This window comes from Pogona vitticeps, chromosome 5 (assembly GCF_051106095.1).
Source record: "Pogona vitticeps strain Pit_001003342236 chromosome 5, PviZW2.1, whole genome shotgun sequence".
Taxonomy (NCBI): domain Eukaryota; kingdom Metazoa; phylum Chordata; class Lepidosauria; order Squamata; family Agamidae; genus Pogona; species Pogona vitticeps.
In genome coordinates this window covers 60,790,718-61,029,011 of record NC_135787.1, presented here as the reverse complement: position 1 = coordinate 61,029,011, position 238,294 = coordinate 60,790,718, and the positions used below count along the sequence as shown (strand labels likewise).

The following is a 238,294-nucleotide window of genomic DNA, read 5'->3' as shown; positions in this document are numbered from 1 at the left end:
ATAGTTCTTTCTCTTATTATTATTATTATCATATTTAGTCAAAGAATGTACAAATCACACAACTCCTCAAATCAGGCCAGGATGCAAAATGGGTAAGCAGCTTTATCTCCACTTGGCTGCTTACTTTCAAATGCAAACAGGTGGGGGTGAAATCGGGTAAGTAACCAAGGTGCCTACAGGGAAGTCTCAGAGGCTGTTTAAACCAGGGACAAAAGAGAGTTACAGCACTCTTTGCCTTCTTATACTTGGGATTAGCTAGTCTGCATACAGAATCAGCCTTGCTGCCCTGCTCCTCACTATGCTCAGTTCAATGCTTAGCCCAACAAATACGAGCGCTGGCAACAAAGTACGGAAAGAAATAAAGGAAAGAGAGAAAGGCTGAAATCACAGATTCCTAATATGCTCTCAGTCTGGAAAAAGTCAGTCTGACAGTATCCCTGTCTCTTTTCCCAACAGAGTCTGTTGGACTGGAATAGACATCACCACTAACTTCAGGTCTTCCTGGGCTGGTTTAAGATTCTGAGATTCACAGCTTTCATAAGACAAACAAATATACCGTATTTTTCACACCATAAGACGCACTTTTTTCCCACAAAACAGGGGAGTGGAAAGTCTGTGCGTCTTATGGAGCGAAGAAAACATTATATTTTCCTGTTTTCTTCTCCTAAAAAATTGGTGTGTCTTATGGAAAGGTGCGTCTTATGGAGCGAAAAATATGGGTATATCACAAACTAATACAGTAGGACCCAGGTATCCATAAGGGATCTGTTCCAAATCCCACTCCATGTATATCAGAAACAGTGGATAAACAAAACACTTACTTCCAGTTTCTTTGGTGTCCATGCATGGTTGAGAGAGGGAGCCCTGGCCCAGTCTTACCAATGGATCGGGTTTCCTGCCCTCCTGTTCACAAGGGAGGCTTTCCTATAACCAGCAACTGCTGCCTCCCCCCACTGTCTCATTCCCCAAAAAGGTGGCTTCTCCATTTCGCTGGAAATTGCTTCCCTTGGAGACATCAGGGGACAAGTGTATTTCTATTAAGCCACCTTTATACAGCACAGTGTCTGATTTCAACTAGTGATCAGTCCTGGTTAGATACCTAGGGAGAATGTAAACATTTTTTTTCTAGCAGTGGATAAGTGAAGCCACAGGTACAGTACTGATCCGGTTGATATGGCAGCCATACTGTACATAAAGATGAGGTAATGACTGGCTGGATAATTCACTGAGTTGCAGTACCTGGCTGCAGGGCCAGATGTCAGCAATTTGATTCCCCTGCATGACTTCCAGAGGTTGAGCCAGCCAATGCAGTTTTAGGCAAATTACACAGTCCCAGAGTGCCCCCCCAAAGATGGGAAATGTAAACCACTTCTGAGTGCTCTATACCCAGGAAACCCTGGAAAGCCATCCAAAAATCAAAACCAACCTGACAAAAAGTAATTAACATATATTCCACATTTTAATGAATATATGAACACTCCTAATGTCTGCAAGAACTGGCAAGCCACTCCAGTATCTTTGCCAAGAAAACCCCATGAACAGAAACAAAAGGCTAAAAGATATGACACTGGAAGATGAACCCCTCAGGTCGGAAGGCATCCAACATCCTACTGAGGAAGAGCAGAGGACAAGGACAAGTAGCTCCAGAGCTAATGAAGTGGTTGGGCCAAAGCCGAAAGGATGTTCAGCTGCGTATGCGCCTGGAAGTGAAAGGAAAATCCGATGCTGCAAAGAAGAATACTGCATAGGAACCTAGAATGTAAGATCTATGAACCTTGGTAAGCTGGATGTGATCAAACAGGAGATGGCAAGAATAAACATTGACATCCTAGGCATTAGTGAAGTAAAATGGATGGGAATGGGTGAATTCAATTCAGACAATTATCGTATCTACTACTGCAGGCAAGTATCCCATAGAAGAAATGGAGTAGCCCTCATAGTCAACAAAAGAGTGGGAAAAGCTGTACTGGGATACAATAAAAAAATGGGATAAAATACAAAAATGATAAAATGATTTCAATACGAATCCAAGACAGACCTTTCAACATCACAGTAATCCATGTTTATGCACCAACCACCAATGCAGAAGAGGCTGAAATTGACCAATTCTATGAAGACTTAAAACACCTTCTAGAACTGACACCAAAGAAAGATGTTCTTCTCATTACAGGGGACTGGAATACTAAAGTAGGGAGTCAAGAGATAAAAGGAACAACAGGTAGGTTTGGCTTTGGAGCTCAAAACAAAGCAGAGCAAAGGCTAATACAGTTTTGTCAAGAGAACAAGCTGGTCATCAGAGGCAACTCTACACATGGACATCACCAGATGGGCAATATTGAAATGAGATTGATTATGTTCTCTGCAGCCAAAGATAGAGAAGCTCTATACAGTCAGCAAAAACAAGACCTGTAACTGATTGTAGCTCTGATCATCAGCTTTTGATAGCAAAACTAAAGCTTAAACTGAAGAAAGTAGGAAAAACCACTGGGCTAGTCAGGTATAATCTAAACCAAATCCCTTATGAATACACAGTGGAAGTCAAGAACCAGTTTAAGGAACTCGATTTGGTGGACAGAGTGCCTGAAGAACTTTGGATAGAGGCTCGTAACATTGTACAGGAGGCAGCAAAAAAAACCATCCCAAAGAAAAGGAAATGCAAGAAAGCAAAGTGGCTGTCCAACGAGTCCTTACAAATAGCAGAGAACAGAAGGGAAACAAAATGCAAGGGAGATAGGGAAAGTTACAGAAAACTGAATGCAGACTTCCAAAGAGTAGCAAGGAGAGACAAGAGGGCCTTCTTAAACGAACAGTGCAAAGAAATAGAGGAAAATAATAGAAAGGGCAAAACCAGAGATCTGTTCAAGAAAATTCGAAATATTAAAGGAACCTTTTGTGCAAAGATGGACATGATAAAGGACAAAAATGGTAGGGACTTCACAGAAGCAGAAGACATAAAGAATATATGGCAAGAATACACAGAGGAATTATACCAGAAAGATCTGGATGTCCCAGACAACCCAGATAGTGTGGTTGCTGACCTTGAGCCAGACATCCTGGAAACTGAAGTCAAGTGGGCCTTTGAAAGCATGGCTAAAAAGGTCAGTGGAGGTGATGGCATTCCAGTCGAACTATTTAAAATCTTAAAAGATGACGCTGTTAAGGTGCTACACTCAATAAGTCAGCAAGTTTGGAAAACTCTGGAGTGGCCAGAAAAACATCTGCTTCTGCTTCATTGACTATGCAAAAGCCTTTGACTGTGTGGACCACAACTAACTATGGCAAGTTCTTAAAGAAATGGGAGTGCCTGACCACCTTATCTATCTTCTGAGAAATCTACATGTGGGACAGGAAGTAACCGTTAGAACTGGATATGGAACAACAGATTGGTTCAAAATTGGGAAAGGAGTACGACAAGGCTGTATATTGTCACCCTGCTTATTTAACTTATATGCAGAATACATCATGCGGAAGTCTGTACTGGATGAATCCCAAAATGGAATTAAGATTGCCGGAAGAAATATCAACAACCTCAGATATGCAGATGATCCCACTCTGATGGCAGAAAGTGAGGAGGAATTAAAGAGCCTCTTAATGAGGGTGAAAGAGGAAAGCACAAAAAAATGGTCTGAAGCTCAACATCAAAAAAACTAAGATCATGGCCACTGGTCCCATCACATCCTGGCAAATAGAAGGGGAAGATATGAAGGCAGTGACATATTTTACTTTCCTGGGCTTCCTGATCACTGCAGATGGTGATAGCAGCCACAAAATTAAAAGATGCGTGCTTCTTGGAAGGAAAGTGATGACAAACCTAGACAACATCTTAAAAAGCAGAGACATCACCTTGCCAACAAAAGTCTGAATAGTCCAAGCTATGGTTTTTCCAGTAGTGATATACAGAAGTGAGAACTGGACCATAAAGAAAGCTGACCGCCGAAGAATTGATGCTTTTGAAATGTGATGCTGGAGGAGACTCTTTAGAGTCCCCTGGACTGTAAAGAGAACAAACCTATCCATTTTGAAAGAAATCAACCCTGAGTGCTCATTGGAAGGACAGATCCTGAAGCTGAGGCTCCAATACAGTGGTGCCCCGCATAGCGACGTTAATCCATTCCGGATTAATCGTCGCTATGCAGAAACATCGCTAAACGGATCGACAAAACCCATAGGAACGCATTAAACTTGGTTTAATGCATTCCTATGGGGCCCAAACTCACCGTTCAGTGAAGTTCCTCCATAGTGGCACCATTTTCGCACCCTCGGTAAGCGAGGGCAAGGTGTGAAAACACTTGCATCGGCCATTTTGGTCATCCGGCGGCCATTTTGGAACTGCCGACCAGCTGTTTAAAAAAACCTCGCTTACCGATCATCACAATGCGAGTTCTTGCCTACGTAAACATTGCATTGCGATCGCAAAAGCGACATCGCTATGTGGATTTGTCGTTAAATGGTGCGCTCATTAAGCGAGGCACCACTGTACTTTGGCCGTCTCATGAGAAGAGAAGACTCCTTGTAAAAGACCCTGATGTGGGGAAAGTGTGAAGGCAAGAGGAGAAGGGGACGACAGAGGACGAGATGGTTGGACAGTGCCATCAAAGCTACCAACATGAATTTGACCCAACTCCAGGAGGCAGTGGAAGACAGGAGGGCCTGGAGTGCTCTGGTTCATGGGGTCACAAAGAGTCGGACATGACTTAACAACTAAACAACAAAAATGTCTGTTTTACATTAGCCCAATGATCTAGTGCATATCTAACATTTGCAACCTCATCCATGAGGCCCGGCAGTGGACTTTGCTCCCTCCCTTTTCCAGCTCCCTACCAAACATTATCCATGGCAGATTTATATCTGCAGAAAGCTGATCTTTGGAATTTGATTCCTAAATGTGGCTTATAGGAGAAAAGCCAGCCTGTGTGGCCTTGGGCAAGCTACACTGTCCCAAACTGCACCCAGAAGGAAGGAATGGTAAACCACTTCTGAGTTTACCTAGCAAAATCTGGAAAGGACCTCTGTAGGTCAGAAAAGAGCTGACTGCACACAACCTTTATTATTATTAAAAAACACAGGTAAGTTATATCACCACTAAATTCCTGCACTGCAATCTCCTGTGCTCATATGCAAGTAAAGGGCTCTGATTCAGATGTTCTAGAGACAAAGGTCTAGTTCTACAGTGTGCCACTATTTTTCTCCTCAAGCAGCAGCAGCTCATTTTCATATTGCATCTCAAAATGTTTTTGAAATTTTCAGATTTGTGAGGAAACGGGCATGAAATGGTATTGAGGCTCAAGGTGGAAAGACTTGCTGCTGAAGAAAAGAAATGAAAAGTTCTGCTGGTTGTAGATGTTTCATGAACATGAAAGGACAATCATGGCTATGGCCAGGTTCACCTATTAGCTTTGCTTTTTTATTCTGAAATGTACATGAGAACAATGGCAAATTCAGCACTTTACTATGAATGTACTGTACTAACAGTAACCAGAGCCTGGAAAAGTTAGTTTTGGACTGTTCTGACAGTAATCAGAACGTGGAAAAATTACTTTTTAAAGATTTAAACTCTCAGAATTATCAGAATTAGTGTCACCAGTGCCCACTGTAGACATTGTGAGAGTTGACAAAAAAGTGACCCAATTTCTGCATTTTTTTCATACGAGTTGTGGTTTTCATGTATCCTCCTGGAATCTAGTACTACTATGTTGTGGGTGCATGCAGAATACATGTACTTTGGGCAGACAGAACATGGAAACTGATTTCCTTGCATTGTATTACAACCATGTATTATCTGAAGGGGGCAACAGCCTTATAGTGATGTATGATGAGAGATCAACACACACACACACACACACACACACAAAAGCAGAAAGGGCCAATCAGCTGAATGAAGAAATGGAAGAGTATTATGATCACACCTGTGGGCCACCTGTTGCACTCCTTCACCATATAATTTCTCCTCCAGTTCTTCAGTTAAAAGCAAGTTACGGTCCCTCCTAATGCATAGTGTTAAACATTGAAATATTCAACAGCTGCTCTCTTGTCACTGAGAAGATTTGGCAGACAGTAGCTTTAAAAAACTACATGACAACTCATTCTCTTTGCCAATGAGCTCTTTGTTGAAGATGTGGAGAAGACAAACAGGTGTCCACTGTTATATCTGGACAATAGATAAAAATGTCTAATAAAATGTACTGGCTAGAGGAAATTTATCTTTTTACTCCCTTCTTCTCTTCCATTTAGCATGTTATTATTTAAATAATACACAGGGCAGCTTGCTTCTGCATGTCAGGTTGAAACCTTGGTGCTATAGATATTTAAAGCTATGAAGAATAAACTTTAGAACCAATTTGACCAAATGTCAGAAAAATACATATTTATTTGGAACAGGAGTTTGCAAAACACATGATTTATGTATGGATAAAACAAAAAAAATCTGACCATTATAGGACTGACAGCAGATAGTGTATTTGCCTTTCCAATCCTGAGGCATGGGTCTATTAGCTGCAGTAAAGGTACATAGGATGCAGCCACACTGAACATCAGTTAAGTGCCAAGTCACAAGGTGGACAGTCATCTGCCATGGATGCTTTAGCAGCAGATTTGATGTCTTATTAGCAGGTGACTGGATTAGGTGAATCTTGGGGGCCCTTCCCAACTCCACAGTTCTATGATACTATCACATATCAATGATTTTACTCACATAAAATAAATGTTCTGCAACATATACAGGAAGAAAGGAGCAATCACTGAGTATGTCTTCACGTTGTGCTCATCTGTATTACATTATGACATAGAGCCCAAGTAACCAATTTCTTTTGAAAAATATGTTTCCCTACCATTGTTCTAACATTGAAATCCTACAAGAAGCATGGCATATTTTTTTGTAAATACTGCTCCTTTATATTAATATACATGCTAGCCTTATCCTACAATCATATTCCATGTATTTCCCTTCCCATCCTTTATTTCCTGTTTCCATCTTCTTTTCCTTCTCCTTTTGTGTGTGTGTGGCCATTTGTGGCCAGAATCCTATTTGTGTTTATGTCAGATATGCATAACTTGGCAGGATTAATTGATTAGGTGCCAAGGCACATCTCAGCAGCATTCCTGGCAACCAAGATGCACCCTGGCACTTTGTCAATTAACTGCAGCAAACTATGCAAATCTTACACAAACACTAAGATTCCAGCTTATAAATTAATAATTCAATGTTTAAAAATTAAAATTGAGACCAGTATGCATCCCAGCCTAAACTACCACTGAATATGCCTACATGTTTACGTAATTCGTTTTCATTTCATACTTTATGTTATTCTCTTTCAGACAGAAGGCTAAAATAATTACTGTATTTTTCCGAGTATAAGACGCTCCCATGTATGATGTCCCCCCATTTTTCCAACCCAAAATTAAGAAATCTAAGTGGGGCTTAGCAAGTGTAGGAAGAAAGGGATCAAAGCACTGCAGAATTGCTTTGATCCCTGCTTTCTCCTTTTGTGCTAAGCCCCCTGGGGCTTAGCAAAAGGAGGGGGAAAGGGATCAAAGCAATTCCGCGACTGCATGATTTTGATCCCTTTCCCCCTTACACAGCCATGGGATTGCTTTGATCTTTCCCCCCTCCTTCTGCTAAGCCCCATGGGACTTAGTAAACAGAGGGAAAAGCAGGGATCGAAGCCATCCTGCAGAACTTTGTTCCCTGCTTTCCTTTTAATAAGGCTTAGCAAGTGGAAGGGAAAGCAGGGATCAAACCCTGCAGGATCAGTTTGATCCCTGCTTTCCCCTCCACTTGTTTTCTCTCTCCTCAGGTTACTTCCGTGTATAAGACGACCCTCAATTTTCAGTCTAAAGATTTTAGACAAAAGTATAGTCTTATACATAGAAAAATATGGTACATATGTTTTTCTAATTCTACATTCATCTAGTTGGGTGGGTGAATGCCATGTGCTCTATCTGATTTTTATTTCCATACGTTTTAAAAAACATGACTTTAGGAACTACCAGATCTGAAAAGCATTTTTACTTTTATTTATTCATCTTTGACTTGGCTAGACATTTTGTGCAGTGTTGGAAGAAGAGCAAGTACAATAGATGCTCACAGCTATGCCAATGAAAATTCCTTAGTATTTTCATACTGTGGGAAATATTGTAACTATTTTAACAGCCAGGATATTCTGCAGCCTCTGAGTGGTACAGTAGCAAGAAACAGATTAACTTTTAAAAATGAACTGAAATGTTGTTTACGTATTTAAAATACTGTATATCAATACTGCTTTTAAAATACTTTTATTGTCTTTTATGCGGTAAGGCCTTCTCAAAGTGATTTACAAGGTCAGACATTAAAACAACAAAATAAAAATATATAAGAGCATCAAAAACTGAAAACAAAGCGAAGTATGTTGCAACCCAATGTTTGAAAAAAATCAATCCATTTACAAGACTTAAACATGTAAACTCTTTGATAGAGGAATTAACTTTTGGATGAAAATATTTGAGATTTACATCTACTCTTCCTCCAATGCCTTCTTTCCAGTAAAATCCCCCCCTTTAAACGATGAATCTGCAGGTAAAGACTATCCAGATAGGCCGGTAGCTCAGTAAATTAGGTTACCAGGTCAAGAGTTTGATTCTTCACTGTGCCTCACATGAGAAAAGCCAGACAGTAAGTCCCACAGCAAGCAACATGGTGCTAAACTGCCGCCCCCTGGAGCAGAGAATGGTAAATCATTTCTACTATATACCTAGAAAACCCTGAGAAGGGTTGCCATACATTGGAATTGACTTGAAGGCTCACAACTATTATTAAAGATTGTCTCAACTTTTAACATTTTGCTTCAAATGAATTTTGTACTCCTTATGCTACTTACCCATACATACAAAGTAGTTCTAGAATCCACTGCCTTTCCTAACTATGCAATGAAGTGTTATGGGTTGCCATGGTATGAGAAGGGATACCATGTGCTTGTGCAATTATGCACAATCTTCTGAATGTTTTTTCCTCCATACGTAAGCACTACATCCACAAATTGAATGGACCCTAAAAAAGTGAACTACTGTACACAATGCTCTCAACACATATTTTACATAAATGGTTGCTTTTTGATTGTGCATCCAGTGTCACAGTAAACTTGCATGGATATTCCTCACAAACTCACTACCTAGACCAGTGACAGCAAACCTTTTTGAACCTGAGTGCCCAAACTGGAAAAAAGGGGGGAAAACCAGCAGGTGGTGGGCAGCGGCAGCGGCAGCAGCAAAAGTGGTGGAGGCAGAACAGGAAGTGGTGGCAGAAGGGGGAATTCTGGGCACAGAGGTGCCTCCGGTTCCACCTCCAGTCATGCCCAACCCTGCCAGCTGCTCCAGATCCTGGCCCGCCGCCTGTCGGGGTGCTAGCACCGCAGCTGCAGCTGGCTCCTCAGGTTTGGCTGCAGGGGGTAGCGATCTGGCAACTTATGGCTCGCGTGCCCGCAGAGGGGGCTCTGCATGCCAGCTGTGGCACACATGCCATAAGTTTGTCCTCACTGACCTAGACCTGGGTGACTTCAACATCCATGCGGAGGCAGAGATTTCCGGGCCAGCTCTTGAGTTCTTGGAAACCATGGCGTCCTTGAACATGTCCCAACATGTCAACGGCCCCACACACGTTGGTGGTTGTAGCGGATAGTCCAGACATCACCTGTCTGTCACGGCGGAGCCTTGACGGGAGAGCCAATGGAGAGACTGGAAGGCGGGGCCAGAGGAGAGTTGGGAGTCGATGGGGAAAAAAGGAGAAGAGTTAGAGAGGGTTAGAGAGCTGTTGGCTTGGGAATTGGACTAGGAGGGTCAGAGATAGATAGATAGTGTTAAAAAAGTGATTTGAATGAAGCAGACATTGTTTAATGTATGTGATTCGCTTCCTGTGATGTATACTGCAATTCTCAATTGAATATTAACCCCACCCTGTTCAATAAACTGATTATGTTTGGCAGCATAAGTGTCCAGTACTTAATTGATGTTATTTCTTTAACATCAATTAAGTACTGGACACTTATGCTGCCAAACACAATCTGGTGGCAGTGTGAAGAGGAGGAAGGAGCGTGAGCCTTTGTGAGGAAGAAATAAAACAGGGGCCACAAGGGCAAGCGCCACAGTGGTCATATGCTAGAATTGGTGTTCTCCACTGAGCGGAGCGAATGTGGTCGGTGACTGACCCTGTATCAGTTCCCTTGTCATGGTCAAACCACCACTAAATAAAATGTAACCTCTCAGTGGCTCTCCCTCCCCGTAGGGAGCATGGACCTATTTTAATGGTCCACACTCGAAGGTTACTGGATCCAGCACGATTCCAGGACAACATGAGAGGGATTCCAGCTGATCTGTCTGGCGCTCCTGTCGAGGCTCTGGTTGATGGTTGGCTTACTGCCCCCACCAGGCAGTAAGCCAACCTCAGAGCTCCTGATTAAACCAGGACCCTGGCCAAGCTCTCCGGCGCAGAGCTTGGCCAGGGTCCTGGTTTAACCAGGAGCTCCGAGCTATGAAGCAGAATAGGAGATGGCTAGAGTGCACCTGGAGAGATAAACCAATGGTGTATAATAAAAGAGCTGTCAGGATCGTGACTAATGATTACCTAGCTAAGGAGAGAGCTGCTAGACAATCACACTTCGCTGACCAGATAAGCGAAGCTTCAAATCAGCAGTCAAAACTCTTCTGTAATCAAAGCAGCCAGACCTATAACAACGGAATGGGCTACAGCGATAATTAATGGATCACTCCAGGAGGGCAAGGTCCCTCTTGCCCTCAAGGAGACACTCATTAGGCACATTAGGAAGAAACCTAATTTGGCGGCGGACAATACTGGCAATTATAGGCCTGTCGCCAATGTTTCCTTCCTCAGTAAGGTGGTGGAGAGTATGATGGCTGATCAGCTTCAGGCTCTTTTGGATGAAACCAGTGCCCTGGATCTGTTCCAGTCAGGCTTCAGGCCATGCCATGGCACAGAAACAGCCACTGGTCAGACTGTTCGATGACCTATTGAGGGAGGCTGACAGGGGGAAAATGTCCTTGTTAGTCCTCCTCGACATCTCAGCTGCCTTCGATACCGTCGACCACGGTATCCTCTTGGGGAGGCTCTCCGAGCTGGAAATCAGTGGTCTGGCTCTTGCCTGGCTCCGATCCTTCTTGGAGAACCGTCCTCAGAGAGTACAGCTTGGGGAGAGTGTTTCGGCCCCATGGACTCTCAATTGTGGGGTTCCACAGGGCTCAATCATCTCCCCAATGCTACTTAACTTATATATGAGGCCGCTGGGTGGGGTCATCAGGGGGTGTGGGGCTTCGTGCCATCACACAACTCTACATCTCCTTTTCGCCTACTTCAGTGGATGCCGTTCTGTCTCTTCAGCGCTGTCTGGGGGCTGTACTGCAAAGGATGCAGGAGAATGGGTTGAGGCTGAACCCGGACAAGACGGAGGTCTTGAGGGTGGGTGACTCCTCCATTAGCGGCTTGGGAAACTCTCTTTTGTGGGGGTGACTCTCACTGTGAAGAGTGAGGTTCGCAGCTTGGGGGTACATCTGGACCCCGTGCTCACCATAGAAACCCAGGTGGTGCCAGTGGTCCACTCCACCTATTACCATCTGTAGTGGATTGCCCAGCTGCGTCCCTATCTTGATGGTGGGGCCCTCACAACTCTGGTCCATGCGCTCGTAATCTCAAGATTAGACCACAGCAATGTGCTCTACGTGGGGCTACCTCTGAGATTGATGCGAAAGCTTCAAATGGTGCAGAATGAGGCAGCCAGACTACTTAGTGGAGCGAGAAAATACTAGCACATCACTCCCATTCTCACTGCATTGCATTAGCTGCCCATTTGTTTCTGCACTGATTTCAAAGTGTTAATGATGACTTATAAAGCCCTAAATGGTTTAGGACCTCGATACTTAGCAGAACGCCTTCTCCCACCTAGATCTACTCGAGTCACTCGTCCTAGCCAGGAAAGATGGTTGAGGGGCTTTATGACAAGAGAGGTCCTAAAAGAAAGAACAAGAAATTGGGCCTTCTCGGCAGTGGCCCCTGGACTTTGGAACAGTTTGCCATCAGAGATTTGCCTGGCACCCTCACTGGGTGTTTTTAACAGCCAATTAAAGACCTGGCTCTTTAAGCAGGCCTTCCCTTCTATCAATACTTGATTTTTCTTTTCATTTAATTTTCTTTATTCTTTCCATCTTGACCAATATTAATCTTGTTAATTTAAATTGTTGTTTTAACTGTATGTGTATATTGTTTTATCAATGATTTTATGTAAGCCGCCCTGAGTAGACTTTGTCTAGAAAGTGCAGGATAAAAATCTAATAATAAATAAATAAAATAAATAAGGGAAGCATGCAGGACCCATTGGAAATGGGGAACCCCCCCAAAAAGCAACCAAACCCCCCCAATACCCATCAGAAATGGGGGGAAACCAAAAAACAAACAAACCCCTTAAGACCCATTGGAAATGGGGAAAAACACTCCAAAAAGCAACAACCTCCCAAGACCCATCAGAAATGGGGGAAACCCAAAAAACAAACAAACCCCCCAAGATCCATCACAGCACAGAAACATAACCCCTCCAGCTAAAAACCACGCTGCAAAAACACCCAGAACAGTTTTTAAAAGCAGAAAACAGCATCTTATCTTACTAGGTAGCCTGAAGCCTCCCTAAACATACACAAATGCTCTCAGAAACAGAAGGAGGCAGTCCCAAGCCTCCTCTGATGCACACTCTCTAACTGCTGGGGCGAAAAAGCTACAAAGAAGCAGCCTGGTTGCCACCTACAGTTAGAAATCTGAATTTCCCACCTTTTCCCCCTGTTTTTTTCTGTTCGTAAGTGGAAGCTCCGGTCGCAAGTAGAAGCAAAATTTTGCGGCCGGAGCTGGTAATAACTTGAAATTTTTTTTTTTTTTTTTTTTTTTTTATTATTTTTAATTTTTTAATTAACATATCCATACATAACCATTTCTCTTATCTTTACATAGTCATCATTTTCCTATTTATTTCTACCCCCTTATCCCACCCCCCCCCAAAAAAAAAGACCATTTAATTTTAAATCTGCAACCATGAGCACACCTTTTGGAGTTTAACCAATATAACATTATTGGCCCCCCCTTCTCTTACCCATCTTACATATCCCGACCATTTCTTTCTTATCTCTAATGTTTTTTCTTCCCATACCTTATCCTGTGTCAAAATCGACAGTATGTCTGATTGAATCCATTCATATAAATACCAATTCCATCTTTCCAAAGTCCATTTTGATGCATCCTTCCACCCATAAGCTATTACTGCATGTGCTGCTATAATCATAGCTTTAAATAAATTCTGTTTAGGTTTTTTTACTTTATTATTCCCCAGAACTCCCATAAACAAGATTTTCCCAGTCAGCTGCAATTTAATATTACACACGGCGTTCACCTTTTCTAAAATCAGCTGCCAAAATTCAATAACCTTAGGGCATTCGCACCAAAGATGTGCATAATATCCCTTACTCCTCTTACAATGCCAGCAACTTGAATTCAAACCTTTTATCATATAAGACAACTGAGGGGGTGTCCTATACCATTTCAATATTAATTTCATCTCCAATTCTCTAAATTTATCCATTTTGATTTCCAATATGCCTTCCATTAACCCATCTATTTCGTATGCTGACAATGTCATTTCTCTTTCCCACTTCGTTTGTATTGTCCCAATCATATAATCTTTATCTGTATTTATCAAGTTGTACAACTTCCTTGCAATACCCTTCTTATTATCCTCTTTATTATTATATAGTTTTTCTAGCGGGGTATCCTCTTTATTTAGTATTCCAGAATACCTTCTCTGTTTCAAAATATTATATAAAGCCATAGTCTGTAACCAGTATTGTCTTCCAACTTGTCCTACTACATTTTGTGCCGGAATCTGTGTCCCCTGAGGGTTATATAAATCCTTCACTCTATAATAGCCAGTTTCTTTTAGTTTCTTCCAAAAAGTTTTCTCAATTTTCAAATCCTCACCTAGAGATTCTAGTGGGGTCCATTTGGAAAGACTTGGCATCCAATTAAGTTGCCTTTCCCCCCATATTGTTAGTGCTGTCTGTCTTGGGCCTATTGTATTTTTAATGTCGTTTTTAACCTTCTGTGTAAATATTCCAAATTTACCTACTCCTTTATTTATTATATCCTCCCATCTTACCCATTTCTCCACACTTTTCCCATCTAATTCCAATAGCATTTTTATTTGAAAAGCTTCGTAATAGCTTTCCAAATGTGGGAGACCCCACCCTAAATCTTCCTGTGGTGAATATATTACCCTCTTTACTATTCTAGCTTTCTTCTTCCCAAAAACCCAATTTTTTAATTCTTGATCCCATACAGCTAATTGTTTTTTTGGGATGTACTCCGGGAGTACCTGAAATAGATATAACATCTTTGGTATTATAAACATTTTTATTGCCCTTATTTTCCCTAAAATACTTATATATCTATTATCCCATTCGTTTAGTTTTTCCTGTATCCTTCTCCAAGTTATTTTATAATTAGTTCCCATCAAATTTTTAATACTTTTTGTTATTGTTATACCTAAATACTTTAATCTCCTAATTCCTAATTTCATACCTGTCAGCTTTGCTATTTCTTTTTGTTCCTTTAAATCTATCCTTTTAAACATTATTTCTGATTTCGAAATATTTACTCCTAAACCTGAATATTCTTTAAACTCTTCTAAAATTATCAGTAGTTCTCTTATTGCATCAAGAGGATTTTGTAACACCAATATTATATCATCCGCATACAGATTTAATTTAATTACCTCTTTCCCTACTGTATATCCTCTTATTTTACTACTACTTCTAATTTTTTCGGCTAAGGGTTCCATAGATAACACAAACAGCATTGGGGATAAGGGACATCCCTGCTTCACTCCTCTCTGGAGCAAAATTTCTTTTGTATAATTATCATTAACTTTAATCATTGCCTTCCCTTCTCTATAAATTTCTTTTAATGCTATCAAAAAGGGACCGTCAAATCCAAATTTACTTAGTACTTGAAATAAATACCCATGACTTAGAGTGTCAAATGCCTTATATACATCTAATTTTAAAAGGGCAAATCTTCCTTCACTGTTTCCGTGATGTAGAGTATTAATCACATTCCTTATAGGGTGTCCAATATATCTCCCTTTAACAAAACCATATTGATCCTCTCCTATTAATCTTGGGAGTGTTTTCTCTAATCTATTTGCTAAAATTTTTGCAAAAATTTTATAATCCTGGTTTGTTAAACTAATAGGCCTATAAGAGTTGGGGTCCGTCGGGTCTCTCGATTGTTTCAAGATTATCATAATTTCTGTTTTCCTCCATGATTCAGGGGCTCTCCCTCCCTTCATTATCTTGTTAAACAAACTCTGCATTTCTGGAACTATTAAAGGCCCCACCATTTTATAAAATTCTGATGTAAAACCATCTAAGCCTGGTGATTTCCTACTTTTTGAATTTTTAATAACTGTCAAGATTTCTTGTTGTGTGATTTCTTCATTTAAAATTGCTAAATCTTGTTTCTTAATTTTGTTCACAATAGCTTCTTCAAATTGTTTCTCTTCATTTACTTTAAATAACTTACTATAAAAATCTTCAAAGATCTCCCTTATTTGTTTGTCTTTAAACACCTTACTTCCCGTTTCATTTTTCATGCACCCTATCTTTTGTTTTTCCTTTCTTTTCTTCAAATAGTTTGCCAATCTTTTCATCGAGTTTATATTTATTCTCTGATACTCATTCCTCACCAATAAATCTTTTTTCCACAAAAACAAATTATCTAACTCTTGCAGCTCCTCTTTCACCCTATTCAACTGTTCCTGTATTTGTCTTTCAAACTTCACCTGTAATCTTCTTTGTAATTCAACTATCTCCTTTAATTTTTGTTCCCTTTTAAAATTCACCTTTCTTCTAAAATGAATTTCTTTAGAAATACATATTCCCCTGATTACTGCCTTTGCAGCATCCCAAATTATATCTTCCTCCGCAGATCCTTTATTTTCTTTAAAATATTTTTGTATCCCTCTTATTAAATCCTCTCTATCCTTTTGTTGCAAAAATATCCTAGAGTTAAACCTCCACCTTCTAACTTTCTGTTCCTCCTCCAAACCAATCTCAACAAGTAATGGTGCGTGATCTGAAATCCATATAGCTCCTGTTTCCACACTATTAACTTCCATATCGTTAGTTTCTTTCACTAAGATATGATCAATACAGGAAAATTTTTTATACCTTTTTGAGTAAAAGGTAGGATGCTTTTCATCCTGCAGGAGACTAAATACCTCTTTAAGTTTCCATTTTTTTAAGTTTAATTTCTTATTTTCCCTAATATCATTATTCAAATCCCCTGCAATTAACAAGTCTCCTTCATAAAATGACTGCAATCTTTGAAAGGTTCGGTTCAAAAATAGGGTTTGTCCTTTGTTAGGTGCATAAATACATGCCAAAGTATACTTCTTTCCATTCATCCTGAATTTCACAAAAATAAATCTTCCATCTCTATCTTTACATTGTTCCAAAACATCTATATTCATTCTAGAGTGCAAGAGAATAGCCACACCCCTTGCTTTGTTTGTTCCCCTTGACTCTATCTGCAAACTCCAGTCAGAAGACTTCATCAAAGGTCTTACGTCTCTCTTACTCTTATGCGTTTCCTGCAAACACAGAATATCAACCCCTTGATCCTTTATCATCTTATTTAATCTATAACGTTTCAGATCTGAGGCCAAACCATTCACATTTAAGGAGAGTACTTTAATTATCCTCCCCATTTTTTGTCTATCTCAACTCCCCCTGGTGTGCCCCTATTATTTACTATTTTTTGATGGTCTTTCCCTCCCCCATAGCCCAAAAATAACCCCTTCCCAAGGAGTTGGGTAAGGATACTATATCCCCCCATTTTCGTCTCTATACGTGGAGATCTGTCTACCCACATACTCCCCCCCCAAAAAAATTTCATTCTTTTCAACCAACACTAACCAAAAACAAAAAAAACTATTTTCACGTGGTATAAATTTTACATTCCTGAAGGAAGCTTATTCATATTTACAGTCACATATAAATTCCCTCAATCTTCTTCTTCTTCTTCTTCTCCTCCCTCCTTCTCTTCTTCGGCCTGCTGAGTAGTACGTTGTATGTTAAGTCTGTATAGTAACTTCTCCGCCTCTGCTGGGTTGCTAGCTTTCAAGAGTTTTCCATCTTTAAAAATTAAAATATTAGCTGGATAACCCCAGGAAAATAAAACACCATTCTCATGCAACTTCTGTGCAAAAGGTTTCATAAGTCTTCTTTCATTCATGGTTTCTGGTGATAAGTCAGGGCGAGGAAATATCTTCTGTCCCTGAAGTTGTAAGTCTTTAATTTTCCTGAGTTTGTTCCAAACATAGTTCTGCGTTTTCTCTCTTGAAAAAGCTATTATAATGTCTCTAGGCCTGGCTCCAGGCTTTGGTTTCGGTTTCAGAGATCGGTGAGTGCGTTCAATGTCCTCATCTGTTATATTTATGCCATGTTCCTGAAAAAAAGCAATTACAGTCTTCCCAAGGTCTCCTGCAGCAATGTCTTCTGTTACTCCTGAAAGTCTTAAATTCTTTCGCCTTTGGCGGTCTGATAATATGGCCAGCCTTTTTTTTAATTGCTGTATTTCTTTCTCGTTGTTTTCACTTTTTTTCACAGCACTATCTGCAGCTGACCTTGCTGTTTTAACCTCTTCCACTAATAACTTGAAATGGTCGTAAGTAGGGATGTTCGTAAGTCAAGGAACCACTGTATATTCAAATGTTACATGAATTAAGGCAGAGTATATCCTAATTAATTACATGCCATCAAGTTGATTCCCATTTACAATAGTCCTTTCAGGGTTTTCTAGATACAGGATACCCCAAAGTGGTTTACCATAATTTGCACACAAAACAGGACTGCAGATTCAGATCAAACTGCAAATGTCTCTGAACATGGAGCTCACAGGATCACATCCTTCTTACTTTCATATCATGTTCATACTAAGCTTTTACTCAAAAAGAAACTGAAAGTAATCATATATCAAATCAATAGTAGTTGATACAGTAGTACCACAAATACCCATAGAGAAATTAACAATTAAAACCCCTTGTCTTTCATGTGTTTCCCACTGCAGATGTCGCCAATATTAATTTTTATAAGAGTATAGTCTCTTTAGCGATACAACTGTTGTGGCAAAAATAAATAATTTCAATTATTTCAGTGCATTCATTCTTTTTGAATTACATCTGTAACAAATCTTACATGGCAACAAATTTTCTTAACATGGTTGTGACCCAAACCCTGCCACTCCTATTTTGAGATAACTAGCTCCATATCAACCAAGTACCTGTTTATGTAAGACAGCAGTGTTTCTTTGTAGTCCTGAAAAATTCTGAAGCAATTGCAAGATTTGTCATATTCTGGCTACATGTACACTTTTCATTCTCCAAGTTACATTGTTGCAAACAAGAACATGAGGATGAACACATGTAAGAAATATGAATTAAAATATGTGTCAGACAACCCTTAGAAACAAGGTCTCATAAATGCAATAATACTGTCCCCCAGAGTAAAAGTGACCTGCCTGAGATTCTTGCTGTTCTGTTCTCATTCTCACCTTCTGGAAAAACCTTTTGGTCAAGTTTATCAAAGACAAAAATGAAGCAGTACTAATCATTACTAAAATAAAAAGTGTAATATAACAGGCAAAATTTATGAATACCATCTATTTCTGAAATATCATTCAGGCTTCTTTTCAAATAGAAGTTTTTGCAGAATTTTTTTAAAAATGAGCATTAGAACATACTCTTAAAAATACCACGAAGATTTAAAGCAGCTGCCAACATTTTTTTGTTGTTGGTTTGCTGTTGTTGTTTTTAATACAACTTTCTGATTCCCCCTGACTTGTAGCCATGCTTGTTGGCACATTCTGAGATTTACAGTCCAAAAGGTATGATCCAGTTAAACCCACCAACCTAATATACATACATCACACATATGTATCACCAAGAAAATGTGTAAAACCAAGCATGAGAATATTTCTTGAAAACCCCATTAAAAGAAGTAGAAAACTTCACAGTCACTTTCCATGCCACTGTCAGTTGACTTGATGGTCATCAGTAAATGCCAGATAAAGATACTGTATATGTATTGTTTTAAGAAGACAATTCGAAGCTGCAACTTTTAAAAGGCATTCAAGCTTATGTTTTAACATAAAATAGTGCCCTCTATTGCACAGAGAAAGAAGAGCAGTTGCTAACAATGGCAACAACTAGAGATGGGGATGAATATAAAAACGGATCAGCTTTTTCAACGAAAATAATCGATTTGTTAAATATTCGTCAATCCATATTCATCAGTTAAGTCCCGATGAATACGGATTGATTCTTCGGTGATCAGCCTTCTTTATGGTCCAGCTCTCACTTCCATACATCGCTACTGGAAAAAACATAGCTTTGACTATGCGGACCTTTGTTGGCAAGGTGATGTCTCTTTTTAAGATGTTATCTAGGTTTGTCACCGCTTTCCTCCCAAGAAGCAGGCGTCTTTTAATTTCGGGGCTGCTTTCACCATCTGGACATGGAGCCCAAAAAAGGTAAAATCTGTCACTGCTTCCATATCTTCCCCTCCTATTTGCCAGGAGGCGATTGGACCAGTGGCCATGATCTTAGTTTTTTTGAGGGTTTTTTTCAGAGCATGTTTTGCACTCTCTTCTTTCACCCTCATTAATAGGTTCTTTAATTCCTCCTCACTTTCTGCCATCAGAGTGGGATTATCTGCATATCTGAGGTTGTTGATATTTCTTCCAGCAATCTTAATTCCGGTTTGGGATTCATCCAGTCCTGCCTTTCACATGATGTATTCTGCATATAAGTTAAATAAGCAAGGAGACAATATACAGCCTTGTCATACTCCTCTCCCACTTTTGAAGCAATCAGTTGTTCCATATCCAGTTCTAACTGTTGCTTACTGTCCCACATATAGATTTCTCAGGTGGTAGATAAGGTGGTTAACCTTATCTAGCAACTTAAATCAATATAGTCGTGCCCCGCTTAACGATTACCCTGTATAACGATGAAATTGCTTCACGATGTTTTAATGGGTTTTTTTTTCGCTTTGTGACGATCGTTTCCCTGCTTCAGGAACCGATTCTTCGCATTACGACGATCAAAACAGCTTATCGTCGGATTTTCAAAATGGCCGTCAGCTGCTCAAAATAGCTCCCCGCTGTTTTTAGGAGGCATTTTTCGCAAGACAGGCACTTGAAAATGGCTGCTGTATGGAGGATCTTCGCTGGACGATTAGGTATTTCATCCATTGGAAAGCATTAACTGGTTTTTTATGCATTTCAATTGTTTTTTTATTTCGTTCGACATTTTCGCTCTACAGCGATTTCGCTGGAATGAATTAACATTGTCAAGCGAGGCACCACTGTAGTTTCGAATACAATGCCATCATTGTTTTCCTTAGCTCATACTCTTCAGTTAGACTAAATGAGTATAAGAACTATGCAACGGTAATCCAAAAACAGGTTCTTCTTCCTCACCAATCAAACTGGTTTATTCTTTCTAGTGCTAACCAATTTTTTGCCAATCAGTCTATGGCCAAAGAGGGTGTGAAATAAAAATTCTGCTGTGCAACCTACAGTATAGATGGGACTATTCATCTGCCAGTGAAGCTGTTCTTATGCTAAACACCCAACAGAGTTGTGAGAAAGGTTTAGTCACATGATGCTATTTATTGCTCAAAGAAACTGCATGAATAAATCTGCCCACATTACCCCAAACCATCCACCTAAAGCCGCATACCAAAGCATTCTTAATTTACTGCAGACAGGACTTCAGATGCAAATCCAAAGTTAGCACCAAACAAAATATTAACCCACCCATTTCAAAATTTAAATCTTAAAACTGTATAAACTTTGAGGGGGGGTTGGTTTTTGTGAGTATGTATACATGTGTGTTTTGTTTTTTGAACTCACAACTTGAATAGAGTGAAAGGCAGACAGCGGGAACAAGGAATCTGAAGAGGATTTATTGATTGTCAGACAGATCCAGGGAGGTCTGCTAACAATGGAACACAAATATTTAATCTGATTCTGAAATCTTATCTGCTGCCTTTAAGAAGATTAACATATATTCTCTTGCTGCAGAGTATGAATTCTGGCTGCCTAACCAAGTGGAAGCATTTTTTTTAAATACAGAATGTGGATGTCCTGTACAATGTATGGTTACTTGAAAGCAATTGTGCTAATATAGAGACAAAGAGGCAAGCAAGTAAAATGAGTAAATGGTGAAGCTTAAACACAAAGCACTGTAGTGATTCATGTCTTCTGTATTCATTTACGTTTAGACTGTACTAGTTCTCAATTTAATCTAAAATACAAAGTACAATGAACAATTAAAGAATTGGGTTGTACTATAAATTAGGAACTGCATTTTCCTACATAGGAAAAACAATATACTTCTTAGGTCCTCACACTTTCAATTAACAGGACTAAATGGCTAAGCAACAGTAAACTGAACAAAGAGAAATAAAATAAGGATAGAAGCACTCAGCATGCTAAACAATTCCTTTCTTTAAAATGCATGAGAATTTTCACTGGATGCCTCAAAGAAGTAAAGAAAACCAGAGTGAGAACAGAAGCAGGCAGGGAGCCAGGGAGCCATAGACTATCAGCTACATGCCACTCCACATCCCTCTTTGGAGAGAGTAGAGGCCAGAAAATCCATTAATTTAGAAAAACATGAGGCATGCTCCTGGCTCTCCACAGCATCCCTTGTATTGCCACAAGGGCTTTGTCTAGACTGGGATTTAAGAGTTACATTAGCTTATCCAAGCATCTAACTCAATCCATGGAAGTATGGTAAAGTATGTATACATTATTCTAAACATTAGCCTTTTAAAACAGGGAACTCTCGCAAGTCGCCTAAATTAGCACATTGGCATTTAAAGCCAAGTTAGTCACAGTAACGCTGACAGAAGTAGTGGTCCAGTATTATGAGTGGGTGCAGATGTTCAGTGGCTTGTGGGAGTCTGTCAACAAACGCAAAAGAGGGGTAAGAAGGATCTAACCCCAGCTGTAGCACTGGCATAGCAGCAACCATAGTCGGAGTTAGTTTTCTTCCCCCCCATTTTCATCCACTGTGACTTGGAAGATGGTTATGTGCTCTGCTGGGGATGAGCAATGATGAGAGCTATCAGAGAGGTTGCTTAAAGACTTCTTTTATTCATTCCCCAAAACTAGGACATAAGACAACTCACAAGACCGAAAAACAGATACATTATGGCCTAAATCCAATTGGTAGCCCCAACTATTTTACTACATAAGAACATTATTAAACAGTTTAGATATTTTAACACATATTTTAAAATGAAATAAAAACCTTTATGAAAAATTGAAAAAAAAACCATACAAATTACAAAGAACTCCATAACCTATTCCAGTCAACATTCCTTAAACTGGAAAGGCTCCGGTGAGCAAACAGGATTTAATTTGGCACCAAAATGATTTATCTCGTGTAGACCCACTTAATCAGCTGGATTTACATAAGTGAGGATTGCATTTAACAGCCACTATATTTTTAAAAAGCTACTCACTATCTTATTAAAATGTAACTAAACTTAAAACCATTTAAAAGTACAGCAGTTTTTTTAAAAAAATCACCAGCTAATAAAAGGTTCCTCAGACCTCAGGAGCAGCAACCAAGAGGGCTTTGAAACAGCAATTGGGACAGAACTGTCTGCAAAATTTACTTTTTGTAGCCAAAATAGCCTTTCATAACCAGACTTTCATAAGTATGCTGTTTTGAGTAAGTTAGACTAATTTAGTAAATCCATGAACTGCATTATGGGTTGATTTTTAAAAGTATTTTATTTGTGGATTTTCAGAGCTTTATGGATTAATTATCAACAATATTCCAAGATTTACAGTGTTTTTGTTATATATTGGAAACAACGCCCAGTTATACTTTTATAGGCATCTCTGTACTGAACAATTTTAACAAACTCTTTCTATAGATTTGTTGTGCCATCTTTTGCCAGCTTTGTGGGTTTTTATTGTCTGCCTGCCACAGTCTCATTATAAATAAAAATACATTTTTTTTCAATATATTTTTACAATGCTTTCTTTAAACATCTCAAATTCGGACAGTATTTACAAGTACGAAAAATCTTGATCCAGTTTGTTTTCTGTATTACTCATTAAACTTACGACCAACCTGCAAGAAGGCCTTTTATAAATTTTGAATCACATGTAAGAAGCAAAATCAGAATTTGTTTGGTTACAGTATTTTAAAGGGGTTGTGCTGATGTAGTGTTGGAAGCTATAATTTCTTCATGTAATGCCTATATGTCTGTGTATGTTCATACCTGACTTTACCCCTGCCTTGTTCTATAAGCGACATCCATCATCCACCTCTGTCCCACCAGACACAACAGGGAGTAGCCACCACTGCCTTTGTAGGCTTGTTTAATTCCTGTACACTGGTTAAAAAGCAGGACTAAATGAAAACAAACTCAAAAGTGCAGTCTGGGAGAACAACTCTGAATTACCGCATTTTTTGCTACATAAGACGCACTCCCCCCCAATAGTGGGGGAGAAAGTATGTGTGTCTTATGGAGCGCATACAGTAAAAAAGGGGTTCAACCACCACCACCTAGAAGCCCCCACTGCCATGCTGGGAGGCCTCTGAACTAGCACCAGAGACTGCTTGCTGTTTGGACCTCACCATTCTGCACTGTTGGCTTTCTAGGATCTGTTTCTTGGAGCCCACCTGGAAAACCAGCAAGGTCAACAGGCCTATGGCAGCAGGCAGTGAAAACAGCCAAGGACAAAAGGGGAAAGAGTAATTCTAGAAAAACAAGGTGGAAACCACAAACACAGTCCCCCACTTAGGCAGTTGATTTTCCCATATTTGGGAAAATCACAGGGGTCAGCACCTCCAAAGTGCAATAGATGAGCCTCACCCTGGGAAAAACACTTTGATGATCATGGTATCTCCCCTGCCAGGTATGAGATGGATTGGCCTCTGAACCTCCTGCCCCTTTCTGTGCCCTGTCCCCCAAAGGCATGGTGACCCCCCCGGCTGCACCTCCTGATCAGAACAGGGCTGCACAGCCCCAGTCCTGAAAGAGGCCAAGAGAGCTACTCAGTGTTTTGGGGTGCCCCACAGGACCCCCATCAGGGGCTGGATGTTCCTCCCACAATCCTCCAGTGCACAGATATTAGCATACCTAATATGCGGGGAAGGCAGGGAAAGCGGGGAAATTCAAACTTTCAGTTAGTGAAGAGGCTGTTTGTCTGCTTCCTTGCTAGTCCAAGCAATTAGAGAGCTGGGAGAGAGACCTGGTATTGCCTGGTATTGTTGTTTTAAAATGTAAAATTTAGTTTGTTTGGGGTTAGTGCTTGGGTGAAAAGGTGCTCCGTTTGAGTTGAAACCTGCTTGTGTAGAAACGTGCATACTTGCTTTAAAAGCTGCCTAGAAAGTGTTCAGACCAACGCTGATCAACTGTTAGGTGGGGAGAGGGGAGGGGAAAGGAGCAGGAGCAGAGAAGAGCACAAAATGGCTGCCAGCTGCCTGCTGGCTTTTAGCTGTTTGGGGCTCTTTTTTGGCTTTTCTGGGGTCTACCAAGGCACTGTGAAGAACAAGATTCAGTCTACAGTACCTGGTAAGTGACTTTCTTTTAAGTTTTTTAAAGTTTCTGACCTTTTCCTGTCCCCCCCCATAAAAATGCATTAATTAATTTTCAATGCATTTCTATGGGAAATTTGGATTCAACTTGCAAACCTTTCAACTAGTTCTGGGCATCTAATAGAGAATGTATTTCCAAAGGGTGTTGCAGCAAGGAAACTAACTGTGCCTCGTGACTTCTAACTGGATTACAGTACCTGCTTCCTGATTTCAGCCACTATAGTTTGTATTCAGTTTTTTTGGGTCATCAAGAACATTGTTCATGGCTTTGTGTGGCCTAACCTGTTGTGCATTGCATGCTATAAAAGTTCAATTATGTCAGAAAATGGAGATTTGGTCTTATGCTGAGCATGTGCTACTGCTGGTGAATGGGATCAGGTTAAGCTTTGTGTTGCTGTTCTTTTGCATAACCTAAAGTAAATAAGGAAAACCAGCTGTTAAATAGTTTAATTCCACTATTTATCCTCCACACAACTAAAAGGGACCTCTCAATGCAGTGCCAAATCAGACAAACCATTTCTAACTTAATATAGGTTTGAGCTGTAGATGGGCAGAGTTGCACAACAATCTCACCTGTCAATGAGACATTTCTATAAGCATGGGGAGGAGGTGGATGAAAGGAAATGTAAAATATAGGTAGAGTGGTATAGGTCTTATCACTGGCTGATAATGGTCTATATTAATGCCACTGTTGACTGCTGTTCACTTTACATGGTTCAAATGTTATTCTGTTATACAGTGGGGTCTTGACTTGAGAACTTAATCCGTATTGGAAGGCAGTTCTCAAGTCAAAAAGTCTGTAGGTCAAGTCTCCATTGACCTACAGTGCATTGAAAACCGATTAATCCCGTAACAGGCCGTTTTTGTTCCATTTTGGTTTTTTTCTGGTCTGTAAGTCAATTCTCAGGCTGCAAGTCAAACCTAAATTTTGCGGCCAGAGAAGTCTGTAACTCAAAAAGTCTGTAAGTCAAGCCATCTGTAAGTCAAGGGTCCACTGTAGTTTATAAAATATTATATTACACTATTTGGTTCAGAATATATTTTCCCTGTGTTCCTCCTCTAAAAATTAGGTGTGTCTTAAGGTCAGGTGCGTCTTATGGAGCAAAAAATACGGTCACAAAATCCAAGAAGTAGAGGTGTGTCACGGTGAAACTGATTATATTTCTAAAGTCATCTAAACCTGGTCCATTCCATTCATCTGTTACAGGCTTCCCCGTCTAGATCATTTTAGTCAGCATAATCAACAGTCAAGGATGATGTAAATTGTAGTAAAAAGCAAATAGAGTATCCAGTGTCCCTCCAGATGTCAGCCTCAGCCAATATAGTTTATAGCTGGGAATACTGGAAGTTGCAGCTCAAGACCTGGAGGGCCACAAGCTAGGACAACACAGCTTGGTGGATCCTACTTTATTAAAACAAACTCAGACATCATTATGTGGACAGCTATTCAAACTGAAGGCTCTGTTATCGCGTTTTAATAATTATAATGCATTTGGGCTTGAATTTATTTGCAAGAAGATCTAGCATCAATGGTTTTAAGGGACAATCTTCTACTCCAAGAAAAAATAATATTTGCTGAGGAAAAAGTACCCCAATGAAGGGCCGTCTTACAAATAACCAGAATGTGTTCACTTAGATGTTGCCACAATCCTTGGAAGCCGACTTCCCACATACTGTACTTTCTTATTTCTTGCTGTAGTTCAGAAATCAACAGCAGTGTGTATGTGTGTGAGAGACAGACATGGACAGAGACAGAAACAGAGAAAGAGAGAGGCTTGTTCTATCAGATGATGCCAATGAATGATAGAGTGTTTGGTTAGCAATCTTTCTGCCAGTTCTAAGATTGTGAAAAAATTATCTTCCACTTCTTTGCCAGTTCAAATACTTCATTTGCTTCTTCTGTTCCTCTTAGTAGGCAAATTTTATGCAATTTATCTAATCTGCATAATTAATTTTAACATAGGACTTACATAATCATGGGGCATAATACATATATACATCTTCTATAATACCCTTTTCACAGATAAGTAGAAGCATGGAGTTCCACTGGGGCAGAGAATTCAAGAAGAAACAGACAAATCATATTCTGATTATTCCTGGCATTCCTAACTCACCTAACTGGTTATAGCTTAGCTGGAGTCCTATAAGGCATGGTAGCGACATTAAATGACCATGGAAGGTTAGAATTTCATCTCTACTGTCAAACAATCATCTAAGCTCGAATTACCTTCTCCAGCTTGCTCTGCCATAACCCTCTTCAAATATTTTTCCAGTTCCTTTCCTCTTCCAACAATCCAATCCCATTCTCTCAATATAGTACACATGGACACTGCTGCTGAGTCTTTATGGTCAGATCATGGATTAAAATAAAAGAGTATTTACTTATTTTACAATGCTATCCCACCAGACTCACAAATCTCTTAGAGATATCAGTGCAAACAAAGCCATGCTATGTCCTCAAATGACCAACTACAAAACAAAATGAAGTCAAACTGCTAAATGCAGATGAAAGAAAGCTTATGCTAGAATTATCACACAGTAGTTTTCTCTTAAGAGTACACAACTTCTTGATGTGACATTAGCATCTCATCTAGTGATGCTCTGAGTCACCTTTTGAACAGCACTTTAAATCTGCTTCCCCACAGCAGAACCCACCATTTTCATCTTCTGGCATCACTTTACTGTACATCCAAACCCAGACTATATGTACACTGATCTTCCTGTCAATGTGACCAAACCTTCTCCTTAATGCTAACACTTTTATTGTCCCACTCATCAACTTGTCTACTGATGGGGGCTCAATCCTACCCTGACTAATTCCTAATCCTGTATCCAATCCTGACCAAGTCTTGGTTAAAGCTTGACCGAAATATGAAGCTATGGTACTAACACCTATAATTACATACTGCTGAAGCTTTTTCCTTCTCTTGTCAACTCCACAGTATGGTTTTGATCTATGACTGCAACTTATCTTGGAAAATTCTAGGGAAATTAATTAGCAGGATAAGTGTATAAACTACTCTTCTGCTCATATTTCAGCTTTCACTAGTAACCACTTGACCTCAGAGACTCTGAGAAGACAAACAACAAAAGGAAACCACTACATAAACTTGAAACTTAGACAGGAGGGGGAAGGAGAGGATGTAATATATGACAAAAAGAAAACATGCCACAAACAAAAGCTTTAAATCCAGCCAGGAAAGAATGTTTTTCAAAGTGGTTTTTACAATACTCTAAGATCAACAATGTTTATATAGGAAAGTTCTTGAGGAGGGGAAGCTGTCAAATATTATTAGGCTGGTAAAATTATACATCCCCAGCCTATTGCTGCAACCCTACCTTCCCCCACCCCCCACCCCCGAGTTCTTGCCAACTTGGGGCTTTTAAGACTTTGCAGGCTCTTTATACAGGATCTTTACTATAGTAAAATGTGTTTTAGAGAGAAATATCTGAAAGCTCAGCTAAACAATGGATAAAAGAGGGACCAGCAATAGTTCATTTGGTAGACAAGCATAACAGAAGAACTATACTGTGCATTAATAAATGAGTTGATGAGTTAAACATCTGAGCCCTCTTATCTTAATTCATGTTAAGTGAACTTTGATGCTTTAAAAAATAATGTCTGCTTTAAGGGAAACAGTGTTGAAAGATCAAATGTCTTCCTGATCTGGCTGTGCTTATTCTCTGCTCGTAAGCAGGCATGTTATGTCTGTAGGGATTCTGCAGAAAGAAAGCCTTATAAACAGATAAAGCTTGCTTATAGCATCACATGACTGCTACAAGAGTGTATAAAGCATGTGCCGTGCCAGTGAGTTACAGCCATATATTGGAAAAATTATTTCAGAAGACTAAAATAAAAGTTCCAGAATTTAGGTTTCAGGGAATTGTAGCCCAAGAAAAGTAACTTTTCCAAATTCTGGATACTCCTTCCAGTCCAGAATTATATACAGTATCCTTGTCTTGTAGCAGTGATTCTCCAAAGTCACAGGTAAGTGTCTTTCCCACCATGCTGCTGAAGATGATGAATTTTTGAGAGTTTACACACAGCAAATTAAGCATGATTATAAAAAAACACACAGATCACGAATAATATTCTCCCTTGATACATACATGTATGTGCCAGCAGATAAAAGAGTAATTCAGTCATAGTAAACTTTAAGAACATTTACTGGAAAAAAATGTGTTGAAAAATAAGCTAACAGTAATTAACATTTGACTCTATATAGATTTTTTGTGCTTGACAGACTTCTTATAACAGTTTCCATAACAGACATCAGACAGTCCTAACATCTTCTTTACTAACATATTAACAGCAGACAACTATCAGCAGACAATCCTAACTGAAACCTAATGTATCAACAGAAATATTAACAGACAAGTCTCATAGGGTCACTTTTTTCTTATATTTGATAGTTACTCTCTAACACTTATTGGCTGACACATATGGTTACACATATTCTCTTATGCAAATAATTATTTGAATTTATTTATTAAAAATATTTTCACCCCACCTTTTTCCTTGAAAGAACCCAATAATAATGCAGCACATTCATTCTTATATATACACATACACATATATATGCTGAGTAGCATTATATCTGCATATTACAACAGAAGATTCTTCTAGCTAGAGATGTCAAGGACTGATTTTCAGGATCAATGGTGTGGAAACCACATACTGTATAATTGAGCTATGACTGTTCCCCATGGCTACAGTGAGATTGGAAGAGAAAACAATGAAAACAGATATCAGGACCAAAGCTTTGCAGATGGATGGAAGCACGTACTCCCATATGTAGCAAACATTACTGGAATTTAATTCTAACATTAGGCCATATTTTGCTATGAATATATCAAGCAACATATATTGCTTGAATTCTGCAAAGTGAAAGATTATACACCCTTTTAAATTCGCAAGATAATCCTGGAGAAAAAATGAACATTCTCTTTCAAAATTAACATCAGAAATGTATCAACCACTTTACAACTTTCTTGGTTCAACTAGAAGCGAGATTTGATTTATCAGTATCATAAAGATATACTCACCATTATTATAAAAAAATTTTTCTATTAGCAATTAAAACAATATATAACAGGTAGTTTTGTTTGGTTAATCACAGGTTTTTAAGTTCAATGTTTATCACTGGAAGCAAATATATTAACTTACACTGGGATACATACTATATAGCTTACACATTTGTTCTTTTTAAAAAAACCAATATTTAAACTATAGATTTCTTGTTATTTCTTTGTCTATACTGACCTCTTGTGGTTTAGAGAAATATAGCATAGTTTTTTTACCTAAGAATTGAAAAAAAGCATTAGCCAACCAAGCGTGCAGTTCATTGGTTTCCCCTGGTCAGAAAGCCATCCATAAGACCGCAAGTTGAAGCTGATAATTTTAAAGAAATCTTTTCCCATATGGATTATGACATCACACTATTGATCACAAATATGGAGCTAGCATCTCCTTTCACACATTAAATTGGTAATAACAATGTATTTAACTTCTACAAAGTACCCTTCAGTGTGATTGTTTAATTCTAGGACATATAATAATTAGATCAGACTCCCAATTCACTGACTGAGAGAAGTCTGCATTTTATAAGACAATGGAGAAATATTTACTAAAAGATCTGCCACAACTTCTAGTTTCTCTGTTAAAATTATCAGATACAAATTACGCACAATCTGTTAAAAGGTGTTGAAAAGGAAACAAGATGGTGATAGGCAGCGTTCTACATCAGTGGATTTACAATACCAGAACAATAGAAGAAAAACATGCTCATCTTTCAGTCTGGGCTCATCATATACTCAAATATGACAGATAAACAGATTACCACTGCTGACTAGGAGATGGAAAAAGTGAGTTCACTAAAATATAGCCCCACTGTGATATTCCAAATTTAGAAACAGTGATTATCACTGGAATCGCTGCATGGAAGGACAGGTGGATGTTTCAGAAGAGGAAGGAAAATGGTCAAATGTTAGCCAGCAATGGGAAGTTGTAAAATCCACTTTAGTGCTGCAGTTGTTTTCCCTTTTAAAAGAATGTCAGGTATTTCCTCTTTCCAAAAGTGGTTTCTAAAACAAAGGTAGGTGGGGGAAAAATACTGTTTCATAGTAAGAAATAAAAAGGCAGCTAGGTATTCTATAGATTAAGGAATTAAAAAAAATCAAGGAGACAGTTTCTGTTAATTGCAGCTGCACCCTTGTTTTAAAAATACATTTACTTTGTACAGGCAATAATGTGAAAGAAAAAGTTGTGGTGTTTACCGCTACTGCTATAGCAATCCAATCAAGTGAAGGTTTGGCTGGCCACTAATTGGGCTCTTTGGAGGCAGACCACATGGAGAGTATATATATGTAGCTCCCTGGCCCATCCAATTGTCTGCTTTCATACTTCACCTACTCTCCCGTCCCTTTCTTTAACGTAAGAGCCAGCCTGCATGGCTTTGGGCAAGCTGTAGGGATGATGGTGGTTTGTCCTTTTCAAGCTGAAGCATAGCTGGAATTAAGCTCAAGCTAATTGGGGGAGTCTTGTCTTGTTCCAAATCATGGAAAACTAAGTCTTTTTCTTTTGTAGATGGTTCCTGAATATCTAATTGAAGTATTTGGCCATTCTAAGTATTAGTTGTGCATAAGAAGTGTAGTCTTCTGAGGGTGATGGTGGATGGTTCTCGAGTGTATCCGAGGTTGGCGTGGGGTGCTGTGGTGGCAGGTGTTCTGAAGATGAAGAGTTTTCATCTTCTGATGATGAGGAAGATGGCGAAGGAGAGTGATCTGATTGGATTATAGGAATCCATGGTATCGGATCATCATCTGTGTGCATCAGTACTGATCATGTCTCGGTATGGTGTCGAGAGGGACCTGTATATGTAGTAGTTGTTGCAACATTAGGATGTCTTTTACTTTGCTTGGATTTTTTTTCTTTAGTATCATGGCTTCTGGATCCGCAGACCTCTTACGAGATGATCTATCTGGATGATGGATAGATTTGGTGTGATGCCTGTATTGGTCTGGAGAAGCCGATCGAGATGGAGAATGCCACGGAGGGGATGCATATCGTGGTTGTCTAGGCTCATCATGATATCCATATTCTTGCCATCTATGCGAGTAGCATGAGTCATAACATGGGTGTATGTGGTAGGGATACGGTTCGATATCGTAGCATTGTTCTCCGTATCAATGTGATGGCTGAGATGGAGAAACATGTCTCAGTTTCTCTGTCCACTTCCTTGGTGAGCAGTTGGAGAGTTTGACTCTGTTCCATGATAGGTAACTGCCCGCCCTGAAGATCGAGGGCTGAAAAGGGCCATGGCTGGGCTGGAATGTGTCTCAGCCTGAGAGTGGCCAGAACTTGGCGACAAGCTGGCGACAGAGTGTGCTGCTTGTGCCAACGTCAATATTCGGTCCTCTCTATCTGAGAATGGTGGCACTTCTAGAGCTGACTCCTCCAGGATAACTGGGGCCAATGCAGTTGGTGGTGGTTCTAAGGAAGTCATCTTAGATGTTTTCTTTGATTTTTTTTTTTTAAGTCTGATCTTCATCCTTTTTCTTTTTTGCAGGGTCGTCTATTCGTGTCTTGAGTCTTAGATGTTTTCTTTGATTTTTTAAAAGTCTTATATTTATCCTTTGTCTTTTTTGCAGGGTCGTCTACTCCTGTCTGAGTCTTGGATGACGAAGAAGATTTAGATGTCTTTTGAGATTCTTTGGTTTTGGTCAGGACCAACGTCGAACTTGATAAAGAGTGAGTTGCTGGGAAAGAAATGGGTTATGTAGTTTCAGACCTAGCCATTTCTGTCACTGAAGGTGAAGCCCAACTTCCATAGCTGGTTCTAAAATCTTTTCGTACAGATAAGACCTGAGACGTTGTAGTCTTAATTTGATTGCAGGCTTTGTCAGCTTCTTACATTCAGGGCACAATTGGGTCTGTGTAATTCTCCCACCATTACTCTCACTGGAAGGACAGATCCTGAAGCTGAGGCTCCAATACTTTGGACATCTCATGAGAAGGAAAGAGTCCTTGGAAAAAACCTTGATGTTAGGAAGGTGTGATGGCAAGAGGAGAAGGGGACGACCGAGGATGAGATGGCTGGACAGTGTCTGCGAAGCAACCAACATGAACCTGACACAACTCCGGGAGGCAGTAGAAGACAGGAGGGCCTGGCGTGCTCTGGTCCATGGGGTCACGAAGAGTCGGACACGACTAAACGACTAAACACACACACAATTCTCCCAAACAAAATAAGCATTTATCATGCCCGTAAGTAAGAGGTATTTTCTTTTGGAAAGTAATGCACCTCTTAAATGGTCCCGGAGGAGTGGGAGAAAGCCATTGTGAGGGAAGGGAGGAATAGCAAAAAAGGCAGGAAAATGAAAAAACTGTCGTATGAGGGGAAAATAAAATTTAATCACTAGGGAAGCAACTAATAACGATATATTGAAGAAAAATCACAATGAATAGCTATCAATTCTAAATAATACTTGCTTTTTTCCCCTTTCTATCTTGCTCTAGCGTTCCTAGCGTCCTGACCTTGCAGCAGAAAAAAAGTAACTGAGAGGAAGCTTGAGGAGTCGGAGCTTGTGCTCTAGGGGGGGTATCTCATTGCCAGATCTTTTTGAAGCTCTAGAAACTTCTGAAACGTCCTGTGCAGGCGCAGAAGAAACCCACTTGTGTGCATTCACAGAGGCCATGACGAAGAACTGGATAAATTGTGAGGCAAAATCTGTTTCCCCAGGACCAACTGCGCCCACTGATAATTAATTTCTGGTAGGACCTGACTGTAGGCATTTAAAGGACTCTTCTGTGGTACAGCATATGATATACACTTTAACATATATAGTGAGATCTTTTTTCCCTTTGACTATGAACTAAATAAATCATCTATTCTCCACTGGGCTTCTGTTAATTTTCTTTCATCACACACGGGTGTGTATGCTAAGGGTGGAGGGAGAAAAAAGACAAGCAGAAAAAATAAGGTTAGGGAAGGAAAACAATAAAGCAATGGTGTGGAAGGTGGGGGAGATTTTATGAGTTTCTTCTCCAGAAAAAGCTGTGTCCATTCTCTACTAGAATAAAATAAAATTTAAAAAGGAAAGAGTAACCCTATGAAGCAGATACCTCCAGCACTGAGGGATCCAGAAAACTTGCTGAAGGCCACCGTCCTATATATACATCACTAGTAGTAAAACCCTTTTAACTCAGTGACCTTTCTTTGACTAGATCTGCACAGCACTGCACAGTTAACTGAGTCTGGAGCATAGATGGGGGATTTCCCAACTCATGCTCTCAGGCACCACTTTATCCCTACTCCCATCTGTCAGGGCAGAATGATTTATAGGGACGGTAACTATTGCTCATATGGTTCATGGGCAAGTTCAGTCACAGTATAATTTTCTTGTGTTTTAAAAAGTGTACTTTTTTTCTCAGATCAGCAGCAGCACTGTGCTTCTACATGCAAAAGCATACAAAATATAAGGCACACCTAAAATCTGATCTCTATAGTCAGGTGCCAGGGCTCAGGTCTGTTGCCCTCAGCCTAACCTACCGTTGCTGAAAGATCACGGAAATGCATTTTAGGCCTGCTTATTGTCATCAACATTGTCTCCTTCTCCTCTTTTGTTTTACGTAATATTAGTGTTAAAATCATTACACTGATATCTCCTTTCCTGTTTAGTAACACAGGCAGCCACTGCACTGCCCTCTTCTGGGTTATGGGAAGGTATGGTTTCCAATAGGGAGAAAGTATGCATCACCATTACTCTCATATTCCATCTGTCACTTACAATTTAGTCTTATTTAGCCATTAGAAATCTGGTTTTGTCATCATGCTTACAAGACAGCACCTAGTCCACTATTTTTTGTTGTTGAGCTGTTCAGATTGACAAGTCTGGAGAAGACAAGTTCCTGCTCACGTACTGAGAGCAGAAAGCCTCAATTATTCCTCAGATAAAACCCCTTCTCTTTGAACTGCTCAGACTACAGCAAGGAAATGACTGTGGAGCAAGAAGGGGTTAGGAACACCCTTAAATGCACAGGGGAAGCTAGATATTCTTATGGGTGAACAGGGATTTTCTCTGCAACTGAAATGGTACCTAGCTGGACAAGAGGGAATGTTTCTGCTTTTAAATGGGCAGGAAATGGACCACTAAGGGACTTCCATTTCCTCACATGACCTGAACCCTTCCATTAAGAGAATCCATGTTGGCCTGAAATGAACCTGGGTTGCATTATAAATAGGAACTACTGGTGCTTCAACAGAAAAGTCAGCTATTTTGACATGCAGGTATGTCTGTACTATGCTTATGGACCAGATTAGGGAGGTGCTAGGAAAGTACACATTTTATAACTGGTCTGTACTGTTACACCTGAATTTAAACACTATTGTTGCCAACTAATTAATGTAAAATGTAAAATGCTATTTGAATGATTCAGAACAATTACAGATTTGTAATAAAATATTTTTGTTTATTTTCTATCTCTCCAAAGAAAAGATGGGCACATTTATGTTTAATTTACCTTACATAAAGTAATTGGAAGACCAAATCACAAAGAGATCAGTATTCACTACTGGATAGTTCGACTAGAATTGAAATGTTCATTGTTTCCTGCAATTATTACCAGTTTCACACCCTTTCCTCTCAGTTATGGGAAGTTACACCCTTTCCTTAGGAACAGATTTTTTAAATGCAGCCAAGACTGGTTTCTAGAGTCCTAAAACTCTTGATTTCTAGTTTTAATTTGCTCTAAAAAATAAAGTTATCCTTGAAATTTGTGCCACTGGGGCAGGAGCATGCAATGAAAATCTAGTAATCTGGAAGAGTGTGGAACTTTTATCAAGCTGCTCTGTGCTTCAAATTCACAGCAGATTTGACTGAACAAAACAGCAAATGAGCAAATGAACAACGATACAGAGTGTCTTGTGTATTCAGACATACATCATTCAGCCAAAAATCATCTTGTCTAATTCTGCCTGAGTGGACAAAAACAGTCCCCTGGCCTTCATTTAAATAAATACAAAAGAGTTATTATCCTAAATGTGGTCCTAATTTGCATATTTACATCAAAATGACTTTGTTCCTAGTCAAAGTTTGGTCCTTTTCAAGATTACTGCATTGTACATCTCTGGCAGAAAGCCAGCCATGTGTTCCTCTGGTATTGGCAATCGATCCATTTTACAGTATATTATTTTCTATTTGTATTTGTTTTCTCCATAACCAAGCCTGTTTCTTGATAAGATTCTGGATGCTAAAACTTTTCCCTGATAGTCTTTTAATGATAAATACTTCCCTCCATACTTTTCATTACATTTAAGCCTCTAATCAAGACAGGCAGTTATTAACAACTTTGCCTAAACCCTGCTTTGCATATCTATAGGGTCTTCCATATACATGTCACAATGGCTGACAAACAATGAGTCATAGATTTCTAAATAGAATAGTCTTCCACTGGCATTTGTAAACAAGCTTGTGAATTAAAATAAAGAATGTACAGAAAGGAAGAAACCATCGTGAATAAAATTAAAAAACAAATGAAGGAGGTGACACAACTTCATACAATTCAGTTAGCAAACATACAGATGAGCATACAATGGATTAAAATGTCCAAGTTTTTTACTACTCCATCAATCTAGGGATAGCAAGCAAGCAAGTAAAGCACCAGCAATCCTAGGTTTACCATTTCCTTCCACTGGGGGCATCCTAAGACCATGCAGCATGCCCAAGGCCACAGAGGCTGGCCTTGGAGGCACAGTGGGGAACTAGACACCCAATCTAGACTTCTGCAGCCAGATACCTAAACCACTGAGCTGTGTAGCCAGCTTTAGGACCACCTAAAGGGTCTAAGTCGCGCTGGCCACGTGACAACGGAAAAAGTCTTCGGACAAACGCTGACTCTATAGCTTGGAAACGGGGATGAGCATCGCCCCCTAGAGTCGAACACGACTGACTAAAATGTCAAGGGGAACCTTTACCTTTACCTAAGGTATCACAAATTCATTAGCAAGTTTTTCAGTTCCTCAATTTTACTTCAGGTTCCTGTAACTATTATATAAGCAATGCATCTAGCCAAAAATACTGTTGTTTCATCAGGAGACAACTCATTAGAATTACTGGGTTAACTTTAAAATTGTTACTTTTGTGGCCAGAAATTTTCAAGAGATTTTAAAAGGTAACATTAATGTTATTTTTGATGTGTCCTCCGCAAAGGGCACATATTGTCATATGCTCCCCTATCCACAGGACAATAAACCTGTTGCAGCTGTTCTGTGTCAACCAGTTGTTTCTGGTTTCTGGTTGTTGTTGTTGTTGTTTAGTCGTTTAGTCCTGTCCGACTCTTCGTGACCCCATGGACGAGAGCACGCCAGGCCGTGCTGTCTTCCACTGCCTCCCGGAGCTGGGCCAAATTCATGTTGGTCGCTTCAATGACACTGTCCAACCATCCCATCCTCTGTCGTCCCCTTCTCCTCTTGCCCTCACACTTTCCTAACATCAGGGTCTTTTCCAGGGAGTCCTCTCTTCTCATGAGATGGCCAAAGTATTGGAGCCTCAGCTTCAGGATCTGTCCTTCCAGTGAGCACTCAGGCTTGATTTCCTTTAGAATGGATAGGTTTGTTCTCCTTGCAGTCCAGGGGACTCTCAAGAGTCTCCTCCAGCACCACAATTCAAAAGCATCAATTCTTCGGTGGTCAGCTTTCTTTATGGCCCAGCTCTCACTTCCGTACATCACTACAGGAAAAACCATAGCTTTGACTATTCAGACTTTTGTTGGCAATGTGATGTCTCTGCTTTTTAAGATGCTGTCAAGGTTTGTCATTGCTTTCCTCCCAAGAAGAAGGCGTCTTTTAATTTCGGGGCTGGTGTCCCCATCTGCAGTGATCATGGAGCTCAAGAAAGTAAAATCTGTCACTACCTCCATATCTTCCCATTCTATTTGCCAAGAGGTGATGGGACCAGTGGCCATGATCTTGGTTTTTTCGATGTTGAGCTTCAGACCATCTCCTCTTTCACCCTCATTACAAGGTTCTTTAGTTCCTCCTCACTTTCTGCCATCAGAGTGGGATCATCTGCATATCGGAGGTTGTTGATATTTCTTCCAGCAATCTTAATTCCATTTTGGGATTCCTACAGTCCGGCCTTTCGCATGATGTATTCCGCATATAATTTAAATAAGCAGGGAAACAATATACAGCCTTGTCGTACTCCTTTCCCAATTTTGAACCAATCAGTGTTTCCGTATCCAGTTCTAACTGTTGCTTCCTGTCCCACGTATAGATTTCTCAGGAGATAAATAAGGTGGTCAGGCACTCCCATTTCTTTAAGGACTTGCCAAAGTTTGCTGTGGTGCGCACAGTGAAAGGCTTTTGCATAGTCAATGAAACAGAAGTAGATGTTTTTCTGGAACTCTCTGGCTTTCTCCATAATCCAGCACATGTTAGCAATTTGGTCTCGAGTTCCTCTGCCCCTTCGAAATCTGACTTGCACTTCTGGGAGTTCTCGGTCCACATGTTGCTGACGCCTACCATTGAGGATTTTGAGCATAACCTTGCTAGCGTGGGAAATGAGTGCGATTGTTCGGTAATTGGAGCATTCTTTGGCACTGCCCTTCTTTGGGATTGGTATGTAGACTGATCTTTTCCAGTCCTCTGGCCACTGTTGAGTTTTCCAAACTTGCTGGCATATTGAATGTAGCACCTTAACAGCATCATCTTTTAAGATTTTAAATAGTTCCACTGGAATGCCATCACCTCCACTGGCCTTTTTGTTAGACAAGCTTTCTAAGGCCCACTTGACTTCACTCTCCAGGATGTCTGGCTCAAGGTCAGCAGCCATACTATCTGGGTTGTCCGGGATATCCAAATCTTTCTGGTATAGTTCCTCTGTGTATTCTTGCCACCGCTTCTTGATGTCTTCTGCTTCTTTGAGGTCTCTCCCATTTTTGTCCTTTATCATGTTCATCTTTGCACAAAATGTTCCTTTAATATCTCCAATTTTCTTGAACACATCTCTGGTTTTTCCTTTTCTATTCTTTTCCTCTATTTCTTTGCATTGTTCATTTAGGAAGGCCCTCTTGTCTCTCCTTGCTATTCTTTGGAAGTCTGCATTCAATTTTCTGTAACTTTCCCTGTCTCCCTTGCATTTTGTTTCCCTTCTCTTCTCTGCTATTTGTAAGGTCTCGTTGGACAGCCACTTTGCTTTCTCGCATTTCCTTTTCTTTGGGATGGTTTTTGTTGCTGCCTCCTGTACAATGTTACGAGCCTCTATCCAAAGTTCTTCAGGCACTCTGTCCACCAAATCCAGTTCCTTAAATCTGTTCTTGACTTCCACTGTGTATTCATAAGGGATTTGGTTTAGATTATACCTGACTAGCCCAGTGATTTTTCCTACTCTCTTCAGTTTAAGTTTGAATTTTGCTATTAGAAGCTGATGATCAGAGCCACTATCAGCTCCAGGTCTTGTTTTTGCTGACTGTATAGAGCTTCTCCATCTTTGGCTGCAGAGAATATAACTGATCTGATTTCGGTATTGCCCTTTTAGTGATTTCCATGTGTAGAGTCGCCTCTTGTGTTGTTGGAAAAGAGTGTTTGTGATGACCAGCTTGTTCTCTTGAAAAAACTCTATTAGCCTTTGCCCCGCTTCGTTCTGAACTCCAAGGCCAAACTTCCCTGTTGTTCCTTTTATCTCTCGACTCCCTACTTTAGCATTCCAATCCCCTAGAATGAGAAGAACATCTTTCTTTGGTGTCAGTTCTAGAAGGTGTTGTAAGTCTTCACAGAATTGGTCAATTTCACTCTCCTCAGCATTGGTGGTTGGTGCATAAACTTGGATTACTGTGATGTTGAAAGGTCTGTCTTGGATCCGTATTGACATCATTCTATCATTTTTGAGATTATATCCCGTTACAACTTTTCCCACTCTTTTGTTGACTATGAGGGCTACTCCATTCCTTCTATGAGATTCTTGCCCACAATAGTAGATATGATAATCATCTGAATTGAATTTGCCCATACCTGTCCATTTTAGTTCACTGATGCCATCTCCTGTTTGATCACATCCAGCTTACCAAGGTTCATAGATCTTACATTCCAGGTTCCTATGCAGTATTCTTCTTTGCAGCATCGGAGTTTCCTTTCACTTTCAGGCATGTCCACAGCTGAGCGTCCTTTTGGCTTTGGCGCAACCACTTCATTAGCTCTGGAGCTACTTGTACTTGTCCTCCGCTCTTCCTCAGTAGCATGTTGGACGCCTTCCAACCTGAGGGGCCCATCTTCCAGCGTCATATCTTTCAGCCTTTTGTTTCTGTCCATGGGGTTTTCTTGGCAAAGATACTGGAGTGGCTTGCCAGTTCCTGCTCCAGGTGGATTGCGTTTAGGTGGAACTCTCCACTATGACCTGCCCATCTTGGGTGTCCCTGCATGGCATAGCCCATAGTTTCTCTGAATTACTCAAGCCCCTTCGCCACGACAAGGCAGCAATCCATGAAGGATTATGGTAGTGTTGTGAATTAATGAAATCTGCTGAGAGCATAACAGAACAAAAATTTAATAAATATATTAAAAATAATTTAATATGGTAAATTTTAAGCTTTAAAAATTAATGGCAATGCATTATTTTCCCAATTTTTAACATGCAACTAATTAATTTTCAAATCACATATTTGAGCTCTGTGTTCCATGTCCTTAGTGGTTGGTTAAGATAGTCTGTTTCCCTTTCTGCAATTTTGTTTTATTGCCATTTTGATTTGAGGAAGGTTCTGAAAAGAACAGATGATCTATGCTGAAAGCCTGCTCTTGATTGAAATTGCAGCCCACTGATTAAATCTGTTTCAGTAAGCAAGTATTCCAACATCCTGGTTCGCTAACCTAATTTTATTTATTTATTTATTTATTTATTTATTTATTTATTTATTTATTTATTTATTTATTTATTTAACTTATATGCTGCCCACACTACCCGAAGGTCTCTGGGCGGCTTACAACATTTAACATACAATAAAAGGGCAAAATAATTAAAATGCAATAAAAATATATATACTCTAAAAATTGTCATCGGACCCACAGCTGACATTATTTCAATTAAAAGTCTTCTGGAACAGGAAGGTTTTGACCTGGCACCGAAATGTCATCAGTGTCGATGCCAGACGAATCTCAGTTGGGAGGGCATTCCATAGTTTGGGGGCAGCTGCCGAAAAGGCCCTTTTTCTACAAGCCCTCCTTCTTATCTCCTTAAGGAACAGCTCTTTTTGGCGCAAAAATTAATATAATACCCTGTCTTATTTTCGGGAAAACACAGTTTAATTGCAATTGATGTTAGCATAGTAAGACATAGATAGAATAGGTCCTTTTGAGTTGACTCATCAAATCCCCATTGGTTCAATTGGCCAACTCTAATACAATTTACTACGCTAAGTAATAGGATTTCAGCCCCTAAAAAACTCCATCTCTTTTTTCCTAATGACAATTTGGATTTGACTGAATTCTTCCTAGTGATAACATTTACATCTGATGAAATACTAGTATTTCTGCAAGTTTAGGGGGACTGGAACTTCAAAGCACACTAGAGAATCTGTGGCCTCTAGATGTTGCTGGACTGTAATTCCCATCAGCCCCAGCTGCTCAATGTTAAAATATGATGAGAATTGTAGTTCATAAATTTGTAAAGCCCCACAGGTTTCTCGCTCCCATTGAAAAGCAAGGAATTTTGTATAAATCCTTTCATCCACTGATTGTTTCAGGAGCCACGTTTTGTGCAGCAATAGCTAAATGCTTTTTTCCCACCTGCAAGAGACTAAAACAATTGCCCCGTAGTCATTTCATCAAGTAGCTCCTTCTTCCAAAAATAGTGATTTTTACCAGGAATATTGTAATTCTATAATACTTAGCAGGGTGAATTCTTTTCTTTCTGTGACAGACATAAATCAACAGATTCACTCCTTTTCTGTGTGTATGGGTTTTATAAGTATTGGGGGGGGGAATGTATTGTGCTTTTAAAAAGAAATGGAAAGCCATACAAAACACTGTAGCATACCAGTGCACTGACCCCATGAAACTGGACTAGACAAAAATTAAGCTGCAGCACCTCTGAACTAGCAGATCAACATTCTCTAGATCTCTAACAAAGATTAGAGCACACAAATATTTACCCACCTACCCCTTCTCCCCCACAAAAGTCAAACAGTCAAGAGTAGTTTTAATAGCTGAATAGCCCCAGGGTCTGTAATCCACTTACCTAAACCCTATCAATATACAATGCTTGTCAGAGAGCATAACACAGGAGATGACAGACCATACAGCATAGCACACAGATATTTAAATTCCTTTTCCTTAAAGGGAAGTCTGGCAAAAACAGGAAAAATAACTTATATTTAATTCCTGTCACAGTACAACCTCAGTTTTCTCTATGATCTGATACAGGAAAGTTTTTACTTGAATTTGTAATTAGTTTTATCCCATTCATTTGTACACTTATGCAGCTACCTTAGCAATTTGCTACCATCACTCCACTCCTGGCTTGTACTGTTGAGCACAGTTTGCCTCATCAGTTCAGCTAGATTTTTCTTCATAGTAGGCATTCCACTGAAAATATAACTCCTAAAACTTCTTAACATTTATTTATGTAAAATAGTTATACCCCACATTTCTCCTTAAAAATACTCAAGGTGACTTAAAACAAACAATTGTTTTTTTAAAAAAACACCAATTTTAGGAACTTCCTCTCAGACAGCCAGATACTGGGGGGAAAAAATTATTAATGCCATGCAGAAATCTAACAGGACAGGAGAGAAGCTGTGACTCTCTCCCAGAAATCCATTTTTCTTTAAAAGGTTCTGTTCGCATTATATGCTGCAAGAATAATAGCGTAATCTCTTTTGCAAAATATAGTTCTGATGAAGAATTCCTGATCCAGATTACAGCCGTGGCAGGAAGGAAATGTTCACCCTCTTTCCCCACACAAAATTTTCAGACCAAAATGGACCCCTTGCACTTACTATAGATAAAAATGAAAAGAAAAAAAAAGATACAGTTGCTATATATATCCCTGAAAGTCATATGTCCCTCCCCCCAGCCGCCATGGCAATAGACTTATTGGTGCACAGTTAGTGATGCAGCTAGGGAGGGAATAGAATATAGGAGGGATGGAAGAAACATAATAAATGAAAACGTGTATAGGCTAACATACATGAGTGAGGAAGAATGAGAATTTTTTCTGTTGACATAACATTTCAAGTGTAAAACAGTGACCTCTCCTGACCATCATACAAAGACGTGACTATCCCATTCTGTTATGCACCAGAAAATATGTTTTAAAATTAGAAAAGAATCAAATGTTATATTTGATTTATACCAGATCACAGCCTTGTAGAATAAAAGCACAGAGGGGCTAGCAACATCTTACAGTACAGTGGTGCCTCGCTTGATGATATTAATTTGTTCCAGCAAAATCGCTGTAGAGCGAAAACATCGTCAAACGAAATAAAAAAGCTCACTGAAACGCATTAAAACCCGGTTAATGCGTTCCAATGGGCTGAAAACTCACCGTCCATAGCGGTGGCCATTTTCCATGCCTGTGCAGCAAGGAATCCATCCCTAAGCACAGCGGGGGGGCATTTTCTTCAGCCGGTGGCCATTTTTAAACCTGATGACCAGCTGTTTTTGATCATCGTAAAGTGAAAATCGGTTCCCGAAGCAGGGAACCAATCATGGCTAAGCGAAATTCCCCCATTTAGACCATCGTTTTGCGATCGCAATTGCGACTGCAAAAACCTCATCGTAAAGTGATTTCCTTGTTAAGCGAGGCAATCGTTAAGCGGGGCATGACTGTACAAGAAAACCGCCAAAAATCACACAATAGTTGTATACTTCCTTATTAAGATAATATTAAAATTTATCAAATAATAAAACAAATGTTGTAATCTAAAAGAGTAAGTAGACTTATGCTGGATGAGACTGAAGGCTGATTTAATCCAGCACTTTCTTCCCAAAATGGCCTAACAAATCCACAAGGAAACTAGAATTCATGTTCCCAAGGACATTGTAATACTTGGTGTGAGTGAGCTGAAGCTGATAGGTCCAGGACATTTTCGGTCAGATAATTATGAAGTGTTTATTCTGGAAAAAAATAAACTTAAAAGAAATGATGTGACTCTAACAGTGAGGTGGCTACATTGTGATTTGATTTGCAGCCTGTATTACATTTGAAATTGCAATCAGTGGTCACACGGGCTGTGGATTGCTTCAGGAGTTCATCCTTCATATAGGATGCAATGCAAGTCACATCTTAGCTCACAACCCCCTTCTTTCCTTCCTTCCTCTGGTGCCACTCTAATGATCATTTTATGCTTTGCTGTGACGATGCTTTCTATTTAAAGCTTTAGACTACTACATTTCTAAAAATGTTTCTACAGAAAGATGAAATGGAAAGGTACAGAACATCAAAAGTCTGAACAGTAATTTTGCAAAATACATCAGAATCCACATATCAGAATGATTCCTTAATAGAGGTCGCCACCTTTCCTTTCCCATTGGTTACCCTTTTCCCTTACTTTGAAGTAATGCATAAAGGAATTACCTCTAGAGATGGGGTTATTTAAGCTGGACTTAGCAAGGGTTCACCCTTGGGGCCGGACCATCCACTCATGCATCTGCCGGCGGCAGCCCTGTTCATCCTTCCAATCATGTCTAGAGTGCCGCTCTCTTCCCACTCAGCAGCCATGCAGGGAGACGTGTCCTCCCTCCCCCCACCTGGAGTGGCCTGTCGAGCAGGAAGAGGTTAGCACTCCAGGCATGATTGGAAGGATGAGGAGGCCACCGCCATCAGACACATGAGTGGATGGTCCAGCTCAGGAGCCTTGTTAAGTCCAGCTGTGCAGCAATATTTGTATTTGTATAAAAATACCAATACCACCATCTCTAATTACCTCATCTCTGTTCACATATGGTTTTAAACTACTGGCATGAGAAACTTTTTAAGTCTACTTTCAAACTAGTCAATTAAGTAATTAACAGCACTAAGCTTTTTCTTCACAACAAAAGGGTCTTCCCACATGATCTGAAGCTTACTGTGTTTGACAAGTTCACGTCTAGCACCCAGTCTCCCACATTAAAATCATGGAGCACTGCTTCTACAAAAGCAATGCTCCTGAATCTGAACATCACACCTCAACTGCCTACATCACCAAAACACCACCTGCAGACATGCCCTCATATTTAAGAGAACCTATTACAACTGACCATAAGGGAAAGAGCGTGTTTGAATCATTCTGGCTTGAAAAAGTAGAGTGGCAGAGGAAAAAAAACTGCTTTCAGAGCAAAAATGGCTGGACCAATTCCAATCAGCCTTTGTGTCATGCATTCAGGAAAAATACTCCAAATTCACCCATTTTATAAGCAGGGTAAATCCCACAGTAGCTGACTACATACTCATACTAACTCAACATCAGATTTTTAAGAAGTTTCTTGACATAACCATCAATCAGATCTATGCTCCATTAACATATGCTGAGGAAGAAACGGAAAACTTTTATGCAAGTGTCCAAGGGGAAACTGGACTCCAAAACAGGATGTGCTGATAATCATAGGCAACTAGAACACAAAGTAGGAAAGAAACTTTTGATTGGGTAACCTCCCCAGTAGTTGGTGGAAATGCTGTATCTTGACTTTACAACACTCATAATACTAATGAAAATGATCTTGGAAATGTTGCACATCAAAAGCTGAATATGAGCCAAGAGTGCGATGTGGCTACAAAAAAGGCAGGATACAGAGCAACTGGAGCAGGTTCAGAGGAGGACAACAAGGAGGACCAAGGGACTAGAAGCCAAGCCCAGAGAGAGAAGACTGAAAGAACTGGGCATATTTAGCCTTGAGAAAAGAAGACTGAAGAGAGAGACAATAGCACTCTTCAAATACGTACTTAAAAGGTTATCATATAGAAGAGGAGCAAGATCTGTTTTCAATCTTTCCAGAGTACTGGAAACATAATACTGTACAGGTAATGGCCTCAAGTTACAGGAAGCCAGACTTTGGCTGAGTATCAGGAGAAACTTTCTGTTAGAACAGTACAACAATGGAACCTTCGGAGGTCATGAGCTGGAGGCATTCAAGAGAAACATAGCCAATTGTCAGATATACTTTAACTTGGATTCCTGTACTGAGCAGAAGGTTGGACTCAACGGCCTTATAAGCCCCTTCAACTCCCATTATTCAATGATTCTATGGCTAACATGAGATGGACTAAGTAAAGGACACCATAGCTTTTAATTATGAAACCTGAGCTGGGCTGTTAAAAAGAAGATGTGGGATACTAATAGGGTACAGTGGTGCCTCACTAGACAATTGCCCCGTGGGATGAAAAACCTGCAAGACGATTGTTTTTGTGATCACTATGGTGCCTTGCAAGACTTTTTTTCTATGACCGTGCTTCTCAAGACTTTTTTTTAGACCAGTACTTCGCAAGCCTTTTTTTTTTTTTGACCGATGCATAGGGAACCTTGCAAGACGATTTTTTCACAAGACGATGATTTTCGCGGAACAAATTAAAATCATCCTGCGAGGAACCACTGTACTGTACATCAGAAGCAATGGGATCGCACATGACAACAACAACACCAGCAGCAATTCCATTTATAATCATATTACTACAATTTTCAAGCACTAAAAAAAAGCATGCGAAAAAGATTTTGTGCACCTTGGTTTAACATCAATCCAAATGGAGACTGAGGTCAAGAACTCAGAAAAAGACTGAAACTAGTTTTCAGAACATCATTTCCTATGTTTCTGCTATTAACAGCAAACAGAATTGCATTAACATCCACCTGCCTTCCAGAACTTGGAAACACTATTTTTTCTGGACTTCAGCTGCCAGGACTGTAGATCTCAAGGAACAATAATCCAAAAAAGACATTTTCTAAACTTTGCATCTCATCACACTCCTTTCTAATTTCTAAATGGTTATTTGGGGGGGGGATGCCTTCCCCACTTTCCCAGCCTAGATGGTTGTCGATGCAGAATGGCATGCACCATGCCAGTTCAGTTCTGATGACCGTTGTTCTGCATATATAAGCAATCTTACATATATTTGTATGAAGAATGGTCTGATGTGAGTGACAATTTGCCAAGTACAACATGTGACAGCCAAACTGACAAAAGGTGACAGTGAATATGTCCTTGAGGAGGATAATTTTGAGACTGATTTCTATGGTAAGTTAAAATGTTTTTAAGAATATTTCAGCATTGTGCTTTTATAAAACTGTGAACACTAACAGCAATTATGGCAGCAACATTCAGTGCTAACAATTTTGTTCTTGAATTAAGTTCTCTTTCATGTTCACATTTCTGACCTTTATTTCAAACAGAATATGCCACATATCTGAAGTTGTCAGTGTATGCTCACTTTTGAGCATTGTGTAGTTTCAGCTCTTTATTTAAACCCTAAAGGCCAGGGTGGGGCTTCCATGAATGGTTTCCCATAGCCAATAGTCATTATGGTTAGTAATTTTAATAGGGTTATAAGCTGTTTAAAAATTACCATATAGTTTAATTACTGTAATGGTGCTTGGATCCGAGGCTCTACATCCTTGGAGGAGAAGACTCAGATGGGTCACTGGTTGCCCCATGTAGAAGGAACTGTTCTGTATTTTTCTAGCATGAGAATGAAAGTCTCATTTATACAAGACCGTGAACAATCAATGAGTTTATGCTTCACTCTGCTTCTCCTGGATTCCAAACCATACCAAGCCAAACACGGCTTTCAAGGTAGTCTCAAATACACCAATTAAAGATCCACAAACTTGGAAGGGACTATGACAGATGATGACATAGAACAAGAACTGTTTTACATCAGGAAAGTCAATCAATTAGAGGTATATGATCAGCATCAGACTATCAAGGGGAAAACATACAGCGTAATAAGCAGAGGGCAAAACACAATAGTTATAATTTATGGAACATTTTATCTATAATTGGAATCTTAAAGGTTTTTTTACAAATATGTATAATAGATTTTGCACTGTTGGGTCAACATCTTTTACATGCTTCCCAAAATTATGTTAAATACACCATGGATTTGGGGGGGGGCAGTTTGAAATCTCTTCAACCTAATAGGCCCCAAGGTGTGAAATTTACAGCATAAATTAAATATTACATATTACATACTTTGTTTCAACTCCTTTTGTCTTTTTTTCACCACACATTTCAGGTGTGTGTGTGTGTTTTTCTCTGAAAGCCATTTATTACCATAATGGCTAACAATTTTACTAAAGTCACAAGATATCAAAATAGGTTTTCTTACTTAAATAGGCAGGATGGTAATGACCACCTTTTCTGGTCCATCGATTATTTTGACTGAAGGATGGCTCTAAGCCATTCTCTATAGCAGTAGTTCTCAACCTTGGATCTCCAGATGTTCTTGGACGCCAGAATCCTTCACCACTAGTTGTGCTGGCCAGATTTTCTAGGAGTTGTAGTCCAAGAACGTCTGGGGATCTAAGGTTGGGAGCCACTGCTCTATAGCAAACTAAAGAAAATCATTCATTAGAGCAGGGGTGGGCAATTAATTTCTATAGGTGGGGCACATGAAAAATCTGTATTGTGTTCAGGGACCAAACCAAATTTACTTAAAAATAAAATGAAACAGTGATTATATGATGGTTTTATTTTAAGCTTGTTAATCTTAACAAATACCATACTAAAGAGTCTTTTTATGATATGTTAAAGATAAGCAACTGATCAACTTTAGACAAAAAGCTATAAATGGTTTTGATGTTCAAAACTGTCTGCAGGCCAGACAGAAGTGGTTCACGGGCCGTATATGGCCCTCGCGTCGCACTTTGCCCAGGTCTGCATTAGAGTATCAACAACTCACAAGACACTGACCATAAAGGAAACAACATTAACATAATAAGATAAGAGGACATTGAGGCAAATGCCCAGTCAAAGACCTATGTTTTACTCATCAAGGCACTACAAGCAGCTTCAAATGGTCATGGTCAGAGTGGAGGAGAACCTGGGGCCAACTTCACTAAACAATACAAAACTTCAAGATTTGTTATGGCAATCACCATATGAACACCCAGCTTTGCTCAGATATCATGAAAAAGAAATTGGTAAGCCAGTGGCAGACTGGGACTCCAGACATCAGAATTTGAATCCCTGCTCAGCCATGGAAGCTCACTGGGGGTGTGTAATAACTCCTTAAATATTCCACTTACTTTGAAAGCCCTACTAAGGTCACTATAAGTAGGTTCCAACTTGACGGCACATAACAACAATAAATAATTTCAAACTGCTAGTTAGAATGTGAAAGATCTGCACACCAAACAAATAAAACAATCTATAAGACGTTGTGGAAACTCTGTGCTTATTTATTTGTTAAATTTATTTGTTTGCTTGCTTAATGTAACAATTGAAGAAAAATGGAGTCATGTTGCTATGGTCTTGCCAGAGGAAAGTCAGCATTGTAAGGATGCTCAATTTCAGAAGTTTTGTCAGCCTGGGAAAGACAATAAAGACTATTGCCCACATTCAGATTTCTAAAGTTGCTCTCCTGGAGGAAGAAAAACCTTCCCTTCCATCTCCTGAAAGAACCAGCCAAAGGTGAGTCACTTCATACAGCATCACAGAGCGTGTGGTCACAGGGTGCAGACTTCTGGAATTATATTACCTACTCTTGCTTTCAGCTATTTTGTAACTAGGAAAGAATGAAAGCAGTTGTTTTTTTAAAACAAATCTGGTAAGCACAATAAAGAAATGTCAAGCATGTTATTATCTGCCAACTTCAAACTCACTGAAGCATTAGCTTTACTGAATTTCAGTAACATTCCGGATCAAAGCATTATACTGTAGGGTGAACAACCTGTAGCTTTCTCATCCGTGACCACCAGCCATGATGGCTGGGGCAAAGGACAGCTGGAGTCCAACAATATTAAGGGGCCACAGAGTGCTTACCCCTAATAGCTGGTACACTGTAGCAGCTGGAAGGCAGAGCAAATCATGGCTAATGAGCTGTAGTCTAAAGTTTGTAATTTGTTTGAATTATTCATAAGCTAATATATTTGTTGTTATAATAGCTGTTCTGAAGCTGCAAGTATAAAGAAACTGTGAAAAAGGTGTGAAACAATGCACTGATTTTGAAGGGAAAATATAAAAGGAACCACAGAACACTGTATTTGTATTTGAATGACAAAACCAAATAGAAAAGAATACACAAAGAGGTGCAGGAAAAAGGTCCACTGGCCAAGTCTCACCTCAACCATACTTGCCAAGGTGGTCTTGGCAAGTCAACAGTCTCCTCACTCGCACTCTCAAGTGAACCGATAACAATTCCGAGTCAGTTTATGACATCATCGCATAAAGATTATTGAGATAATATACATGGAGTACTTTGAACACTTTGAATGCATATTATAAATTCATTTATTATGTTGTTGATGTTGTTATTATTATTTATTACAAGTCTTATTTAGACACCAACATCATCCTATATTAAAGCAACATTTCTACACGTACTTAGAATAAGGTCTCAACGAGATTCAAACAAATTTATTTCCGAGTAGAAACGCAGAAGTTCAGACTATCAAATCTTGTCTAAACCAAGAAACTGGCATAATCTCAGAATACAAACACAAAACAAAAATGAGAGGGAAATCCATTTTACCTTTGTTGACAAGAAAACAACATTGTACAAGGTCTCCAGCGGCCTGATTAAGTGAATGTTGTTTTAAGCTTCTTTCTTCCTCTCCCTCAGCAAGTCCCACTTAGAAGTGACTGCTAAGGTTCTGACAGATATTTCAAAATAGAGGTGTGTCAAAATGATTTCATACCATGGCACAACAATGTCCCTTCTCTAAGTAGCTCAGAGCTAACAATGCACTAACATGTCCAGACATAGTTGGATAATATGAAAAAACAGCTTCAAGTGACTGGATCAAAAGTAAGATGCCTTGCTTAAAATTAGATTCACTTCAACTAGAGTATTAGACAGACAGCTGTTGATCCTGGGTTTAAAAAGACTTAGACTTACTGTCTGGGCTTGCAAATACATCATGAACATACAAGGATGCTACTCATCTCCTATGGAGTTAGAGAAACATCTGTATTATGAGTATTTTCATCTTTAGTTTCTTGTTCAGCTGCCATCAAATGTGTGTCATTTTTTCCCCTCAAAACCAGGGCAACAGTCTTATAATGAAAACATGAGCAAAATTATGGTTTCCTGCTTTTTCTTGATAATTTTTAAAGTTCATGTGATGTTTACCCACGTGGCGCCTGCCTGCTTCACCACACAAGGAGCTCACGTTATGCCTTCTGACCACTTGAGACTTTTCTTCTTTTCCTCACTGCCACCAGTGGATTTTCTTTTATCCACAATACCAAGAAATGTAGACAAACACTTGTCTGATTACTGACAACAAAGGTTATTTATTATTTTTTATTAAGGTGTATTAAAGTTGTTCAGGATTACAAATGTTCCTTTATTTAATGCTTACAATCAAATCATCACAATTTTAAGACAACACATGCTATTTGATTCACATGTACCTAACATTCATAATCAGCATTTTACACGAGTAATCATACCTTGTACCTGTAACTGAAATATGATTTCTTACTATTTCCTTACTATAATGATAGTCTATATACATTTTGTATCTGTACTTTATATGCGTTTTCTATAGTCAATGTATTTTGTATCCTCATTTCATCTCATGGATTTCTCTTGGTGCTCCTGACCCCTTGGCGCTCACGGAAACATTCCTACATCATCACACAGCTTTGTGAGAACCACCACCACCCCCATTCAAGGCCAACTCAGCACTTCAGGCAAAGATTATAACATACCATAACTCAGATGGCTCATAATCCGTCATTAAACAAAAGCTGCACAATGGGTCACACAAATTCACAAACTTGGCAGCCACTAACCCACAGGTCCAAAGGGGGGGGGACAAATTGGATATTTTCTTACATCTATCACATCCAAGAGGATGACCCAACAGGCACCCATAGGGTTCAGGAGACCAATAGGGGATGCTCTGCTTATTGTACTTTGTGTAAGAAACTTATAAAATGCTTTACCAAATGTATGATGGGGCTCCCTGTCTGCCTTTTAGGGACAGAGTCCAGCTATATGTTTAATAAATTGGCTTACATATAGACTGATCGATGCACTGTCTTTATCTGTTATCCCTGCCGGAGAATGGGGACCAAAATTGGGTGGTAACATCTGGTGCAATGGCCGTGAATTATCTGGTGACGTAGCGTCCACAACGGGGGAAGCAGATTATTGACCACCCAGGTTTCTGTTGGGGCTCACCAGCTGTTTTCCATGGTGAGTGTCAGAAGGGTGATTTCTGAGCACTCCTCGTTAACCCCGGAAGCTCCACTGAAGTTTTCCGAAGGGGAGTCTGCGGACTCCCAGGGAGTTTCATGGAATGCATTTCATGGTACTCCTAAGGACCCGGGAAAGTGTGATTGTGACAGCTACCCTCCTCCGTGAAGACGCCCCATCCCTGAACTGAGGCTTAGGCCACCGACGTTCTTGGGGTGAAAGCAAGTGCACGGAAGGGGCTTGATTGGATGCGCGCGAATGAGCGGAGTATTTGAAAAAAGGGAGTGAAAGAAGGGAAGCGAGTAATCATACTCCGGGTTCTCAGAAAAAGGAAAGGAATAGAAAAATAGGCTTGGCCAAGCAAAGGGTTAAAACCTACTGAGCCGCGGATGACCCCGGCCTGCAGTGGGGTATGACAATAGCACGGGACGCTACTGAGTCGTGTGAAAGATAATTGGAAAAGCCTGGTAGGCAGGAGATCTGGGCTCAAAAAGAGGTGCATCATTTAAATTATGCACGAAAGTATGGCCCTTAGCGAATTCCTGCATGGCCGAAAAATAATTTTTTCAAAACCTGCATCTGAGATATGTAGGCTGTTTTACTTCAGTAGCAGCCCAGCCCGAGAAAAAATACAAGGGAAACTTAAAGTTAGTCCCTCTGAAATCAACAGCATCCTGCAAGTATAAAGTTTTAGTGGCAGGTCCTAACAAAGATAAGGAAACAGAGAAAGACAAAGCAAGTGAGGGAAAAAAAGTGCCACATTCAACAACAGGAGAAACATCGGGACTTCTCCTCTCTCCTCCTCTCAGGTAGCAGCCTCAGAAGGGGGGGAGGTAAGGGTGAATTCAGTTCCACACAAAGAGTAGAAGCCGGAGGGAGCCGGGTTTCTTGGCTTCGCCTCCAGTAATCAGGAGAAAAACAGAATCACAAAGAAGGAACGAAAAAGGAGAGAGAAAAAGGGGGGCCCTTGAGACACTAGGAAAAATTGCTGACTATGGAATCCCACAGAAACATGCAGGGCAATGAAAGATGCAGTATGTCGATTGTTGGCAGAGTACGTGTCTGAGAGCCTCTATTGTCCTCCTCAACTTTTTGGGACGAAGGACAAAGAGCAAGTTGCAAAGACAGAGGTGAGTTATTTGGATTTTTTTTTACTATTTCCCAGTTTCCCCTCCCATATACTAAATGGGGCTGGTGTACATTCCTAGGCATGGTGAGATTCTGGAAAGAAAAATATCTGGATTTCAAATTTTTCTGTTTTGGCAGCCCCTCTCTATGAGGCATTTAAAGGGCTAGGAGACAGAGTGGGAAGGAAAAGACTCCATGTATAAAGGCTTTCCAGCTCCTAAAGCTGAGACTACTCTCTGCCCCAGAATGGGCTGCCTGACACAGAACGGCCAATTATTTGTTCATGAGTGAGACAGCATGGCACTGGGGGTCCTCACACACAGAGGATTGGCAACTGGCGAAGGCCTGTAGCTTACCTCTCAAAGTTGTTAGACACCATGACCAAGGGCTGGCCCCCATGTTTACAAGCCGTGGCAGCTGCTGTCCTTCTCACAAAGGAGGCATGCTAATTTTCTTTGGGAGTGGCACACCGCTCGCGGTTCCCCCCCCCCCAGTTTAGCCACGCGAGCCCAAAAAGGTTCACCACCACTGACTTAGTGCTTGTCCACACTGTGAAATTTGGCGTGATCCTGCTGGTGCTTAAAAGGTCCTTATCTTCAGTGCAATTGATTTTACCCCAAGAACCCATTTGCAAAGGCAGAACAAAAAGCTATTCTGTATCATCCCCAAAATATTCCATCCCCTTGCTCTGTGCCAAAAAGACATGAGCCAACTCTTAAAGGGAAAAGATGGATCATTTTAAGTGGAAACAGAAGCAAATAAGGCCCTTTCTTCTGTGCCAAACAGTGCCCTCACTATAACTATATGCCAGTATGGCTAGGCTCTTATTGTACTAAAGTAAGTCACAATTAGAATAGGCCCATTTGTGTCAATGGAAACTTATGGTGAAATTGACTCACAAAATCCCCACTGATTTGAAAGTCCTACTCTAGTGTGATCTACTATGCAAAGCAACAGGATTTTGGCCAGTAAGTTATTATATTTTTAAATATATAATAATGTTAGAACAATTAGTATAAAACTTTCACCTTTAACACCTTTTCATGAGTTTTTCTATCATACAGCCATGTACATTGGGAACAGTTAGTGGAAAAAGCTGCTCATATTCTACGCAAAGGAAGCACTTTCTAACAAACCTTCTATTTGTGACTATACGTCCCCTGGTTCAGTGAGAAAATGACTTTTACAAGAAATCACAGAGTTTAATAGAAACAGAATTAAAATAAGAGTTTAATTATAGACAAACAGTAAAGCCCTGTCATTATTAAACTCACAGGAAAAGCATGTAAGAGATGTAGGAAGTAACATTTCCCCCTCAGGGATTTTTCCAATACACAACTTGCTGGGCAACACTGTTAACTGTGATCTTACAAACCTCTGTCAGTGTAACGTACAAATATGTAATTAAAGTCCATCCTTCCTTTTTTTATAACTTTTTCCAAGATAAATAGCTACTTATGGGGTAGGACAAGGGTATGCACACAATGGTGCCTTTAAACCAGATCAGACATATGTAAAGTATTTACTCTAACCCCTCTCTCTATTCTGTTAAGTATGTTCCTCTGAACAGCTCTACAAGTTTACATATGAAAGAATACAACACAAATGGCATGGAAGATGGCACAGGCCATGAAGGTTTGTATCACAGAAATCAAGGCAATACATGGACAGATAGACATTCTCCCCACCCCACCTCTCCCTACAGTTTGTTGTTGCCTGTTCTTGAACACTGCAAAGTCACACCAGGGCAGATGGGCCTCCATATCTACTGCAGCACTATCTTCTTCTCTGGACTTGACATGTGGCAGACCTAACAGAAAGTCAGCCAACACTAAATGGAGTGGTTTTGGCCCATCTGTCCCTTACTCTGTGGAGTCATCAGGACTGAGCTGCAGGCAGCCAGTTATCCAACAGGAACTAGGGACCATGAGTTGTACCAGGTGGCAGGCTTCTATATTTTCATTCACCGTGTAAGGTGAGCTGCTAGAGTCTGGCAGTGATATTGAGCTGAAATTCCTTCCAAGCCCTGGAGCAGAAGACAGAGGTGGACCATCCTGGAAGCTGTGTGGTTATGACCCAACTTCAAGAGGGAAAGACTGGGATGTTTTGGCTCCTAAGTTGCTGTGGTGGATTGTACCACTTGTACGGGACTGAGTTACACAGCAAGTCCTGGCACAGGAAAGGAAACAAAGTGCTTTCTTGGGCACTGGAAGAAACATCCAAAACCTTTTGACTCAGCAGTAGCGAAATGGGCAAAATTTACATCTGATTGACTGTTCTGTACAAAAAAGGAGACAAGGCACTTCCTTGCGCCTTTCTCCACCAAGGCACCAAAGCTGGCAAGGGAAAAGTCAGAGAACTACAATTCTGGTTTGGCATCCAGTGCCAGCCAAAAATTGTAGGCCCTTGGCTGAAGAGACCATGCAAGAAACCAAAGCGAGGCATGAAGACTAGAATAAACAAAGTGGAAGCTCAAATGGCAAGGCAGCATTGGGAAGGGCCAATTCAGAACCTGACAACACATAACTGCCTTGGAAGATATTCCACAAACTACAACTCTGGTTGCATCTAATGAAGTGAACTTTAGTCCACAAAGTTTCTTAATAAATTTGTCAGTCTTTAAGTGGCAGAAGAGAACCATGCTGAAAAAGACAATAATGCTTGGAAATGTTGAAGGCAGGGGGAAAAAGGGGGGGAGACTACAGATCACATATATGATGCATTGGCTCAATATAGCTGCAGCATTGAGGCTGCAAGAATTGAGCAGGGCTGTTAATTACAGGACATTTTGGAAGTCACACATTCACAGGTTCACCATAAGTTGGAGGCAACCTGATGGCCATAACAACAACTGTGGAATCTAGAGCTTCATGTGATCTATTGGCTATACAGTATATTGTCTATCCTTGCTTTGAAACATGACTGAAACCAGGGTCCTTCTTAATGGATCAGGGTACACAATGACTTTTTCAGAATGTTGTCTGTTTTGAGATACTTTGGGTGTGGAATAGCCCAGCACGAGCTATCTAGAAGTGTCTACTCTGCACCTCAATTCCCAGGTATGACAGGAATCACAATGACCACTCTGTTAGCAATGTTGACAGTAATATTGTGCAGTTTCCTTGTACAGTATGTTCTTTATATGGATCAACCTCTTAGAGAAGAGGAGGAGGAGGAGAAGGAGGAGGAGGAAAGGAGAGGAACCAAATGAAAAACCAAATGACACACCCCTAGGCTTTAAGCAAGCCTCCCGCCCCTTGCTTGCATAGACATATAGGGACCCTACAATACTGTCCTTTAGATATTAAGCTGTCTTCTTAATCAGGGGGCCTACTCTATAGGCGTGTTTCATTGGCAGGGCTACAACTTCTTTCAGCTCTGAAGTTTGTGGCAGAAAAGTAGAATTAAAATTCTCTACAGCAATTCCTGTTCCTTCTGCACAAAATCTTGGAAGCACAGATTTTCTATAGTCTTCAGCTGCAGAACATATTTATTGTTCTCATTCCCATAGTCATTTACCATCTGTAAAATCACAATCAATTTTTTTTTCTGAATAGCCTAGAGCTATGTTGCAAAACATAGCTTTCTGGATTTCTGGATTCCTGCCTCGGCCCATGCTACCAGACTTGGAGCAGTCCTTCTCATCCAGCTTCTCTGATGCATTTGTGCTGCTGGGAGGCTTTGAAGTTTTGTGTTTGTTTGTTTTTTTGTTATATCCTTTTCTAATGTCCTCCCCTAGCTTACTCATTACCTTCATACTTTTCACAGGTTTGTCATTTCTAGAATTTTTTTTAATGGTTCCAGAGGAATGTCCCAGTACCTGCTATTCCTGGAACAAAAGAGAACTTTTTAAAATAAAATTTGTCTTTTGTTACTCATTTACCAAGTATACTTCAAGGTTATACACACAACACATACACAAACACTATGCCAAGTTACACATAGAGAGATCTACTGTCTTGGCACAATGAGTAAATAGACTGGGTTGCTGATTAACTATACTGTGTAATTTAAATGTTCCTGAAAAAAAATCTAACCAAGGTACCAATCTTTCATCTATCTATACCATTAATAATAAGAATCATGTGCTGTCAAGTCAATTCTGACTTATGGTGACTCTTTTCGAAGTTTTCCACATAGACAATACTTAGAAGTGATTTACCAATCCCTTCTCTGGGGGCACTCTAGGAATGTATGCCTTGCCCAAGGCCGCAGAGGCTGGCTTTACTCATAGGGGGCACAGTGGCAAATTTATACTACTACTGTCCATTTATTCCTACTCTCATAGTTTAATCAGTTTCTAACCTGTAAAGGGACCTCTATTGTAGAGCTGCTATTTAGTTCAGTTCTTTGGTAGGTGAAAAGCCTTTTGAAGGATCAAGACAAAGGACCAAGCAAACCAAGTCTATCATATTACACCATCCATATGTATGTTGCTATGTGTTGTCAAGTCACTTCCAACTTATGATGATCCTATTTGGGTTTTTGAGGTATATGAAATGTTCAAGGAGTTGTTTACCACTGCTACTAATCAATGAGTTTCTATGTCAAAGCAAAGTGGATAACGCAGCCATGAAAGGGCTTCAGGATCAAAGGACTGCAATTGTGCAGCCTTTACCCGAAGGGAGCCTTCCCTTCCTTTTTGCTAAGACACGTGGCTTCACAAAAGGCAAGGAAAAGCGGCCGTCAAAGGGAGCCCTTTGATCCCTGCTTTTGCCTTCCTTTTGCTAAGCTCCATGGCTTAGCAAAAGGAAGGGAAAAGCAGGGATCAAATTTTCTAATTTGGGGTTAGAAAAGGGGGGGGTCATCTTATACAGTGGGTCATCTTATAAACAGAAAAATACGATAGCCTATTTCACATTTAAGCCAGCAATCCACAATGGATTGAGTTCCAATGCAGAGAGAGAGAGAGAGAGAGAGAGAGAGAGAGAGAGATCTCCCATAACTTTTTTATCATGTTGCATGACATTTAAAGCATTGTTCATAAAACCAAGACCACAATCTGTGCAAAAATGGCTTTATGCATTTTACAAGACAAATACACTTACTGTACTTTAACCAGATACTGCATTGCTTCAGAAATCTCATCATCTGATGCCAATACTTTTGGCTGGTTAATAACTGATAGTGAACATCTAAAATGTGTGTGAGTCATTGAATATGAACATTCTTTAAAAAGAAAAAAAGAGGCACTAATTAAAGGATGCTCATACTTCTGGTGGTTGTTTTTCACCAGAAAATACCTCCTCTTATTCAAGAATCTGAAACACTTATATTAATATATATTTATGACATGTCCATGTCAAAAAATAGAATTATTACCAGAAAACAAACAAATATTATTGGTTTATTGGCAAAAGAAAAGAGGCAAAATATTGCAGCACTGTAAAAGATGAACAGCTTTTTTTCCCCAGTGTGGGCATTCGTAGATCAAAATTCATTTCTTCAGACTGCAGATATCTGTCACCCATATTTATTCAACTGTGATTTGATTCATGGACATGTACAGGCACTCCTGTGTCTGATGAAGTAGATTTTGATCAACAAAAGCTTGTAATTAAACAGAACTGTTAGTCTTTAAAGTGCTACAGTATTTTTTCTTTTTTTTTCCTTTTCTTTTGCCAACATTCTGTAACAAACTAACATGGCTACTTCTTTGGAAACATTACAAATGATCTCCCAGAATAAATTCTCTATAAACTTTTACAACAGAAAAGGAGAAAGTTTTCATTTTATCTATAGTTAAATAACTGCCCTAAAAAGAAAATTAAAAATTTCACAGTTACTTTAAGTTCACTTACTAGAGATGCACTAATAGTCTTGGAAATGTATTCTCTGAATCTAGTCTTCGAAAATCTAGCACTACCCAGCCTATTTTCTTTGGTGGGTATACTGTAATAACCATCTACTATTTAAAACAGTGCACAGAATTACTAACTACAGTCCAATGAAACAGACACAATCCAGTCTAAGTTCAACATTTTGTAACTCTAGTGATTTCAGTGGCACAGATAAACACATTTAACTTTCTCCCATTGAAATTGTAAACATAAACTTAAAAACTGTAGAATTGTAAAAGTTGGGCCATGCATAGTAAATATAAGAAGTAGCATACATGTCTTTATCAGCTCATATTTACATTGTCTTGGGCAACAACCCAATAGACAATACTGCCTGAACTCTATTCCATGCTGTCTGCCTGCTGTTTCACTTTGAAAAAGTGAAGGAGATCACTGAAGTTAGCAACTTATTAAAGAGGCACTATCCTTCCTTTAATTGGAAAAATATCCCCTGCCATTCATTATGCAAACAGGTTTTCATTTCAAATTATTATTGAAATGCACATTAACTTGAGCAGAACTTGGAAATAACACATTACAATTAATATGTTAATTTTTTCATATGGGGAAAAAAAAACGTAAAAAGATACATCTTTAAAATAACATGTTAAAACATAGCATTAATTAAGTTTCTACTAACTGAATGTGGTTAATCATTGCTACACCCTCTGCAGAGGACATATGCATGCACACTCCTTGTCCTAGAGGCACCCACAGACTTCCAATAAAAGACTAGTTTTATAATGAGTGATTGTCATATTTGGTCTTTCAGGTCTTTTTGGACTGCACTTCCCAAAAGCAAAAGCCAACAGAGGAAATGGCCTGGGCTTCTGGGAGCGGTCACTCAAGAACATATTGGGGCCCCAAGCTTCGGAAACACTGTTTTACACAGAGCCCACATTTTTTTTACTATGCTCCAATCGCGTTTAGCACAAGACAACAGAAAGTAATGCTGAAAATATACCATGTGTCAAAGAAAGCCTCTTTAGTTTCAATCTCTCTTTGCAAGATGGCTTTGAATGTGAATGTCTCTTAAAACTAAGACCACTATCAAAACATCATGAAATGTAACAAATCAGTACTAATAATTAGAAATGACAAATGGTTTCCAACATCCACTTGCACAAAGGTGGAATCCAATATGGTGTGAGACGATCTCGCCTTTTCACGGCTGCCACAAAGCATGCCAAAAATCTGCCCCAAAAGGATGGAAAATTTCCCAAAGCTGGTTTTCAGGTGGCTCCAAAGGCTGTACTTAAAAGGGAAAGGGATCAAAGTTTATTTACTATTTATTTGTATGTTTCATTTATACCCCACTTTTTCTCCAACAATCTCTTGGCTGTACACATGGCTCCCTCTCTCCCTCACTTCATCTGACAATAACTTTATCCTACAACACCATTGCATCATGTTGGATTTAGCCAAAAAGCTATTTACAGACAGAAATGTTATATACTATATTATTGCTACAACATAAAAATAAAACATTTTGTTGCACTTTTGCGTCATCTTAGAAAAGTAATGACCTGCATTTGAATATGAAATGTGATTCAGAAATATAAAATATATGGATCTGAATTTGCTGGGAGGATATCTGTGATTATAGTACACGACAAATTAAATACCTGTACATAAGTGTTCTGCTTCTCAAAAGCACCAGACGTTTCATGAAATTATCATAAACAAATTTCCCTTCCTTGCCCTCTTGTACTTCTTCCTTACAGATTTTTTCACACGTAATCATTTTTCTGGTCCATGAGAGAGGTAAGATTTACTATAGTGAGACATGGTATGTTTCACAAAAGCCCCTAACATCTCTGTACCTTTCAATCCAAATGTTAATAAGAATGGGAACGTAAGCTTCCTCCATGGATACTTAGCTTAGGGTCCTGCCCTTTACTAAGACTACAAACTACAGTACCGTATTTGCCAGCGTATAAGATGACTTTTTTGGCCCAAAAAACATGCCTCCAAATTGGGGGGATCATCTTATACACTGGGTGCATTTCAGTAGGGCCAGGAAGGAGCCGCCGCCACCATTGAGTGAGTGACGCGGGGCCGTGCTGGTCAGGGAGGAAGGCAGGCGGGCAGGCAGGTGGTCGGTCTGGACGGAGGGAGGGAAGCAGAGCCAGCCATGCCTGAGCAGCCAGAGCCTGCTGCTGGACAGCCGCTTCCCCCCTCCTCCTCCACTGCTGCTGCCCGCCCGCTTACCCTCCTCCTCACCACTGAGCCAGCTGCCCACTCGCCCGTCCACCGCCGGAGAGCCGCTTCCCCTCCTCCGCTGCCACCGCCTGCTTCCCCTCCTCCTCGCTGGTGCCACAGCAGAGCCCTCCACTCTATATTTTGACTTGAAATGTTAGGGGGTCATCTTATACACCCAGTTGTCTTATACGTCGGCAAATACGGTATATCACAGAAGTAAGTACACCCCCTCACATTTCTTAAATATTTTAATATATCTTTTCATGTGACAACACTGAAGAAATGACACCTGGCTTCAATGTAAAGCAGGGTATATACAACTTGTATAACAGTGTAAATATGCTGTCCCCTCAAAATAACGCAACACACAGCCATTGATGTCTAAACCGCTGACAACAAAAGTGAGTAAACTCCTAAGTGACAATGTCCAAACTGGGCACAAAGTGTCAATATTTTGTGTGGCCACCATTATTTTCCAGCACTGCCTTAACGCTCTTGGGCAGAGTTCACCAGAGCTTGACAGGTTGCCACTGGAATCCTCTTCCACTCCTCCAAGACGACATCACAGAGCTGGTGGAAGTTAAAGACCTTGCACTCCTCCACCTTCCATTTCAGGATGCCCCACAGATGCTCAATAGGGTTTAGGTCTGGAGATGTGCTTGGCCAGTCCATCACCTTTACCCTCAGCTTCTTTAGCAAGGCACTGGTTGTTTTGGAGGTGCGTTTGGGGTTGTTATCATGTTGGAATACTGCCCCTCCGAAGGGAGGGGATCATGCTCTGCTTCAGTATGTCACAGTACATGTTGGCATTCATGGTTCCCTCAATGAACTGTAGCTCCCCAGTGCCGGCAGCACTCATGCAGCCCCAGACCATGACACTCCCACCACCATGCTTGACTGTAGGCACGACACACTTGTCTTTGTACTCCTCGCCTGGTTGCCGCCACACATGCTTATCACCATCTGAACCAAATAAATTTACCTTGGTCTCATCGGACCACAGGACATGGTTCCAGAAATCCATGTCCTTAGTCTGCTTGTCTACAGCAAACCATATGCGGGCTTTCTTGTGCATCATCTTTAGAAGAGGCTTCCTTCTGGGACAACAGCCCTGGAAACCAATTTGGAGACCGTGTGTGGCATATGGTCTGAGTACTGACAGGCTGACCCCCACCCCACCCCTTCAACCCCTACAGCAATGCTGGCAGCACTCACACATCTATTTCCCAAAGCCAACATCTGGATATAACACTGAGCACGGGCACTCAACTTCTTTGGTCAACCTCGGTGAGGCCTGTTCTGAGTGGAAACTGTCCTGTTAAAACCACTGTATTGTCTTGGCCACCATGCTGCAGCTCAGTTTCAGGGTTTTGGCAATCTGCTTATAGCCTAGGCCATCTTGATGTAGAGCAACAATTCATTTTTTTAAGAGCCTCAGAAAGTTCATTACCATGAGGTGCCGTGTGGAACTTCCAGTGACCAATCTGGAGAGTGAGACCGATAACACCTGGTCCCCCTTCACACCTGAGACTTGTGACACTAACGGGTCTCATGACACCAGGGAGGGAAAACAGCTCCTTGGGAGCTGTAGCCTAGTGTCATTTCTTCAGTGTTGTCACATGAAAAGATATACTATAATATTTATGAAATGTAAGGGGGTGTACTCACTTCTGTGATATATTATACATGAACATATTGTCATAAACTTAAGGAGATGGGAGAAGGTTTGATTCCCTCTTTTAAACTACTCTCAGACTAATGTAATAGATGAGAGGTGAAAAGGGCAAGGTTAGATCATTACCTTGTTTTGAACAAATCTTAATTTTGAGGTCCAGGGAGCTTTTATCTTAATTATACCGGATATCACACAAAAAGGATAATCCAGAGGATTATCAAATGGACTTTGGCCTTACAGATGGAGCTTTCAGTAGCATTCTGCTCATGGAACAAGTTAAATAAATATACAACACATATAAGGAATCTTTCGTCCTCCAGATGATTTTGCTACAACTCATCAGTCCTATGAAGCAATTAATGCAGGGCAGCAGTGCTAAACAGTTAACAGACACGGTAAGCTAAAACACCTGGAGAATCTAACATCAATTTACAATCTTTGATCACTACCATTATAAGGTAACTACGTACTACATGGATTTCATGTTGGATTCAAGGACTTTATTTACTAATAATAAATAGGTGAGGTAATGATACTCAGAGCAATAAAACATACAGTATTGCTGTCAGTGTAAGTTCTGTGTAATTTGCTATACAGTAGTTAAAAAATGAGGTGCCTGATCATACACCTGATTGTGCAACCAAGATATGGTCTGGCACCTCATCAGTTAACTGAAATTTGTTGAGTTTTGTGTACTTACACAGCAAAAAGTGGGGCAGCTTTAGTCTTAGAAATATAAGCAAGTTCCCCAAGAATTCTCCTTATATAAGTAGTCCAACAACAACAACAACAACAAAACAGCCAGAAAAGAAACAATATTTACTTCCAAAATGCTCATAAACCTGACATGAAGATATGTGATTGTTAGTATTAAAAAGAATAATAATTTAGACTGTTAAAAATTATGATTGAGAGAACTCTACATAATGTAGTTAAAGACTGTTTAGCCCCATAGTGGTGGGGAGGAAAGAGACCTGTTGATTGGTTGCTTAAAAATAAGTAAAGAAGTAAGTTAGGTTTTCATATGTAACATGCCGGGTTACATTCAACAAAATTAGCCACAACAAAATATGAAAACTTTATCCAAATACCAATAGGATTCTAGCTACTGAAAGGAAAACAGACTACAGATGTGAAAAACTTCCTTTATAAAGAAAAAAAAGCTTTAAAAGATAACTGTCATTCTTCCAGATGACTACCACTTCCAGAATTCTGTACTCCAATACTAGAAATTAAGCAGATTCCAAAACTGAGTAAATGGCATGCAAAATTATAGAATTTGACTGCACCAAGTAAACTTAACACAGTCTATCTTGGTCACCCAATGGCCCTTTTAATCAGGATTTCCTTAAGTGTTGACTTTCAACTTAGCAGTAGACTCAGTGGGTTTACTCTAGATTTAGGACAGTATATTTGGATGTTTAAAAATTCACATATTTTTGGAACACCAAACAGAATGTGAAAATTTTAAATCCTTTCATATTGTGACAAATTTTCTCTATTCCTTAATTATGTAGTAACAGTTGTGTAGAGCTGGTCCTGTGAAATCAACAGAATGATTTATTCACGATAATCTACGGTATGTGTCTAGTTACGAGTATGGGTCCATATTTAGAACAGAATCTTCTTGCCTTTTCAAATTCTGTGTTTGTTTAAAAAATATGACTGCTTCTGTGCTAAATTGGAATAGCAATTAAATGCTCAAAAACATTTTTTAAGTGAAGAATGGTATGATTTTAAAAACTTTCTTGATTTTCAACAGTAATACTGTATGTCAACCTATTAAATCCACATTTCACACTATACGTATCTTAATAAGCTATGAAGAAAACATCATTTCTTCAGTGCACAGTATTCCTATGCAAATTCACAACTGACGCCGCACCTTATATCTGAATCCCCTACAACAGAGTAAAAACTGCACTGGTAAAATCTAAAATGGACAACATAGAAATAAGGATTAGATAAAAAATAGCTGATACTAAAAGATGCATAAAATATGCATAGGAATGTACCTCAAATTCCTCTGCAAGATATTCCAAGATACTATGCACTCTCATAGTGATAAAGATTTTCTGCTTTATGAGAGATTATTAGGAGCTTGACAGTATGTATTGTATGGCCATTAATGAATTAGCACCATTTAATATGCTGTATCTCTTATATGTTTCTACTGTATAGCTGTCCACTAATGAGAAGAAAATTACCACATAGCACCATCCCTGGGAGCAAAAAATATGCCAGGAATTAATTTAATTTCAAGAAGAGGGAAACAGAAAAGTGAAAGGGAAGGAAGAATGTGCACACTCAGCTACAACTCAAGAGAACAGTGTAATAGCCCTTCTACTGGCACGCTTGGTAGCACACGAACAATAGACAATATTCCAGCTGAGCTCACTTTGCTAGACTCTTGGTGGTGCTATTTAGTTCACTTATTGTACAGACCTCTTATTGTTTGGGGGAGAAAAATCACCTTCTAATTGAAGGAAATGGCTTTTGAACTATATCCATAATTTCTCATGAAGTTTGTTAACTTGCTCCAGCCTTAGGCCAGTACCTTCTGGCCTTCTTATAGTGATATTTTTAAATAGGTTTCTCCCTTGGCATCAAATAAACTAATTGAGCATTACAGGAAGTATTACAGCACTGAGACTAAGAGCATAATACAATTACCTGAGCTGACCAATGCTTGCAAAAGTTGCTCTTTTCGACTACAACTCTCAGAATATCCTAGCCAGCAGGCAATAGCAAGAACTGGAGTCTAAAAGCTACAGTCTTTTCTAAACACAGCTCGACCCAGGCAAATCTAGTACAGATTTTTTTCCTAATAACATTAAGGGCTCTGATGGGACAAAATTAAGAATATCTACAGTAAGCAAAAATTGGTCAATACCTGTAAAGAAAATGAATGGGAATGAAAATAATTTCTCTTTGTTTAAGGGATTCAGACTAATCTATCACATGTGCCAAACTTCAGAAGCTTTGAATTATCAATCATAGTTTAAAACAGCCATCAATGTTGTTGTCATAGTTGTTATGTGCCATTAGGTCACTTCTAAGTTACAGCAACCCTATGAATTTAATGACCTACCAAAATTCTTCTTATTAACAGTTCCCCAGGCCTTCCAAATTTCAGGTCATTATTAAGTCAATTCATTGTATACTGAATCATTCACTTTTCCTAGTAACTACTGAGTTTGCCATTTCCAAGGAAATGTTTTGTAACTAGACCGTTGAAAACATCCTATTTTGCATGACTCCAACTAACTCACATCAGGAATTAAAATATTCAAATATTCCACTTTTTGTATTATTCCAAGCTTATTTTGATTCATATTCCTCACGTTCCATATATGTCATGCAGCACTGGATGTTCCTTTTGCTTCTGTTCATATCAGCAACTAGATGTCCTTTTGGTTTTAATCCTGTTATTTCACTAACAACAGTGCTACTCATACTTATCCCTCGGCTCTTCCCTAGCAGCTGACCACTGACTGGAGTATCATGTTCCAGAGCCATTTCTTGTAATGTTTTGGATGTCTTGTCATTTTTTTCCAGGTATAAATATTCAGAAATGGTTTGCCACTACTTTTTACTGCACTTTACTGAGAAGAGTTAGCTTGAGTGTGACTACTACAGTACTGTCTGTAAGAGACTCTCTGCTAGTATCACCTTCCATTACTGCTGCTACCAGCAGCTGCCCTTCAAGAGAGTCTCCATTTCCTATCTCTACTAGGACTACCTTTTCCCCTCTGAGGATGCAACTTCAAATTCCTGAAGACAGATTCATCTTAATCTGCTCTTTCACTTTTGAACAATCTGCCTTGAGTGACTATGGTATTAAGTGTAGACTTGCAATGGAGCCTAGTCTCCTGATGCCATTGTTTTCAAGCTTTCAGGGCACACTCAACGCCGCATTAAGGTATGCATCCAAAGTGACAGCATGAACAGCTCTTCACTAATTTCTCCCTCTTTGCATGCCATTCTCAGCAGGGCTCGCCCTTTGAATGCTGACCTATGTGCCCTCAATATAGCAAAATATAGTTTCATCTCCAGCCAACTCTGAAATGTACACATACTCTTCAGTTTCCCAACACTGGAGCAACTCTGGTAATTATAAGGCATTAAATGAGCTTATTGCAGGGTATTAGAGAACATTCATTTAGTATAAGAAGAAATAGCCCCTCCCAAGTCATAAAGACTACTAGCCACCTTGAATGAGAATACAGAAAAGTGCAAGAGCATACAGAAAGTCATTGAGGCTAATTCTTGGACTTTTTTCCTCTCTGCCAGTTTGTTTATACAGTACTACAGTTCCTGTAACTGGCAGTTATGGATCCATTTCAGCTTATGGATCCTTTTACTCTTCTTCTTTTACACACTTCTTTTAGTTTAAAATAGTATTGATGGTACATATAAAAAGTAAAGGAGAAAGCATAAAACAAAAATGAAAAACTATGAAAAAAAAGGAAAAAAGAAAGATTAAGGTACAGAGTTAACCAGACACTATATTTGCTATTATTGCATTGCTTTTTTTCTTTATCAATTTGTTTATCATCAGTATATACATATATCATTGCCCATACACAGATCTCAACTTTCTTTATCTCTTTTACAAGTCATGTTTGATCCTTTAGTATTCTTAAACTCAACATTAAAAACGAGCCTCAATGCAATCTCTTACATGTCAGGTAAAACAGATACTGACAATGTTCTACTACGTATATGCAACTGAGCAAATTTCTAATCTTCTTTTTCCCATCTCACATCCACTTCTTTACAATCCTTTTTTTTAAAAGAAGTATAGTTAATTCCAAGATTAGAAGTAAAGATAGTTCATAGCTGCAGAAAGATTCCCCCTTTGGGGACTGTGCAATTACTCAGAACTTTCACTCACTGAAACATGATTGACTCGCCAATTATGTGTAAAGACCACTTCTTCCAGTGTTTAGAGTTTCAGCACTTTCACTTTAATATCCTATTCGTAGTCTATACAAATTCAAAGTGTCATGTACACCTTATACAGCTTTTTTGTTTTTATTTTTTTCATTTTAGAAGAAACATAAAATACAGTAGTTATTTTAAACTTGCAATACAGAAAATCTTTGTATGGTTTACAATGGGTTGGCTTCAAATACAAAATTATTTTGTAACGTTTGCCATTCCATGAATTAATGTCAGGCTTCTACATTTGCCTTGCCTCTTTATTCCTTTACTTGTGTGCTCCGTTTGCCATTACATTTGTGCTTGCAAACGGTGGCTGAAAACCTGTTGCGTAGCTACACAGGCATAGTTTATCAGTGGCATACACCAACCCATTCATTTCTTATGAATATAGGAGTCTGAAGAGAAAGTTGGTTGTTGACTAACAGGGATTTAATAGCATTCCCAACTTAACAAACAGTCTTTACAAGATTAAGAAGGTCAAATCTCATTGGCAAAACACATGCTGTAAATGCAGGAGAGTTCAACCTCAGGTTGAAAGGATCAAATGGCAGGTATGCACCACATAACAGGGAGAGAGTGCTTTGCAATTCCTGACTGCTGCTACTATTCAGTATAGACAATTCTGGGGGGAAACAACAGTGAGTATGCAAGTGCTACATGGTGTGGCTACTATACTAGAAAAGGTATGGTATGACTGTGAGACAGGAGGCGAGAGGGATGCCCCACTCGCTGGAGAGCCGTCCCTCCCCCACAACAAGGATAAGGAGGAGAGACGCCAGCCAGCACCAGAACCTGTGGCAGAAGCTCAGCAAGGGACAGAAATAGAGGAGCTGACTAAAGAGATACAGGATATAACAATGAGAGAGGTTCAGGAGGAAAAGGTGGGAAAGGAGAGGAAGAAGAGGGTGGGGTTTGAGGCAGGAACAGGGGAGGTAAAAAGGAAAGAGAGTCAGTTACCGCCTGGTTGGGAATGGGTGTGGATGGAGGATCCCGGGACGGGATTATGGGAGAGGCTGAGAGTGCCTAAAGAAGAGGCGGATTACAGAAGGAGAAGAGAAATTCCCCCCAGACCCTCTTATTGGGGAGAAACCGAGGCTAGAGAGTGGAGGAGGAGGTTAAGAGAAGAGAAAGAGTTGAGAGAGAAAGGAGAGAGAGGCTAGAATGGAGAATAAGAGAGATGAGGAAGAAGACCTACAGGGAGGACCCTGGGAGGATCGAGACCCTGAGAGACGAACCCTGTGGGATGGCGATCGGAATGACGAGACCGTGCCCTTGCTCGAAGGTTCGACGGGGCAGACCCTGAGAGACTGGGTCCCTGCTGATTTACCGGGACAATGGAATAATAGTTATGGCAATCCGTTCCTTTTAGAAGATTGGAGACCCCTTCCAGACCCATTGGCAAAAGGAGAAAAGACTCATAATCATGTCATAGACACATGTTTACTGTTAAATGCACCAATAAATCTTTCACCTATTTTGAAGCAACAAAAATCTACTGATTTCTTTGAACCGAAAGAGGAGCGCAAAGTCGAACCCTCACAATGACTAATCCCAATTTTGCACAAGTACTCAAGGCTTCAGAAATACAAACGGCATATTGCTTAAAAAGCCAGAAATTTGATTTTGGAAACCAGCAGAGAACACCTTTAACATATTTTAGGTAAAGGTTCCCCTTGACAATTTTTGTCCAGTCGTGTCCGACTCTAGGGGGCGGCGCTCATCCCGCTCTTCAAGCCATAGAGCCAGCGTTTGTCCGAAGACAATCTTTCCGTGGTCACATGGCCAGTGTGATTTAGACACGGAACGCTGTTTACCTTCCCACCGAGGTGGTCCCTATTTATCTACTCGCATTTGCATGTTTTCGAACCGCTAGGTTGGCGGGAGCTGAAACAGTACTCACAAGCTATTATTAAACTGTATAAAGTTAATGTCCTTCTTATTAACAATATAAATATATTTTTATAAATATAATTACACACACACACATACATATTTGTAGAAATAAAACTGGATCTTGTGCCCCATTGCCAGCTATAGTGGTGCCTCGACTTACGACCGTCCCATTTCAAGTTGCGACCAGCTCCGGCTGCAAAATTTTGCTTTGACTTGCAGCCGGAGCTTCGAGCTGCGATCAAAAGAGGCAGGGAAAAAAAGGCAGGGAATTCAAATTAGAGGGCTAACAGTTGGTCGGCAAAGAGCTTCTTTGTAGCTCTTTCGCCCCAACGGTTAGAGTGTGTGCTTTATTTTTGGTTGTTTTTTTTAAAAGCCCCAGCCCCTTCCAATGGGGCTTGCTGTGTGGTTTTTGTTTTATTTTATTTTATTTTTTGGCCGGAACGGATTAATCGCATTCCAATGCATTTCAATGGGAAATGCTGCTTCGATTTACAACCATTTTGAGTTGCGTCCATCTTCTGGAACCGATTATGGTCGTAAATCAAGGCACCACTGTATTAGGAAAAAACAGTTAAGTCACCAAGTCTAGACAAAAATTGCCCTCCCCTGTGACTGGTCTGCTACTGGAATTCCTATACACCTGAAATCTAAAATATGTACATGTACTGATCCTTCCCAAATGGGTTTGGAAGCATTTCTGGTGTTCTTCAGCTACAGGATTTATACATGAGGAAATGTACATAATGGCTGAGATCCTGTTGCTTAGTGTATTCAATTGCATTAGAAAAAGGCTACTGAATTAGCAGGGATTTGGTGAGTCAACTCCTCAGTTAAGTTCCATTGATTCAAATGGATCTACTATAATTGCAACTTACTATACTAAAGTTGCAACTAGAGTAGGCCCATTTGAATCAGTGGAAGGAGGAGCTGACTCACCAAATCCCCACTGATTCAATGGGCCTACTCTAGTGTTTCCTATTACACTGAAATCAAGTAGTAATCCGCAACTGTGCCAGCCCCATTGAATCAGTACAGATTTAGTGAGCTAACACCTATGTAAGCTCCACTGATTCAATTAGCCTACTCTAACTGCAACTTACTACTGGATTACGTCACTGAATGTGTAGGCATGAACACAGTAAATATAAATGGAACAAGCAATAAATACTACTCAGGGTCTCCATTAAATATCAGTAAGCTTGAAAGAGAAAAATAGTCATGTAGTAGTAAACATTTAATGTCCGGCTTTCAGTGAGATAGTTATCTTAGTCTGTTTCAAAAAGCAAAAACTAAAATGTTGTGGCACCTTTGAGATCACCAAACCTACCTATTTTGATGTGATCTTTCCTGAATTACAATCCACAAACACATCAATAACTATTAAGTTACTAGTGCCCTGCTTAGATGAGGCATTTTACATACCTATATTCACAGAACATCCAAAATAGCAATTAAAAGAGAGTCAGAAGGCAATGTAGACAATACTGTGAGGATGAAAGTCTAAACAGCACTCCATAGTAGTGGTTTAAAAACAAGATTTGAATAACTGACACTTCACTATCCTTTGGAACAAGCTTCCCAAGAACTTCAGATCAGGTTTAGGGGAATACACATAATAAATAAAGAACACTGTATCTTTTTTTAAAAATAAACAAACATCTAACCTAAAAAACATAAACCAAACACCATTGTATCTTACTTGCCTTGCTGACCACATCTCCAAAAGAGAAAGACTGTGAATTATCAGTTATAAATAATTCAGCATAATTGCTCTGGGATCATTAGAAAGCCACAAAATACAAGACAAGTTTAATAATGCAGGCAAAGAAACCTGAAAGCAAGTTGCAAGCAGCTAAAAAAACAAACAAACAAAAAACAAAGCCAGTCTCATGCCACGCACAGTAAAGTCCTCCACACATTCTATTCCAAATGAATTAATTGGGACTCAGCTCCCAGACAAATGTGTGTGTGTTTCTGTGTATTTGTATTTACAAATGGAGTTACAATCTCATTTTATGAAAAAGCATTTCCCTTGACCACAAGTTTTTGATCTGAATTTTCAGTGGCTTATTCTAGTTGATATGGATCTGAGATAAAGCAAGTGATTATGGGTGGTTCTAAATCTTGCAAAAAAAATAATAATAATTACACAGAACCCATCCCTGCAGTAAAAATCTGCCAGCAATAATTTTTTTGCCATAATCTGAAAAAAGCCATTCATAGAACTCTCATGCAATCACACCCAATTTTATGAATACATATGGTTTATATAGCATGACTGATATCCCACAAAGACATTTCCCAAATATCCTGCCATAGTGAAAACTGAAAGTAAAGTAAAAAAAAATGGATAAAGTTCCCACATTCAGGAAATGTTGGGGTAGACTTCACAAGATTCAAATTAACGTTGCACAGAACCAAAACTCCAGCCATAGATATGTTTGGTAGCAGACCTCAACTCTTCCATTCATAAACAACCAATGGATAAGTTTATTATTAAGCATAATTTCCTGACTCAAAATGTTGGACAAGAGCACCTAGCTATCTTAGAAATGCGTATATGACACAGGAGATGAAGAAACGTATAAAGAGTAAACATCTCGTTTTTATTATGGTGGTGGGGATACTTTTCTCACGTGTAATATCAATTTTTTGATATTACATCAATTTTTCTCACATGTAACTTCAATCAACTGGGAAAAACGCATCAACAAAAGCTGCCTGTCAAGAACACAGATGTACGCAGAGACACCTTGGAGAGGTAGGGGATGTGTCCTTTCAGTTTCTTTCCAGCATTCTCCAGGAATTCCCCAGGCAGAACTCTAGGAAATGCATCCAGAAACACAAGTTCGGAGATGAGCTTTCGGGTTATTTATCTCCATCACTGCACTCTCCAGCCTATTTCTACTTTTAAAAGGAAGCTGCCACAGTGCTATAAGGGAGTTGCGGCCCTTCAGGAGGTGCCCTCCACACAGCCAGACCACAACTCATAACGACAACCATCCTCGCTGTCAGATGACAGACCAGCCAAGGCAAGCCCTCCTGGGCGTACAGGATGCTGGGAGTCAGTCTCAGCTGCCCATTAAGGTCTAACAAAGGGCTACTCGCAAAGAATTACAACTCCCAAGTACAGTGGGGTCTCTACTTAAGAACGTCTCTACTTAAGAACAATCCAACTTAAGAACAGCTCCATTTGCTAAATTTTGCTTCTACTTGAGAACAGAAATCCAAGATAAGAACAGGAAAAAAAAACTTTCCTGCTCTTTTTTTAAGGTCATCTTAGGTTAAAAAAAATTCTCCCCCTAGTGGTAGAGTACGTATTAACCAGCTTTGCATTAGTTCCTATGGGAACTAATGCTTCAATGTACGAACGCACCTCTACATAACAAAAAACAAACAAAAAACAGCCAGAACGGATTAATTGGTTTTCAGTCCATTCCTATGGGAAATTTTGCTTCAACTTAAGAACGTTTCAACTTAGGAACACCATTCCAAAACGGATTAAGTTCTTAAGTAGAGGTTCCACTGTAGTTTCTATGGACGGAAAAGAGCAGATACGGATTAAATGGTTTTCAATGCATTCCGATGGGAAATGCAGATTCAACATAAGAACTTTTCAACTTGAGAACCACCTTCCAATACGGATTAAGTTCTTAAGTAGAGACCCCCACTGTAACACAAGGGGAGCTTCCTTGTTTTGGAAAGCAGAAACAGGCTGGAGAAGAAAGTAACAGTGCAACCATAAAGCTGGTCAGTAGACTTGTTATTGCTGAGCTGGGGAATTCTTTAAGAATTATAGGGGATGCAATCCGAACACACACACACACACACACACACACACACACACACACACACACACACACACACACACACACTGACGGGGAATTCTTTAAGAATTATAGGGGATGCAATCCAAACACACACACACACACACACACACACACACACACACACACACACAACACACACACACTCTCTGACAGGTAACATCCTAAGACTGGAAATTTTGCCTAGTATTTTATCTGTCACATTGTCTCCAAATGTCATTTCAGGGAAAAGAGAGTCGTTTCAAAATGGTTTGTTTCTTGAAAACTGTTTGGAAATCGAACTCTATACATACATACATACATACATACATACATACATACATGCATACATACATACATACATACATACATACATACATACATACATACATACATACATACATACATACATACATACATACATACACGCACCCCTCCTGCCATCCGTCAAAAGCAGAATATATTTTTCAAGAAGCCTCGATACAAGACCGAGCAAAGTACGACAAGGGGAGCGTCAGGTTTGAGCGGAAAGCGCAGGGAGGAGATAGGAAGCCAAGGTCTTCCTTTCAGGATGCGCGCCCAGCTCGCTTTCCCCTCCCGCCTTGAACCTCAGGCACAAAAACTGGTCCCGGGCCGTTCCGAGGATCCTTCTCAACTTGCCACGAGGGAAGTTGGCGCAGCGCTAGTGCGCAAGCGCCAGCCCACACACCACCTCCGTCGCCGCGCCTCCCTCCCCCCCATCGCTCCCGTCCACTGAGCGGACGCCGCCGCCGCCGCCGCCGCCGCTCCCGGCCGTCCTGTCCCGGCTTGCCCTGGCGCGGCGCCGCTGCACCCCTCTTGGGGGCGCTCTTACCCAGGCACTTGATGTGGAAGCCGGCAGGGGGTTTGAGGGCCCGGCGCATCCAGCCCTCGCGCAGCACCTCCAGGTGCTCCTCCTTGCCCTGGATCAACAGCACCTGCTCGTCGATCCAGCCCAGGAAGAAGGTCTCGGCCACCGCCGCCGTCACCTTCTTGTTCCAGAAATTCTGCATGTTCTCCTGCTTGAAGTCGGCGAAAATCTCGTAGCCGATGTGGTGGCGCCCCAGCTGGGGGCCGGGTGGCAACTCTCCCCGCCGGGCCCGTGAACGCGGGCGGCCGCCCTCCCCTTCCCTGTCCCGGTACTCGTCCTCCTCCCCCGCCGCCGCCGCCACCTCGCCGCCGCCAGCACCGCCGCTTCCCTCCTCCCGCGTCTCCTCTGGCTGCCGCCTGGGCGCCCCCGAGGCAATCTCGTCGCCGCCACAGGCGCTCAAGACGATAGCCAAGGAGTGAGGAGCTATTTGCAAGAACTTCTCCAACCGGCGAGGCATCGCCGCAACTTCACGGGAGACGGCAAAGTCAATGGCGCGGCAGCCCCAGCCCCGCCGCCTGGCCGTGGGCGCCGGGCTAAGCGCGTTGCCGTCGAGCTGCCAGCTTGCTTGGCGCGGCTCCTCCGCCTCCCCCCCCCCCGCTCGCTCCGCCAGGACCGCCCCTCCCGGGCCGGGCTGGGCCAGCGGCAGGTTGAGCGAAGTCTCGCTCCTTCCCGCCCCGCCTCCTCCCCCCCCCCCGCGCACGTGCGGCGCCCTGTCCGTCTCCCCGGCGGTGAAGGGGGGGGGGGGGTTTCTGTGGCGGACCGCTGGCCCAGCGGCTGCCCTTCGTGCGCGCTGCCGGGATACGGCCTCAGGAAACACCCGGTTGACCCTTACTGGGGGGCTCTTGGGTGTTGCCGTTTGCCAGCAGAGGGGCACAGGATTCCCTAAAGAGAATGGCACCCGCCGGGGAAAGGCATTCACGAATCTCTGGTGAAGTGGACTTGGCCAGGAAAGCTCCCATTAAAAAAATTAATAGTCTTTAAGGTGCCAGGAAAATCAACCCTGAGTGCTCACTGGAAGGACAGATCCTGAAGCTGAGGCTCCAATACTTTGGCCATCTCATGAGAAGAGAGGACTCCCTGGAAAAGACCTTAATGTTAGGAAAGTGTGATGGCAAGAGGAGAAGGGGACGACAGAGGATGAGATGGTTGGACAGTGTCATCGAAACTACCAACATGAATTTGATCAAACTCCGGGAGGCAGTGGAAGACAGGAGGGCCTGGCGTGCTCTGGTCCATGGGGTCACGAAGAGTCGGACACAACTAAACAAGAAGAAGGTGCCACCACGTTTTTAGTTTTTATTTCTATTTTGCTTTTACCTATTGTGCTTGCACAGAGTAACACGGCTACCCATTCTACATTCACTTTTCTGTTCCCGATTGGGAGTGCATCTACAATCCCCACAATAGCTGCAGAGGAATGGATTTTTTTAGGAACAATATGTTGTTGTAAGCCGTCCCTGATGTAATTAAAATGTTCAAGCATGGTTTGGTCCTAGATAAGTAGTTAAGAGTCATTAAATTCACAAAACATCTCACTTATTGATATGGGCTGATCCAGCTGCCTCCATTTCTAGACTTATTTATGGGGAGTTTTGTCTATGAAGACTGTCATGATGAGCACCGTGCTTCCAGATTTATCACTGCAAATATACAGAGATCTTTACTTAGAACATTCTAATAAGATTCTTAGAAGTACTGATTCTGAGACAAGTATTTTAATACATCTTTCCTAGATGAGGAACAGTAGTGAAAAAATTCCTCTGAAGTTGGTTCCAAGGAAACTGCCCAAATGCTCAAAGAGATGTATTCAGTGTTCACAAGACACTGTCCTTTCCAGGAAGAGACTTCTGGGAGACCTATTTCTAAAGCTAAGCTTTCCATTTAGATATCACACATTGTTGAAATACATTTAGGAATTAGATAAAATTCCGAGGAGAAAGTGCCAGCAGAAATCAAATTGCAGCCTAGATCAACACATTTGACAGCACCTTAATCAAAGTTAATCAGGTCCTGACCTAGAGCAACATAACTCACTGTTAGAGCAACACAATTTTAATTTTTTTAATGTTTATAAATGCATTATGTGAATTAGGCATCCTGACCCAGATGTATTCTAATGTTCCAAGTGTTTTTAGAAAAGGTACAAAGACATGGCTACTTATTTTCTTGACATCATCATTTCCAGTTTAAAGTAGTAACAATAGCTCTCATTTCATATAAAATGATTATGCTCATGTTTCTCATTATGTAATAACACTGCCATGGAAATTACTTGTTTTTCTTCATTTCCAACCTTATTTTTCTCCCTATCATTTAAAAAAGATTGAGTGAGTTTGTAGAAAATTATATAATCAGTTTTTCCATTTTCCCGCCAATTACTTTAATACTGTTCAGGCAGGCAAGTCTCAGGTTTTTATTTATTGTACATCATGGATCTAGCAAAAGATAACATCAAACTTTTATAACTATTCTTACTTGTTAAAACTGGCCTGGCATGTGCAAAGTAAAATACCAAGAACAAGATAAATTAAAATGTAATAGTAATTAATCTAAAGGATTTCTGGCTAGAGACTTAGTTTCTTGCACGCATGGACAGAATGCTATGCACTTTTAAATTATCATACTTCAGTCAGTACCAAGTCTCTCTCTTTAGCTGGCTTTACATTATGCCCTATGCTGAAAAATAGGGGGGAAACATCAATGAAAAAGGCAGCAACTTTCCTGCTTTTTAAATTACATGATTCTACTTTTTTCTAAGGTAGTAGCCCATACTCAACAAATACCAAAATATATACTAAGGGATTTCTTTTCCATATATGACTCAGACTGCTACCACTGTGTATACAGACTGAAGTGGATGGCAAAGAAAACTGTGTTTACTGTTAAATATGTGCCCAGGTTGATTTGGACTAAAAGCTGTATCATGCTGCCATACTGTTCCATTTTCCCGCTACTTATGTTAATACTGTTCAGGCAGATAAATGATTAGATTCCTTATTTGTATAGTTACAGAGATAATTAGCTGGCATCACGACTCATCATAGACTGAGGCTATGCCAGTATGCTTTTTACATATTGAGTGTCTCCAAAGAATGCTGTAACATTAAGATGATAGTCTGCCAAAACATCTCAATTTGCCCTCCAACCTGTTACTCATCTTTCCTCCTAAAACAATCGCTTTATATGCAAGTACGATTAAATTAAGTATTTAGAATTAAAAGATTAAGACCGTCCTATTCCTTTATAGAGAGGCTTGGCCATGGTGCAAACAAATATCAGGACTCAAATTTTTGCAAACTGGACAAAGGTAGGGGAACAATTTAAGACCAAACTGCTAAGCCCCTAAACTTCCATGTACATACCTTGGGGTTAGCTTGCCAGTTCTACCACCTAATTTGATGTCCCACAGCAACGTCCTATGTGCTCCCTCCTTTTTTAACCTGAGAGGAACTTTTGTGCTCAGAGGCTTAACCATTTCTTCAACATGTGAAAGAGAGGCAACAAAAGTATCTAAGGTTGAAAGTGGGAGTAGCTTCCACATGCTAATTTGGGGGCTAACAAGTCATTCTGATAGTAATAGGAGCTGACTAGCATTAGAGAAGGTACACTTCCTGCGGGAAAAAGGGGGGGGGGATATTTTGTCCCACTGATTCCAAGTGTAACCGGCACCAGTGTTCTCTTTCCACATGCTATAACCACACAGTTTATACCCAGATGTTGAGGAAATAATCCAGACATAACACAGAGAAATAACTTGATACAATCATTTTTCAGATCTTTTCACTTTTTGCTTTCTAAATGGTATTCAAAACAAATTAATAAAAATAACACTAATTTTAAAAACAGCATTCCTTTCAGCAACGCTCATGTCTCTGTCTCCCTCCATGTCCTTTCTGAAAATCCAACTTTTTGTTCAGTCTTCAGCTCCATTCCTTTGTACTCATTCCTTATACATTTGTGTCTAACTGAATTGAACAAACTTTGCCCTGATTACTTTTACTTCAGTTTCCCTTTCCTATCTCAGACTTTATGATTTGCAACCTTCTGGGCACAAAGCCCATCCTTGTTGTGTACTTGCTATATAAGGTTCCATGTGCACAAAAGTCATCAAGGGACTCAAGAATATTGGATTTGACATAGGGAAGTAAAAGAGGAATAAATAATAATATGTGGAAAATGTAAAAGATACAGCATCTGTAAAATAATATCTTCAAACATCAAATTGGGATTGAAGGCTCTTTTATGTTGGCAGGCACTAAAGAGTTATGGGCTTCAGATGCTTAGTAATTCTGGGCAATTGTGTGATAAATAGTTTAAAATCCATACATACACTTAAAGTAGCAGCTGGTGAAAATTTTAATGAAAAAGTACATTGTGCTGATGGCATATTTCATAAAGAAGATGTGCTAGACATTTCTATGTTAAGCCAAAGATATACCACTTTTCTTTTCAGATCTTGTCATAGTGATGGCAGAATATTGTAGGGTGTGGCAAGACCTGCAGGGTATTTTACAATGGAGCTGTCTGTCTGCTCTTACTAAAAGGTTATTATATAAACAGAAGTGAAGATCCATCCCTCCAAGCACTAGTGCATTTTGATCTAAGTAACCCATTTTTTTCATTGTTTTTGTTTTTAAACTCTGCACAAAACAGATTTTTTTCTCTAAGAAATCATGTATGTGCATGTACAGTATGCACAATTTTTTTATAACTTTCAAGACATGTACTTCTTAAGTATCCATACTTCTTTAATTGTAGTTGCATGATAGTGCAGCTGTGTTATTGTGGAGCATAGCAAATCAACATGGTATAAGGCAGGGGTCTCAAACATGCGGCCCAGGGGCCATTTGCAGCCCGCTGGATGATAGTTTGTGGCCCCCGCCTTGCCTGCCCCCCTGAAGCGCCCACATGTCCTCTGCTGTCAAGAGTCAAAAAAAGCCTCGCCTCGCTCGCCGGCTCTTTCCCAAGACAGCACCTCTTGCACCCTCCATCCGGAATTGCAGCCTGCCAGCCAGCCCGCCTGTCTGCCGGCTGGCAGGCTGCAGTTCCGGATGGAGGGTGCAAGAGACCCTGTTTTGGGGGAGAGCCGACGAGCGAGGCACGCTGCCAGCCCTTTTCTCCTAGCGCCTGAGCCGCCGCCGAGTGATGCCTGAAAGTGGAGCTTGCCCCCAGCCCGTCCTCAAAGAGCGCCTCCAACAGAACCGCCAACAGCAGCTGCCGCCGCCGCCACCTCTTCCAGGGAAGCAGCTCTCTGGCTCTCTTTCTCTCTCGGTACCCCCAGCACCAGCCTGGCCACTGGCCACCTCAATGCCCAGCGGTGCTTCCTCCTCCTTTTCTTCCTCCTCATCCTGCTTCGGCCACCTTGGCTCTGGAGGCTGCCTGGGCTCGCCTTACAAAGTTTGCTCCTCTGTCGTGGTGGGGGTAGCTGCTGCTGCTCAGTGTACCTTTTTTTGAGGGTGGGCCTCAGAGGAAGGTTGCCGGACCTCCGTGTGTGTTTGTGTGCGTGCGCACCTGTGGTGGGTCCCGCCCTGTTCTATTTAATTTCGTGGGTACTGGCGGGGGCTTTTCTTCTTTGGCAAGGCAAATTCTGTGAGGGTTTTTCCGCTTCTTCGTCCTGCTGCTGCTGCTGGTGGTGGTAGTGAAGAAGGAGCTGGAGTGAGTCGTGGCTGACCTCATCATCATCATCATCAGAGCACCAGCTGGGCTAAGGAAACTCCTGGGTGGCTTTCTCGGGCTCTTGCTCCGCTTGGCGGAAAATCTGATGCAGCTCAGTCTCACCCAGACTCTGCCTCCAGCGGCCCCCAGGTAAATTGAGTTTGAGACCCCTGGTACAAGGCAATTGTAAAAATGAGGGCACCCCAAACAAAAAAATTATAGCCTTGAAACTGAACTTCAGATCAGCACCAAATTTGACACAATGTAACAGTTTGTTCTTGCTCTGTGCCAAATTTGTGGAAGTTTGAGCAAAGGATTGTTGAGTTATGATTAGAGATTGACATGAACTGCCGAACCTGCTATTTGTGCTGGTTCATTTTTCAGCTAAAGGGGTACTAGATGCTTCCCAGCCCTACCTCCTCTAATAGGTGCCCACTCAGAGGTAACACCCAGAGGAGGCAGGGCAGGGAAGTTGGAGTACTACTTCTGAGTGGGCACTCACAAGAGGAGATGGGGCTGGTAAGCACCAAAACTTGTCCAGCTGAAGAACAAACCAGGACAAACCACTGGTTTGGCAGTTTGTGCCCAGCTCTAGTTAAGACTTAAAAAAAAAAATAAAACTGCTTCCCCACACCTTGCAGAAACAAACAACCTTAACATACCCAGATTTAAAATATCTCATACAAATTGAAAATACCAATTTTGCTTATTTTGAAAAATAATGGCTGGTCCCACCAACTTGCTTTTGATTTGGAAATAATCCGGATTGCAGAGGCTGAAATATTGATCCTCAAAATGGCCTTTCAAAAGGGGAAAACAACCACTTACGACTGAGCATTCATGAAAGACACGAGCAACAGCATTGCAAAATAGATACAGTGGTGCCTCGCATAACGATGTTAATTGGTTCCAGAAAAAAAAACGTTATGTGAAAACATCGTTATGTGAAGCACCATTTCCCATAGGAATCCATTGAAAACCGGTTAATCCGTTCCAATTGGAACGGATTATCCGGTTTTTTTCCCTCCCCCCGTGGCTTGGATCTGACCCATGGCGGCTACCTCAGCCATGGCTGGACTCCCTAGAGTCCGGCCATGGCTGGGGTAGCCGCTGCGGCTCGGATCCAAGCTGCGGGGGGAGGGTGGTGGGATTGGGATGCCTTTCAGGCATCCCGGGCTTGGATCCCACCAACCGGTTACCCTTTAAGTGGCGGAGACAGGCTGGGGGGTGGATCGGGGAGCTTGAAGCCTCTCCGCACCGCCTACCCCGGCCGTTCTCGGACTTCCAGAAGTCCGGGAACGGCCTGGGTAAGCAGCGCGGGGAGGCTTCAAGCTTCCCGATCCACCCCCCAGCCTGTCCCCGCCGCTTAAAGCCTCCTTGCGCCGCCTACCCAGCCCGTTCTCGGACACCTAGGTGTCCGAGAACGGCCTGGGTAGGTGGCGCGGGGAGGCTACCGGCATCGGAGACAGGCTGGGGGGTGGACCGGGGAGCTTGAAGCAAAGCGATGCGATTTTTTCATTAAACGGGGCACTCATTAAGCGAGGCACCACTGTACATTGCTGCAGCTTCCTGGCCAGGAAGGGAGATGTTTGGAGGGCAATGAAATGTCACAGAAATAGTAAAAAAGACAAATTTTCTTTGAAGAGTAAAAAAAATCCAGGCTTGCTTTAAAGAAAGTAATGGAATGACAATCTTCCAAAATGAGACCTTTTGCCACATATCTCCAGGAAATTAGCATACAATTTGTAAGTCATATTCAAAGTATTTCTTAAATGTAAGTCAGGAGTGATGCAGGCTGCATTGAAGCTGTTTTAAAGTTAAAACTGGGGTGTGATATACAATCCACAGCTGCCTCTAAGAAAGATGTGTCTGGTAAAATCCATCTTGCTAAGAACTTTTGGACTTTACATCTAAGAGTAACTTACCTGTCAAAATCCATTGTGCCATGAACTTTTGGACTTTAAATTCTTCACACTGGTACACCCTGACAAAGTGGTCCTGATCCATGAAATCTAGCAGATTGTATAATTTTTTGTTGTCTATAAAGGTATCACATACTTTTGCATTTGTATTTTGTAATGACCACACAGCTCCCTTTTAGTTCAACGAAATAATTATTCTGAGAATTCCAGGAATTAAGGGAAGAAAAAAATAAGATGTTGGAATTGTATACAGGAGTGAGAGACTGCTGGGTACCTGAGATTAATGGAGCTGCAAGATCAACTAATAATAAGTAGAAATAGACAGCAATGCAGTACTATAAGGTAAGAACCAATGGTATTGAAGAGGGCTGTGAAGTTTCTGCAGAGGAGAAGCAACATAACTTAGAAAGACACAACATAAGGGAAGCAAAAAAGAATGAAGAATGAAAAGAAAGTAATAGATGCTAATCCCCATGGGCAACTCTCAATTTCCCAATTCACACTGTTAGCCATTATATTATACTACCTTTAAGCCTCCTTTATATCAAAGAGAAAAAAACATAAAAGACAAAGATTAAATTAATTTATTAAACAATGGAAAAAATACACAAAACAGCTTTCATTTACATGATTTAATTTGAATTTTCTAAAGATGATATCACATGAACATTGATAAGCTATATTTTTCTTCATTTTAATTATCAAGCATTCTGCATGGAATTATCCCGATAAAAAAGGCAGTTTTTTAAACCAACTAGATGATATTGCTGCAGAGTAGAGGCCTTTTCTATAAAATGATTTCCAGTTGATGTTTAATTACTACTGGTTACAGTAGAAAATTATTTTGAGTTGAAAAATGATAGGTGGCCTACGTTAAACTAGTAAGATGTATATTCACATACGCATGACCTTATCAAAAAGCTGCCCTAAAAGCTGCAAAGCTTTACAAGAAAGATTTGCAAGAATGGTCAGCACTTCCTGTGTGGCTACCTGACATGGGGTCATGCCATTCCCTAGTTTTGCATTATGTAGGGTTTCTCTGCTCCTCTTGAAAGAAACCACCAGCAACCAGGAACAATTGACATCCCTGCATTTGTCTTAAGGTTTTGGAGCTATATAAAGCTCTCCTTGAAAACCATTCATTTTTCAGTGTTATGGGATCCCTCAAAAGAAACCCTTACCAATATATTGTATTTGCCTTTCCATAAGCCCTCAAACACAACCTTAAAGTAATCACTGCAAAACTAGTAGTAGTCAACTAGTCTCAAACACTACCCAAATGTGACCACAAAATGACATATTTTATAATTTAGGGTTGGAATTATCAGAGCTTGGTAAGACAATAAGGAAACATGGAGCCTGTCACTTATTTGGAATACAGAATAGCACAAAATTTAATTCTATATGGTGTGGAAGCCAGATCAGTTATTGTAATAAAAGCCACAATCATCGCATCTCTTGAAAACTTTACACAAGCTTTTTCATAAAGTTATCTCATATTGACAAAATATTCCATACACATAATAAACAACACTTCTGCTAAACCTTCTGGAAAGTCAAAAAGGTGGTGGGGTGTGTAAGAGTATGTTAAATAAAGAGGACTAGCTTTCTCCTGTATATTTATTTTTCAGAATAAAATCCACAAACAGAAATAATTGATCCTGACAGTTGTTATCAATTTAGGGATATATTTTTTGTAGCTACAATTTGAAAAATAAGCAAAGTTGTATGCAGTCTGTGAAAAATTGTTCCCCTTGAGTGTGCATCTTCAGTTATGCAGCAGCAATAGAAGCATCATCTGGTTGATGGCCCTGTGGCTTTAAGAAGAGGGGGGAAAGTAAGATTTTCTTGCAAATATATATACCATTGAAATGCACAATCTACATACTTTTGTATATTTCATATATTTTACAATTCACCTGAGTCTAAACGTATAAATCTACCATATGATAATCCAACACATTTTGCCTGCATTTCTATCCATAAATGTATTTAATATAAATTATGGAGTGCAATAGGTACTGAAGGATTGTTAGAACAACCATTATTAAACTTAGGCTAGAAGAAAGTTCAGGTTATTGCACTGAAGAATATCTGCCTTAAATTCACTTGTTTATGGAAGTAGATTGTGAGATTTCATACATACATATTCTTCTTTTTGGTTTACTATTTTGTTCTAACCCAAATTGTAAAGTTCCAAAAAAGGAAGATACTTAGTTTGATTATATATCTATCAGTAAGAAGAGAAAAATCATCCCTCACTTTTTTGAATTTCCATAATTAACTGAATTTCCAATAGAAAAACATACTTATCTTCTGTCTATCATTTTGAGACACTAACAATAGCATACCATCCTTGACTCCCACAGAAGACAAATATTTACCTCATAAATGGACACTTAAAAGTTATTGACAAGACTAGTATCCCACCAGATTTTAAGAATCTCATTTAATTTTCAGAAAATGAGAAAAACAAGAGACAGTTACAAGAGGCTGTTACATCAAGATACTAGGCAAAAATTCTCCAAACACAGCCAAGAAGAGCTTACAACTCAGGACATGCTGAAAGCTTCTTTCTCTTGGGACAACAGGCTTATGTCTCTAGCTGGCAGCAAATATAAATGACTGATCTAAATAGTACACTGATTATCAGAATCTGTGGGAAACACCCATTCTTTCTGGCTGTAGTGCAATCAAGCAGAATGCAAGGTTTATTTGCTATGAAGGAGGAGGAATTGGTTCATTTGACTATATAGTTTGCAAAAACAATTTGCATTTTTTCATTAACTTTGCCTGGACATGTCACTTCTGTGTAATTCCAACATGAAAAAGGCAAGGCAGGGGGAGAAAACAGCCAATATATATTCACAGTAACTAACTCGACTATCATAACGTTTAGTTAAAACCAAAGAAGCCATATAAGTTTTAACTTTGTGTTTGGCTTTCTCCAGTTCGTTATTCACAAATGTGGTTTAGCATCCTGGTAATTTCCTTGCAACCCAGAAAGATACATTATTTTGAAAACGTATTTTAATGTGCCTTCTTTCTTTCAAAGCACTGAAAGAAATATAATAAGGAATGGCAGTTGTGGTTTTTTTTTTCTTCCTGATTTCAGTTTGGACCACTTCAATAGGGGAGAAGCTTGAGCACTGAAGTACATTTATCAAGACTGAATGGATATTCTGAATTTTCCTATAAAGAAAAATTAGGCCACCTTAACATAATTGTTAGAAGCTCAATTAAATAAGTATCAAACATACTCCACTGTAACACTTTGTAATTCTCTAATAGTTGTTACATCAGCCTGAGAAATCTAACATCAGCTGACTATATATTCAAACATATTGTTGCTAAAGGTGAAACATGTGGTGAAAAGTTCTATAAAACAGTTTTGTTGCTGTTACCTTTACAAATATATGTGTTGGTATAAACCTTCTAAGTAGCTGGTTAGTGAAGTGTGGAAACCTGAGCAGGTTGATGTTCAGTGAAGGCAGCTGTTGATATCCAGCCATGAGAGGGTAGAAGTTATATAACATTTCTTGTTGAGTACCAGGCAGGATCCTTAACCTTATCTAGAGGTATAGTAGAAAATCTCCCATCAGAATACTTGTTTATTTTAGATCTCTAGATACTTTTAAATATTTAATACATCTGACAAACAGTTATATTAAATACTTGAAAAAGATAATCATAATTATTCCCACTGAATCCTGGAAAGTCTCCACTCTTCTTCAATACCATCCTTGCAATTTCAACCTTCCTGATAAACCAGCACATTCAGCAGTTTTCATGAATCTAGTTGAGTCAGACTTTGGAAAATTATTTATTTGCTACTTAAATACCAGTCACTTATGACTGGAACCTTCTATGTATGTTAGCATGGAGCCTTGCAATGTTAATGAGTTCAAAGCCTGTTTGTGTGTTTTATCTCTCTCTATTTATGACACATGCTGTTTTAAAAACCCTACTGGAACCTTCCATGTAACAGGGCACAAAGAAAAATCATACAGTTTTCTAGGAGAAATCTATACTTTTACTGTCATCATCCTTCTCTCTTTTCCTTTTGTTTAAACTCCCATTTCCAGACACATGTTCATTATTGATAAATGTAATGTTCCCTAAAGTACTTGATACTATATTTCGGCTTTCGGTTTGTAATATAAAAAAAAATTGTAGTATTTACATATAAGGATCTACATATAAAGTCACTCTTTTCCCAAACTAGGAACTGTTGGAAATTTCATTCCTCAAAATTTCTCTCTTCTTGGATGTAAAATTTTGCACATGCTTTGAGGACAAAGGAGTAGCTGGAACTGACAAATTAACAAGGTTGTAAGGTATAGGTGAGTATTTGTATAAACTGAGTTTATTTGTATAAACTGAGCAACAGGGCAAGAAAGCAAGCAGCCTTTTGTCAGCAAATAACTTTGTTATCTAAGTAGCAAATAAACTCAATAAAGAACAGCAGCTGTGACCCATGAATTAGTCCTGTGTTTATTTTTACAGATTAATAGGGATAATTGCAGATATAGAGCAGGCACAGTCTGGAGATTTCAGCACAAACAAGATCTGAAGGAGGTCCAAAAGTCTAAGCTTGTCACCAAAACCCATACCTGCTTAAGGCCAGAAAACATGAAGGCATCGCTGGGTTCCACTGACACTTCTACATCTTGAACTAAATTAGTCTTATTCTGAAGGTGATACTTTACAGGCAAGGATTCTCGAACTCGACCAAACGAGGGCAGATCTTTGGAAACAAAGTCCATGAAGTTTACACAGAAGCAAAGACATTTCTTATTTTTGTTTCAACTTTGCTAAAATGCATTAGCATTAGGATTTTATACCTAACAGACCAAGAGGATTATAACTGTTTTTAAGTAATCGAGCATGCAATTAATCCTGCAAACATTGTGACTTAAAGTAGGACTGAGAAAAATATACTGTAATTAGTTCTCTTTTCATAAACTGAAATGTGCTGAAAGGCTGCAAGGCAAATTCCAACTGTCATCCATATGTCAATCATGAGTACCAAGTGAAAGGGAAAAGTGAATCACAGCACAGATTTTTTAAAAATGGAACCAGCATAGCCTATTTAAGGTTTTGTTTTTAGAAACAGGAATGACATTTAAGGCTTCCTATCACTAAGGAAACAATGGAAGACTGAAGACCAAACCATTAACTTATTAAAATGTGAAAACATTAATCCATTTCAGTGTCATCACTTTAATAAGGAAAAAGGGAGTTAAAAAGTTTCTTCATGGCTGGAGGTAGTGAGACCTTTGCCTATGGGCTGCCATTTGAGATTAAGGGGTCATTTTCAAGGATCAAGTGTTATGAAACAGTTTGTGTTAAGGAGACCTCGACCCGAGATCCTGGGTTCAAATCCCTGTTAAACTATGAAGTTTGCTGGATGACCTGGACCACTCACTGATAGAATCAGTTTCTGCTGCTCACACAACAGTCCATTGTCTGAGCAGCTGTGCTTTTTCAAAGTGCACATAAAGGAGCATTCATTACTGCATTGCTTTAAACAAGATGTCCAGCTTGTACAACTGAAAACTCATGGTTGTGGAGACTACCATGCCCACAGGACATCAAATTCCACAATTCCAAACAGAATTCTTGCAACTATTTCTTAGTCTAACCACAATCTTAGTCTAACCTACCTAAGCAACCCTTTCTTTCCTTCTTTTTCTTTTTTCTTTCTTTCTTTCTTTCTTTCTTTTATTTATTTATTTATTTTTACTCCACCTTTCTCTTTAAAAGGACACTTTACCCTTTGAAGGATGGGATCTCACATGCAAATATATAAACAAACAAGGCCAACATCTCCATTCTTCTGTGGTTCTTGTTTTTTCTCTGATGGATAAAATGCTTAAAAGGTCTCCTTAGTTCAACAAACGCTGGGGATTATTAGAGTTAAAATCCCAAACACCTGGAAGGCACAAGTTTAGGGAAGCGTAATATAAATTGCAACAGTGCTGCTGCTGCCTGTTGATTTCTTTGCCCTTCTTTTATTTTATGGTGACTTGTGTAAGCACCAATCTTTAATGAATAATGAAGAGATATCTATAAGGGTGCGACGACACTGTCCAAATAATCTGAGAGTGGTGTTGGGGCATTACTGTATGAATTTCCACATCAAGTGCTTTTTGTGTTGCTATCCCCTTCCTAATCAGGCAGCCTCAATTGAACTGGTTGATTCAGTGCAGGGACTACACTGCTCCTTAAATGGCCTTAAAGAGACCCAAGGTGGCACTTTGATCCCCACATGAGTCTGTCCTGACTCCACCTGCAATTCTGTCCTTGTCCATAATTGTCATCTCCAAAACTAATTTCCCCCTTAAAAAAAATTCTTAGTGGCATAGTGCTGGGTCAATGTTACAAACAGAAAGACTCCAGCATCTATGTGATGTACTGTTCAAGTTGAAAAATTAACAGGTTGGATAGCAGATGTGATTTCTCGATGGGAAAGCATACCCCACTGTCTCAAAAACATCACCAAGATGTCAACACAGGGAAGGCCCCCACTCCTAGAATACAATGACACAGCTGTTCACATAATCAAAAACAGGTAAAAAAATTAAGCATGATGTAGTGTGATTTAAAATACACAACCACCTAAAAATTAAAAGATTCCTTGAAGAAAAGTGCAACTTTCCTTTGCACTTACAATAATGATACGTGGTGGAGAAATTTTTAATCAATTTGCACTGTGCTGAAACCAAAGTAATTGGTGGAATATATTGTAATGTAGTCGGACCCTGAGAGAAGTATGCACTTTGTCCCCAAACAGGATTAATACAAGAACATCTCATGACATACTCCCCGAAACAAATTAAAGACAGCAAAAAAGTGGGGAGAGTTTTCTAAACTAAGCACATGAAGGAGAACATGCTTTTATTCATACAGTAATATTACCTGCATTAACATGGAGCGGGATGCTTTCTGCAATAACATGAGGGAGTGTGATTACAGTATTAACAACAGGTGTGCTCTTCAGAGCTGAGCTCCTTTAAAAAAAGTTGAGATAATTTATTTTTATGAGTTTCTTTAGAGAAATGACTACTTAATTTTCACAATTTAATTTAAAAAATACATTAATTAGCTACAGGATTGTTTTGCTTTTGCTATAACCATCATGGCTATCCTTCTTGAAATGGATGGAAAGGCAAACATATATTACAGGCATATATATAATGTAGTATTATTACATTAGTTTTCTATAATGTGTTTCAGCTATAATATAGCTTCCAAAACACTAACAAATAAAATATCAGTTTTCAGCAGCTCTTTCTAATCAATACTCATTTTTCAAAAGTATTAATCCTGGTCCCACATTTGTAGTACAAAAAACATACAAAGGGTGTGGATTCAGGAGTAACTTTAAATCCCACAGAACGATCCTGGTCTCTGAATTTGGATTTATCCTTAAAATACTACCAAGATATAGCTCAAATGATATTCTAAATTCAGTAGTGGAATTCAACCACTACTGGTCCTTCCCATATTATATACCATATTTTTCCGTTTATAACAAGCCCCCGTTTATAAGACACACACGCCACTTCTCTAACCCCCAAATTAAGAAAACCTAGTTTGAATATTCATTCTTTGGGCTCAGAGTGTCAGATATTTTGAATCTCTGTTGAATTTGAGCCTACAGGCTCCACCTTCAGGAGGTGTATTCCAATTGGTTTCTTCAGCATCAGCTGACATTAGTGCCATAAGGCTCATGATTGGAGGAAACTACGTCTCCTGACTGTAGGAAGCTAAGCCTTATGACTGAAAGAAGCCTGTTGACAGAGCCAAGGTATGTGCCATTCCTAATATAAAAATTAATATATAGCTAATCAACTAAGATTTATTAAATATATTATACAGTGGTGCCCCGTATAGCGACGTTAATCCGTTCCAGGATTAACGTCGCTATACGGAAACATCGTAAAGCGAAATTAAAAAGCCCATTGAAACGCATTAAAACCTGGTTAATGCGTTCCAATGGACTAAAAACTGGCAGGGACAGGGTGGGTGGGGGATCCCGAAGGCTTCCAGGCAAAAGCCTGGAAGCCTTCGGGATCCCTGCACCCTGTCCCCGCCACCCCGCGCTGCCTTCCCTAGCCGAGATCGGACTTCCAGGAGCCCGATCCAGGCTGGGGAAAGCAGCGGGGGGTGGCTGCCAGCGAAGGGGACAGGGTGGGGGGTGGGGATCCCGAAGCCTTCGGGACCCCTCCACCCTGTCCCCGCCGCCCCGCGCTGCCTTCCCTAGCCGAGATCGGACTCCCAGGAGCACGATCCAGGCTGGGGAAAGCAGCGGGGGGTGGCTGCCAGCGAAGGGGACAGGGTGGGGGGGATCCCGAAGCCTTCGGGACCCCTCCACCCTGTCCCCGCCGCCCCGCGCTGCCTTCCCTAGCCGAGATCGGACTCCCAGGAGCCCGATCCAGGCTGGGGAAAGCAGCGGGGGGTGGCTGCCAGCGAAGGGGACAGGGTGGGGGGGGGATCCCGAAGCCTTCGGGACCCCTCCACCCTGTCCCCGCCGCCCCGCGCTGCCTTCCCTAGCCGAGATCAGACTCCCAGGAGCCCGATCCAGGCTGGGGAAAGCGGCGGGGGGTGGCTGCCAGCGAAGGGGACAGGGTGGGGGGGATCCCGAAGGCTTCCACGAAAAAGCCTGGAAACCTTCGGGACCCCTCCACCCTGTCACCCCCACCCCGCGCTGCCGAGCCCAGGATGCCTGACAGGCATCGGGTCTCCCCACCTTCCCCCCGCGGCTTGGATCCAGCTTGGATCCGACCCGCGGGGGCTACCCCGGGCATGGCTGGACTCTTGGGAGTCCAGCCATGGCAGGGCTAGCCCCCGCGGGTCCGATCCAAGCCGCGGGGTGAGGGTGGGAGAGCGGGGGGATCCGGATGCCTTTCCGGCATCCCGGGCTCGGATCCCACCCGCCGCCGGTTACCCAAGGCTGGGTAACCGGCGGCGGGTGGGATCCGAGCCCAGGATGCATGACAGGTATCGGATCCCCCCACCCTCCCCCCACGGTGGCCTCAGAAGGACCCTTCGGAAGGGTCCTTCGAAGGCCACCGCAGGCATTTTCCCCCAGCTGAGTGGCGTGAGCGCTCCTTTGGAGGCTCCCGCCGCTCAGCTGGGGGAAAATGGTGCCTATGGGGAAAACATCGCAAAGCGATTTTTCCCCATAGGCACCTTCGTTATACGATCGCAAAAGCGATGGCATTTTTGCCATCGCTATGCGAATTCGTCGTTAAACGGGGCACTCGTTATACGAGGCACCACTGTATATAATAAAGGAAGGTTAATTTGGTGGGATATGGAATCCTCAGAAATAAATGGGAATATTGAAAAATATTTGTTTAATGTAGTAAAAAGAAATACAATAAATCAGGTGAACAGCCATTTTTTAAATGTCTGGAACAAATATAAAAAAAGTTATGTCCCTTTACTTCGCCACTAAAAATTAGTGGCCGAAATAGAAACTTTTGCGGCAAACTTGAAGGGTTTAGCTGATTTGTTTAAGGATAAGAAAGTTGCCAGATTGAAGGACTGGATGATTAAAATGAGATCAAAGGACTAAATTATAGTTAAACTTCAAACTAATAAACTATCATGGTATTATTATATACAATTAGATAGCTGGATGACTGAATGGTTGAAGACTAATGGCAAATGTAGAGAATGTACTAAGTATGAACAATTTCTATCATTCACATGAAGACATGCAGAAAGATGCTTTGAGGGAGGGAGTAGTACAGTGGTGCCTCGACTTGCAAATGACCCAACATACGACCATTTCGAGTTACCACCAGCTCCGGCCACAAAATTTTGCTTTGACTTGCGCCCAGAGCTTCCAGTTACGAACAGAAAAAGGCAGGGAAAAAAGGCAGGGAATTCAAATTGCTAACTGTTGGTAGGCGATGAGGCTGCTTCTTTGTAGCTCTTTCACCCCAACAGTTAGAGTGAGTGCGACCAGAGGAGGCTTTAGACTGCCTGGTAAGGTAAGGTGCTGCTTTCTGATTTTTAAAAACTGTTCTGGGTGGGTTTTGCAGTATGTTTTTGGGCTGGGTGGTGGTATTATGTTTCTTTGCTGTGATGGGTCTTGCAGGGTTTGTTTGCTTTTTGGTTATTTTTTCCCCATTTCCGATGGGTCTTGCGGGGTTTGTTTGCTTTTTGGGGGTTTTCCCCCATTTCCGATGGGTGTTGGGGGGTTTGTTTGCTTTTTGGTTTTTTCTTTTCACATTTCCGATGGGTCTTGCGGGGTTTGCTTTTTGGGTTTTTTCCCCCATTTCCAATAGGTCTTGTGGGTTTGTTTGCTTTCTGCTTTGCTTTTTTTGCATTTCTGAGGGTCTTGCACAGTTTGTTTGCTTTTCTTTACCCCCCCCCCCCCCCATTCAGCCAGAATGGATTAATCATGCTTCCGATGGGTCTTGCAGTGTTTTGTTTTGGTTTTGGTGATTTTTTTCTTCCGACGGAATGGATTAATTGCATTTCAATGCATTCCTATGGGAAATGGTGCTTCAACTTACGACCATTTCGAGTTACGACCAGAGTTCTAGAACCAATTCAGTTTGTAAGTCGAGGCACCACTGTAGAATTTATAACCTAATTTTGGAACAAGAGGAAAAAGAGACTGAAATAGACGTTTTGAAATCAATTTGGGAACATGCTTTAAAGACAGAAATTAAAACAGAGGATTGGACAAAAATTTGGAAGATGAGAGTTTTAAGATTAAAAAGAATAAAGGAAAAAAAATTAATTAGTTTAAGGTGGTACATGACTCCGGTGAAATTGAACATAATAAATTCAGACTATTCTAAGGCTTTTTGGAAATGTGATGAAGAAATCGGCACATATTATCATATGTGGTGGGAGTGTAAATTGATTCAGAAATTTTGGAAATTGATTTTTAAGGAAATATGTGATCTATTTGGAAAAGATATCGAATTTAATTCTAAAATTGCTTTGCTGTCACTTTTTTAATAAGCTAGAACTTGATTATTGCTCAAAGGAATTGATTTCTAATTTTATGACATGTGCTAGAATATTAATAGCTAGATTCTGGAAAGATAAAAATGATATTAAATTAGAAGTTTGGTGTAATGAAGTATGAGACATTGCCTTAAATGATAAATTGACTACTAAACTTAAGATGAAAAGAGAGGAAATAAGTTTAATTTTTATGCTATTTGGGGTAGATTTATTGAATATGAATTAGTGAAAGGAAAGGGGAAAGCCTCTAAATAGCAATCATTATAATTTTGGAAAGGAACTTCGTAATAAAAGTATTGCTCCAAAGGGTTCCGTGGGTATTGGGGTATTCTTGTATTTGTTTCGAAAATTTAAAATAAATAAATATAGTGGTGCCTCGACTTACGAGCGTCTCAACTTATGACCATTTCGACTTACATCCAGCTCCAGCCGCAAAATTTTGCTTTGACTTACAGCTGGAGCTTCCAGTTACGAACACAAAAAGGCAGGTAGAAAAGGCGGGAAGTTTAAATTGCTAACTGTTGGTAGCGAAGAGGCTACTTCTTTGTAGCTCTTTCGCCTCAGTAGTTAGAGTGTGACTGGAGAAGGCTTTGGACTGCCTGGTAAGGTAAGGTGCTACTTTCTGGTTTTTAAAAATGGTTTTGGGTGGGTTTTGCAGCATGGTTTTGAACTGGGGGGTAATGTTTCTGTGCTTGTGGGGCGGCAGGAGATGTGTGTCCACGGTCAGGCCACAGACTGCTGCCGGGTCGCAGACTGGGGGTTGGGGACTTCTGGTGTAACAATTTTAGGGAACAGTAGCATCTTATACACAGAAAAAATCTGGTGTGTAAAGGCTGCTAAAATAAAGATTTTACTTTGCATGGCTTAGATCATAGTCTCCTCATTCTTGCATAACAGCTGGAATTGTGAAAAGAGAAAGATTTGCATAGATAAGGAAGTGTTCATGGGCACGGTCCTTACTGTTGTATAACTGGGAATTTCCATGTGACATGGTGTCCAGTTGTACAACATGGATTTGACATGAAAGCATATAAGACTTATATACAGGCTTTGACTTGCATGTGGATTTTCTTTTAATATGGTTATGCAGGCTAGGAAAGCCAAAGGGGAGAGTCTGGTGGCATGTAAGCTAAAAGGCTTTATAGAGGCCTCAAGGCATAAGATGGTCTCTTATATGCTCCACAAACCATTCTGTTCCTCCTGGTTGAGTACAAAATTGAGTCCATACAGAAGAGCCAAAATTCTGTTCTGAACCAACATTTGTTGATCTCTGTTTTTAACCAGTATATTATGGAAACTATTCTTATTGCATTTTGGTTCCCAGAATGCCCTGCTAAAAGAGGCATTCTTGTTAAAGAGAAGTGCAAACTCATTCGTCTAGATGAAAGTGTGGTTTGAACAGCTGGAAGATAGCCAGTCTCTTTGGTCTGAACCTTCTGCAAGTTACATTTCTCGCAAAATTTAGATGGCTAGACTTCTTAGCATAGACAACATATCCCTAGTTGGTGCTGTGTTGGTGTGTCAGTGAATTGGTGTGTCAGTGAATTATGTGCATATGAAAGAGTGTGTGTTTTCTTTTTCCATAGCTGTTGTCCTTTCCATTCCCAACTATTTAAAAAGCTGATGAGATTTAGTTAAAGAAATGTGATTATCTTTTTGTATTCTTCCAGAATTGGACACATACACTTTTGAACTGTTATACTACTGTACTCATCAGTAAGAGGGAAAGTATGCAACATTCAACCATGAGCTATCTGGAGAGGAAGACAGGAATATTTACCTTTTCCAGGAGATCACATAAAATCCGGTAGCCACTCCACTTTGATTAGTAGCAACTGGTGGGCAACGAAGGCAAAAACATTCACTAGCACTCTCTCCTGTCTGTAAAACAACTATCGGGGGGGGGGGGGACAGATTTAGGATAAAATTTAAAAAGAGACTTTGATCCTGAATGACTTTGTTCATTTATTTCATACATGCACAAAATAATAGGCACATACAAAAGCTAGTAAGTATGTTCAGATTCATAGCTTAATCTTACTTCAAACTTTTGCCCTCCCAGGGGGAAAAAGGGACTACTAGAAATACAACATTCAAACAGAATTTTCTGAGCCGAAGGCATCTTTGATAGAAGAGGAAACAAAACCATCTAACTGTTGAAGTGTACACATTCATTAGAACAATAAGTGGGACAAGGCTCCCATCAAGTGGAGGACTTGTACAGAGACTACCGTACAAGGAAATCTGGCTAATCAGCTATTGGCTGGATCCTGTTCAATACTGACAAAATAGAAAGCCCTGTTGGTGTTGTAAAGTAGGGCCACCTTCCTTACTGTTGTACAACTGGGAATTGCTGTGTGACATGTCCACTTGCACAACAAAGTATACTTTGTATATTTCCTTGTGCAAATAGCAAGGAAGTCTTACTGCCCATGCTACAGTTTAGTCCATGAGGAATCTGACTGAAGAATATCTTGGCTTTTACTTTTAAAAGGTAAGGCAAAATCAGCCTTACCTGACATCTCTTTAAATTAAATTCAGTAATATCTGCTTCTCTCAAGTATGTTTGGGTTACTCCCTAATTGCTATTCCAGAAGTGTGTTCTTTAAGTGTGTGTGTTTTGCTTCTCACCATTCTCCACGTAAGACTCCAGCTGGTCCACTGGTGTCATAGAAGGAGAAAGCTGCAGCTGGCTGGTAACAATGGTAAGAGCCCAAGGTGAAGCACTTAGAATGTCTGTCATCAGTAAAAATGGTATGTCTGCAAAGACTTTATCTAAATGTTCAAACTGCCAGGAAAAGAAACAAAGGGTTGGTCATTTTATTACTCCTAACATTTATCAAGTCTATGCTTTCTCTGACATTGCCATCACATACCTTAGTTGAGACAAACTTAACAGCTACGTCAAAAGGAAACACTGTTTCTATGGTAACAGTTTCATCCTGCGCATGAGAGAAAGAGTGAGTTACCTTTCAATTCTGATCTTGATGGTACAGATAGTAAATAACAGATGTGTTTAACATCCCTGTGTCAGTCCTTTTTTCCAACCAATATTGACCATTTTCAATATATTGTGATGATATTTATTTTATTTATTTTATTTATATTTGGACTTATATACCGCCCCATAGTGCTACAAGCACTCTCTGGGCAGTTTACAATTTCATTATACAGGCTACACATTGCCCCCCCCCCAGCAAGCTGGGTACTCATTTTACCGACCTCGGAAGGATGGAAGGCTGAGTCAACCTTGAGCCGGCTACCTGGGATTTGAACCCCAGGTCGTGAGCACAGTTTTAGCTGCAGTACAGTGTTTTAACCACTGCGGTTGCCCTAAATCAATGGCACTTTGGGGCCAGGATCTGACTGAATAGTTCTGCTTAAAGAGGTACTTTTATCAGTGGAAATGAGAAAAAACCATTCCCTCCCCTTTGCAACCATCCATGTACCCAAATCTTGCTCTGGAGAGTTCAGTAATTCTCCACAGCTGGTACGTGGCATTACAGAGGCATGGTGGTGATGAGAATGGGAGGCCAAGGAGAGACATTTTCATCATATCAGGTGCTAAAGCAATGTAAGATTAGACTTCCAGCTACACATTAACCTTAAAAAACCCTTTAGATTTTCACTCCCCTTCAGGGAACTTAACCACCTCAATACCAGTCACTTCTCATCCCAATCTCATCATAACAAATGTGGACACCACATGCTTCACTAAGTCAAACTTATCACCAGGGGTTCAATAACTGCTTCCTTTTTTCTACCTGCCAGAGAGCAAAAATGGGGAGAGGTTTGTCAAGCAACACACCTGGAAAGGGGTTTGAAAGCTCACAGTACATGACTAATAGGCTATGTTTGGTTAAATCTATTTTGAGCATGATATGGAAATCGAAGTTCTGTAAACTGAATATTATGATTGTGTCTGGAATCATGTGTTTGCCACCATAGCTATTTACCCGCACCTCTGCATCTTCCTTTTTTAATATTCAAGGAGCATATTAGCTGGAATACAACTGGAACAGGCATCACCGAGAAGGCTGATGGTGTCATCAACCATGGAATAGTGCCCCTTTCAGATTCCGAATTTCCCTAGGGATCCCTTTCAACTGAGAAAGCCTTTGTGAGCATGGAGGGGAGAGCCCTTAAATTGCCATTGGTGGAATATTTGGATATTAAAGGCTTACCCTGGTCCCAAAGCTCTTAAAAGCTCTGCCAGGTCAAAAGGGATCTCTAGGAAACCTCAGAACCTGAGGTGGAGAGGAAGGGAAACTGTAAATTAAAAAGTCCATGCCCCTACCAACTGAATTTCAACATAATGTATAAACTGGTTGCGGTCATAAGCATTCACTTTAATTAGTAAATGTTTTCTTGTAAGCACTTAGAAGGTTTCTGACTCCTGTTAATCCAACATACCCTGTGACACCTGCAGAGAATCTCTTTTCCCTCAATTGTCGCACTCACGAGGTAAGAAACATACACAAGAAACATCCTAGTACCAACTGTTCCACATTGAATATATATAGTTTTTTCCAGCTTTAAGAAAAGAAAGATAAAACAAAAAATATGTTTAGACCAAAAGGAAAAAAGTCAATAATTCAGAAGTCCTATTTTAAAGCACTGTCATGCTTAAAAGACTGTGTAGGTCTTTCTGAACCCTATGTAAAATTTAACTTCTAAGAAACTATTTTTGCAGTTTCCTCTCATGTTACTACATAAAAAGACATGGTTGCCATTTTCTCTGTGTGCAAAAAATATTTTTGAAGCAGAACCAAGAATACAGAAGTTGTTTTCCACTTATTGCCTCACATGAATGGTGGGCAGCTGAGACCCTCCAAGTATTTCTAGACTCCAACTTCCTAGGTCCCTCTCCAATGTCTATGATGACTTCGACTCATGAAATTTAAGCAAAAAACGTCTGTAGAACCACAGTCAAAGACGCAGTCTAGTTATGATCCAGAGAAAATGACTCCATTTAAATTAAAGAGCCTTTAAAAATGCAATCAATCTGAGGTATTTCACCCATTAGAACGCATTAACCGGTTTTTAATGCATTCTAATAGGTTTTTTACTTTCGCTTTATGATGATTTCGTTGTACAGCAATTTTGCTGGAATGGATTATTGTCATCAAGCGAGGCACCACTGTATTTTTTAAAGTTCCAGTTAACCAATACAATAGTAAACTTTCCTTTCATTAAACAATTAGTTACAGTCAGTTACAGTAAAGACCTTTTACAAACTTGCTATGTGTACCTTTACAAGCTTATTAAAAATAAATGATGGCTGTCACTATCATGCACATTAATAATAACAATCATGTGCTGTCAAATCAATTCTGACTTATGGCAACCCTTTTCAGAGTTTTCTAGGTACAGAGTTCTGAGAAGTGGTTTACCATTCCCTTCTTCTGGGGGTAGCCTAGGGCTGTGAAACTTGCCCAACACCACACAGGCTGGCTCTTCTCACAGGAGGCACAGTGAGGAATCGAAACCCCAACCTCTGGCTTCACAGCCAGATACCTCTCACTGAGCTATCAAGCCAGCTCATACACACTAAAGTTACTTACAATCAAACAGGAAAATCCATTTTACTGTGTTTCATCTCACGAAACCATTGTGTCTGTCTTAAAAACTAGCTCTTGTTTACAATAAACAAATCATGTAAATGATATCCTGGTTATTTGTAATTAAAAATGTTTTAGAGATCAAATGTGCACCACTGTTCACGAAATACATGAATTAATATCAATCAAAAACGTGATTTTAAGAAAATAAATTGTGATTATTTACTTAAATTTACTGCTTTCATCACAAATTTAAGTAGTCTTATTTAAACCAAACCCCCCTATATTGAGCAAAGTATAATTCCACCTCTATGCTTTCATTATTATGCAGCTAAAATACAGGGCATGCTTACCTTTTCGCCTGGCTCCAAATCTCCCAGAGGGATATCAGGAAGTAGGGCAGGATAAGAATCATCACACATTTCTGTTCCATTTAGAGTCACGTGAGTTCTCTGAGTAAGGTTTGCATCCTGGCCTATAAACAAATGGAAAAATCAATGTTTTAAAATTACTTTTGTCTTATTACTACCATAGTAACAAACACTAGAGATTCCAAATTATTGATTTCCCCAAAATTAAGCAAAGATTAAATGCATGCATTAAAGCAGCTCTCATGGAAAGGAATCTCATGCAAATTTCCTTGAAAAGACAGAATATCTTCTTCTTATGGACATACTGTATAACTTTAACATGCTTCAAAAATATGTGACAAGATTAGGGGGGAAATGCCATCACGTTTTCAGAAAGTTTTGTAATTTTCAAGCCACCATGGGTTGATTTTGTTTTAAGATGAAATTTGTCAACTGAGGGTTCTTTCAAGTGTGGTGCACCCATTTATGGAATGACTTTCCCAAGAAGGCTTGCTTGGGGGCCACAGTCTTACCTTTTCAACACCAGTCACAGGCATTTTAGATTTGTATTATTACACTGTAATTTTTCAAGGTTTTACAAGTCTGTTCTGCTATTCTTTACTACTGCTGTTGTTTTAATTCTGCTGTAGGAGTTGCCTGGAGAATGTTCCGTTATAGGCTGGCATGTGAACACCACAATAAATGATATCATCACAGGAAATTGTTCTTTCAGTTTAAACAATTCTGATTTTATTTCAGTTATTTATTTCTATAGTAAATAAAAATAAGTAAGCCAAAATAGTGCATAACAGTTGCATTGCAAAAACTCATCACTCTTCTTACTATAACCAAAATAACATATAACTAAATTTAGATTTTGGCGTACAACTAAGGATTAATTGCTGTGTTCTAAAGGAAAAACATGCCAACTTCTACACATGAATGTCCTGTCTAAAAAAAAAATACGCTTCCATTCAGTATTACTGGATATTGATGCAGAAGCAGGATTAATCCAGGATTAATTACCGAAAACAGACATCTCACTTGTTTAACCATTAACGCCAATTATCTGGTTATTTACTTGTAAGATTTTATAACTATTTCAGATAAGAGACAATGAGGTCACCATACTGTAAATATCTGAAGCCATTATCACATAATGTAACAAATACAGTACCTGGTTTTAATCCTGCAGTGAGTTTCACGTCTTTGGCGACTGTCTTCTCATTTGACTGAATTGTCACAATAAAACAGTACATTTCATTTGTCAGAGCAGGAGGTTCATGACTAAGTTGGACAGAAATGTTTGGCACCCTAGAAATGATCCTTTAAAAAAAACAAGATAAGGTTAACAAGCTTCTGTATCTTGAAATTCTTACAGCCTTGCTCCTCAACAACACTAAGTAAAAGGCAATCAAGTTGTTATTCCATACACCACTCAAAACTCTTCCAGATCCATTCTCCTCCTCACAGCTTTCCCATCTCCAAACCTCCCCACTTATATTTAAATTGATAATTTGCACAAATGATATATAGGTGTTTAGGATCCTGTCCTACGGGCTATGGGATGCTCTGAGCTTGCCCAATCCAAAACTGAAAATGGAAAAGCAGATATAAAGAACTGTTTTGGAAAGGGTTTTTCTGTACTTCAGAAGCAGGAAAACTGATACAGCAGATGTCAAACTGTAAGCAGTGATGGGAGGGGCTGGCTTTCTTTTTAAAACCATTTTATTAATATCTAAACATACCAACTTAAAAACATTAACAATCTAACAGATAATTAACAAAACAAAACAAACAAAAAAAGTACAGCTAAGCATCCATCCTTCCCCTATGTATCAGATTTCACACTCGTCTGGTTATCGGAATATCTTCAAGGGGATTCCGGTGAGCACCGGTTCCCTATAGACTAATTTTCCCCTAAGTTCCCGTCTTTTTCTGGGCCCAATTATATATCAGCTTAAGTCTCTTGCTTGATCCTGTAGTGCCTTTGAAAGCATGTCTAGTTCTGCAATATCCAATAGCTCCTTAAATAACTTATCCATCGTTGGTGTCTCTCTTCCATTTTTGGGGCCCAGAGTAACCTAGCTGTTGTGAATATGTACAGCAGACTACATTGTCAATAATTTCTGGCATTATATTCAATAGTAACATTTCAGGTTTAAAATTTAATCTCTTTTACCATTTCCCAAACCTGTATCTTTTTTTTTTTTTTTTTTTTTTTTTTTTTTGCTTTTTCACATGACCATCACATATGATAATAAGACCCTGGATTTTGTTTGTTATTTTACACTTCCAACAAACATTATTGTTACCTTCTGACATTTTTGTCAATCTTACAGGGGTAAAATGCCATATATGAAACATTTTAAGGATGGTTTCTCTAAGATTCACCTGCTTAATCATTTTATGATTCTCTTTCCACATCTTTGTCCATTCATCAAGATCAATATTGTACCCAAAATTTTGTGCCCATTTTACCATCGCCTCCTTCACGCGCTCATCCTCTAAGTCATATTCCAATAAGTACGTACACATTTTTAAATTCTTTTCTCATTAGTGTAAACCCATAATTCAGCCACCTGGACTTCCCCCTCAAAAAAGCCCATAATTTTGTCCTTTTTATATCTCGATTCTAATTTCAACATTGACCACCAATCTGTAGCTAAGCCCAGTTTCTCTAGATCTTGTTTATCTTTTATATTCTGATCTTTAGTTAATAAGTCTTTATACATGAGTAACGCCCCCTTCTGATTCAATACTTTGAAAGTGAATGCTTCTATTGGTGCTACCCATATTGGAATTTTCTTGTAGGTTTGTGTTTGAAATTTTTGCCATACTAAGCAGAGCACCTTCTTCAGAATATGTTTTGCAAAATGTGATTGTTCTTTGTACTTTCCATACCACACATATGCATGCCAACCCATTTTTAGATCATGACCCTCCAGTTTCAATAATCTTTGATTTTCTAATGTTATCCATTCTTTTATCCAGACCATGGCACATGCCTTATAATATAATATCCAATTCAGTAGTCCTGAACCACCTCTTTCTTTTAAGTCTTGCAGTCTTCTAAGATTTATTCTTGGTTTCTTGGCCTTCCATACAAATTTCGAAGTCAGGCTGTCCAAGTCCTTGAAGTATTTATAATTTATTAAGAATGGTAAATCTTGAAAAAAAAAACAGTTTTGGTAATATCATCAACTTTATTGTTGAGATTCTTCCCATCATAGGGGTTTGTAGCTTATTCCATTCTTCCAGGTCTTTCTGAATTTCCTTCTGTGTTGTAAGATAATTTTCTTTCATCAAATTACTTGGGGTTTTTTGTAATGATAACTCCTAGATATTTCACTTTCTGTACCTCCTCAAAATCAGTTTTCCTTGCCAGTCTTTCCACATCTTCTTTCTTTATGTTTTAGTCATGAATTTTGTTTTTTGATAATTTATTTTAAGACTTGCAACAGTTCCGAATTCTATAGTTCTCACTAATTCTTCCAAACTGTCCAGAAGGTTTTCTAGTATTATTGCTAAATCATCAGCATATGCTTGCAGCTTAAATTCTTCTCTGCTGATTCTGAGACCCTTAATTCCAGCATTCCCTCTTATTTGTCTATTTAGAATACAGTGGACCCTCGATTTACGGAATTAATCTGTATTGGAATGGTGGCTGGAGGTCGAAAATTTTGTAGATCGAGGCTCCATTGACCTACAATGCATTGAAAACCGATTAATCCGTAACTGGACGTTTTTGTTCCATTTTGGTTTTTTTTTCCAGTCTGTAGGTCAATTCTCCAGCTGCAAGTCGAACCTAAATTTTGCAGCCAGAGGAGTCTAACTCGAAAAGTATGTAAGTGGAGCCATCTGTAAGTAGAGGGTCCACTGTATCTAATGTTAGAATAATTAATAATGGAGAAAGTGGGCAACCCTGCCTTGCGCCCTGTTCAGTTTGAATATTTTCAGTTACTTGACCATCTATTTTAATCTTGGCCTTCTGTTTAGTGTATATTGCTTTAATTGTTTGCAGAAAAATTCCTTCTGCTTCCATCTTCTTTAATTGCAGCAACATAAATTCCCAATCAACATTATTGAAGGCCTTTTCTGCATATAAAGAGATTAACTAACATCATTTGCTTTTCTGGATGTATTTCATAATATTCCAAAATGTTTATTATTGATCTTATACCGTGTTTCTCCGATAATAAGACCTATCCCGAAAGTAAGCCCTCCCCTTAATTTGTAGGATTCCTCTAAAGTAAGCCCTCCCCCGAAAATAAGCCCTATTACCCTACTCGCGCCCTGGGTAAGCTTACCGAGGGCGCGAAAAAACATCCCTTCAGCAGAGCAGAATGCAGTAGGGAGAAAGCAGAGCTTCGCCCTTCATGGCAGTGCTTTCGTCTCAGGGCGCGCCGAACGGGATCCCGGGAGCCAACAGCTCCTCCTCCGCCTGGAACTCCCCTGCCCGGCGCGCGAGGGAGAGAGAGGCACGAGCCCTGCGGGCGCCGCACGGGCGCTCCTGCCCCCGGACCAGAGAGGAGGAGAACAAAAGCTTCAAGGCGGAGGGGAGGAGGCGACCAAGGCAGCAAAGCGAGGAGCATCGCCTGCAAGCCGAGCGGGCACGCTCGCTCGCTGTGTTTTCCCCCTTCCCAGCAAAGCCCGCCTTTTTGGCTCCCCTTCCTCCTCGTTTCGCTTCCCCAGTGGTGAGGGCTTCGCAGAGAGCCAGAAAGCGAGAGGAGCCAAGCAGGAAAGCAGGAAGGAGAAGCCCAGTTCTTCTCAGCTGCTGCCTTTCCCCTGCCTCCGTCTCCTCCCTGGCCGAGCCCAAGTAGCCGCCGCCGCTGCTGCTGGTGCGGCTGTCGCCAGCTTTCGGGGGAAAATGCTCTGGTTTCTCTTCAGATCACATTTTTGGGGGAGGGCTTATTTTAATGACGGGTCATTAAAATTAGCCCTCCCCCGAAAATAAGCCCTCTGCCCTTTTCTTTCCCCCAAAAGATAATAAGACAGTGTCTTATTATCGGAGAAACACGGTATTTGATGATAGTTTCCTTTTTGGGATGAAACCTGCTTGATCTTTGTGTATCATTTCCTCAAGTACAGTGGTACCTTGCTAAACGACAACCCCCCTAAACAACGAATCCACATGATGATGACTTTTTGTGATCGCCATAGTGATTCGCAAAACAGTCATTCCAATGGGGGATTTTCACTGGACATCAATTAGGTCCATGTTTCGCGAACCGTTCGCAAGACGATGATTTTTTCGGCTCTGCAAAATGGCTGCCCTGTCTTTTCCGGACCCATGCTTCGCAGGGCAGCCATTTTTACAGCTGATCGGCGCTCGCAAAATGGCTTCCCTATGGGCGATCTTCACTGGATGACGAGGTATTTTCCCCATTGGAACACATTAAACTGGGTTTCAATGCATTCCAATGGGGAAAGGGTTTTCGCATGACAATGATTTTGCTAAACAGCAATATTCCTGGGACGGAATGCAGGGCACCACTGTACCTCCTTTAGCCTTGTTGCCCAGATTGTCATATATATCTTATAGTCAACATTCAAGAGAGAGACTGGTCTGTAATTCTTGATTTGTTTTTCCCCCGCCACCGTTTTGTGTATTAAGGAGATATGTGACTCTTTCCATGAATCGGATTTCTCCTCTAGTTTCAATGTCTTCTATTAATTTCTTGAAGTGTGGACTTAAAATTTCTTCAAATGCTTTGTAATATTCAGCTAGAAGTCCATCTGGTCCAGGGGCTTTCTCATTTTTCTGTTTTTTCCATGCTTCTCCAATTTCACTCGCCATAATTGGTTTATTTAAGTTTTCCTATTGTTGAGAACAAAATCTCCAATCTAGAAGTTTATTCAAATAGTTCCACTATTTCTCCTGTTCAATCTGTTTCTTTTTATAAAGGTTGGTATAAAAGTTTTAAATTTCTTTTTCAATTTCCTTTTCTTTATATATTTCCTTTCCTTCCTTATCCAATATTACACTGACCTTGTTTTTTTCTCTCTCTTTTATTATTCTATATGCTAACCATCTTCCTGGTTTGTTTGCATTTTTTAAAAAAATTGCCTTGCAAATTTAATTTTTTTTCCATTTCTTGTTCTAGTAAGTTAATTTTATGTTGTAATATATTTATCTTGTTTATTAGGTACTTAGCTGTAGGTGTCTTCTTTAATTCTATTTCTTATTTAGAGATGTTATTAGGATTTAGTATTGTTTGTTTCCTTTTTCTTTTGTGCATTGAATTCTATTGCAAAGCCACAAAAATAGGCTTTGACTGCATCCTATATCATTGCCATCTCTATATCCTGGGGTTTATTAATTTGAAAGAAAAATTCTACTTCTTTTTAAATTTTAGTCAAAAATGTCTATTCTCTCAATAAGTGGCTATTTAGTCTCCAACCTCCTCTTCTTACTGCTTATCCTAAGGTCATCAATATTGGGTTGTGATCTGCATATGTATTCGGTAGTATTTCAATTTCTTCCACTTGATGTGTCATTTCCGCTGAAATCCAGCAGTTACTTATTCTAGACCATGAATTGTGTCTATTTGAATAAAATGTATAATCTCTTCTCTGAGGGTACCTGGTTCTCCATGTACCAATTAAGTTTAATTATTCTACCATTTCCAGAAACACCTTGGGGATCATATTTCTTGTTCATTTCCTTCCGTTTCCATTTGTTGTCGAAGTGTCTTTTTGTTTGTCAATTACTGCATTAAAATCTCCCATAATAAACATTTTCTGTTCTGGTCTTTGTATCAGCTGGTTCTTCAGTTGCTGATAAAATTTTGGTTGCGTTTCATTTGGTGCATAAATGTTCACCAGCAATATTTCTTCTCCTCTTTAGAGATTTCTACCATTAATAATCTTCCATCTGTTGATGCATACAGTGGTACCTTGCTAGACAACGACCTCGCAAAACGACGAATCCGCATGACGATGAGGTTTTGCGATCGCTATAGCGATTCACAAAACAGTGAGTCCAATGGGCAATTTTCGCTGGACGATGTTTGGGTCCCTGCTTCGCAAACCATTTCTCACAAGATGATGATTTTAACACAGATCAGCACTTCACAAAACGGGTGTTTTCGGGACCAATGCTTCACAGGGCAGCCATTTTAACAGCTGATTGGTGTTTCGCAAAATGACTTCCCTATGGGCGATCTTCGCAAAACGAAGACAATTTTTCCCCATTGGAACACATTAAACGGGTTTCAATGCATTCCAATGGGGAAAAGGTTTTCACAAGACGATGTTTTCAGTAAATAGCGATTTCTATGGAACGGATTATCATCATCATGCGGGGCACCACTGTATACCAATTTCGGTTCTTGCTTTTTTATGTACATTGCTACTCCTTTCTTCTTTTGTTGATTTCAAGCTATAAAGATTTTACCCAATTTTGGATTTTCTAACAGCTTTTTGTTTGTTTCCTTAATATGAGTTTCTTGAAGAGTTGTGATTTCTACCTTGGCTTTAAAAAGTTTATTAAAAACTTTTCTTCTTTTCTGGGGTGAATTCATCCCTTTGACATTCACTGATAGTAATTTAATTTATAGTAATTTAATTTATTTGGACATCTGCACAGCTTGTACTGCCAGTTTTATCCTTAGCTTCCTTGTCTCTGGTTCTTCTTGGTAGAGGTGGAGTTCTTTGTCTTTTACCTTCTTCTTCTTCTTGTTCCTCTTCTGATTCCTCACTGGAAAACTGTAGATATTCTTGTCAGCTTCAGTTTATGTTTCATTTCTTTCCTAAAGTTCCTAGCCTTCATTTTGCTATTCAGATTATATCTTCTTGTCTCCCAGTTCAGGAGTACTCCTTCAAGTGTTTGCCATGTGAACGGAATTTTCCTATCTATTAATATTTTAGTAAGAAAAGAATATTCTTGTCTTTTTTAATATGCTCCAAGGCACCTGTTTAAAAATATTAATCTTAGTCCCTCTGATTGTCAAATCCTTTGTTGACTTTCAATATTTTCTTTTTCACTGATCAAACCTACAGTTCAATGCAATCCAATGGGGGAGAAAAAAATTCACCAAAAATTAACGAAGAGTCAGAACAAAGCCAAATTAAGTTTGCAAAGGTTTTACAAGGTGCACTAACGATTCCAAGCATTTAAAACAGTTTTTGAAAATTTTAAGACACTTTAAAAATAGCGAAAACGGACATTGCAAAACCATTGGAATGCATTGAATAGGCTTCAATGCATTCCAATGGGAGAAACACTGTTTCGCTTAGCTATGTTTCCTATGGTGATTTTCGCTTAAGGACGGTAATCCATTCCCACTGGAATGGATTATCCAGTTTTCAATGCATTCCTATGGGAAATGGTGTTTCACTTAGCGATGTTTTCCCATAGCGATGTTTTTTTGGAACCAATTAACATCGTTAAGCGAGGCACCACTGTATTTGCTGAAGAAGATATTCAGCACATCTGACTCAGAGCAGGGATGTCTCCTTCAGTGATATAATTTGACCTCTCCAATGGCTCTGCTGAATTCCAGAACTGGGTCCTGTTCCCAACCTAGTAGGCATCCTTCAGTCTCGAAAGACTATGGTAGCGTGCTCTGTATGGAGGACTTGGAACAGCGTCTAGTGTGGCTGAGGAGGCCAATTCGAGAGTTACAATCTCTTCCACACTGAAGACAAATACAATCTGTCCCCTGTCCAGCTCCCTGGTTTTGCTTCCTTTGTGACTTCCTCTTTGCCTCAGCCTGCTGGACAAGGGTCTCTTCAAATTGGGAGAGGCCGTGATGTACCGCCTGCCTCCAGGCTGAACGATCAGATGTCAGAGTTTTCCATCTGTTGAGGTCTATTCCTAAGGCCTTCAGATCCCTCTTGCAGATATCCTTGTATCGCAGCTGTGGTCTCCCTCTGGGGCGATTTCCCTGCACTAATTCTCCATATAGGAGATCCTTTGGAATCCGACCATCAGCCATTCTCACAACGTGCCCAAGGCAGCGTAGACGTCACTGTTTCAGTAATGTATGCATGCTGAAAATTCCAGCTCGTTCTAGGACTACTCTATTTGGAACTCTGTCCTGCCAGGTGATACCAAAAATCCGTCGGAGGCAACGCATATGGAAGGTGTTCAGCTTCCTCTCCTGCCGGGCACAAAGTGTCCAGGACTCATTGCAGTACAGGAGTGTGCTCAGGACACAGGCTCTATAGACCTGGATCTTGGTATGTGTTGTCAGTTTCTTATTGAGCCATACTCTCTTTGTGAGTCTAGAGAACATGGTAGCTGCTTTTCCAATGCGTTTATCCAGCTCGACATCTAGAGAGAGGGTGTCAGAGATGGTTGAGCCAAGGTACACAAAGTATTCCCAACCAACCACCAAATTATTTGCAAACTCAGGGATATAGACCATCAGAAAAAGTAAAAATAAAAGATCTGGACTAATATGTTTGGGGAAAGGTTTTGATAAAGTAAGATAACTGAAATGCCATATCAAATTATGAATGACATGCATTTTATGTGGGAAATAATTTATATCCTATCAAAATTAATCTCACATTCCAAACACAGCTTGTCTTATTGTTTAAGCCTTCCTAGACATTGCACGATATCTCTGCAAAACAATGAAATTCACTTTCAAGTTTATGGGGGAAGAGACAAAATGTGGAAAATAAGGCAGACTATCGCCATTTTTACTTATTTTAACAGCATCTTTTTACACAACAAAAAGAAAGACTCAGAATGAAAATAAGATACAAAAGGAATTATCATGGTAATTCACATTTGTAAAACCTCTCCAATAGTGTGTACTCTTTCCCACTTACATGGTGTTTGCCTGAACAATAAGGCTGTCCCAATGAACCTCATTATCTGGAAGTTTAGGTCGCCTTTTGAAGGAACGAGCTGCCAGCAATGCTTCTTGAGAGGAAGCAGCATCTCCCCCTCCTCCATGCCAGTTCAAAATCACACACCTCCCTGTATCACCACCCAGAAATAAATCCACAGATGTGATCTGCAAGACAGAAAGGCATCACAGGGACTTTTGTCTCCGCAGTCTTATTTTAATGCATGGTAAATATGTCTAAAATCTACTTCCAGATTTGCCTTGATTTAAAACTGAGTCAGAAGCACCATCTTGGCCTGAGTTCAATTAAAATCTGCTGATACACATCAGTGTTGTTAAACAGTGGTCCCCAACCTTTTCCAAACTGTGGACCAGTTGGAGGGGCGGGGTCTGTGCATGGGGGGGCAGAGCACCCCCCGCTTCTGGGTGGGCATAGCGTGCATACATGGGGTGCATGCGCGACATGCCCACCCAAAGCAGGTCGCACTTGTGCCGGTGGGCAGGGCACCAGTGCATGCATTCTGTGCATGCATGGGGGTGCATGCAAGGGGCAGGAGATCTACCTCCGCGGCCCGGTTCTGCGAAGGCCATGGAATGGTAGCGTGCTGTGGGTTGGGGACCCCTGTGTTCTAAAATGTCTACTCAAGTGCCAGTTTGACCCTTTGAAAACCAAAATTCAGCAATTTAATTTTTTTCCTATAGATCATTTTCTAAAATATTTCCATATTATAGTACAGTGGTGCCCCGCACCACGACAATATTTTGTTCCCCTGAAATCGCTGTTAAGCGAAAACATCGTCCACGGAAAACAGTTTCCCCATTGGAATGCATTGAAACCCACTTAATGTGTTCCAATGGGGAAATTACCTTGTCATCCAGCAAAGATCGCCCATAGGGAAGCCATTTTCTGAGCGCCGATCAACTGTTAAAATGGCTGCCCATTTTAGGAACCCAACGATCAACTGGAAAAATCGTCGTCTTGCGAACCAACGGTTCGCTAAGCATGGACCTAATCGTCATCAAACAAACATCCCCCATAGGAAACATTGTTTTGCGATTACTATAGCAATCGCAAAAAGTCACTGTCCTGCGGATTTGTCGTTTAGTGGGGTTGTCATCATGCGGGGCACCACTGTATGCTTATTCACCTCACTGGGGTTCCATAAAGATTTGTGGCAGATCATGTTGCCTCAGATTGTCACTTCATATCACATTGTTTCTTAACACCACAATCTCCCAGACATCTCAAAATACTGTTTCCCTGAAAATAAGCCCTAACCTGAAAATAAGCCCTAGTATGATTTTTCAGGATACTCATAATAAGTCCAACCCCCCAAATAAGCCCCAGTTAGGTGAAACCTCCCCCTCCCCCTTTGTGCAGCATTGTGCAGCAACCAGAAGATGACATGACTGTATATGAATAAATGCCGATTGTTGTACATGAAAAAAAAATTAAACACCCCCTGAAAATAAGCCCAAATGTGTTTTTTGGAGCAAAAATTAATATAATACCCTGTCTTACTTTTTAGGAAACACAGTAATACTATCTTCTTGTCAAAATATACACACATTGGATCAGACTGTCTGTCTTTAACACAGGCTGAACGATAATCAACTATGTCACTAGGATTTTAAAGGTACCATTCCAAATACTGGTTAAGGGCTTACCTCAATCTTCTTTCCCACATCCTCTGTTTTTGCCACAAATTTGAAAGTGAATTTTTTTGTCTTCCCAGGGACAAAACACAATGTCTCCTGTGTGGATGGTTCCAAGCTTTCAGTTTTTTGATAAGTTTCTTCCATCACACAATACTGGTTGTATTCCTGCAATAAGGGGCGGGGGGGGGGGGGGGGAGGAAGGCAGAAATATTTGTTTCCATCAAATGTGGGATAATTTTTAAGAGCCTTTCCTCCTGTCAATACTTGACTTTTACTTTCTACTTAATCTTTTGTTTCATATTTTCCATCTTGATTAATACTAATATTGTCAATGTAAATAGTTGTTTTAATTGTTTTTATGAATAATTTTATTGTGAACTGCCCTGAGTAGACATATGTCCAGAGGAACAGGATAAAAATCTAATTAATTAATTAATTAATTAATTAATTAATTAATTAATTAATTAATTAATTAATTAATTAATTAATAATGTAACAGAGTCTTTCACTGATATTACTGTGAATTTCCACTAATCAAACCGAACAGCTCATAATATGCTCCTCATATCAGAGCAGAACATTTTACAAGTCTGTCTGAAATAACATCCTTCTTTTAAAAGCAACTATACATGTTTTCACATTGCATTTTGAAGCTATTTAATAACAGCAATAATTGATGAGGAGAAACTACTCCATTTATTGGTGATGCTAGTGCTGCAGTCTTTAGGATGCACTCTTACTTCCCCCCTTCCCTCTGATATACTTTTACGTAAAATTGCACAGGCTTACATTGCAAATATTTTCAGCACAAAATAAAAAGCTTAAAGCAGATGATTTACTTATACTGTCTTCTCCAACCTGCTACTCTCCAGATATTCTCAGACTATGAAAGATGTACTCCAATACATCTGGAGGGGAAGGCTAGTTTGAACAGAAGTATTAAATGCCAGATATTAAAGGATGAATTAGACAGACCTGCTAAATTGTGCATTCAAGTTAATTGACAGAAGGTTTCTTAAAATGTCAGTTTTAATATAAAAGATGAGCACCTTCTTATAAAGAGCATTTGATTCTTTTATGGTGCCTGCTCCAACATTATTCATCACTTAAAACAGATCCGTAAGGGACCACAAAAGGAATCAAGTTGTATTGTTTTATATATCTTATTAAAACCATTCTAAAATTGAGAGATCAATGGCCAAAATCCTGCTGCTTAGTATAGTAAACTACACTACAGTAAGTCGACTGAATCAATGGGGATTTGGAGAGTCAACTCCTTCACAAGTTTGATTCAAATAGGCCTACTCTAATTGCAGCTTACTTTAACACAGTAAATCAGAGCAGGCCCATTTGAATCAACAGACCTTATGGAGGACCTGAGTCACTAAACCCTGGTTGATTCAATGGTCCTACTCTAGTGCAAATTACTATGTTAGGGATTTTTGGCCAACATCTATAAAAAGGAGGCAGGTTCTAAAAAAGTAAAAACTACTAAAAGGTACCACTGATCATGGTCTGCCTATGATGGTAAAAGAGCCCTTCCTGCTCCTTCCTTTATGTGAATAAGCAAACAAACCAGGATGCTGCAATGAACTACAGTTTCCTGTTTTGTTCAAGCCAGAAAATTATGGTTAGGAGGCAGGTTCTAAAAAAGTAAAAAATAATAAAAGGTAGCATTGATCATGGTCTGCCTGTGATGGTAAAAGAGCCCTTCCTGCTCCTTCCTTTATGTGAATAAGCAAACAAACCAGGATGCTGCAATGAACTACAGTTTCCTGTTTTGTTCAAGCCAAAAAATTATGGTTAACGGCTTCACAACAAGTCATAATATGAATTTACAATTAGAAATTGGCTTAATATCATGGCTTGTTCCAAAGCCACACAGTTTCGTAGCTCTAAAGAAAAAGCTACAGTGAACTGAGCAATTTCACGTCTGTCTGCTCTTTCTACAAAGGGAGGACTGTGCATGTGCTTCACGATCATTCGTATCTCAGGCTAATTATGCAGAAATGCAATTGTGTGAACCAGGCATTTCATAGTATTAAACTGGTCAGCAAAATCTGGCAACCACATGCCTTCTGTCAAGAAGACATTAATTTTCCTCAAAATAATACTTTAAAAAATTACCTGGTTATTGAAGCTGACAGACAGCTTAGAAAAGCGGATAGGATGTGGGCAATCAGCTCTCAAATATATCTCAAATTGGACCGGTGAATCAACATGAAAGCTTGGAGCAAGAAATTTGGCTTTGCACTGCACTAGAATTTGAAGGAAAAGAAAAACCACAAAACATAATAAGTTATTCAACATGTTAAATTAATGTGCCCAGCACACATCTGGCACATCATCAACTGACTGTGGCAATTTCCATGGTCACTGCTGCGTGCATGTAGAAAACCAAAGAGAGTCTGCCCTTTCAATGCAAACTATAGGAGAAATGTTATTTTATAGCTTCAATCCAAGAAGTTGATTCAGACACGCAGAACAGAGCTTCTGATTAAAAATACAATAAAACACAGCAGCTCCTGTTGTTCTTTGAATTTTTAAATGCAAAGATACATACTAGTTTTCTTTATAGTAAATAGTTCCAGTCCACACATCTGTTTCTCCCCGCTCAATGTCAGATAATATTTTAGATAGTGGACTACTATATAGATTTGAATATTCTGTTGAACTTTGCAAATGAAAAAATTTACCCTCTTCAAAGTTTTTCCCTGCTGAAGTGAAACACTGTACAGAAGTAAAATTTCTCTACCCTCTTCAAGATGATCCAGAGAATATAGCTCTATTATTTCCTGTCATGGGTGAGACATACAGTGGTGCCTCGCATTATGATGCTAATTCGTTCCAGCGAAATAGCTGTAGAACGAAAACATCATAAAGCGATTTTTAAAAGCCCATAGGAACGCATTAAAACCCGATTAATGCGTTCCTATGGGCTTGAAACTCACCGTCCAGCGAAGATCCTCCATAACACGGCCATTTTCACTGCCCATGCAGCGAGTAATCCATCCCAGAAAGCAGCAGGCGGCCATTTTTTTACCCAGCGGCCATTTTGAAACCACCGATCAGCTGTGCGAAATCTTCATTTTGCGATAATCGGTTAGTGAAGCAGGTAGCCGATCATCACATAGTGAAAAAAACCCATAGAAAACATTGTTTTACGATCGCTTTTGTGATCGCAAAATCTTCTTCGTTATGCTATTTCTTCGTTAAACGAAGCGCTCGTCTTGCGAGGCACCACTGTATCTTGTACTAATATGCTTATCATGGAGTGCAGTTGTTTTGTAAGTGTAAAATAACTGTATTTTACTCACTCGTTCTCGACAGGTTTCTGTGTAAATAAGCCAAAATATTGCCTTTTGTCTTATATCAAGTAAATCATATAGAGTGCCTATATACAGTATGAAAAGGGCTTCCACATTAAAAATATAACTTAAAATAATGTAATATACAGATGGATGATTAAATTGTTAATGAATCAATCAATGCTCACTGCATGTTTTTGGCTTTTTTAAACTTTATGCTTGAGGTTTTATTTTTCTTGTTTTATGGAAACCACCAAGAATAGTGCTCTGCACTAATGGGGTGGTATATAAGTATCAGAAATAAAATAAAATAAAATCTATTGTATTATTTTGTCAAGTCATTCTGCAGGCAAATATGTGGCTTTCTGCTTCAAATAAGGTTTGATACATACCAAATGGAATAAAATCTTGTACTTCTATTGTAAAGATATTACTTCCAGCAAGAGAAACTCTGTCAGTCCACAGTTTCTGTGCAGCTTTCACAGATGTAGCATCACAGTCAGGTTCTGGATCTGGATTTTCATTCTGAATTAAAAGAAAGAATATTTCATTGGTCAGCTCCATATGTCAAGCTTATATACAGGGAATCATTTAAGAGAAGTTAAACACATCTACTGACCATGAGAACCTTGATTAGATTCTTTTCTATTCGAGATTTCTGATCTTCTTTCAAAGTAGATGCTAATTTAAAAAAGGAAAGGAAAAAAATTAATGCCATCCATCTTCAATTTATAACAGAGTTACTTCCTTTTAAATGCTTGAAATGTTTGAAAATAATTTAACCTTTTCCAGCCACTTCATCCCTTGAAATATAGTTAGTTTGCAAAAGTAGCAGGTAAGATAGAAAATGGATGCTCTGGCAATCCCAGTGCGGGCTGGGGCTCCCCCTACCTCCACATTACACACTTATAAGCAAGCAAGTTCACTGTTAGATACAGACACTTCATATTTTGGAGGCCAGGGTGGGAAAAGTTGGTCTGCAGAGTCCCCAACATAACTAAAGTTTAAAAACTATGAGAAAGGCACTAGAGAATGTGGGGAAATTTTCAGTCACTTCTAGTTTTGAAAAAAGGTCCCATCTGCCTAAAAGAAATAAGTATAGTCAAAATCATGGTGAAACTGCCCCAAATGTCTCAAAAGGTCTAAAATATTCCAAATTCTTACAAACTGTTGGAGCATAGTCCTCTAAGGCCCACAGAGGTTACTGTGTGATCGATGGACTTCCAGAAGTTGCTTATGTCTGCTGTAGACTCTGTAATTGGTACTACTGTAGTCCTTTAGCATTTGTTTTGGGCACACATCTTCTGCACACAGTATCATGTGTCAGTGCAGCTAAAAACCATTCAAACCGAAGTAATTATTAATACAACCCAGAACCAAAATTCTCATCCTTACCTCTTCCTAGCAATTCTAATGAGTATGTGATGTAATCTTTTATTTGTGCCATAAGATAGGAACATTTAAGAGCTGTGACCAGTATAGAAGTAAGGAGGGTCCACCATCCTTCACTGCGGTAATCACACAGAACATAATCAAGCAGTCTGGAAGAAGATTGAGAAAAAAATATTTAAATAGACTAATAGGCATGATAGCTTTTACAAATCCAGGCAGTGATATACATTAAGTGCAGTCTGTTCATAGTCAGGACCACACAAATCAAAATGTTTTTCCTATCCTGAGGTTCCAGAAGTCTTTGACATTAATCCAGAGTATTCTGCATGCAGCAACATGCAAAGTATGCAATATCCTATTTGTTCACTCACTGAACAGAATGCCATTACAGTTCATTTGGAAAATGACAATTCACTTGTTTGGGGATAGGAGAGGGGGGCTAGATTCAATCTCTATATTTCCTGTACATTCATGAAATACAATTTCTAAGCCAGCCAGATTTTCAGTGCTATTTTTACACAAAGCAAGCACAGAACCTGAATAGGAAGCTTGAAAACAAGTATCAAAAACAGCTGCCTTCAGAATGGGATGACTGTAGAGATCGGGGCAATCCTGTACTTAGAAATACTATTTTAAAGAGTAATTTATTACTTGTTACTTTCATTTAATCAATGCTTATTTTGGGATTTTTTTAAAATTACAAACTATGCTTAAACACAGAAAAAATGTCCCAAAATCTCCCCAGATGACCTACCACAAAACTAGCATTTTAGAAATAATGGATGAACATTGCTTATTGTTTAAAAAGCAGTCACACCATGTTATTTTAGTTATGATGCTGGTAACACAGTTACGCCCAAAAATATCATCTGACAGTTACCACTGTTCCTTGCTATATGGCAAGCTTTGTATATAAGAATTGAATTTGAATATATTTATATGTTTGTACATATATATGCAAGTATCTGTATGTATGATGGTGTATATACACTCGAAAACACATATAAAATAGAATTCCTTTTTTTCATACAATGGTGAAATAAGGTTCTTAATTCTCACTTAAGTTATAAAATACTGTAAAACTATACAATAGGACACTTGAAAAATGATACTTACTTCAAAGCTTTGGTGTAATCTTTTGCATAGTAATATTCTTCACCCATCTGAACCACTGAAGAAGAACATTTGATTATTTTCAGTATTTAAAAACACTATTAATGATATTTTAAATATTTTTGACAGCTGAAACTTACTCAAATGGCTTTTCATTCTTGGACATTTATACTTCTTAAATTGGGCAACTGCATTACTCAGCAACGTGATTATTAGCTCCTAGCAAACAAAAAGCATTGATATTGTTATATTTATATTTGCAACACCAAAGGGTAAATACTGTTGAAATCTGACTTACAGAATGAAGAACCTTCTTCTCTTTCATCTGCAGTGCCAAAATTCCCACTTTCTCCTTTTCAGGATCATTGAGGTCAAAACCTGCATATGCCAAAGAAAAGTCCATTCTAAAAAGTTTTCTCCAAATGTATAATGAACTGTATGTACATGGTTGAGATAGCTGTTACAAGTGTAATTCTAATTCAAGAGTGTTCATATTCTAACCACTGCTGTATCTTAGGAGAAGAATGTTCTAGAATGCAGCAGTATTCTTTACCCTTTTAAGAGAACTGCTCTGAAAATATACTAGTAGTGAAATGTACTGATATCGGAGATATATCTGTTATGCTTTAAGATGGACCTAGTAGAAAAAGTATTTTTCTTAACTACAAGGCTCTAACCTCACAATGTAGTGTTTCTTGTCAAGACCTTATAAAAGCAGTGATACAAAAAAGGCAGTACTTATTTGATTGTGTTGCTATTTTAGAGGTTATCAGTAACTATTCAAGTGACACACATCGCGAAGTTTCCATAGATTTTGTAAAACATATTTTAAATCTTTAAATCCTATTTTAAATCCTATTTAAAATGCTGCTCACTTCACAGTAATTCTAACCCAAATCCACATATGGGCTGTGAAATACAGGTAGCTTTTCCATGCATAGGCTGTACCATTCATTTTAGAGAGAGCAGATTTCCAGATACAAAATACTGTAATATGCGTGAAGATTTCTTTCCTCCACTGAAAGTCATTACCTATGAGAGAGGCCTGTGTTTGCAGAAGGAAGAGCATGTATTTAAGGTCGCTGTTAACTAAAATTTTGTTCTTATTGATCAGAATCAATAGGTAAGACACAGAAAAAAAATTACTTAATATTCCCTGCCTCCACGGCCTTTGTCCATAGAAGTCAAGTGTTCCAGTTTGGGTTTCCAATGGATCTGGACTGGGATACACTGCAGTAGGCTGTAAATTCAACAAAGATAACTTTAAATTCATGATTTTCAAAGCATACAACATGGGGGGGGGGGAGGCAGAAGCCAAGGAAAAACTTCCAAGACTTTCTAGGTTTACATGAGATCAGACAAAATTTCACATAATGGAGACAGTAGAGCATAACAGATGATGTAGATGCAATGACATATCTCAAACATTACAACAGTAAACTGAACCCATGTATACATAAACATGACCCTCTTGAAGGCAAAGGTATTCACACACATGTATAACAGCCCGGGATTGTGTGCATGCATAAATAACTGAGAGCTTGCTAATGTGGCCATGATAGGGAAGGAAGTTATGTTTTACATGACAGAAATCCAGCCTATAACAGGTAAGAGACCTGGACCAGCAAAGTTGGTCAACACATGGTGATTAAAGCAACATTAGTTTAACTTCCTTTTTTAATAGGGTTTTTTTTCAGGTAATTTTAGGGAGCAAACATTGCTACAGGCATTCTATTACACAGATCTAATATGGTCTATCATCAGAGTCTGTATCCAAACAAAATCACTTAGAATAACAGAGTAAGGCTGCAGATTTTCATGGGAATTTTACAATGACAACATTTATATAATTACAGAAAATTATTGCTTTACAAGAGATTACTGCATGCACCTTCATGGTGGATTCACTAGTTGAAAATACTATTACACCTGAAAGGTTGTTTTTAGTGTTTAATCTGGATACTGTATTGTGTATGTTAAATACTGCCACATTGCTTCTGACTTGTGGCAAAAATAGCATTTAAGATACGTGAGATGCTCAAAGAGTGGTTTACTACTGCTAGATCCTGGCCAAGCAGGGATCTGAAACCAGGTTTCTTGAGTCCTGGTTCAAACATCTATTCACTACACCACACTTGCTCACAAGCTGGAAATGACCTGGTTATCTCTTTATGAGTTGTTGCTGATTCAAAATTCACTTTGATATTAGAAACAGTTCTGTTTTCAGAATTATTTTTATATTCTGGGTATGGGTGGTTTCTTTTTGGCAACCCATGCCCATTGTTAACTGCACCATTCATTCATTCATTCATTCATTCATTCATTCATTCATTCATTCATTCATTCATTCATTCATTCATTCATTATAATTATATCTCACCCATCTAGTCTTTGACTGCTCTGGGCGGCTCACAACAAGTGGAATAAAAACACTTAAAATATAACAACAATTTACAACAATAAACAATCATTCAAGATGAGAGAGAAAGAAAGAAAAAATAAAGTGATGCCCAGAGGGAAGGCCTGCCTAAACAGCCAGGTTTTAAGTTGGCTTTTGAAAGTACCCAGTGAAGGGGCCAGACGAATCTCGGAGGGGAGATTATTCCAAAGGAATATTCCACTACCACATATAGGGAAGCCTGAATTAATGCCAACATATAGCCACAAGCACATTAGTACTTCCTGATGTTACTGCAACTACAGAAGTATCAGTGGCCTAAAGAAGGTCGATCAATGAGTAACATAATCCACTTGCAGCATGCTGAAGCACACTTAGTTAAAGGTATGTAGGAAAACACTAAATAAGGAAGCTGCTTAGTATAGAAAACCTTATAAAAAACAAGGTCATACAAGGGAGTTTAGAGAATCATAAGACTGCCTTTGACCCACCTCATGATTACAAAGAATATTAGCTAACTGCTTCCGTTCTTGTGCGTAGTATGCTGCTTGCTGGTAATAGAATCCTGGATTTTGAGTTTGTATAGCTGTCAAACCTAATTTAATAGCTTCATCAAACAAATCTCCAAAAGCTTGAAATCTGTTTTGAAAAATACAGACACATACAGTTGAACTAGGAGCTGAAAACAGAAGTGGAGCAGGCAACATAAAATTCACAAGCTATACTTCACATCCTAATCTCAAAAATTGAAACTAAAACTTTACATTTCTCATGGCCATGTGGGGAAACCTAAACGCACAGGGCAAGACAAAGCAGAGCAATGAAAAAGAAAGCAAAGCAAAAAATACATCAGTATATGTTGCAATTTTTATGCCTTCCATATACACTTCAATTTTTTAAAAGCAATTTAAGTGATTCCACTAGGACTAATTATCTCTGAATTATTTTTAAAAAATCACTATCTGTAATACTATCCACTGCATGAATGGAAGCTGCATGCACTCTATTTTAAGTATGTATGTAATATCTGATTCACTATACCTTTATTTCCAATATCGCTCTTAATAATGGATATGCTTCTCATTTTTTGTCTCGGAAGTTTATTGTATCTGGTATGTATCCTACATGCACACAACTATTTTAAAATGTATTTGGGCAAGAACAAATGGCCTTCTAGAGCAGCAATGGCAAACCTATGGCACGCGTGCCACAGCTGGCACACAGAGCGCTTTCTGCCAACACACGAGCTTAAGTTGCCAGATTGCTACTCCCCCCGCCCATGCAGCCAAACCTGGTGCCGTGGTGCTGGTGCTTCGGCAGGCAGATCCGGAGCAGCTGGTGCTGGCAGTGGATCCAGAGTAGGGTCTCGAGGCACCTCTGTGCCATGATTCCCCCTTCTGCTGCCACTTCCAGTTCCACCACCGCCACTTCTGGTTCTGCTGCTGCTGCCGCACACCACCCACTGTTGTTGTGGTTTTCCCCAGTTTGGGCACGCAAGCCCAAAAAGGTTCACCACCACTGTTCTAGAGCAATAACCTGTTATTTCTCAAGTCCATAATAAATAAAAGTGCTTGGACACATTCTGAGAATTTTTAATCACTGCGGCTTCAACAAGCTATTTGTAGCTCTGATTTGTTAAATACCAGTCAGTCCTTCAGACAAGTAAATCCAGATACAAAATAACTACCGAGAATTTTTTTAAAACGAGAAACTTTTAAATGGAGCACATGATACAAAATGTATACTGAACACATCCAAGCTAAGAATGCCTCGGCTTCTTAATAAGCACATGAAGAACCATTCTCACCAAAGACAGTTTGTGGTTTGGCCAAAGGTGACTTTAAGTCACACCCCAGTTCCTTCACTAACCAACCAAGTAACATTAAGCCAGTAATTTCATCCTCAGTCTTCTGTATAATGGGAATAGTGTTTGATTTGCCCTCCACACAGAACTACCGAGTAGCAATTGATGTGAAACACAGGAAGATTGTGAAATACATTGAACATTTAGAGAATAAATGTGGTTCTTCTGCAAGCCATCCTTCCTCTCTCAGACACCTAAAGTCTAGATTGCCTGACATTGTAAGAATTATTTGGTTTATGAAACCAAGTATTAAAAGATCCTGTGCCATTCACAGGAGTAATAAATGCAATGCAAATGACAATGTACAATTTTATAATTTGCCTTCACCTAAAGACATACATTTTTGGGGAATTCCAATGTTTCTGAAACATTTCAGAAACCAACCAGTAGAGACAAACAATATCAGAGCATCTTTCTTTTTTGTGTCCATGAAGACCTCTGTCTTGCACAATTCGAGGGAGACTTTTAAAAGCATATGCTCAAAGCATTTGCCCCCCCCACTGTAAATTTTAAGTGACACATTAATTTTAATAGAGCTTCGAAGTAGCACATGCATTTAACAATTATAATTTAACTTTTGCATTAAATGAGAGGAATTAATTTAGTCTTAAGAGAGTAATGGTTTAAAAGTAACATTTGTTACTTTGAAAATGTTACTTTTCAGATGCATAAATTCCCTTGTCTTCTTGTTTAATGCAAAAGAGGTGGTCTTAACATTCATGTGTTAAATTAATGCCTTATCAACAAGCTCTGAATTTTAGCCTGAATCAGCTCATTGATTCCACTAACAATGGTGCTAAAACTGCTTAGTAAAACAACCTACTGTTTCGACATCCAGGCAGCATGTTCAAAAGCCAACTCTGCACTCCCTATTTTTTTCTTGCACAAGTCTATGTGTTTCCTGAATTGTGCAATTGCATCCAGGGGTGTATTATGCTGAAAACACAGGCGACAAATCTGAAAAGATTTGAGTTAGAATATTTTGATTAGAATATTTTGCAATGGTCAACAACTAAGATTCACAACACATTACAATTGTGGTAGGCTAATAGTAAGAATAAAAGCAGACAAGCTAGTGTTACTCGTATCATAATTTCAGTACTCTCTTCCAGCCTTTTCCACTTCTTAAACCCAAAGCCTTTTTAGCACTATGTATGGTAGGAGTTGGCAAAGTGCATCCCACGGGTTGCCAGCAAACTTCCAAGGCCATTTTTGGTGCCCTGTGTCCCCCATCAGAGAAAAAAAGATGCAATTTCCACTCCTCAACATCTCCAGATTAGAGATATTGCTATAAAAATGGGGAATACTTTCCCTTAAGTCTCATCCCGAATAAATATATATTTAGGGGGGGGGGACAAAAAAACAAACGAACAACAAAAGTAGAATTCAAAAACCAAGAAGCTGCTTTAAAAAAAAACATTTTCAGGGTTGGTGCAGCCCATAGTATGTCCTAGGGGCAGAAAGTTGGCTCCTGAACCTTCCAAAGCTGTTTATCCAATACACATGAAGTAATGTGATTGTTTTTCTATAGACACACAAAATGAAGAGGTTACAAAATGAAAAGCCTGAGGAACAGAAGCATGAAAGCATTCAGAAGATGTAATCCTAATCAATGTCTCAAAGATATTAAGAACATTGCTGAGCAACAAACTGCCCTCAGGAGGAATTTGATCAGCAGCACAGAATTACTAATCTCATTTCCCTCTCAATGGAACTTTTTTTACTTTAAATACTAAGATTTAATAAACTTCCTTTTTTTAAATCTAGATGAATAATAACTGGGAGGGGAAAGTAGTTTCAGGAGCACGACAAACAGATATTTCATTCACATATATGCAACTTACTAAGTAAATATTTAAAACAATAAAATTATTATATTGGATAATCATTCATTCATTCATCCAAGATTTTGCAAGTCCCAATCCATAATTTGGTTTAGTCCCAAAGCTAAAAAACACAGAGGTTTTTTAAAAAGTGTATCATTTCTAGGCCCATTAAATCATCATTACACCAACTCCCTCCTACATTCACCAAAGCCTCACTGTTCATTCTTCTCATTCCACTGTCCTATACCGTGTTTCCCCGAAAATAAGACAGAGTTTTATATTAATTTTTGCTCCAAAAATGCATTAGAGCTTATTTTCAGGGGATTTTTTAATCTACAACCATCTACATTTATTTAAATACAATCATGTCATCTTCTGGTTGCTGCAGAATGGTGGAAGGTGGAGTTTCACTTAACTAGGGCTTATTTCTGGGGTAGGGCTTATATTATGAGTATCCTGAAAAATCATACTAGGGCTTATTTTCAGGTTAGGTCTTATTTTTGTGGAAACAGGGTGTTTTTCAAGTGTTTTCACTGGCTACAACTACCTATGATTATGTAGAGGCCCTCTCACACTATGGTTCTGTTTATACATCATCATAGTTTGTAACCCAAGCCAAACATACCAGTAAGCTATACCACAGAATCAGCTTTCTGCTCAGCACTCCATAAGTGCAGCAGCCTCCAGAGACAGAACAGTAACATCATCTACACTTGGACAATTCAGAGATCATGCCAGGCTTCCTTAACCATGACTTGGTACTAGAGATGATGGTATTCGTATATGAATACCCCCGCACAGATGGACATAACGAGTGTCTGCTCACCCGTATGCTGCTACTGCCAGCTCCGCACTCCCTTCCAATCACTCCGGAACTCACGGTCGACTAGCCACTCATCAGCCTGGCAGGGAGGCTCGTCTTCCCTCCTTCTGCCAGGAGTAGCTAGTCGACCACAAGGTCTGGAACGATTGGAAGGCAGCACGGAGCCAGCATCAGCAGTGGACAGGTGCGTGGACGGTATAGCCCCAGGAGGCTGGACCCTTGTTATGTCCACCTGTGCGGAGGTATTCATATACAAATACCCCCATCTCTACTTGGTATGAAATCTGAAATTTGTGTCAAGAGAGACAGCAGACATCAATGTTCACTCTAACTAAGCCATATGCATCCTATTATCTATCATTGTCACATGCAAAAAGATTACCCACCTGATTACAAATCCAAGAGACTCCTACTAGTCAGCAACCTAGAACCTGGGTGTTAGCCTATTTAAATATCACTACAAGCTGGGTTTTAAAGCTGCTTTCCTGATCGTTAAGGTTAAATCAACATTTTTACCTTGTAATTAATAAATCCTGCCATGGTCTTGATTTCCAACATATTTGTTTCATGAGCTCTTAATTCATGGACAAGATTATATGCAGTTCTGTAGTTTCTGAAGAAGAAGTTTAGAAGAAGCCATGAACATACAATTTATAACGTAACAAATCTTGGTGCTGTGTCTTTCCTTCTACCTGAAGAAATAATTAATCCCTCTAGAACACAAACACCAAACTGAATGTTCACTGTATCACACTGATTCAAAAAAACCACAGCAATCTTTGTGGAATCCTTCAGTTAGAGCACTGGTCCAAGGGAAGAAACCAATATTTCAGCCGGAATCTTTTTTCATCCTGAAGAACTGAACAAGTACTTTTGGTGTTGAAGGAATGCACTGTTGCTGCTATTTTAGAGCACTGGTTCTTAACCTTGGGTTACTCAGGAGTTTTGGACTGCAACTCCCAGAAGCCTTCACCACCAACTGTGCTGGCTGGGGTTTCTGGGAGTTGCAGTTCAAAAACATCCGAGTAACAAAGGTTAAGAACCACTGTTTTAGAGTAACGACTCAATGAGGAATACATACTCTGGAGTGCACATTTACTCCTGGAGATCAGCAGCATACTGTTTCAAGAACACCAGCAGAATGATGTCCTGTGTTTGCAGTTCCACCCCTCCACAACGTGATATAGTACTTACTTTAGAGCATTTTGTGTGTCTTGCTTCAGCTCACTGAAGAATGCAATTTTGAACTGATGTCTAACGAACAAAAGCTGTAGTAGAAACAATTTGTAACATTTTAAAACAATGACATTCATATTAAGCCATTATTCTAATAAAAGTAACAGCCCTAAAGATCAATGGGAAGAACAATTGTAACATATAAAAAATTAAGGCATTTGTTTTAGTGGGCCTTTACTGTGTAATACCTCACTTTATTATTTAATTTATATCACTCTTGTTACGTCTGTGAATTGCACTTTTCTCTAACAGTTCAATGTATGTTCTTGCTAGTTTCAGAAAAGGTTTGTTGTGCTTTCATTTTTATTGATTATTTTGTCTGATACTCTGTTGCTTAGCATAGTAAGTCACAAGTGGAGTAGACCCACTGAATCAGCAAATGTCTGATTTGGTGAGTCTACTCTGTCAGCACCGCGTTTCCCCAAAAATAAGATAGAGTCTTATATTAATTTTTGCTTTTAAGAAAACGCATCAGGGCTTATTTTTTGGGGGGGGGGTTATTTTTTTCAAGAACAATAATCTACATTTATTCAATTACCATCATTTAATTTATTTATTATTATTAATAATTTATTAATTAACTTAGCAGCCAAGAAGCAAGTTCCTGGAGGTGCTCAGTTGCTTCCTCCCTGGCTGACCAGCCCCTCTGCAAGCAAGGGAAGTGGGAGGGGAAGAAGTTTTAAGTCTCTCTTGAGGGCTTGGGAGGATACCGGTGAGTCCCTGGTGGAGGGCAGGGTTTCACTTAACTAGGGCTTATTTTGGGGATAGGGCTTATATTAAAATCATCTTGAAAAATCAGGGCTTATTTTCAGGCAAACATGGTAGATTATGCTAATAGTAGTTCTTAATTATACCTGATGCGTTGTTTTGTTTAGATACTCTTTATGAGATTTAACCCTTCGGATTTCTGTGTAGTAATAGGTCTGTGCGTGTTCGTAGAAAGCGTTCTCTAGCCTATAAATAAATACAAAAACAAATCAAGAAAGAGCATTTCCAGCAAATACAGATATCAAATTATAATTTGGAGCCAAATATGACATTCTAAAAGTAAAGATGGCAAAAGATTGGCTGAAATCTAGTAACGCTAAGTCATGCTGCATAAATATGACATCATCATCAGATACAGCTATATTTTGGTAATTAAAAGTTCATTTTCTCCCCTTCCCCAGAAGATTCCTCAGTTCCCTTTAGGATCCCTTTTGTCCTGGGGAAGCCTTTGAGGCCAGTGAGATGGGGCAGGAAGTCTTAAATGTCTGAAAATTGCTGGCACTGATTTAAACAGAGTTAAATTTAGATGGACTTTTAAACACTTCATATCTCTTTTTCTAAAGAGAGAGATCTCTATCGCAGATACATCCCGATTCTGTTTACTAAGATATAAGTCCTACTTAGTTCAATGAGACCTACTATCAAGCATGCAATAAACAACATCATCAGAAATACCCACAGAAAAGCATAATTTACTCACCTTATAATATAGCCTACTAGATGATCAGTGTGCGGCAAAACAAACAATGATTTCCCAGAGAGGTCACAAGCATTGCACAAAGCTGCTGCTCTTTCAGAAGCAATAACATCTTCTCCTAAAAACACAGGCACATACACACACATGCACATACTTTGAAAAGTTGTATGAATAACCTTAATCTGCTACCTTTGGAAACTTTATTAGGCTACATTTATAAAGTAGAAAATTATCATCTATTTGGCTGAACCATTGGATTACTGAATAATGTCAATCTATGGTTTTTAGAACTACATAAACAGAAAGTCTATAAAAAAAGGTCCCCAATAGCCCATTATGGTGCAGCATTCACAATTCATCCTAAACACAGTTCTCCTTTGTAGAGATGGTGTCAGTTTAGCAGCCAAACAGATTTTTCATGCTTCAAAGACCTGCATCCTCCAGTGGGTGCCCTGGCTTCCCTGCCCCAACTCCTCTGGGTGCTGTCTCTGAGTGAGCGCCTGCCAAAGGAGATGGGCTCTGAAGTGCCAACACATGTTGACCGCTAAACAAACCGCCAGTTCATGCCCATCTCTACTCCACTGTCCAACATTACAATGGATAGCACTATTGTAATGATCTTCTTTGAATAACCTTGTGCAGGACCAGAAACCTGTGTCCCTCCAGATTTTGATAGCCTCCAATTTTCATGATGCTACAATGGCTGGGACTGTTGGGAGCTGGGGCTCTAACCACAGTGGGAGGGACACAAATTTCATATCCTAGTTCTGCTCAACAAATGGTAAAAGGACTATAACCAGATTATTTTCATCTTGGGCCATCTAGTCTGAAGGTCAGCTTAGTCTACATATAAGGAGTGTGCAGCTGTGCACTAACAGAGAGAAAATGGTCACTATGCGGCTCCTTGATAAGTATTTACATGAATTAAAAGATTTTAAAGATGCTGCATTGTAGAAAAGATAAAAATATATCACAGAGAATCTTCAGTACATTCTGAACATAAAGCCTATGATCATGGACAAAAGGCTGCAGTGGTTTAATGTAATCAACTGGCTTTACCACAATTCAGTTATATTATATTAAGAGGCCTGGATTCCAAAGTTAAGGAAGTTCATAGAAATAAGCCCATGTGTTTGCCTTCCTTCCTACAGCAACAAAGGAGCAGGATGGAGCAGGATGTAGTGGGCTGCTGGGGATGGGGAGCTAGTCCAAAATGAACTAGGGCACTTCTACCCTCTCCACACTCCATCCCATATTATTCAAGAAAGGCCTCTAAGGCAAGGTGTACATAGCTGCAGCAGGGGAAAAATAACGATTTTTTAAAAAAGTCTCACCCTAGAACGCAGGATAAAGCATCTGTGTTCCAATGTTAATTTTTCCCCTAGTGAACTACAATCTTATCAAGTACTGGGAGCTACACAAAGTAGACAAAACACAAAAAATGTTTAGCCTGCTTTTTATACCAGATTCTGCTCCTCACTGTGTTTTCACTGCTTTCATTTCTGCCCGTGAATCAAAAATAGTAACACAATTTAAGATTACATACAAACTTATCACTTCAACTTTCAACCCAAGTTAACTGTACTTTACCTGGAGGTAGTGGTGTTTTCTTCTGAATCAAAACTACAGCAACCTTTGTGTTCCTTCCCTGCAAACTCTGCCTATAAGAACAATATACAATGCCAAGCTGATGACTCTAAGTAGTCAAACATACTGTATATCACAATCAAGATGCCATACATATGAAGAATGTGAAGAAAAAAATTAGCTTTTATGTAAAGAAAAATCTAATCAAGTCAAAGGAGGCATTTTTCTTTTTCTTTTAGATGAGCAACAGCATGTATCTATTTTTTAAAATCTCATGGGGTATAGAAGGATGCCTCATTTGCCATGTGTTTCAAATTTCTTAAAGAAGGTGATCAAAGCAATGTGAAAGAGCTGAAGTCTTTTTAAAGTAGCCTTTGAGATACTGTAAACTAGCTTGAGTTTCAAAGGGCCCCACACACATTTAAGTCAGTAGTGATTGCTCTAAAAGTTGAAAAAGATGAAAGTGAAACATGACATTTTAAAAATGCATTATCACTAGATTATAAAAATAATTAATACTTAAAGAACCAACTGAAATTATACCTGACTATTTCAACTCTAGTAGCACACTCTGACTGTTTTTCTTTCCACTGTGGCTCATCCCAGTCCAGTTCATAGAAAACCACAACAAGTGCAGGCACCAAATTGAGATGTTTGTTCATCCATCCAGTCTTCAAGATACCTTTAGGAATATACCATTCATATGATGTTCTCTGCAAGTACAAACACATTTAAAATGAGCTGTTCTCTCTGTTCACAACCAGAAAGGCATTTTTTCATACAAAGGTAACAGGCTTTTTCTCCTATGTCACTCTTGACTATGACCACTGGAACACGACCTTAGTCCTCCTTAATTACAAACATCACAATCCTAAATACATACACAGGAAGCAAATTTAATTAAACTCACGGGTCTTATTCTTGAATACACATGTTTAAGATTATGCTGAACTGTTCCTCTGAGTTGTTTTACTAGAGCAGCACCCTAGCAGCATATTTCTCTTTGTAAGAAGATGAGGAAGATTTCCAGTCTACTTAATTATTATGAATTAAGACTTTTGAGACAATTTAAAATTTGCTTTTGAAAATACTCATTTAATAAAGTTAATTATATTTTAAAATATCACTGAATCAAGAAAGTGATTTCTTAAATACTTAAAAGAATTGCTGCAAACAGCAAGTAACTCCAAATAAATATAGTAGTACACTAAGAAAATGACTCTTGGCTTTCTTGTAATAATACACAGCAATACCTTTGTTCTGCATTTAGGATATTCGTGATCACCAGGGAGCACTTTAAAAGATATTGGTACTCTGTCCGCTCTCCTGTTTGCACAAAATGCATCCCAAACTGCCCGATGAACAGCATTGTACACTACGTCCAAGCCTGTGAGTGTGACGAAGGCCATAGGTCGGCAACATAGTTCCACTGGAAAGTCCCATTGTGAAGGGCTCATCTTGATACCAGGCAGTAAAATCTGAAATATGAACCACACAAATATTCAAAATACATTTTCCACCAAATACTCCAGCATGTATTTATGAGATGTAATTAATTGCCAAAATCCTTTCAGATTCTAGGTGCATAAAAGAAGAACCATAAAAGAAGAAGCTGGGAATAAATAGCTTAAAATACTAGTCTGTAAAGATTTATTTAATAAAATACGTTTCTTAGCCTTTAAGCATATTATTGGGCACTCATGATAAATTATTAAATAATGTCCTCACAAAGCCAAGCCAGCCTTGTACCAGTTTGCCTATATGGAGGGAAATCCATGATGATTTTTGTTGGTTATCTGGTGTGTGTGGTGTATCAAGAAGTTCTATTGTCATTTTGTGTTGAATGTATGTGTTACCTCCCCATATTGATAATTATTTCAGATGTTCACAGCTCCACCCAATATGTAAGCAATCTCTATTCCAGGGGCCTGGAGATTCAGGAGTCTGGTAGGCCAATAATTTTTTGTTCATTTGGAAATTCTACTGTTCCTGCCACTGCTATACCTCCAAGGCTTTGTAGTTTTATATCTAGCAAATCTCTTTTTCACATGACCTATAAATTCTTCAGGAAATTATCTGCTTTAGGGCTGATAAACACGGACATTTGAGTGATTTTCCTCATACGTTAAAGCCTAAAGTGACAAGCATGAATAAGAAAGCTCTTCCATACACCCAGGTATTTGTCTAAGGCTAGATGAATAATTCAGTGCAGACAAGAGTCAAACACATCAAGTCAGAAATATCACATAGAATGACAGTAGATGCTAGCAAGTAGATATTGCAGTGTTGTTCCACGTGCCTTGAAGTGAATTTTCCTATTCTTTAAAGTTATCTAGATATAAGTCAAGAAACAACTCTTTGCCACAGCTTGAAGTCCTCATGCCCTCAAAAGGCCGGTTGTATCTGTAAGACTATATAAACGTATCTACTCTTTATCATATTAAATATAATCCTCCTCATTCGATTATTATTGGTTTTAGTAATAATGTAATAACTAGCTTTGAAAGTAAGTCTATGATCAAAGTCCAGAAATGGCAAGCAGATATTCAAGTGTACAACTATTGCACAATTTATTAAAAAGTGAGTTTTAGTAACACCCACTGATAACCGCTCCACATCCCCACCCATGTTTGTTTTGTTAATTATTCACGGAAGTCTCGCACCTTTCCCTTGCACTTGCCACGGCCCTTGGTTGTTGTTATCACCTGGCTTCTCACTCGCTTCCATAGCCAATGCGGAAGAGGAGGCGGAGATGGCTGCTGTTAGGCAACATCATCAAACAATCCTCCTCCCCGGAGCCCTAAGAACAGGAGTGGGCAATAGTGAAGACTATATTGCCCAAGATGCTGCACGCCGCCCAAATGGCTGCACTTTCTGACTCTTTACTGCTTGGAATGCTGGGATTAGAAGTCCTGCTGGGCGGATTTGCAACATCTTTGTGGAGCATTATGAGTGACCGAGTAAACACCTGTGCATTCTGTTCTGCACAATAGCAGGCAACACTGCGAGGGCCACATGAAATGGCCCAGTGGGCCGAATTTGGCCCGCAGGCCTGGAGTTTGACACGTGCTGTAGCTCCAGGACAAGACTTTTTTAGCCTCAAGGCTGCAGTGCCTGCAGGAAAACGGGATCACATCCCAGTGGTGGATACAAATGAGGCAGCTGCCATTTCACTTCAACCATGGATGTATACATATAGACACTTGCATCTCATGCACCATGAAATTGCACCTAACTTCTGAGGACCATAATAAAGGTTTCGAAGTGAATGAAGTATGTAAGATTTACCAGAGCCACTCCCTCCACAACTCTCCACAGTCAAAAGGAGTTTTGAACCCAAGCATCCTGAGTCCTTCACCATCCCTAAATGCACTACATTCCAATGAGGGTTCACACAGATATACGTACAGACACAACACATCCATTTACACACTAACATGTCCACCCACACATATCCTGTTTCCCTGAAAATAAGCCCTGGTATGATTTTTCACCCCTTCACGGATTGCTGCCTTGTCATGGTGAAGGGGCTTGAGTAATTCAGAGAAGCTGTGGGCTATGTTATGCAGAGGCACCCAAGAAGGACAGGTCATAGTGGAGAATTCTGACTAAACATGATCCACCTGGAGCAGGAACTGGCAAGCCACTCCAGTATCTTTGCCAAGAAAACCCCATGAACAGAAACAAAAGGATAATAGATATGATGCTGGAAGATGAGCCCCTCAGGTCGGAAGGCATCCAACATGTACTGAGGAAGAGTGGAGGACATGCCTAAATAGCTCCAGAGCTAATGAAGTGGTTGGGCTAAAGCTGAAAGGACGCTCAGCTGCAGACGCATCTGGAAGTAAAAGGAAAGTCCGATGCTACTAAGAAAAATATTGCATAGGAACCTGGAATGTAAGATCTATGAACCTTGGGAAGCTGGATGTGGTCAAACAGGAGATGGCAAGAACAAACATTGACATCCTGGGCATCACTGAACTAAAATGGACGGGAATGGGCAAATTCAATTCAGACAATTATCATATCTACTATTGTGCACAACAATCCCATAGAAGAAATGGAGTAGCCGTCATAGTCAACAAAAGAGTGGGAAAAGCTGTACTGGGATATAATCTTAAAATGACAGAATGAATTCAATATGAATCCAAGACAGACCTTTCAACATCACAGTAATCCAAGTTTATGCACCAACCATCGATGCAGAAGAGGCTGAAATTGACCAATTCTATGAAGACTTACAACACCTTCTAGAACTGACAACAAAGAAAGATGTTCTTCTCATTATAGGTATATTGTGTATATACTTACAATGACAATAAATTATCATCATCATCATCATCATCATCATCATCATCATCATCATCATTATTATTATTATTATTATTATTATTATTATTATTATTATTATTATTATTACCCAGAAAAATTGAACTAGGAAGCTATAAATTGCAGCGTGTATTGGCCAATTTTTCTATATTCAATGGTGCAAAAATCAACTACCTATGATTTTAACTTAACTTTCATTTTCCAGTCCTTAACTTTCATTTTTCCGGAAGCAACAGTTAGAACTGGATATGGAACAACTGACTGGTACAAAATTCGGAAAGGAGTACGACAAGGCTATATATCATCTCTCTGCTTATTTCATATGCAGAATACATCATGCGAAAGGCAGGACTGGAGGAATCCCAAACCAGAATTAAGATTGACGGAAGAAATATCAACAGCTTCAGATATGCAGATGATACCACTCTGATGGCTGAAAGTGAGGAGGAATTAAAGAACCTCTTAATGAGGATGAAAGAGGAGAGCACAAAAATGGTCTGAAGCTCAACATAAAAAAAACTAAGATCTTGGCCACTGGTCCCATCACCTCCTGGCAAATAGAAGGGGAAGATATGGAGGCAGTGACAGAGTTTACTTTCTTGGGCTCCATGATCACTGCAGATGGTGACAGCAGCCCCGAAATTAAAAGACGCCTGCTTCTTGGGAGGAAAGCGATGACAAACCTAGACGGCATCTTAAAAAGCAGAGACATCACCTTGCCAACAAAGGTCCGCATAGTCAAAGCTATGGTTTTTCCAGCAGCAATGTATGGAAGTGAGAGCCGGACGATAAAGAAGGCTGACCACCAAAGAATTGATGCTTTTGAATTGTGGTGCTGGAGGAGGCTCTTGAGAGTCCTCTGGACTGCAAGGAGAACAAACCTATCCATTCTAAAGGAAATCAACCCTGAGTGCTCACTGGAAGGACAGATCCAGAAGCTGAGGCTCCAATACTTTGCCCAGCTCATGAGAAGAGAAGACTGCCTGGAAAACACCTTGATGTTGGGAAAGTGTCAAGGCAGGAGAAAGGGACGACAGAGGACGAGATGGCTGGACAGTATCATCGAAGCTACCAACATGAAACTGACCCAACTCGGGGAGGCAGTGGAAGACAGGAGGGCCTGGCGTGCTCTGGTCCATGGGGTCACAAAGAGTCGGACAGGGCGATGGGCGGGATATAAATTAAATAAATAAATAAATAAATTAACGACTAAACAACAACAAAAGTGGTTGTAAATGAAAAAAATAAAACATCCCCTGAAAATAAGCCTCAATGCATTTTTGGAGCAAAAATTAAGACCCTGTCTTATTTTCGGGGAAACTGGGTATTTCCTCTCTTGCAGGGCCAGGGACACTTTGCCCCTCCAGATCTTTTGGGTTACCACCAAACATAGCCACTGGGAAGAGACTGGGCGAGTTGCAATGCCAGCCATCTGGAGAGCCCACGGTTTCCTCACCCACCCATCCAGGGGAGCGTTAATACAAAGAGCCCCCCAGTACTGCCCAGGAACAACCAGCCTTCCGGAAGGGCTCGTCGCCTTTCCTCTTCTTTCCTCGGGCCCTCTTTGCTCTGGAGCTGGCTCTATGCAGCCCCCCCCCCGAAAGGAGGGCGGTGTTCGGACCTTTCCACCCCTCCTTCCCTTCCCGGCCCCTCTTCTCGGCACCTGCACTCCAGAGACCCTCCCGAGGAAGGACGAAGCACGACGGCGGGTTCCGCCCGGCTCCGCTCAGCTGCCGGCGGCAGAGCCCCTGCCAATGCCCATCCAAGCTGCAGGAGGAGGGCCGATTCCAAACAGGGGTCCAAGGCCCGGGCTACGGAAGCCAGCAAGCCTAGAAAGCAAGGTGAGAGTGACACCTCCAGCTGACCAATGGGCGACACGGCTGCCTCAATCTACGAAGCCAAGGAATGGAGGGAGAGCACTGGGGGCCGGACAGAGTTGAATTTGAGGGGGAAACCAATGGAAACAAAGGAACATCCAGCTCCGCCCCATCCCAGGGTAGAGGCAGGAGCGGCTGACGCAAGTGGACTAATCGTGAGTCGCAAATGGTTGAGCGATGGTTGGTCACATGGACCAATAAGTGAAAGGGAAGCGGGGGGGGTGACTCCTCGGTTCTCGTCTCTCACCTACTTTTTGACGCCTGCGCACAAAGGGGACATTTACTCTTGTCAGGGTGCGCGGATGGTTGTGGGGAAGACAGACGTGGTGCAACCCTGCGCAGGACGATTTGAGGGGCAGGGGCGGAGGGGGGGGCTGATTTCGGAAGGGGGTATAAGGAGGAGGGTCGTCTTCTCCGGTTTCGCGCCATGACGGCGAATGAGGACCAGGAGGTGAGACGGGGAAGGCGAAGAGAGACCCAAGCTCGTCTGAGGAGAATGGGATGACGGCAAGGAAGGGGTTACGGTGGTTTCTGAAGGGGCGGGGCTAGGAGGGGGCGGGCAAGGCGTCCGTTTCCCCCCCCCCCCGGCATGGAGGCCGTTTGGTTCCCGCGCGCCTGCGAAGCCTGAAAGGGTGGCCTCCCCGAGAGCAGCCGGAGGGAGGGTGGTGGTGGTGGTCGGTGCTTCCAGAGGTCGTTGGACTGCAGGTCCCATCATTGGCAGCTGGCTAGGGTGGGTGGGAACTGTAGTCCCGATAACCTCAGGAAAATCACAGTCTCATATAACCAATAAAAAAAAATGAGAGCGTTGTGGCCAGCGGATTCGTTTGTGGACTAAAATCCACTCATTCAAGCACATGGGACATGTACCTGCAACCACTGCCTCTCCACCCCCTGCACGGGAGTGTGTGTGTATGTGTGTGTGTGTGCACATGTCCAGTTTCTGTTCTCATACAGGCATTATGGTCAAAAACTGGAGAGGTTGGGACTGGTAATGGTAAGTTTTATTATGCAGTCATAGACCCAATTATACAAAGGTAAATACATTGAATAAATACGTAGCATAGTATAAAATCTTGCTATAGCGTTTTACAAATTCTCATATCTGAAAATAAAAACTTAGTTACTAACTGTGTTATTATTTGATTCTCTCTGGACAGCAGAAACTTCAGATAGTCTGTGGGAGGTAGACCAATACATTTACTCATGATTGAACTGAGATATCGAATACGTTCATTCCTATACTGTATAAGCTATGTTTTAAAGTGATGTGTGCCAAGGTCTCAATAATTTCTATCCCACAGGGACAGAATCTTTCACCATATGAGATGTTATTAAAATGCCTTTTTAAAAGGGCTGAGGGAAAACTATTAAATCTAGCCCTTGGAAAGGCAAAGCGATATCTTGGTACATGAGGTTGGGACTGTAAAGGCAATGAAATTGTTTTATTAATTTTTTTGCTGTGATTATCAGCACAATAGATGTGCTACATCTCTTGACCTAGATAGAAAAAATATACAGTGTATCATTCAGCAGTGCAGGTGATCCCAGCTTCAGTCTTCATCATGTTTAAGTTAGACAACAGCAGCAACAGAATGGGCAATATCAGCTAGATGAGCAAATAGTCTGGACTGCTATAAGGTGACTCCAAAGATTTCCTTCTTCTAAGGCATAACTCTGTAAATAAATAAATTCAGAATGACACATGGTGCAGTGTTTCTGTGATATCTCTGTCCACTGTTGAGAGTAAACATGGCCAGCACTGGGTTGATTGGTTTTTATTTTTCATGATTCTTATATAGCATGAAAATTGACATTCACAAGGACTGCACAGCCATCTTTACTTTTGTTTCATTATACGGTACCTAATTCTATAATTAAACATTAATTGTGTGTTCTGTTGCAGCAGAATTTTAAAAATAAGTTGGGATAGTACACTGTGCTGTACTATTCACAAAGGATCAACAATGCAGAAATTATTTGCATGCTTCATTAATTGTTGCTGGAACTCCAGGATGTACATTATTAAACAATACATGCCCAAAGAGGTTTTGGATTGGGGTGTGTATAGACAGTAGTTCCCCATGTGAATTAGCAAATTGCTCCTGAAATGGGAAGTACTTTAAAAGTAGATTATGATATGGCTTGATGGTCTATTGATCAAGAGAAAAGGGTTGTAAGGAGAAGCATGCCTGGGGAAAAACCAGGCATGTACAGTAGTACTATATAATGTATGTATATATCCTGTATAAAAGTATTAGTTGCTTTTTAATACATTGGCCAAATTTCAGTTGCATAGTTATGACACCAAAAAGGAAACAGTATTATTTATATTGTACTCTACAACGGGGTGCATTCCAAGAAACAGTACAGTGATGCCTCGGAAGACGAATGCCTCATGCAACGAAAAGCTTGCAAGATGAAAGCGTTTTGAAAAATTTTTTGTGACTCACAAGATAAATTTTTCTATGGCTGTGCTTCGCAAGATGAATTTTCCCTCTTTTTTGGTTTGTTTTAAATCGCACAACCGTTAGTACCATGCTTCGCAAGACGAAATTTTTGCAATACGACATAACTCGTAGAACGAATTAATTTCGTCTTGCGAGGCATCACTGTATTATTATCATTATTTATATTGCGCTCTACACCAGAGTGCATTACAATAAAATTAATAATATATAAACGTGCAACACATTTAATCACAACTAGAGATGGGGATATTCTTATTTATAAATTAATATTAATTAATCATAATAAATAAATTAAATAAATAAATATGAATGTTCCCTGCTCCTGGGACCAGAGTGCGAAGAAGCTGTTCTTCCTGCCAATGGCACCTGGAGCTCTGCTGTCTTCCTGCTCGTCTGGCCATTCAGCAACCATATGTGGAGACTTGTCCTCCTGCCCCCTGCTTAGAGTGGCCAGCCAAGCAACAGGACAGTGGAGCTCTGGGCACTATTGGTGGGAAGAGCAGGACCCCTTTGGTGCCAGGACATGTGAGTGATCGGTTCAGTCTTGGGGGCTGGATGTTCATTAGGTCCAGGTGGGATGGGAATATTGGTATTCATTTATGAATACAAATATCCCCACCTCTAATCACAACCTTAATGGATGTGGGTGTGTACACACACCTGTACATCAACAAACTCCTCAAAATAAGCAGTAATCAAAAGGAATTGATCACCTTACAGTGGCTTTTCACTGACAAGAGGTATCTGCTGTGATTTCTGGACATGTGCCAACTGACCAACCTGGCATACACTGAAAAATCCAAGCAGGAATTCATTAATTGGCAACAAGAAGCTGCTGCAACTTGCCACAGTTTGCGCCCTACAGCTATAACTAAGCAACAGGATTTGGGCCATAGAAAATAAGGGAAATGTATAGGTCAGCACAATGCCAGTGACTGCAGTGAGACGTGGATTCCTTGTGTAACTTATTGCTCATTATTTACACTGTTCAGTGTGATCAGTTTATTTTGCACCTTATTTGTTTACTTGATCTGTTTACTTCGTATGTGGCATAACATACCTCCTTGGCCTCTTCTGATCATACATAGGATTCACGTATGTAACATTTTCTTTAAAACTAAGTCTAGTTTTCAGAATGAAACTCAATATCATGTGAATCTAGATACTAATGCTGAAATGCACTGTACCCTGTGTAATATGTTACAATAATAACAGAATCCCTACAAGATTCCAGATAATCAGTGTGGACTGTATGCTCTCGGCCATTACTTACAATACTGACCTTACGTCTATTGTTTTTTAAAGATTTTTTTTCTTGTTGGCTTTTTAACTATTGGTTGTTTTCTTATTCTTTCAGATGGAATTAGAAGCATTACGTTCCATTTATGAAGGTGATGAGTGTTTTAGGGAACTTAGCCCTACTTCATTTCAGTACAGGGTGAGTTTGGAGGAAATCAGACTAATGTAGAGTAATTTGCAAGGACTTGAAATATTTAGGCTCTGATTTTCATTAAAGGTACACAGATATCTATGTGTGTTCCCTTAAATTGTGCAAGGGCCCTGCCTCATTTATCCAGATAGTGTTGTCCCTTAATTCCTCCCTATCCCCCATGCCTTCTGGCTTTTTTCTTACCAGAAAAACACTGTTAAGGAAGAGAAGACGGAATAGATGCTCACTGCCTATGATTTGGTAGATTCCCTTTATCTGGAAGTACACTGAAATAGCTCATAGTTCAATTGCAAGTGCAGAAATGCATTTAAAGAGTTATAGGCACAGTGGTCTCAATCCAACATTTCTCCAAACTAAAACAGGCCCATTGAAATGGAACATAAATTATTGTTCACTCAGTGTATCTATTATAGATGGGACTAAAACTGAATTTAGCATTGAAGGCTCAATACTAGTGAAAGCACTAGAATATTATGTCCGATAATTACTAATGAGAAAGAAATTTTGCAGCACAGTCCTGTCTGTGTTTACTTGGAACTCAGTTCCATTGTGTTCAGTGGCTCTTATTCAGTAGTAGGGGTATTTAGGACTTCAGCCTTAACTTTGTTGTGAAAAATGTAGCAAGTGTAAATTCACAGGTGGAAGTCCAGTCCTTAAATATGATCTACAATTATTATAGTTATATCTGAATGTGAAGATGGTTGAATTGTGGTAGCTGCTGACTTGTTTCAACAATGAAACTACTGTTATTAAAGGAGTTGTGTGAGTTATCTGTGCTAATAGTATCAAAGGCAAGGAATACTATAACAACACTGCCATATACTCAGTTCTTGATCCTGGTATAAGAGATAAACAAGACTTGGGATTTTACCCTCTTCTCAAGCAGCAAACAATATCAAACCTACCACAATATGATTTTACCTGTACTTGCTTTCTGTCAGTTGTTCACTCCTTTCCCCTTCAGAGGTTAGCTAATGGATTCAGGGAGATATGTAACATCAGTTTTTGTGGTATTACAAGTGATTTTCTGTAGTTTAGGGAAAAACAAATCAGATTTTCCAGATTCTTGCACAATCATAATTTAGAAATCTTTTTTTAGATAGGTGAAAACGGAGACCCTAAAGCCTTCTTGGTCGAAGTATCATGGCCAGAAACATATCCCCAAACAGCTCCAGTCATATCCATGGATGCATTTTTCAACAATGCCATGTAAGTAGTTCAACTTTTACATCTTAGAAGTTATCTTCCTTATAAAGTAATACTGTTCTCCATCTATTTTTATAAGGAAATTATGTGATCTCTCATAGATCCTCAGATGTGAAGCAAAGTATATTGAATAAATTAATGGAGGAAGTTGAAGTTAACCTTGGAACCTCTATGACATACACCATTTTTGAATATGCCAAAGATAATAAGGAGTTATTCATGGAAAATCAACGTGTTAATACAGTGGTAAGTTTATAATTTTGGTTGATGATTCATCTTAAGCAGTGAATATATTTTTCTAAATATTGGCCAAAATCTTGTTGCTTAGTATTGTAAATTGCACAGAATAGACCTGTTGAATCAGTAGGTTGAGACAACTCCATAATCTCCATTGGTTCAAATGGGTCTACTCTAACTGTAACTTAAAATATTAAAATAAGTTACAGCTAGAGTAGGCCTGAATCAGTGGAACTTATGGAGGAGTTAGCTTACTAGGTCTCCATTGATTCAGTGGGCCTACTCTAGTGTGGTTTACTGTGTTAAACAACAGGATTTTGGCCATTAAGATACTGATGCTCTTCAACCATCACTGCTACTGAGAATGAATGAAAATTTGTACCTGAAATGTAATAATGTTGTCTGTTTATACTACTAGAGTAACCTAAATTAGATGTATAAAAAGAGTGATTTCAAAGACTAGTTATGCATTACAAAACTGTATTATCAACAAGGATCAAACAGCTGCATAGCTCAGTGGTTTAGGTGTCTGAATGCAATGCCAGAGATTTGGAGTTAAATTCCCCTTTGTCTTATTGACAGTGGCTGGACTTGATGATCCATAGGGTCCCTTCCAGCTCTGCAGTTCTAAGATTATTATTATTATATTTCTTGTAGAACAAATGCATTTATCTGATAATGGGCTTTCATTTCACAGTTGGTGTGAAGTTGCTAACTGTTTAGATTTTTGACTGAAGCAAAGATTCCAGAGCTCGTGAACCATCACAGTAACTCTTGCAACTTCCACTCATGATCTTTTAAAAAGTGCACCTTGCACATTCTAGTGTCCAAAATACTGTAAACATTTCAAATTATAGAGTGGGGAAAGGGTGCAAACAGTCCTTCAAACTATGACAAAGGTTTCCCCCTATCTTTAGAGGGCATAAGAAGCATTTTGAGATGAACAGTATTTTCCAAAATGCTTTAAAATGTTTTTTGCGGATGTGGTGTTGCTCTGGGGAAGTAAGGGGGTGTATTTGGGCTGGGGCAGCAGCATGTTACCCACCCAACAATAGTGAAAGAACCATGGAAGCCAAGATTGAAATGATTATGTCTAATTAAGATAAAGTGGCACTCAATTATAGAAATTCTTATTAACTAATTAGCTTTCTTAGACAGCATTGAACAACTGCATTACAATTGCACATCCTGACACAGCGCAACCAACTAAGAAGAAAGAGAAAAAGGAACAGTTATCCAAAACACAAAAACGAAAGTTAGCAGACAAGACAGGTTTGTAAAGTGTTGTTGTTTAGTTGTTAAGTCATGTCCAACTCTTCGTGACCCCATGCACCAGAGCACGCCAGGCCCTCCAGTCTTCCACTGCCTCCCAGAGTTTGGTCAAATTCATGTCGGTAGCTTCGATGACACTGTCCAACCATCTTGTCCTCTGTCATCCCCTTCTCTTGCCTTCACACTTTCCCAACATCAGGGTCTTTTCCAGGGAGACTTCTCTTCTCATGAGATGGCCAAAGTACTGGAGCCTCAGCTTCAGGATCTGTCCTTCCAGTGAGCACTCAGGGTTGATTTCCCTCAGAATTGATAGGTTTTTTCTCCTTGCAGTCCAGTGGACTCTCAAGAGCCTCCTCCAGCACCACAATTCAAAAGCATCAATTCTTCTGCGGTCAGCCTTCTTTATGGTCCAGCTCTCACTTTCATACATCGCTACTGGAAAAACCATAGCTTTGACTATGCGGAGCTTTGTCGGCAAGGTGATGTCTCTGCTTTTTAAGATGCCGTCTAGGTTTGTCATTGCTTTCTTCCCAAAAAGCAGGTGTCTTTTAATTTCATGGCTGCTGTCACCATCTGCAGTGATCATGGAGCCCAAGAAAGTAAAATCTGTCACTGCCTCCATTTCTTCCCCTTCTATTTCCCAGAAGGTGATGGGAGCAGTGGCTTCTTTAATTCCTCCTCTCTTTCAGCCATCAGACTGGTATGATCTGCATATCTGAGGTTGTTGATCTTAATTCTGGCTTGGGATTCATCCAGCCCAGCCCTTCGCATGATGTATTCTGCATATAAGTTAAATAAGAGGGAGACAATATACAGCCTTATCGTACTCCTTTCCCAATTTTGAACCGATCAGTTGTTCCATATCCAGTTCTACAAGAGGGTGCTGATAAGTATTGAGCCTTTCCCAGTAAAAAATGAGCTAGGAAGCTGTAATTGCCACACTATTCTACATATTCTCCCAGGAAGTCAATGCACTTGCGACATCTGTCCTGCAGCTTCTTACGTCCCTGCAAATAAAGTTCTTCCAACTGCTGGTGTAACCACTCATTTGCAGCATTAGTTGCCGCCAGAACACTCCCAAATCGTTGTCCCTTTAGGTGTTTTTGGAGTTTGGGGAACAGATAATATGTAGTCAGAAAGAGCCAGGTCGGGAGAATAGGGTGGATGGGGCATCACTTGAAAGCCTAAAGATGTCAGTTTTGCCATTGTTTCACCTGCAGTGTGTGACGAGGCGTCATGCAACAGGATGACACCTTTGGAGAGCTTTCCTCAATGTTTTTCCTTGATGCTTTACTTCAACTTCGACAATAAAGCACAGTAATATTTTGCATTGATGGTTGAACCCCGTTGGAAGTAGTCCACCAGCAGAACTCCCTTCTTATCCAAAAAACTGTTGCCATTTGCTTCTGCAGTGACCTTTGCACTTGGAACTTCTTTGGCCTGGGGGAACGACTGCACCTCCATTCCTTAGACTGTTCCTTTGTCTCGGGATCATTACAGTAGATCCATGTCTCATCACCAGTTACCAGTTTGCCCAGGAAATCTAACTCATTTCTTGCAAAATGTTTCAAAACAACCACCAATGACTCCACATGTTTCCTCTTTTGTTCAGTTGTCAAAAGTTTGGGGATCCACTTTGCTGCCAGCTTTCTCATTTCCAAGTCGTTGTGGATAATGGCACCAACTCTCTCATGTGATATTCTCAGATATATAGCAATACTTTTGGCTGATGTTCGGCGGTCCTCCATGATCATGTCATGGATGGCTTTCACATTTGCAGGCACAGAGACAGAAACAGGCCTTCCACTGGGTTTCTCACTTTCAACACCAAAATGGCCAGTTTAAAAACTGACAACCCAACGTTCAATTGTTGCATATGAAGGGCCACAGTCACCCATAGTTTGTGACATTTCATCATGGATCTGCTTTGCAACTTTCCCTTGGAGAAAAAGGAACTTGATTATGGTCCTATGCTCTTCCACATTAAACTTTTCTGGAGGTGCCACCATGTTCACTTTGGACTAGAAAATGAAAGATAAGTTAAAATCATAGGTAGTTGATTTTTGCACCATTGAATATAGACAAATTGGCCAATACACCCTGCAATTTATAGCTTCCTAGCTCAATTTTTCTGGGTAAGTCTGAATACTTATCAGCACCCTCTTGTAACTGTTGCTTGCTGTCCCACATATACATTTCTCAGGAGATAGATAAGGTGGTCAGGCACTCCCATTTCTTTAAGAACTTGCCATAGTTCATAGTTTGCTGTGGTCCACACAAAGTCTTTTGCATAGTCAATGAAGCAGAAGTAGATGTTTTTCTGGAACTCTGGCTTTCTCCATAATCTAGAGCATGTTAGCAATTTGGTCTCTCATTTCTCTGCCCCTTCGAAATCCAGCTTGTACTTCTGGGAGTTCTCGGTCCACATAATGCTGAAGCCTACCTTGTAGGATTTTGAGAATAACCTTGCTAGCGTTTGAAATGAGGGCATATGTACGTTATTTGGAGCATTCTTTGGCACTGCCCTTCTTTGGGATTGGGATGTAGACTGATCTTTTCCCATCCTTTGGCCACTGCTGAGTTTTCCAAAGTTGGTGGTATATTGAGTGTAGCACCTTAACAGTGTTATCTTTTAAGATTTTAAATAGTTCAACTGGAATGCCATCACTTCCACTGGCCTTGTTGTTAGCCATGCTTTCTAAGGCCCACTTGACTTCACTCTCCAGGATGTCTGGCTCAAGGTCAGCAACCACACTATCTGGGTTGTCCGGGAAATCCAGATCTACCTGGTATAATTTCCCTACGTATTCTTGCCACCTCTTCTTGATGTCTTCTGCTTCTGTTACGTCCCTACCATTTTTGTCCTTTATTATGTCCATCTTTGCATAGGTTACTTTAATAGCTCCAATTTTCTTGAACAGATCTTTGGTTTTTCCCTTTCTGTTATTTTCCTCTATTTCTTTGCACTCTTCATTTAAGAAGGCCCTCTTGTCTCTCCTTGCAGTCAATTTTCTGTAACTTTCCCCATCTCCCTTCCATTTTGTTTCCCTTCTCTGCTATTTGTAAGGCCTCTTGAACAGCCACTTTGCTTTCTTGCATTTCCTTTTCTTTCGGATGGTTTTTGTTGCTGCCTCCTGTACAATGTTACGAGCCTCTATCCAAAGTTCTTCAGGCACTCGGTCCACCAAATCCAGTTCCTTAAATCTGTTGTTCAGTTCCACTGTGTATTCATAAGGAATTTGGTTTAGATTATACCTGACTAGCCCAGTGGTTTTTCCTACTCTCTTCAGTTTAAGTTTGAATTTTGCTATTAGAAGCTGATGATCAGAGCCACAATCAGCTCCAGGTCTTGTTTTTGCTGACTGTATAGAGCTTCTCCATCTTTGGCTGCAGAGAATATAATCAATCTGATTACGGTATTGCCCATCTGGTGATTTCCATGTGTAGAGTCGCCTCTTGTGTTGTTGGAAAAGAGTGTTTGTGATGACCAGCTTGTTCTCTTGACAAAACCCTTATTAGCCTTTGCCCTGCTTTATTTTGAACTCCAAGGCCAAACTTCCCTGTTGTTCCTTTTATCTCTTGACTCCCTACTTCAGCATTCCAGTCCCCTATAATGAGAAGAACATCTTTCTTTGTTTTCAGTTCTAGAAGGTGTTGTAAGTCTTCATAAAATTGGTCAATTTCAGCCTCTTCTGCATCGGTGGTTGGTGCATAAACTTGGATTACTGTGATGTTGAAAGGTCTGTCTTGGATTCATATTGAAATCATTCTATCATTTTTAAGATTGTATCCCAGTACAGCTTTTCCCACTCTTTGTTGACTGTGAAGGGTACTCCATTTCTTCTATGGGATTCTTGCCCACAGTAGTAAATATGATAATTGTCTGAATTGAATTTGCCCATTCCCGTCCATTTTAGTTCACTGATGCCCAGGATGTCAATGTTTATTCTTGCCATCTCCTGTTTGACCACATCCAGCTTCCCAAGGTTCATAGATCTTATATTGTAGGTTCCTATGCACTATTTTTCTTTGCAGCTTTGGACTTTCCTTTCACTTCCAGGTGCATACGCAGCTGAACATTCTTTCAGCTTTGGCCCAACCACTTCATTAGCTCTGGATCTACTTGTCCTTGTCCTCTGCTCTTCCTCAGTACGATGTTGGATGCCTTCCAACCTGAGGGGCTCATCTTCCAGCGTCATATCTTTTAGCCTTTTGTTTCTGTCCATGGAGTTTTCTTGGCAAAGATACTGGAGTGGCTTGCCAGTTCCTGCTCTAGGTGGATCGCGTTTACTCAGAACTCTCCACTATGACCTGTCTGTCTTGGGTGTCCCTGCACGGCATAGCCCACAGCTTCTATGAATTACTCAAGCCCCTTTGCCACAACAAGGCAGCAATCCGTGAAGGGGTTGTAAAGTGTACTACATGCTTTTATATCAGATTAAAATGGTTTTTCTTTTTTATTCTTGTATAATTTAGAGAAAGCCTGCACCTAGGCTGTGTCTGTACAGATTTTAATAATTATTTGTCAAATATTATGTTGGTATTGGATATTAAATTTTGCTTTTGTGTGGAGCCTACATATTTTAAGTGTCTGTTAGATAATAGCAACATGTTTATAACAGCAGTTTGCTACTTGGAGGTAGAGGGATATGTGAATCAATCGCATAGTCACATTTTAGACTTACATGTCAATTTGCCTGTTGAATTCAGAGTAATCTTTTGAAATCTGAAGTTTTGTTTTTCTTTGTTTTTGTGGTGTTATTGGTCTGGATAGATTCCAAAGGAGAACTTCCTCGTGGATGGAATTGGGTTGATGTAATCAAGGTAACATGGTTGACAGTTTAAAATACATTATGTATACATTTTCAGGTGACTTCAGTGATGTCTAATTTCTCTCTTCTCTTTTTTCTTAACCATTGTGCACATGAATGATGTTTGGAATGTCTTCTTGTATCCAAGTAGCATGTACGTATTGCAGGCTTTCTGAATTTCTATATTTGTTATGATATATTTACTGTTTTTGTTATTTTGAGTTTTATACCACTCCATAGTGCTAGAGCACTCTCTGGACTGTTTGCAGCATGATTAAGCAAAGACCACTTTACCCTGTAGTGAGCTGGGTACTCATTTTACCAACTTTGGAAGGATGGAGGGCTGAGATAACCTTGAGCTGGCTAGCTGAATCCATTGGGATCCAGCTCAGGTTATGAGCGGAGGCTTGATTGCAGTACTGCAGTTTAACCACAAGGCTTATTTTGCTCAAGTGTATCTAGATACACTATACCTGTCATCAGTTTTTAAGAGTCTTTTACTATTTTGACCCTAAATAGAAACATTGATTTAAGTGAAACTTGCATATTAAATTTAAAAACAGTAGTTCACTAATCTTCTGTGTCTTTACAGTAAGGTGGTAATTAAGAGTTTTTCAGCTAATTCTAAGGCAAAATCTCTCAAATATAGGAAATCTGAAATCAGAATATTGTATGAAACTGATTGTATTTTGAAAGGGTTAATTTACACAAGGGAAGTGTAAGCAATGGTAGTTGGAACTAAAACATAAAAATACCATCCCCTTGCAAACTTTGCTGTTTTCCATTGTCCATATACATCATTAACTAGATAGAGCATCAGGTAAGGATTTTCCAGGACACATATAGATGAAATCATAATAGGTAGAATTAGAAAATATTTTAAGGATTATGAAGAACGTCTTACCTGATAAGACTTTACTTTGATAAAATGCTCAGGGTCCCAATCCATGAACATTTAGTTATTCAATTGAATGTTAGTTGCTTGCAACCAAATTATCCCATGAATTTTAGTGATTTTTAAATTCTACTGCTTGTCTTTATGCTGGGCCAAGAAAAATAGTAAAGAACTACTCATTTTGTTTTTTTACAGCTAAGCAAAACAGGCTCCAAGGATGATGAGTAGGAAGACTTTGGTATAGAAAAATGTTGATTTTTATTACAACATAATCTGTAGTGAACTACATTTCTCTTTTTCCACTTACATTTTATAAAATTACAATTCCTCACACTTTAGAATGTGCAAAGATGTATTCACCAAAACGGACATTTTCCTGGTCTTTGTCAATATCACATGTTTGCCTTTAAGAAAACTGCGCTAAAGTTGGTGGTGTTCTATTTGTATTCTGGCTGTCATGCTTGAAGGTAACTATGTAATTTATATTTATATTGATGGATGCTGTCTGAATCACAAAAAAGTTTATTAGTGAAATAATCAGGTGCAGACATGAAGAAAATGTGGCCCCCCAGATGTTAGAGGACTGCAGCTTACATCATTTTTCACCACAGTCTGTGTGGGCTAAGGCTGCTGGCCTAATGAAATTTGGGGAGGGCAGGCTTTCCCCATCCCTGATCTAAGGTGTTGCTGATTTAGAACCCTATCCTAAAAAGTTCAGACCACTTAACACCTGTCTTTCAATTATGCTCATGGAATTGTTTTAAGGCTTGAGTGGACTGGCAGCTTTGTCTTAATTTTATACTTTATTCTTCCATAATTATTTCAGTGTATTTTCAGTGTATACGATTTGTTACTTTGTCAGCCTTTTGACTAAGCAATACAAGGTAGAAATATTGTAAAAGGTTATGTCATAAATGATAATAAGCGGCTTCAGCCACAATATTTCTTTATAAATGTGTTTAAGAAACACATACAGTATTTAAATAGTCAGTGGCTGAAATCCCATTGTAAGTGGAGTGGAGATTTGGTGAGGCAGTTCCTCTATTAGTCCCATTGATTCAATAGGCTTTCTTTAATTGCAGTGTACTATCAGGTTTCAGCTATAGAGTTCCTGGCTTCCCTTCCACAGAGCATTCTTAACCATATACACACCACAATAAAACAGACTGGAAAATAGTTCCATTGGAAATGAAAGATAACATACCAGTATGTACACCCATTTCCATGGCACCTCTGCCACCACCTACATTGTTTATCAGTGAGATATTTTCTATATTTTTCCATTCCTTGCAAAGGCAAACTTCTGCCAAAGAAGGAGTATTTTCCTCAGGTAAGTGAACCTAGTATAAACAGCTGTCCACATGCAACACACAAACAAGTAGACTGAGTTGCTCCTTCAGCACAATGAGCTCATGGTGCCCGGGGCAAGAGAGTGGCAAAAGCCTGCTGCAGCCTTTCGATTCAAGACCCTCCTTAGTCACTTTTTCAGCCATCCAGCAGCACGTACAGCAGCAGAATTGTGATCTTAATTCTGCTAGGTTAAGTGAACAGAAAGGAATAACATTTCATTGACATGGCAGCCAACTGTAGCCCAGTGATGACTGGTAGGTTTGGAGAACTTATTACCCTCCCTGGTTTGATCTGCTAGGTAATCAGCTCTCACACATAATTGTCAAAACTTTGTATGCCAGTATTTGTGATCTATCAGTTGCAGAAAATGAGGACCAGCCCAAGGAAGAAGGGACAAAAACAGTAAGCAGTGCTAGTCGTACTCTGGTGAGTTGGAGCATTGCAATGGGAGCCTTAGATTCTTTGGTATTAGTATCGCCCAGAGAGATAGCAAAGTCAGTTTTCACGGATGCTGTAAGCCCAAATCATTTTTTATAAAAGGGGAGATCAAGTCAGATAAGCAGCTGCATACTAGATTTTACCAATCCCCGCAAAAGGAAACAAAACATCCATGATTTGGTTTTTGTAGGTCTTAAGCGGTCTAGTCTTTAATAAACCTACAACCACATACAGACTCTGAACTTGTTCCTTTTAAAGAACAATACAGTTTACATGGAGAAATTGCTAGGAAGAGCTACATGGTATGTGCAATGTACAGGAAAGAAAGCAGTATCTATCCAGTTGGGATAAATAGTTAATGGAAATATGGCCTCATGTAAGTTATATAAGTTAAATAAAAAAATAAATGCAAGGAATTACTTGTTTCATTTATGCCCTAGGATGCTAACCTTCATGCCAGCTACAATTTTCCCCAAACACTGATTTCTAATAGAGATCAGATGCTGGCCAAAATCCCCTCAAATAAAGTTATGGTGCACAAGCTGATGACATCAGCCATGGGCTTTTATAGCTCATAAAAAGTTTTCTGTTCCACACATGCATACCAGTTCTGAGGCTTTATTGGGGCTCCCTTTTGACCTGAGGAAGACATTGAGAGCTTCAAGATGAGCCTTTAAAGCCTGAAAATTGCTACTGACAGTCATGTAGGGCATGCCCCACCCATCTCCAGTTCTACTGCTTAAGTTACTGTGACCCTAACCGAGGAAGACACACAGTGGATTTTCAGGGTACACTGTATTATTTTTTTCTAGTGATCCACTGCCCACAGACCCTTAGCCCCTGACTGTGGCTAGAGTGTAGGGGAAGAAGTAGGGGGACTATTTATAAGCTCCACTCATCCATTCCCTTCACTTTTAGCCAAATCATGGCACCTTATGAACGAATATAAATACTTTATTACTTGATAGCCAATTAGGCTGTGTGCATAATAGCACCTTATTTGCAGGTGTGGACAAAGATAACACATCCCAGTCTGCCCTCAAGCAGATGGAAGCATTACACTGCCTGTGACCGCTGTCGCTTGACAGTTAAGAATGATGCATTTTATGTAATTATATAGTGTTCTCATTCAGCCATCTACAGGGATGGCCTTCAATATGATTAAACGTGTGATTTATTTTTTAAAGAAATGGTAACACTTATTTGACAGTTACAAATGCCAGACAACTCTTAGGGCACCAATCCAAAACACACTTACTACAGAATAACACTCTGCTGAACTTACTTCTGGTTAAAATTCACAAGATTGCAACATATGAAAAATTCTGATGGAGAAGAGGTGCTCACTAACATGCCAATACATTTCCCCTGAAAATGTGTTTCATGTGTTTCATATTTGCCCCTATCAAAATTGCGCAGATTACAAGGTCTTGTAACTTGGTCTTGTTTCAGTGATTCACTTGGAAATACAGGAATTGTCATGCATTTCCTTATAATGCTTAATAATAAAGGAATGGAAATAACCATCCCACCAAGTGGATAAACAAAGTGCATTTTACATAGATGCGATGTCTTGTATCTGAAAATTAGCTTCATGTGAGAAACAGTAAAAGAGCATAAGATGCCTTAATGCCATCCATTTTTATTAAGCAACAGAGTTTAAATAAATATATATTTATCTTCCATGCTGTATATTTATTTTCATTTTAAGATTCAAATAGTTGAAGAATTAAATGCATCTTTCAACTATTTCAGTAATATTCATTGGGGGGTGGGGGAGATGCTAAAACTGAATGAGTTCTGGGGAGTATTTTGAGCCATAATTCCAATAGAACATAGGGTATAGAGCGTAAAATGTCCCATTTCTGTATGACTGCTTGCAAGTGCTGAATCAGTTCTGAAATGTTTAAACACCCAGAGGCTCAGTCAGTAAACACATGTTCACATTATATAACTAGTCCATCTTTTTTTTTTTTTTTGCCAAACCCACCCACCACCACTGTTATTTCCATTTATTTCAGAATTAGAGAACACAAAGTCTGAAGGGAAAAAAAGTTGTTATTTATTTGTAGGCAGATTTAATACTAGCCTAGCAGTTCGAAAGCATGCAAATGCAAGTAGATAAATAGCTACCACCTCAGTGGGAAGGTAACAGCGTTCTGTGTCTAGTCGCACTGGCCACGGAAGATTGTCTTTGGACAAACACTGGCTTTACGGCTTGGAGATGGGGATGAGCACCGCGCCCTAGAGTCGGACACGACTGGACAAATTGTCAAGGGGAACCTTTACCTTAATGCTAACATCATGGAGCAATATTCTACCCTAATAAGAAATTAGTATCTGGTAAAGGAAGCGTTCCTCATGAAGAGTCATTCTTTGTGATCATCACCCTGCAGACAACCAGGGCATGTCACGTGGGTGCTTTAATAGTTCCTGCAAGCAAATTCCTCACGTGTGGTGCATTGTGTACTAGCTTTCCTATCCATTTTAGCAAATACAGTGATGCCTCACAAGACAAAAATAATTTGTTCTACAAGCCATTTTCTATTGCGAAAATTTTGTCCTGCAAAGCGCGGTTTCCCATAGGAATGCATCGAAATTTAATGCGTTCCTATTTGCCTTGTGAAGCACGGCCATAGAAAAATTTGTCTTGCGAGTCACCAAAAAAATCACAAAACACTTTCGTCTTGTGAGTTTTTCGTTGCGCGAGGCATTAGTCTTTCGAGGCATCCCTGTAATGGGTAGAAGTAAAGCTTTTTATGGTATCATTTTACACTAGGTTTTCAGTTTACAGATCTGCTGATTTTAAGCTTTGTTCTAAAGCCCAGCCATTTCCCACCATATTTCATCTGATTTTCTCATCACGGCAGTGTAACAAAACTGATCTTCACATAGAACCTGCCCAGGAAAATGTCTCAAGAGAATATAATTATAGTACATTACAATACTTTTAAGATGTTTTCTCTCTATATTTGCAATAAATGGTGTTGGAATGGACTTTTACACCATACTACCTGTTTATCAATGGTTAGATCTTTTACTGGTGCATACCATTTTCAAAACTGTACAAGTAAAATATTCCACATAACTTGAACAGTAGCCAATGTGTCAGTAGCTGATTGCATTACTCTTGTTTTCTTGTTGTCAAACCACAAGTATCTTATGAATTCATATCATTTTTTCAGGCTCATTATTGCTCTAAATGGCAATCCTGAGACTGGATGCTGCAATTCACATGACTTTGGTGGGAAAATGCATGATTAAAGGGATGAATTATTCAAGTACTGTACTTAATTGGCTGTATTATATGTCTGTGTAGCTTGCAAGTGGTTATCACGAAGGTCTATCGCTTTTAACATAAACTGAACAACATATGGGTAGTGACAAATCTAATGACAAAAGTGGCCCTGTTAAAGAAGCAATGCAGAACAGATATTTTAAATTGAAATACAGCAAACATTGAAGAGGCAGATGAGGAAAGTTGACAGAAAACAAACAAACCCAGCTTTAAAGAAGTAGAAGGAGACAAGTAATGTTGGGGATTCTGTTCTATTTGCCAGAAGACTGATGGAATGGAAAAAGCAGACAAATCGGCATACTGTATAGCACAAAGAAATGGAAGCGAGAAGAGGCTGACAGCAAGCGCCTGATCATGTTTCGGAAAAGGGGAAACAATGTGACAGGACAGCAGAATAATTTTGGCAAGAAAAGTGGAAAGACAATCCTGTTATTAGAAAGAGAATGTGAAAACATTATTGGGCCTATGACCAATCTTTTCTACTCACATATTCCTCTGGATTAAACTAGGTCTCAGAATTTAAGGTTTAGCTTTGGCCCTATATTGATCGGCAGAAGAAAAGATGTGGAAAATGTTTGTGGAGCAGCTTGTTAATTAAAACAATATAAAAATACACCAGGATATGCAATTTTAAAGAAAATTCCTGAATTTTAATGTATATTTCTGAATTTTATACCAACAGACTATTTTCTGTTTTTAGAAAACTATTGAGAAAACATTGATGTATTTTGTGGGGCAGATAGTTGAAGAACTGCTGCATTTGTGCTGATGAGGGTAAAAAGAATGAAAGGGAAATTGAAGTTTTAATGATTGCCTGCTAGTTTGCTTTTATGCAACCGTTCCCCAGGGAGGGGAAACTTGTTGCTGGCTTCCTTGGAGTATAAATGTAGTTGCCATGACAATTCATCTGAATAGAGCAGATTAAGGGAAACAAACAAAGTAGAATTGGTTGGCCTCTGTTTTCTTGCTGCAGTTTATCCTGTAGTCTGACTTGCTAGGCTTTGGAAAAAGCACATTGAAAGTTAAGAAAACTGTACTTTTTGCAGATGTCCTGCACATCTTTAGTTGCATAGTATACCTTGAGACATATACCATTTACACACTATCCTGACAATTTATGCCATAGAACAGTGGTTCCCAATGTTGGGTCCCAGATGTTGGATAAAAACTCCCAGAAACCTTCACCGCTAGCTGTGCTAGCCAGAATTTCTGGGAGTTGCCCTAGATTGAGTTGTTGCAAATCTACCTACATCTTCTACCTGTGTTCCTTCACTTGGAGGTGTAGGCAGAACCTGTTGCAAACAACATACTTCAATACCATGACCTAATCCAGTTACCATTGTTGCTGTAACTATGGTTAATCAACTCTTAGTTTAGCTATGACTATAGAAATGATAGTTAGCCAACTCTGTAAAAGGAACTGAAACGATCCATGCAAAACTGGTCAAATTTTGGACAAACCAATTCCATGTGATTGGTCTCACACTGCATCTTTGATTTATAAACAGGGTGATGTTTGATGGGCAGACTATGGGCTAGGAGAAAGTTCCCATGGTATGAGATTTAACTGTGGCATCCATTGCCTCAACGAATTTGGGGAAATAGATTATTTGACAGAGCATACTTGATGGCAAAGAAGAATTAAGCACCCAATATATGTATAGGAATTAATCTCTTAAACCAGGAGGCTGTGTCAAGTGACAGTTCTTGCCTCATGACCAGATCCTACATGTGACCCTCTCTGTCCAATACAGATACCACTAGGCACTATGTTTTAAAGTGCCCATTGTGCAGCAAGAGAGTCAAAGTTTAAAAGTACTATAATCTATACAAGGTGTTGCTGAAATGCTAACAGTATGTTTAATTTCAGTAGTACAGCAACTGAGGCCTTTCAGCAATTGTCATGCATTATGAGTTATGTTCACAAAACTGTTATTTTGGGTCCAGGGAAAAACATTTAAATTATAGGCAGAGTAAAAAAGAAAAATGGAGAGTCTTGTGGTGCCTTAAAAGCAAACACATTTATGATACCACAAGCTTTTGTGGACTTGCATCAGCTTCTTTTCTTTAAATGGGCAACAAAAATGTGAAGAGGAAAAGCTGTAAAATTATTTGTACTACAGCACAGTTTCAGCCTGCGTGTAGAGGAAATAATCATTTTATTAATTCTTTATTTAAAAATAATGAGTGCTCTTTCAAGCATATACATGGTCATACACACCATTCTTCAACCAGCCAGTCAATGTGACAAACAATAATGGTGAGTAACAATTAAAAGGACAATACAAGCTCAGAAAGCAAAATTATTCTAATCACCAAACTATAATACTTGAAGTAACAGTATTAAAATTTGATCTGTAAAGTGTACCTCATCAGATAACCATTTTGACCTGCACAACTATTTCGTCTCTGTTGAAGGAGGGGGAAGGTGTTGGTGCTGAATTTAGCATGATTGGTTTTTACAGTTCATCCACTTTATTATCTACCAGCAAAACCATTCACCTATCAAATTCCAGACAGTGGCCACAGTCCTGCTGTTTAGTGTAGGAAATTGCACTAGAGTAGTCCCATTGACTCAACAGTGATTTGGTGAGTTAACTCCTCCAAATGTTCCATTAATGCAAATGAGCCTACTCTAACTGTGACCTACTTCCCCTTCCTTTCCAATGATTTTTAGAAAGATTACGTTTCCAGCAAAATATTTTGCAATTTGTGTTTGAAGGTAGTGCTCCCTTGTGCTTCTAGTATTACAATGGCCCTGCCATTGTGATGGGAAAGAATTAATGCATAGACCTGTTGTTGGCTGAAATAAGGTCCCTTTCATTACAACTCAAGTAATCCTGGCCCTTCATAGGGCATGGATGCAGGCCATCATGAAACTTGCTTGTCAACCTGTCTCAGCACATCTGCTCAGAACTACAGAATGACAGAAGGTAGGAATCCACATGGGCTTATAGCTATTGCTTGGCTTCCTTGCTGCTTAGGAGTGAGGCTGGACCTATGGCCCCCAAGCTAGCCATGGCCAATGCCTTAAGGGGATCGCCAAATAAACAAGATCTCTGTGTTCACATATCCTGCTCCCTGAACTGAATGGAATTAATCTCATTGCCTGAAATCACCAATAAGGTTGTGACAAAATAGGTTTCCTCATTTAATTCAAACTTGCACAAGACCACAGCCAGTTGGAGGGGGAACTGAAGAATGTACAACAGCTGATTGGAGCATCAAGACACTTAAAACAGTGTTTGATGGACCAGAAGAGGAACTGTATCTGTCAGGCCCATGTTTGGGAAACCCCATCCTTTCACCAGGCCAACCAAGCAGGTCTCTCTGGCCCCAAAATAACTAGAATTCTCTCCGGCAGCAACAGGAAAGTGGATCAGAAGTGGAGAAAATGCTAGGGTGATGAGGCCTCTTACTTCCATTTCCCCACCCCCTCCTGGCTCTGCAGAGGGCATAATTGGGGCTTCCAGGTAAGCTTAACCCCTCATTTCCCAGTGGCAAAGTCAGACACATGACATTATGTTAACCTCTATGATGAATAAGCTAGAAATCATATTAAATTGATAAATATATTACTGTATTGTAAAGTAAAGTAAGTAAGTATTGTGAATAACATTCATAGATCATATTTATTTGCCTCATCATTCTTTCTGATTGTTTCTTAGTACTGTGGCTTGGTTTCTTGTCTTCAAAGGAGATTGAAACTTGTATGGCAACTCAAACAGGTTTGGCCAGTGCATGTTGCTATGGATTAGTTGCTGCCTGGGAGTCAGTAAACTCATCCAGTTCCAAAAACCAAGAGGAGAAGGAAGAAAATAGAAGGAGAGATTAATGTTGCTGTTATTATAGTTTACTGTTTAGAAGCATACATGAGATTGAATATCCCTGCGATTTTGTGGATTATTTCTAAATGTAATAGAGAGGTTTGTGATCCGATTATTATAAGATATTCAGGTATACAACAAAAATTGTACTGAGATTTGATGATCTACCTTGTATATTTACTTGTTTACTACAATTGTATATTTGGAAGGAGTAATGAGAATATATTAGTTTGGATTTTTAGCTCAGAAGAAAGCTGAAACACACCAGAAATGCCAAACAAGGAATGAAATGCAATATTTTCCACAATTGTCCTTCTACACTTCCATATAAAACTTTGATGCAAAAATTATGTGGACAACTCATAAAAAAGGAAATTTACCACAGAAACTTTTATGCACAGTAAGTATGTTCAAGAAAATCTAAGTTAGACATTATAGTAGAATTTACATTTTGTTTTGTTCACATGTTAATTTCTCTCTTAATATGTTTATCTCAATCCCCACATTTGTGAGGGGACACTCATTGCAAATTTTATATTAAACCTTTATATGCAATAGAGGAAAAGAGGTGGGGGAAAACAGGGGGGGCAATATTCCAGGAAAAATACTTTGGTTTAGCAACAGAAGGGCATCAGTACCAAGCAGCTCTTTCTAAGGCCTCACATGTGATTATAATAACTATTATTTTGCTGCAGTTTCTATACAAATACTATCTTAGTATATTAATGATTAATTAAAGATATTAAAAAGCTTAGTGACTGAAGAAATAAGCATATCGGAGTAAAAAATGGAAGGGGAATTATTCTGCTTTGAATAAACTAATGTTTATAAAATTGGTAACAAGATTTCCAGAAACTACAAATACTTACCTAACTTTATACAATTAAGGAAATTAATTTTATTGGTCTTATTTTAATACGCTGTTGTAGAATTGGAGCACAGTAAAGTAGTACAATGTATTGTTTTTCCTGCAGAATAATAATCATTTAAAAACACATTGTTTTATCTTCAGTTCAAAGAACATCACTGGAGAATGTAATGATGGCATGTACTGTATATCTGAATAATAACATACATTATGCACAGAAGACTCTGAGAACCAATATTAGTATTAGGCAAAGTCAGGTGACTACCTCGGAGAACAGAATGTGAGCATTGTGAATGGACAGCAAACTGTCACATTATTTTTTACTATATTTCCACAGAGTTTTCTGCAGGTTTAGTTAAATAAGCTGGACTGTATTCCATAAGAGTTATTTGCCAGTAACCATGATTAATTGCCTAAATAAGCTACTCACAGAGCCAAGCTCAATCTGAACTAAAAGCTGGAATGTTACATTACTCTTTCCTGAACTGGAACAGAACAGCAATCCTTATTTGAAAGGCTTCACTGAGACTTGTTTGAATCAAAACAAAACCAGGCTGGAGAAGGAAGGGTGGATTCAGGTTACCAGTTCAGGCTTTAGTCAGTCAACAGGAGACAGAAAGCCTGAGGATTTATTTGTCTGAGGTACTGGAGAAAGGAAATGAGGACTGCCTCTGTAAGTAATAGTTGTGTTAAAGCATATCTGGCAGTAGGCCTTGAGGACCTCAGATACAGCAGATAGCCTGATAGCCTCCAACAGATGAAAGAGGAATATCAGCTATACAGTAGTAGGTGTGGATGTGGGAATGTGACTGAGAATTGATGGTGAGGATCCTGTTCCTCTCCTCTGACTAGTGATATTTCGGGGTGGGGTGGGGCATGTGAACTGGAACTGAATCACTTGGTTATGTGTGCTAGACAAAGTCCATACAGTGCTATGTAATATCCGTAATACAAAAATAAGGGATATTCCATTATTACATGCTCTGGCAGCAGAGCAGGGCAAAACCTAGCATGAATGTCTAATCTATAACAGTGCCTTCTGTGATGTGTTTGGGTCCACTTGGGCAAGCGGCATCACTCCAGGATACCCCCAGAAAAAGGGAATGGTAAACCACTTCTGAATGCTCTCTAGCCAGAAAAACCTGAAAAGAGTCGCCAAAAGTCAGAACTGACTTGGTGACACACAGTAATATAAATAATACCGATCACAAATGTTTCATTTGTCTACATCTGCTTGCAAGTGCTCTCTCTCTCTCTGTTTTCTCAATTCCTATGAATTGTTGCCCATCCAAGACTGAGGTCCTTGCACGTAACAGTAATGCAGCAAGAGCTGGTTAATAGTAAGGCAACGTTTAAATCATCAAAGCATAATGCAGTTATTTTATCTATTACTTTCTGAAAGGCAAAGAACATTTTGTACACAGAAACAAATTACTGAACCATTTCTACATCAATACTTATTTTATATAGATGGTAACTGAGAGAGGGTGTTTAACTAATTATGTTTTGTTGTTTTCTCTTTAGCCTGAAGCAAATGGTGCAGATCAGGCCAAATGTCCCAATGCAACTTCACTGGATAAGGATGATGCCCTTGAAAGGGAATTAGTTTCCAGCAAGAAATCAAAAACACAGAAATCAATGTGCACAAACAGATGGCACCTCCAAACACAAACCAGTGGAGAACTCTCTAATTTGGAAGACACCAAGGCAACTGATGAAAATAAAATCAGTAAAAGGGTAACTGAGTTAGCCAAAGACACATTATCATCTTCTCTGGTGTTGACAGATGTAAACAGCTCAAATGATAAAGAAGGAGACAAAGCTGTTTGTAATGGATCCTCATCCTATCCGGAAACTGAGAGTACAAAACTAAAGCTCTTTCATGATCTTTTGCTGAAAAATCAAGATCCAACTCTGGAAACAAGATGTTGTCTGCGCAGCCCTTCAGCTAATGACACTAATAGGCTTGTAATTAGGGGGCAAATTAATGTGCCGTGTTTATCCAGAAAGAAAATCTTCATGATCTATATCTGTGGAGGTTATCAAGGTACAGCCCAAGAGAAGTGGAAGTCTTGTGTTTTAAAAGATCGAATAAAATCTAAAAGTAGTAAAAATCCAGTGTTGGAATTAGCATACATTTGTCAATTGGAAAAGCAGTGAGGAGTCTTGAGGCATCTTAGACACAAATCTATCAAAGCAGATAGATTTTTAGATCTATCAAAGTAGATAGATAGTGGACTCTACTCCACAAAGTAGATAGAGAGTGGACTCTACTACACAAAGCTCTTGTGGAGTAGAGTCCACTATCTTTCCACAAAAGTTTGCATTATAATAAATTTGTGTATATTTGCCACAAAGCCGTTTGTTGCTTTTGTTGTCATAGAGTAATTGTAAATAATTATGATGGAAGGAACCATAAAAGGGAATTAATAATTTCGAATTTGGACCATTTATCTTACTCCAAGAAGACGAAATGTAGCAAGGCCTATTTACTCATTGCAACAAAACTGAATGAGTATGCATACCAAAGCTATTGAACTATCTCTCAGTGCTGTGAATAGAATGTGTCAATGTCATTGTCTGTCTCCAGCAGCCTGTAACTTTTTCTGACTAAGCAGAAGTGCCTCTGGTAAGTTACTGGGAAATCTTACTTAGAAGCTCTTTAGTTTTACAAAGTCTAACTGACAATGCAATCCTATCTGTGTCCACTCACATGGCAGCTGGAAAAGCTACTTTTTTGGCTCCCATAATTCCCATAATTCCCCAGCTGCTTCATGAATTCTGGGAACTACAATTTAAAAAAGTTATTTTTCCACACATCAAATCAGACGTCAACCGCACAGAATTCAGGAAGACTTACTCTCACGTAAGTGTGAGCAGGATGGTGGCCTAACTGTATGAAAGGAGGCCACTTTGCTCAATTTGGTTAAAAACAAAACAAAATAATGTGCGGCACAGGCCTATCTCTCTAAAGATTCCAGCAGCTGTTTGAATGTCCACTTTTACTGCACATTTTAAAAAGAAGCAAAAAACCAGAAAGCTGTAATTAATAGGAAACAGAATTTGATTTCAAAACTCAGGGCATCAAATTATGAGCCCTAAATATAAATATATGTTTATATCAGAATAGGGTTTGTTTCTATAAGTATCGTCTTTTTGCCCAGTGTTTGAGATCAGCGGAAAAGTGTAACTAGGACTGTGAAACCCGATAATCTCTTTCCCATTGCATCTCTCAATTTCCCCCTCACGTTGTTATCCTGTATTGAGCTATGGGTAGAGTGTCAGGCAATTAAATCATCTAACTGTCTGGCTGTAAAATCTTAATTTCTACACCATCATATCTTTACTACAAATGTTGTTCCATGTGTTACTACAGCTGTTTCCAATACTCTTTTGGCCAAACACATAATTTAATTGAACTAGACTGATGAAACCCAAGTGCTTTCCAATGCCTTTCCTCTTATTTTACACAAATGTTCCATAACCTCCAAACATGAGCTGAAGGCACACAATGCACTGCTTTCCCTGATGCTAAACAGGTTTCCATTCAAAACCTAGTTCCTTTTCATTAAGATGACCATCATACTTTATACTGCAATTAGAATGGCAATATGTAGTCATGTGCTAGATGACAGCTAAATTGCAATGGTAACTTTATCTCTAGGTGCTGGGAGATACTGTTTTTTATTAGCATAAAGGGATTTACACAACATGTTTTGCCATTTTACTCAGATTCAGAAGTGGAACGGAATGCTTTAATGGAGAAGTCCTTTCCTTGGCTGTACAACTACTGTAAGGAGCAAGGTTATGACTTCCAGATGGTGGACCTGAGATGGGGGATAAAAGATGGTATCACTAATGATCACAGTATGGCTTCACTGCATATGAAGATGTTAAGGAAATGCCAGCAATTGGGATTTCAAACTTTTGTTGTAAGTTAGGTGCAATTTGCAACTTGTTCAGTACAGTGGACCCTCAACTTACAGATGGCTCCACTTACGGACTTTTCAAATTACAGACTTCTTTGGCTGCAAAATTTAGGTTCAACTTGCAGCCGGTGAATCAACCTATAGACCAGGGGGAAAACCCAAAATGGAACAAAAATGGCCAGTTATGGCATTAATCAGTTTTCAATGCATTGTAGGTCAATGGAGCCTCGACCTACAGACTTTTCGACCTGCAGCCACCATTCCAATACAGCTTAAGTCGAGTAAGTCGTGGGTCCACTGTATTTTGTTTTTCACATTATATTGCCATGCATGGGTGCTCAGAAATCTTGTTGCTTTCTTCTTTATAAGTATGTATACTATTGCAGCTTAAATGTAATTGCAGGGCTTTGCTTTTTCTGTTTTATGAAACCATTCATAAAGCAAGTCTATTCGGCAGAAGAAAAGGCACAGCCAAATATGAACAGAACTGAATCTGGGTCATCAGTCTAGACCAGGAGTTCCTAACCTTGAGTCAGCAGAAGTTCTTGGACTAAAACTCCCAGAAGCCTTCACTACCGGCTGTGCTGGCAAGAGTTTCTGGGAGTTGTAGGCATCTGGGGACCCAAGGTTGGGAACCACTGGTCTCGACCATTCCTGGTAGAATTCCTGCTATCAGATCATGTACCTGTGTCTCATAGTGGACAATCTCCAGCATGACATCATTCTCTCCAATGCTCCACATCACCTGAAAATTAGCTCAAAGGTTTTCTGGGACCTCTGAGTTCTTTGGTGGGAGGGGCATCATCTTCACGTTCTGCTATAGTAAACCATTCTTAAAGCAAGTCTATTCGGCAGAAGAAAAGGCACAGCCAAATATGAACAGAACTGAATCTGGGTCATCAGTCTAGACCAGGAGTTCCTAACCTTGAGTCAGCAGAAGTTCTTGGACTAAAACTCCCAGAAGCCTTCACCACCGGCTGTGCTGGCGAGAGTTTCTGGGAGTTGTAGGCATCTGGGGACCCAAGGTTGGGAACCACTGGTCTCGACCATTCCTGGTAGAATTCCTGCTATCAGATCATGTACCTGTGTCTCATAGTGGACAATCTCCAGCATGACATCATTCTCTCCAATGCTCCACATCACCTGAAAATTAGCTCAAAGGTTTTCTGGGACCTCTGAGTTCTTTGGTGGGAGGGGCATCATCTTCACGTTCTGCTATAGTAACAGGTCCCTCAACAGAACACACACACCTTTGATTCTGGAAGTGCTTGGAATACCACAAGCTCCATAGAACAATTAATATATGTTGGTTTCCTCTTTTTTTCCTGTACATTTTAGGCTTTCATTGGGCAAAAGCACGATGATCTCTCTCTCCCAGAAAAAATAAATAGGACAGATTTTGAAGTCATTAAAGCCACAGTTGAACACATGAAGATGACTGTCAAAAATATAAAATATAACTTGTCTGGCAGTTCGAAGGAAGAAACTGGAATAAGCAACCAGAATGAAATTCAGGATAGTGTCCTGGGCCACAGTCTATTAACAGAAGAGCATGAAGACAAGACAAATAGCAAGAAGGAATGTAAAGTGATGGACTCAGACAAGGAGAAATTGCCCAGTGCCTCCCTACTCACCCAAAAGACTGTTGCAGAATATGACAAAGAACTTCAGCTTCTGGATAAATGGTACAGGATGGATGAGAACTGCATCCCTGCAGTTTACAAGCTTCAGCCTATTTGGTTGGTTAACTTTTGATCTTTTAATTACTGTATACTGGCTTAATCATAATAGTTTCTTTTTAAAAAAATCTTATGTTTATATATGATCTCACTTGAAGCCTTAACTGAAGTATTTTTTTCAAAGAGGCGATCATGTTAGCATATGTAGCAACAATGACAAGGAAAGTTTTATTTGAGACTAACCGATTTATGTCACCTTGAGCCTTCATGGGTGACAGTCCACTTCCTCAAACAGATAAAGTACAATTTTTAGGCTACAGGTTTATATAAACAACATACACAGCTGTAGATAAGGAATCAAAGTGAAATGGAATACAGAGGATGACAATTGTATTAACACTGGTAATCGACTTGTGAAGTGTTATGTCTACATATATATTTTGGCCCTAGATAAGAAGCTAAGTACAGTACTCATTTAGCTTCTGCTACATGTTTAACAGTTCTGTAATAGCCACAAAATGTTTAGCATTAGGTACATATGCATACACAGCCAAATGTGTCTGGTTTCACTGGGTTTGCAAACTCATGAATCTCGCCTTCATCCTCGTGGGCTATCTCTTCTCAGGAACCTCATGGCACAGCCTGGGTTCAATCTCAACTGGCTGGTCCAAGGTTCACTCAGCCTTCCATCCTTCTGAGACATACCGAGCTTGCCTGGGGGGGGAGGGAAATGTCTAGCCTGCATAATTAAATTGTGACCTGGCTAAAGAGAGCTTTAAGCCCTGTGGGGCAGCAGTATGTTCTGCTTTGCTTTTTGGTTTTCTGCTACTGTCTGTTTTTATTTCTGTATTTATCATGTTTTTTCTTTGTCTCAGAATAGGTGTTAAAAGTGAGATGAATAAAATATGTCAAGAAAATTAACCACTCTGTTGCTATTTTGTATCCAAGAATAGTTAAAAAATTAGAGCATGAAGTTTTTAAAGTCGCAGGAGGTTAAGTTGTGAAATCAGGAATATCTGTCAAAAATTTTCATCTTATTCAATAAGACGTCTTCCTGTTTTAGTGAGCGGACTATTACTCCCAGTACACTCTGTTATCTCAAATGCTGTTTCCAGCTGTTACTGTTTTTAGACATCTGTCCATAAGAGCAGTGGTCCCCAACCTTGGGCCTCCAGATGTTCTTGGACTACAACTCCCAGAAGCCTTCACCACCACGTTTCCTGGCCAGGATTTCTGGAAGTTGAAGTCCAAGAACATCTGGAGGCCCAAGTTTGGGGACCACTGCATTAGAGGAAAACAGTTCCTAGAATTTTTGAGCCCACAGGGCCAATCAAAAATACAATCCACCCACCTATTTAAATTAAAATATCCATTTATTTATTTAAAGTATTTTTATCCTGCCTTTCTCCTTAAAAGGACCCAAAGCGGCTTACATGACTAAAACTAGTATTTAAAAGCTTAAAGTGGTAAGTATACAAATATTTTAAAAGAATTAAATAATTGTTATATTAAAATAGTAACTAAGATCAATATTAAAACACATTTAAATCAACAGAGTATAACAGTCCATTAAAAACCCCTCTCAGACCACCAGTCATTTAAGGAAAAGCCTAGCTGAAGAGAAAGGCATTTGCTTGCTTGCAGAAGAATCAAAGATGGGGCAGCCTAACTTTCCGTGGGAAAGAATTCCAGAGTCTGGGAGCAGCGACAGAGGGCCCTCTGGTGTGTCCCCACCAAGCGCTCCTGTGTGAGTTGGTGGGAATGAACAAAAGGCCTTCCCTGGTTATCTTAATGCCCAGGCAGGCTCATAGATGGAGATGTAGTCTTTTAGATAGCTTGGTCCCAATCCATCTCAAATTCATTCTTCCTGTTTTTCTATTACTATCAAATTTCCCAAGCATCTCCTCAATTATCTCGCTTATCTGGAAAGCCTTATTAAGGTCACTATAAGTTGGCTCCAATTTGATAGCACATAATAAGACCAACATACCTTTATGGGTGGCTGTACTAATCCCAATCTTTACAATATTGCCATTCCTATGGATTTTATGGCAGTTTTACACTACAACTGTCCCATGAATCACACAGGAGATATAGTATTCCCCTAATTTGTTCTTAGAAGGCTATGAGAGCCATAATCGGCTAAAGCACTGGTTCTTAACCTTGGGTTACTCAGGAGTTTTGGACTACAACTCCCAGAAGCCTTCACCACCAACTGTGTTGGCTGGGGTTTCTGGGAGTTGCAGTTCAAAAACATCCGAGTAACAAAGGTTAAGAACCACTGGGCTAAAGCATGGGGAGGAGGGAGAAAGGTATGGGATTGTAGATTTCATTGAGGAACCTCCCTCAATAATTGAAGATTGTAATGCCCTATGGCCTTTTCCGTGTTGTTGACTTGTAGGATTCCATCTTCTTTTATCCATTCAAATGTCAGACAGTACATTCTGGGGCTTGTAAATGTTGAGGTTAGAAGAGCATCTTCTTAGTTTGCAGACCATCTTTCATAGTTTTTGTGTTATCTGCACAGCACAGGGTACAGAGATATCTTCAGCAAAGATCCTACTCGCAGGCAACAAGCTAAGAACAAATGGCTGGTGACGTTTCAAAAACTGCATAAAATACTTCTAAAATATGCTCCAGTTGCTCTTGGTCAGGAAGGTGCTGCCACACTGCTCAAAACAGGTGAGGAGGATATCAAAAACACTTCCTTGATTGTATTTTACTGATGAGTGGGTTAGTTTATTATGATCTTTTAAGCAAGACTGCTTCTGTTTTGCAAGTTTTGCAACAAGAAGTGGATCAAGGATTCCAGGTCCAAGGATCTTGCGAGGATCATTGTCACTGTTTCAAAAGAAGTATCACTGATCTGCAGAACAATCTGTCAAGCCCACAAGCATCAAAATATATTGACATCCACCCACTACGGCCAGAGATCAACAAATCAATGTATGAAGCTCACCAAAACTTTGTGAAAAGCATTCACTCTCGGGTAGGTTGAGCAGATTATCTTTGGTACTTGTGCACAGTACAAAGTCAAGCTTACTGTACAAGCATCCCATTTTTCTGGGCTGGAAATTTATATGGTGGTTATGGTTGGCAGACCCAGTGTGATGTAGTGGTTAGAGTGATGGATTAGGGCTCTGGAGACCAGGATTTGAATCCCCACTTGGCCATGGAAACTCACTGGGGGAATGGAACTGGTAAAATCACTCCTTAAATATCTCACTTACCTTGAAAGCCCTGTTATGGTCATTATAAGTTGGTTCTGATTTGACAACATATAACTAACTGTGATATGTTACTGTATTATTTCCCCCCACAGAGACAAATGGTGAACAATATGGATTTTTTCCCCTCTTTTTGACATTCCCTTTATTACAGTTATTAACTACTGATGCTACAGGTTTGTTTTTCAATCTTGCCATATCCCGAAAGTTTGAAGTCTTTTACCCAAGTGAACAATGTAAAATGACAATTATGAAGTGAAAATTATGTTTTTTTTATCAACACCTTCCTTTAGTGGAACACATCTGTTCATTGAATGTGATTCCTGGGTTGAGTAGTATATTAATACTTATGAGGGAGATTTATGTGTAACACCTTATAACATCCAGACATGTCTCTTTGAAAGATAGACTTAAAAAGACACTCCCTTCCCTCCGAGAGCAGGGTTGGTTTCCTTACAGCTCCAGTTAGAACTCATTGGAAGAAACTCTTCTACTTTGTACAATAATTCAAGGTGATACTGATCTCACAGATACAGGGGTCCTGTTGTTGTTGTTGTTGTTGTTGTTTAGTCGTTAAGTTGTGTCTGACTCTTTGTGACCCCATGGACCAGAGCACGCCAGGCCCTCCTGTCTTCCATTGCCACCCAGAGTTTGATCAAATTCATGTTAGTAGCTTTGATGACACTGTCCAGCTATCTCATCCTCTGTCGTCCCCTTCTCGCCTTCACACTTTCCCAACATCAGGGTCTTTTCCAGGGAGTCTTCTCTTCTCATGAGATGAACAAAGTACTGGAACCTCAGCTTTAGGATCTGTCTTTCCAGTGAGCACTCAGGGTTGATTTCCTTCAGAATGGATAGGTTTGTTCTCCTTGCAGTCCAGGGGACTCTCAAAAGTCTCCTCCAGAACCACAATTCAAAAGCATCAATTCTTTGGCGGTCAGCTTTTTTTATGGTTCAGCTCTCACTTCCATACATCGCTACTGGAAAAATCATAGCTTTGAGTATGCGGACCTTTGTCAGCAAGGTGATGTCTCTGCTTTTTAAGATGCTGTCTAGGTTTGTCATAGTTTTCCTCCCAAGAAGCAGGCATCTTTTAATTTCATGGCTGCTGTCTCCGTCTGCAGTGATCATGGAGCCCAAGAAAGTAAAATTTGTCACTGCCTCCATATCTTCCCCCTCTATTTGCCAGAAGGTGATGGGACCAATGGCCAAGATCTTAGTTTTTTTGATGCTGAACTTCATACCATTTTATGCTCTCCTCTTTCACCCTATATACATATATTTATAAGATATATAAATGTAATGTAATAAGCAAATCATACTTACTTTAGCCTTCATGAGAAAGCCACTGTTTCACATTCAGAACATATCTTGATACTAACAGGTATCTTCTTCAGCTGGGGTCCCCACATGGTGGCCATGGATACTTCCCTTGCTGCTTACTAGATTTTCTGTGAATTTTCAGTTTTATCTGTTAAAATATACTATTGGGATTCAGTAAGTCCTTTCTTTGTTCTCTTGTTTGAAAATGAACATTGTGTGTTTGTCTTTACAGCTGCGGCACACAAATATTTATAGTAAGAATATAAACTGGGGAAAAAATGGAATCAGCCCCACCAGCAACAGTTCTCATGCCTACTACCTGGAATGCCTCTGCAATGACTTTCAGAAGATCGTTATCAGCCATTTCAACAGGTGAGAAATATACAGTAGCTGCTTACAGACAAAATAGTAAAGAATAAGCACATGACCTGAAAATGAGGCCAGTCTCCTTTAGATTTCTTTGTGACCCTACAAGGTTCTAAAGGTTAGGTCTGCCTTTCCTGATCCAGTGTCCCCAGAGTGCAATTCCCATCAATCCTAGTCAGAGTTTGGAAGTAACTACAGTCATGGCCAAAAATATTGTCACCCTTGCAATTCTGTCAGAAAATGCAACCCTTCTCTCAGAAAATTGTTGAAGTTGCAAATGTTTTGGTGCTCACATATTCATTTCTTTGGTTTGTGTGGGAACAACAACAACAACAACAACAACAACAACACACACACACACAAACAAACAGAGATGAAAAGTCAAATCTGATACAATCCCACACAGAAACCCAAAAATGCACTCACCAAAATTATTGGCACTCTTGACTTAATATTTTTTCCCCTTTGGACAAAATAACTGAAATCAATTGCTCCTGTAACCATGAATGAGTTGTTACACCTCTCTACTGGAATTTTGGGCCACTCCTCTTTTGCAAACTGCTCCAGGGCCTTCAGATTTGAAGGACGCCTTCTCCCAACTGCTGTTTTGAGACCTCTGTACAGGTGTTACATGGGATTCAGATCTGGACGCATTGCTGGCCATTTCAGAACTCTCCAGTGCTTTGTTTGTAACTATTTCTGAGTGCTTTTTGAAGTGTGTTTCAGGTCACTGTCATGCTGGAAGACCCATGACCTCTGGTGGAGACGCAGCTTTCTGACACTGGCCACTACATTGTGCACCAAAATTCTTCAGTAATCATCAGATTTCATGATACCGTTCACACAGTCAAGGCATCCAGTGCCATAAGCAGCAAAGCAACCTCAAAACATCTTTGAACCTCCACCATGTTTGACTGTAGGGACTGTGTTCTTTTCTTTGGATGCCTCATTTCTTTTTCTGTAAACAGTGTCCTTGACCAAAAAGCTGTACTTTTGCCTCATCTGTCCACAGTACGTTCTCCCAGAAGGATTGTGGTTTTGTCACATAAGTTTTGGCATACTCCAGCCTTGCTTTTTTATGCCTTTGTGTCAACAGTGGTGTCCTCCTGGGTCTCCTTCCATAGCATCCCTTTTCGTTCAAATGGCAATGGATAGTGTGAGCTGACACTGCTATACTCTGTGTCTGCAGATCAGCTTGAATTTGTTGGGAAGTTAATCTGGGTTCTGTATCCACCATTTGAACAATCCTTTGTTGTAATTTTTCAGTAATTTTGCTCTTTAGTCCACGTCCAGAGAGGTTAGCTCCAGTGCCATGGGATGTAAACCTCTTGATGATACTGCACACAGTGGACACAGGAACATTAAGATCTCTGGAGATGGAATTGTAGCCTTGAGATTGTCAATGTTTTTCCACAATTTTTTCTCTCCAAGCCACAGACAACTCTTTACACTTCATTCTTTTCTCCATGCTCAGTGTCACACACAACACAAAGGTTGAGTCAACTTTTCTCCATCTTAACTGGTTGCAAGTGTGATTACTATATTCCCCACACCTTTTACTTGTGGCAGGTGTGTCTAAATACAAATTGAAGGAGCATCACATGCTTGAAAAGCAATTATTTCTTACAATTTAGACAGGGTGCTAATGATTTTGGCCAGTGCCTTTTTGGGTTTCTGTCTGGGATTGTATCAAATTTGACTTTTCTTCTCTGTTTTTTGTGTTGTTCCAATGCAAACCAAATAAATGAACATGTGAGTACCAAAACATTTGCAACTGCAACAATTTTCTGAGAGAAGAGTTGCATTTTCTGACAGAATTGCAAGGGTGCCAATATTTTTGGCCATGACTGTAATTGCAAGAAAATCCGTTCCCCATAACTAGTTACTTTGGGATCACAAAGGAGTATCTAAGCAACACTCTAAAATTAATGAAATGAATTGTTACAAAATTGTTACTCTTTTCTAGCAACATTTTCTAGTAACTTTCAAAAGTTTGTGATTGCCATTAATCATACAAAGATATTTAAAGGGATTTTCCATTTCATCAGCATGAATTCGGGCATGTCCTGTGTTTTGTGTTGTAGTGTTCATATTTTAAAACTGTTTTCGTTACTAGAAAGAAATTGGAAGGCATAGAGTTAAAAAACAAACTGTATCAGCAACTAATTGGAGGGGTGTCTAGGAACAAAAGTCATAACTACTTTTTAAAGTAAGTTTCCTACCCATATTAAATTTGCTGTAAAGGATTTTGATGTATTCTGACCAGAACAACAAAGCCAAAGGATATTCCAGAAAATCTGCATATACGAAGAAAGCAAGCATTTAAAACTCAAAATGATGAAGAAATTTTGGAACATGTGCAGCATGGTCAGGCCCTGTAAGTCTAATTATATTCTTTTGCTTAATTTGCGTTAGTTCTCCTTGTCATATGGAATATATTGTAGTTTGTGGTACAGAACATTTTACCCTCCAAATATTTGGCCTACAAATCTCATCAATCCAATTTAACATGGCACATGGCAAAGGATGATGAACCCTACTGGTCAGAATGTCAGTAGACGCTAAGTTTCCTTCTTCTGTGGAGGTGGCTATCATTCATGGGCTAAAATCCACCAGGAAGGTATAGTTATGAGTGCGCCTATTGAATCAGTGGGGATATAATGAGTCAATTCCTCTGTGAGTTCCATTGATTCAGTAGGCCTACTCTAGATACAATTTACCACTAGATTTTAGGCTCTGTAAAGTAAGTTCAGTGTGGACTGGCTATCCCTTTCCCTAATCTCTTTAATGGTTTTCTATTTACACTTAGCTTTTTTCCTGCCTTTGATAGGAGACAAGGAACAATGAAGAGTCCTCTTACCCAACCATTTCCCATGGCCATTTCCCTGTACTTTCCATAACAAAGGACAGTGTGCCACTCACTATTAAGTAACAGTTGCTGCCATTTTGCTGCTGTCAAACTCATGCCCTTAAACACATTCTAAACACAACATCTGGAGAATAAATATTCCTCACCACAATATAAATATCAATGTGAAACATGACTCCTGTTTTTGCTGAGGAAAAAAGTGTACTAAATTTTTGCTGTGTGTGTGTGTGTGTGTGTGTGCGTGCGCGCGTGCGGGGGGGCGGGCGGGCGGGCAGCCTTAGCCCACATTATGGTGTTCACAGACAGGAAAAATAACACCAACATAGCATCTCTGTCCTTTCTCTGTCTCCTATAGGGTTGAAAATATGGTAGGAAGCGAAATATTTTTGTGCAAGCTGAAGAATCAGGTTACATCTCCAGACAGAAGGCTAGTTGTAGTTTGTGGAGAGGCTGGATCTGGGAAAAGTGTCATCACAGCAAAGGCTAGTTCTTTGGCTTCTAAGTGGATTTCAGGGTAAGACCTTCTCATGTTTGTTGTCGATAGCAATACAGAATTTATGCAACAGATGGGATTATGTTGGCTGAAACCATTTCAAGTCTTTGTAGTTGTAAAATAGCTGGAACACATGTAGTTCTCTGTTAAATTAGAAGTAATTAATAAAAAACTTAAAGCTAAAGAAAATATCTTGGGTAGAAATAATGAGGACAAAGCCAGTACAGTATGCTGTTCCCATCACTGGTTTCTAGGTGCTGCCCCCTCCTGTCTTTACTCCTTGTGACTTCCTCTGGTTTGGATCATGAATACCATGGAACAGAAAATTGTTCCAATTTGAAAAAATATAGAAATAGAGTTGATTTCTCCTACATACTTTAACATTGAACACACACACCCATTTGATCTTCAGAGGGTTTTTTTCTTCATTTAAATATCAGTTTGTATAGATTGCCCATCAGCATGCACTTCAAATGCAAAAATGACAGTAAGACACAATGAGCAAAATCTTGTTGGGGTAAATCAGATCCAGGTGCCAGAAATAATAAATTAAATAATTGACAATATTGGTCAATAATAATTAATTAAAACAAATTGAAAGCTTCCTATGCTCCCCCCCCCCCTTCAGTGAATTTTGAAAAAGTCTTCATCCAGGGCAGAAAAGACCATGAAGACAGCACCAGGGAAGCCTTCCTAGCCTGGCTATTGCAGCTGAGAAGGCTCTCATCATAACACCAATCAAGCTCACTTCACTTGGTGGAATACATGGAACAGGGCCTCTGAAGAGGATCCTGACGGTCGGGGAGATATACAGTATGTGAAGGGAGCCTGCCTTTAGAGTTTCAAACAGCATTTTAAACAGCAGATTGGGACTCAGTGCAGGTTAAGTACAGCATCAACCAGATTGTATGTCAAATGCACTTATGCATTTAGAGATGAGAAAGCGGTTGAGAGAGAGAGAGTAATGTCAAAATATTTTATGATTGTGAGAAAGGGAGCTCTGACATTTTGTATGTTTCATTTCAACACAGGAACCTCAGAATTATAATTCGATTTATTGGTCTCACTGGTGAAAGCAAAAATATTCGTCTGCTGCTCTTAAGCCTTTGCTACCAGATAGCTGATGTATACAATGTTTCTGTTAATTTGTCCCAGGTAACACACTAAATTTTGCTTTTATTTTAAAGCTTGGGTGATAACAAATTCATATTTATGATATCACTCCTCATTTTGTGCATAACGCAACATAAATTTGAGTACTCTGAATAAAGGGAGCCAAGAATTAATTCCAGCATTATCCGAACAGTGCTGATCAGATCATGAAGGCACAGAATCCAGATATTATTTTCTGAGTGGATGATCCATGCTGTCAGAACTGACAGTACACATTATCTGTTCAGCTCAGACAATTGAGGGAATTCTTCAGGTCTCTGATTGCTGATGATGCTGTGCAAATGCCCATTCTTGTGCAAGAGCAACTCTGAGTTCATCAGGCATAGTGTTGATAATAATCTTCCATAAGAGCTATTTGCTAATATATTTTTAATATTGTTCAGTCTGTTGGGCATCGCTTTGCTTACACTCTTCTATTTTATTTTATTTTATTTCAGCTGTGTTGCTTTTTTGTCTCAGTACTGTAACCTTTAACAATAACTATTCTTTCTAACTCCTTTCTCTCTCCTTGTGAGAATTTGTCCAAATCTATACCACTTCTGCACAAGAAGGCAGTTATCAGCAGATTTGGGATAGTCTGAAGATTTATAGGCACATAAAAACCTTACACAACCTGCTGCTGGCACTGTAATTCCCTGACCTCTTCAGACAAAAACCTTTTCAAGTTGGGCTGACTGTTGGCAATGGTGAAATTGCTGAAACGAATTAGTGAAGAAGGATATTTTTTTATCTTTTCTGAGGAAGAAAAAGCTTTGATGGATGTAAGGAGTAATGGAATAGAGCTGACAGGAGGAGTGATGAAAAACAGGAAAGAGGGGAAATAGATATTATAGGCAAAAGCAAAATAAAAAGTAAAAAAAGACAAAAACATGTTGGCACCTGAAAGATTAACTTGTGTATTTTTTTGATGTAAGCTTTTGGGGACAAGTCCACTTCATCAGACTGAGAGAAAGAAATTTAACATAGCGAGTATTTATACATGGCATCAAAATATAAATATCAAATACAGAGATTGTGGTTGGTTGGTGGGAATGTCAGTGGGTATATAACATTGTGGTGACAGCATATTTGTTATGCAGGTCTTTCATTGAAGCTTGTGCTGTAAAGAACGTGAGAACCTCTGTCATAAAATAACAATAGTAGAGTAACATGAATGTTACTTAGATTGGCTGTTTACAGGAAATAGATAGGAATAGTTGAATTAAGGAAGAAGAAGTAGAAAGAGTTTAAAAGAGTAACTAGAACCATCTCATTGTCTGGACAGGTCATTTATTTCCTGGCTCATACAGAATGTTTGCAGGAATAGAAGCATGACTGAGTGCTGTCCATAAATATCAGTGAAGGAATCAAATATTATGTAACTGAAATGTGGGCACAATTATGTTCACCCATTCTCTGGCAGGGGGTTGAGTGAAATACAGAATGGAAAAACAAAACCCCCAATTTGAGGGGGAAATTCTGGAATACAGCCTGCATTTCAGCATTGTGTTAGGAGGGTTTCACTTGTCTTTTAAGAGTAGCTTTTAGGCCTAATATAAATCAGAGAGGGCACATTAACTTCTTGGGATTCACTCAAATGTTTTCTGTTTCTCAAAAAGGATTTTGGAGCATTGGCAGAAGAGTTTCTCTCTTTACTGGAATTTGCTACACAGGACAAGCCACTTTTAATATGTTTGGATGGTATGGATGATTTATCAGAGGAATATGATGCTGACTTTTCTTGGATACCTACTGAATTACCAAAGAATGTATATATTATTGTTTCCACATGTACTGAATCAGCTTTCTCGTGCTTAAGAAAACTGGAGGTATAACTATCTTACTAGCCTGTTTTCCACATCATACGTTCTCGAACAGTAGGAAGTTCCAAGGCAGCTTGTCAGAATCACTCTACCCATTCTGCCACAAGTTTGAATGCATATGGATCCTGCAGCACAGGACGTTAGGGATTTGGCAGTCACCATCCCATCTGCAAAGAAAAGCGAGGAGACTGCATTGCTTGAACAAGGCAAAGTGGGTAGATCAGCTGGGGATACTGGATGGACACTCAGGCTTCCCTTCCCTGCAGGAGGCTACACACTGAGTGCCTCTGGATATGTGCTTTGGAGATGAACACGACTCTATTCTGTGTCAAGGATGGGCAATATGTGGACCATCTGGGGCTATATTTGTGGCCCTCAGCATCCCTGCCCCCCAATTAAAAACTGTTCTGCTCAAAAAGATACCTTGAACACTTTGGGGAGCAATTTTGCCATGCTTTGAGCATCTTCCAAGACCCCTTGAATAGTCCCCAAATCATTTTAAAAGCATATTTTAGTCACTAGAGGGCACAAATGGAATTTTCCAGTATACCCCCTCATCTTTTTTAATTAAACCCGTTTTAAGTGAGTGAAAACCCAGTGTAGCAATGTTTATAGTATATGAGCACTGCATTCTTTTTTAAAATGCATTAATATGCCAGTTAATCTCTTTGGTCCTGCCCTTTTGAGACTGTGGCACTTAGGCTGCCACCAAATCTGAAAAATCTGAAGGGCCTTCAACCCTTCTGTGGTCCCCCACCACTGTTCCGTGTAGATCCCTCTGCATGCAGATTCTGCATTCACAGTGAGCTGGATCAAGTCCATACTGTTTGTATAGTATATTTCTACTAATAGGTTGCATAGGAGAAAGCAAATTGTTGTCCCAAAGTAGCAGCAGCAGCATGAAGACTCTTCCAGTTTATAACAGCTTTTCTCCCTTAGCTAGTGCAAACTGCTGCATTTACTCTGCTGGCATGCATATATTTTCCACCTAGAAAAATGTTCAAAATGTTTTGGCTACCTATGACTCCATGAAGTAGTTGTGTATTACACATTCCAGGAGGCTGGAACAGCCAAGTGGCTCTTTATACTTCATTAATTAGGACTGCACTTTTCACCAAAGTGACTAGCTTCACAAGAAAAAAAATTACATTAGAATTTCAAAAATCAGATGCGTCTATGAGGCCCAAACCATAAATATGTGAATTTAGCCACAAAGGAAGATTGGGTTAAAGCAAGAGCAAAAGTCACCTGCTTCTGTGTCTTATCTGCCTTCCAGAAACTTATTTTTCACAACGTGCCTTTGATACCAGAACTAAGCCAGGCTAGGAAGAGGACTGTGTCAAAGACAAATAGTAATTTGTTGTAATTGTGTTAGCAGAGTGCACCAGGCTATGGAATCCAATAAAAAAGTTATGCCAGCATTAACTTCATTGGTGTAAATTTCAGCAACAAGTTGTTGCAAATTAAGTAGTCAGCATGGGCATTTGCTATTGTGTGCTGAGTCATGTAATTGATGTATGACCAAAAATGTCTATGCTGTTTTATCAACCATAGGGAATTTGCTACTGTGATTTACACCAATTGATTTTAAATGGCAGGCATAAGGAATAGGATACTGGCCAAAGTTAATTAGGAATAATGGCCATGAATTAGGAGTGATCAGTTAGGATGGTCATAAGGTTGTTGTTATGTACTGTCAACTTGCCCTTGATTCATGACAACCCCATGAATGAGCGATCTTCAGAATGCTCTGTCCTTAACAGCCCTGCTCAGCTCTTGCAAACTCAAGTCTGTGGCTTCCTTTAGGGAGTCAATACATCACATATTTGGTTTTCCTCTTTCCCTGCTGCCTTCAACCTTTCCTAGCATTATTGTGTTTTCCAGAGAATGTTGTCTTCTCATGATGTGTCCAGAGTAGAACAATCTCAGTTTCAGCACTTTTCTTTCCAGAAATGGCAAAAAAGAGATGGGTTTGATTTGAGCTAGGACCTATCTGTTTGTCTTCCTGGCAGTCAAGGGTACCTGCAAAGCTCTCCTCGAGCACCATAGTTCACACTAATCAGAATTTTCCTGTCAACTTTCCTAACTGTCCAGCTTTCACAAAAAATTGCATTTATTGTCCCAAGAAGTCCCAAGAAAATAAATCCAAGAGATGAGCAAAGGAACTAGGACCTTTGTGTGCAAAAGAGCTGAATGCAGACCTATTTAGGCCTGGCCAAATCTATTGCAAATGAAGGGAAAAATTACTTCGTTTAAAAATAGTGGAGTGAGCTAAGGAAGAAGGGATCAGCAATAAACGTCAGGATAGATAATATACCAAGGCCCATCCAACAGCCTATTAATTTATATCCGGTGCTGGTTACTTTAAATACTATGTTGCTGCACTTATTTTAACGAGACAAAGGACAAAAGTGGTTTTACTTCCATCCAGTACTGGCCATGTGACCATGGAAGATTGTCTTCAGACAAAACACTGGCTCTATGGCTTGGAAACAGAGATGAACACCGCCCCCTAGAGTCGAACACGACTGGACAAAAATTGTCAAGGGGAACCTTTACTTTTACCTTTAGCCCCCATTCTAAAATGAAAGAATCTTGCTTGGCCATGCAGTCAAATCATCATCCACAATTAGTAAACACAGGAAACATTAGTAAATTATTAAACATTGCTCATAGCCCTGAATCTCCATTGAAAACTTAAGGAACACTGAGGAGCAGTGCTTGGGAAGTTACTTTTTTAGACTCAAGTTCCCAGAATCCCACAGCTACCATTGCCACTGGGAGTTGGAGTCCATAAAAGTGATATTTCCAAGATCTGCTGAGGAAACTGATAAATGAAAAGCAATCTGCCCCACCAGTCCAGCTACTGGATAAACAGCATCAGAAAGTTTACCTTGAACTGCATGCGTTTTAGTTCTGATATTTTAGGTAGGCTTTGTTGTATTTGTTTGGCAAAAGTGATATTGACTCATTTCGCTTTTCCTCAGCCTTTGAGACAATGTGATAAGTGGGATGTGCTTATTTTATTCAGAAAATGACAAAGAAAGAGAATATTCTACAAATACCTCCTTTGACGCTTGGGGAGATCAATGAGATGATCAGCTCTTGGCTAGAAAAAGATCACCGAAGTCTCACCAAAGGCCAGCATGATCACTTGATGGAAGCATGCGCAACCTGCCCGCTACCACTGTACACGTGCTGTGCTTACAAGGAGTCTTGTTCGTGGACATCCTTCAGCCCCCAGACAGAGATGTTTCTTCCTCAAACTTTACATGACATGTATTCATGGACTCTGGGCAGAATGGAAAAATTGCATGGGGAACAGGTTCTAAAAAGGATGGCAGCTTATGTGACACTTTCAAGAAATGGTATAACTCAGAAAGAGCTGCTTGACCTCATGTCTATGGATGATCTGGTACTTCAAGAAGTTGCTAAATTTCAGACCACCTCCATTCCAGCATTCCCTCTGGTACTGTGGTTGAAGCTCTTGGATGATTTTGGAGACGACATAAGAGAGCAAAGAACAGACAACACGTACGTCTTTACTTGGGCTCATAAATCTCTGAAACAGGTCTGCCTGGAGAGATATCTCAAAGCACAAGATTTCCAGCTATCACTACATGCCACCTTTGCAAACTACTACTTGGGGAGAATTTCACATAAACTGAATAAATGTAGTGAACTGTCTACATTTCAGCCTCTGGCCTGGACACTGGAAAAAGAAACCAAGAAAATCCACTACACTTTTAATATTCGTAAGCTCTTTGGGACTCCGTATCACCTCATCAAATCAAAGAACATTACTGTTCTAATGAAAGAATGTCTGTTTAATTATGAGTTTCTCTTGCACAAATCTTGGGCTTCATCTGTTATCAGTGTTGAAGAGGATCTAAGAGCAGCTGTCAAGGCAGACAGGTGGGTTCACAACAGCAGAATAGAACTGGAGATGTTTAAGCCATGACAAACACATCCATGCAGAGACCTCTGATTTATTCATTGCACCCACAATTTTAACATCACCCGATATGAGAGAATATATAGAACTTTTAAAGAATTGACTCCAAGTTAAAATGACATTTGAATAAAGCAATGGTAGGGAACCTCTGATCCTCCAGAAAGTGATGTGCTCCAGATACCATCAGCCCCAGCCGACATAAGCAGTCACTGATGTGGTTATCCAGAACCACAGGTTCTTTGGCTCAGTGGAGGCCAGGAACAGATGCAACATGCTGAGTGGTCTTGTTAAAATGTATGGAAAGTTTAACAAAAATGCAAAGCAAGTAACATAACAGAAAAGAAATGGGATTAGAAAGCAGAAAGAGAGGGAAAAAAGGCTGGTCTTACAAAAAATATAGATCTTTATACATTTCACCACCACAATAATTTGACATTCCCCTGTTGGATTCTCCTTCAACTAAAGAGAGTGTGTGTAACCACAACTGTATAATTAAATGTGTAGGTCAACCTCTGTGTAAGAGAGACGGTTATCTAACGTCTCAGGAAAAAACATCTTGCCTTGTGTGGAAAGACAGACTTCTGCTTTATTATTGATTATAATCTGTCAAAGGGTCAACTCCCAAAGATATCAGTTTTGGGAGATGCTTGAAAGACGTCCTTTGCTTTATTCTGAGCTAAACTAATGCAAGGGGTTCAAAAATAGGAATATTACTGACAGGGAACTAAGAATTGTATAGAAATAAGGATTTTTTTATTCATTACAGTCAGCATGGATGTTTTTCTACCTGAAAACCACTTGAGATACATCTAATGCTTTGTTAATATGTGAGCAAAGAAATTAAAACATATAATGCTGTGTTGCTTTCTCCCTTCCAACAGGACTGTACCTGACTTAACTTTATTAAGTGAAGCTCTCAAGTTATCAAAAAATATTTTAATACAAGACCCATGTCAAATGGCTTCACAGCTTACAGGCCGCCTTCATCATATAGTAGCAGCAGATAAACCTGTGGCCCCAGGTATTATACATTATGAGGCAAACTAATGTTTTTACATTTTCTTTTTTAAAAAAACACATTTTATTAGTTTTTCAGTCTATTTACATTCAATTCATGCTTGTTAAACATCATGTTACATAGGTTGTTTATAATTATTTGTTTTTGTATCTTGGTGTCTTCTTAGTTGTCCCTTCAAAATCTATACATTTTTAAAACATTGAAACCATTCACATATTTTAGTATACAATATTGGCTACTATCATAATATTGCTCTCATAGTATACAGTGTTTTCAAAATCCTCTAATAACATACCTAATAACATTTATTAGTTCCAAATTTATATAATTTCGAGGTGATTTAACCAACGAACCTTGTATTTTTTACCAGTAATAACTGAATAGGTTCCTAACATAATATATGTTATCTAGAGCATTTTATCTAGAGTGGTCGACCAGACCAGATGGGCGGGATATAAATTGAATAAATAAATAAAATAAATAAATAAATAATACAGATTTTCTTTATATAATTGTTTAGCCATTTCTATCTCCACATTTTATCATATATATGCACAGTACAGTGGTGCCTCGCATAGCGAGGTTAATCTGTTCCGGATTAACCTTCGCTATGCTGAAGCATTGCTGAACGGGGCAGGGATTTCCATTGGAACGCATTAAACATGGTTTAATGCGTTCCAAATGGGCCAAATACTCACCGTTCAGCGATGCTTCAGGATGGCCGGCAGCCATTTTCGTGCCCTCGCCTCGCTTAACGAGGGCGCGAAAACGCTGCACGCGGCCATTTTGGGCCATTTCCAGGCTTCCGACGGCCATTTTGGCCGCCGAACAGCTGATCGTCGGGGTTCGTTTTGCGAAGATCGGTAAGCGAAACGCTTACCGGTCTTTGCAAAGCGAATTTTCCCCTATTGGAAAAACGTTGAGCGATCGCATTAGTGATCCGAAAAAACGGATCGCTATGCGATTTCGTCATTATACGGTGCGCTCGTTAAGCGAGGCACCACTGTACTGTATATCAATATCATATCTAACGTATGTTCATTAAGTACTATTTGTTTTACCTCATCCTTATGTCTAGCTTCAATTTACCTTAAGAACCCTCATTAGTGATCCCTTCAGTTTAATTCCCTTTTATAATATATAGGATATGCCTCTTAAAATTCCAGAAATTAGGTATATACATGATTTCAATGTTGAAGGCCACCTTAATATTTTTTTCCTTTTTCATCTTTCTACGTAACTCCTTCTCTTGTCTTTTCATTTGAGCTACATCCAATAGACATTCCAGACTCTTTTTAATTATATCTGCTGATTCTCTCCCATCACACCTAAAACAGCCCTCGGCTCCAGGGTTAGAATTAGATATCCTAGGTTTTCTCTGATAATTTCCTCCAGCCCCTCTTTTGATTGGCATACATCATCTACCACTCTCTCATTTCCTTGTTCATTATTCCCAGTCTCCTGTTGACTATAATTCTTCTTCAACTGCTCCTTGAATAATTTTAACTCTTCGTTGTGGGATCTCACTATTTCTAAAATTGCTTGAAGGGTAGATTTTGTTTTATCCCAAAATTTTCCTTGTTGTGGGATTATGTCTCAGATGTCAAATAATTTTATTCCAAGTGCTTAAAGTAATCAGTCCAATTCCATCAATACTTGCTTCCATAGGTCCACTTTAATGGATTGATCATCTTTAGGCTTAAACGTGAATCCAGTCTCAGACGTAGAGAGTTTTCCCCGCCTAAAGGCTCAAGGTCCAGTCAAGTTCAGAACCCAGGATACAATTTTGAAGTTCCACTTTGGCTGGATTAGACTTTCTAGGGTTAATTTATCTGTAATTCAGTTTCATCCTAAAAAAGAAAGGGAATTCCAAACAGCCATAAAGCGTGCAAGTTCATTGATTCTAGTCTTTTTGCCAGCACCTTAGATAGCTGTTACAAGTAACATAAACAAGTTTAGTTTCCCAGAGTTGTTGCCAATTATGTTTTCAAGAGAAAGATTCTTAAATTGATAACAACAAAGCAATACAAACTTCCTTCCTTGAAATATAATTAAATGTCTAATTAATGTCCAGTTTATTTTCTTTGTGTCTCCCTGCGTCTCCTTTCTCCAGCTTCACCACTGCCAAATAAGTGGTGGGGAATAGAAGATGCTATTTCTGCTGTAGGGATTGTCTCATCCAGGGATCGTTATAAAGCAATCCAGTCAAAAAATATTTCTCACCCAGTGGTAACACTATGTTAATTAGGCTGATTTATCACTTCTTCATTGCCGGCTGCCGATGACTTGCAAGCAAACTAGTTCAGCTGCTTGTTTCTGCCCGCTGGTTGATTGGGGAGTTTCCCAGATCAAACGTGGGTAACCACTGTTCCCCCCCCCCCGGTGATCAACAGGCTTCTCCCCCATTTCACCATGTCTTCGAGGTGGTTTTAACCCTCTGGTGGGGGTCCCAAACAGGTCAGAATTCAGCTCAGGGGACGGAGCTCCGTCCTTCTCTTGCTATGTCATCACAGATCAAGCTGGAAGTCCTGTCTTTACATTTTCTGTATTTTGTTTGGAGTTGTAGACATTGTTTGCACCACTGAGGCATGAATAGCCAAGGCAGAACAAAACTATACTTACATACCTGGAAGATTACTCTTGCAAATCATGATGCAGGTGGACAGGGGGAAAATGCATACAAGTTAGTTTGCCAAGTGAGCAAGGCCTAAATATCCAGGTTTAAGTTCAAAACTCTTATACTAAATAGCAGAGCATATTTACCTGTGTAGTCACAGCCTCAAAATTAGAAGCTCTTGTGTTCTTCACCTTGAATAAAATCTGAGCAAGAGAAGAGTTCTTAATAACTTTTTAAAAGAACAGCCTCTCCATGTTGGTTCCCCACTATTTCGCACAGGGTCTTTCAACAAGAGAAATACTTTATCAGCTTAGGTTGGGTTGGAAATTAACCAGCCACTTCCTGACAGGAGTGGGTGGGTTTGAGATTAGCCAAATTATTTTTCAGTCCGGACCAATATGATTTGGGATGAATTTGCTTATTCTTTGTTTCAAGTATTGTAAGAAGTAGTTGCTTGAAGTCTTTAATTCTAGAAGGAAACTGATAGTAATTTCATCTTGAAAGAGAAAATAGACTGTCACTATTGCTAGCTAGGAAACTTTGCAAGTCAGAAATCATGCATCTGAAAAAATTAACGTCTTATTAAAAGAATACAGGATGGGGGCAAAACACTAGTAGAACTGAACCCTTTAATATTTTCTACAGTGGTAAAAAACCAGCATATTAAGATTTTTGTCTGTTATTCCATGTTGACTCAGGTGATCCCAGGAAATATCTCTATCTGCCAGCTCTTTTGTCCCAGTGCCAAAAATCTTCCATTCCTGTTCTTGTCCCTTCGACTTCTTGCCTCATAGCTCCTGGTGGACTGTCTTGCAATCATCTGAAAGGTGAGGAGAATATTAGCCTTTCAGGAACCATTTAGTGAGCTAATCAGTGTAGATTTTGCAAGCAGTCTGATTTCTGTAAGATTGAGCTAAACACTGACCAGAATCTTACTGGTTATTAACACCACTATTAAGTACAACAGCATAAACTGCAGCAGCAAACTGCCTCTAGTTGCCACTTATATTCATCACAGCATACCAGTTGTGTGACCTGGCATGTGATGAGGAATACAAGTGGTGATTCATGAAGTAATGGCAATTTGCTGCCATGATTTATGCCATTGCACATAATGCCAACATACATAACCAGTAGGATTCTAGCCTTTCATTCAGGATTTATGACCTCAAATTTTTTTAAAGATTCTGGCAACCTTCAACTGTTGTTGTCCATTCCCCATTATTTTATTGGTTCTTTTAAATTCTTAGTATCTGAAATCTCTTGTGCATGACTAAAAAGTAAACGTAACTTTTTATATATAATTGAGACATTACAATGCCCTTATACTGGCAAAAATCAGTTATACTGACTCGGCTGACTGCATGCTGACAGGGTGCTGTTATGGCTTCTGGGACTTTATCCTCTTACATATCTTTGCTGATGGAACAAATTGTGGGACTGGACATGAAGCAATACAAATGCCTATACACCATTTGTAAACCCAGTACAGTATATATATTGAGACACTGTAGGAGGAAAGCTATACTTATCACTAAGTGTAACTCAAGACTGAAGTTCAAATAGATTAGAAACAGTTGCTTAAGAAAATGGTATTGCTAATTCAACATTCTCATCCTATTTAGTGAAATATCACAAAACGTACTTGATAGAGATAGCCCATGTATCAGTGTTTTTTTACAGTTATTTCATTCACGTCAGCTGCATCATTGATAAAATTCTGAAACTGTATGATCATGAATCTATAGGTCACTTGGACAGAATTACAGCAATTGCAGAAACCCAGAAGGAATTCATTGTTGCGACAGTCTCTAGTAATGGCACTTTGAAACTATGGGATTTGAGGCTTGGCAAAGCCATCTTCACCATGCAAGAGGTTGGGGAAAATATTACTGCTCTTGTAGTATGTTCAGAGAATAGATTGGCAGCTATGTCTGACAAGACTACAGTTAAAGTCTGGGATCTTTCTATGGCACGAATGGTATATGCAGCTGGAGAGTTTTTGGGTACTCCAGTACTAACATCTGCAATGAATGGACAACTTCTGCTGGTATTTTATAATGGCAACCACATGGTTCAGGTAAGTTTGTAGATTTTCAACAATTACTATTAATTACTCAAAAAGGATGTTTGCATTTTATCAGTTGTTAGCATTTACTTAGATGATTGACACAATGCTATGTACATCTACTCAGAAGTAAGATGCACCGGCTGAAATCTAGTAGCAGAACTCACACTCTGTAAGGTTCATGGCACTGTCAACTATGGCTGTTTTTTGGGAATTAAATCTTTCCAACCCCCCATTAAAAAACCCCAAAGTTCCATTGGGATCCATTTTGTCCCGAGGAAGCTGTTGGGGGCTGTAAGATATGGGGGGGGGGGCTCTTTAATTTATGGAAATCACCAGGAGTGGAATGATTTTACCAGTGACAACATTTCAAGAAGCTAAAAATATATGTATATATGTGGGGGGAGTATAAACTAGTGCACCAGCGTAACAGGACATGAGCAATCCAGCTTTTTCTGGGTCAGGAGTTATTAAGATTACCAGACAATGGTAGATATTTCTGCCACTAATTCTGAGAATAATGTGAGGAAGCATGAGATCCGAGCCTTCCACATCATCCACAATGCCTTTACTGTTTCCCTTTTTCTCATAATCTATTCCACAGTTTGGGCACAGAAGAAAGGGAGAGACATAAAGACATAAAGCATAGTTTAAATTGATATGAAGCCATTAGCAGCCAGATGAACTCAAGCCATTTTCATTTCATATTGCTTCAGGTTTTTGATCTCACCCACTCATGCCAGATGATCCATGAAACGTATCTTTCTACAGAAGATGCGTCAATCCACCAGAATCATTCCATATTGGTATCAAAGAATTCAGTAAAAGAGTATGTTCTGTGTGCTTTCAGGTCAGTGGAACTTAATTTCTTGTATGAAAATGAATAATTAAAATCCTCTGTACAGAAGGGCCTGCAGATTCAGGAACTCTTGGACTGCTGGATGTAGTAGATCTCATGGATGTCAGGGGAGCTATGAGGTTGTAGCAAATCATTTTGTGAACCATTTAGTCATTACTTTGGCATACCTCCCATGCTTTCTAGCACAAGATTCTCCCTGTTCTTGCTCATCAGGGCTGGATGCTTCTGTCTCACTTAATGTGGCACACACCCTCCACAGTCTCAAGTGGAAAGAAACAGATCGACGTAGAACTTCTGAAATATTATAATGTGTTCTGAAATCTGGAAGAGGGGGAAGTAAAATTCATACTTTTGAGCATTTTTAGTCAGTGTTGTTTGCAGCTAGCCAAGGAAATACAGTTGTGGCAAGATAAACATCTTACTATTCCTGAAGGAACATTTGTAAATGACTTGTCTTTGGGACCAATGAGGCTTGGAAAGGATAAGCTTGCCTTTGAAATATTATGGGATGAGGGATTTCAGGGAATGGGAACTTCAGCATTGTTCAGAGACAATAGGTTTGTCTTCTTGTGTTTTCTTTCTGTTGGCCCTAAAACTCCTGACCAGGAATTCTCACTGTCACTCAAATGTGCACCTCCTTTAGAGAAACAGCTGTGCATCTTCATAAGCAAAAAATTATTTACCTGAACATAAACACTACTGGTGGTGTTCATCTTATACTACTATGGCTTCCTTTTCATCCTTGTTTTTTGTAGAAATGGAAATGAAGCTATGGTCTTTAGCGGCAAAGCAGGGAAAGTAGTAGCCAAGCTGACAACTCAAGAACTTGTGGCAGCAGCTGAACATGTAGCTGTAACTAAGGATTACTTCCTGGTGATCTTCAGGTAGTACTACTCTGGTATCAGCAAATAACTATTTTTTCTCCTTTCTTCTAACTGGTGATCTTGTTGCCATTCTATTTTACATGAAGAGTTCTGAATTATTTCCTAGAGCCTGGTAATATGGTTGATGGGTAAAGCTACTCACAATGAAATTCTATCTATCCTTCCTTATATTTAAGCCATATTGGGATTTGTATTGTGCTTCTAACTAGAAGGTTGTCTTCTATAGTGGGGCTGAGAAACTGATGGCCATCCAGCTGTTGTTGTAATCTCACTCCCCATCATTCCCAACTACTGGCCATGTAGGCGTGAGCTGATGAGAGAGCTAGAGCTCAACAACATCTGAATTGCCATAGGTTCTCCATCCTTCCTATTTTACAGGAGTAGTACAGTTGATTTAAAAAAAAAGGGGGGATATAAAAGGTATAGCCTTTCCTCACACTGCTTTGTAAAGTTACTTATTCAGGTGATGGTCATAGTCCAAAAATGTAAATTTACAAAGCTGTGTTCCTTAATGGATTTTAAGAACCCTTCTCCTGTTTAATATTTGCTTTTAGTCAGACTGAGATTACTGTGAACCCTACAGAAAATTTGATTAACCTTGAACAGCCTGAAAAAGCTTTTCCTGACTTTAGGAGGCTAATTAGAACACACTTTGACAAACTGAGTTAAGCCACCCACATAGTAGGTTATTAGCCACAGTCAGTCTTTTGTTGTTGTTGTTGTTGCACCAGTTTTAATTCTCATTTGTAATTTGTACATGTTTTGTAAATTGCATTTTGTTGTCCTTAGTAGATAAGCATAAGTCCTATTTTACATGTGAGGAATTAAGACCAATAGTAAATTATTTAAGCCTCCACATTACCTCTGTGCATGGCAGAATTTACCTGCATCAGAGTTCAGCTGGATCATATTACGTATCTCTGTAGACACGTTTTTATTTATATTCAGTTATGCTTATACTACAGTGTGGTGTAGTGGATAGAATGATAGGTTCAGACAGCTAGGTTGAAATCCCTGTTCAGCCACAGAAACTCACTGGGGTGAGTGCAGCACTGGTAAGACCACTCCATCGATATCCCAATTACTTAGAAAGCCCTCCTAAGGTTGCTATAAGTTGGTTGATTTTGATGGCACATAGTACACATACTTTATCCTTGTCCTATTCATAACATCATAGCTGTTTTTGAATGCACATTTTACTTTCACTCTTTGTTTTCATGTTCTTCAATAGCTCACTATTGCTTTCCAAACATTCTTGAAAGAAGACATTATTTCTATTCACACAACTCTAGCTTTCTCGTTATAGATGTCCGTTTCTCAGGCAGCGGGAGATTGTGCATATAGAGCTCTACCATGCCCATACTTTTGCCTATGCTCATAATTTGAAGGGGTGCTGCAATGATTACATTCACACTTTTGCTGTCAATCACTCCGGCTCTCACCTGGTGGCATTCAGCGTCATCCCAAACACCAACACCACTGAGATTGTGTCATGGAACCTAGAATCTGAAGATCATAAGCATTTGGGTAAATTTTCTTCAGTTCCAGCTGGTGGTAAGTAAATTTTTAAGGTTGCCTGGGTATCTCTGTAGGAAAAAAAATGCTATAGTGGTCCTGAAACAGGACAGTGGCAGCAATTGATAATGAAAACAAAAAGAAAATATGAATACATATAGTACCTTGTGCTGCCACTCACCACCATATGACTTCTGGGGAGGTCACTGGAAAATGCTGGCAAGAGATTTATCTCAATGGTATCCAGTAGAGCCAAAATATATATTGCAGATAATCTATAATTAGAAGAGGGAATTCCTTAAGAGTTGAAAACATCTGATTGTCACAGTAAAAAGTTTTAAAACCTCCTATAATTTTCAGGTTAACTTTCTTTTCTTTCTTTCTTTTTCTTTCTTTCTTTCTTTTTTTTTGCAACTGGTAATCAGACATATGTGGGTTTCATCTGCAAGGCAGATTGCTCAGTTACAAAGCTCTACCAAAATCACATCATTGCAACAGAGAGGAGTCTGTTTATAACTATGGGCTATATATATATTGAGAGCCAGTGTGGTGGAGCAGGGAGAATCATGGACTAGGACTTGGGACACTTGGGTTCAAATGAAAGCTTGGCCATGAAAACTCACTGGGAAAGAGGTGGCACAGTTGGGGGCGGGGGAAGCGCTCCTTAATTATCTCACATGCCTTGAAAACTCCATCAGATGTGACTTGATGGTACATAACAACAACAACATGTATCATCTGGCCCAGAGCAGCTCCTTAAAAATCCCCACCATTTGTCCATCTCCATGGCCCTATACATCTCGTGGTCATATTGAAACATGCTGTGGAGCTTGCATATTTATATGACTTTTACACATTTTGAGGCCTGTCCTTTATGCAAGCATTTAACTTCCCCTCCCCCCCTTCTCCCTCTCCTTCCTCATCATCTTAGAACTGCATATCTGGAAGGCACCCTATGGATCATCAAATCCAGCCCCTGTGAAGAAGGCACAATAGAGAGTCAAATTCCCAAGCTCTGACTCCACAGCCAGATATCTAAACCACTGCACTATCCAGTGGTTCTTATGCCATGCCACAGGGGGAAAAACTGTGTGCCCCCCGCCACATTAATATTCTTCTCAGATCCTCTCAGGTCTGCTAAATATAGCAAGACGTTTAAACATTGTATGCAAAAGAGCATGATGAGATCAAATAATGGCAGGGACTGTTCCAATAACTACCGGCCTATTGTGAATTAAAACATCTGAACAAAATCTACTCTGCTTTTTAGGACAGGGGAATGTTCTGAATTTTTAAAGGTGCAAAGATAAAAGGAAACACAAACACAGACATATAAAATCTCTGGAAATCCAGTTAGTCCAGTCTTCTGTAACCCATGAATACTGGCCTTTAGAAATGTGTACTTAATGGCCAGAACATATCACTTAACACCCACCAGCAAGTGCATCTGCGTAAATTTTCACTGCGAATTGCCACAAGTTAAGAAGTCAGGAGTTGTATTTCCTGCACGACACAAAATACCAACATTAACTTCTTAATTACAGTGGTGCCTTGATTTACGGCTGTAATCCGTTCCAGAAGATGGACGTAAGTCGAAATGGTCGTAAATTGAAGCACCATTTCCCATTGAAATGCATGGTGGAGAGCGAGGCCAGGGTGAGCAGCCAGAGCATCCCGGCCAGACTCAGCCTCCTGGCACCAGGGCAGCACCGTCCCCGTAAGAGCCTGTCGGGAGGCAAGTAGCCAGAGCATCCTGGCCAAGCTCAGCCTCCTGGCGCTGGTCCATCGCTGCCGCAGTATGAGCCCGTCAGGAGGCGAGCAACCAGAGCATCCCGGCCAGGCTCAGCCTCCCGACACTGGGCCGCTGCCACTGTAGAAGCCCATCGGGGGGGGGGGCAAGCCACCCCCACGGGGCCAAGCACTGAGCGTGGCCCCGCCAGGAAGGAGGAGGAGGTGGCGGCATGGGAGGACCCTTCCTCCAGGAGCCAGGTTGGGGGGCCCTCTGCCCCTGCGCCAAGGCCAAGGACTGGGATCCCACCAGTTATCCTTGTACTTTACTCTCAATAATTAAAGTATTCAGGGCAAAATTAATCCAATGCGAACCTGCGGAGCAGAATTATGGGGGTCTAAATAAAGCAACCTTTTGGAACAAGTTCAGACATTTTCTGATAAGTATCTTAGGGACTGATAAAAATACTGCCGCTTGTGCTGTTAGGGCAGAAACAGGTTCTCACTCTCTCTGTAGTTACTCAGTGAGTAAGGTTATCACCTATTGGACGAGAGTTCAAAGAATGGATTCATATAGACTTCCCAAGCTCTACTTAGTAGAACAGACGGTTTTGGCTTTCTTGGGTTGGTCACCTTACCAAACTAATTGATCAATATGGATTCTCCACTCAATACTTATTTTCAAAAGTCCCTCAGGCAAAAGAAATATTCAAACAGAAAATCCGAGATATTAGTGCTTAAATGGATATAGAACTGCTTTCTAAGAACAAGTCCTTAGGTTGGTTATCCAAGAACAAAACTGTTTTTCAGTCTGAGAAATATTTAGAAATAAACCTATCTCAATCTCTTAGAAAGGCTTTTACTAGACTCAGATTCAAACTGCTGGACTCCATGACCAAACATGGTCACTTCCTTCAATTGCCTTAACACAAAAGGATTTGTATCTGTGGTCCCCCTGCTATTGAAGATATTACATATATTTTATTTGATTGTTGTGAGCTATATTCCACTGCTAGGCAAAACTATTTATCCATCCTGTTGGGGGAAACAGCCCATTGGAATGTGAACTTTAGACTTTCACATTTTCTTCAGAGTGTCAATACAAAAGTTGTCTGCAATATAGCAAAATACATATCTAAGGTGATGGGCATAAGATCTCACTACATTGATCAAATAGGGGTTCCCTGCAGAGGTGACTCACTCAATTAAAATATGTACATGTTATTTTATATTTTATTATTGGTATGTATTTTATCTCTTTTTAGCTGTTTACTTTGGATCTGTGTGATTTGTATGCTTTTTGACATGGTCAAAATGACTAATCAAATAAATAAATTCTGATACTGGTACAGTACTAGAACCAACACAGTATAGCATTACTCATTATTAGAAAGCCACTGCCATCCCCCGGGGTTACACGAGATGCTTCCAGTTTAGAAGGATTTGCAAGCAGATTTCGAAAGTAACCAGCTTAAAAAAAACAAACCCAAAATCCTGAGCCATTTTCACTGAAAAATAGGAGGGGGAAGTATATCTAGACCACCTTCATCGTTAGATGAATATAGTTAACGAAAATATGTATAAGAATTTGATACGAACAATAGGTTATGTAATTATTGTAATTTCTATACACGCAGGTGTATGCCCTGACCTTCGATACTGTTTAGCATTTTGTGATGGTGATAATTACCTTCGATCCTGGAATCTGGCTCCTAAGATTAATGATCAGTCTTTGACCATCACGGCAAGTAGAGCAAAAAAACCAAATGGCATTCAGGATATTGTGACAACAGAAAACTATTCCAGGTAATAAACTACCCAAGCTATCTGAAAGACTGCATCACCTTTCATAAATCTGCCTGGGTTTTTAAATAATCAGGGGAGCCCATTATCTTGGTCTTGCCACCCTCAAAGGTGTGTTGGGTGAGGGCAGGAGAGATGGCTTTCTCTGACGCTGCTTCCAAGCAGTGGAACTCCCTCTTTTTTGATATTGTGATTGTGATCATGTAATTTCTAAAATGTTTAATATTGATTGTATTAATATTGTATTGTAACCTTGGATCCTCTTGAGGAGAAAGATGCAGAATAAGTCAATAAATAAGAATTTCAGATATGCCTTTACAGACATTTGAACTGCTGTGTTAAACTGTGCAGCTGGGAAACAACATTTAAGGTAGTCATGAGGAAACTCTGACCCCCAAGGACTGACTCTGTCCCTGCTGGGGTTCCACTTGAAGCTGAAGGGTCAAAGTAGTTTGCCAGAGTCATTCCCTGCAGAGGGCATTCTGCAACTGGAGTGCTTACTCTTATGTAGCCCCCAGCCACACATGAGTTGGAAAGGACACCCACAAAATGAGTAGGCATTTGAACAGCAGCCACCCTTCAGGTGTCCTGGTCCCAAACCATAATGAGTTGGAAACCCTTTATTAGTTAGAACTAGCAATTTGAAATGGATCAAGAAATGCATTGGAAGCTAGTGAAGATGACACTGGTGTAATAAGTTCAGTTCATCCAGTCCAGAGCTTGGAAGTAGCATGGTACCATAAATGGTATTGTGAGCACAGTTTGCTGTCCTCTGAAGATGCCAGCCACAGAGACTGGCGAAACGTTAGGAAGAACCACTTTCAGAACACGGCCAAGAAGCCCGAAAAACCCACAACAACCATCAGTCGTGCATTACTTTGGGGATTACAATGCTGGTAAAAAAACCACACAATCTAGTCATTTTTCATAACTTGCAAAAAGTAACATAATGAATTATTGAGGTGGGGAAGCAATAGCTAGCCAGTTAATTTTTAAAAGTAACTTTCTGAGCTTTAATTCAATCAGTGTTGCACCTTGTCATACTCTGGACTAACTGAAGTTTCCCAGCAATTTTCAAAGATAGCTCACACACAGCACATTGTGGTTATTCAAATAGGAAGGTTACCAGAGGCTGGATAATTGATATAAGACTGCTGTTGTCTGGTTTGAGGTGGTAGATCAACCTAAGGTATTAAAAGTACTCCAAGCTACAGAGGCTGCATGCTTATAATGCCAAAGCTGTATCAAATGAGATGCAGCTTTGTCATCTCATTTGATACAGCTTTGCCAACAGAATTTGGTTCCTTCAGGGACTGCCGCCTTGGGAAAAGGGTGAACTCCTGTACACTGTACAGAACCATCTACCAATAATACCTTGCCTTGTCTGGATTGACATTTATTATACCGATGCTCAAACTGTCCATTATCACATTTAGCATTCCACTTCCTCACCTGAACTTGATGAAAAGGAGAACTAGAGCTGAATGTCAGCCACAGACTGCTAAAGCATCATCCTAATGCTCTAGAACAGGGATTTCTCCTCACCTTGGGTCCCCAGATGTTCTTGGATTGCAACTCCCAGAAACCTTCATCACTAGCTGTGCTGGCAAGGGCTTCTGGGAGTTGCAATCTAAAAACATCTGGTGGTTTTGTTTTGATGTTAAGCAGCATATTGGTGTAGTTTTCTCAACGTTTCACAACTATTTTCCAGTGGAAAATTCTTCTCCACGTTCTTACTGGCATCTCATACAAGTAGGGAAATATCAACTCTTGTCGAACTTTTGCAGCATATCAGTGACAAAGCTTTTAATTCAATCTTTTCTAAGGTATGCTGTGTGCCGAAATACAAGTCCAGGAACCATAACGGTGTGGAACATTGTGAAATCAAAGTGTAAACACAATGCTGTAAGAGTGGAAAGAGGGCTGATAGAAAATACCGATATAGTGCTGGTTAGAGATATGAAACTTTATATCCTTACAGACAAAGGAATGACTTCCTTTGGAGATCCACCTAAACCCGTTTTCCAGGTACCAAACATAGCTTTGTTTTATAAATGTTAATTGTTTGTTTTCAATTATTGGCACGACTTAACAATGAGGTCTGTTAAGAAAAAGCCTATTGAGAAAAAGGCAAGGCATTGAAACAAAGGCTATGGAGAAACTAACTTGAATTTATGTTTTACACCACTCTAGACTTTGTTAGTTTATGACCTCCTGAAAAAGAAGTATATAAAGAAGCAGACAGGCCTTTACATAATTCCTTGCCCATATAATGAATACAGAATACTTGAAGGAGGTCTTCTACTTGGTCTCTCGGAAAACAGGTAACAATTTTGCAGCTGTTGAGATGATGTTCTCTACAAAATATGTGCTATTGCCACATTGAATAGAATGTACACTATTTACATCAGCTAACAGTTTGGCTGAAACAGGCTAAGTCTATAGACATCTACACAGTGGTGTCTGCCCCAGTTATTCTTGGGTTGTGCTGGGTCATTCTTTTATTTATTGTTGCAAATTTGAAAAAATCATCCCAGCATTTGTATTCACACGTGGATGGGGTATTTGTTGCTCAATATACTAAGTTGCACTGAGTTGGACATCCTGGAGTGATTTATTGAGAAATGAAAATTGAATAATGGAGGTCATAATGAAGGGACCGTCTAGGTGGATGAAGACTTCCATAGAGGGAGAACAACTTGGGGGTGGGCTCAAAGTGTTGGCCCTGGCCAGCAAACTAAAGAATCTGCTCCTCTACAAGGAGGAGAAGGGTGTTCTAGCAATCCTCTCGGACCCTTGAATTAAACAGCAGGCAATGCATATTAAGTAGTAGTAAGAGAGAGTGCAGTGCCAGCCAACTTTCCATCACATGCAGAAGTGGCTAGTGAAGATGGTCCAGCTAACATTGAGGGATCACAGAGAGTAGGAAGAAACTAGCAATGTTCATAACACCTCAAAGAGCAGCACCAGGAGTTCTAGTCTAGAAACCAGGTTGCTCACCCCTGCAGCAACAGAGCAAGCTTTCTGGGACAATGTATTTACAAGCATGGCAGGGGCCTGTCCTCCAGAGACATCACCACAGAGGAAGGACATGGCAGAGGCAGAGATGTACATGTAGGGACCCTGCAAACCAAAGGAGACCTATCTCTTGGCTTACTGGGCTGAGAAGGAGTCTGTTTGGGGAGGTCTGACCAAGGTGACAGTGGCATTGCTATCCTGCCCACCAACTAGTATGCTCAGTCCATACCACTCACACCTGGAACCTGGATCTGTAGAAAAACTTATTTTCTTTAAGGTCAACCTACCATTGCTGGGCTTCCCTGAAGTCGCCTTTAAATATGAGAGAGTGATGCACTCTGTTCACAATATGAGGCATGCCCTGCTTCAGTCTGCTGCCCCCTCCTTCTGCCTCTTTCATTCTTCCAACTGCTATCCAAGACTGTGCTTAGTCACTCAACTGTGCTGTGCCCCATGCACAGTTTCCACCTGCCACAGGCTATCTGCTACTCCAGTCTGCCTGCCAGTGCTGCCTAGGGTATTTGCCCACTCCCCTGCCTGACCTGTCCTCTGCTCCCCCAATGCTGCTGGCATTTCCTGCTGGCATTCGCACCTTTCAGGGTTTAATTGGTATGCCCAGTGCAGTCATTTCCTAATACCTAAGCACTGCTAGCTGTTGGTGTGCGCCCTTTTTGTTTGGCACAACCGTTGGAAAGGTGTCAGAGGACACAGAGGAATCCTTTTAAAATGTCTGTCTGTGATTTTTTTAAAGGAGGAAAATAATGGTTATATAGTATTCATATTGATGGTAACACAGTTCTGGATATACAGAAATTATGAATTTTAAATACAAAGGGCTGTAATTCTGAATATGAATGTTGGTTGTAGTGCACGTCCCTGGTGAAAAGTGTGTGGTAAGTTTATAGAAGAAAAAGGAAACAGTGAAAGGGAATTCCATGTTAAAAGAAGCAAAACAAGAAACAAAAAGAAGTAAAACAAGTAGGGTGTGATATTGCTGATTTTGTATAATGCATTGTCGTATTCCGGTATTTTTTAAATCGCGTCCATCCTGTGTCCTTGATTTATTGATTTTATAGGTGTTATGCAAATCACAGGAGAAAATCACAGATGTTTAGGATTATTCATTAAATATCATTTGCTTTTACATTGGTTGGTATGTTTAGATAGTCTCTGACTATCTGTTTATTCTCTATGCATTTGCATTCTTTCCTATTCTCTCTAGCATTCCAACTTTCCAATCTCTGTCTTAACTTTCTCAATTCAATCTCCTAACTCTCTCTCTCTTCAATTCCCTGTCTCCAACCTCTTTTCTCCAACTCCTCTGTAACTCCCTAACCAATTGTCTAACTGTTCTTGTGGTTCCGCCCCTCCTGTCCTCTCATAGGCTCCTGCCCTTGAGCTCATCCATGATGGACAGGCGTGACGTGGGGGTTCCGCCACAAAAAACAAAAAAAAAGTAGAACAAGTAGGGTGGTATATTGCTGATTTTGTATAATGCATTGTGGTATTCCAGTATTTTTTAAAAATGAACAGCTGTGCACTTTGATGTTGTGTTTATGGGGGGTGGGATAAGCCAAGGAAGGTTCTCTTGTGTTCCTCAAATGTCTGGTTAGCATTTGGGGAAGGGAGTAAAAAGATTCTCTAGAGATCCTGGCTTCACGCAACCCCATTGCACATGCCTGGAATCTGGATATAAGCAACTTTAAATTGTTTAGGGTGTTTCACTCCAGAAAGGCAATTATTACTATTATATAATGAAATAAAACTAAAGTAATAAGATTTGTAATACATGGTTAGATGATTAGCTAACTCAGGAGCATTTTATTCTATTTGTTTGCACATCTTTTGGTAAAACCAGTTCTGTAATCCTTTTGAGGCTTTGCACTTATGACGTAAGCCTTGTCTGATTTGTACTTTGTTTGCAGAGACCATTTCATTACCTGGAATTTGGAAACAGGATTTATTAAGGATCGAATAAGACCAGAATACCAGGATAGGTTTGCCTTGCATACCACACAGCACAAATATTCCTTGTCTGAAGAAAACATGAAACTGCATAAAAGACTCTTGCTGAAGGAACCAACAGGTTTCAAACAATCCTTTCTAAATCAAGGCTATACTGAGACTGAAAGTGATTGTTATGTGTATGATTCCTGGTGAGCCACAGTAGCTGAATCATAAAGATAATTCCTTTGTATGGGAGCCAGGTAGGAGCAAAGTGTAATCAGATCCATGCTGTAAGGCAGCAAGGAGCAGAGGAAAGAGAAAAGCAAATTGAAATAAGCTCTGATACATCCAAGTGAATGGTCCAGTTTGATGGTAGGAATTAGAGATGGGGACGACTCACCATTTTGGTGAGTCGTCCTGCTTTGTGAGTTGTCAAAAGTTGATGACTCATGAAGCATGAAGTTGCCCCCATGAAGTTATTTGTTGATTTGTGGGGGATTTATTTTAAAAAAACACCCCTGCCCCCTGCTACCACTGCCACCCCCCTGCCACCCCCCACTGTCGTGCCACAGCCCCACCCGACCCCTACCAGCACCCCCTTACTGTAATCGTTGTCACTGCTGCCGAGGTCTCCATCAGGCCTCCGTAGCCATGGCGTGTAAAAAGGGAAACTGGCTGCCCTTTGCAAAGATAGCAGCTGCGGCTTCATTTAGGGTATGGAAGTCACAGCTGCCATCTTTGCAAAGGGCAGCCAGTTTCCCTTTCTATAGGCTGTGGCTGTGGAGGCCTGATGGCGACCTTGGCAATGGCGGCACCAATTACGGTAAGGGGGTGTCAACAGAGGTGTGGGGGGGCTAAGGTAGGGAGAGGAAGGGGTGGGGGTAGGCTGTGGGGGTGGGTGACTGCCTATCAGCTTGCTGATCAACTGATCGGCAGCTGATAGACAGAATGGTGGTGGGTTTTTTTGTGTTTTTGTGTTATTTTTATTACAAAGGACAAATAAAAATGGGAAAATGTTCATCAATCTGTATTCGTCAGGACTTAAGATCTGATGAATATGGATCAACGAATATTTAACGAATCAACTATTTTCATCAAAAAAGTTGATCCTTTTTTATATTTGTCCCCATCTCTAGTAGGAATGTTCTGAAGACAAAGTACTGTAGTTTGATTGGCTGATTTGATTTTAAGCTAGTTTGAAAATGCCCGAGAGGTTTGCTCCCAGGAGCCTTCCCTGATTTATGTAACGCTGCTACCTGATTATTAAGACAGTTGCTAGATTTGCTAGATTCGGATGTTATTTCTTGATCCTGCTGGCCAGGGCAAGCATAAGTAAATGTCACAGGCAATCAAGCATGTAGCAGTCAGACAACTCCAGATATTGTTGGGTTAGTTGGTCATCTTAATCCATATCAATCTGGATTCAGGACAGAAGCTGCCTTGGTCACTCTCATGTATGATCTGTGGCAGAAAATACAACAGGATGTTTGCTTTATCTTTTAAATAACTTTTGATACCATCAGCTGTTGTAGCTTCTTGAACCACATTTCAGGATTGGTATTGGCTGCCAATTTGTTGTGGTTCTACCTCTTTCTGAAGTCAGGTTCTAGAAGTTAGTGCTGGGCGACTCTGTTTCTTCCCTGTGGAAGTTATTATTTGGGGGTACTTGAGGTTTAGTTATGTGCCCCATAATCCAAATCAGAGCTATTTTACACTGTAACCAACAGCAGACACCATGGCTAATTCCAAACACTTGTCTGCAGTCTGTGATAAATTGGGTCAGGATTAACAAATACAACTTCCATCTGAAGAAATTTTCAAACACTGCAGGATATTCAGTGCTTTCTTGGATAAAAACCTGCTCTGGACAGGATTAGTCTCTCTGGTTAGCGGGGGGGGGGGCTAGAAAAGATGCCATGGTGGGATGGAATTTGGACAAGTTACTTTTTGAATTATACATCCCAGAATCCCACAGCCAGCATGACCTATTGTCCATTCTGGGAGTTTTAATTGGCAAAATAACAGTCCTGGCACTGGTATGAGAGGTGCTAGACCAGGTTCTCTCTCTGAGCCCCTGTCTGAAGTAGTAATAGAAAATTACCTTTTATCAGACCCATAACCAGTATAACAACTTCATCTGTTACTGGGAGATAAATACACAGTCACTGCTCCAGCTAGCCAATTATTCTCCAGTTACATGGCTCTCTAGCTGTTTCATAATACAGAATCCAAAAACTAATTTTCTTGTATAATAATTTTCTTGAAGCCACTACACTGGCTACTTGACCTAGTTCCAAATCTAATTCTTGTGGCTGGCTTACCCTTAAATGCCCCAATGGCTATGGCTCTGGTTTTGTTAGGGATGCCTTCCTCTCTAGCATAAAGTCCTCCGATGATTCTGATTTGCCAGTGAGACCCTTCTAAAAAATCCTGGAACATCTGAAGGCTAAATTAGCCTCCTCACCTAAAAGCAGAGCGGTTGCAGGCAAAATGCTGGAATCACTTTCAGCAGAGGATTCATATTCTTCCATCTTAATTTTTCTCCTTGGAAGCAGGATTTTTAACCTGATTTTTTAAAATTTGAAAATGAAGTAAATTTATTTATTTATTTATTCTATTTATAACCCGCCTATCTACTGTAGTTGATTAAAACCACTCTAGGCGGCTTACAACAAGGGGTACGACAAAGAATAAAAGCAGTTTTACATAAAAGGAGACTTTTAACAATTGGGTTAGACACTAAGAAAGAAAAGGGGAATCAGGAATTAACTAGGGGGGAAGGCCTGCTGAAACATCAGTGTTTTTAGTTGATTTTTGAAGATATCCAGCGAGGGGGATATATAACAAATAAACAAATAAATATAAACAAATAAACACTGTGAGCTTACTTTTAGAACTAGAAAGGTAAACAATGCATCACAGTGCATCTGTGGATGGAATTGATGCCATATTAATTGTTAGTGCAGAGTTTCCTAAGAAGGTGTTTATTGTTTTGTTTTTGAAATATGTTACTTATGCTTGTGCATTTGCATTTTTAGCATTATATTCCAATTAGGTCACCTGAGGACACTGCCACATTGACTATTTTATAGAGGTTATGGATTAGTAGCAGCAGGAAAGAAGGATGTTGGAGAATAAGTGTGAAATGAAGTTGATGAATCAGCAGGTGGAGCAGAGGAGAAAACAGCAGTCTTGTTGATGGTTTCTTTTATTCTTGTTTCACAAGGCTGTTTGAACCATTTGAATAACAAATAGTAGAGATATGCAAAGATTCAGGAAATAGTTAGCAGCTGAGTACTTTGGTATTTGTCAGTACTGATGTCACAAACTCTACATGCCTCTCAACTACCACCAGTTGATTTCATCAGCAATACCTATTATTAATGACAGATGTCCAGGCCATATGTCATTTTAAAAGAACCAAATAGAAATTGTTCATTGATACAGGTGTTGACAGAACAAGCAGTGTTGTTAACTTTTAAACAAACATTCTTCTTTATCCACCCTCCACCACCATTCTCCTATCCAAACTCCAAAACTCCACCAAACCCTCTAACTCAGTGGTCCCCAAACTTGGGCCTCCAGATGTTCTTGGACTACAACTCCCAGAAGCCTTCACCACCACCTCTGATGGCCAGGATTTCTGGGAGTTGAAGTCCAAGAACATCTGGAGGCCCGAGGTTGGGGACTAGTGCGAATCTAACTCAGTGGTTCTTAACCTTTGTTACGCGGATGTTTTTGAACTGCAACTCTCAGAAACCCCAGCCAGCACAGTTGGTGGTGAAGGCTTCTGGGAGTTGCAGTCCAAAACTCCTGAGTAACCCAAGGTTAAGAACCAGTGCTCTACTAACACTATAATTCTCCATCTCAAAACCCTATCTAAACCTTATCTAAACTCCTCCTGCTGCTGCTAAATCTCTTACACCTCATGACCCCACCCCTCCAGCACTCCCATTGGTCTAGGCAAATAGCATATGAATATTTATAACCTGGGCAAATACCACACAGACATTATCTTTACAGTTCCCTCCCACATTAACATCATTATTACACCTCAAACAGCAAGTGTGCTATGAGAGCAGGAGAATTCTCCCCTCCCAGCATGCATCTGTTTGTGTGTGTGGCAATTTGAATGCTGGAATTCCAGCACTCAGCTCTGTCTGTCCCAGTCGCACCTAGCTTAGAGCCATTCTCACAAAGAAGCACCAGCCATGCTTATATTGATCAAATCCCCGTTCTTGAGTTCTAAATTTTTTTGGAACAAATTTTATTGCTCAGCTGCTGTTTTAGCAAAGCAGGACCCAAAGCTATAATCAGAACTGGAAGAATTGCACTCACTGCATCCAATAGTCTTTAAATTTGATTTCTCCCAGAGAGCAACATATACACACAGCAAACAGCTTTTAAAATGAAGTCCGTTTCAAACACAATTTGTGATTTGGCAAAAAGGCCCATCAGTTCAAAGTGAAAAACTGACCAAGCACATTCCAGCCTCTGAGAATGCCTAGAGTAATGTTTTGAATCTTGGCCCAACCCATCATCTGTAATGTTTGGCTCTAACATTAAGTTGTATTCCTCTTCCCAAAAATACTTAAAGTGACTTATCGCTGTTAAAATTCTCTAGTGCCAATAGTAATAGCAAAACACAAGCCTATTTCTAACATGGTATATGTATTTATATTGCTTATTTTAGTACTGTGGCTTCCTTGGGAAAAGCGAAATGAAACTAAGAGTGCAAAGAGAAGGAGAAGCAGAAAAGCAGCAAAAATGGAGATGGAAATATTACTACAACTAGATAATGAGAAGAGCAATGCTATTGATCAATACCTCCTGAGCGGAGATGAGAAAGTAAGAGGCAAAATTCTAAACACTGCTGTAGTAGTAGCAGTAGTAGTAGCAGCAGCAGCAGCAGCAGCAGCACTCTGTCAAGTCACTTTTGACTTACCTGTATAGTAAACCATTCCAGTGTCTTCTACGTAGAGAATATCAAGAAGTGATTTTCTATCCATTTTTAATTGCTTTCTTCTGGGGACTCTCTAGGATTCTGCAGCTAGCCCAAAGCTACACAGGTGGGCACTTCTTCCAAGAGGCACAGTAGGGAATGGGACTTCCAACCTCTAGCTCTGCAGCCAGGTCTTCAATCATGTGCTCCCTCCTTAGCAATTCCAACATGGGTTGTAGCTCTCGGACTTCTGGCACATCTGAACAATGGATCTTTGCCCTGCTGGGATCACCTGTTCTTGATTGAATACAATTGCTGGCTTTTCAATTAAGTGTATCTTAACACTGACATCAACATAGACTTAGTATCATCATGATTTATAATATAATAATAACAATTGAATAAGAAATTGGATATTCATGTGTTTGCTTCATTTAGATGCTAAGCTGGTAATAAGAAGTGGTTTACCATTTCCTTCTTCTGGAGGCACCCTGGAACTGTGCAATGAGAAATCAAACTCCCAAAGTATAGCTACACAGTCAGATACCTAAATCACTGATAAACTGATAGTGTTTTTATCTAAATTCTGATTTGTGATGCAAACCATCTTGGTGTATTTTTTAAAAAAATAGTAGTTAAAAATGATAATAAGAACTTCAAAATAGGGAGTTGAATCCAAAATTATGAGTTACCCCTTCATTTTTCAGATACCCAACCATTCATTTGACTGGCATTTTGACATAGAGAACGACAGCTAAGCCCTTTTATACAGATGCAAATTGACAAAAGATGGTAACTGAAGACATTTTGTGTGAAAACACATTTGTGTCCAGTATATTTTAAAGAAAATGCATTCCACTCTCTTTTTAGGTAGCTGTGTGTTCCTATTATGCACATCACCTCTCTGTGTTCAGCCTGGAAACCATGTCCCATTTGCACACTCTTGAGAGCAGAGAATCCATGCTTTTTTTGCATAGTGCTGACTTGACCTATAATGGCCATTACTTGGTTCTGCCTAATTACAATGAGGATGAGAATGTCAGCTATGTAACGTTATGGGATTTAGCCACCGGAAAGGTATCATTTCTGAAATGTTTTTACAGTGTTATACCTTTGCAGTTATGAAGAACAGTTGTTTTAAGTTTACAAGGGATTCTTTCCAAACTAATACAATTTCCACCAAGCACCACTTTCTTTCAAGATCTGCTTATCACTTTTTAAAATGGTTGTTACAAAATTATCCCAGTTCTAATGTCCTCTTGTCATTCCTCTCCCAAACCAGACATACAGGGACATGGATATACCTCCAGTTTCCAGTCTCTAGAGCTTGCAACTAATTACATGTTAATAGTTACGTGTTGTTAATTCCATGTTTTAATAATAAAGATATAGCTGCATTAAAATCCACTTGTAACTTAATAAGAGATAGCTTCATTCCTTTCTTGGCATAAGTGTAACTGATGTTTCTAAGTTACCTTTATATTAATGGCAATGTGGGGTGATTAAACAGGGGGTGTTGTACATCTCAAGGTTGTTGTTTAAATGGTTTTTAAACAATATTAACTCCCTGTCTGGAATCCAGTTCACTGTGGTGAAGGGTAAAATTACACTGGCATAATTTTGCCTGGGCAAAATGGACATAACACTGAGTTATGTCTATGTTGACACACAACAGGATTTTGGGTTTCTTTTAATGTAATCTTTTAAATAGTATTTTAGTACTGTGATTTACTATAGTTTTTAGCTGCTTCGGTTTTTAAAATTTAAATTTTAAAAACCACCTTGGGCCCTGCAAAGGGGAAATAAATAAGTAATGGTAGTGGAATAACAGTAGATTTTTCAGGTGCAGCCATGTATTATATATTGGGTGTTGCAGTGACAAGATTGATGTGTGAGATTGTGTTTTCCACAATGAGTGGGTTGTAATACTCAGATGTGCGATTTTCCAATGAGCAATTTTTGGTATTAATGTCAATTAAAGATCAACTATTTTAATTACTTTTTAAGTAAGTTAAAATATATAAAATGTCAAAATAAAAACTAATGTAGAAATGATGCAATGGAAACTGACTGTACATTTCCCCTTGGAACTGAAACTGGAACACCTTAATTTTTGACAGCAACTTTTAACAGTTCTGCCAACTATAGGATACCCATTTGTTGAAGCAATCTCTTCAGTTGTCACTCAATGAAGCACTGCTTTAGCTAGCCACCTGTGACTACCATTGGAAAACGATAGCCCTACATAGTAGGATAAGTTATCTGTACATTACCCTACAAAGGGATGTTAGTGATTAAAGAATATATTTCAATTTTATATCTCTTCTGAAAAAATATAGGTTAGGAAAAGATTAAAAAATGAACCAAATGTCTGCTGTACCGCCATTAGTGCAGATGGTAGCAGGATAATTTTTGGAGTGATGCTGGAAAACAGGTAAGTGAAATGGCAAGAATGTATAGCTTCTTGTGCCCGTGTTTGCCTAGTAATAATTCAGTTATTTGGAACTAAAATTTGAAGCAGTTTTGTGGCGTACCACAAATGTACAACTTTTAATAAATCCAGTTTTTCCTCCTCCTCCTCTTTTTTGAAAATATATCTCAATAGCCAGGCAGCGTAGACCCCCATATGCAGTTTTTATATACATTCAAGGCTGACTTAGCCTCCCAGAAATCACCTAACTGGCCAGGTCAGTCAAGGCCATTGATCAATCACATTGAGTTTCCATCTCTGGGAGCTGTCCAGTGCCCTGCTCACCTGAAATATAAATCAGTCTTCCTTTATTTTCATCTGTATAGCAAAGAGACAAGAACTGCCTAAAAATTCAAGGAGATTCAGGGCTTCAGTGTATTGTTGGTACGGTAGGATCCTGGTAAGTTTAGTTAGAGACCGGCTACATAGGAGTTTATCCTGCTCTGTAGCCCCCTGCTGTAATGGTTGGGATTGCTCTGAAAAATGTCAACAACAGACCATTCTTGTTAGAACATTCCAGCCCATTCCTAATATTATTTTTACCTAACTGATGAAGTGATGGAATATCTACATAATGCCTTTTTAATATTCAGTTCTAGGAGACCTCTGTCACGCATCCCCAGTGACCGCTGTGTGTTTTGCCCCTCACCCAGATCCACCTTTGGACACAACTTGTCCTTTTCCCCTTTTTCGCTGCCACCAGAGGATATTATCCTCACTATATCAATTATGAGTCTCACACTCTTGCTGCCAAATAAAACAAGGTTTATTTAAGGATAAATAAGTGAATCACAAAAGGAAAATCATGGATGTTCTATTATCATTCATTCATTAAACGTAGATTTGATTACTTATAAGCTTGCTTGTACTCATTTACTTTAATCAATATCTCAATATTTTCTGACTGTCAATGTACTTCTAATTCCTTTTAACTCTTTAATATTCTCTAACTAACCAACTGTCCAATATCTAGTCTAAACACTTCACAGTCTCCTCCCTAACTTTCTAAATGCTTCACCATCTTTTCCCTAACTGACTCCCTGTCACACACAGTTCTGTTGACTCTGCCCCTCCTGTCCTGTCATAGGCTCCTGTACTAGAGCTCTAAAATGACTGACAGGAGTGATGTGTTGGCTGTCCGCCACAACCTTCACCTGGAAGCACTCTCAAAAGTTGTTTCCTACGGATCAAACTACAGCTTGCAGTGTGTCTCATAGCCCCCCTGAAGAACTGTAGACAAAATTTGTTTAATCTACATGATCAGGAAGGACAGGATTGTCCATTTTACTTGCAGTGTTGTTAACTTCGCTAAGCTTGTCCTTATTTTCTGTTGCTTGGTCAAATGATCTCTCAATCAGTTAGGCAGTTCTGTTTATTTATTTAAACTATTTTTACCCCACCTTCCTTCTTAAAAAGACCCAAGGAAGTGACATGGGCCAATTCCTTGAAAGCTACTTGTGTACATGACCACTGAACAGACGTTTGTATCATAACTGAAAATGATGGAATGAAGTTAGTTTGAAATAAATAAGTCATGAAAAAGTGATCCAGACTTTGTAAGAATTAGTTATTCCATATAGGTGAACCATTAATATCCCTAAAATTAGAATACACAATTCCTTTCTGAAGACCGGGTTGAAAAGAGCTGCCTCAGGTTCTTTTAAAGGAGAAAGGCAGGATACAAATGTTTTAAATAAATAATAAATATTTTTTTTCATCATTTGTTTACAGAAACTGTTTGTGCAAGGTACCTGATGAAGTTTCCATTTCTTGATTTCCAGGCTAAAGCTTTGGGATCCATTTAAGCACAGACACAAGTTACTTCAAGGTTATGAAGGTCTCGGTCTTAGTGTGAAGAGCAAACTGCACATTTTAGATGAAACAAAGGCTGTCCTGCTAGCAGGTTTGTTAAGCATTTGTTTTGAAGTGGAAGCCTTTGGAGAGGGGCGAGAAAACATAAATCCTTGACATCACATTTAGAAGTATTATTTATTTATTTAAGGTTATAATCAACGTTCCTTCTAATTTTCCACCAATGCTGAGCTGGGCCTCTGCCCTGTACATGGGGTGGTGGTGTTTCCAACCATTACTGGAACCAATTGAGCAGCAACACTGGCTATGGGTGTGCAGCACTGATGCACCACCATGCAACCATGCACCCGCACAGCTTAGAGTGAACGCTGGTTTCAATCAATTCAATGCAATGAAGTACTGGCAACTGACTTTCCAAAGGGAGTTTTCAACTTGCCATACAGAACTGCTGGGAGTACCCAATATGCCCTACCTTGTCTATTTGACACAGTTCTTTCACAGGATTACAGCAAAATACTAATCAAAATTCAGGCAAATTCAACCTGTCTTAATTTTCAGTATAAAAGGTAAAGGTTCCCCTTGACAATTTTTGTTCAGTCGTGTTCGACTCTAGGGCCTGTGCTCATCCCCGTTTCCAAGCCATAGAGCCAGCATTTTGTCCGAAGACAATATTCCGTGGTCATATGGCCAGCGCAAGTTAGACATGGAACACTATTACCTTCCCACTGAGGTGGTCCCTATTGATCTACTTGCATTTGCATGCTTTCGAACCGCTAGGTTGGCGGGAGCTGGGACAAGCGATGGGCGCTCACTCCGTCGCGTGGATTCAATCTTACGACTGCTGGTCTTCTGACCCTGCAGCACAGGCTTCTGCGGTTTAGCCCACAGCGCCACCACGTCCCCAAATGTTCAGTATAAGACTTGGAATATTCATAAAAGTGGATTCTTGGGTTGTAATCCAGGATTTGTTAGGGTTCAGGAAATTTATACATAGTAAAAACTGAAAAACAAAACCCAAATCTTATGAACTAGTCAGGATTTGTTTGGCAAGGATCTATTTCTAAATCATGCTTAATTTGCTATTAACTATGTTTAAGTGTATTTTCCTACTTAAAGGAATGCAAACCATAGTAATAAACCATGGGTATATTTTTATATTTTTGCATAAGCTTATGTGCCCTTTAGACTGAAGAGCTCTGCCTGCCATGATATTAGAAAAACATTCTAACCAAAGTTGATTGTAGGATGCAGCCAAAGAACAATTTGCTAAAACAGAAGCATGTTCCATTATAACAAAATAATTTTATAGATGTGATATTCTCATCAGTGATTCAAGAGGTAAATAAAGAGGACAATATGATTAATGTCATAATTCCAAAACCAAGTCCACCTTCTTCACTATTTAAAAAAAATCGTATTTCCATTGCAGAACAGAAAGGTAAAAACTGCCTCTGGATTAATCACTTTTTCAGCACTTCACTTTATGACAGTTTTAACTGTCTTCTATCTTCAGTTACAACACAGAAAAAGAAATTCAGGCTAATTGAATAACGTTTTTCCTATAGCTATATGGCAACTATTTTAAAATTTAAATTTAATTTTGAATAGGGATCATATTTTAAATAACAAGTCTGAAGAAATGTTAGCCTTAGGTGTATTCTCAGACTCTCCTTTGCAAGTCAAACACAGTGAGCTCTTTCAAATCTTTTGTCCCCACTATGAGTAATAACAGAGGCTATGGCATTACCCTCCAAATATCCATCTCAGTTTCTCATTTACATTTCCCTACATCCTGGCTCATACATGAGCCAGCAGCTTTTGTGCATAAGGAAAGAAAACTCTGCCAAAGGCTGGAGTAGATATAGCTATGTGAAAAAGAATGTACACCCTCTTTGAATTCTTAAATAAATCATGACACAGTGTGAATAGGTTCATCTCCCTGTTGGGGCAGCCCCTCAGTTTCAGCGGGAAATGACAAAGGAGTCATTTTGATAACTTTCAAACTCTCTTCTTTATTTACACCTACATCCACCAGCACATCACTTATGGGATCAAAACCTTTCAACTCTGGCAACAAGCCACAACTATCAGAAACAAAACTTTTCTCATAGCCCCAAGGACTCAGCGGCGGGACCCCCCACACCATTCCTGATGTTTTGGTCTCTGGAGAGGGGTGCTCCGCAGTGCACAAATTGTCCCACAGCATGGGTGCCGCACCCACCCTCTCTCATCAGGTTTGTCGTGGAACGGATTATGCGAGACCTCCGACTCACGCTGTAGCTCTAATTCGCGGGGTGCAACGATCACTGCCCATTCTCTGGTCACGTAATGGGCTGGTCTCTCTTTCTCTGTCTCTGGGTCTGGCAAAAAGTCATAACACCTGGAGGTTTGGAAAGTCTCTCACAAGGCTCTGTGTTTGGATTCTCTCAAACACCTCCTTGCGTTCCTCTTGTCTTTTTCTCTCAGAATCTGCCACTACACTACTAAACCATCTCACTCCCTCCTCATTTATATCCTCCTCCCAAACTGACACTTCTTGCTCCACCCATTCCTTCTATCAATTCCTCTGTCAAACAGACCTTTGTTTTTCCCGCTTTCATTTGATTCTACTTCTCCCGCCTTTTCTTTAACTGTCATTTCGTTTATGTGAGGCTCTCCCTTTTTTGTCTTTTCTCCATTTCCCACGTCCTCCACAGCTAGGGATGGCACACTTATACTCTCCATTCCTTCATACACAGTGTAATATGTCATATGTGATGTTGTGTTTACCTAATTTTCAGACCTGCTAAGGATCAGATGATTTTTATTATATATATATATATTATATATATATATATATATTATATAAAACCATGGAATTCAATGAGGGTGTACTTTCTTTTTCACATGACTGTAGTTGACATTTTATGTTTTTAGTAGCATTGCCACTTTAATATTTAAACAAATTTTTACACACACACACACACACACACACACACAATTTTTTTAAAAAAATATGGATTATGCCTGAGTAGAAGACAGCATACCCAAATAATATACAGGAGTAAAGGTGTCAGGCTGAAACTGTTAAACAGGGGAACACAAGCTTAACGCAGACACCTTTTTCTCCAAATAATTTCATAAATGTACTTAGATTCAACTATGCACTTTCATAAACTTGAACTTAGTTATTGAACAGCTTATTTCAAATTCTGATGTGGAATCCAGGTGGAAGTTTTCACTGTAGAAGTATCATGAGAAATGAATTAGCCTAAACATTCTACAGATTAGATTATTCAATGTTAGGAAGCTATATCAGGTGACAAATGCATAAAGAAACATATGTTTTGCAGCTGTGAAAAGAGAACAGACATTTCAGTGTGGTGTCCAGGAATTAAGACACAATTCAATATTATGTATGTTTCCTCCCTTAGGTGAGGTCAGTCTCTGGGACCTGGAAAGGGGCACTGTTATATCCATCTTTACACCAGACAGCAAAATCTCCTGCATGACACTTGCATTCGATAGAAAGTCAATTCTTTTAGGTTTCAGTGACAGCCCTACTCTCATCACTTTGAAAATGTTAAGTGTCAACACTGCCGCCACTTTCCCAGGAACAGATTTGTTTGGAGAAGAATCCTCAAGCAGCGAAGAGGAGCCTGAAGGCACTTAAAAGCCACATTGTCAGAGAGAGGAAAAACTCAGTGTAAGCGAATGAAAATTGTGTGCTAGATCCAGTGTTTTAAGAATAAAGACAAAACACACCTATTGGTTGTGAGAGTCATTATAAAATATTTTATAGTTGGAATCTTCCCCTAGTTAAAACAAAATTCTAAATATCATCTTGCGAATAGCTTTGTATGTTATCAAGAGCTAATATATAATGATCCAAATATTTTTTAAGTAAAATAAACTGTGAGGGTTAAATAACACACTTGGATCACTGGTGCTGTTTTTATCAGTTCCAAGGACTTGCTGCAACCTACACAAGATAAAATCTTTTAGCAAATAGAGAAATAGGATCACAATAACCCTTTTTAAAGAGGGTCTAAAATGTCTTTGGAATTACAGATAAATAATGTGTGCTTGACGAGATATTGTAAAAGCAGCAAAAGGATTATAGAGTTTACTCATGATAGCTGGAAATGATTCCATTTTGAAATTGATATAATAAACATGAAGCTTCAAATGAGCTATTGGTATTTTAAGACCTGTTTATTGCAAAAATTGTTTAATTAAAATTACCAAGATAAATTGGTATTGTCAATACAATGTTCTTTTAAAATGCTAAATGTAGGTAAGATTCATACATCACTCTTAGTGACATTTTATTATCTAATTGTTAACTAATTAGATTAACCCAATTCAGTTGGTATAAATATCACAAACTGTGGATTAAATCCAATTGTTAGCAATGCTAAAGTAGACCCATTGAATAAAAGGAATTTACATCTGTGCACTGCTGACTTATCAAATTCCTGTGGATCTACTCTAGTTGGGACTAACAACTAGAATTAGGCTTCTGAGTTTTAAAAATGGGCGCCTTTGCTTCCATCTTTCTTTGGTTACAACAGGATAGCTCAGTGGTTTAGGCATCTGGAGTTCAATTCCTCACTGTGCCTCCTTGACAAAGGCTAGACTACATAATCCATAGCATCCCTTTCAACTCTGCATTTCTAAGATTAAAGATTATCTTGGCTTCACTTGTTCTCTGTATAAATGCACTGGCGCATGTACTTAGCCATGTCTTTCTATACAGCTGACTATATGTGGAATAATCACCGCTTTCCAAGGCAGTACTGGTTCTGTACAGTGCTGCCTCGCTTGATGATGTTAATTCGTTCCAGCGATATCACTCTATAGTGGCGCCTCGCTTAACGATTGCCCTGCATTACGAAGAATCCGCTTTATAATGATCTAAAACGATGGTCTAAATGGGGGAATTTCGCTTTGCGACGATCGGTTCCCTGCTTCGGGAATCGATTCTTCGCAAAATGATGTTTTTTAGACAGCTGATCGGTGGTTTCAAAATGGTCCCCGCTGTTTTCTAGGGACGGATTCCTCACTATACAGGCAGCGAAAATGGCTGCCATATGGAGGATCTTCGCTGGACGGTGAGTTTTTACCCCATTGGAACGCATTGAATGGTTTCAATGGGTTTTTTATTTTTGCTTTACGATGTTTTCACTTAACAGCGATTTTCCTGGAACAGATTATCGTCGTTAAGCGAGGCACCACTGTAGAGCAAAAACACCATCAAACAAAATAAAAAAAACTGTCAAACGGAAAAAAAACCTGCTCGTCCAGCAAAAATCCTCCATATGGCGGCCATTTTCGGTGCCTATAAAGCGAAGAATCTGTCCTAGAAAACAGCAGGGGGCCATTTTCTTCAGCCAACGGCCATTTTGAAACCCAACGATCAGCTATTTGCTGATCATCGTAAAGCAAAAATTGGTTCCTGAAGCAGGGAACCGATCATCGCTAAGTGAAATTCCCCCATTTAAACCATCATTTTTGCAATCACAAAAACGTCAACGTAATGCGGATTCGTCGTAGAGCGGGGTAATTGTCCAGCGGGGCACGACTGTACTTGCTGTGTGATGACATGATTCCAGTTCTCTGATGTTTATTGAAATATGCTACCATATTTTGACTCCACCAAGCACCTTCAGTATTTTAATATACATACTGTTTTAAAATTAATACATATTTCTCACTGTACCATTTGTTACATTGTCATGTACAGCTAACTTTTAATAGGTTTGTGCAGCACAACACAGAACACAGTGCATTCAGTTATTTAAATTACATTTGCTGGCTACCTTCCCCTCCTTCCTGTTCCTATGGAATATGTTGCTACGTTTAAGGAAACAAGAAAAGAAGAATGTTAACTTGTCAGAGCCCTGATTTACCCTGGCCTTACAAGGCTTCTTGCTGTTGCCGGACTCTTGCATACATTCATGATTTGTAGAACTTAAAAGATGTTGGTGAATATCATATTGTAGCGAACAGCCCTGCCCTCACCTGTCTGTCACTGCAGAGCATTGAAGAGGGAGCCTATGAGTGGCCGGAAGGCGGAGCCAAAGGGGGAGGGAGCTGGATATAAAGACTGGTGTATGCAGTCTGAGAGATTTTCTGAGAATGAGAGACTGTGTGTAACCTGAATGTGTCTGGAAAGTGAGTTAGAGATCTGTAAGAATGATAATTGAAACAGAGGGTTAAAAGAGTTTTAAAGTTATATCCGATATTATTCAAATACAAGTGATTGGCAGCCTGTGATTTATACCATGAATATTCATTGTTTATTTACTTCCCTGATCAAATAAATGACTTATGTTTTGAACAGCACACTTGTCTCTGTAAGTAATTGATATTAAAGAATTAATATCTGGTGGCAGCAAAGAAAGAAGAAGAGCGAGAACCTTGTGAAGGCCTGGGGGGATAGGGACTTCAGAGGAAATCGCAACACATATAGAGGTAACCAAAGAGGACAAAAGCAACCTCATTAGTCATGCCAAATATACTATTGCTCATCAGAACTTCAGTGCATCTTGTGCTGTTTCATGGCTACTGTTCCACATTCTTGTCACATATAAAAGCAAGGCTATGGCAAAGGGCTTTCATAGTGTTCTATGCAAGCACTTGGACATTCAGTCTCACCCAAACCCACACTAAATAACATGAGGCTGCAGTCCAAGCAAGGGAAGGGTACCTCATCCCATCATTTCAAGGTAAGTTCCTCACTGAGACCACAGGCTGCCAATGCCCCCTAAATGTATCTAGAAACATTCTAAAAAGGAACTTTCTGTAACAAACAGAGGCTGTGGTCTCAAGAGAAAAACTGACAATGTCCTCAGAAATGGACAGAGGCATGTGCTGTACACACAGGGTTCTTTGGGTCCCAGCCTAGGAGAGTATTTTTAAGGGAAAATACAATAAACTTTTTATTTTTACAACCAAAATGGTTTTTATTTATAAGCCATTGCATGCAAAAGATCAGATCCAAATAATTATTACACTCTCATGGCACGTTTCTTATTTGCATGTGCCATGGCTTACAAAATTGGGAACCAAGAGGGTGATTGTCAAACCACAGCAAGCAAAATCATTTAAAAATCAATATAGGAGTTCATAGCAATGAGACCGTTTCTCAAAAATTGGAAATGCTATCAGTTTACTAAGATAAGCCTATGAGATGGGTTTCCATTGGCAGTAGAGAAGACAAAGGCATCGTAGACACTCATCAGGACATTCCAGTTTAGGAACTGTGGATATACAGTATTTTAATGCACACCATTATCTAGTTGCACAATTACTGTGGCTACAACAGATCCGATATACAGTTTGTTTTATGGAAGATGTAGAATATGGTCTTAGGCAGTCAATTGGACCTTCCAGGTCTCACTCAATCAGCTGGCATAAAAATTATGGTAAAACATACACTTTTTTTGTATCATTCATCCAGAGATGGGAAAATGCATCAGCATGCTATTACTTTAGAACTTACCTTTCCTCCCTACTACATGATTCTTTTTCAAAATAGTGGAGGGCGGGGAAAGCAGATATTCAAAATAAAACCACATATACAGCTACAGGATCAACCTGAAATTAGTTTCCCTTTCACAAAAGAACCCATGATACTCTTGGAAGAAAGCTACTCTAATTTTACTGGGAAGAGAGTTCATGATTAATCAGGAAACATGATGTTCATGGGCTACCATTTGAGGTTGAGATAAACAAGCACAGAAGTAACAATTCAGCCGACAATCTAGATGCGCAAAAATAGCCATTCCCAGTTAAGTTGGTTGTATCTGGTTTGTCATCATTAATACATTGACACATCTTAAAGTGAAATATCTGCATCACAACTTGTCACTGAAAATTGATGAGATCTTAATTTTTTTTACATAAATTATTGTGTTTGCTCTTGCAGATGCAAGAATTCAACACTGGAATTTCTCTCTCTTCTACTATACTGCTATTAGCTCACACTGACATTATAACACCGTAAACAGTTATCTGCAAGCAAAATGGAGTGGGGCTGGAGAAATGCACTGTCTGTAAAAGCTATGGCATTATATAAGGCAAATGGGGCTGGCTCAAGATTTCAGCTGGCCATATTTTGACATGAAATACTTCATTAAAGAAATAATGGCTGGAATCCTATTTGTGTCCTATAAAGTTTCAATTAACTTGCTGCAGGTAATTGTGGATAATTGATAAAGAGCAGGAACACATCTCTATTACTCAGCTGGGTGTAGAATCACGCATATGACCAATTATGTCTCAACACTTTGCCAATTAGATGTAGCCTATTATACAAACCTTACAGAAATACTAATAGGTTACTAATGCTGAGTTTTCAAACAGCTTGAATTCTTGTCTCTTCTAAACAGATGTCTTAGATGTCTTGTAAACAGATGTTCTGATTTCTTATGGTTAAGATTTTACTAAGAGCTGCAATATTTGAGAGGTATAGTTCTTTTTAATACATCTACATCTTTTGTATCCTTCTTCTCTAAGATGGCAGTTGTTACTTTTTGGTGGTACTGTACATTGCTCAGCTCTAAAATCATGGAAAACAAGAAAGCCAGGCAAACACTCTGATGATCTATCCATAGCTTGAAACATCTTACTTACACAACCTTTGAACTTCTTACTTACACATCCTTTGGACTTTTAAAACTTCCATCATCCAAGAAGTCACTAACAAGATGGTACAACAGAGGTAAAAAGTCAAAGAACACAATGGGAAATAAACCCAAGTTGCCTTAGTGCAAGACTGCAATAATAATGCTGAGTAGACCTCTCCACAACCATCACTATTTAATTATTTAATATATTTTTTTCTAAACAGTCTTTGAAACTCACCATATAATTGACATAAAATAAGTTAGTGATTTATATTGCAAACATGTTAGGGAAGATGTGTTTTTCACTTCCAAAGACTTAAAATGTAAAGCCAAGCTGAAAATCCCAGTTCCAAATATCATCTGTAAGACCCTGAAAACTAAAAGCATCATAGAACTAACATGTTCTCAAGAGAATGAACTACAATGGGCAAAAGTTACAACTGCAATAGATACACACATCTTGGCATGATTATCCCCTCAATTCATTCCCACTAGGCATCACCATAATTCTGTAATTAAAAAGAGGAACCAAGAGCTCTTGTATTCCCTCTGTATTACTCCCATGTGACCCTGTTTGGAGAATTTGGTTTAGTGCAGAATATTGAAAAGCACAAAAAGTACCAACATCTATTAACACACCATTTAGTTTCTACACACTTTAAAAATTATTGCATAGTTTATGCATTACTCTAAAATACTACCCTCCTTATTAAAGAGTTTTTAATAAAAATCATACAGCTGTCAATGCATTTAGAGCATTGACTACCTTGATCTTCTATCTTTTTTTGATTTGTCTGTACATTTATCCATAGTCTTTTCATTGTCTCCTCTGCACTTAGGGCAATACCATTTTCCCTTTGGTTTATAAGTGAGTCCAACACATGAAAAATGAAACCATTCAATGGGACATAGTTCATTGTCACACCCTATCATTTCTCCATAAGATACTTGGTCACAGAGACAGTAAGTTGGTTCATTAGGGTCTACTGCAAAGTCTACTGGTGAGGCTTCCCTTTCCTGTTTAGCTTTAGAACGTTTCTTTTTCTTAGCAGATTTAGATCGCTTTTCTTTAGGTGGCTGCTCATCATATTCATCAATTCCATTTGCTATATGGCATATATCACGGCTCTCACTAGTGCGCTGTCTACGGGGCCTGCGTGAAGATCTCTCTGGCTGACATGGATCCACTTTTGACTTTTCAACTGGCTTTTCAGTGTCTGATAGATCCTGGAAACACTGAGAGTGGGTCTCTATTTGCCGCGCTCTGTTCTCCACCAACTCAAGCATCTGAGTAACTATTTGGATTTTCTCATCGCCAAGCTCTTGACTGTTGATAAGGGCTCGCTGAAGATGCTGCTGCAAACGCTTTTTCTGGGCAGGATCATCTTCACTTTTGTATTTCTCATACACTTCATCAATTTCTTTCAATGCTTCTGTTGAAAAGAAATATTAAATTTAAAAAATCATTAACTAGAATTCCCGATGCCACTGCTTTCAGGTTGGCCAGCAGTTTATATTATAAAATGAAAATGATAGTATATGCAAAGGTTTAATAGGGTACAGCTTTCATATTATTGCACTACTTTAGGACTAAGAATCATGGCATGTCAAAAGTTTCTTGTGAAATATAATAAAACTATAAGAAGCTATCCAGGACACTGAGACTTAATGTATAATTTATCATATAAGACAAAAATTATGAAATGATTACTTCACCGAACAAGAACTCATCAATACTAATGAATGTTCTGTAAAATTATACCCACTGAATTCACTGAAACTTATTTTTTCCTAGATTCCTTTTGTTGCCTCTGAAATGAGGAAGGGTCAACTGTTTCTTTTTCTACATTTTGCATATTGTACAGTGGTATACTTCAGTATCCAACATCAATACTCACAACATTCTTCCCACTTGAAAACACTGCTCTAGTGGCATTCCTAGCTTTCTAGAGCAAATTTTAAGGTACATGTGGAAATGCAAAAGGAAGAGAGGAGTCATTAGCTCTTACAGAGGCAACACAATCCAAGGGAAACGTTCCACTGAATCTTGGCCTCTGTGAGTAGATGTACAAGGAAGACACTACCACATATTCTTAGCGCAAAAGTGATATAAAACACCACCTTCGTCACTCAAGTATTATCTCCACTTTTGTATGCTGCACTATCCTAGAGAAAACGACATCCCACCCATTTATTCACTATTCACAGTCACTAAAAAAGGACAAACAAAACACATTATTTCAAGAGTAGTTGCAAGTACAGGTGAAATGTGAATAAAGAAACTGACTTGTGGTGAATAGCAGGAGTGATATGCTCTTCACCTAGGCAGCCTAACCACTAGTACAAAAAGAGGCTTGCCTACTCACCTTACCTACTGTAAGTACAGCCTGCTTACAGGGGCCAGATTTATACTCAGCCCTGGAACTTGTCTGCCTGCTTAGCTAAACCTGGTCTGCCTTGCTTGGGAAATGAAGGGCACATAAGCTTAATGGCTCTCCAGTGACTACCGTTCCTGCCTAATGTATTTGCTTATTGGGGGTTGTAAAGAAAGATGTGTGTGTGTGTGTGAATAGTGACCTTTATTCCAGGCACTCTTTGATGCTGAGTGTCACCAGAACCCAAGGAGAAGGATCTCTGCCCCTATAGGTATTATAACCCACCCTCCCCCTATGTATTCCTGACGGCTTCAAACAGATATTTGACAGCAAGCATCCTCCTAACCTCGCTCTATTCTACTTGTGGAAAAGGAGTGTGTGGGGGGGGAACGGAAGGGAGGGTGATGACGGGCAGCAGAAGCAGCCACCCATCTCTACTCATCTACCACCACCCCCCTCAAGTTCATAGCGAGGTTCAAGGCGAGTATTCCTTGATGGAGGGGGGAGGCACGGAGAGGGTAGCCATTTTCTCTCACCCCTCCAAACGTCTAGCGAGGGGAGGAGTGACTTGTGAATCGCCCCTCCCCTCCCACAGAAAGGGCGGCTGACTGGAAGAGGATGGGGCGAAAGCACGATCACTGCCCGCCTCCATCGCATTCTCTCTCTCTCTCTCCCTCTCTCTCTCTCTCACACACACACACACACAACCCCACAACTCACCCCGGCAGCGCGTGTCCATCTCCCTCAGGAGCGAGGCCAGCCTCTGCATGTCCAGCGGCAAAGACTCGACGCACTCCAAGTAATCCTGCACATAGCGCGCCAGGAGCCTCTCGGACACTCCGCCGCACGGGAAGCCGGCCACCCCGCCGGCCGCGGCGGCAGAGCCGGCGCCCGCGGCCGCGGCCGGCAATACCACCACCACCCCAGACCCCGCCCCTCCCGGCTGTTGCCCCGGCGACCCCAACATCATTACGCGACGTGACACCCCCGTCTCTCCCTTCCTGGTCCCTCGGCAGAGACGGATCCCGCCTGTAAAAGAGAAGTGGGGGAGAAGGGAGAGGAAGCCGCGGCGGCGGCGGCAGCTTTAATCGGCGGCGGCAGACTGACGCGGATGGGGGGGGGAGAAAAAGAAGCAGCAGCAGCGGCTCTCCTCCCTCACTTGGAACTCCCCGCCTCTTTTCCCTTCCGCGCACCCCCTTTTCCGACCGGCAAAGTACGCATGCGCCAAACCTTGTCCTTATAAGGTGCGACTGGTTCGCATTCTCCCGCCTTCCCCTCACAGTGGATGCCATTGGTCGGAGCGGGCAGCACGTAGGAAGACAAACGGGGCACGCGGGGGAGGGGGAGCGAGAGGCGGAGCTTTCGTCGAAGGGACGTCGTTGGGGGCCGTTTTGGCCCCCCCTCCTCCCTGTCGGTGCCTCGTCTCGGTGGAGCGCTCTCTCTCGGCATGTTTCGCCCGCCTCCTCTTTTCCCCCAGCCAATCCCCTTAAAGGAGGAACGGAAATGGAGCCGTAAAAAGCAGCCGCCTCCCCTCACCCTTTCCTATGCACCTGATGGGGGCCAGGCCTTGTTCGTGGAAGAGAGAGCGGCGGGCCGAGAGGCAGACAGTTGCGCGCGGTGGGGAGGCTGAGAACAAGAAAAGTGATAACCTCATGGGCTTTAGAAGGGGGAAAGGAAGGTTTCTTTCAAGTGCTTCGCAACATGGAGTCGTGGACGGTCTTTCCTCTCTCTCTCTCTGTGTGTGTTGTCATGTTTCTAGCCTGTCGTTCTTCCAAGGGCCTGAGGATGGATGTGGGTCTTTCTGTTTTTCATCCCGCCCTCACGACGACGCTTATGAACGAAGTTCAGAGTTTTCTCCCAGGGGCTTCCAGGGGATCTTTGAGTAACAGTGAGGTATCTAGAAGTCTGTCGTGTGAATAAGGCTTCCGCATACTGATGTAGTAGCCTCAGCGCGGCAAACACATTGAACAAGCTTTGTGCATCATCCAAAATTACGGAGTTGTCCAGCAAGAAAAGGATGGGCGTCCCAAGAATGAGCCCCGTTGTGTTGGTGCGCCGTGCACAGAGGCGCAGGCGCACTACCTGCGTAACTATTAAGGTGACGAGAGGCCCCTCCCGCACTCACCCGCTCTGCCCTGGGGGCTTCTTGGCGGAAGTAACGTGAGCTCGCGAGACGAGTTGTTGCGTGCCGGGAAACACGCGGCACTCTCTGCCCGGGGTCCGGGGACTTTCCCCTAGGCGGGCGCGCTGCCCAAGAGGAACTATCGCCCTCCGTAGGTAGCCTAGAGAGCAGGTATTCAGGACGCCTTACGAAAAAAAAAGCTTTCTCAAGTCTCTTATAAAGCTCTAGCTGTAATTGTAACTGCCAGTTATAGTGAACAAAATTAAGTATTAATTATTTCTCCTTCCTTCAACACACAAAAAACACAGAAATACAGCATTTCCTCACAACCGTCTATATGGTGTTTTTTTTTTTGAGGGGGCGAGAAATTTAGAGCACAAGCTCAGCTGCTCTTTTTATGGCAAACCAGTGTGGCTTACATATATTATGCAAATTTCAATTGCCGCCCCACCCGCTCATCGGACCTAACCAATAGGAAATAAAAAACGCTTCGCTTTGCTGGGAGAGAATGCGCGCCGTGGAAAGTCACTCGAGACGGAAGTAATGGAGGGAAAAGTCGAGACGGCTGGGATGATGGAGACTCCACTTTTCTTTCAGCACTCCTCTGAAGAGCTTTAGAATCCCTTCAAGGTGTTCTGAGGAATTTGCTGCGCTTCCCCCCCCCCCCCGTTATGACCCGCCTTTCTTTCATTGTGCTCAAGGCCACAAATATGTTTCTCTTCGTCCTCCTGAGTCTGTGAGGGAAGTCAAGGTGAGACTAAGTGACCACACTGAGTTTCATGGCTGGGTGGGAACTGTCCGAAGTCTGGATCCAACCAGGACACCACACTGAGTTCAAATAATGCGGATGACAAGTCCTTCTCCCCTCGGTGAATGTGCTGCTTATTTCACTTGAAAGGGTATCCATATACAGTCTGCCCCCAGAATGGCCAGAGAAGGCAGAGATCCAGACCCACTGGGTGACATCTCTCAGAGGAGGTGCCCTATAATGGATGATTCTGCAGTACCTCTTGGAAGACCCCGAGCCCAGTGGAGCAAAGGAGTATTTCACTATCCCCAATACAGTACAAAGATCCCTAAAGTTATGGATTCTGATGAAATAGGTCCAAGTCTAGAGATTATGCTGTTGACCCTTATCACATTACACTCTTATAAACAGAAGGGGAGGGGGAGAACTAAGATCTTGAGAGATCTTGCTGTCTGTTATGGCAGGGAGGTTGATGATGACTACAGTGGGGTCTTGACTTGAGAACTTAATCCGTATTGGAAGGCGGTTCTCAAGTCAAAAAGTTCTCAAGTCAAATCTGCATATCCCATAGGAATGCATTGAAAACCATTTGATCCGTATCTGCTCTTTTCCGTCCATAGAAACTAATGGGAAGCTGCTATTCTGCCTTCGACCACTAGAGGGGGATATTTTGTTTCTTTTTTTCTTAGGTCAAGAAAGGTTCAGGGAAGGCAGGGAAAATACAGTCCAGGCAGTACCAGGCAGTCCGAAGACTGTCTCCCAATCCACTCTCTAAACGCTGGGAGGAGTGAGGAAGCAGACAGGCACCCTTTTCACTGGCCAACAGTTAACTGAAAGTTCAAAATTTGCACTTTCCCTGCCTCCCACGTGGGTTTTTTTCCGTTCTTAACTCAAATCTAAGTATGTAAGTCAAGTCAATATTTTCCTATGAGAGTGGTTCTTAAGTCAAAATGTTCTTAACTCAAGCCGTTCTTAAGTCAAGACCCCACTGTGTATGTGGTTGATGGCCTTGAAGCTGAGGAGGAACTGGTACTTGTAACATGAAAACCAGTGTATGTAGTGACTAGAGTGATGGACAGTATGGGTTCCGACCTAGCCACAGAAGCTCACTGGCAGGGGAGCAGCAATGGTAAAACCACCCTTTAAATATCTCACTTCCAAAACACTATTAAGAGGGCTGTAAGTTGGATGTAAGAATCCTGGGTAAAACCATTTATATATGAACTAGAAAAGGGAAAGGCACACAAAGCTTTCCCAGCTAGATCATGGGTCATTGATCCACCTCAGAGATATTACTGCTATGCAGAACTGTTCCAAGATGAATAGAAAGCTTTCATTCCCACCCCACCTTGTGCTGTTACATTTATTCCATTCCACTAAGGACAAGATTAGGAAATTGTGGTACTCAAAATGCTGCTCTTGGTGTTCCATTTATTGCCAGAAATGTGGCTGTAGCTTTGAAGCTGCTTCTCATGTTACCTTAGGAGAGATACAGATCTAGTAAAAACATGGAAGGAGTTACTCCTTCTAGCCCCCCATTTTTTCCCTTAGTCTTAGAGCACTTATAAAAAATAAAAAATTTGAAAATTTCCTCCCATCAAATGAAGACAGGAAGAGGTAATAAAGGGATTTTGGTTTTTCCTTTGTGAGTTTTCTCAAAGGTAAGGATAAGACCTGCTGGCAGCTAAATCCAACACGAGACAGTACTTTTTATTTTTACAAGTGATGCAACACATCAGTGCTGCCCACAAACAATGTAATTTTTTTTTTTACTTCTGCTACTCCATGGAGCAGAGGAAGTTTTTAGTTTTCCAATATCGTGAAGTGGTTGCCTTCTCCCTATTCTGATGTGCTCCTCCTTTCAATTTCCTATATCATGATATGGGAAATTGAAAGGAGGAGCCAATCCAAATAAGGTCATTTGAGGTACATATATTTGGAAGATATGCTATTTATAGTAAGAAGAAAATTGAGCCAGCACCGCTGAAAGCCTAGTTAGCTGAGTCGTTACACCATTTGTAACCTTTAGTGGAGCTGCAGACTGAGAAACAATGTTCACAACCTTCCTGAAACTCATGCATATAAAACAGGATCTTTATAAAGTATTATTTCAATATCTCTGCTAATGTTCCCTATGTGTATTCTGGAGATCCATCATATGGATATCTTACCAGGCAAACATTTCTTGTTCAACCTGTAGGTCAAACTAGGAAGCGCAAGCAATTATATAAAGCACTTAAGAAAAAAATACTGCAGTATTAAGGGATACTTTGACACAATGTGATTTATCTTGTATATGATTTTCAAAAAGCTTAGCTCCTTCATCTCTTCATTTTTTAAAACATAAAGTTTCAGTCTGTTAAAGCCTTAAAGTCTAACCAAGAACCAAACAAATGGAAACACCTTTATTTAAATGATTTTTTTCAAACATTGGATGCCACTCTTAAAACCCAATCCTATATAAAATACCATTTAAACAGAACATAAAAATGCATTTAAATAGAACATAAACATCCAACAAATGATTTGAAGCTGACAGAAGACTCCTGTCCCCACTCCACTCAGAATCTCTCCATTATAGCATGGGATTGTACAAGGAAGCTGCTGGGAGAAAAGGGGTGAGGATAATAAAAAACCAGTCCTGGATCCTATGTTAAGGAAGCTTCCTGTTCCATTCTTCCTGCAGTCCCCACTGCCTGTGTTCCAAAGCAATTTGCTCAAGAGCACCCTTCAACCCTCTTAAAAGGCATTTTTGAAGGGGCAAATGTTGCTGCAAGGAGAGGAAACCTTATACAAAATTTTCTTGCAGTGAATTTTCTTGAATTAACTACAGACCATTCAGTGTATTATCTATAGATAACTGCATTATTTTAGCAACTTCAAGAAATGCTGTTTGTGGCTTCCTATTTATGTAGCAATTGGCAAATTGAATAATATTATCTTGCTCCCAAACCTACAGGTTTCATCCTGATTTTAAAATCAAAGAACTGCTGCCTTGGAATATTTATTGTGTGAATAAATAAACCCATGTACTTTGCTTTATTACTCATACAGAAAAGGCCAACACAGAGGTAACACCTGTACATTTAGGCAGGTGACATAACACTGCAGAAAACTTGATCATGTCCTGTTTGTACAAAATGTTTTGTGTTTGAAATTTAATTAGCATATTTGTAAATACATACTGAAGTCAAAAGAAAATGTTTATATTTTAATAAGTCACATTTCATGTGGGCTGCAAGAGCTGATAACACTACAGCTTTTAAGACTTTAAAAGCAAATATCAAAGTTGTAAAAATTGAATGTTAGTTAAAAGTGCTCAATGAAAGCAGAATATTACATGAAAGCTAAAAAATGTTCCCCAAATTATTGCAGACGTAAAATAAGCTTAATATAGAAAATTGTATTTATTTGAAAAAGTGAAAATTGGATTTCTCATAAAATATAAGTTAAATCTGCTTAGAGAAATTTTTTGTTGTGATACAATTAGATGATTTTACTGGTAACTTGAATGTATATTAAAACAGGACCAGCACATCTTTTATAATTAATTTTTAAATTAGTACTACATTAAAATAATCTAAATAAGGGGAATGCTTTAACAGACATTATGAACATTATGACCAACACACATAGCAAGTGGTAAAGCGTCTGACTAATTTTAGACATCTTTTGACAATCCCAATACAATGGTTCTTACCAACATATTAATTTGCAGCTTTAAAAAAAGATATGAGTTGAGAAGCGAGCAATACTGTCATCAAACTGCTGGACTTACAAAATTAGACTGCACTGAACAGCAAACTGTATTTAATTATTCTGTTAAAAAATAGAAGACTTAAGTAGACTATTTAGCAAATAAAACAGCACACTAACGTGCTATGTACATTAAGGCAGACCTCTGCACGCTTTACATCTACAAAGATTTATTGGCTACTAAGTGAAAAGAACAATGATATTTGTTCTGCAAAACTGAAAAATTTTACAAAATATCTGGGAATCTAATTTAATATACAAAAGTAATTCAGTTATTTGTGATAAAACATTATTTGCTAGTATAAGCAGTGAGTATTTCATTGTTTTGCAATTATTTCTTGAGGATTTCTTAAAGCTGGAGGTAAATTTAATGGTTTTGCTTCTTCATCTAGAAGCACCAAGTCTTCAATTTCCTTTCCTTTATACTTTCTTTTACATAACTTCACTACAACCTTCTTCTTGAGAAACAGTTTCAGTGCCTCTCTGGAAGCAACAGCTTTGGCATTTTCCTTACTTTTTCCACAGCCAGTACCCAAATATACAGATTTGCATCTCAGTTCACAAACCACATTTTCCTGAGAGCTTTTATTCTGAGGTAAATCTGCAAGCTCTTTTAGTGGAACAAATTCAACATCTAATGTTGCCTTTACAGACTGAATGGATGAGTTCAAGAGTTCTACATGGTTGACACTGGCACTAAATCCTCCAGCAGCAACCAGTTTCCAAGCAACAGCTTTGTATAGTCTGTTGAAAAATGGCTGCCTCTCTTTTGCATCTTCATTTGTCAATAATTTGCATGGTACTTTGGGAGGAGGTACACTTGTGTGTGAAGTGCTTTTTGAAGCTAATACTGCAGTACCTTCTGAGCTAACTTTCTTTTCGGGCAGTGAGACATTTTCAGATTTGGTTTCTGAAGGTTTAGCTGAACAGTAATTCATCTTTGATTTAGAGCCAGGCAAGGAAGAAGCCACAACAGATTTGTGCTTAGCAGTTGCTGCAGTTTCATAATTAGCAGCTATTCCTTCTATCCTCACTCCAGCTGAAGATTCTGCAGGCGCCACCTTTTGGGATACGGGTGAAGATACTGCAGGCACTGCCTTCTGGACCACAGGCAAAGCTGCTGTGGGCGCTACCTTCTGAGCCACAGGTGATGATGTTGCAGGTGCTACCCTCTGGGCTGCAGGCGAAGATGCTGCAGGTGCTACCTTCTGTACCACAGATGAAGCCAGTATCTTTCCTGGATTATCTGTTGCCTCTTTTATTGGGTTCTTCACAGGTTCAACATCTTTTTTCAGGAACACCTCTGTCTTTGCTGTCTTTTTACTGCTATCGCTCGCTTCAGGAATTCTGTCCAGGCCCACAGCTCGTTTCTTGCAGGGCTCTTCCAGCCCTTCTAAAAAGTATAAACAAATTATGTCTGTAATTCTGAGTGAATTTTCTTATCTCAATCAAAGAGTACAAACTTTAGAGAGAGTTAAATAATCTTAATTGCCTTAAAGTCTAACCTATAATATAATAAAACACTTGTGGCAGAATCCTGTTCCTTCTACTCATACAACAGGCCATTGAAGGAGCAGCTACACAGCTTTAAGCTTGCACAAAAATATTATTGAACATGTCCTTGAGTAACCTTGGAATTATCTAGCCACTTGTGCAATGGACTGTTGTGCAAGTGGAAAGAAAGAGCATCCTATTCTTAGAATCTGCTATAATTTTACAGATATACTAGTAACATCTACCTACTTTAGGAACGTGCACACAACATAGATAACCATACTCACTAATTAAAGTCAGAATCAAAATCAACTTTATTTACTTGCAAATCCTCTGTAACTATTAACAGGCAAAATGAGTGGCATGAAATATGTATGTCTTATTCTAGTGATCCATCTTTATATCAAATGCATGTTTCTCATATTTTAGTGTTTCAGAGATTTAGTAAGGGAAGGTAAAAGCCTGAAGAAACACCAACAATAAATTGTGAATTTAAAGAATAAAAACAACTGAAGTTTTTAAAACACTAACATGTATTCATTTTACTGTACTCCTATATGTATTTGCACAGCTATGATCTGCTAACCATTGCTACTGGATATGCGTCGTTTCACCTTGGCAACCAGTTCATCTCTCAGAGTGTGGGATGGAGCGTTGGTCACAGTGATGCCTGCAGCCATGTCCATCACTTTTTCCATTACTTGTGGAGGATACCTATAAAGAAAAAGGCAGCAAGAATTAGTACTTTGAAGAAGAACCAGGAAAATCAGCAATAGCTGAACATGCCCTGAAACAAGCTGGACATGAAATCCTATTTCAAAACACAGAAGTACTGGACAACACCAGCAATCATTATGTTAGTTAGACTACACAGGGAAGCCATTGAAATCCACAAACATCAGCAAAGCTTCAACAAAAAAGAAAGTCTAAAACTCAACAAAGCCTGGCTCCCAGCACTGAAAAATACAGCCTGCAAAAAGGTCAACAAACTCCACCCAGCCACAAAGGCCAGTGATCACTGCACACAAAGGACTAGCTAACAACACCCATCAATCACAGTGATAGATCATCTCCCCCTTATCACAATACACTTATAACAAAAAACACCCTATTCACCCAATCTCCTGAAAAGGAGAAAAAGCTGATCCCACATCTACAAATACTCAACTATCCCACACAAGACATCAGAACACAGAGAGAGTTGTAATTCTTGCCCTCTGAAGATGCCGGCCACAGAGACTGGCAAAACATTAGGAAGAAAAACCTCCAGAACATGACCAAACAGCCTGAAAAACCTACAACAACCACTTTGAGTTTATTTAGGTATACCATAATTTAAATGATTTGTAGTTTTATTATTTAACAAGGAAATGTATTTAATAGGAGTTTTTGCAATGGGGAGAACCAGCACATGCTATTGCCTCCACTCATTCCCCTAATAAGAAATAAAGCAATTTGGTAAAGGCTTTCAACTAATACTACAGCTACATTACTCCCAAAGAAAAAAACAAGAGTAGAAAGCTACGTACCAGATTCACACAGAGACTCCTACCTTTATTTCAAGGCCTCAGAATCCTCTTAGTTGGCTCACAAGCAATGAATTACAGCCTACTGGCAACCCTGTTTTTCTCTATTCTTTCCCGTGCTGTTAAATAAATTATTTTGCCTCTCTCTTGCTCCCTTCTGCAACACGTATTTGTTGTTAAGTGCTATCAAATCACTTCCTACTTATGGTGCCCTTAGAGTTAATGGACTAGGACTCTGGAGACCGGAGTTTGATTCCCTTGCTCTGCCACTGAAATTGATGGTGGTGGTAGAACTGATAAAACCACTCCTTAGATACTTCACTTATTTTGAAAACCCTATTAGGGTCACTAAAAGTTCTGATTTAACAGCACATAACAAATGAATTTGTGACCTGCAAAAAGTCATATTGTCATAACCCTGTGGGGCTCTTACAAACTCAAGGCTGTGGCTTCCTTTATTATGTTTGGTAAACTTGGGGAGTGGGGGAAATCCTCACCAGGTGAGAACATTTTTCTCTTGGAGTCTGACCCTTGGTTTACTATGTAGTACAGTGGTGCCTCGCTTTACGATTGCCCCGCATTATGACGAAACCGCATTACGACTATCTTTTTGCGATCGCAAAATGATGGTCTGAATGGGTTTTTTTCGCTTTGCGATGATCGGTTCCCTGCTTCAGGAACCGATTCCTCGCAAAACAACGATTTTCGGACAGCTGATCGGCGGTTTCAGAATGGCTCCCTGCTGTTTTTTGGGATGGATTCCTCGCTGCACAGGCACCAAAAATGGCCGCCCTATGGAAGATCTTCGCTGGACGCTGAGTTTCCAGCCCATTGGAACGCACTAAACAGGATTTAATGCATTTCAATGGGCTTTTTATTTTTGCATTGCGTTTTCGTTCTACAGCGATTTTGCTGGAACGAATTAACGTAATGCGAGGCACCACTGTAATCCTATTCCAGGTACACATGACTAATTCTTAAAGCTTGCGGACTGTGCTTCCTGCCACCTACTTGCGAGAATGTTGTTCTTAGTGTACCTGTTTAACTATGAAGGTTGCAATCTCTACCCAAGTTCACTGACAAATCCCATTCCGCCTGAGGCACTTCAGAGCAGAACAAGGACCAGGCTTTAAGAGATTTCCTAAAGGGGGTGATGGTAACTGATTTGGGTTGTGTAAGGTGAGGATGTTCTTTCCTTAGACCCTGTGCTTGCAGTGTAGTGTTAATAATGTCCTACCTCACTAGGGAAATGTTAAAGATTGCCTAAAATCTTTAATTTTAGTTGAATTTCTCTATCTTTCTTAGCTTCCTGAGATGACAGTGGCTGCCAGCAAGTACCAAGCAAAGGAGATCCTCATTACGGACAACCCAGACCTATTTTGATATAGATATTAATATAATCATGAACAAATAATGTTGATATTTAATAATTATTAAGTTAATAATAACTTAACACACTCAGTAATACTACTGAGGATTATAATTTAATATTAAATAATTAAAATGTTTAAATGGACATCTGCAGTGTCTCCTAATAAGCCTTTTCACAGGATACGTGGGCAGGAACACCTAACTGGTGGTTTGGCATGGGAGCATAGCCATGTCACCTGATATTATACAGGGGGGCATCTAGCCCACTCTCTTCAAGTAGTTCACAAAAGGTAACAGTTGTGCCTTCAGTGTTGTAGATTCAGGGGAACAACAGGAAATCTGTGGCTGAGAAAGTAAGCCTGTACTATAATTACTCAAGTCTGGAAGCACACCACAACATATATCAACTTCACTTTATTAGAACACACAGTGTTTAGTGCTGTGAGATTATAAGACCCGGACAAGATGGAAGTCTTGAGGGTGGGTGGCCCTTTCATTAGCGGCATAGGTGACTCCCTCTCTTTTGGGGGGTTGATCCTTGCCGCAAAGAGTGAGGTCCGCAGCTTGGGGATACATCTGGACCCAGCGCTTTCCATGGAAACCCAGGTGGCGTCCGTGGTCGGTTCCGCCTATTTCCATCTATGGCGGATTGCCCAGCTGCGACCATACCTTGATGGGGGGCCCTCACTGCTGTAGTCCATGTGCTCGTAATCTCGAGATTAGACCATTGTATTGCACTCTACGTGGGGCTGCCTTTAAGGTTGACGCGGAAACTTCAAGGGGTCCAGAATGTGGCAGCCAGGCTTCTAAGTGGGGTGAGGAAATATCACCATATCTCTCCCACTCTGGCTGCCTTGCACTGGTTGCCCATCCGTTTCCGCGTTGACTTTAAAGTGCTTATTATTACTTATAAAGCACTAAACGGTTTGGGACCTCAATATTTGGCAGATCGCCTTCTCCCAACTAGATCTACCCGAATCACCCGCTATAGCTAGCAAGGACGGCCGAGGGGCCTGACACAGAGGGAGGCCCGGAAAGAAAGAACAAGGAACCGGGCCTTCTCGGCAGTGGCCCCTCGGCTGTGGAACACTCTTCCAAATGAAATTCGGCTGGCACCCTTGCTGGGTGTTTTTAAAAGCCAGCTAAAAACTTGGCTATTTAAACAGGCCTTCCCTCCAGTCAATTAAGTTATCTCTATTTTTAGCTTCTTTGTTTTCTTTTCCCTTCTGGTATGCCATCTTGGCCGTGTCTCGGTCGGTAATCGATGGCACAAAGTGTAATTGTAATTATAATCTGCAAATATTGTAAAAATTTTCTATTTGTATACAGTGGTGCCTCGCATTACGCCGTTAATTCGTTCCAGCGAAATCGCTGTAGAACGAAAACGTAACGCGAAAATAAAAAGCCAATTGAAACGCATTAAAACCTGTTTAATGCGTTCCAATGGGCTGGAAACTCAGCGTCCAGCAAAGATCCTCCATAGGGTGGCCATTTTTGGTGCCTGTGCAGCGAGGAATCCGTCCCAGAAAACAGCAGGGAGCCATTTTATTTACCCGGCGGCCATTTTGAAACCGCCGATCAGCTGTCTGAAAATCGTCATTTTGCGAAGAATTGGTTCCCGAAGCAGGGAACTGATCATCGCAAAGAGAAAAAACCCCATTCAGACCATCATTTTGCGATCACAAAAAGATAGTCGTAATGCGGTTTTGTAATGCGGGGCAATTGTAATGTGAGGCACCACTGTATATTGATGTGTTTTAATTGTAAGCTGCCCCGAGTAGACTTTGTCTAGAGGGGTGGGGTAAAAATCCAATAAAATAAATAAATAAATAATAAGACCCAATAATTATATGAATAGTACAGGCAAAAGCATCACAGAAGACAGCAGCAGCCACCGTAGATACTGGAGACCACCATGTGACTGAAGCTATGCAGGCCTGGGAGCACCTAAAAATCCCACCAATTTTACAATACAAGAAAAGATAAAAATATAAGATAGATTTCTGTCTTGAGAGAAACCTGCTATCTTGCAAACACTCTAATCAGGAGAGACACCAACATATTTCTCCACAAGCCTCTCATCATCGTTCTGCTTGTAAGAGTCGATCTGTTACGGTAACGGTTCTTCTGTGCATAAAGTAGCCCTAGCGACACCTCCACTTCTTCGTGACGAGAGGCACACGTTTACCGCATTTTAAAGGACGACCGGTTTCTCTCCCCCCCCCCCCCAACTGCTCGTAAACAAAAGGCTTAAGGTGGCAGAGATCCCCACCACCGGGGGCTGCGGGCAGTGGCGCGACTCACCGGCATCCCAAGAAGACGTGGTTGGCCCACACCATGGAGAAGGAAACGAGGCGCCGCAGGGCCGCGCTCTCCCGGCCGTCCTCGCCCTCCGGGGCCAAGGGCACGGCCTCCGCGTTTCGCATCAAGAACTCCCGCCGATACCGCCAGTGTCGCTCCGGCTCACACGCCCCGCGCTGCTTCTCCACCCACTCGAACTCGGCACCGCCCGCTTCCTCCGTTCTCTCTTTCCCCGGGTCGGCCATCGAGTCGGGCCCCGTGGCTGGGTCGGCTTCCCCGTCGGCCATGGGCCGCCGGGAACCGCTCCTTAGCAGGTCGCAGCCTGTCCCTTGCCACCGTTCGCCCTCCGACACGGGATCTGCTCTGCTCTGCTCCGCTCCTCTCGTCTCGTCGTCGTCGCCGCCGCCGCCGCCGCCGCCCGCCCAGGAAACCGCGGGACAAGCGGCCCTCTTCCGCTCCCGAGCCTGCCGCGCTCCTGTTGCGACTGGGGTGGCGGTTGCTGAAACGGCTCTACCGGAGAGAATCATATCAGAGCGCCGAGTTGGCCCGCCCAAGATCCGGCTATCCATTATGACCTCACTTCCGGTACTGGAGGGCTGGTTCCCGTGAATGCTAAAGAAAGACATTTCCTTCCCATATTCCGTCGAGGTTGCCTATGGAAACCAGTAACACAAGGACAGCCCAGACTTCCGGCTTCCGTGTGGAGGTTGTTTATAGGCAAGCAAATAGCATAACATAAAATACGAAAGCCCGGTTTGTCACAAGTATCTATTGTGCCTTTTCATAATTCCTTTACATCAAAACACCCTCAGGTATAAATATATAGATCGGCGACCTTCCTGTTTCTCTTTGGTCTTTTGCATTTAGGTGGGAGGCAGTAGTGTCTCCATCCTGTCATTGACTTTGGGTCCTCTTGACTCAGCGGCCGATTCGCCTTCGTCCGCCTCTCGCAAACTGTGACGTAAAATTGACTAGAGCGCCCTAAGCGAGGGGATGCTCTTTTTACATACAGTACTTGCCGTTTGGAGTGAATGGGATGCTGTATGGGGATCTTTCCAATATGCTGGTCATAATAGCGGACACCGTTCAGGGTAGTGTTAAGTTCAAGCTGGGCTTTCTCCTGGAGCCTGGCTTTTGGTTTACTCTGAAGTAACCCTGCCCTCAACTGCATGCGCCCCACTCCTGAGCTTGCATAGGGAATAGAGCCTACTCTCCACCACCTTGCGCCTACCTTGCAAGACGGTTGGTTGTTCTCGGTGTTGCTGTTTCTCTACCTGTTCAGGTTCACTGGCAGGCCCTATTCAGTCTGATGCAGATTTACTTCAGAGCAGAACAAGGATCAGGCTTCAAGAGATTCCTTAAAGGGGGTGACAGTGGTGAGTTCAGACTGCATAGAGAGAGGGCTCCGTTTCTATAGCCCCTGTGCTTGCAGTATGGTGTTAACAATGTTGCCCTGTCTTACAAGGGTAATGTTAAAGATTGCCTCAGTCATTCAGTTTGTTCATCAAACCCTTTGATGCCTTAATATTATATGTCAACTTATCTTTAATAACAATATTCCAAGCTGCTGCTGCTTCTCCTCCTCCTGCTCCTCCATCATCATCATCAAATAATGATGCTGTTTTTCAAATAATGATCTTTTCCAGGGTTTTCCAGGTAGAGAATACTCAGAAGTGGTTTACCATTCCCTTCTTCTGTGGACTCTGCAGCTGGCCCAAGGCTACACAGATTCGCTCTTCTTCCCAGAGGCACAGTGGGAAATTGAATTTCCAAATTGTGGTTCTGCAGCCAGATACTTAACTAACTGAGCTATCCAGCCAGCATATACCATTCATTTAATTGAAAATCATGCTTTATTTTCCAATTCCTTACCACCAATAATCTTGCTGCTTTTAATAAATTTGAAATCAATTCCTTTACTGCACAGTTCCACTGCCCCTTAACAAATACTGATAAAAGCACTATTTTAAGATATACTGTATCTCTACATCTGACTTAGTTATTTCATTCATTTCCTTTAAAAATACCTGCCAAAATTTCAGTATATTCTCACATTCCCACCACATACGAAAATAAGTACAGTAACTGTTTTTTGACATCTTCTCCAACACAACTTAGAATAATTAGTATCTGTTTGAATTAATTTCACCTTAGTTAAATATCATCTCCAAAGTAACAAACATTCTTGTATGCCATATATAATCCCAAACTTCAGTACTTATTTCCTCTCCCAAATCATATTCCCATAATTGTAAGATCTTGCTTGTCCTCTGCTTCTATTAATAGTTTATAAAATGTACTATATCCCTTTCATTATCTTATTTTCATCTATAATTTCCTTTTTTAATACTGTACCATCTCTTCAAATATTGTGAGATCCCTACATTTACCATTTCTTTTATACCCAACCTTTGGTCCACTCTTCTAATTGGATAAGATTAAGACAAGATATTATCTCAATTCTTAATACTTTTGTTACTAAATTATTAGGCTGAGATAGAATATTAAATATATGTGTCATTTGATGAGCCATATAATATAACCCTAAATCAGGAAGACTTAACCCTCTTCTTTTTTGAGATTTATACTATATCTTCTTATTAATTCTTGCATTTTAATTAGAAAGTTTATTAATCATATCTTGCTAATCTTTTCCTCAGTAGACAGAAGAAGTGGATATGAAGGAGAGCTGCCTGGGTGATAAAGCAGAAGAGCCACAGAAAACCAGTGAACAGAGACCCAGTGTAGTCTTTATTTTCTTTGTTCATGTCAGAAGTGCCACAGTACAATTAATAAATTCATCATAATTGTCACCCTGCAACATCAAGAGCATTTCGGGCAGCTAATGACAAATTAGCTGTGTCCTTCAACGTGGTACATGTTGAAGGACACAGAGTACACTGATGTATGTGGGAAGTTGTCTATTCTTTTCCACCCTCAGAAAGGACTATGTTGGTGTGTAAAATTCCATTTTCTTAGGTATGGTTCAGTTCTGCCAACACTGTGTATTAAGTGGCTTCCACACAATTCCATACTCTGTGTGACCACGGACTGGGATTTCCTGGGGTTCCATACATTTCAAGAGGTAGGTAGTTCTTTCTTTCCACGTTATTGTCCTGGAATTCTCTGTCCTTCCTTCAAGATTCACAGATGTTCAAAAAAACTTTTATTTGATTTTAGTCTGGGAAGGGCAGGATGATAGCTGAAGTTCCCTCTGTTGCTTCGAGTTAGCCATTTAGACAGATTTTTGATGGCAGCAAATTGTCACTGATTGATTATGACTACTTTAATTAATTGCTTGCTGTGTGCTTTGGCATATCGTACAATTATTATTCCATACATTTTACAGACAAGTGTATATGTGTTTTATTGTTAATTTGAGGGAGGGGCTAGTTGGCATCAGCGTAAAGCAATTATTAATCTGAATGTGTGGGGAAATATTATTTTTCAGTGTTATTCTAATTGTTACCCTCAGAACATTCACTTTCCCAGTATTCTGAAAACAAAAAAAAGTTTTTGTGTGCTCAGTAGCTTGTACCTTTGCCTTGTAGAGCAGTGGTATTCACATTAATTCCACTGGATGGCGATGAAGGAGACTAGATCACAACTGTAGTATTTACAAATTTGATACGCTTTTAGAAGAGAATTCAGGGGCTGTCTTTTATTTGCACTATAGCTTGGGTTTCAGGAAAATGCTGCTTGATTTGTATTTCTGTTAGGTTTGTAATCACAAATAGCACAGAAGCAGTACCATTTAGTACTATCTGCTTGTGTACCTCAAGTACATCAAAGTATGTGCAATGTTCTGTTTTATTATTTGGGCAGCACTCCTGAACACATGTGTAAAGAATAGTAAAAATTGCCTAATTCTGGCTGAAATCCAGTAGTAAATCACAACTTGAGTAGGCGTACTGAATCAATGTGGCTTTGCTAGGTAAACTCCTCTGTAAGTACCATTGATATAGTAGGCCTTTTCTGGTTGTGATTTATTACTTAATTTCAACCATTGTGTACTAATTTAAGGCCCTGTAAGGGCTACTTTTACTTCCTGCATGAACACTTAGCCATATGTCAAAGAAAGAGAAAGAAAAGGCCTCTGGTAGTTCTAGGAGAAGTATGTCATTCAATGCCATTCTGCTTGTGGAAAGGGGAAAGTGATTTTGGCCAGTTTCTCTTCTGTTCTGTCACTTTCCTGCAGATACTTGGAGCAGATTTTGGACAGGCTGTAGGTGGAAGGGAGGAAATAGGGGAACATTGTTAGGATAATAGCAATCTTGCATGCACTAATACTGGGTATCAGTGAGCGGGTGCTTTGCAACCTAATGTGACTGCCACTAACTTGATTGGTAAAGTTATTTTCCAGCCTCTGGCACTGGCATGTGATGAAGATTCCGTTTTCCTTTTTTATCCTTCTGACTGAAACTACAAATGGTCACTGTAAGTAAAGATACCATTTTCTACTAAATAAATTTCATCATACAAAGTACTAGTTTGTGTGCTAAAGAACTTGGGGAAGGGGGGACTGTTGAGACTGAACTGATTTCGCCACAATTTCTGTTTTTGTTGTTTTTCTTCCTCATACTCCACTAATTGAAAGAAATAACCAAAATTCCCCAATAAAAATTGCCTCTCCCTCCCATTAACAGACATCAAGAACATTCTTTGTGTAAGTGCATTTTCACTCATAGACTGAAATCCTGTTCTGAAAGTTATGCTGCATAAGGCTAACATTGTCATCAGCTGCAGTGATTTTTTTTAAACAAAATATTTCCAGTTCCTAATTGCTGCAGTTTATGATGTCATCAACCTTATGTGTAGTAACTTATGAAACAGGATTTCAGCCGTTAGATCTTAGGGTCAGATATCCCCAGCCTGATTTCTTCTAAATGTGTTAAACTATGCTTCTTGCGATCTCCAGCCAACTATGATGGGAGCAGTTGGCCAACTTACCTAGAGGACACCGGGGTGAGGAAGATGTCATTATATTGTGAAAAGTGAGTTTTATGACAGACATGGTTCTGTCTTTCTAAAGGGAAAATCTAGTCATTGGCAAAGTGTTGATTCCTTTGGCGTCAGAACTGTTAATAACTGATAGATCTTCAGGCTGAAATAGAAGCACAATCAAGAAAAGTTAATGTGTGAATAATGTGCTGTCAATGGTAAAGAATTTCTACCTTTCTTGTAATATGGCAAACATTTCAAATGCTGGAGGCAGTTGGGAGAGAGGAGTTTCTAAGCCAAATAGAACTTGCCATGTTTCTTTACAAGACATGTTGTGGGGGACGGGGGAAGACAAAAGCAAAATAAGAGCATATGACAAGGGTCAAATTATAAATTATAGAGAGCATGCCATTACATGATGAGTCCTCTAGGTTTTCAAAGCATCTGATTGTTGCAACAGGAGCTTTTCACACCTTTGATAGTTTGCAGATTAGCTTGCTTTGTTTTATGACTGGTCATCAGAAGGCAAGAAAGTTTTTATCAGCAAGTGCAATTGCACAGACATGAAGGTCTAGTGGAATCACATTTCTTGAACATGAAGGTGATTTTAGTTAGAATAATATGCCACCAGTGGCATATTGTACATTCACATGGTAGGAAGCATTCTGTCTGGATACAGGAGGTTTGGCCTTAGAAGCATAGAACCCCTGCTATTAGGATGACCATAAAAGTAATTTCCTTCATACTCCATGACTTTGCATCTTCAAATAATGAGTCTTCAAATAGTGAGTTCTGTTGCTGAGTGAGTTACACCCAGTGTGAGAGAATTTAAGCTTATGAGATCTACTTGGTTTTTCTTGAAGCCTTGATATGCACCAACTGAAGACATGCGCAACATAATGACTTAGAACAGGGGTCTCCAAACTTTTTACAGTGAGGGTCACACTCAATATTTTCAAAGTTTTTAAAGGCTGAAGGAACAGGAATGTGTGCAGACGCATATGTGCGGCCACAGACACGCCGGCCCCTGCCCATCCCTGCCCAAATGCACACATGCACATACACAAGCCACCCTGTGCACACACACACACACGCACGCACGCACGCACGCGCACACACACACACACACACACACACACACACACACACACACACACACACTTTCCCACCACCACCACCAGCTGCCCGCATGGACAGTCACCCCCATGCGTGCACACATGCACCCCCACACCCCTGCGTGCACACTGAAGGGAATGGGCCAGACAGAATGGCAACGCAGGCCGGATGTGGCCTGTGGACCATAGTTTGGAGATCCCTGACTTAGAAAAAAGACTGGACATGTGCTTTGTCAAGCAACAAGGCACCTCTCAGGAACTACTTAGCCTTGGAGTTTCTATTAAATAAAAATGAGACTAGTGTCTTTCTTATTCAATCCTAGTTTCCTCTTGAACTTCTCTAGTATCAGTACTTCAATTTTGGGAGGTGGGGGTTGTTGTAATTAATTAAAAAATTAAAATACTTGGTGCTGTATTGCATAACACCTAGATGTCTTGTCAGTAGCTTTTGATGTACCTTCTGTACCCCCTCCCCCTTCAAGCTATCTGCTCAAGGATTCATTTCATCATGTACACATTTAAGATAGGAGGTGTCAGAACTCCAGCACAATATTGAAAGATACAATATTATCAGCAGAAGGATAATGTTATCATAGTGCCATAAGGAGGCAGGTCATATAGCAACCTGCAAATTACAAAAAAAAGGGGTTCCTTCCATATTGACAAGCCAATGCTGACATTAAAAGCCCTCTGCTTTTGTAATTTCTTATCTCACAATAATAAATACAGCTGTGTTTATTGTTAAGCTTGTTGCTGTTATGTCAAGTTACTTGTGGCATACAGTGGTCCAATAGGATTTTTGAAGTATGTGACATGCTGAAGGAGTACTGTGCTGTTGCTGTCTCCCAGCGGGTTTCCATGGATGAGTGAATGCTTCAGCTCAGGTCCCTAGTACAACTCTCACTCCACTATGCCACATTGTTTCCCATTGTTAGGCGTATTTCATATTTATTGGCAACGTGCAGAGGGACCCAGTGCTGCCTCTATGACTACTGCAGAGAAATAATAATTCTGGAGACTGGTATTAAACAAAATGAGAGAAACATACTATTTATTGTTAAAGGAAACTCATTTATGGATAGAACAGGTGGAAGAGTTCCACCCCCAGAGCTGGCTTCTTGGTGTATAAATCCGCTGGCAGCCATTATACAGAAGTCTTGTAAGATCCTTCTCTCCAGCTAGAGGAAGCACAAATAGGAAAGACCTGTGACGGAGCACTAGGTGGTATTCCTAGCTTGTCAGTGGACATCACGGCCATGGTAGGCATGGGGTGAGAGTTTCCTACAGATTCCATGCCCACAGTTCTTTCACTGCCTCATGCTATTCTCACTTCCTGTCCGCAGATGTAGTAGGCAGGGCTGGTGCAGCTATTGTAGCACATTGATTAGCCTTATAGAGTGCAGAGTAATGTATGGGTTACTGTTCTTACTGACCCAGTACCCCCACAATATGCTGGCCCTTACATTTTGTTACGTCAATATTCCTGTATTTCACATTGTGCTGCCATGTTACCACATTGATGAGATTATTTAATAGCCATATCCTATACCCCAAAAGGAAAAGGAAGAAACATTCCTGCCCTGTTACAGTAAGAATAAGCCATTACTTTATTGTCCACCAAACAAGACAAAAACAGTATTTTCAGCTTGGGGATGGGCTGCCTGAGGTTGGCTGCAACAACATGCCTTCAAAGTGACATGTCACCATGATGGCTCCAATACCTAAAACCAGCAAGAAAAGGGTGTCAGCCCCATGCTGAACCCAGACACTGGCACAGTAACCCGGAAGCAGAGTGTAGTTTGGAAGGATTGCTACAGAAGGCTTGAATAAAGCAAGGGCAATGCATGCATCATCATCAGGTTAGTTTTACTGGAGAAAGGATGGATTTGAGTGCCAAGAAAATATAGCATGATTGGAGAGTAAGTGCATATGAGATTGGGAGCTGATTTAAAAAGCAACTAAAAAAAGATGTGAGACCCTAGCAATCAGCATCTAAGTGGCAATGGGTATGGAAACAGGGATGAGAATATAGGAGCAAAAAAAGGGTTGCCGCTGAATGAAAGGAGATACCCACTGCCAACACATCACTTGATTGCAAAAAACCACCACACCTACCACTGTCACCTAACATGCCAAGCTGAAAAGATGTTATAATATAATAACTTTAAAACTGCAGAGCTGGAAGGGACCCTATGGCTCATCAAATGCAACCCCTGTCAAGGAGGTACAGTGGGGAATTAAACTCCCAATCTCTGGCTCTGCAGCCACATACTTAAACCACTGGACTCTCCAGCTGTTTTCTAATCTTACTGCATAAAATTAAGTGAAACAGTTTTTCACTCTACAGCAATTTTTCTTGCTACCTTCTAACAGCTTTACTGAAGAATGGAAGACTCCATTTGAACTTGGATCATTGTGGATATTGTGTTGGGATAAGGTTGTATGGTTCAATAAGGAAATCTCAAGCAGTATATGTCCCATGCCGGTATGACAGCTGAGAGAGTGATATAAACCCTATCTGGTTTCCTTCAGAACTTTTACTTTGGAAATAATTTCCTACAGATTTGCTTAATCACACATGACTTCTTTTTCTTTTTTTCTCCTTCTCTTCTCCATCTTCATTTTCTCACTGTGAAATGGCCTATGGCTAAACTATCAATAAATGTACTCTTGCAGATTGCTTCTGTAGCAAAAGCAGCATGAGGCTAGAAATACGGAACGAGCCAAAAGCACAGTGCTTTGATGATGTTGTTCTTCCTCTGCCTAAGGAAAGGCCTCTTTGGACCAATCACATATCTACCTTACAATTTTCCTTTTTTTCTTGGTCTTTCTTGTTCCTTTTTTTAGCTTTTTTGACCATAATAGCAAGAGGCAGCACAGAAGAATTCCCTATGAAGCTTTTGCTCTATTTGAAGGCTGAAGTTGTGGCCTGGGTTGAATCTTACTATTATATTGGTATTGAGATTAGGACTGTTCTGTTTCCTTACCCCTGCTTTATGGTGCTCTCAGATCCCAAATAGAGGAGTAGAGGTGGATAATTGCAATTGGCACTTACTAGGGAGATTGTGTCTTCTTGCACTGACATACCAAATGAGATACAAGTAGGTAAGGAAAAAACCCCAGAATGCAGGAAGACAAATAGAGATGTTTGTGTATGTCTATATATGCAAATGTCTATAATGGTGTGAGCCTTCATGGTTTGAATCAAGAAAGTCAGTGGCTTTGTCTGGAACAGAACTTGGAAAAATTAATGTTTGCCATAACCTTACACCCAGCATGGTCAGTGGGATTCTAGGAGCTGTCACCTGAAAAAGGAATATCTCAAAACTCTGGGCCTGTCCTGGTGACTACGTAGGGCCACCTGCTTTTCAGAATGTTTCACAGACATCACACACAACCTATGCGTGGAATATGAAGTCTTGTAACGGCAGAGAATAAGATGGCAAAACTTGTGGTTGCTGCCGTTCCCAATAAGAGGCATATCCCATGTCCCATGGCACATAAGGAGTTTTCCAGACTCTATGCTGCTTCTAAAGCTTGTGGCAGGCTTGGCACAAGCCTCTAGGGAAGATTTTTTCCCAGGGTCTGCACCACTGCTGCCAGTTCACAACAAGAAAGCTCACAGTGCCAGTGTCCCACTCACTGCCTTGCTGCAGATGGCATGGTGGGCCCAAATGCATGCATTCACTGGCTCACTCCCTGGTTCCCTCCTTTTATTCCTGGCTTTTGGTTGCACCACTACATAAACAAAATGTAACATAAAAACACCTTTACATTGAGTCGCAGAGCCCTGATTGCTGGCACCAACTTGGAATGAATGGACATAGGCTAAAATGTACCTCTCACACAACACCAGATTCACTTCATATCTGCCAGTGTTGATCATGTGATTTGTCTTCCTGTCTAGAAACGCAGAGGAGTATAGTAATTCCCTGAGACCTAAGTTGGTCCCCTGAGATTTCACCTGATGGACCAAGACCTGACAACCCTATTAGAGATGTACAGTGTTATCCTTTCCATGTTATGTGTCAGCCAATTCCTACTGAGTACTTAAGAGCTTACTCTCAGACAAAAGGGTGCTATCTATACATGCTTACTTCGGAGTAAGCCATGTTGAATTTACTGGTACTTCACTCTAAATGGGTAAAGACAGAACTATTAACTTCTCAAGAGTTCAAGATGAAACTGGTGGGAATAGCTTTTGAATATATCTGAAGGGACCAAGCATTTTGAATTAGCCAACTTGCCCGCGCACATAAGGACCATCAACCAATGTCATTTTCCTAAGGATAATCAAACAACGATAAATTTTAAGGTATTGTTATACAGTGCTTATCTCCTTTTAAGTGGAAAGAAGTTTCAGGAATGTATGTGTTACCCAGGTTTGATTTGAAGGGAGGCTTGGAAATTGATCAGCATTTTGTAATATTTTCCTTTATTGCCATGGGTTAGAAACACTGAAGTCTTCCTATGGTGTTACACAACTGTGAGTTGAACACATTGTGTCCAGTATGAGTGAACTGACAGCCATCAACACTCCTAGGCATGTCCCCTGCCAGATGCACCACTATGAAGGAGGGGTTTGTTTATTCAATTAACAAGAGAGTTGCTCCACAGGAGTGGGAAGGAGGTAGCCCAGTAAAGTCAAAATACCAATCCTAGCTTCAAATCGTATTACTGCAAATGTGCGATAGGTTGGGAAATCTACCACCTAGTGGCTGAAGATGGAACATCAG

General features: G+C 40.0%; 5 protein-coding genes and 1 pseudogene across 15 annotated transcripts; 1 reads left to right on the top strand and 5 right to left on the bottom strand.

The window, feature by feature from the left end:
* Window positions 1-23,875: 23,875 nt before the first annotated feature.
* LOC140707837 (U1 spliceosomal RNA) lies at window positions 23,876-24,030 on the bottom strand (annotated as a pseudogene).
* A 34,132-nt stretch (window positions 24,031-58,162) lies between these two features.
* On the bottom strand, window positions 58,163-75,000 carry LOC140707541 (uncharacterized). Its single transcript, XM_073001404.2, has 2 exons — window positions 74,376-75,000; window positions 58,163-60,253 (listed from the first exon to the last, which is right to left on the bottom strand). The coding sequence occupies exons 1-2, from the start codon at window positions 74,866-74,868 to the stop codon at window positions 60,165-60,167; spliced, it is 582 nt and encodes a 193-aa protein (XP_072857505.2). The 5' UTR covers window positions 74,869-75,000; the 3' UTR covers window positions 58,163-60,164.
* Window positions 75,001-82,549: 7,549 nt separating this feature from the next.
* Window positions 82,550-133,504, bottom strand: TRAPPC11 (trafficking protein particle complex subunit 11). 3 transcript variants are annotated; one of them, XM_020802860.3, is made up of 30 exons: window positions 133,367-133,504; window positions 128,628-128,852; window positions 127,918-128,087; window positions 127,378-127,448; window positions 125,791-125,905; window positions 125,177-125,276; window positions 124,281-124,354; window positions 123,603-123,699; window positions 121,261-121,394; window positions 119,065-119,212; window positions 117,322-117,415; window positions 116,474-116,553; window positions 116,316-116,394; window positions 116,179-116,233; window positions 115,066-115,211; window positions 114,290-114,351; window positions 114,063-114,195; window positions 112,490-112,620; window positions 110,372-110,527; window positions 108,684-108,871; window positions 100,075-100,223; window positions 98,901-99,022; window positions 97,400-97,519; window positions 95,863-95,928; window positions 95,618-95,774; window positions 94,767-94,878; window positions 88,910-89,001; window positions 86,602-86,735; window positions 85,393-85,560; window positions 82,550-83,805 (listed from the first exon to the last, which is right to left on the bottom strand). In XM_020802860.3, the coding sequence occupies exons 2-30, from the start codon at window positions 128,829-128,831 to the stop codon at window positions 83,761-83,763; spliced, it is 3,402 nt and encodes a 1,133-aa protein (XP_020658519.3). In that variant the 5' UTR covers window positions 128,832-128,852; window positions 133,367-133,504; the 3' UTR covers window positions 82,550-83,760. The 3 variants fall into 3 exon arrangements, with proteins under 3 accessions (XP_020658519.3, XP_078250023.1, XP_072857513.2); XM_078393897.1 differs by lacking the exon at window positions 133,367-133,504 and adding an exon at window positions 130,038-130,176; XM_073001412.2 differs by lacking the exon at window positions 97,400-97,519.
* Window positions 133,413-207,368, top strand: RWDD4 (RWD domain containing 4). Of its 9 annotated transcripts, none has more exons than XM_078393893.1 (32): window positions 133,804-134,031; window positions 137,406-137,486; window positions 138,598-138,707; window positions 138,806-138,950; window positions 140,096-140,213; window positions 144,988-145,037; window positions 157,225-157,747; window positions 159,433-159,632; window positions 160,968-161,368; window positions 163,836-163,990; window positions 164,089-164,297; window positions 166,091-166,230; window positions 168,491-168,601; window positions 169,449-169,607; window positions 170,618-170,741; window positions 172,358-172,567; window positions 175,593-176,476; window positions 177,398-177,537; window positions 180,850-180,978; window positions 181,900-182,231; window positions 182,936-183,069; window positions 183,834-183,962; window positions 185,269-185,516; window positions 188,843-189,011; window positions 190,835-191,036; window positions 191,202-191,332; window positions 193,952-194,112; window positions 198,667-198,821; window positions 199,786-199,992; window positions 201,255-201,349; window positions 203,167-203,288; window positions 206,611-207,368. In XM_078393893.1, the coding sequence occupies exons 1-32, from the start codon at window positions 134,008-134,010 to the stop codon at window positions 206,847-206,849; spliced, it is 6,237 nt and encodes a 2,078-aa protein (XP_078250019.1). In that variant the 5' UTR covers window positions 133,804-134,007; the 3' UTR covers window positions 206,850-207,368. The 9 variants fall into 9 exon arrangements, with proteins under 9 accessions (XP_072857514.1, XP_078250019.1, XP_072857516.1 ...); XM_078393895.1 differs by lacking the exon at window positions 133,804-134,031 and adding an exon at window positions 134,171-134,310; XM_078393894.1 differs by lacking the exon at window positions 133,804-134,031 and adding an exon at window positions 134,234-134,574.
* Window positions 207,369-210,117: 2,749 nt separating this feature from the next.
* On the bottom strand, window positions 210,118-215,292 carry ING2 (inhibitor of growth family member 2). Its single transcript, XM_020802976.3, has 2 exons — window positions 214,905-215,292; window positions 210,118-213,242 (listed from the first exon to the last, which is right to left on the bottom strand). Exons 1-2 carry the CDS (start codon window positions 215,152-215,154, stop codon window positions 212,572-212,574), a joined length of 921 nt encoding a protein of 306 aa, XP_020658635.2. The 5' UTR covers window positions 215,155-215,292; the 3' UTR covers window positions 210,118-212,571.
* A 4,145-nt stretch (window positions 215,293-219,437) lies between these two features.
* Window positions 219,438-228,086, bottom strand: CDKN2AIP (CDKN2A interacting protein). The gene is made up of 3 exons (XM_020802987.3): window positions 227,506-228,086; window positions 222,891-223,018; window positions 219,438-222,203 (listed from the first exon to the last, which is right to left on the bottom strand). The coding sequence occupies exons 1-3, from the start codon at window positions 228,069-228,071 to the stop codon at window positions 221,128-221,130; spliced, it is 1,770 nt and encodes a 589-aa protein (XP_020658646.3). The 5' UTR covers window positions 228,072-228,086; the 3' UTR covers window positions 219,438-221,127.
* Window positions 228,087-238,294: the final 10,208 nt, after the last annotated feature.

Excerpts from the sequence above, each read along its gene's own strand:
- LOC140707541 (XM_073001404.2), bottom strand. The coding sequence starts at position 74,868 with ATGCCTCGCCGGTTGGAGAAGTTCTTGCAAATAGCTCCTCACTCCTTG. Across the intron at positions 60,254-74,375 it reads CTTCCACATCAAGTGCCTGG|TACAGCCTTTGGAGCCACCT; the intron begins GTAAGAGCGCCC and ends TTCCCTTTTAAG.
- TRAPPC11 (XM_020802860.3), bottom strand. The coding sequence starts at position 128,831 with ATGAGCCCTTCACAATGGGACTTTCCAGTGGAACTATGTTGCCGACCT. Across the intron at positions 128,088-128,627 it reads ATCCTAAATGCAGAACAAAG|AGAACATCATATGAATGGTA; the intron begins GTATTGCTGTGT and ends TTGTACTTGCAG. Across the intron at positions 95,929-97,399 it reads TTCTCTGCAGGTGTCACAGG|GATGAAACTGTTACCATAGA; the intron begins GTATGTTGGATT and ends TCTCATGCGCAG.
- RWDD4 (XM_078393893.1), top strand. The coding sequence starts at position 134,008 with ATGACGGCGAATGAGGACCAGGAG. Across the intron at positions 134,032-137,405 it reads CGGCGAATGAGGACCAGGAG|ATGGAATTAGAAGCATTACG; the intron begins GTGAGACGGGGA and ends TTATTCTTTCAG. Across the intron at positions 166,231-168,490 it reads GTTATCAGCCATTTCAACAG|AACAACAAAGCCAAAGGATA; the intron begins GTGAGAAATATA and ends TATTCTGACCAG.
- ING2 (XM_020802976.3), bottom strand. The coding sequence starts at position 215,154 with ATGATGTTGGGGTCGCCGGGGCAACAGCCGGGAGGGGCGGGGTCTGGG. Across the intron at positions 213,243-214,904 it reads GATGGACACGCGCTGCCGGG|AAGCATTGAAAGAAATTGAT; the intron begins GTGAGTTGTGGG and ends TCTTTTCAACAG.
- CDKN2AIP (XM_020802987.3), bottom strand. The coding sequence starts at position 228,071 with ATGGATAGCCGGATCTTGGGCGGGCCAACTCGGCGCTCTGATATGATT. Across the intron at positions 223,019-227,505 it reads CACGTCTTCTTGGGATGCCG|GTATCCTCCACAAGTAATGG; the intron begins GTGAGTCGCGCC and ends TTTTCTTTATAG. Across the intron at positions 222,204-222,890 it reads ACGCATATCCAGTAGCAATG|AAGGGCTGGAAGAGCCCTGC; the intron begins GTTAGCAGATCA and ends TATACTTTTTAG.